At 39.3% G+C, this 279967-nt stretch overlaps 9 protein-coding genes, 1 long non-coding RNA gene and 1 pseudogene across 28 annotated transcripts; 7 read left to right on the top strand and 4 right to left on the bottom strand.

Annotated features, from left to right (window-relative positions):
• The first annotated feature begins 4570 nt into the window (after positions 1-4570).
• Positions 4571-12154, top strand: GCHFR (GTP cyclohydrolase I feedback regulator). The gene is made up of 3 exons (XM_031607210.2): positions 4571-4717; positions 7253-7347; positions 11248-12154. The coding sequence occupies exons 1-3, from the start codon at positions 4682-4684 to the stop codon at positions 11369-11371; spliced, it is 255 nt and encodes an 84-aa protein (XP_031463070.1). The 5' UTR covers positions 4571-4681; the 3' UTR covers positions 11372-12154.
• A 243-nt stretch (positions 12155-12397) lies between these two features.
• Positions 12398-28605, bottom strand: DNAJC17 (DnaJ heat shock protein family (Hsp40) member C17). 7 transcript variants are annotated; one of them, XM_090140251.1, is made up of 13 exons: positions 28450-28533; positions 27985-28037; positions 26778-26847; positions 25540-25598; positions 24183-24270; positions 23699-23781; positions 23232-23328; positions 21740-21789; positions 21148-21225; positions 20389-20469; positions 19470-19598; positions 17066-17273; positions 12485-12610 (listed from the first exon to the last, which is right to left on the bottom strand). In XM_090140251.1, exons 2-12 carry the CDS (start codon positions 27997-27999, stop codon positions 17088-17090), a joined length of 936 nt encoding a protein of 311 aa, XP_089996377.1. In that variant the 5' UTR covers positions 28000-28037; positions 28450-28533; the 3' UTR covers positions 12485-12610; positions 17066-17087. The 7 variants fall into 7 exon arrangements, with proteins under 7 accessions (XP_089996379.1, XP_031463072.1, XP_089996377.1 ...); XM_090140250.1 differs by having other exon boundaries at positions 26778-26848; positions 27904-28042; positions 28450-28531; XM_090140249.1 differs by having other exon boundaries at positions 26778-26848; positions 27904-28037; positions 28450-28519.
• Positions 12714-17057, top strand: C5H15orf62 (chromosome 5 C15orf62 homolog). Of its 2 annotated transcripts, none has more exons than XM_090140257.1 (2): positions 12714-14363; positions 14913-17057. In XM_090140257.1, the coding sequence occupies exon 2, from the start codon at positions 14914-14916 to the stop codon at positions 15442-15444; it is 531 nt and encodes a 176-aa protein (XP_089996383.1). In that variant the 5' UTR covers positions 12714-14363; position 14913; the 3' UTR covers positions 15445-17057. The 2 variants fall into 2 exon arrangements, with proteins under 2 accessions (XP_089996383.1, XP_089996382.1); XM_090140256.1 differs by having other exon boundaries at positions 14796-17057.
• Positions 28606-29538: 933 nt separating the features above from the next.
• LOC116237835 (olfactory receptor-like protein COR4) lies at positions 29539-32499 on the bottom strand. Of its 2 annotated transcripts, XM_090140255.1 has the most exons (3): positions 31370-32499; positions 30511-30522; positions 29539-29841 (listed from the first exon to the last, which is right to left on the bottom strand). In XM_090140255.1, the coding sequence occupies exons 1-3, from the start codon at positions 32024-32026 to the stop codon at positions 29539-29541; spliced, it is 972 nt and encodes a 323-aa protein (XP_089996381.1). In that variant the 5' UTR covers positions 32027-32499. The 2 variants fall into 2 exon arrangements, with proteins under 2 accessions (XP_089996381.1, XP_031463093.2); XM_031607233.2 differs by lacking the exons at positions 29539-29841; positions 30511-30522 and having other exon boundaries at positions 30753-32499.
• A 7245-nt stretch (positions 32500-39744) lies between these two features.
• Positions 39745-40723, bottom strand: LOC149917704 (olfactory receptor-like protein COR4). The gene has a single exon (XM_090142013.1). It carries the CDS (start codon positions 40681-40683, stop codon positions 39745-39747), a length of 939 nt encoding a protein of 312 aa, XP_089998139.1. The 5' UTR covers positions 40684-40723.
• Positions 40724-40985: 262 nt separating this feature from the next.
• Positions 40986-43466, top strand: LOC116237887 (olfactory receptor-like protein COR4; annotated as a pseudogene).
• Positions 43467-45335: 1869 nt separating this feature from the next.
• On the top strand, positions 45336-46438 carry LOC116237886 (olfactory receptor 5J3-like). The gene has a single exon (XM_031607312.2). It carries the CDS (start codon positions 45428-45430, stop codon positions 46436-46438), a length of 1011 nt encoding a protein of 336 aa, XP_031463172.2. The 5' UTR covers positions 45336-45427.
• A 3982-nt stretch (positions 46439-50420) lies between these two features.
• Positions 50421-51382, top strand: LOC116241016 (olfactory receptor-like protein COR4). The gene has a single exon (XM_031611622.2). The coding sequence runs from the start codon at positions 50444-50446 to the stop codon at positions 51380-51382; it is 939 nt and encodes a 312-aa protein (XP_031467482.2). The 5' UTR covers positions 50421-50443.
• A 6565-nt stretch (positions 51383-57947) lies between these two features.
• On the top strand, positions 57948-58901 carry LOC116237885 (olfactory receptor 5J3-like). Its single transcript, XM_031607311.2, has one exon. It carries the CDS (start codon positions 57948-57950, stop codon positions 58899-58901), a length of 954 nt encoding a protein of 317 aa, XP_031463171.2.
• A 50075-nt stretch (positions 58902-108976) lies between these two features.
• LOC116237891 (leucine zipper protein 2-like) lies at positions 108977-278940 on the bottom strand. Of its 11 annotated transcripts, none has more exons than XM_090140241.1 (16): positions 278783-278940; positions 270038-270136; positions 255214-255296; positions 254156-254223; positions 246257-246610; positions 182872-182989; positions 181355-181425; positions 178586-178667; positions 173108-173170; positions 152753-152815; positions 150940-151002; positions 139051-139125; positions 135957-136121; positions 118710-118796; positions 110096-110173; positions 108977-109603 (listed from the first exon to the last, which is right to left on the bottom strand). In XM_090140241.1, exons 5-16 carry the CDS (start codon positions 246316-246318, stop codon positions 109496-109498), a joined length of 1035 nt encoding a protein of 344 aa, XP_089996367.1. In that variant the 5' UTR covers positions 246319-246610; positions 254156-254223; positions 255214-255296; positions 270038-270136; positions 278783-278940; the 3' UTR covers positions 108977-109495. The 11 variants fall into 11 exon arrangements, with proteins under 11 accessions (XP_089996367.1, XP_089996366.1, XP_089996369.1 ...); XM_090140240.1 differs by lacking the exon at positions 278783-278940 and adding an exon at positions 278167-278421; XM_090140243.1 differs by lacking the exon at positions 278783-278940 and adding an exon at positions 278178-278192.
• LOC149917703 (uncharacterized) lies at positions 206350-211404 on the top strand. The gene is made up of 3 exons (XR_016467230.1): positions 206350-206414; positions 206972-207032; positions 211070-211404. It is a non-coding gene; the product is annotated as an uncharacterized LOC149917703 (long non-coding RNA).
• Positions 278941-279967: the final 1027 nt, after the last annotated feature.

Below are 279967 nucleotides of genomic sequence, written 5' to 3'. Positions count from 1 at the left end.
GGCACTGGGTGTAAGGGGGATATTTCCACCTATCTTGCCCAATGTAAGGAAGAAGCTTGGTACAGATATAGGCCGAACGAATACACAGTCAGTGGAATTGGCATACATATTATTACATTCCTGATTTATCAACGTATAATCCCGCCACGAGCAGTGGGGGTCTCCTTTGCATGGGAGAAGACCCATTGTCTCTGACAGAAGTAATCCGATCCTGACCCATTCCTTGTGTAATGTTGCAGCAGTTTCCAGATGTCCTTTTCTTATCTGACCACACATCCTGCTTACCTACATTCAAAACAAGAGTTAATCCTTATCTTGTCCTTTCCTTACTCACTATATGTGCACCTATACCCATATCTACACCTGCACTTCTACCTACATGTAAAGCTATACCCAATCTGTACCTACACGTGTGTCTGGACCTGCACCTGTAGCCGTACCTATACTTGTCGGGTACCTCGATCTGTGCCTGTACCTACAGCTGTACAACACAACTCCAGCTACGTCACCTCCAACACAATCCCTGCAGCCACAGCTCGCACCCAACAAATCCTGGTGCCACTGACCTGCCCGACCCTTTCCAACTGATGCAGAGGTTTCAGGTGACGAGCACAGGAACACTTCTCTGGCTCTGCAGCACATGACGTGGGCGTGGAGGCAGGAAGCTGAATTTCTTTGCCTGGTTATTGGGTACGACCCAAGGCAGCACGAATCTGTGGTCCTGCAGATATTAAAGATGGTATCAGAGAAACATCATGCTGCAGCTGTATTATTCCTGCCTGTCTTGCATTGAACTTTAATGAAAGTAATAAAAACAAGCTTTTTGAAGGAAATAATTCCCAGAAATAATAGTTTCTGCTTGAGCTGCTTTGCTCTTTCCCTTTAACCTCTGTAATGCAGCAGATAACAACCATGTGTTGGCGGAGCATTGTAAAGATGTGCAATCTCCATTGGATCTCATTTTCTTTTTGGTTTTCATAAGCTCCTCCGGGTTTATCACCACAATAGCTTCAGCTGCTCACACAGTAGTATCTCTTGGTCTGCCTTGCCAGCTCTTGCAAACAAGCCCCTAAACTGCACCACAGTTTTGTTATTGTCATTACAACCTTTAGAAACAAAGAGATTGCTGTAATAATGCCCTCTGCATCTTCAGCACAAATCTTTTTGCTGGGTTTGGAGGGAGGGGATGAATTATAGATCACTGGTGAAACCACACTGATAGTTATGGAACACGATGGGGCCCTGGATAAAATGAACATCATCTGGAGCAAGATCAAAACCAGCAGATTGCAAGGACCCAATGCTGTGGATGAATGACTTCTTTAGTAATTAGGGACACTGTTTAAAAGAAATGCAGTCACTTTTGTATGCATCAGTTTTGCATTAAGCGCAATGTTCTTGGAATATCAAACCTTTTAGTGCAGCACAGGCTCCTCATCCCCCCTGCAGAGGTGCTTGAAGATGACTTGGTCCACCACCAGAGAGCCCTGGGGTTCAGAACATGCCCTAAAGTATGGCACAGGGCTCTGGGAGAGCAACAGAGGCATGTATATGTCTCAACTCTTACTCTTTTCTGGTCGACTTTGAGGAGCAAAGGACAAAAATAGCAAAAAATAGCACTGAGGAAAGATACTGAGTACCACGGTGAGAGTAGATGATGGTTATTTCACAGAGCAGACCATTCATAGGTCTTGTGAGAATCATAGACTCATAGAATCACTCAGGTTGGAAAAGACCTTAAAGATCATCGAGTCCAAAAACTGCTCACTCTAGGATTGTGATTGCAGTAGTTAGGTGGAAATGGGCGTAAGACAAGGGAGATATTAATGATAACATGAATGGTGAAATCATCATCTCAAGGTTTTGGGATTTGAATTTTTCCATTCCACAGTCAGTGAGTGAACATGGGTGGAACAATTCCCAATCTGGTTACATACACCAGGATTACAACCACAAATGCCTTTTTGCAGAACAGCTGTAGGGAAAGTAGTGACAACTTCAACAACTTGCACAGTGCATTATTTTCCAGCTAGAAGATAGATTAAACACATTCTGTTACTCCAACCCAAGGGTGGGAATTCTCAGCAGCAGCCCTAGAGGGTGAGCAATGTCATTCAATCATTCAGTCAGCTTTACAGTACATTTTTGGGATTTCTCCTTGATCAGAAGTTTGTTCACCTTCCAGAAGCAGAACCATACCTTAAATTCAGGGGAACTGAGTTGTTAGGAAATGGTGCCTCCAATAATCAGTATTATTCGAGGCAAGAAATTTGATGGTATTGTAGAAAGAAGAGTGGTAATTAGAAAAAGCCACTGCTGTCAGAAGGAGAAAAACAGAGTTCTTCAATGTTCTTCAATGTCACTCTTGTGCATAATGGATTTATGACCATAGATAACCTTTTGCCAAAAAGCCTTTTGCTTTCTTTCATGCAAATTCTTGCTGTCCATGTCCTACTTTAAGCAGACATCTCAGAGCCATGCCAAGGGGCAATAACTGCTTTTTTATGATGAATGGCACCACTGAGATACATGGCACTGTGTTTTATAGTTTATTCTCACGCCATTGCTGCGCAAAGCACTTGGGCTGTCTCCCAGATTTTGATTTCTCAACGGGAAATCTGATACCAAAATATCGTGTGCAGGCTCTGTTTTCTTTTTCCTCTCTTTTATTCCCTCTCCTCCCTTTAAAAAGAGCCTTGTGGGAGCCAAACTGGGCAGTGAGAGTGAGCGCTGGGCTGCCTGCCACTCCACAAGAGCCCTGGATACATATATTTTTCTTTAATTTGCGGAAAGATCCAAGGGTCTGGATTTCAGCTCTGGGCTCCCTTGGGAGGGAATGCTCTCACAGCAGAGATCATCTGGTCCAGGTTGCAGGGTGATGGATTTGGGTATAGGAAGCAAAAACAACTGTGGTGAAACCAGCAGGTAAAGTACTTCTCTATCAGTTGCTGGATGATAGGGGCAAAAAAAAAAGTGAAAACAACACAGATTTATATTAGGAAATAATTCTTAGGAATAAACATTTGGGCAGGTGTAGGGAATTCAGGAAGACCTTCCTTTGCAGGGAGGTGATCTAAATGAATGGATGTGTAACCCAAGGGGTAAAATATCCCAAACACATTTTAGGAAGATGATAACATCAATTAGTTGTTTTGTTTTGTCAAATCAAAACTAATGAGCATGACAGGAACAACAGCAAAACCTGGCTTTCCTGGAGCATTTTCTTTAGACTAACGAGTAGAAATGTGGATTTTCTCTCTCAGTCCCCACTGGGGTTAATCAGTAACTGTGGCATTGCAGGGAAGTGGGTCCCAGGTCAGGCAGGAAGGACACAGCATGCCCCAGCTCCTTGGGAACAGCCTTCTGCTTTCCCCCTGAGCTGCTTGTTTCTGAAGATCAATAAGAAATTAGGGATTAATTATGGCATGCTAACAGTTGCTGATCAAGATGGGGAGGGACTTTTTTCCCCTCACATTTTGAAAGGATTTAAACCACCACATTTAAAAGCTGCAGGGCCCAGGGCTTACCTTGCCCATCATTTCCCTGTCCACCATCTATCATCTTTCAGTCCATTGTCTCCCTGTCCTTCATCTCTGAGTTTATTGTCACTCTGTCCAATGTCTACTGATCCACTGCCTCCTGGAATAGCATGTCATCTCCCATTCTTTATCTCCCTGTCCATCATCTCCTTGTCCTTCATCTCCCTGCCCTTTGTCTCCCTGTCCATCACCTTGTCCATCATCCCCCTGTTCATCATATCCCAGATCATTGTCTCACTATTCAGTCTCTCCTGGTCCATTGCCTCTTGGGATATCATCTCCTATCCTTCATCTCCCAACTGTCATCCTCCTGTCCTTCATCTCCCAACTGTCATCCTCCTGTCCTTCATCTCCCTGTCCTTCTCCCTGTTCATCATCTTCTTATCCATAATTTCCCAGGTCATTCTCTCACTATTCAGTGTCTCCTGCCCCACTGCCTCTTAGACTATCATCTCCCAGCCTTTATCTACCTGTCCTTCATCTCCTTGTCCATCATATCCTTGTCTGTCACATCTCTGTCCATCATCTCCTGCTCCATCACCCCTGAGCCATCATCTCCTGTCCTTCATCTCCCTATCCATCTTCTCTCTGCTCTTTGTCTGTCCATCATCTCCCTATCCTTCATCTATCTGTCCTTCACCTATCGGTCCACCACCCCCCTTTCTCTTATCTCTGTCCTTTGTCTCCCTGCCCATCATCTCCCTATCCCTCATCTCTCTGTTCCTTGTCTCCATTATCACCTTGTCCTTCATCTCTCTGCCCCTCATCCCCTGTCCTTTGTCCCTCTGTCTATCATTTTCTTATCCAACATCTTCCTATCCAACATCTTCTTGTCCTTCATCTCCTTGTCCATTATATCCCTATCTGTCACCTCCTTCGTTTGTCTCTCCATCCCTTTTCTTTTTCTCTCTGTCCCATGTCTCCCTGCACATCTCCCTATTCCCCATCCCTCTGTGGCCCAGCAGAGCCACGATCCTTGCACAAAGCCGGTTCCGCACCTCCCTCACCCCCCTCCCCCGCTCTGGTCCCCGGGGAGGGTGCAGCGCGGCCACCTCCTCCCTTGGGCGGAGCGGGGGCGGGACGGGAGGGGACGCAGCTTCCCCCCGGGCACTGCCCCGGGGCTGCGGTGTAGCGGTGGGATCATGCCGTACCTCCTCATCAGCACACAGATCCGCATGGTGAGTCCGCCCCGCCGCCGGACCCTTCCGGGCTGTGGGGAGGTATTTAAAGCTCGGGCTGTGGGTCGTATTTAAGGCTGGGGGATTGCATAGGGCAAAGGGCGACGCGAGCAGCGGGATGGGGAGGGGACTCCCCGTGGGGTGCGATGCCCCAGAGATATGCTGAGCAAATAGCGCTGTGCACAAGCCCTCCTCCCTTCGTCCCATCCTTTCTGTGCTGTGGGGTGCCTGTAGTGCTACCCTGTTCCCCCTACAAATACCCAACAGCATCACATGTGAAACTTGTTGCAGGAGCCTGTGAAAGTCAGGGAAAGTAATTTCCAGCCATGTGGCCTCACTGCAGGTTTTCCCTCTTCCCCGAAAAGCCCCCGTGGAAAACACAGCCCCAACCAAAGGGAAGGGTGTTATTGGTAGCAGGATCATTGTGTAGCACCCAAAGCCACAGTCATAGAAAGCCACAAAGGAAATGCTGCTTCCTGGTGATTACAGCATCTGCAGCCCTCAGAGCAGTTCTTGCAGCCAGCTGCACATCTGCAAAAGCAGAAGGATGTCTAGGTGTGTTTATTCTTTTCCCAAAGGGAGCTGTAGGTACAAATACCACAGTTTTGCAATAGGAAGGGTGCGATGAGGAAAATGGCAAACCAAGTTGGCAGGAGTTTAATGAGAGATGCAAAGATGCCTCATTACAGGTACATCTCAGACCCAGTGAACAGAGAACTGAGGAAGACACACTGGGATGCTGCAGCACCAAATCATAGAACTATACAATGGTTGGATGGAAGGGTCCTTAAAGATCGTGGAACCATAGAATGGTTGGGTTGGAGGAGACCTTACAGATCATAGAATCACAGTTGTTGGGTGGAAGGATCCTTAAAGATCATGGAACCATAGAAGGGTTGGGTTGGAAGGGACCTCAAAGCCCCCCAGCCCATGCCATGGGCTGGTGGCCACCCACCAGATCAGGCTGCCCCATCCAGCTTGGCCTTAGAGACACATCCCTGGAGATGCCTCCATTTGTGGTGGCATTTGGCATCATACAAGTTAACTGAATAATTATGGACTGAGCTACAATGCATTGCATAGTCATGTTTTAAGGTGCTTCAGGGAAACGCATGCAATGGAATGGACTGAAATACTTTTCCCTGCAGTCTTTGGGAACTCTGCTCTTTAGCAGGACAAAGCAAACATTTACAGCCTGAACCCTGGCATCAAGCCATAGCTGGAAACAGCTCATACTGGCACCTAGTAGGAGATGATGGGCTTTGCTGCTTTTGGTGGCTTACCGAAATGTTTGCTCAGTGGCACTGTGTAAGTGCTTCCCAGTTGGGGTCTGGTAGAGACTCACAGTTAACACACAGCTTGCTGGGTTGGGGATGGATGCTGCAAGAAGGCTCTCCCATCTCTTCTCTTCAGCCTTCCCCAAACCACATCTTTTCAGCTTTTCAAGCCAAACACAATTTTTCTGCTGTCAGACTGTCCAGCCCTTTGCATATTATAAATGAAATGATCATTAATGTGAGTTTGTTGATGGCAGTGAGAGTGGATAGGGGACATTTTTCACAACAGTTTTTGACTTGCAAATTTTTCATGTGTAGAATGGAGGAGAATGAAAATGGAAAAGTGGCTCCTCATACTGAAATCAATTAAAAGCTTTTTTTTTTTTTTTTTTTTTTTTTTTTTTTGAGAAAAAACAAGAGCTTGCAAGTATAAGAAATTGGAGTATGAAGGGTGTCGGCACCCTCAGTGTGGTCATTACAGAGGTCTCATGGGAACTATACATGTCTGCTGTGCCCTGCTCCTTAGTTCTGGAAGTTGTTCAGACTCAGAATATCTCAGAAAATAACACTTTTGGAGCACGCTGTGAAAACGTCCCTGTCCCTTCCATATGAAATGTGGGAAGTCTTTCTGATGGCTGTCTTGGGGAGATGACTCACATCTCTGAATGCCTCCTGTCGCTTCAACGTGACAGTCCTTTCTTGTCCCATAGGTGCCAATCTGTCCAAACCAACCCATGGCACCTCCTTGTCACATGAATGTGGCTCTGAGGAACATGGGCTACTGGGCACGGTGATGTGTTGATGGTTGAACTTTATGATCTCAGAGGTCTTCTCCAACCTTAATTCTTCTTTCATTCTTCTTCCTTGTCAATGGAGCCTTTCCCAAAGCTGTCCTCTGTCAGGACAAGACCTAAATGGCCATATCATTTCATGGCCAAGCATTGAGGTTTGCTGGTTTGGTGCAACAAGGCCATGAGTGCCACCTCATAGCTGTCCTATAGACTGCCCATAGACTGTCCTACAGACCACAGCCACGGTGTGCTCAGCCAGCAGGTGGCCCTCCAGAGCAAAGCCACCAGGGTCCTCACCTGAGACACACAGGTGGCTTTGTCCTGGGACATATCCAGACTCCTACAAGTTGAGGAACCCACGCCGATCCCATTAATGGTGGCAGTAGAAACCTTGTTCTTCATGGGACACCCTTCTCTTCCCAGGTAGTTGTACTGTCATGCATTGCTCACGTTCTGCTTTTCTGCAGGAGGTCGGCCCCACCATGGTGGGAGATGAGCACTCGGATCCCAACCTGATGCAGTTCTTGGGGGCCAGAAAGAGGAACATGCTCGGGAACCACTTGTAAGTGCAATGTTTCAATCTCTCCCTCCTCCCTGTTTTCCCAAAAGCTTCACTCCCTGGCACACCTACTTCTAAACCCAGGACTGGTTTGCTGCTGGAGGGGCATGTGCCTGTCCTTGCCCCCACCTGTCAGTGTTCAGCTAAGGATATTTTCCTAATATTTCAAGCAGTTTTCTGTTATTTTCTCACTATGACTCCTTTGTAGCACCTGATGCATCTTTTCATCCTCACACCTCGCATTCTTGGGTGCTACCTGCCCAGACTGAAATAAAACAGTGGGCATTTTAACCTTTTTGCATAACAATCTGCCTTTATCCCATCCTCAGTGACACACCTTCTCTGTTTTGGTATCACTTCCAGCCCCAAGGTCTCAGAAGTAAATGGTGCCCATCCTTCTCCTCACAGCCTGACTTTGGCTAGGTTTAGTGCCAATCCACATTAGGTACTCTCCCACAGCCTGTCCCAGCTTGAGCTTTCTCCCTTTCTCCCCTCAGCATCCCTCCCTGAAGCCTTTCCTTGAGGTGCTGAGCTCCCAGGCTTTGAGCTGCTTTGTGTCTCCAGCTCATTAGGCTGTGTATTTCCAACACATTTGATGCTTCTTTGCATCCCTGTGTCTCTCCCTGCCTACGCTGAGTTTGAAACCAAGGGTGCAGCTTAGAAACGCTGCCATCCTGTTCTTTACATCTTGGCACACATCCCACCCCCTTCCTCCCATTTGGTATCTTGACTTCTTGTTTTTCTCTAGGATTCAAATAATAATAACAAAAAAAACAAAAACAACAACAACAACAAAAAAACAAAAAAACCCCACCAAACAAGAAAACACCAAAGCAAAACAAAACTCCTAAATGCAAATCAAGTTAAAGCAGAGGGCAGCAGTTGGATTTCTGCTCATGCTTGCCCACTCATGCGGCAGTGCAGAGGAGTGGGAGGAAAACCAGGCGTTTCCTCGGTCCCAGCATGTTCAGACTTCCATCAGCAGAGCTGGAAAGACCCATGTCCTCAGCACTGGGCTGGCAGGTATTAAGCCCAGCTCCTCCATTGCATTACAAAATTTAGGAGTTTAAAGAGCAGAAAAAATAATGGAAGGATCCCTGATTTTCAAGAAACTCGAAAACGCAAACTTGGACCACCTGCTTTGGCAGGAACTTGGCCTCTTCCATTTCTCCTTTCCATCAGCAGGGGCTCAGGTGGGTTTGCAGAGCCATCTCTGCGCTGCTATTCCCAAGCCTGTGGGTGGCACAGAAATTGGCAGCAGTGCCAGCTTCGTGCTGCTGCCTTTGGAGCTGAGCCTGGGAGTTATGCAATGGGAGAAGAGACCTGAGGAGAAAACCAGGAGAGGCTTTGAGGAGAATGAAGTGCTGCTGGCTCTGAGATAGGGGTGAATCTCTAGGATTTGAGTGGAACAAAAATGGAAGGAAGGTGAAATGCCTCCATGCTGCCTGCCCAAGCAGCCAGGGAGGAGTTCATAGAATTATAGAATCATTAAGGTTGGAAAAGACCTCTGAGATGATGAAGTCCAACCCCAACCCATCCCCAGCATGCCCACTGACCATGTCCCTCAGTGCCACATCTTCATGGTTCTGGAACACTTCAAGAGATGGTGACTCCACCACCACCCTGGGCAGCCCATTTAATACATTGCCACTTCTTCTGAGAAATCTTTCCTTATGTCCAGCCTGAACGTCCTCTTAAGGCCATTACAGGGTAATAAGGAAGTAGAATGACAGATTTTGCTTCCTTGGGGGATCCTTCTATTTCTACTAGTGCCTGCTTGTGGCCTGATAGACATTTTCAAGCATGTTTTCCCTGTTTGCTCTTGAGCAACACAGGGTGGAGGAAACAATGTGGCTGGAATACCGACACCCTGAGAGGCACAGTGGTATGCCAGCAAGGCAAGTTCTATTCACCTTCTGCCAAAAAGCCCCGCTGGGGAGGAAAGCACCACAGTCAAGCAGGGTCCCACTGCCACATGACAAAACAAATCTCACCCTTTCCACATCATCTTGAGATCCAAAGCCTTAAACATGACTTAAGGAGCTCAGAGGGAGCCTGAAAGAGTCTAGGCAGTATGGATCTGTTGTAGCACTGTAATATACATAAAACACATAATTGCCTCTAATAAATGGGAGCATGGATCCTGTTAAGCAGCTACTGCAAATGGTACATCATTAAGCACCATCAGTTGCCAGCATGCATCCTCCATCCCTTATTTAATGTGGAGGGGCAGAACCTTTGGACACTTGGGTTGCAAAGCCAACCCTGGGCTACTGCAAAATGGGATTCTGAGTAGATGCTGGACAATGTCCCTTCCACCTCCTATCATAATAATGGCTATCAACCAATGCTGCTACTTTTAAATAGCAAACCATCTAAAATCAGACTAAAAGTCACTGCATTAGGATGCTCTTGCTGTAGCTCAGCCCCATTCCCACATAGCATGTGCTCACTCACCTACCTTTGGCATACCTGGGAACAATGGGCATGTGAAGAATTCCTCTCCTCCCTAGGCTGACTTCTGTCCCCTGCTGGCTTCAGGCTGAAAGACTTTACAAATGTCCCCATCCTGATTCAGACTGCTTGCTTGTGGAGAGGGTGGCACATTTGATAGGCATCGTGCAAGATGTTTTGTTTTGCTCAATGTGGAATTGTATCTAAGGCCCTAGGCCACTTAGCTTGCCTTCTGCTTTCAGCTCAGCCACTCCAATTTAGGTTCCTACAGATAACAACCCCTGCCTCAGCTACTTCCTCTGCATAGTGGCAATAATATTTACCAACTCCAACATGTGAATCTGAAGGGTATGTAGCAAGCCTCTTAGAGAAAACATTAAGTTCAAAGGCACTATAATAATAGATATTATCTTTATATAACATCTATAATTATTGCATAGTCTGCCTTGAGAAACTGGAAAAATACTTTCACATCTTAGTGATATTTCATGCTTTAAAAATGCTCACCACTATAAACATTTTGCAATGTTAGCAACTTTGGAAATGCTTTTGGGTCTTTTTTTATTATTAGTAGCACGAAAGTCAGGATAGTCTTTGTTAGGATGCCCAACCAAGATCATCCATGATCCCGCAGCCCATCATTATCAGCTTATCAGGCACAGTGAGTCATTTAAGAGCTACACAATTATGAAGCTTATCCCATCTGCTTGAATAAATACTGCAGCCCAAACAACTGTGTTAAAGGAACAGAAAGGCTGCCAAATCCAGCACTGAAGGGTAGATTTTTCATTTCAGTTCTGCCACTTCCTAACCTAATTCAGCATATTTTATGTCTGCATTGTGCTACTCCTTATGGTAAGAGCAATACAGAACATTGGTATTTCACACCTTTAAAACAGATGAGTCGTTTTGTAAAAAGCTTCCAGAATGGTCCAGCCATGTAAATTGAGGCCTGCTGAAAGCAACAGCAAACAGGGTCTGATAACAGGGAGTTATCAGGCCTGCAAGCTGTAGGTCTGCAACCTGCAGGAACATGGGAACGACAAAGAAAAAAAGATCTTGCTGTTACAACACTGTGAAGCTGCTGTCCTACATTTTTCCCCTGCTCTGCAGAGACCATTCTCTTTTTCCATGAATTCTGAGCTATGATTCCTGTAGCTGTGGTTTCAGCTTAGTAAAGCAAGCAGCACGTGGCTTTAGATAACCAGTTCCCAAACCACACTTCAATTTAAGATCAAATTCCATTCTGGGCAGCTTTCTCCTTGGTTTGGAAGCTGTGGGTTTTGGTCTTCCCCATCTGGTTAACCAAGGTGTTGCATCACACAGGCAGCATGCCAGATGTGGCCGCTGCAGTGTTTCATACCAGTTAATTAGCGAGGCAGACCCAGTTCCACAAGGAAATTCTCGTATCCTTTTTCACTCCAGCTTTCCTCTTTTTCCCACTTGCAGCTGGGAGTACTACGTGAACGATGCACCACGGATAGTCCTGAACAAGCTGGAGAGCTGTGGTTACCGGGTGGTGAGCATGACAGGTGTGGGCCAGACGCTGGTGTGGTGCCTCCACAAGGAATAACAAAGAAGACTTCTGCATTCCACCTCAGCAAGGCCCTGCTGGGGATCATCTCACACCGGACTGACAGCAAACTTTTCCCCTTGAGTAATTCTTTTCTGTCCCAGACTCCAGGCACTCAGGCGTCAGGGGAGGAGCAGTGCAGAAGCAAGGCTTCACTTAATGGAAACTCAGCATCCCTGCCATTTTCTAAGACCTGGGGGGAGGAAGGTATGCCCAGTCCAGATTATATCATGCACATAAAACAGATGGCTCTAACTCCACATTCATCTGAATGCAGTCTGGCAAATACCATCTTTCTGCATTTTAATAATCTATTTAGTGTGCACTGGAAGGAGCTCAAATCACAGCCTTGCCTGTCTGTTCCTCAGGGCTGTCTCAGGGGGTATGTGCTGAACTGTGAGTTCAGAACAAGCCTCCTTCCAGATCTTGGGGGGCAAATATGGGAGGTCAAGAGTGGTAGGTGCACTATCTCATCCCCAAAATGAAAGTAAAAACTGCTTAATCTACACAGTGCTCTTTGAGAATCTCTTCCTGCAGCAGCAAGGCCAGCTTCCCTCCCAAACAGAGCCATGGTTTGAAAGCCTGATGCTGCTGTCTCGAATTCCATTCAAACACAACACATTGGTTCCCAAAGTAGCCCTAGATCAGCGCAAACAGGTGTTGTAAACATTTCAATTATGGGCTACGTAAAGTTAACAGCAGCAGTTGCAATGCTGCATTGTTTGGGACCGTGTATCAATCCTGATATAGAGGTAACACCAATAAAACATTTCACTAAAGAGACTGATGTCTTTGTGTGAGTTATTCTGATCAGTTGGTGCCAAAGACTTCTCGATCCATAGCTCCTAACCAAGCTTTCAGGAATTACGACACTTTTAGAAGCTTGGTGTTTGTTCTCATAGTACCTCTCAAATCCTGAATTCTGATTGGACAGTTATGCTGAGCACACAGGCTAACAGGGTAACACTGAAGTTTATGCAGTCATCTTTCCCCGTTCTCTGAAAAGTGCTGCAGGCACCTACAACAGTTTTTTAAAAAAGGAGTTTTATTGCCTTAGTTTAAGAAACAGTTTTGGAAATGAAGAACGATGGGGTGGGGAGAATCCATACTTTCATGCTAGGTGTGACACTCTTCCTCATCTTCCTGCTTGAGTTGTGCAATCAGCTGCTGCCTCTCTGCTGCTTGGCGCATCCGCATCATCACCAGGCTCTCATAATCCCGCTCAGAGACCACAGATGCCTAACAGCAGAAAACAAATGCAACACGTCAAGGATAGTGCACTTTGCAAAGTCACTGACTCCTTACAGTCCCCCTCTCCCTAAGTCACACTCACAACACACACATTATGACACCAGGGAAATTGGGTAAGGTGGGAAAACTGCCTACAGAAAGTAGGTGGCTGACCTTTAACAGCGCTAGTCCTGAGAAAAAGAATGGAGCCATCAGGGTGGCTGAAATAACCTCTTGCTTCTCACAGTGAAGATGGATGGGGAAGCATGGCTTGCCTTGTCACGGTTGATTATTTTGGATGACAAGCTTGCTCTGCAAGTACAACATTGATGCACAAAGTCCAGCACACACTTTATTCATTATAAAGGCTAATGCCATAAAAACCAAACTTTTGTGACTTAGTTATGGAAGGAGCTGCACAGAAGAAAACCAGGTACGTTCCCAAACCTGGCACAAGAGTTTCAGTTCCCAAAAACTCCTGGAGTCTTTCTGCAGTGTGTAGTAGTAACTGTCACATCTGCTACATGGTGATTGCACGCTACTTAATAAATATAGGCAGCAAATGACAGCTGCTATCTCAGAGCAAAAAGGTAGTTTTGCCAGTCTCCTTTCCAAAGTCATTTAGTATTAGTAGGTGACCTTACTGATTCCAGATGTATTCAAAGTGCCACAGTGCTTGGAAACATCCATATCATTTGCTTGATAGTTTAGGCAGAAATAAGAACATCTTGACAAAAAGTGAACAAAAAAACCCAAAAACCAAAAAACCTCACATTCATTTTTCTAGGAACTAAATTTAGTGGTGATTTAAAGGATATCTTGAATAGAAACTAGAAGGGATGAAAAGACAGTAGACCAGCAAAAGTTCTGCAGGAAAACGGAGCAAGTAAAGTAGTTACTCCAGCTGCAGAGCAGCTAGCTGTGAGGACAAAATAGAAGCCCACAGTAGATGAGAAACTTGGTATGGGGAATTAAAGAGACTAATATGCTGTAATTGGTATCTTTGAAACTGCATGAATAAAAGAATCTTTTAGTACTGTGCAGCACAGATTTTCACAGTGTCTGAGAAAGCAACAGATTGTATCAGCCTTCAGTGGCAAGACAAGGTTTCTTCAAAGTTCCTGTCCACTAACCACAGATATTTACTGTCATCTGCCTGGCTGAATGAAATAGGCTGCATGAGACTCATGCAAATGAGTCACCCATACAAACCTGAATCACTACCTCACGCTCTGGATTTAAATTTAAAACAGACAAGAGATTATTTCCTGCCCTGTTTGGGAGTCTTGCTGATAAAACAAGCCATTAGAAGTGGCAGTAGGGAAGAAGCAGTCTGATTCAAGATGGGCTCCAAGTTGACGTTCATGTTGACAGTTCTCAAGCAATCTGGGTGCCTGTCTCCGAGGGAGCTTGCTTTCTCCTCAGGCAGAGTGTGGGCTGATGCTTTGCCACTTTACACACCTACTTCCTGCAATCCTGGCAATTACCAATAGTGTAAAACCCAGTTTCTGACGTGGCTGACTCAGCAAGGGCTTGGCTCAAAACAAATACATACGCACAAGGAACTGCAGCCTGGGAAGCAGTGACAAGAGATTCATGAAGAGAAGGCAGCATTGTGGATTTTTATTGCTCTAGGTCCCACCTGGCTGCATTGCCTCTGGACTTTCTTCCAGCATCTCAGAACGTGGTGGTCACCATTCTCTCAGTACTTCAGCAGTTTCTCCTCCCTGCCTGTTGGACTCAGGTGCAGCTCTGACATACTGTAAGTCTATTTTGCATTCCATTTTCCTAATGCTCATCTTCTACATTGTTGTTTTGTTTTCTTTTTTTCAAATTTCCCTTTGACTATTTCTTTGGTTTCCTTCAGTATTACTGAATCACCGGCTCCCTCCTAACCACCCACTGAGATTTTTATACTGTGCCCTTCACCATGAAGGTGGCTGGTTACCATGGTACCAAAGTGCCCTTCTGTTCTAGATGCTAGATTAAATCTGTTCTCATGGTGACTGTGTGCCTTTGCTATTCTTCATCAGCTTGTTTCTGCGGCACAGATTTAACAAGCTCAGACATCACCATTCCTTCTCCACTGAACAAGACTCCCTAATATATCAGACAGGTCAACTGCTCCTTAATACAGAGATGTAGCGTGAAGTTTGCATTTCCTGCAATACCAGCCTCTCTGTTTTCCTTCCAGCTACAGGAACAGGGAAGGAAGAGGTTGTTCCTGTTGTGCGACTTGCTGTTGAGCCTGTGACTGAAGTTCGACACCTGACTGTGAAAAGTCAGCAGTTTTCTCTTTGCTTTTTATCAGCATGGATACTTGGCGGAGAGGATCCATTAAGTCCACAACATTCTTCAGACGTTTCTCACTCAGGAGACACAAAAAGCTGGGCAACCAGGTCATTATCTTGAACAAGAACAGCCACACACTGGACAGTGATGGACAGTGCCAGAAGAGGGAATGCTTGAGGGATCTGAAGGACAAGTCTGATTACCTGTCGTGTCAGAGCGAGCAAAACCTGGCCAAGGCACAAGCACCTCCTAAGCCACCCCGGCTGTACCTGGACAGCTCTAGCTGCCCTAACATCATTGATCACACGGATTCTCACTCTGATGTCTCCTTTTCTGGTGCTTCTCATCAATACAACAAAGCCACTCAAACTCAGTTCCACAAGGACCAGGCTACAGACTGCGTGACCTCAGAGACTGGTTCCCAGAATAGCACCACTCTTTGTGACCTGTCTGATCCTTTCCTGTCCTTCAAAGTGGACTTGGGGCTATCGCTTCTCGAGGATGTTCTGCAGACCCTCAGGAAACAGAATCCAAGAGATTATGCCATTTGAAGGTATTTATGACTTAATGTATCACATTTACCTACTGCTGGTGCCAGTTTCTCTAGTCCTAACAGGAAGAAGGATACTGTAGCACCCCTGTTGTGCGTGGTCTGTTTTATTGTTGTTGCCTTACTGATCACAGGCTGTTCTTGTCCTCGCCAAGAAGTCCTTCAGAGCAGAGCTGACAGGCTCCATGCCTAGATGAGAGCACTGTCTGCTGGAACCTTGTGGGCAAGTTTTCATTCTCCACACTGGGAATTTCTCACCCTTGACTGTGCATCTCCTTCTCACAGAAGATTGGTATTGTTTGACTAAAGACTTATTTTGGATATGTGGCTGTGACACTGCAGAGGTTGGACAGAAAGGGGTATGGCATACATAATTTGTGGATAAGCAGGCAGCTTATAAGGAGACAGTGTTACTATCTCAAAACTGTAGCTATGGCAAGGGTCAAGAGACAGAAACTGATGTTTCTTCTCCCAACATGTTTGGACATGAAAAATCTGTTCCTCTCCCTTTATTTCTTCTCATGTGAGCTTTTTTTTTTCTTTTTTTTTTTTTTTTTCCCTAATTCAAATACAGTTGGTACTTGCAGCCTGGAAACAGGTAACCATCTATATAAACTTATAATACAGGAACAGCAGTTTATTTAGCCTACTAGCAGAAGAAATTTCTCTAGATACTGCTGCTTGAAGCATGCACTGACCTATCAGCTGTACAGAAATGGAAGAATAAATGTTTCTGTGACTGGAGTGCCTTGTTGCCTCATTTCATTGGTAGCAAGCCAAAACAACAAAGACCAGGTAGCAGGAGCATAGGTCTCTTATCTGTAGTGACCAAGATCAACCCTCTCTGCCACCTGAGGCATACACGAAGGTGGGAAAAGCACCTCTGCTTTTCTGGGTTGGGAAAAGGCTAGAGCTGCTGGTATCCTATCTTCCCTTGAGAAGAGAGTGCAGCAGACAGAGCAGGACCAAGATTTAGTGTAGAAAGGGACACAATTCTTCATTCTGTGAGGTGAACAGTGGGAAAGGCTGAGTACCACTTAGGCACTACCCTGCTAAAAAGACACTGCACAACCTACTGGGTCATCAATGTCTTACCTTTTTTTCACAGCTAGATAAGATACTAAGGCTGTTCTAAAAACAAAAAAAACCACAAAAATCCCATGGACCCAGACAAACGTGAGCTTTGGAAGCAGCAAAGTGCAATCCCAGAGAAGGCACAGAACTCAGCCAACAACCTGATGTGAATCTGGTGAAGTCAGATAATATGAATCACATCAAAAATGAATGGGGAGCACATGCAGGGTGACACCACTAGGTGCAATGATGACTTCCTCATGAGCGAGCACTTTATGCTGTTGTAGTGGCAAAACATCACAAAAATAGTGTACACAATAGTCCTCACAGCACTATACAGTCTTTGTGTGCTTTGAACCAATCAGAGCTGCTGTAAATGGTTGTTGCTCTCAAGTATCCTAAAGTAACAGTGGTCAAACCACAGCTTTTGTAGTTTTCTGATTTGTAAAGCTTAACACTCCTGTTCTCTAGGAAGGACAACACTCATCCTTTGCTGTGGGATGAAACAAGTCAGCAAAAACTGTGTAGATACATAATTTGCAACTTACTGCCTCCTCACAGCATGATGTTTCAGCAGTCAGCCTTGATTTCTCCTAGGAACTGATTCCAAAGCTGTCCTGGTCTAGCCTGTCTGTGGTTCTCCATTATTTGTGGTTTTTGGTGCACAGCTCCTGGCTGCCAACCCCACGCATGGAACACAGATGGGATGGGTAGTGATGTGTTGCCATGAGAACAGTGCAGCTCTTCAGCTGTCTCCTGAAGCACAGAAGGGAAGGAGCTGCATTTGCACAGAATGGGAACAAACAGAAGGTGGAATCAGACAAAAATAGGAGCTGCCCAGAGACAGCAAAGAGGAAGTGAGGGGAGCTTAAAATCAGAATAAGCCTGAAAGAAAGAATGTAGCCCCTGATGGATGGAAAGCTAGACTGTGTATGAAAGGGATAAGGTAGGCAGTAGACTGGGGCAATGTCAACTGATAACTGAAAAACCTAATTTGGAAGGCTGGAGCTGAGGAGCTGAGAACAAAGACTGATACGACAGCTAGAAACAGTGAGGCCAAGAGAAGGGATTACCAAGTTGTACATTTTGGGAACATCCACGCAGAAGCAACAGCAGGACTTTGGGAAGGCCTAATGAAGCAAACAGTAAAACAAACCAGAGTAGCTTGGGTATCTTAGCCTAGGCAGCAAGACAGCAATGTAATTAAAGAAATTGCTGCTGCTTACACATAAAAGCAGTAGAAGGAACACAAGCATTAGAAGTGCAGCTCTTGGAAAAGGTTGCAAATCACTGTCCAGAACTCATCATTTTGAGAGCTAACAATGGACTGATGAAGGTGTGTTGGACCGAACAGAGTAACCAGCTCCACACAGCATGAACTCCATTTGCTGTTTTATCCTGTCCTCCCTTGCTGCTGCTCCACCATATATAATTCTTCACAGCAGGCAGACACTGCAGTTTCAAACTGATCATGGAAACAAGCCAAGATCAATTCAATCAAACGATAAGTCTTCAATAGTTGAAAACACTACCAACCTTTGCACTATTGGCTCCCCTATCCCCCTCTTAGGTGTGAATGAGCTCTCCAGAGCCAGTTCTAGTTCTTCTGCTAGTGAGGGATACTCAAATACACTCAACTGAGTCCTGCTTTTTTCCAAAGCACTTTGGCCACCTTTCTGAATCCGCTCTGCCTGCAGGACTCTCTGATTCTACATTGTGCATGGAGACCTGCTTGACTATGGGCTATGATGCTCAAACTACCATTGCTTGAAATGTCTGGGAAGTGATGCTGCTCAGGCCATGCTGCTCAGAAAGAGAACATAGAACAAAAAACACAACTAGAATAGCAGCAAAGCATTCTGACATGTAAATAAAATACTTGAGAGGTCAGGAGAGAAAGTATTAAACAATTTTACAAACTGTTACAATATTTTGATTGTAAATGCATGGACTGGAGGTACCTGTACAGCATGAGGCAGTGAAGGAGAAGAGAGGAAATGTCACATGAAGCTTAACAGGGATTCAAATAGCCAGAGGATCTCAGGCCCCCTCACATTTTCTCTCAGAGAAGAAACAACTAACCAGATCAGAACACAGGCAGAACATGAGATACATTACACTTTGCTTTATAACATAGAATTGTTCTGCTCCAAAAGAAGTGGATATAGTTCCCACTCCAAAGGGGCAACAAGAGCACAAGGTAACTGATGGCCAACAATTTCATGCAGCATGGCACATTAGAGGAGACATTTTCTATGTTTTAGCCACTACATATTGTATTCACAAAAGAGATAAAAGGCAAAATTCGCTATTCAACAGCAGCAGCTTCAGATGGATTATCTGGTGGAATAACCAAGAAGTTGGCAAACACTCTGCACTTGAAGTGTCTACCAAGCTGTACCAACACTGGTAAAGAAGAACCAAAACAAATAAGGACTCTTTAAAAGGATATTCAATTTGATATTGTTTCAGTTTCCCTCCTGCAGACCCTAATAACATAGGTTTGGTTTTAGCACTGAAATTTCACCCTCTTGTGAATGCAGTAACTAAACCGCTCTAAAGGTTGCAGACCTCTTTCAGTGAACTATCTGCCAAAGGATTTCACAGTCGAGGTATATTAGATTAAATTCACTGAAGAATGGAATTAGAGGCTTTGTGTTGAGCAAGGATCATCCTTGGTTTTCATTTTTAAGAGGGGGATATTGTGCAAACATCCAGTCATTCAAGTAGCTTGTACCTCAGTGTGTTGCTACATTGACAGAAAGTCCTTTTAAAAAAAAAAAAGTCACTGCGTCAGCATATAAAGGTTCATCAGGAAGCCAGTCATCTCACTATCAGTTTATTTTCTTGCTTTGCAAGGAATCAATGCATCCTACCACATATACAAAGCACTCCTAAATTTAGGTTGCTATAGAAACAGATTTAAGTAACAGCAGCCTATATTCTCCTTACCTGTGAAGTTCTAGGCTGACCACTGCTGTCTGAAAGGACACTGCTGGGATTGCTCTGGGGCTGACCTTCCAGCCAGGAAATCTTTAGAGGATTATCTGTCAAGCCAACTTCATTCCTCACAGCCATCTCCTACCAATGAAAATATTCCATCATGACCATCTGAATTTTGGGCCACACTCCCTCACAGCTTGCTCACAATCCTAGGAATTTTTCTATCTCAGCCTGTTATCAAGGTCAATGAAGTTTCACAGTTGCCCTACATGAGAAGCACCCTTCAAGGTTCATTTCTGCATCAAGGATGGATAAAACATCACTGTCAGCACTTCTGATAAACAGAGCACAGATAGTTATGGATTTCTGGTTTTTTTTTTTTTTGTTTTGTTTTTTTCAATTATTTGGATAGATTAAGTGAAATAACTGGTTACAAAAAACAACAAAACTCTTGTAAATTTAGGTAGATGGAACTACTAACATTACAGGTTTATTTCATTACAGTAGCTACTGTACATATTATTTCTATTTCCACAGTAACATGAATTATTATAACTCATCATGAGTTAAGACATTTTAATTTCTTTTAAACTGCAAATGCTTGATATAATCTTTAAGATTCATTAAGCCCATCACCCCCAGAGAGCTGGTTAAATAGTTTGGTGCCTGCCCTTTAAAGCAGTCTCTCTTCCCTCAGAAGCTTACATGAACAGCCTACTTGTTTATGTGCATGATCTGCTCCAAGTTTATGCCTCAGGCTTTGCCACTCCCTTCATCCATCTGTACCTTTAGACTCTCATTACCCTTCTCCACTGCCTTAATAACAAGGCAGCATTTCTAGGCTGTCAGACAGCTAACCCTTCCCTTCTGAAACACCCCTTCTTGCCCACTCTCCACTATACACATCTGTGGTCTCCACCAGACTTACAGCAGCTTTAACAGTAGCAAATTCCACGACTGCACTTCCAGCCTTCCTACTGGAGATCAACAAATTTAGCACGTCGCCATACTATTAGGAGAGAGAAAGAAAAGTTAATTACAGACCCAGAAGAAAAGTCAAGTTCACCTATGGCGTGACTGCAAGGAAAACGTGTCTTCACAGACATGAGACTTGAGCTGTCACCCCTTCTGTCTTACACGATGCTTCTGTTGATCCCAATCTGTCCTAATTTGTCCCTCCAGGAAACTGTGCTGGGGCTGCACATAGCTACAAACTTCGCTTCCAGCAAATCCCAAGTTAAGAGGGCTGTTCAACTCAGTTACAGGAGATATTCATCTGAATGAAGACCACATGCTGGGATTAATCTGTTCAAAAGCTTGTCTGTTCCCGCCTCTGAACTCCTCACAGAAGGTAACGTACAGTGCTTTAAGTAAGGGTAAAAATGCACGTTATAACCACACAGCCAATCTAACCTTTATAAAGGACATGAATCACTCAGGGGAAGAGTTTGTGGTTGCTCTGTTTCACTGGGGATCTCTACTAGGAAGAAGGCAAACATGCAACTAGGAACAGTTCACAGCAAATGGATTGTGTTGATGATCTCTGAAAATGGCATGAATGAGAGGGCTCAACAAGAGAAGAAAATGAGCTACACTGGTTTATATGGGGCTTCCCAGAATTTACTGTCCTCTCTTTTAGCACTAAAAGCAGGGGAACATTAAGTCACAGAAAAGCATCAGACAGTACCTTCTGCAGGATCCGCAGTAAAACTTCTTTTGTATATCCCCCTCCTGTTTCATCTTCTTTCCTGCATTTCCATTTTAGCTGGGAAATAAATATGAGAAGTTAATTTTGTCTATTTGAACATGCTGCCATGCTGAACACAGCTCACACCACCTGCACAGTAATCAAGTCTGCTATTTACAGCTACAGTCCCAGAATGGCCAAGACAATAACTTCAACATCAGAGTGTGCACAGGGAACAAATTATTTGGGGAACAGTGAGGAAGGACTCATGGGAGTTAAAACTGTACCTGCAGGTATATTAATGGCTGTATCAGGGTAATAAGCAGATGTTTCTCAATGCCTAAAGCACAGATGACTCAATTTCAGGCTCAAATGTTTACATGAGAAAGTAAGAGAAGAAAAGAATAGGGGAGGAAGGGTATTTTAAAGTCTGGGATGGGGAGGTGCTGGCTTGCATGATATGCATTAAATAGAGGATCTTCACCACCACTGTACAAAAGGGCATGCCAGCTCAGCAAAGGAGTCCTTTCTGTTCTCCAAACCTGAAAATACTCTGTTTTTTGCCAAATCCATCTTCATAGAGATGACTTACTTTGAGTTTGGGAGTTATTTTGCCTTCTGCGCCATTTCCTACTCGGTTGCCTAAGGAGTGTAGAGAAAAAAAAATAAAAAGATGTAAGAATATGGGTGAATGGGTGAAAATTCATCAGCTAAATAGCATTACCACAAAATTTGCCCTGCAAATGTATTTATGGTAATAGCAAGCACATGTCTCAATTTTTATTGCACTTGATCATTTCAGCACCTGAAAAGCCTTATATAACAGTATCAGTAGAAGCTGTAGAATAAAGTAAATATTGGATGTCAGCATCTTTCCCTTCCACGATTCCAAAACATCCCCTGATCAAGGGTAGAAAACTGCTAAACAAGAAAACCACAAGAAGGAAATCTGTTAGATTCTGTAACATTTCTCCCTGTAAATAGACTGTACTGGTAGGAACAAGCATGGAAAATTAAGGGAAGACAAAAAAATCTCAACATTAAGATGTAGCCTAAGAATTTAATCTGGTCTTTCAACTAAATACTCAATAGTGAAATACCTAATAGTGATCTGCTCCTGTTCCACAGACCTAAGTTCTCAGCCAGAATAAATGCAGTAGGAAGCAAGAGACATTAAGTTTTTCTGTTGAACTGAAATTCTAAACAGAACTCTATCTTCTTTTCAAAAAGTAGAACAAAACTTTCTGAAATATAGAACTGTACATTTGAAACCCACAGAGATGCAGAATGTTAGAAAAGGCAAATTTCTAGAGAGACATGTGGATGGGAATGAGATTCAGGAATACCAGAGGCTAAGCTTCTGTGATTTTAGATACATTTCATCTGGTCCTGTATGAAGGGGTCTAAGTACAGCTAGTGAGCAGCCCCCAAGAGGGAGATAATCTCAAACATGGTAACTTGCTGTTGTACAGTAACACAAAATTCAGGTGTTTTCCTGTTCAACATGTTGCTCATTCTGACAGATTTGTCCTCAGTCTTTGTACAAACCTGGGATGAAGACTGCATATGCCTAAAGAAAACATGAGAACCAAATTCCAGTACATAAAACCTCTGGAACTGTACACCATACAAAATTTCACTGTCTTCACTGTAACTCTTCTGAGTGATACGTACTGAGAACTTTCAAAGAGATACACAGGTAGTAACTTTGATGGCAACTTTTTTTTTTGCAACCTTGAATCAGTCCCTGTTTTGTGCACAACACTGACTGATTCAATTATGATGGACAAGTAAGACTTTAGGTTTCTTTTCAACACAGCTGTGGGGCTCTACATCAGGCCATCTACATTCCAAACTTTATTCAAGAGAAGCAACAATATGTTAAAGAGCAATCTGCCACATACAAGAAAAAAGCCTCACAGAAATGTTAGTCTCATTCTCAACAAAGGTCTAAGTAGGATCCTGTATGCGGCAAAATGACCAAGTCAGAAGGCTTCATGTGTATGCAAACCCTGCTCCATCTATAAAGCTGGAGACTCAGGGGTACTTAGTTTGGCTAAGCACTCCAGTCTCACCTATCTCACCTTGGATGCGCTGCTGTCTTTCAAGTTGGATCTGTTCTCGAATGAGTCTCTGCTGCTCTTCAAGCTGACGAGAGCCTTCTTCACGCAACCGTATTATCTAGAGCAAAGGTAAGACAGCATGGGAACAGTTCCATGCTTGACTCATGCCAGCTGAAGACTGCCAAAGACAGTTTTTAACTTAGCCCCATCTTCTGATGTTAGCCCCACTGTGCCAGCTCCAGTGCTTATTTAATATTCAGACCCCTCCTGCTCCTAATGACATAGCCCCTATCAGCCAGCATATACCCAATTAGTTATTTTCTGCTATGCCAAAAAGCAGGACTGACATTTGCCAGACTGTCATGCATTGCCTCTCTTTCACAGAGCCCATTAATCCAAAAGGCAAACTCGTGTGGTTTGCATTATGGATATAGACTTTAAGCACTTATTCTCAAATGCAGCATACAAATCTAAGAATGGATCATTACTTCTTGTTCTAAGGTCCTTGTTATCCGAATCTCCTCCTCTTCACTGTCACGGGTCTGGGCTTCTCGTTCCCTGGCTTCAAGATCTGCAGAGAAAAAAACAAAATTAAAACAAACCAAAAAGAATTTTCACTGCTGTCCAGAGGTGGGTGTAATGATCCAAAACTTGGCTACATCTACAACAAACTCAAAGTAGAGACATAACAGAGCTCTTCTGTCTCTGCTCTGCTCCAACACAGCAATATATTAGCAATCCTAATGGGCATCAAAAGCCTCAATTCCTTGTCAGTGCAGAATCATCCCCAGCTGTGACTACTGGAGATTTCACATGGCTCCTGCACTGTACTGGATGGGCAATTAAAAATAAAGGCCATAGCAGATGAACAGCAATGTAACAATTCGTGGTGACCTCCAACATCAAAGAAATGCAAGTACCCAGCTAATGAAGACTCCAAGCCCAAAGAAAATGAAATTTTGATTTCGTTACCAAGCTTTACTTTCTTTCGCTTCTCATCAAGCTTTTGTGTCCTTTCTGCTGCTTGCTTTTTGGCTTTTCTCACTTTGTCATATGCCACCTATCAAAAAACCAACAGAACAGTGTAACTATGTAAAGCAAAAGGGATAAAATATGAAGCTGTGAGTAGAAGGGAGGTCAGCTACCGAAACAGTGTAAGAAGAGGTGAAACATTTCCTGCTTCTTGCTAGCACTTTTAAAATGTTGGAGTTAACACAATTATCCTGAAAACACGAAAAGGACCTCCAGATTGAGCCTGAAAGAGTGAAGAAATCTAGGAGTAACTGTGAAGTTTACTGTAGAAAAAATCTCACCCATCTTTAGAGGCGAGAAAAATATTCTGTTTTTTTTCTCTGAACAGGTCAAAAGTAAATTTAGGGGCACGAAAAACAAATCAAGTTTGATTTACAACAAACTTCTATGATGAAAAAGGTTTATTTTATAGAAAAGATCTACTGATAAGACAGATGGTTGACTCACATAAATGTATCAGAGCAAAGAACACCAGAATTCCTCAGCTGCGATGGCACATCAACATTCACTTTAGTGATTTAAGAACTGGGGTAAACTAGCAACTTTACTGACATCTGTTCAAACCATTACCATTATCCCTCATATCATTATCCTTTAAAATCTCTGCCAACGTTTGCTTTTAAATCTTATCTGAAATTTTAATATGCCTTCTATCCTGAGCTTATCTGGATGGTATTACTTGCTCATGCTGACTCTCTTTCATGCTGTTTTTATTTCTGCTTTTCACACGTAATACTTTCAGGCCTTGCAGAAGGCACTCAACCACTTCCTTACAGGAAGTCTGAGCTACATCTGGCAGCCTGCAAAGCTTGTGCAGCAAAAGGACAGAGATCACGACTACAACTCAGCTTTTCTGTTCACAAGCCTCTTGTGCCCCACTGAGAGAAGGGCTCTGAGCCTCAGTGATCCTGTGTCTAGATACTATTGTCACATCTTGATTTCAAGGGAACCACAAATGCACTGCTGTCACAGAAACTGAACCAATCACTGGTGGTTATTTAATTCTTTAAATGAGATAGGTCCCAACTGAGCACATTATTAAAGACAGTAGCTCACACTCAGTGCAAACAGAGCTACTCCCAGCACATCAGATCAGAAAAAACATTTATCAAAGCTCTAACTGGCACCTGCTATTTCATCTCATGGAGGATTAAGGCAATAACAGACAAGACTTGCATTCTTAGAGGCTCAATTGGAGAAGAGATGAGGCCAGACAGGATGAGAGTTTCTACTACTTCCCCAGCATACAGAGTAACACCATACAGTCCCGATATAAACAAGGGATAGGCATCCTTACCCTTGCTGCTGCATCTGTGAGAACAGCTAAGGCCTGAGACAGCTGGTGGAAGACTTCCGCTGGGAATTAGAAGAAAAAAGGGTAAGATGCAGAAAACCATGCTAGTGGCCTGGAGATCAGTCAGAAAACACAATCTCTTCTGAAAGAGACCTGCAGAACATCAGAAAGAAGAATAATCCTTCCAAAGCATTTCGAAGCCAACCTATAAACAAAATCTGCAAAATACAGTTACAGTTAAAAGAACATTTGTTATATAGACTTCAGTGTAGATCAAGAAACAAAAATAACCAACATTTTATTTTTAAAAGAAACCTTGCAAACATGATCTTAATAGAACCGATCTACAGGCTTGGAATTCCTCAACCTGCAGTTACTCTGAGTGTTACAAAACACTTCTCTATCACATTAACAGCTTTTTAGCCTGAGCTACAAAATTCCCCTTTTACATCAGTTTTGCTGACCAGTTGCTGGAGGAGCACACATATGAGCAGGAGGCCTCTCCGCATACTTCAGACCACCTCCCAGCCTTATGCATACATCAAAACCTCCAGCTCTATTCTCATTTCTGCTAAAGATCTTTTTTATTCATAGTGACAATTCCCATACCACAGCTACAAAACTTCAATCTTTAAGACTGCAGCCTATTGATCTGGAAAACGGAAGACACAGAGTAATATTTTGAGAAGTCATTGAGGAACAATGACCTTCCAGTTACCACCACTGTTCTTTGCTACCAAAAGCTACAAAACTTAAACGGAACAGGTGTAAAAAGAATAGATTGCTATATTTTGGATGTAATCACTTCTACAGTGTTTAGGCTAACAGACAATATTGGGTAATGGCGATATAAAATACTGATTTATAAGTTTGTTATTGAAGTTTTGACTGTGAAAGGTATTAATTAAGATACTAATCTACCAATAAACATTGAGAACAGCCACAGTTCTATGATTCAGGTATCAGTTGAGGAATTTTGAGAGGTGCAAACAAAATTTCAGTTCTGACATAACACTCATTTTTAAAACCAATATGCACACACTCAACTTTAAAAAACAGAGTTGGCTAATAGTGATGCAAGTAACTCCAAGTCTTGCATATGTGTACATCACATGACACAAACCTAGGCATTCTCTTAATTGAATAAAAAGACAGACCTGAAGTTAAACAGAGACACTTCCAGGAGTCTGTATGTGTGAAAACAAACAAGAGTAGCTTGCAGCCATACAGTTCTATCTCACCTGCTTGAGGATTATCTGGGTTCTTATCTGGGTGACAAGTCAGAGCCTTCTGGCGGTACGCTTTCTTAATCTACAAGAGTCAGAGATCCGTCAGTTGTTTTCATTTAGTCCATGCTGACAAATGCAATTTGGTTAAAAAAAAAAAAAAGTAACACTATAAGAACAAGAAAGTTACAACTCAGTGGATGTTTGTTTTTGTTGTTTGTTTTGTTTAGTCTAAACCACATCTCTCACAAGCAGAAGGCTTGGTTGAACCAACATTCACTTATGTTACTGCATAATCCCCATGCCTGATAGAAAAGTCCACTTCTAGAGTGCTGACAGCACCATTAGTACATCGTGTTAGAATACTTTCCACTAGTCTACTCAGTGAAGCAACCTGCCTTTTTTAATCACACTGTACTACAAGGATAAGCATCCGAGCCCAGGACACACAGTAGGCAGTCAGCCACATTTCGAATGAGTTTTCAGCTTTTTGAAGCTTGAAGTTTTACTTCAAGGTACACTATATTACAGCAATGTAATCTCATGATCATCAAAGTCTGGTTCACAGATGCAGTTTTCTAGCCAAAGAGATGCTCTACTCTTTACAGTTATTTGAGAAAGAGATAATATAGTTCACTGTGCAACAACTGAACTTGGCAAGGTAAAGATTTTTTGACCAAAGACTGTTTAATCACTTCTACACTTCAGAGAAAAAGATTACAACTTTATGGACCAAGTCACTAGTAAAGTTTTTATAATGTGAGTTTCCTTCCTCAGTGGAACATCTGCATGCAAGAAAATGCATGCCAAAAAGAATTTTCAGATGGGATGGAATAAGTGGTGGCTGAGCACCACCTGGTGGATAAAACAGATGAAAGGAAAATGCAGCTGAAGCCTAGCAGACATCATCCTGTCTCTTCCATAAGCAAGACCCCAGTAAAGAGAGTTACATCTCCTCAACATGCCATATAAACAGTTACTGGAGTAACCCTTGCTTTCCTTTGTTTGTCTCTTCTGGCAAAGTACCGCTGAATACAAGGGGGCTTTGCGTTGCTCCAAGTATTTTACCAAGGACCAGCACTCTACACAACACCTGTCAATTTAAGTCACCCTGTAACACCCACTTTATCACTTCCTCATCCTTTTTCCCATCCCAGGAATCATCTCAACAGTAAAGTCCTTCACCTCACTGAGCCCTGTGAACTGTATCTGACGTGCTTACATCAAGGCAACACATTTGCTGGTTGCACACTGTCTTTGGCTTCCACGATTTACCTGGACTTGAAAGAACAAAGAAAAAGCCTAAGTGAGGGAAACAATTTTGTTATTTTAACCATGTTCAGGTGCTAGAGCCTTCTTCCTCTTCACCGGGCCACTTTCCCAGCTCAGTACTGTCAGTCACTGGGGCAATTAGCATCGACCTAACTATTAAATTAAAGAGAAAATATAAAGACGCCATTCCAAACCCACAAAATTAACGCGGTGACTTATGATGCTAGGTACCTAAATCGCCCTCTGGTCACTGGATTTCTGCTAAACTGCGGAGCTCCGAGGGCTAATGAAGGAAATGGCTGAGAGCACTTTTGCGGTTCAGTTCAATTGATGTCACCCTTCCCAAACCAAGATCCATCCCCACAGGTTTGAGGTGAGAAAAGAGAAGGGCAAAGCGAGGCAATACAGTTCTGACCTCCTTCTCCGACGCCTTCTCGCCGACCCCCAGCAGGCCGTACAGATCCAACTCCAGCAGGTCCTTATCGACCGCCATTTCGTCGCCGAGCGGCTTTTGCCCGCGCCGCCTGCTGGGCCCGCGTTGCCTGCCGGGAAACGGAGTCCTTCCCCAACACCTTCCCCCGCTCAAGGCCAGTAGGAGTCGGGGATATTGACTACACGTACCAGAATGCTCCGCGGCAACGGATCGGGCCGTCCGCTCCCAATGGTCAGAGCGGGGCGCGAGGCATGCTGGGGGGTGTAGTTTCACGCTGGCTGCTGCCGGGGGAGCGGGGCGGCAGGGAAGCTACAGCTCCCGTCGGAACGGCGCTGAGAGGCTGCCCAGCTTGTTGGGGTCGGCTGGTTCTGTTCCATGACGTCCTAGCAGCTTACTGTACAGATTTGTGGGGTGGGAAATATGAAAAAAAAAAAAACAAAAACCCACATAAGAAAGCACCAGCCTTGAGAAACAGGCGAGTGTCCCCTCGGGTGGCAGCTCACAGTGTGTGCAACCCGGCAGTGCTCGTTCTCAAATTGTGACCGGTGTTCCAGGGACTGAGCTGGAACTCGGCGGAAACATCTGAAAAAAATATTTCTGTGCACGTTTGTTCAAACTGGGCGTTCTCTCTGGCCAGCACGCCTCATCGCACAGCAGTGCCCATAGTTTGCTAATAACGTTGGCAGATAACATTGGCTGGATTCTCACACAAAGGTAGAACACTTCACTGCATGGATGACACCTCCTTCAGCACAATGCACTTTCAGCTATTCCTATGAAAACCACTAAGCTTTCCACAAAAAGTACAAATGTACACATCCAACTTTTCAATAGCAATTATTTTACAGCAAGGAGTTTGTGACCTTTTTAACAAATTCATTTCAATTTACAGTACGAATGACAACACAGTATGAAACAACAGATTTAGTTGAATGACACTGGCATACCACAAAAGAAAAGTATGTGTGATAATACTATGCATACCGTTTACACTTTCCTGTTCAATTTTGAGATTTAGAACCATAACCCCAAAGTCTTTTCTCTCAGCTTTGTCTTTGCATTTTGCAGTGATTAGTGGAAAAGCTCACTCACCCTAAATGTCCTTCTAAAGCTGCTCCTCACCTCCCTGTTTCTCAGACTGTGAATCAAGGGGTTCAGCATAGGGATCAGGAGCGTGTAGAAGACTGCTGAGACTTTCTCCTGCTCTATTAAGTAGCTGGAGCTGCACTGGATGTATCTAAAAGTAAGGGACCCAAAGAAAATGGTGATGGATGTCAGGCGAGAGGCACAGGTGTGGAAGGTTTTCTTCCTGCCGTCATCTGACAGGATCTCCAGAATGACAGATAAGATGAGCAAATATATGAGCATATATCCCTTCCACCTTGGGATATTCTATAATTCTATGATTCTAGTGCTCATTGATCTTCAAGGCAGCCTTATATTGGGGTGTGATATTAATCCAATTTGAGGGACATAAGCAAACACAGGGGCATGGAAAAGCTCTGGTCAGAAAAATCTTCAGATTCCACATCTTCAGTAAAGCATATATAATTGAGTCCTTCTGGATAGAAATCTCTGGCTTATACATGGATACATGGCTCCTGCTTCTTGTGCATCCTCAAAACAGAAAGGCTTGCAATGCCTCTGGAACCCCAGGTGTGTGGAATTAGCTCAAATGAAACTGCTTGCAGAACTGTTAATGTGGGGCAGGAGATGTTTTTTTCCCTGAGTCTCATTTTTCACCTGCCTTCTCTTGTTTCTACCAGTTAAATCATTGGATTCACTAAGAGTTGGCCTCTGAAGTATCTTCCACCATCCCTCTTAGGCTATATCTTTGGAAATAGATATAGATGACTCAACATTTGTTGTTCCAACAGCTCTTTGACCTGCGGATGTGCTTTCAGACCTGCAAGTCATTGCAAATCTAAGACGTACCGAAGCAAGTTGGCAAACCTGACTTCCCATTTCTACCTGGACAACATAAATGAATTGAGCTTCTGCCATCCATATTGTTTTTATTATTGTTACTATTATCGCTGTCACAGTGAAAAGCAACTCTGCTAATGCTAAAAGTACAAACACAAAACTAAAGCTCCTTATCCTTCACTCTTTGCATTTACTTTTCAACCAGAGTGATTACCAACTAATCCACACGCAATATTTTCTCCTTACTCATAAATGATCTTATTGCAAATGAAGAAAACCAAACAAATATTTTATTCATTTTCTTAATAATAAGTTGTTTCTATACCTCATTCCCGATTGCACTGTGACTTCACTGCATTCTTCTCAGTAATTTGAACCATTAAGTAAAGCTTGGTAACATTTTAGAACATACACGGAAATTGCTTTCATGTTTCAACATAGGTTACAGAAAATGAATGCTGTTCCACATACAGTAAATTTCAGACCAGGAAATACTCTCTTCAAAATAGCACCTAAATACAGATAAAATGTTTTTGCCTTTGCATCTGAGCGGAAATATAAAACTGAATATGTGCTTAAGTGGTTTCTTATTTAGACTTTTTTTGTGAATCATCCCTTAAAAATCAGAATGGTATCACACTGGCCAAACCAAGGATCAGTGAAGCCAGACGTTGGTGGCTATGACTCTGCGTAGAGAATCCTTTACCTCCTTGTTCCTCCAGCTGTAGATGAGGGGGTTCAGCATAGGGATCACCACAGTGTAGAACAAAGATGCAAGTTTGTCCTTGTCCAGAGAGAAGCTCTTCACAGGTCGCAAGTACATGAAGATGAAGGTTCCGTGGAACAAAAAAACAGCCATCAGGTGAGAGGTGCAGGTGGAAAAAGCTTTGTATTTGCTCTTCTTGGAGCGGATCCTCAGCACAGTCAGAATAATGAAAATATATGAGATGAGTGTGGAAATTATGTTGATGATCACAAATAAGCTGCCAAAAATGAAAACCAGCAGCTCATTGAGAGTGGTACTGGGAGAAGAAATCAGGAAGAGAGGGCTGATATCACAGAAGAAATGGTTTACCACATTTGAAGAGCAAAAGGATAGTTTTAGCAAGCTACTGGTGTGCACCAGAGAGTTCAGGAAGGCCATGAAGTACAAGCCTTTAACCAACCTCCAGCAGACCACCTTGGTCATGATGGCAGTATAAAGCAGAGGTTTACAGATGGCCACATACCGGTCATATGCCATCACAGCTAGCAGCAGGAGCTCCATGGTTGTCAACAAAATAAAGCTAAAGTACTGCAGAATGCAACCTCCATATGAAATTGTTTTTGTTTCCTCTAAAAACGTGGCCAGCATTTTGGGAGTGATGACTGTAGAATAAACTGCATCTGTGAAAGACAGATTTTGGAGGAAAAAATACATTGGCGTTTGAAGCTGAAGATCTATGCTGATTAATGCAGTGAGACCCAGATTTGTCGTCAAAGTGGTGATGTAGATGGCTAAAAACAGCATGAAGAGAGGTATCTGCAGCCTTGGATTTTCTGTCAATCCAGTCAGACTGAACGCAGTTGGTGTTGTGCAGTTTCCTGAAGCCATCAGGCTTGGCTGTGTGCTGTCTGCAGGAGGAGGGGTCATAAAGCTTTTATTAGTGCTTAGAAATTAATGGGGTACAGAAACATGCAATGCTGGCATCCATTATCAGCAAGCACAGAGCAGAGACTAAAATTCCTAAAATGTTCCTAAAATGCATTTTGCTATGAGAAATAACTCTAGCTATCTAAAATCTTGTTGTCTAATATTAGTCAGTTGCATAGGCTCTCTTTCTCTGCAGTGAGTGGAGGCATCAGATTGATCATGTTCTTGGGTGAGGACAGAAGTGTTTTTGTTGACCAGAAAAGAATATAGAAGAGATATGATTTAAGTTGCTATCAAATATAAAGCCCACTTTGTGTGTGGCAGACGAATTGTACTGGTCTATAAATACTTGTAGGCTTCTTATATGTAGCAGAGAGAAGTAAGGCACCAATAGAGTGGAATGCATCACATCTACTCCGTGCAGTCCTATGATGCATATATGAGATTAGAATCTGAGGGCATAATGCCTACAGTGTTTGCCTACATACCCCAAAGGTGGTACAGGTGCTATCAGTCCTAAAGCCTAGTGCTTTTCCTTATCTGTTCTTATTCTCTGCTTGTTCCTTAGCCATACAGGAGAAGCATTCAAGCAATCCAATTTGGAAAGGAAAAAATCCCAGAAAGTCCCAGATAAAAAACAGTTGTAAAAGTATGATAATAAGATAAAACTCTTCATTTTCTTCTACACTGTCTTACTCCTCTTAATGCAGAGACATAGCTTTCTAACTGAAACTTAATTCAGGCACATGTATGATAGTTCTATAGAATGAAGCTGTCAACATGCAACTTTCACAAAACGCTTTTCAAGGACAACTTCAAGAATAACTATTTTTTACAAGAAACAGCAAGAGTTATCCTGCTCATTTAGGCCTTGCCATTTTCCTCTCATTTTTAATTTTTATTGGCAGGAGGCAGGCATTTAGATGCATCTTTTTGTTAATATACTCTGAAAACATCTAAAGCATTTATATATTTGACAGCCAGATCACAGAAGCATGGCTATTGTACTTCACAGCTCCTGAACGAAATGAGGTGATTACATTACAACATCATCTTAAGAAGCTTTACATTATTTCTGATAGTTGCTGGTGTTGCTTATTAGGACATTTAGTGGACCTAATTGATGCTGTTAGTGTTCTGTTACAGTGTACTTTAGTCTTAGTAATGTGACAAAGATTTGGAAGCTTATAGCAAAATGGTGGAGGTCCACTCACTCAAATCATAGAATCATAGAATCACAAGGTTGGAAACAACCTATAAGATCATCTAGTCCAACCGTCTTCACACTACCACTGCTACCACAAGCACTAAACCAGATCTCGCAGCTCCTCATCCAGGCGCCTCTTGAACACTGCCAGGGATGGCGACTCCACCACCTCCCTGGGCAGCCATTCCAGTGCCTGACCACTCTCTGAGAGAAGAAGTTTTCCCTCATGTCTAACCTAAACCTCCTCTGGTACAACTTGCAGCCATTTCCCCAGGTCCTGTTTGTTGCCTGGGAGAAGAGGCCAAACCCCTCTTCACCACAACGTCCCTTCAGGAAGCTGTAGAATGCAATGATCTCTTTGCATTCTATTCTGAGCTGATCTTTGCTACAGCTTTGTAGCTGGGATCAAAGTTTGTCTTTGGTGAAATCACAGAAGCATAGAACTAGAGAATTGATGGGTTAGAAGTGACAAAGATCCTCCAGCCCCAAACCACACTGTGTGCTGGTTAACTTCCACCAGAACAGGCTGCCTAGGGCCCCATTCATCATCAGCATTGGGCTGATGATACTGGGGCTACAAAAGGACAACATCAGCAAGCTGCAAGTGTTACAATGAGTAACAGTAAGTTGCAGAGTCCCCCAGTGTATGACCCAGCCACCGGACAAACACAGCCTCTCCCAGCCATAAGAGTGGTATAAAGCAGTGGGCTACATAAAGTGACGTAGCGGTCAAAAGCGATCGTAGCCAGCAAAAATCCTTTTGTGGTCAGAAACACAACGTATGAGAAATAATGGGCAAAACATGCTGAGTCAGAAATAGTCTTATTCTCCATTGAGAAGTTTACTAACATCCTCGGAATAAAAATAGAAGAATAGCAGAGATCCACGATGGACAAGCACATGCTGGAAGCCAGTCATGATCAAGCTGATCATGTCTGGGAGATGAGAACTTCTGATGACTGAACCTGTATTTTGTTCAGAAGCTACTCACACAGAATACATAAATAACCTACATTTTTAGATATCTGGGTCTGTTATTAGACCAGAGGAAATATTCTCAGGCAGTCAAACTCAGGCGGTCAATTATCATTTTTTTGTCTCCACATAATCCAGACTTCCAAGTCAGCAAAGGTTTCCCTGCAATCCGTGCATGATTAAGAGCAATGGAGGCAACTACTTACCCTATTTATTGCACCCCCAGTTGTGAAGGGAGTGAGCAGGCTGGAGGCCTACCAGTAGGCTGAATTACTCTCTGGGGAGTCCTGTCTTTTTCCGTTAACAAAAAAGCAGTTGAGATGTTTAGATTGAATGTGATTAGTGGAGAATTCTGAAGCTCGGAGAAATCTCTGGCACAGAGGCTATTCCTATTTTTGTGTACAACAATTGCTCTTAGTGGTTTAAGCAAAGCTGACCATCTTGCTCACATGGAAACTCACAATTCTTAGAAAAGCAAACAAGAAATGATGTTTTGAGGTCTCTGGGTGTGAAATTCAAAGAACAGTATTGTTTTCCCCAGTCTTTCTTGTGCATTCATACCTGGATGTTTTAGAGGAGGCTAAAACATGGGATGTGCATGTCAAACACTCAGAGCAGGGGACCTGTCAAGGTCTGTATGGCAGCTCTGTGCTAGAACACGGAGTCAAGGACATACCTGGATTTTAAGGCTCAGAAACACTTCTTTCGCCAATCCTGAATGAACTTCCAAACACTCCAGCACTGCAGATATCTGGATTCTCCCTCTGAAGGATGCCATCACAACCTATGTCTGCCCATAGAGAAGTACCTTCATGTCTAGCTTTCAGCTGGGTGCTCCAGGCTCCATCATGACTTTTTGTCTAAGTGACGTCTCTGCTCTGTAGTTTCTCCTTCGAGAAGACGTACAACCAAAGGAAACATCAGGACCTGCTACTGCAAACATTTGCTTCTTGGGCTCTTAGGAACTGAACAAACAACTGAGTCTTCTTTAGCTAATATTTTTCAGATGGAACACAAAGGACATAATTACAGTGTCCTTGTGGGAGCCCTCTAATAGGCAGACAGAGGTCTTGTCTCCCACAGCTGCTCACAGTCCTCTACAGCCCCATTTCGGGCAAATCCTGTTTGCTTTACTAAGACAAAGGAGTGAGGAAGGATGCCTTAGGAATATTGCATGTCTGTAGGACATGTAGGAAAATCAGTGGAACACACAGGAACACAGACATTTAGGTCTATTAACCTGGTGCTGGTCACTTCTCAGTCTGCACTCTCATCCCCTCACTCGTGCAGCTGCATATCTTGTAGAACATGGGCATTGCAGGCAGAGTGCTGTTCTTTCTGGCTGATGTGTCCTTTGGGTGGACTCAGTGTTCAACCTATACCAAGAACTCATGCTGGATGCCCTGTAATGTGAGGGCTCATTGCTCTGGTTACTTGTTTTTCATACAGATGTTGTGTTGTGTTTGGATGACTGAAAGAGAATGCATGACCTTGTCACAATACCTGGTCACGCAACTTGACACATCCTAAATTCAGATCTTCTGCTGATGGAGAATCCATCCAAAGTGGATTGTTATACTTGATTGATTACAGGTGCTGATGAAAGCCAAGCAAAACATGATGAAATTTCAGAAATGCTAGTTTCCGTGCCTGGCTACATAAGAGAAAAAAGATGATCTCTTTTGGAAAATAACAAATAGAATATTTTACTGATGGTCTTCATCCAGTTGAGAATCACCGGACTACTCACATTTACAAAGAAGATAGGTGGAAAAGTGGAACGGATGGTTTCTGTTACTTTCACATTACGTTTCCCTCCTTCAGGAAAGATCTGATCGCCTCTTTAAACGCCAGGAGCCTGAGGCAGAGAAAAGAAGATGTAAATAGATTTCTGAAGAGTTCTGCAGATGTGGTAACAAAATTCACAAAGCCCAAGAAGCAATCTCAATTGGAAAAAGAAAAAAAAAGCTTGTATGAAATATGAAAAAAAGCATTTGTAAAGCGTTTCGTAGAATCAGAAACCATAGGATTGTTTGGGTTGGAAGGGATCTTGAAGAACATCTGGTTCCAACCCCCTGTAATTTTGGTCATTATTTTTCATTTTTTTTTCTTAGTCCCTTTTCAATGACCTTCAGAAGCAATCTCTCTTTGATCTCTCTTTGTTCTGCTTGCTTTTGCTTGCAGTCACCAGATGAGGAGACAGAGAAGGAGGAAGGAATGCTTCTGAGAAATGTCAATCATGGAGAAGTCTTTAAATTTGCGGGGTTCCAGTGGTGGGGAAAAGGAGCTCTCACTGTCAGGAGCCTGCAAGACCTCCGGAATGTGTGCTGGCAAGCCAGACTTATTCTGTACATAGGAAGCACAGCAAGGGGGGGAACACAAGCCCTGTTCAAAGCTCTCGTCAGCAGAGCTGCAGCAACCTCTGCAACAGCTTTAGTCCAGCTTCTGTGGACCAAGCTGGTAAAGATTCAGTCTCCAAGACTTCAGCCAGTCAGAGCTTGTTCATTTTCCTGAATGTAGCTTTGCTGTGTGTATGAGAAAGAAATCACGCAGTGGTCCTCGAAGCGCACACACTGCGAGCAAAACAGCACTCCATTTTATAAGCCACTTTCTGGAGGGTTTCCGCTGGTATAATTGCCCATGTCTCATGCTTCCAAGGCATGTAGGATGGAGTTTCCTCTCTTTATTTCCCTCCTAGATAACTTGAGTCACCTTTCACATTGCCCAGTTGCTATGTTTTCAAAACACTCCCACATACTTTGAATGTTAGCAAGGTATGCCAGTAGTAACTCTTGTTTTGTACTAATCCTTGGGACAGCAGCAGGTGATGATGACAGCAGTCACAAGGAATAGTTAAAGCCTTGAGGTGGGATCGAGGTACCTAAATCTGCACAGACGACAATTCAAAATGTTGAGCTTGGCAGGCCAACACGTTAGCTCCTTGTACAGTCCACAGAGAAATCAGCCAGCTTCAGAGACAAGTGTATCTAGTCTGTTTTAAGACTCCCTTCTTGGGAAGGATTACACAAATCTGAGTGTGCCCATGTCTTTTCATTGGTTACAAAAATGGAGCAAGTTTGTAAGAGATATCCAAACATAAACATTTAATTAAGAATGGTTAATCACAGAATCACAGTATCACAGTATCACAGAACTGTAGGGATTGGAAGGGACCTCCAGAGATCATCGAGTCCAACCCCCCTGCCAAAGCAGGTTCCCTACATCAGGTCACACAAGTAGGTGTCCAGGTGGGTCTTGAACATTTACAGAGAAGGAGACTCCACAACCTCCCTGGGCAGCCTGTTCCAGTGCTCTGTGTGCCTCACCATAAAGAATTTCTTGTGCACATTGGTGCGGAACTTCCTATGCTCCAGTTTCTGGCCGTATCCCCTTGTCCCGTCTCCGCACACTGCTGAAAACAGTCTGGCCTTGCCACTCTGCCCCCCACACCTTAGATGTTTACGGACCTGGATCAGGTCCCCTCTCAGTTTTCTTTTCTCACGGCTAAGCAGACCCAGCTCACTCAGCCTTTCTTCATAGGGGAGACGCTCCAGGCCCTTCACCATCTCTGTGGCCCTCTGCTGGACTCCTTCCAAGAGATCTCTGTCTTTTTTGTACTGGGGAGCCCAGAACTGGACAAAGTACTCCAGATGAGGCCTTACCAGGGCAGAGTAGAGGGGGAGGATCACCTCCCTGGCCATGATCTTTTTAATGCGCCCCAAGAATGCCATTGGACTTTTTGGCCACAAGGCACACTGCTGGCTCAAGGCCAACCTGTCGTCAACCAGGACACCCAGGTCCCTCTCTGCAGAGCTCCTCTCTAGCAGGTCATCCCCCAACCTGTACCTACATTGGTGTCCAAAGACTTGAAAGAGGAGACAGCTGATGTCTACAATGAAGATCCTCAGTAAGGCCTGTATAAGAGAATTTGTTTGTGTGTCTTTTCCTATTACACACCCTTCAAATGGCAATCTTCACAACATGTCTATTATACGCTAATGTAAAAGATTCAGGAATCCAGCCATTTGTGGAACATTTTTTGCACCTGTAGGGCAGTGAGTTACAAATGGCCATCTAGCAGTCATATGCCATTGCAGCCAGGAGAAACATCTCAGTGTTGGGAAAATGTGCAAAGAAGCCAAACTGCATAAGGTATCTCCTGTATGACACTCCTTTGACACCATTAAAAAGCAGAACAGCATAATGGGAGCAGCAGCGGAAAAACAACAGGCACCTAAGAAGAATATACTTCTAAGGAGGAAGTACAAAGGCTGTGCAGTTGTCAAATTGGAGGCCTACCAGTGTCAAAGATAACAGGAAACTCTAAGGAAAAACAAAAGACTAGTGATAATGTGGGTCCAGTACACAATGAAGTAGGTGCCCTGATATCAGGAAATTCTCAGAAAGCAGAAATGATGGATAAAATAGAAATTTATACTTGTTTTCATTTCACAAAGACTTACTAGACCTCTTGCTTCTCTTCAATTGTGTTCAGGACAAGGAATGTCAGGATATAACAATCATCTCATTCGGTAGTCACCTACAATTTATATTTATTGCTCTAATAACATTCTACTGGGAGAAGGGAACCAGTCCCAACCTGCCCTTAAAAATCCCTTTCTCTTCGATCAAAATGATGATGAGGTGGAAATAATTTCAAACGCACATTTATATTTTTCTGTCCAGATACAGTCAATACAGTCAAAGTCACTTTGACACTGAGACAACTCATTCATGAGTCATGAGTGTCCAGTGACTACACTGAGATCATATGCATCTTGGTGACATATAGACATCTACATGTCCCATTCCACATGTTTGTTCGATGAGCTGATTCACACCATGAGGGAGGATTGTACCCTCAGCACACCTCTATTGCTGATTTTCTGGCATTGTGAGTGCAATGGCACTACAGCAGAAACACGTTAATGTAAATCTATTCTCTTCCTTTCCTTGCCTTGCTCTGTATCTCAAGGCAGAGATCTCCACATCTATGTGCAGGGAAGTTGTTTTTGTGGATGTGCTCACCTCTCCTCTGTGATGCTACACGGAGCTTCTTGTTTAAGATCTGAGTGCCTCCAGTTCTCTCCACACTGAAGATGTGCCAAGGGGAGAGACTGACTTCACTTGTGTTGCACTGAACATACAGTTGGACTCACCAGTGAGAGCATCTCCACTCAGATATCCCTTGGACAGAGAAGGGAACTGGGACCAGAAAAATACCTGCCACACTAGTACAGAAGGGTGGTTTGTGCTGCTCTTCTACTTGTTATAGCATACTGTCAACCTGAAGCTTTAAAATGAAAATAATACCTCAAAATGGATTCAGGAAAATGAATGCTGTTACACATGCAATAAACTTCAGATCAGGAAATACTCTTTTCATAATAGAACTTAAATTCACATTAAACATATTTAATATGCAAAGACAACAGACATTTAAAACTGCATATGTACTTACATGGTTTCTTCTAGAAACTTATTTGTAAATCATCCCTTTCAATTCAAAATGGGATCTCACTGGCCAAACCAAGGATCAGTGAAGCCAAACGTTGGTGGCTATGACTCTGCGTAGAGCATCCTTTACCTCCTTGTTCCTCCAGCTGTAGATGAGGGGGTTCAGCATAGGGATCACCACAGTGTAGAACAAAGATGCAAGTTTGTCCTTGTCCAGAGAGAAGCTCTTGACAGGTCGCAAGTACATGAAGATGACAGTTCCATGGAACAAAAAAACAGCCATCAGGTGAGAGGTGCAGGTGGAAAAAGCTTTGTATTTGCTCTCCTTGGAGCGGATCCTCAGCACAGTCAGAATGATGAAAATATATGAGATGAGTGTGGAAATTATGTTGATGATCAAAAATAAGCTGCTAAAAATGAAAACCAGCAGCTCATTGAGAGCAGTACTGGGAGAAGAAATCAGGAAGAGAGGGCTGATATCACAGAAGAAATGGTTTACCACATTTGAAGAGCAAAAGGATAGTTTTAGCAAGCTACTGGTGTGCACCAGAGAGTTCAGGAAGGCCACGAAGTACAAACCTTTCACCAGCCTCCAGCAGACTGCCTTGGTCATGATGGCAGTATAAAGCAGAGGTTTACAGATGGCCACATACCGGTCATATGCCATCACAGCTAGCAGCAGGCACTCTGAGATTGACAACAAAATAAAGCTAAAGTACTGCAGAATGCAACCTCTATATGAAATTGTTTTTGTTTCCTCTAAAAACGTGGCCAGCATTTTGGGAGTGATGACTGTAGAATAAACTGCATCTGTGAAAGACAGATTTTGGAGGAAAAAATACATTGGTGTTTGAAGCTGAAGATCTATGCTGATTAATGCAGTGAGACCCAGATTTGTCGTCAAAGTGGTGATGTAGATGGCTAAAAACAGCATGAAGAGAGGTATCTGCAGCCTTGGATTTTCTGTCAATCCAGACAGACTGAACGCAGTTGGTGTTGTGCAGTTTCCTGAAGCCATCAGGCTTGGCTGTGTGCTGTCTGCAGGAAGAGGGTCAATAAAGGTTTTATTAGTGCTTAGAAATTAATGGGGTAAGGAAACACGCAATGCTGACATCCATAATCAACAAGCAAAAAGCAGAGACTTGGGAAATCCCCAAGTTCCTAAAATGCACTTTGCTATGAGAAATTACCTAGATAATGAAATCTCGTTTACCCATTCACTTATTCCACCCAAACCAGCTATCTAAAATCTTGTTGTTTAATATTAGTCAGTTGCATAGGCTCTCTTTCTCTGCAGTGAGTGGAGACATCAGATTGATCATGTTCTTGGGTGAGGACAGAAGTGTTTTTGTTGACCAGAGAAGAATATAGACCAGATACAATTTTAGGGAGCATTCATATCAATATAAAGCCCACTCTATGTATGGCAGCTGAACTTTACTTGTCTTCAAAGACTTCCAGACTTCTTACATTTAGCAGAGAGAAGTAAGGCATCAGTAGGATGGCATGCATCGCATCTACTCCACGCACTTGGAAGATACATATCTGAGGATAAGAATCTAATGGCATGAAACCGAGAAGTGTTACTTATGGATGCCATGTCAAGATGTGATATCAGTCCTACATCCTAGGCAAACATGCTATTCAGTAGCTGTGCTTATCCTCTGCTCATTCCTTTTAGTTGCACGGGAGAAGCATTCAAGCAATGCAAGCTAGAAAGGAAAAAAACCCAGAAGGTCCCCAGTTACTGATTAGAGTCTTTGTAAAAAATGAGACAAACTGCTTTACTCTCCTCTACAATGTCTCAACCCATTTGATGCAGAGACATGCCTTTGTAGCTAAGACTTAATTCAGTTCTGTAGTTGTGCAGAATCAGCAGGCAACTTTCAGCAGATACTTACTTTGCAGTGCAAACTTCAGTAAGGACTAATTTTCACAGGAAGTAATAAGAGCTATCCAGCTTATTTATGTCCTTCTCATACCTCCGATTTTTAATCCTTGTGTCCAGAAGGCAGGCACATAGCTGCAGAGCTGTGTTAGTACACTCAGAAAATGTCTGAACCTATTATATATTGGACAGGCAGACCCACAGTAGCATGGCAATTATTCTGCACTTTACATCCCCTGAGAGAGAGGAGCTAATTACATCACGACGACATCTTAAGAAGCTTTATGTATTTCTGATGCTTTTAGGTGTTGCTTGTTGTCAGTGATGGCAGTCTGTGGAAATCAGAGTTGATTACGTGAAGAAAATCTCTTACAGTGTTCTTCAGACTTTGGTTACATCCCAGAATCCCAGAACCACAGAATGGTTGGGTTGGAAGTATCCACAAAGCCCCGCCAGCCCCAATCCCTGACATAGGCTTTTTGCGTCTGAATCCGAACAGACTGCTCTACCCAGGGCTCTACCCAGCCTGCCCTTGGGCACCCGCAGGGATGGGGCATTCACATTGTCTTTTCTGCACTGCTGTGTGACCCAGAGTCAGGAAGACAAGCCATATCCTGGTGTGCATCAAGCACAGTATTGCCAGCCAGTCAAGGGAACAGACTTTCCTGCGCTACGCTGCAGAGGTACAGCCTTACCTCGAGTACTGGGTACAGTTTTGGGTGCCAAAGAGCAATAGAAACAATACCAGTTACATACGCAGTTTGCATTACACAGTATTTTAGCTTTGTCTTGTTATCAGTTTCAGAGTGTCTGCTGCTAGCTATCATGGCATATGACTGGTATGTGGCCATCTATAAACCTCTGCTTTATATTGCCATCACAACTGAGATGCTCTGCTGAAGTTTGTTGAAAGGTTTGTACTTCTGGGTCTTCCTGGACTCTTTGGTACACACCATTGTCTTCCTAAAACTACCTTTTTTTCTCTTGAAATGTGGTGAAGCATATCTTTTGTGATAACAGCCCACTCTTCCCTCCAGGAGAGAAGATTTAGATTGGATGTCAGGGGAAGTTCTTTACAGAGAGTGGTGAGTTGCTGGAACAGCCTGCCCAGAGAGGTTGTGGATACTCTGTCCCTGGAGGTGTTCATAGCCGGGTTAGATGGGGCCCACGGCAGCCTGATCTAGTACCAGATCTGGAAGTGGGTGTCCTTGCCTGTGGAAGGGGTGATGGAACTTGGTGATCCTTGGGGTCCCTTCCGACCCAAGCCATTCTATAATTCTGTGATTCTATGATTTTACGACTCCTTCAGACTTCTTCCAGTACCGCTCTCAATGAGCTGCTGGTTTTCATTGTTTGTGATGAGCAGCATCATTTCCACCCTCATCTCATATATTTTCATTATTCTGACTGTGCTGAGAATCCGCTCCAAGAAGAGCAAATACAAAGCTTTTTCCACCTGCACCTCTCACCTGATGGCTGTTTTTTTGTTCCACGGAACCTTCATCTTCATGTACTTGCGACCTGTCAAGAGCTTCTCTCTGGACAAGGACAAACTTGCATCTTTGTTCTACACTGTGGTGATTCCTATGCTGAACCCCCTCATCTACAGCTGGAGGAACAAGGAGGTAAAAGATGTGGAAGTCAACCAGCCCACAGTGTGGATTGGAGCTGGAGGATCTGTAAGATCCCTTCTAACCCATTCAAAAAGGCAAGGAATTTTCTCTTTCAGAGCAGTTAAACTCTAAACTCTAATTTCTAATCTCTGTCTCTAGCCCATTTATCTGAAAAACTTAAAATTGCTCATTACATGGAACTGTATTTATCAAACAGGTTCAAAGAGAACCACTGATAGGAAAGCTGACTCCTTGCAGTTCCTGCTGCTCAGGTTTAGGCCATTAGGCTCAGTAAAGTAATCCGTAAACATCTACAGAACAGCATCAAGGGAAATAATCAGGCCCTTGGAGCATTAAACCATGGAGGGCACAAGCTCCAGCTCCCAGAAGCACATTGCAGATCTCTCCTTTAAAATCAAAATGTTCGTTGCACACTGACTTTAACTCATTCCTAAAATCAATGCAAGAAACTCATGCTCTGAAGAGGGCTTAAGGCAGAGTGAAATGATGGACCATTAAGACAGGTATATTTTTGAACCACAAGAACTGACATAGATTTCAGTGACCAATGACTTACGATATTATTTCTTAGTGTAATAAGCCTGGAAAATTGTATCAGATCCAAGGATAGCAGACTCCAGCCTGGCATTCAGAAGATAAGTGGGAAGATAAGGATTCAAGACAACAGGCATAAAGTTAAAAATTGTTTGAGGTCGAAAGAGATATACTTCAGGTCCATAGCTACCTAATTCTATCAGTCTGAATTTGGGCTCTACAGAAGTCAATCCAAGGTAAGAAACTGAAGTGTAGATGCTCACTAGAACTGCATGATGCTGGGTGTGTTGGCTGCCAGTTCTCAATGTGCTTCTAAGAATATGGTTCTTTCCCAGGTTGCTACATTGTGCAAAGCTCTCTCTACTTTCGCATTTCTTTCCCATCAGTTCTTAGCTTTGCTCTGACACCAGGAGACAGAAACTTCCTATTTCCATGTGCTACTAGGAAACCATGGTACAGTTGCCATCACAAAAGCAAGGTCTTGCACCTGGACCAAGGCAACCCCCACTACCAATACAAGCTAGGGGATGAAAGGATTGAGCCAGCTCTGCTGAAAAAGACCTGGGGACATTGGTGGATAGGAAGCTGGACATGAGCCAGCAATGCGTCCTCGCAGACCAGAAAGCCAACTGTATCCTGGGCTGCATCAAAAGAATCGTGGTCAGCAGTGTGAGGGAGGTGATCCTGCCCCTCTGCTCTATGCTGTGAGACCTCACCTGGAGCACTGCATCCAGACGTGGAGTCCTCAGTGAAGGAGAGACATGGACCTGCTGGACTGTGTCCAGAAGAGGGCCAAAGAAATGATCCAAGGGATAGAATACCTATCCTGTGAGGACAGGCTGAGAGAGCTGGGGATGTGCAGCCTGGAGAAGAGAAGGATGCAAGGTGAACTAAGAATGGCCACTCAGTATCTGAAGTGGGACTGTAAGACAGAAAGGTACAAACTCTTTAGCAGGGTCTGTTCTGCTAAGGCATGAGGAAATGTTTTCATGCTTAAAGAGGATAGATTTAGGTTGGATATAAGGAAAAAGTCATTTACAGTGTTTTCCAGGTCTTTCTCCTTGCTATGTCTGTGTGGGCTTTAATTTGGAATTCAGGTCAAGAATTCAAACGGACAGCATCTGATATCAAGCATTTGATCAATAGTATTGATAATGATGAGGAAGAAGTAATTAGCTGAAACTGGAAATCCCAGCTGCAGTAGAAACTGTAGCAGAGCTGGACAAATCCCAGAAAAATTCAAGGTTTATGTTGTTGTTGGTCTTCTGGTTTTGTTTTGTAAAAGACATCTAGGAGACTGATACATTGGCTACATAACATTTTGGCTAGTAAAGGAAAATGACAGAAATCCCAGATTAAAGTCACATTTATGAAAAAAAAAACAACCAACAAACAGCTATATGCAATAGCACTAACTTTTGGAGTCTAATCTGTTACACGTAAGATTATGGAGATTCAAGAGTACATTTCTTGCTGCAGTATTTGGATAGATTTTTACATGCTCCACCAGGTGTGTAACAAAATAAAATATCAACTGCAAATCTTTGTGGCACCCCTTCTCACATCAGGCTACATGATCAGGCTACAGTTCCAGAATAAACCTAAAATGCCCAGTTCAATTTTCTCTTTATAATGAAAACCGTTTCCTTCACACTGATCACTCTTTGTAATTCAGCAGATCTCCCAGGGCATCCTGCAAGTGTCAGATGGATGGGAAGAATGGGAAGAATGACAGCAGAATCACACAATTCATTCTCCTAGGACTGACAGATTGCATGGAGCTGCAGGTTCCTCTCTTCTTCACCTTCTTAGTGATCTACATCATCACCGTGCTGGGGAACCTTGGGATGATTGTTTTGATTTGGACTCACCTCCAGCTTCACACTCCCATGTATTTCTTACTCAGTAACTTGTCTGTCATCGACCTCTGCTCTGCTACTGTCTTTGCTCCAAGGATGCTGGGGAGCTTTTTTGCACAGAACAAAACCATTTCCTATTCTGCGTGCCTTTCCCAGACTTTCTTCTTTGCTGTTTTCATCTCCACGGAGGGCTTCTTGCTAACTGCAATGGCGTATGACCGTTATGTTGCCATCTGTCGCCCACTGCTCTATAGCACTGTTATGACCAAGAGAGTTTGTACGCAGTTGGTGGTGGGATCATACATGGGGGGACTCCTGAACTCACTGACACACACCTGTGGCTTGCTGGGGCTGCCGTTCTGTGGTCCTAATGTCATCAGTCATTACTTTTGTGACATCCCTCCCTTGTTGCAACTTGCCTGCTCAGATACCCATCATAATGAGACTTTGCTAATAGCTTTCTCTACAGTTATCATCAGCTTCACTCTCTTTGTCATCACTGTTTCCTATATACTCATCCTATCTGTCATTCTGAAGATCCAGTCAGATGATGGCAGGAAGAAAACCTTCCACACCTGTGCCTCTCACCTGACAGTCATCACCATTTTCTTTGGATCCCTTACTTTTAGCTACATCCAGCCCAGCTCCAGCTACTTAATAGAGCAGGAGAAAGTCTCAGCAGTCTTCTACACACTCCTGGTCCCCATGCTGAATCCCTTCATCTACAGCCTGAGAAACAGGGAGGTGAGGAGCAGCTTTAGAAGGACATTTAGGGTGAGAGAGTGCACTAATCACTGCAAGCACCTTGCAAAATGCAAAGACAAAGCTGAGAGAAAAGACTTTGTTCCAAATACCTAAATTCATAGTGTGTTGCAACAAGTGAATGACATGTATAGTACTATCAAGTACACTTTTCTTTTGAGGTACTCTTCTGTGACAGTATGAAGATTTAACTTCCTGCTTTTTCCAAAGCAGGAGGCCTTGAACTGCCTCTGAATGTGCCTGGCAGTCACAAGACCTGACCTGTTTGTTGACTTCTTCTCATGTATCTGCCTTCTCCCCATGACACCTGTTGTCCAAGGGTGGTTTCATGTTTTTGTGCCTGTATTATTAAACAGAACAGAACTTTTATTTCTTCATGGAGACAATATTTGCTAGAGAAGGTGTGATCTGCTTGACACATAGCAGATCATGTTGCATGGCTCATGCTTAGAGAGCTGCCTTCTGAAATAAAGAGAAACGAATTCCCAAATGTTTGCTGATTTTTGCATGAAAACCCTTGAACAAAGTTAATGAGCATAGGCTGTCATGCAGTGGACTGTCTGGGCTTTCAGATGGTGATAGTATCAAATCTCTAGGTGAAGAAGCATGTGCCAATTATGTGGATGGACACTGTTAGGTTAGATTTGACGTTATGTTTGCTTGGTAATCAGTTCTCACTGTGCTATCCTTTCCTGAAACAACAGAAGAGGGAAGATGCTGGTCACCAGCCATCCACTTTCTCTGGGGCCCAGGACGTTATTAATTAACTTCTATGGAAGCTGCAAGAAAAGGTATGTAATCCACTTTTGGATTACTTGAAATCATTTTCTTGCAGTCTCATTATAGTCTAATTAGACAAGATTCCCTTGTTTAACCTGAGATGTCCATAACACAGATGTCTACCTCTGAAGTGGTTTCTCTCATTTCCCTTCATAATGAAGACCAAACATTTACAGTCCAGGATCACAATCATCTAACTGATTTTAGACTCTCACTCCCATTAGCTGTGGATGACTGAGCCCCAGAAATACCTGTTTGTTCCTTTGCTTGTTTTTTTCCCATGACTGAACAGGAAGTCCAAGTGAAGAACTTATGTAGACATCTGTATTGGACAAAGAAGGTTAAGTTTGGGAAGAGACAAATGTTCATGTTTGCAATTACCACCTATAAAGATGTAGACATAAAGATGTGAACCCCTGCTATTGTTCTAAGCATACTGGAAAGCTTTGTTTTTGTTTAATACTTTTAGTACAGAAAAAAATGAGTGAAATTCCTAGAAAAACAAACGACACCAGAAAGCTTCACCAGCAGCTATCGGTTATAAATGTTGATAACACCTGGTCTCAAAAGACAAGCTGAGGGACAAATCTTTGGCATTATGGTTCCAAATAGCAAATTATATACTGTCTTTGAACATGTGTGGTATTATCGAGTACATTTGTCTTTTGTGGTATTATTCTGGGACAGTGTGAAGATTTAACTTCATTTTCCAAAGCAGAGTACTTTGAACATCCTCTTTCAAGCAGGAACAGGTATCTCAAAGCAACTCAACTAGAGTTCTTCACTCATTTCATACCGAGGTGTATTCAAATTGCAAATAAATTCAAATGATTATTTGCTGTCATTAATTACAGGAATCAGCTGAAATATTTGGGATTCCTGTGCTCACAGTATCATGTAGCTGTTCAAGCCAATGTGTCTTGCCCTGTTCTACAAGTGCAATACATGAAGCTCCATACCAAGGAGTTGTGCAATATGCAGAAGGCAGGTGAAAGAAACAGAGATTAAGCAACTTTAATTATCTGTTCAACATTCCACATACTGTAATGTAACAGTGTTTTCACTGACAAACATGAAATCTGAAAAGCACACAACTACATGCAAGCTGTTTTACTCAGGGTCCCTTTAGAGACACAGCAAGGGGGGAAAATGTCAGTATTTTTAAGGTTGTGGCTGAATTATACTCACATTACCCTTCAGACAGTCTATCTTTCTTCACTGCCTAGAAAGAAAGCACATACAGATGATAGCCAAATCATAGACTGATAATGAGACATTAAAGACTACACGTTCACTCTGGAAAAGCCTGCTAGTTTCCCTCTGCCAATGCAGATGTTCCGGTGTCTGAGAAACTTTAGCTGAATCATCTCTAAAGATGGTCTTTGTCAGTAAGGCAGCTGGAAAGACGAGGCTGGACTGTACACCTAGTGCTAGGCACGGGGGGACCTTAGATTTCTATACACCAATGAAGAACAGAAGTTAGACTTAGGCAGTAAGAAGACATAGGTATCCTCAAACACCTTCTGGAGTCATCTCCTACTCTGCATACACGTGGAACAGGATGACTCAGGAGATAATTAAGCATTAAACTATCTTAGGATAAGATAGATTAATGTGACTATATAAGAATATCCCACCTTGTGTCTCTTCTTCTCTAGATGAATACAGGCTGAGGAAGTGGGGCTTTTTAGAGAAGGCTCCAGGAGTCTTCATTGAGGTCTACCATTACTTAAAAGAGCATGTAAAAAAGAGGGAGACCAACATTCTATGCAGTCTGATAGTGATAAGACAAGGGGGAATGGTTTTAAACTTGAAGACGAGAAGTGCAGGACAGATATTTAGGAAAAATCTTTCATTCCGGGCGGAGCAAGGCAATAACACAGACGAAGCTGAGAATACCCCATCATTAGAGGTCCCCAAGGCAAGGTGTGGGAGAGCCCTGGGCAGCCTGATCTTGTTTGGGGGCAATCAGCCCACGGCAGGGATTGGGACTGGCGGGGCTTTGTGGATACTTCCAACCCAACCATTCTGTGGTTCTGTGATTCTAGGATGTAACCAAAGTCTGAAGAACACTGTAAGAGATTTTCTTCACGTAATCAACTCTGATTTCCACAGACTGCAATCACTGACAACAAGCAACACCTAAAAGCATCAGAAATACATAAAGCTTCTTAAGATGTCGTTGTGATGTAATTAGCTCCTCTCTCTCAGGGGATGTAAAGTGCAGAATAATTGCCATGCTACTGTGGGTCTGCCTGTCCAATATATAATAGGTTCAGACATTTTCTGAGTGTACTAACACAGCTCTGCAGCTATGTGCCTGCCTTCTGGACACAAGGATTAAAAATCGGAGGTATGAGCAAGACATAAATAAGCTGGATAGCTCTTATTACTTCCTGTGAAAATTAGTCCTTACTGAAGTTTGCATTGCAAAGTAAGTATCTGCTGAAAGTTGCCTGCTGATTCTGCACAACTACAGAACTGAATTAAGTCTTAGCTACAAAGGCATGTCTCTGCATCAAATGGGTTGAGACATTGTAGAGGAGAGTAAAGCAGTTTGTCTCATTTTTTACAAAGACTCTAATCAGTAACTGGGGACCTTCTGGGTTTTTTTCCTTTCTAGCTTGCATTGCTTGAATGCTTCTCCCGTGCAACTAAAAGGAATGAGCAGAGGATAAGCACAGCTACTGAATAGCATGTTTGCCTAGGACGTAGGACTGATATCACATCTTGACATGGCATCCATAAGTAACACTTCTCGGTTTCATGCCATTAGATTCTTATCCTCAGATATGTATCTTCCAAGTGCGTGGAGTAGATGCGATGCATGCCATCCTACTGGTGCCTTACTACTCTCTGCTAAATGTAAGAAGTCTGGAAGTCTTTGAAGACAAGTAAAGTTCAGCTGCCATACATAGAGTGGGCTTTATATTGATATGAATGCTCCCTAAAATTGTATCTGGTCTATATTCTTCTCTGGTCAACAAAAACACTTCTGTCCTCACCCAAGAACATGATCAATCTGATGTCTCCTCTCACTGCAGAGAAAGAGAGCCTATGCAACTGACTAATATTAGACAACAAGATTTTAGATAGCTGGTTTGGGTGGAATAAGTGAATGGGTAAATAACATTTCATTATCTAGGTAGAGTTATTTCTCATAGCAAAGTGCATTTTAGGAACTTGGGGATTTCCCAAGTCTCTGCTTTTTGCTTGTTGATTATGGATGTCAGCATTGCGTGTTTCCTTACCCCATTAATTTCTAAGCACTAATAAAACTTTATTGCCCCTCCTCCTGCAGACAGCACACAGCCAAGCCTGATGGCTTCAGGAAACTGCACAACACCAACCGCGTTCAGTCTGACTGGATTGACAGAAAATCCAAGGCTGCAGATACCTCTCTTCATGCTGTTTTTAGCCATCTACATCACCACTTTGACGACAAATCTGGGTCTCACTGCATTAATCAGCATAGATCTTCAGCTTCAAACACCGATGTATATTTTCCTCCAAAATCTGTCTTTCACGGATGCAGTTTATTCTACAGTCATCACTCCCAAAATGCTGGCCACGTTTTTAGAGGAAACAAAAACAATTTCATATGGAGGTTGCATTCTGCAGTACTTTAGCTTTATTTTGTTGACAACCATGGAGCTCCTGCTGCTAGCTGTGATGGCATATGACCGGTATGTGGCCATCTGTAAACCTCTGCTTTATAGTGCCATCATGACCAAGGCGGTCTGCTGGAGGCTGGTGAAAGGTTTGTACTTCGTGGCCTTCCTGAACTCTCTGGTGCACACCAGTAGCTTGCTAAAACTATCCTTTTGCTCTTCAAATGTGGTAAACCATTTCTTCTGTGATATCAGCCCTCTCTTCCTGATTTCTTCTCCCAGTACCGCTCTCAATGAGCTGCTGGTTTTCATTTTTGGAAGCTTGTTTGTGATCATCAACATAATTTCCACACTCATCTCATATATTTTCATTATTCTGACTGTGCTGAGGATCCGCTCCAAGGAGAGCAAATACAAAGCTTTTTCCACCTGCACCTCTCACCTGATGGCTGTTTTTTTGTTCCATGGAACCTTCATCTTCATGTATTTGCGACCTGTCAAGAGCTTCTCTCTGGACAAGGACAAACTTGCATCTTTGTTCTACACTGTGGTGATCCCTATGCTGAACCCCCTCATCTACAGCTGGAGGAACAAGGAGGTAAAGGATGCTCTACGCAGAGTCATAGCCACCAACGTTTGGCTTCACTGATCCTTGGTTTGGCCAGTGAGATCCCATTTTGAATTGAAAGGGATGATTTACAAATAAGTTTCTAGAAGAAACCATGTAAGTACATATGCAGTTTTAAATGTCTGTTGTCTTTGCATATTAAATATGTTTAATGTGAATTTAAGTTCTATTATGAAAAGAGTATTTCCTGATCTGAAGTTTATTGCATGTGTAACAGCATTCATTTTCCTGAATCCATTTTGAGGTATTATTTTCATTTTAAAGCTTCAGGATGACAGTATGCTATAACAAGTAGAAGAGCAGCACAAACCACCCTTCTCTACTAGTGTGGCAGGTATTTTTCTGGTCCCAGTTCCCTTCTCTGTCCAAGGGAAATCTGAGTGGAGATGCTCTCACTGGTGAGTCCAACTGTATGTTCAGTGCAACACAAGTGAAGTCAGTCTCTCCCCTTGGCACATCTTCAGTGTGGAGAGAACTGGAGGCACTCAGATCTTAAACAAGAAGCTCCGTGTAGCATCACAGAGGAGAGGTGAGCACATCCACAAAAACAACTTCCCTGTACATAGATGTGGAGATCTCTGCCTTGAGATACAGAGCAAGGCAAGGAAAGGAAGAGAATAGATTTACATTAACGTGTTTCTGCTGTAGTGCCATTGCACTCACAATGCCAGAAAATCAGCAATAGAGGTGTGCTGAGGGTACAATCCTCCCTCATGGTGTGAATCAGCTCATCGAACAAACATGTGGAATGGGACATGTAGATGTCTATATGTCACCAAGATGCATATGATCTCAGTGTAGTCACTGGAAACTCATGACTCATGAATGAGTTGTCTCAGTGTCAAAGTGGCTTTGACTGTATTGACTGTATCTGGACAGAAAAATATAAATGTGCGTTTGAAATTATTTCCACCTCATCATCATTTTGATCGAAGAGAAAGGGATTTTTAAGGGCAGGTTGGGACTGGTTCCCTTCTCCCAGTAGAATGTTATTAGAGCAATAAATATAAATTGTAGGTGAATGAGATGATTGTTATATCCTGACATTCCTTGTCCTGAACACAATTGAAGAGAAGCAAGAGGTCTAGTAAGTCTTTGTGAAATGAAAACAAGTATAAATTTCTATTTTATCCATCATTTCTGCTTTCTGAGAGTCTCCTGATACCAGGAGAAGCACCTACTTCATTCTGTACTGGACCCGCATTATCACTAGTCTTCTGTTTTTCCATAGATTTTCTTGTTATCCTTGACCTCCTTTGTCAGATTTATTTACAGATGGGTCTCAGCCTTCACAGAATTAACAGAATCACAGAACTGCTGAGGTTGGAAGGGACTTACTAAGATCATCAAATCCAAACCCCTGCAGGTACCCTACAATAGGTCACACAGGTAGGCATCTATATGAGTCTTGTATATCTCCATGGAAGGATACTCCACAACCTCTCTGGACAACCTGTTCCTGTGCTCCACCACCCTTACCATAAAGAAGTTCTTCTGTGTGTTTGTATGGAACTTCCTATGTTCAGTTTTAGGCCATTGCTCCTTGTCCTATCACTACACACCACTGAGAAGAGCCTGGCCTCATCCCTTTGCCTCCCACTTCCCTTTAGATATTTATGAATATTTTGTCTTCTTTTCTCCAGGCTGAACAGACCCTGATACTCTGCCTTTCCTCATTAAGGAGATGCTCCAGACCCTGTATCATCTTTGTGGCCTTCAAATGGTCTCCTTCTAGGAGATCTGTCACTTTTTTGAACTTGGGTGCCCATAACTGGATGCAGTAGTCTAAATGTGTCCTCCCCGGGGCAGAGTAGAGGAGGAGGATCAGGTTCCTTGACCTCCTGGCCACACTCATTTTAATGCACTCCAGGACACTGTTGGTCTTCTTGCCCACAAGGTTACACTGCTGGTTCATGGCCAACCTGATGCCTACCAGGACCCCCAGGGATCCTTTCTACAGGGAAGGACCTAGAAGTCTTCCAACAAGTCATCCCCTAACCTGTACTGATGCATATGGTTATCTCACCCCAAGCGCAGGACCCTATACTTGCTTTTGTTTTATAAACCTCCCAGTCGGTCAGTTTAGCTGAACGGTGGTGCAGCTTCCCAGTGTATCAGCCACTCCTCCCAGCTTTGTATCATCAGCAAGCTTGCTGAGGCTGGACTCTATCCCTTCATACAGGTCATTGATGAAGATATTGAGCAAGACCAGATCTGGCACTGACCCCTGGGGAACACTGGTAGGCCTCCAACTAGACAACTGCACACTCCTTTGCACTTCCTCCTTAGAAATACATTGTTAGGTGTTACATTTTTCCACTGCTACTCCCAATCTGCTGCTCTGCTTTTTAAAGGTGTCAAAGGGAGTGTCGTACAGTGGATGCCTTATACAGGTTGGCTTCTTTGCACATTTTCCCAACACTGAGATGTTTCTCCTGGCTGCAATGGCATATGACTACTAGATGGCCATTTATAACTCACTGCCCTACAGGTGCAAAAAATGTTCCACAAATGGCTGGATTCCTGAATCTTTTATATTAGCGTATAATAGACATGTTGTGAAGATTGCTAATTGAAGGATGTGCAATAGGGAAAGACACACAAATAAATTCTCTTATTCAGGCCTTACTGAGGCTCTTCATTGTAGACATCAGCTGTCTCCTCTTTCAAGTCTTTGGAAACCAATGCGGGATTAACTCTTCTTGATTGAATGTTTATGTTTGGATATCTCTTACAAACTTGCTCCATTTTTGTAACCAATGAAAAGACATGGGCACACTCAGATTTGTGTAAGCCTTCCCAAGAAAGGAGTCTTAAAACAGACTAGATACACTTGTCTCTGAAGCTGGCTGATTTCTCTGTGGACTGTACAAGGAGCTAACGTGTTGGCCTGCCAAGCTCAACATTTTGAATTGTCGTCTGTGCAGATTTAGGTACCTCGATCCCACCTCAAGGCTTTAACTATTCCTTGTGACTGCTGTCATCATCACCTGCTGCTGTCCCAAGGATTAGTACAAAACAAGAGTTACTACTGGCATACCTTGCTAACATTCAAAGTATGTGGGAGTGTTTTGAAAACATAGCAACTGGGCAATGTGAAAGGTGACTCAAGTTATCTAGGAGGGAAATAAAGAGAGGAAACTCCATCCTACATGCCTTGGAAGCATGAGACATGGGCAATTATACCAGCGGAAACCCTCCAGAAAGTGGCTTATAAAATGGAGTGCTGTTTTGCTCGCAGTGTGTGCGCTTCGAGGACCACTGCGTGATTTCTTTCTCATACACACAGCAAAGCTACATTCAGGAAAATGAACAAGCTCTGACTGGCTGAAGTCTTGGAGACTGAATCTTTACCAGCTTGGTCCACAGAAGCTGGACTAAAGCTGTTGCAGAGGTTGCTGCAGCTCTGCTGACGAGAGCTTTGAACAGGGCTTGTGTTCCCCCCCTTGCTGTGCTTCCTATGTACAGAATAAGTCTGGCTTGCCAGCACACATTCCGGAGGTCTTGCAGGCTCCTGACAGTGAGAGCTCCTTTTCCCCACCACTGGAACCCCGCAAATTTAAAGACTTCTCCATGATTGACATTTCTCAGAAGCATTCCTTCCTCCTTCTCTGTCTCCTCATCTGGTGACTGCAAGCAAAAGCAAGCAGAACAAAGAGAGATCAAAGAGAGATTGCTTCTGAAGGTCATTGAAAAGGGACTAAGAAAAAAAAATGAAAAATAATGACCAAAATTACAGGGGGTTGGAACCAGATGTTCTTCAAGATCCCTTCCAACCCAAACAATCCTATGGTTTCTGATTCTACGAAACGCTTTACAAATGCTTTTTTTCATATTTCATACAAGCTTTTTTTTTCTTTTTCCAATTGAGATTGCTTCTTGGGCTTTGTGAATTTTGTTATCACATCTGCAGAACTCTTCAGAAATCTATTTACATCTTCTTTTCTCTGCCTCAGGCTCCTGGCATTTAAAGGGGCGATCAGATCTTTCCTGAAGGAGGGAAACGTAATGTGAAAGTAACAGAAACCATCCGTTCCACTTTTCCACCTATCTTCTTTGTAAATGTGAGTAGTCCGGTGATTCTCAACCGGATGAAGACCATCAGTAAAATATTCTATTTGTTATTTTCCAAAAGAGATCATCTTTTTTCTCTTATGTAGCCAGGCACGGAAACTAGCATTTCTGAAATTTCATCATGTTTTGCTTGGCTTTCATCAGCACCTGTAATCAATCAAGTATAACAATCCACTTTGGATGGATTCTCCATCAGCAGAAGATCTGAATTTAGGATGTGTCAAGTTGCGTGACCAGGTATTGTGACAAGGTCATGCATTCTCTTTCAGTCATCCAAACACAACACAACATCTGTATGAAAAACAAGTAACCAGAGCAATGAGCCCTCACATTACAGGGCATCCAGCATGAGTTCTTGGTATAGGTTGAACACTGAGTCCACCCAAAGGACACATCAGCCAGAAAGAACAGCACTCTGCCTGCAATGCCCATGTTCTACAAGATATGCAGCTGCACGAGTGAAGGGATGAGAGTGGAGACTGAGTAGTGACTAGCACCAGGTTAATAGACCTAAATGTCTGTGTTCCTGTGTGTTCCACTGATTTTCCTACATGTCCTACAGACATGCAATATTCCTAAGGCATCCTTCCTCACTCCTTTGTCTTAGTAAAGCAAACAGGATTTGCCCGAAATGGGGCTGTAGAGGACTGTGAGCAGCTGTGGGAGACAAGACCTCTGTCTGCCTATTAGAGGGCTCCCACAAGGACACTGTAATTATGTCCTTTGTGTTCCATCTGAAAAATATTAGCTAAAGAAGACTCAGTTGTTTGTTCAGTTCCTAAGAGCCCAAGAAGCAAATGTTTGCAGTAGCAGGTCCTGATGTTTCCTTTGGTTGTACGTCTTCTCGAAGGAGAAACTACAGAGCAGAGACGTCACTTAGACAAAAAGTCATGATGGAGCCTGGAGCACCCAGCTGAAAGCTAGACATGAAGGTACTTCTCTATGGGCAGACATAGGTTGTGATGGCATCGTTCAGAGAGAGAATCCAGATATCTGCAGTGCTGGAGTGTTTGGAAGTTCATTCAGGATTGGCGAAAGAAGTGTTTCTGAGCCTTAAAATCCAGGTACGTCCTTGTCTCCGTGTTCTAGCACAGAGCTGCCATACAGACCTTGACAGGTCCCCTGCTCTGAGTGTTTGACAGCACATCCCAACAGCCTCCTCTAAAACATCCAGGTATGAATGCACAAGAAAGACTGGGGAAAACAATACTGTTCTTTGAATTTCACACCCAGAGACCTCAAAACATTTTTTATTTGCTTTTCTAAGAATTGTGAGTTTCCGTTTGAGTGAGATGGTCAGGTTAGGGAACCTGATGGTGTAGGGAACCTGTTTTGGCATGGGGGTTGGACTCGATGATCTCTGGAGGTCCCCTCCAACCCCTACGATTCTGTGATTCTGTGATTCTGTTAGCTTAAATCATTAAGAGCAATTGTCATACACAAAAATATGAGCGGCTATTCAAGCTAAACATTTTGGCTGCTTTTTTGGTTACTGGAAGTAGACTATACTCCCCAGAGAGTAATTCAGCCTACTGGTAGGCTTCCAGCCTGCTCACTCCCTTCCAAATAGGGGATGAAATAAATAAGATGAGTAGTTGCCACCATCACTGTTTAATAATGCATGGGTTGTAAGAGTACCCTAGTTAATTTGGAAGTCTGGATTATATTTAGACATAGAAATGATAATTGTCTGATTGCCTTGGAAAGTCTCCTCTGATCTAACAGCATACCCAGATATCAAAAAATGCATGTCATTTATTTATATTTTGTGTGAGTGTCTTCTGAATAAAATACAAGTTCAGTCATAAGAAGGAGGACCACCCCATCATGTGCCTTCCTCTAGAAAGCAGCTTTGGATTTGCATCAGTTTACTCATGAAAGAGAACCAAACCTGCCACTTCCCACGGTCTGTGTTAATATTTTAAATAGTTGGGTAGTCTGGCTGCCTCTCCTAGTGACTGACAAAGAATGGGTCCTTCATAGGCCAAAGTGAGAGCTACTGGTTTTGTTTAGATGCTTCCCTTCCAGACAAAATATATTCTGGTGAGTTTAATTATTTCCTGGTGAATAGGGAACAAGAAATGCTTAGCTGAAAAGACAAAGGCAATTACAGAACTCATTCAGCATTTAGCACATGTGTTCCTGAATCCACAGCTGATACTTGCTCGTCAAACTTAGCATCAACAAAAGATATTAATTAGGATCTTAGTTTAATTAATTAGATCATTAGTGTTGTTGCAGATGCACACTGCTGTCCCCCAAAGAAGAATCATTGGGCATCTCACTATTATTATCCCCTTGAGCATGGTCTAATTGGTGAAAATATTATCAGCAGTTTTGAGGATGTTCTAAAGAATCACAGCTGGACAAAAGGGAAGCAAGATCCAGGTACACAATCTCAAACTCTGTGCTTCTTGATGGTAGGACTACTCATGAAATACTTTTCTTCCTCTCTTAGCTTTATGGTCACCACAGACCTCATCTCAGCAGTTAAACTGCTACAGAGGTGAGGATGACAGTAATCAATCACACCACAGTCACCTACTTCATCCTCTTGGGACTGACGGATCGCCCAGAACTACAGCCTCCAATCTTCGTGATGATTCTGCTGATCTATGTCATCACCCTGATAGGCAACTTCAGCATGATCATCTTGATCACAATTGACTTCCAGCTGCAAACACCCATGTATTTCTTCCTCATTAACTTGTCCATCGTGGATCTCTGCTATTCTTCTGTTTTTATTCCGAGGATGCTAGTAAACTTCTCAGTGGAAAATAAGACTATTTCTTACTCAGGATGTCTTGCCCAGCATTTTTCATTTGTTGTGTTTGTGACCACAGAAGGATTTCTGCTGGCTGCAATGGCTTACGACCGCTACGTCGCTATATGTAGCCCACTGATTTATACCACTCTTATGGCCAGAAGAGTCTGTGTTTGCCTGGTATTTGGGTCATATTTAGGGGGACTCTGTAACTCATTGGTACATACTTGTGGCTTACTGAAATTGTCCTTCTGTGGCCCTAATACCATCAACCACTTTTTCTGTGACACAAACCCACTGTTACAGCTCAGTTGCTCTGACAACCACCTCAATGAGCTGGTGCTTGTAACCCTCTCAGGGATTGTAGCTATGTCAACGCTTCTCTTCATCATCATCTCCTACCTCTACATCCTCTCCTCCGTTTTGAGCATGGGCTCGGCAAGCAGGTACAAAGCGTTATCCACCTGTGCCTCCCATCTGACAGCTGTAACACTCTTCTATGGGCCCGTGAGTTTGAGTCACGTGCAGCCCAGTTCAAGATATTCACTGGAACAGGAAAAAATTTCTGCAGTATTTTACACCCTGGTCATTCCTATGCTGAATCCTCTGGTATACAGCTTCCGGAACAAGGAGGTGAAAAATGCACTTAGAAGGTTGATGGAGAGGAAAAAATGCTGTCCATCAGCTTGCTTGTCAGGATAATAACCAGTTCCCTAGGAGATTTGGAAAGACACAGAGATACCAGTTTGGTACTAATTACGAACACTTATGAATCAAATGCAAATCAAAAGATAGAGAATGGATGACAGGACTAACAGTAGGAAAAACAAACGATCTTCTCATCTTTGTCTATTTGCTTGGGTTGTTGTTGATGATGATTGTATTCTTTCATCTTTCTGACACATTTCTATCTTCCTAGAGAAGATGATGAAAACTGTCTCCTTCTACTGCTTGGTTCTGTAAAGTATCTCCATGTTTTTGGTGGGATCATCAAGGAAAATATTGTAATTCTTTACTTCAATGGCAGGGACTGATGCCTGCAGTGTTAGTTTCCAGTGTTGAATCCTGCTTGACATGTTTTTATTGCTCCTGAGTCTCTGGTTCTTTTTCAGTGGCACAGCAATATCAGATGATGTTCAGCTCCCCAAAAGAAGCCCAAGATGACTTTGGATTAGCATTATCTGCATAGAAAATCCTGTAAGGTCTCAGCTTAACCATGCACTGTTTCTTGGCAAATTGAGAAAAAAATTTAAGTGACAAAACCCGTGATCTAAGCAAGTATGTTGTCATGAATTCTCAGCTGAGAATTCGGTTTGTCCTTCTCCTTTCCCTAAAGCTTTGTAAATCAAGTGTATTCAAGTGTATAGAGGTGGTACCCAGAATTACTGTAAATGCCTACAAATTACAAGGAGATGCTCTTCAGTTGCAGCACCGTGGTCAGAAAGGTGCAAGAAAATTTCATCCAGTGCTGATGGTTTTATCTGAATTGAACTACAGGGCACACAACCTGATATTCAGCAATGTCAGGCTACATTCATACACACATTTGGTGGGTATAAAATTGTATTTTTTATGAGTGCGAACTTTCAGACATTACTTCAAACATGAAGGAGGAAAGAAACAAACAACTGGAAAATGCTACTTTTAAGTCCTTTCAGTCACTGCCCACTATAAAGAGATTAATGTATGAACAGATTAATGTGTTTGTTTGGCTGATTTTTGTGTGAAAACACTTGAACAAATGTCCCAAAGCAGCTCAGCTAGAGTTCTTCACTCATATCTTACAGAGTTGTCATTTGTCCTGAAGACAGAAACAAACCATGGTAAAAAGAGTTCACATTTTCTTTTCAGGAGGAACTAAAATGGTGTTTAAAATTTGGCTGTGTATGTGTGTACTTTTTGTGAAAAAATGGTGTTTTACACACTTAAAGAGGCTCACAGACATAACTAAAAATGCAGCAAGATGGAGGAGGTCTCAGTCTTGCACTGAAGTGATCCCTTCTCATCTAGAGGGAAGAATCTTGCCTGTGTTATCTGCCAAAGTCACTAGCAAACCATAGGAATTGCTGAGCATTGGTCTCATTCCTCCTATTCCGTGTGATATAGTGGCACATTGGCTGGTGCAGAGAACACTCAATATGCCCAGCTATGCACAGAAACATTTATTTCAGATAGTTTTCTTAATTCTTGCTCAGACTGTGAACCACGGGAGATCTAGCACTGGCTGTTTATTCCTGGTTCCTCAGTCTCTCCTCCTGCTTTCCTGTCTTCTACGTAAGGCTAGGAACATAGGGGCTCCCTCTGGTGATGATGTACTCTCATGATTAACACCTCAGATGAAGAGGACTTGCATGAAGTATCTAAAACAGCACCATAAACGTCCAAATCAGGGCACACAGTGCTTATGAGATGCTCATTGCCCAGATCAGCCTCACATGGAACATACATCTGTCAGTCACAGGGACTTTATTCAAGCCCAGCATTGGGCTTTTATTCTTCTTCTGACCCATGTCTCTTCATGGGTCCACAAAGCTGCTTGATCAAGACTCAACATGTGGGCTGAGTTTCTAACTTGACTTTAGTCATACCTTGTCCTTCTGAATATGTCTGGCAATCACCAGACCTGACTTGTGAGCTGGCTTCTGGCCCTGGACTTGCCTCATCAACAGATGTTTAAGAGTAGGTTGCATATTTGTGTCTATGTTGTTCAAGGCCTTTAACTTGTTCTTGGTACCAGAACCATGTTTCTGGTATGTCACCAGCTACCCATATTTGCTCAATATCATAGAATGGCTTGGGTTGGAAGGGACCTCAGGGATCATCAAATTCCAACTCCCCTGCCGCAGGCAGGGCCACCAACCTCCATATCTAAATACTAGACCAGGCAGCCTGTTCCAGCACCTCAGCAAATGGCATCCTGGGCTTCATCAGAAGAGCAGTGGCCAGCATGCACAGGGAGGTGATTGTCCCTCTCTACTCTGCCTTTGTGAGGTCCCATCTGCAGTACTGTGTCCAGGTCTGGGGCACCCAATACAAGAAAGCAGGAAGCTGATGGAGACGGTCCAGAAGAGGGCCACAAAGATGATCAGGGGGGACCTCCAATAAGGCTACAGGAGCTGTGCCTGTTCAGCCTGGAGAAGAGAAGGCTGTGGTCTGACCTCATTGCAGCCTTCCAGTACATAAAGGGAGCCTATAAAAAGGGGGGAGTCAGATCTTTGAAAGGGTAGATAATGGCAGGACAAGGGAAAATGGATTTAAGTTGAGGGAGGGAAGATTTAGGTTGAATATCAGGGGGAAGTTCTTTAGCGAGAGAGCAGTGAGGTGCTGGAACAGACTGCCCAGAGAGGTTGCGGGTGCCCCATCCCTGGAAGCCAGGATGAATGGGGCCTTGGGCAGCCTGATCTAGTATTAGATATGTAGGTTGGCAGCCCTGCCTGCCACAGGGAGGAGGTGGAGCTTGATGATCCTTGAGGTCCCTACCAACCCAGGCCATTCTATGATTTTATGATAGCCAGGGCTGTCCTTTCCCAGGTGCAGAATCTGGCACTTGCAGTTGGTGATTGCCCTCTAATTTGTCAAGATCTCTCTCCAAGGACTTTCCACCCTTGGTGGGGTCAACAGTTCCTCCTAATTTAGTGTCATCAGCAAACTTGCTTAAAACACTTTCTAGTCCTACATCCAAGTAGCTGATGAAAACATTGAAGTAAATTGGCCCTAAAACAGAGCCCTGGGGAAACCTGGTGACTGATTGCCAGCCTGATGGAACCCCATTTGCTATAATGGGCCCATTGACATATCAGAGCATTTCTCACCCATCATGTAATGTTTTTGTCTAGCTGGATGCTGGACATTTTGTCCAGATGGATACTGTATCGGTACAGTAAGGAAAACTTTGCTGAAATCCAAAAACATAACATCAACCTACTTCCCTTTGTACCATGATGTCCAAGGCACCTCCAGGCTGATCGAGGTGAAATGCCTTGCAGGGTTTGCCACGGACAGACGTTGCCTGTGCCACAAGGAGTCTATGCGATGCCAGGAGGTGGTGGGCAGCCCTTAGAGAAAGAAGGAATAGGGAGACCAATGGTGGCCTGGGGCTTCCTGAGCTCTTCAGGCAAGGAAAAAGTGACCCAGATGGGGCAGGAGGAAGCCAAGAATCATCTCCTTAGAACAGAGGCTTCACTTCACCTCCTTGGGACTCTATCTGCTTGAGGACCTCTGTAATCACACCCAGGGCCATGACCAGTTGATGAGGGAAAAGAGAAATGCTAGGTGGGAAACACTTGGAAATAGTGCCAAAACAAAGCTCTGTTCAACTGTAGAGGCTCTCTTGATGCTGCTGGGAGGGGAGGACAAACAAGAAGCCTTGTGCAAGGAGAAACAAATGGGGAATGGTTTATCTGCTCCCAAGTGTCTAGAAGTGGCTTCAGCCTTTCTTGTTCTCTTGCAGAGCCACAGTAGCTTCCTTGAGGAGAAAGTTCAGACCCTCATTTCCCAGGTCATGTTTCTGGCCATCAGTTGATATTGTGTTCCACCAGGTAAGAGGAGCCTGTGAGCATGGCCATAGCAGTTTCTCTTTTGGCTATGTCTCAGGAGTTCTGAGGAGCCCAAAGACTCTGAAGGCCATGCATTCTTCACTCCTGGGTGTCCATGGCTACTCCAGAGCTGTGTGTGTGCCCATGGAGATGCTGTGGGGTGGGTTGGGTAAAAACCCAATCAGGTGAAATACATTTGAAATCAAAATAAGCACAACAGAAATGACTTTCTACAACATTTTAGGGTTCCCAAGGATCTTGGTGATATTTGTTGTATCAGACAACAGTTTTCCAGTATCTTCGTTTAAGCATTTGAAATGTAAAAACACTGCAGTTTGAATCCACCATCTAAAAAGTCCCAGAAGGTAGGACATTGCAAAGTATTAAATGAGGTTACAAGACAGGGGAAATATAATTGAGTTATATTCATTATTCCAAAAAAGCTATTGTGGAACGATAAAAGTCAATCTGAATCCTTCATGCTGGAAAAATCAGATCTGGAATATTTAACAAGTTGTGGTACAATTATTCTTCTCTATAAAAGCATTGGCATCCTGCCATATGGAAGAATACTGAACTTCCATTAATTTTACATTTTTGCTAATATGGCTATTAAAAATGAATGATTAGACAATCAAAGGAGTAGAGTTATCCTTATCGTCTTAAGCTGTGATTTTACGAAGAATCCTGGGCTCTCTATTCAGTTAACCACTATTATCCAGTCATAGTTTTAAGAATCAATTTGACTAATGTTTCAGCCTGGAGAAGAGACCTGGGGAGACCTCAGAGTGGCCTTTCAGTATCCAAAGGGAGTACTGTAACAAAAAAAGGGAAACGTTTAATTTTGCCAACTGGAGACCCACTGCAGGTGCATATTAGCAAGTTCAGAATTGTGGTGCTTTCATCTTATTCAGGAATTTTACTAAAAGACTTGTGGGTGCAGTGGGTAGTGCAGATAAGTAGCTACCAGAACAGGCAGTGCAATATACATCTGCCCCATGCTCTTCCCTGAAAAACACTGTGGTGCAGCTGTATCTTAAACCACAAGAGTAGAGTTAACTCAATTTATTCAGGTGCTTAAAGATGAGCACAAGGGGAACAACCAAAACAAATAAATATTCAATTCCTGGGGCATGCAAATGCCAACTAGTGCATTTATATTTTTATACTTCAATTGATTCTGCTCTTAGGCTAAACAAGAATGTCAGTATTCAGTTTATGGAGCAGAAAACTGTAAAATGTCTTTAAACAAAGACTGGTATAGTAGACAGAAAGCAGTCAAATCCACTTCTATCCAAAAAGACTATATGAGCAATACTTTGAATTAAAACCCTCTGGCATCCAATTGTGAAGCAGGAATGCATTAGCACCAAAATTGGATTTGAAATTCTAGGAACAAGAAAGCTAACCTTACCCAAAAGCTATGGAATCATAGAGTGGCTTGGGTTGGAAGGGACATTTAAGATCATCTATTTTCAACCCCTTTGTTATAGGCAGGGACACCTCCCTCTAGACCAGGTTGCTGACAGCCCCGTTCAGCCTGGCCTTGATTGCTTCTAGGGAGAAGGCATTCACAACCTCACTGGGCAATCTGTTCCAGCATCTCACCGCCATCACAGTAAAGAATGTCTTCCTAATATCTAGCCTAAATCTACGCTGTTCTAGTTTATTAGGCATTTCCCCTTGTCCTGTCCTTACATGCCCTTATAACAACTCCCTCCCCAGCTTTCCTGTAGGCACCCTTCAGGTACATTGAAAGTCCAAGTAGCTGTGCAAAGCTGTGAAGTCCAAGTAGCTGTGAAAGTCCAAGTGCAAATCCAGTTGTTTTAAGTGCCTTCTTTAACCTCTCTAGACTTGGAATTGAACAATGAAGAGTAGTGCTTGTGTTGGTTGAATAACCTTCCCTTCTGTGGCTTCCACATGCTCACAATATTGGGCACCAGCATTTGATGGTTTTTGCTACTACACTTTTACCCACATGGGACATAACAAATAACTTAGAGCATTTTTGGCACGCTGAGTGGCCAACATGGTGATCCCAAGAAATTCACTTGCACAATTCAGAAGTTAACCGGAGTAAATTGCCATTAGCATACTCCCAGGTTGGTCCCTCAGGAATATTCCAGGAGATGTCTTTATACCTCACAAAAAACCCCATATTCTCAATTCGTGGCCAAGCAATATGCTTGGCATCATCCTAAATTCCACCTCCAAAAGATGTAGATAAGCTGAGCATGCAGCTCACTCTTCAAAGACTGCAAGGAAGAAAAACCTGAGTTCTTGTACTAACATTTTTTACATTAAAAAACTGAACCAATGATATTGCATACAAGAAAGAAAAACAGGCAATGTATATTTCACCCAGTACTTACTGATCTACATCACTATCTTTCAAGGCACAAGTCTTCCATAACAAGAAAAAACAGTAGTCAGAAAGTTTATTAATATAGGAATACACAGGATAAGAAGAAATTAGCCATGAAGCTGTGCCTTCATTGATCACTTCTATGTGTATGGAAGAATTGCATGATAAGAACAGAGGACAAACATCTCACAAGAACCATATTTACACAGTCATTTCTAGTGAAGCAAATCAAAGAGGAGTACCAGCATTAAAAAAAAAAAACAACAAAAAACACAACAAATAAACCAATATATTTCATTAACTAAGTCACACAATCCTAATTTCTTCCTAACGATTGATTTCAGAGTCTACAAGCCATTGACATACAACTAACATTTCTTATTTTTTTACCGGTACCGTAGATTCATGTACTGAAGATGTGCTTCCATCACCATCAGCAGTAGCTTTCTCACTACTTTCTGGCTTTTGTTCTAAGCAGTCTACAGTGAGCTACTGAGTTCATCTGGAGGAAAACTCTGCATTTTTACTCAGTAAATTAGACTAAATTTGATACAAAAAAAAAAAGAAAAGAAAAAAGTTAACTTCTGATCACAGTGATACGTTTAAAAGTGCAGTGATAACCTCTGTAACTTTGAACTATAGTGTAACCATAAGAACACATTGTCATGTTAAGAAAACTCTCAAAACCCTATAATCTCTACATTGTCACTTCTGCATTATTATAAATTACTGCCATGAGTAAAAGTTATGTTAATAATACTGTTTTGTATGCCATACCAAACATTGCAAATGTGTGTATGATTTCAGGAAGTAAAGTTATGCCAACTGATGTACAGTAAAAAACCCAACTTGTTATTCATCAGTATCTGCAGATACAAGATGTCTTAGAGACAAAAAGAATTTTGGCAGTTCAGATGGTGACTCAAGATTGCAAAGCAAGCGTTCTTGCTCTTACATATGTGAAAATAACAAATATGGAGTTTATCAATTGGCCTGAAACAACACCAAAGAGGTCAATTGGAAAATAATGAAAAGTTAAGAAGGAAGTGATAACTTAAGGTTCAGTTGTTTCTTTGTTTAAACCTGCATAGTGCCTCTCAGTTTACATGGAAGGTCTCCTATTGGGACGCTATGACAATTTTAATGAAAAAACATGGTTATAATTATTCCCTTGACAAAAGACAAACACAGATTTCAAATACAAGTAACAAGCATAGGTACCTTAACAATAACAGAAGAAAAATACTGTGATAATTACAATGGCAATTCCCATTTCATGAGCTCAGAATAAAGACAATTAAGAAAATTGCTGTTTACAGAGTCACATCTACTAATGACTTCCATGTAGACTGAGATTACAGGAATAGCAGCCTTGATTCAGTGCACTGTGTAAAAGGGAAACTGTGTCATGCAAAGCCCTAGCTATTTCAGAGCATGGTTGCAGAAGTAATAAGTCATCCAGCTTTGAACTATTTTCCATCTGAGTTCCCCTTCCTTACCAATCTGTCAGCTTCTGTATATTATACTGGTTCTGCAGTCTTTGCAGCCAAAGGCAAAGTTATAGAAGAATTTTCTACTTATGCTAATGTTGTTGTTTTTAATGTAAATAACTAACTTGACAAACTAGACATGCTGCAAAAGGCTGGTAAAATCATTAAAACATGGCACTGTCTTAAATGGTATTTTGCAAATCTTTGTTCCTTGTCTTGGCTAGAACTGCAAAATTTAAAATAATAAAAGTTGCCAAGAACCATAAGGATTTAATTAAGATACACTGTTGGCATTCTTGATAATGGCAATTTCTAACCAGGTGCCTTCCCTGTTGACTTATGTTGTTTTTACTAGAGCTTAAAAAAATATCTTTGTAGGAAATGCTTTAGTCAAAAATGTCAGCATTCTACCATTATAGAATTCAGTTTTCACTGTTTGTTCTCTCATGAGAAGTCAAACTTTTGATGACTAAGCTTACAACACTTTTTTTTTTCTTAGAATCAAAATCAAAGGAGGAATAACCATCCAAGGAACTTGGAACTTTTAGATCCCGTGTATCTTTACTACAGTGACACAGCAAAACTATTAGCTGCTGGAGACATTAACTGATATTTGAATTAATACAATCCCAATTTCAGTTTATACCACATCCATATTTTGTTTTTGGAACAACATAATCAGCTTGACTCTAAATACTCCAAACCTTGATTTGATATAAACTGCTCTTCCAGAATGCAGTTGCATATATAGCATTACTTCCCAACTGTTTGCCCATTTTTCATGTGGAAGAACTGAATTTTTAAGAAGTATTCCAAAAATTTGTTACAGATGTCAAGAAGTTTATTGAAGATGTCATTTATTTACATTGTCCCCTACTTCAGCTGAGTCACAGTTTCTTCTTTCAGTGGTCATAAGCATAAGAAAACACAATAAAAGCCAGATTACTCCTTGGGAGCTGTTTAAGTTTCAATGTGTGATGTGGCTCACAAGAAATTAGAATAGTCATTTTTAGAAGGTATTTCCTAAATTTATGACCATCTAGTACTTCAGGAGCCTTTAAGGACACAAGTGAGACTGCATTGGTCATCAGCAGTAAAAATGACCTACATGTGGCAGCAAAGATGTTTCTCATCATTCCTATACTTGACTCATAACATGAGTAAATAAAAAGAGTAAATAGTTCACATAAATGCAGCTTACCAGATGCAGAATAACAGCAGTGAATTTGAAACCCATGATAATCAGCACAGAACTCAATCAATTTGCCTTCCTGAAAATCTGACTTGGAATCCTTTTTGCTCTTGGTCTCATCTGAAGAAAGTTTATCCAGTTCTATTATCACAGCTGACTTTGTGAGTCTGTCTTGGTGCAACCCAAAATAAAAACAAAGTGCAATTGAAGAAATTGCTTTGAGCTCAGCTTTCCCAAGCTTGCAATCTGGGGAGAAAAAGCAACTTCATATAGTAAAGTAATAATATGCATTTCTTCAAGCTGTAATACTTTTAGCTTTCTTAACACAGGAGCCATATTTCCATGCAGCTGTTCTGCAGCATTTGTTAAGTTTTGCAGCTCTTCTCTAAGGTAGATAACTTCTTTAAAGAGATTTTCTGGTCTTGGAGTGACAACAATAATACAGTATTTCTGAGGGACTGGTACAAAAATAGAAAGAATAAATGAAGACATCTATATCTGCTAAATTCTGGATTAACTTTAAGAGCCTATGTTCCATTTTGTTGCCCACTGATCTAGCTGGGAGGGGCTAAGTCATAGTTCCTTTTATGTAAAAGCTACATATGCTGTTATTGATGGCTGAAGTTGTGCAGTTTTGTCATTAAAAGAAACTTCTCCCAAATGAAAAGGCTTTCTTCTTTTTCTTTTTTTTTAAATAACAAGGAGATTTACTAATATATCCCAACCAAATTTCATAACTTCAGTTGAACTTCTCTATTGCCAAATAGGCAGAAGTCGATATTGTACATCATCATTACTCATAAGTGAAGTATATCAAGACCTCTAAAGGAAGCAAAACTTTAATCCTCTGATGACAACTCATTGTGAACATAGAGGGAGATTTGCTTTTTGAAAGCTGCATATCTTTAAACTACATACTGTGCTTAGCTGGATGCTTGTGATTTTTCCTGGGTGTGTGAGCAATTTCACCTTCTGTACAAATCCTTATCTGATGGTTTTAGGTTTCATTAATCCCAATATGAAACACCTTGTTACTAACTGCTGTGTTGTTTTCCACAAAACTGCTCCATAAGTTTGAATATTTAAATCAATCTAAAGCCTATTAAGACTCGAGCAGTTTATTTTTGATGTGTACATGCTTTTTTCTCCTTGATTTTATGCATTTAGATATACAATAGTGGATACTGTTCTTTGGCAACTTAAAAACACCCAACCTGTATCTGTAAAAAACCTGGAATACCAGTTAACTCTGCTGGTAAGGATAATCCTTTAAGATGATAAAAGATGACAACAGATCACAGTCACCTATGTTTTTTAAATCCTCATATCTATTGAAAGTAATTTCCTAGTAAGGAAATATGATAAACCATATTCTCCCTTTTCTGTGGACAGCAGAAGATCTGAAAGGCAGCAAATGCCTATAACAAGTTTCTCTGATGCTAAATGAAAACAGAGGTGTAAGGCCCAATTCTGAACCTGTTTTGACTCTGCAGAGGCCCTGTTTGGTTTTACCTCTTCTGTATCCTTGCTCCTCTCAACACCATCACCAAAAACAGAAATCTCAGCTATTTAGTTTTAAGACCTTGCTCTTTGTCAAGAGGTTTTCCTACTTCTTCCTCCTTGCTCTTTTGAAGCATCGCTATTGGAAAGATAGTAGAATTACCTTTGCAAGCATCATAGGAGCAGAAGTCATTTTCAGAGCCTAAAAGAGCCTAAAGGCAATCATAAGCACCAAATTGAAGGATTAAATCCACCAGAACCTATCCCTCCCAACATCCCAAACAAGTTGACTTTCTGAAGTTGCTCTGTAAGTCAATTTTTTTTTCTTAACATATCTGGTCATTAGACATTCAAAATTTTCTAAAAATTTTAAATAGTCTCAGGCTTCTCACGCTTTGTGTGTCACCAAAGTGTCAGAATTTACATCATGAAATTATAGATTACATTTTACCAGCAATATTTCCAAGATCTTAGAAATCTAAACATCTTAAACCGTTCAGCTTCTATGACACCAAACTAAAGTAATACAGAGCCAAATGGTGAAGAATCTTTCCTCAGAAAATAAAAATAAAATAGAGAGTTTGATATCAAAATGTATTTTCTCATTTGTAAGAAAAAGATTCTCCAATCCTCATGCCCATTTGAGCTACAGATAAACAAGTTGTTCAAGGAAAGTACTTATCTTGTTTCTCATTTACAACAAGGCTAAACTAACAGAGTTCAGTGCGTTCTCCTCTGCTGTCATTCATTTAATGTGCCAATATTACAGAGTGGAAATGCTCCAACAATTAATAATATGGGGAAGTTTACAGACTGTTGTGTTGCATCTGCTTTGTTACACTCTGTCTTAATTCAAATCCAGATTCATCAAACAGAAGGAAGCAAATGCAAGCGGTGAGAGTCTTATCTCCTAATTTTTCAGCAAGCCTACCCTGCTTCAACAGCAACTTGCAAGGCTTTTGTAGTGCAGTTGGAAACTTGATTAAGGTCAATGGACACAAGGGTGAAGGCTTTGGTAGGCTGCAAGGAAAGTACTGAATCTGGCTCTGTGTTTTCAGGAAAGAAGAAACAGTGTAAGAAAAACAGTAAGACATGCATTTACCGATGAATTTCATGCAGTTGTCTCATTCATAGATGTATTTCTTGACACAGCATGGAAGTGTGAGAAGGGAAGAGAAAAAGAGTGAAGTATTTCTGAACTCTGAAAAAAAAAAAAAAAAAAAAAAAAAAAAAAAAAGAGTGGGTAAGTACACACAAAGCAAGACCCTGTTTCTACTGTAGATACCTATCACCTTCAGTGAGGGTATTAGATAATGACCCATCACACCAAGGGCCAAACTGTATTTTGGTATCCTTACCTTTGCACACTACATTAAAAGCAGCTGACTCAAAATCTCTGCCCTGTGACTCTCCTTCCTAGCCCACGTTGCAACACCTATGATTTCAAAAATATTCACATTATTCCGTGAGCAAGAATAAAAACTTGTGCCAAAGACAGCTTCAGCAAACAGAAAAGGTTACACCTGGAAGGAAAGGTGATTTTAACTAATAGAGACCAAAAAGAGACTATGCTGTAATGAATTGGAATAGCTTTTCAACTGCTAAAAAAAACGTTTCTACTATCGCTGCACATTTTTAATCATATATTTTACATTAATTGAAGTTAACCATTTAGATTTCCACAGATGTGGTTGACCACATTACACGAAGGGAAGAAAATGTCATCTGTCTTCTGTAAACAACCCAGGAATGCCTCAGATTGTCTACGCCAATTCAAGCACAACTCAGATCTGATTATTTTACTATATAAGCTTTGCCATATTTGAGCTGGTAGAGAAGTGAGGTACTTCTGGCTGCATTCTGTAGATGCATTACCACATTTGAATACTTTGCAAAAAGCTTTCATAGCAATACTGAATAACTCATAAAAGCATTGGATTTTAACCTTCATTTTCTTAGTTAGGGTTGTTGGGAAGAAATATTTAATTTTTAATTGACTATCCCCATAGCAACTCAGAATTCCCTTTAGAATTTACTGCATTTTTTTTAAACATTGCTTGCAAGATTCAATGAAGTCCTATCCTAAAATAGGACACAGCAACAATTGTTCTTACCAAGGAAGAGAAAACGAAGCAATTAGTAATCAGACAGCTCACACTGTCACTGCCTAACTTCACTAATTATAATAGAAAAATAAGTTAGGAAATTCCATTAACATCAGGCACACGCTTAATGAGCTGCAGTCCAAAAATCTCAGGGCTTTTTAAATCTTAACACTTCCTAGTTGCTGGAATACATTATCTAAAGATAATTAGAACCGCTCCAACTTCTTCATATATCTCGCCAACACACACACAGATATGCACACAAAATGCATGCAGAACAGGCTTTGTCACTCATGTACAACCTGCACCCAGATTATGTTAAGACATTTCAAGTTGTGATTCATTTTTGTTTACAGTATGTTGAAGGTATTCAGAGATGGATCATCTGCTGGTTAGTGACAGTGGGATTTAGCATCAGGTATCTGACATTGCAGTATTACCAGTGTGTTTCTTCCAAATGTTTTTCACATTTGAGTATTCCCAACAGGGCAAGAGAAGACCACTAATAAAGACCAGTGACATCAGAAAGCCAAATCTATGTGCAGGATGACCTGTTCTACAGGTGTATTATTTGTCCAGCAACTGTTTTCCAGGATTATCTAGGAAATATTTTTCAGAAACAGGAACATAATCTCCAACTCTTCCCTTACATATAGATAAACTTCCTGCAGTGTCAGATTTTTACTGTGATAAGAGTCTGTTTCTGTAATGCACTGCAAAGCTTTTGCTTTGCCAGTAGTTAAGTACTTCTGCAGTCCAACAAAAACTGTGTTCGTTGCAGCCTAAATTTAAGGCTTGAAGACCAATTAAAAAATGGTGAAGAGTCATACCCAGTTAAGGAAGACAGTTTATTTTCCAGTCATCTCCTAACCATCTAACAATGTGATTTTTTTTTTGACTTTATGGAACATTACAACATTGTTCTGCAGAGACATGTAAAGCAATCTGAGCAACCTGACCTGTGGATGCCCCTGTTCAGAGCTAATATAAAAAACCCAACACGTACACATCAAATGAAAAAGAAGAGAGTGACTTTTTAAATGAAACCCATCTCTTTCTTTAAGAAACATATAGTAGAACCCCATATAAAACTTTCACCTGAGTTTTATTAAAGATTGTCAATAGCAGCCTTCTCAGTATTCAGAAATCATTTCCTTACACTCAAAGTAGGGTATCAAGAATGTTGTTTCTCTATTGCCATCTCTAATAGAAATATACTTGGTCATTATAATTCTTATTTTTGTATTTCATTTGTTACTTTTGAAGGTCCATACAGACAAGCATATGTTGAACTGATCTCAAGAGTCGGTACCACACAGCAACCATGGGCATGTGAGCTGCAGATTTACTCCATGAACCAGACACTAGGTGTCTGACTTGCTTCAAGATAGGATACTCATATAGCTGAATGGAAAGAAAATGGTAATTATCTGAAAGCAATTCACCCTGCAAGAAAACGTTTGTGGTTGTTTTTCTCTCCATGTATATGTAAAATGTATACATTTATACATATAGAACACACCATCTAGCCTGATACTTCAGGCCTTGCTGTTACTGAATATGTGCATATGAATTTTTAGGGAAGCATTAAAGCCATGAGGTTGCGTGGATCAGCTCTTTGCTGTCATTTCTCCTCTAAGGAGTACATACCAATGTCTCAACTGTCAAAGTCCTTCTCTAAATGGAAGCGTACAAAAGAAATAACACAACAGCTTTGCCAGCAGTTCTTGTTTAGTGAGAGGACTGAACTGCTTATTTAACAGAATGTAGTTCTGTAATTCCACTAATATACCACACCTTGTCTGAAGAAAAGGGCAAGCATCTATTCCTATATTTCCACAAAATTAGCAGTTTGTTACTAGCAAAAAGGTCAATTCTTACAGCTTCTTTTGGCTAGAGTTCTCTGATTTGAGACTCAGTCACAATGAGCTGCAAAGTGCTTTTGTTAAGGAAAAGATTTCTGATGAGGCAAAATATGCATTCCCTAAAGATTACAGTAGATAGTCTTACAGCATTTTGAAGTATTTTGGAAACTTACTTTATTGCAACACTTACAGATCTGCTATTCCATGTGCATTGCCTGCCTGCAGTGCTCTCTTGCGAGCAATGTTTCCTCTGAGAAGCAGATACCAGCAGGACAGGACCATGCACAGACATAGGAAATCAGCTTGGGAACAGTAGAGCTGCAGGTCGAGCTCTGAATTTTATCCTGAAAAAGAAAAGCTGTCCAAAAGCTAAAGACTGAATTAATGAGGGTAATGTGTTCTCAATACCACCCCAATACCATACATTGATCTCGTAAATTTTGGGAGAAAGCCACCTCTCCTCATCCTTATGTTATGGCCTCTAGTTTTGATGAGATTGCCTTTGACTGCAGCCACAGATCCCACGCTGCAAAAAAGATAAAAATCAGAATCCTTCACTCTCATGTATTGAATAGAATTCTTGTGTACAAAAATTCTGTAGAAGGGGATATTAAAAATGAATTACTGAAGAAAATGGAGCCAATGATTGAAGATGGGTTCTATTCAAGAAGTAACCCTCAGTTGCTCCCTGTAGTATAGTGCTTTTTTTCCTCTCCAAGGGGAAAATAAACTCATAAGACACCCATGTCTATGGAAAACAAGAAGAAAAAAGGTAAACACTTCAGCAAATGGAAAGACACCTACAAATAGACTATGTGAACCATCTTCAAAGTTAGAGGAGGGAATGGAATGTTTTTCTTGACTGAGACAAATAAGGAATGGAGAAGAGAAGGCTATAAAGCTATGAGGAGGGGGAAGGTAATATGTATCATATACATTAATTAGCATGAAAAAGGAAAAAGTTTTCAGGAATATGGGACAGAAGAGCTTTTGGGAAAAAGAATGAAAACATGTTTAACTCTTTAAATCTTCTCATATTTACTGAAAACTGCCCAAGGCATTCTGTATAAGCTTAGCTGACCTAGCTGACTATCATTCAGGGACTATAGCCTCCAAAGCAATCACAGACTTGAAACAGAAAGACTTCTGAATCCTATCTGATGTCTAAGGAATGCCAGTTTGAGTTTCAGAAATGACTTGGATGTTTAAGTGTCTCCAAAGAGGATCATTAACTACTGTTGAAATGTCTATTTCAGAGCTATATCTTCACCTCCGCAGTCAAGGGAATGGAAACTGAAGTTTGACAGGTTTGAAGTTTGCCAACAAGGACAGTACAAAACATCCAAGTTATCAAGTCCAGTCTGCCCATGATCAGTGGTAGCCATTCAATTCCCAGTTCTCAGAGAAAACATAAAATCATAATCACATAGTCATAGAATGGCTTGGGTTGGAAGGGACCTTAAAGACCAAAGACATTGCGAAGTAATAACTGACAATCCGTGTTATATCTCATGTATCAAAAGTCAAGCCCTTCTTGAATACTGAAAAGCATAAGAATCAGAATTATAGAATGCAAGTTCTGCCAGATCCTTTCACTAATTTTTTGAAAACATTGCCTTTTCTTCAGAAGTTCACCTGTTCTGTTCTTTCCATTAAAGGTACCTACCTCCTCCTCTACATATCTTGTCCTCTGCCTCCATTTCAACTACTTCAAGATACAGGTGAGGCTACATGATATGATGACCAATTTTAGATTTCCTCTTGTGGCACTCGTCTTCCTTCACAAAAGGAGAGGGAAGAGTTAGCTATATTCTATGTGGCTTGGAAAATAATATATCTTTTATTAACTCAAGACAAGTTTGTCAGTTTCTTGGATTTTATATTTGTTCTATTCCCTTACTTCAGTAGCCTGTTTGCATGCATTTATCTTAGAAAAATTTTAGCCAGGCAGTAACACAGTATTTAAATCAGATGCTGAATAGCCTTAAGCTACACAGCACTAACTCTCCCCTGACTTCAACAGAAAAGCCTTGCCTAATATTCTCTAAAATCATGTTAGTGCTTTTCACAGTTCCATCACATTAGCAGCCGAAAATTATCCTTTGATTAGCTTCATTCCAATTCCCATTAGTCTGCTCGTAAACTCACAGAATGTGAGATTATTAGTTCCTCCTTGGCACTATAAATATTTCCAACATGTTTTGTCCAGGGATTTCAGGTCACTAGTGAACATTCTGAGCCCCAAAACTCAGTATCTGAGCACATCACTGATGGTTTCTCTCAAGTTTTTATTGTCACCTGTTGTAGCTTCCTGTTCAACCACATCTTTATTCCCTTTGCATTGTTTTTCTTCTTCTTTTTTTTTTTTTTTTTTTTAACTGTCTACATTGAAAAAATTTGTTTTCAGAAAAGTAGCATTCATTTCACAAATAACTATTTATTGGTCTTGGCTCAGTTTATTGCTATTTTTCTCTTATGATTCCCCACGGAGAATATTTCAGGAAGAAAACCCCATGGTTTTCAGAGCATTCATTATCTGGTGGTATGTTTTTCTCTCCCAGGATATTCATAACAGCATGTCTAAATTCCTAGTAGGCATGTACATATCAAAGGGAGATCTCTGAAAACAGTAATATTTATGCTCATCAGTAACACTTAGAAATGTAGATGTGCCATTTCCATATTATATGCAATGTATGTATGTAGTGCACTCATACAGTACTCAGTCTTGCCAGTGAGAGGTGGAGGAAATAGGGAAGAGGAAGACCAAGAGAGGTCAGAGTTCACAGCCATAGGAAGTACTCCATGCAAGTACTTTAAATGGGCTCTTAATAGCTTTATAAAATATTTGCTGGTTCGTTAACATGCTTCTGCAGTAGGAGTCTTCCATAGGAAGGATAGAAACTTTGAAAGACTTCAGACACTAATTTCTACAAAATTATGTAAGTCTAGATCTAATAGAAGATACAGATGCCTAAATTAAGAATTGAAAAACCATCTAGCTTTCAGGTGCCTTTACCTCCTCTGCTGCTTCAAAGCAGGTAGAATTTCTCCCCTTTGCCTTAACTTTGTAAAAGAATTAAGGCTGCAGAAAGACTACATCAGGGTTCCTGATTTCACATAATTGCCTACAGGTGCAAGATTCTTATTGTGTTCCAATACAGGCACAACAGACAGATTGGAATTTTTAGACAGAAAGAAACCACAACAGAAGAGAATGAAAAATCAAGTCACTGGAACAGATGAAATCGCTTCTACCATGACAGAGGCACTTAACTGCTTTTCCAAGTTTTGTGTGCAACCATTGCTAATGTGATCGTGAGGTTTAAGTCTAACCTCTTCATTTAGGTGCCAAGAGAGGAACAGTCTCTTGAATGTCTGGTGCAACTATTGGATATTGAATCTGATAGAGTATCTGTGCAATTAACACAGCTCTAGATGGCAGCATACAGACTTCAGCTGAATACAGTTACTTGCTGGCATCAGTGAAAGAGTCTTACAAACAGCAGCTACAAGATCAAGACAACATGCAAGGGCGTAAGGAAAAGGGAGGAAGGAAATGTTGTGGAAGTTGAAGGGAGAAAGAATGCAGAAAGCTCCAACAGGGAATAGTCATCTTTGTTTGAACGAAAATGCTAAGGCTGTGGGTGTCCAACCTTTTGGCTTGCCTGGGCTGCACTGAATGAAGAGGAATTGTCTTGGGATGCCTATACATGAGTTACAAGAGTAATTCTCCTATTTATTTCCATGGAAACTACAACAAAGAGCACAATAACACTAATTAATAGAGCAAATCCTCAGCTACAAAACACTATTTTTCAACATAGTTACCATTATTAGCCATTTTTGCCAGTGTTGAATAGGAGCCTGCATGCCATGCCCATATAAATCTGCACCAGTAGAGCTGACCCACTGTCAGCACTGTTGAAATACGCCACCCAAAGCCTCCCTATGATTACATCCACTGTTCGGTCTCCATAAATGCTCAGCAAGCATTGATTAGTGTCAATAGCTGCCATTTTTTTCCCACATAGAGGAACTGAAAGACACACCTTTGCTTCATACACACTTCCATGTCACACACCATTGTGTCAGACTGCCCCTCTGCTGCCATCTGTCACATGGCAACAAAACATAATGGAATATTGGTGGCAAGGTTCAACCACTTCTGCCATACCACCAACATCCACCTCTGACATTATGGGCCAACATCATAAAACAGGAGGTATTATTTTTCTACCAGCATCCATACATAAGGTGTATACATAAAGAGAGAAGTAAATAATGGAAGTAGTGCTCAGAGTTCCTCCCAAACACAAACTGAGGATTTAGTGAGAGTGAAACTTCCTCTCTTCACTTTCATGATACCCTGCAGGATGGTTTGTGCTGAAAACTACTTTACAAAATGCTTTCGCAGGATTATCTTCTTTGGATATTGGCACTGAGGGAAGACACAGAAGTCTGCCTGTAATCCCTCTTTGTCACTTGAACTTATATCTAAAATAGACTGACTCAAAATTTCACTCCTCTGTGCAAAACAAGTGTAGTGACCAACTGGCTATGCTTCAGGAAAGATAAGTGATTCAAGATGTGGATGCTATTATCCATTCCTAGTATTTTCAGTGCTTCAAGTCGAGGCACAAGTGAAGTGATCACAGTTGCAGTGAGTGTTCAAAATAAGGAGCACACAAATGAATGCTTGATCAACAATAAAACCCCTTAAAAATACCTTCCAATTTCGTATGTAAAAGTTGATGGATTATAACAGAAATCATCCTAAATATTTTGGAAGGAAGTAGTACAATGAATCTTATTAGTGCTAATGTTTGTTTTGTTTTTTTTTCCCTAATTGATAACAAAGAAATATAAAAGATATTTTCTTAAAATGCTAGTATAGTCAAGTACTGAATCTTAAAGGAGAAAGGTCTGAAGGGTGAATTTGGTGGCCACAATGTTAAATGACTATAAAAACAGTGCTTTTCCTCAGTATCTCTGTGATGGATAATATCTGGAGAATCCTGACTCCAAGCAAGCTATTAAAAAAGAAGTTGCTATTTGATATTTGGTTATTATCATTGCTAATATTCAGCTTTCAAAGAGGATTAAACTCACAAAGATACCAAGATACTAGAAATAATGAGATAATATCTTAATCTGGCTGCAAATGAGTGCTTGTACTCAAAATGTCAGCTATTACTGCTGACAGTACTGGTTTTACCCTTAGTCAGGTGCGTCCAACCTATGGCTCTATTCTCAAGCCACACTTGGTCAGCATTCACTCATACTTCACCTGAAACCTGTCTAAGGATGTACACTGATGTTATCTCCTTCCCAAATCCCACCTGTAGGTCTTTGGGTTCAAAGTAAATAAGTAGTTATTTCAGACAGCTCACTTCCACATCCCCTAAATGATGTTCTATGCACTGTGCCACTCCCTCCCATCCCCTTAACTAGTTTAGCTCACACTGAATAAACAAACACATTTTTTAGAGACACAAAGACAAAACCAAAGTCAGTACACTGGTGATTTGCACTGAGGCAGAAAAGAGTTTTCCTATTTATTGCAAAAAAAGTTTTGGAGTAAGAGCTGAGAGAAGCCTATTCCCATAGATGTTCAAATCCGAGAAGGCTGTCAGTTCCTAGCTTCAATGCTCCTGCTTATTTTGTCAGTAATAAACACTTAACAACTCTTCCCAAGTCGTGAATGCAGAATAGATACTCTGTTGGCATCCCAAACATGTCTGAAAAAACTGACAGCACAATTCAATTTCAATTTAAGCTACTAACCTTTAGAGAAATTTTAGAGTAAGTGTAACCCAAGCATATTATAGAGTAACTGTAACCCAGCATATGTAGTCTTACAGACTTATCAAAGTAATACAGTTTATTTTTATCCTTCATCATTTTTACGACGACAACACCATACATAACACTTGATCCTGGATGTGGCTCTGGGCAGCCTGGTCTACTGGTTGGTGACCGTGCACGTAGCAAGGGAGTTGAAACTAGATGATCATTGTGGCCCTTTTCAACCCAGACCATTCTATGATTCTATGATCCTCCATCTGTCCATGACACCCAAACATCATTTGTGTTTCTTAACAGGTCAAGATGCGTCCAAGTTATTCAAAGGGGAAAGGAACAGGGCATGTGGGAGTGTCTTCCAGTATGTAAATACAGGAACAGGGAGTGACTTCATTGCCTACGTACTTCTTGTGCATTTGGACATGCAGGCTTACAGCTCAGTAAGCAGCTAGGTGTTCTGTAATAAGATGACTTTGAGACACACATGTATTCTGTTGGTATAATAAAAAAAGTTATTTGAAAGAAAAATAACATGAAAATCTCCTATGGATGATTTCAAGGATGAAAGAAGGAGTAAGCATAATATTTTGGCTAGTACTGTTAAATTTGAGCATAGCTCTTGTGTCTCAAATGAAAATTGGAAAGCCTAAGCTTGTCTAGGACTTGGATAGGGGGCACCCTGCAGAAAAAAGTAATAACACAGCAAGTACTTGAGCATGATTTGTGCTCAGAACATTGTTTAAAAACAATGCCTTAGGGATTCTGCAAGCAGATCCTTCGCATTACCCCTAGTAAGTCCCTTTTGCTTTAGGGAGCTATACAGCAGTGGCCTCATGGCTCTGGGGAATGCTCCTCTAAACATGCTTAGAATCACAGAATGGCTTGTGTTGAAAGGGGACCTCAAGGGTCATCAAACTCCAACCCCCCTGCCACATACAGGGCCACCAACCTTCATATCTAATACTAGACCAGACTGCCCAAGGCCCCATCCAACCTAACCTTGAACATCTCCAGGGATGAGGCATCCACAGCCTCTCTGGGCAGCCTGTTCCATCACATGCTTTATGTGAAGTTCTTTGACAAAATGATATGATCATCAAGCTTCACGAGTTTGACAAAACTCAAACAAAAAAAGCCAAGAAAAAAAAAATTAGAGACAACTCACCCATGATAAACCATTTATTATACACATGGAAGCAACCTAATAACAGGTGACAGATTATATCAGGGCAAGCATATGCTTTTTCAGAGGATGAAATGAAGAGAATAGCACTACTGGAATACTGAAGTTTGAAATGGCAGGGTAGTTTCTACTTGTTCTGAAAAAAGAATACTCTTCTTCCACTATTTCCCACAGGCTGTTTGCACAAGCAGTATCTATTTCAGCAGTATCTATTTCAGCAGTACTATTTCAGCACCTCATGCATCACATTCCCAGGGGATTGCACATTATTAGCTGGTGAGACATTGATGAAGCAGGCAACTCCCGGGGACCTACTGGAGGACCACTGAGCCTCTAGATGTAATTTCTCTCAGCTCACCCAAAGCCCTGGCCTCGTCTATGAAGGAAAATGAGTGAAGATGAGGATCTGTTGGAGAAAAAAAACAGATGAGAATACTTCTGTACAATTGTAATTGCCTTTCTGAAGTAATTCATCTCAGATATCTATCTGAAGTCACTACTACATAAGTAAAAGGAACATGCAATAACTCTGAATAAACGAGGACTTCCAGATTTAACTTTTAAATGCTTCACCTCACTTCAAAAATGCTGAGCAATTGCATCACTGTACACAAACAGCATTTATATTATACCTTCTGGTTGAAACAAATCATCTTTTGAAAGCTGAAAAAAAAATCAAGCTAAGAATGTCAAAGTTCCCAAAGGTTTTTAGAACTCTGGCATTTAAATACTTGTTTTCCTGCTGTAATGCATAGCCAGAAGAATTATGTCCTGTTAATTTTCACATGAGTTATATTGATGTTATTATCAATATACATGGATTTTCACAAGAGCTTGTGTATTAAAGCAAACGTCTAATTAAGCAAATAGTTACTAATTACAGATTGATATTATACACCAGAAGTGCAACCAAAAAGCCAACGGAGGATAAAATATTAAAAAAAAAAAAAAAGAAAAAAACTATTACACAGTGGAAAAAGGAGCAAAGCTATCTTCCAGCAGAAGACATAGTATCTGTCTGGCTGAGGACTGGCCTCTCTAATTCTGCTTGTTTCATCCTGCCCATCATCATCATGCTGAACAAGGGATGCTGTTTGCCATGCATCAGCTTGTCCATCATCCTTTTCACATGGGTAGGATCACCAGCAGGCAGAGAGTGGAAGCTCCATGGGCCAAACCACCACAGTGAGCAGTCTGGAGAGCGGAGCTTTGCGTGATCAAAATCTGACATGGAAACAAATGAACAAAGCTGGGTAGGACCCAGCTTAGTAGCAAGTACCTGGACTATAAAATGAACTGTAAGAAATAATTCACAGGCACCAGAAATAAGGTGGCAGTAAGAATGTGATGAAAAGCACTTCTCAACCCGTTTTTTTCAACAGCCAACATTGTCGGCTGTTATCATCTTAATTCTTTTATCTGGTTTTACATTTTCTGCTTTTGTTTTTAATGAGAGATGAATCAGGAGGCTCAAATTTCATAACAGGCAATACCATTAGGTGCCTACCTGATATCAAGTATCATTTATCCAACAGTTGACCAATGACAATATATTTTATATATTTTATCAGTTTGCAACTCAAATACAGCACTGACCTGGTGAAAATCATGAAAAGTGGATAGATTGCCTTAATCTGTAGGAAGAGTAAAACACGGTACCAATTCTTCATTAGTAGAAAGAGGAACAGATAGAGCAACTTCATTTTTTTTGGACAAAGTTTGATATTTTTAGTATTGCATATATATCTACTCCCCTTATAAACTGGTTTTCCTAGGTTGAAGATTTGGTAGGGAGAGCCGACCACGACGCAAAGATCAATAAGGGGGAAGTAAGAACACAGTTGGAAAGCAAGAGGGAAAAAGAGCACACACAAGACGTGCAGCACATAAGCTGTCTTTATATAACCATCAATAAAGAATGTACTTCCTAGGCTGTCTCTCCGTATTAAGGAATGGAAGAAGGTAGAGAATACAATAGATTTTTAGAAATAAGACTTGCAATACAGAAAGTAAACATAGCCAAGATCTTGGCACTGAAGTTGAGCCTTTTCTGAACATAAAGTTGATTACAAGATCAACTACAGTAAGGAAGAGATGAGTTTTAAACTTCAGTTGGCTCTATCTTTCACAGCATATTTTATCATTTATCTCCATCACCAGAACATCAGTACTTTATGCAAGAGTTACTTCATTGTTCCTTAATCTTAACTGCTTCCCCAGGTTTCTCTGTAGCACTCTTATCAGTGTCAGTGCAATATATACAATATACGGAAATGCCATTTACTTGATATATTAATAAAATTTTTAAATTCATATCTAATCAGCACACATTCTACTGGATATAAATTAACTTTCTTTACAAAGTGACGCTTGAAAAATACTGTTCTAGTTATTCTCTTCTTTAAAGATATTTTGGAGAAAGCCAATGAATCATGCTTAGAAGCTGAAGACTGCAAGTAGACCATTCTCCCCTCAATCCGCAAGCACAAGTGGTTGTAGGAAAGATGGTTGTGTTTACAACTGTCGAGATCATCTATTACTTGTCCATTTCCACTGCTCTTAAATCATGACCAAACACAAGTGTAATGTATCCTGAAACATTCCATTGTGAATAATAACCAAGAGAAGCCTGTACATCAGTACAGAAGGAGAACACTTCTGAAACAAGAAGGAAATGATAACGTAACAAGAACAAGGCACTTTATGTTTGCAGGACACAAACTTAGCTGCAGACTGCTTGTTTAGCCTAGCATTCCCAATCTTGGACCTGCAATTAAATGTGAGAATCTTTTATTCAAGCCCTGGGGTCCTATCTTCTCAAATGTGATTTCATTTGTTAGGATCAGTAGCTAGAGTGCCTGCTGGGACAGCAGCTCCCTCCTCCACACCAGGCAAAAGCCAAATGGTAAGCACTAAAATGGAGCTGCACTGAGTTAGAGAAAAAAAACAAATGTGTGCATGATGCCAATGAGCTCATTTAGAGTGAGTTAAACCCTAGATCTCATTTGAACCCAGGGAAAAAAGATGTACATACTTCTTCAATCCCCAAACCTCCTTAAGATGAGTGAAAGTCATCACAGCCTGAGGCTAAACTGTCACACAGGCTGCTTCCTGCCTCTCTGAATTCTATCGGAAAGTGCACCAATAAAATGACTTTTCAGAAATAACTGAACAGTTGGGTAACCAGCTGTCAGTAAGAACTAGACCATGGGTGTCCAACTGTTTGGCTTGCCTAGGTTGCACTGAGTACAGGAATTATCTTGGAATTGATGAATTTTCTTGGGCTGCATATAAGTTGCTGTGAAAGTAATGCCTCCAATTTATTTCCATGGAAACCACAACAAAGAGCACAATAAATCTATATAATACAACAAATCCTCAGCTAGAAAACACTATTTTTCAACATAGTCACCACCATCAGCCATGCATTTTTACCAGTGTTGAATAGGAGCCTGCATGCTATACTCATATCATAAACATTATCTATACTTTCCTGTGTGCATTTACACTGGGTATCACAGTTAGCTGTTACCATATGTCACAGGTATACAATACCACTACATGATCTTCAGAAAATGAAGCACATATAAATTTCATTTTAAATTATTAGACAACACCATGATATGCAAGGCAACATCTCACTAGACAGAACCCCATGACAATGTTCTGTATATATCAATAAAGAGCACAAAAAAGATGAGATGACATTAACTTGTACTATTAAGAGAACAGCCACCAGATGAATCATAGAGAAAGCACATATATGTCACATCAAAATACTAATTTTGAATTGACTGATTTCACTTTTAAAGATGAAAAATGAGAAAACAAACAGTTCCGAGGGCACTTGAATAAGACTACCTTCATGAGTGGACTAGTACAGACTCTTGTATACATATTATATTGCATGCTTGCACTTGCAGCTGAATGTTCTTCAAGAGAATTGACTTCATGACATTAGTCATCTCAACACATCACATTTGCTCAGATTAGAAGAGTAAACATAGAACATACATTGTAGAAAATAACCCCCCCATCTCATTTATATCAGTGGATACTGTAGTTCCAAGCAATCAGTTAAACTCCTCTCCCTTATGGCATTCAAAAAAATTTCACTTCCTTTGTACCACTACATCTATAAAAATAGCAAGTGTTCCCAGAGTAACATCTCTCACAATTTATACTGGATTTGCCCCTTCCACGAAGTAGTATTTATTTACTGCACATTAGTTACTTCCCATGGAAATCTCTGCTTGTTTTCTCCAGCAGGATTTACCTTGCTCACTCACAGTACTATCCTCTGCAATCACCCTTGCCTCATGGTGAATTAACATTCAGCCTTCCAGCAATTGCTCATAATGGGAGAGAAAATTGCAGTTCATTAAGTAAGTTCATTTTATCCTCAGTGCACATTTGTCTAAACAACTTGCATCTTGATGAAGCTTATGTTTACAATGCACATATGTGCACAAGCCAACACATGTATATAGAAAATATTTCATTTTGTTTTTCCATAATGGATGTTCTACTGTATGGTATGTACTGCTTAGTACATTTATCCCTGAACTTATTCCAATATTTACCCTTATATATTAAAGGATGCAGCTATAGAACTTCATGTCTAATGAAGAAAAAAAGATAAATTGGTAAACTCCTTACGGTGGGAAGATTACAGAGAAACGGTGCTGGATGAAGTCTACTGAGGGAATGAGAAACAAGAGATACCTGCAATCTTGTAGTTGACTATTAAGTATAAATCAACAGGGAAGAGAAAGGTCTATAAAACCAAAAGCAAACCATTTCATGTTCAGCATAGGATGTTGCTTTATTGTGGTTCAGTATTTCTTGAAACCTTGCTAAAGGGAGTCTTCAGCATGAATTAAAACACTTAAAGACTGGCATAGCTGCAAAACCAAGTCACTCAACATTTTTGCTACAAGAAAAGGTATCCAATAACCTTTTGGTTGTTCCAGAATTAATTCCATTTTACCTTATTTTTGTCATTTAAATACCAGAAAATACAACTGACACAGTCCCTACTTGCAGACTGGCTGTGTATTCATTTAAATTATGGTGCCTTAAGTTGTATTAACAAGAAAAATCATTAGTCAGCATTATAGAAAAGTCAATCCACAAACTAGAAAGGAAGACACTTTTCTTTCTTAGCTGACACTTAGAAGACACTATATCTGCTTTCTTTGTACTTCCTACACATAAAAAATAGGTATTTTAAACTCACCTCATAAGGTTTGTCTAGAACATCTGACTCAGAATATATCAAACCAAAGAATCAGTAAAAAGTAAAGTGTTTGTGAAAGTGTTCATGCATTCCATTCCATCTCCTGCAACAGTAGGATTTTATTAGCATCTTTAGTTTGTTCAAAGTTATTTTCTAAATAACTTCAAACTACATATATGTTCATATATATAAACAAGCCAACTCTTGTAGAGAGGAAGCAACTTATCAAGTGACAGCAAGTTTTGTCATGAAGAATTTTGACTGTTCCCATGAGAAAGCTAGTTACATAGATTCCTATTCTTCATTATAGGTTCCAACAATCTCCTTTGCAATATATTAATCATTTGCAACCATATGCCAGAAATTCAGGAGTTATGACCCACATTCCTTTCCTGCAAGCTTGAATACAGGAATAAACTTTGGGCCTCAGAAGGAAGTAAACAAAAGTGACTGTAAACAAAGCTAAATATTGCTGCTTGGATAAGAAGCAGTTGCTCTGGACTGTGTTTGGAGTTTTCAGGGACTAGGAGATACTCCCAGGAATCTTGCACTCTGGACAACAGCCTATTCAGTTAGCTGACTTGGAGTATGCATTTCCCTAACCTCAGCTCAATGAACCAAAGACCACAGGCCTGAGGTAAGTATGCATTAGTATTGATCACTATTCTGTTTTGTGACTTGTCACTGAAAATGCTGCGGGATATTATCTTGCGGTTTATAGCACAAATGACTAATAATTAAATAAGTAAATACCAGATAACATTGAAACATGCATGTGTCTAGCAGCTGCAAGAAAGAAACTAAGAGTCCTGAGTGGTATTTTGACTTGTGTGTCTCTCAGAAAGGCTGTTGACAATTCAAGGCTGTTCTTGTTGGTAGAGTTCTTCACCATCAGTGATGGTGAAAAAGAAGCAATGTGAAGCATAAAACTGGTATCTGCAAGCACAGTTGAGAGATCATCTTCAGATGGGGAAATTTCCATTAAAGGAGGCTGATATCATTCAAACTCATAGAATCATAGATCACAGAATCATAGAATCACAAGGTTGGAAGCGACCTATAAGATCATCTAGTCCAACCATCTTCACACTACCACTGCTACCACAAGCACTAAACCATATCGTGCAGCTCCTCATCCAGACGCCTGTTGAACTCTGCCAGGGACAGCGACTCCACCACCTCCCTTGGCAGCCATTCCAGCGCCTGACCACTCTCTGAGAGAAAAAGTTCTTCCTTAAGTCTAACCTAAACTCCTCTGGTACAACTTGCAGCCATTTCCCCGGATCCTGTTTGGTGCCTGGGATAAGAGGCCAAACCCCTCTTCACCACAACCTCCCTTCAGGAAGTTGTAGAGTGCAATGAGGTCTCCTCTGAGCCTCCTCTTCTCCTGACTAAACAATCCCAGCTCCCTCAGCTGCTCCTCATAGGACTTGCGCTCCAGACCCCTCACCAGTTTCGTTGCCCTTCTCTGGACACGCTCCAGGACCTCAATGTCTTTCTTGTAGTGAGGGGCCCAAAACTGAACACAGCACTCGAGGTGCGGCCTCACCAGTGCTGAGTGCAGGGGGATGATCACCTCCATGCTCCTGCTGGCCACACTATTTCTAATGCAGGCCAGGATGCCGTTGGCCCTCTTGGCCACCTGGGCACGCTGTCGGCTCATGTTCAGACGAGCATCAACCAACATCCCCAGGTCCCTTTCCTCTTCACACTCATCCAGCCTATCAATAAAGATATTAAACGAGATGGGCCCCAGTACCGACCCCTGGGGGACACCACTTGAAACAGGTTGTCAGCTGGACTTAACTCCATTAACTGCCACCCGTTGGGCACGGCCCTGCAGCCAGTTTCTTACCCAAAGGAGTGTGTACCTGTCCAGGCCACGGGCAGACAGTTTCCTAAGAAAAAGCCTGTGAGAGACCATGTCAAAGGCTTTGCTGAAGTCTAGGTAGACTACATCAACAGCCTTTCCCTCATTTACCAGTCTGGTCACCCAGTCATAGAAGCAGATGAGGTTGGTCAAGCACAACCTGCCTTTCATGAACCCGTGCTGGCTGGGCCTGATCCCCTGGACACCACGCACATGCCATGCGATCTCACCCAAGGTGATTTGCTTCATTACTTTCACCGGTACCGAGGTCAGGCTGACAGGCCTATAGTTCCCCGGATCCTCCTTACGGCCCTTCTTGAAGATGGGAGTCACATCAGCAAGCCTCCAATCCTCTGGGACCTCTCCAGTTTACCAGGAGCGCTGATAGATGGCTGAGAGCGGCTCAGCAATCACCTCCGCCAGCTCCCTCAGCACCCGAGGGTGCAGCCATCCAGTCCCATGGACCTGTGACAGTCCAGATGGAGGAGGAGCTGTCTGACTGTCTCCACCTGAATCGCTGGGGGTGTTTTCTGAGTAGCGTCCCAGACTTCCAGATCAGGGCATAAAATGCCCAAAGGATAATTGGTCTGGCTATTAAAGGCAGATGTAAAGAAGGTATTGAGGACCTCAGCCTTCTCCTTGTCCTCAGTGGCCACATTCTCTGCTGCATCAAGTAAAGGATGAGAATTATCCTTGGTTCTTCTTTTGCCATTGATATATTTATAAAAGGATTTTTTATTGTCTTTTATTGCAGTGGCCAATCTGAGTTCAAGTTGGGCTTTTGCCCTCCTAACTTCCTCCCTGCATATCTTAGCTACTTCCTTGTAATCTCCCCAAGTAGCCTGTCCCTTCTTCCAGAGGGCGTAGATTCTCTTTTTCTCATTGAGTCTCAACAGTAGTTCCCAGCTCATCCACACCAGTCGTCTACCCCTGCAGCTCACCTTATGGCACTCAGGGACAGCCTGTTCTTGCGCCTTTAAGATTTCCGTCTTGAGGAGTGTCCAGGCTTCCTGGACTCTTTACACTTAAGAAGCAACTCCCAAGGGACCTGTGCTACAAGCGCCCTGAACAGATCAAAGTCCACCCTCTGGAAGTTCAAGAAAGTAGTTTTGCTGGTCACTCTTTTGACACCCCCCAAGAATAGAGAGTTGTACAGTTCCATGGTCGCTGTGCCCAAGATGGTCCCCAACCTTCACTTCTCCCACCAGTCCTTCTCTGTTAGTGAAGATCAGGTCTAGCAGGGCACCACCCCTGGTAAGCTCTACTACCAGTTGCATAAGGAAACTATCTTCCACTCAGTCTAGAAATCTCCTGGACTACTTCCTCTGTGCTGTATTATATTTCCAACATATATCAGAGAAGTTGAAGTCTCCTATGAAAACATGTGCTGGCGATCGCGTGACTTCTGCGAGCTGCTCATAGAAAGTTTCATCCTATTTTTCATCCTGGTTAGGTGGTCTATAGCAGACCCCCACCAAGATGTCACCACTACAGGCCTTCCCCCTGATCCTTACCCATAGACACTCAACTCTGTCATTACGAACTCTAAGCTCTTCAACACCAAAACAGTCTTTGATATAAAGGGCCACACCACCACCCTTCTTTCCTCGTCTATCCCTTCTGAAGAGCTTGTAACCATCTATCACAGCACTCCAGTCATGGAAGTGGTCCCACCATGTTTCAGTAATAGCAACAAGGTCATAATTAGCCTGAATCACAATCACTTCCAACTCTTCCTGCTTGTTGCTCATGCTGCGTGCATTGGTATAGATGCACTTCAGTCAAGTCTTCTGCCTCAGCCCCAGCTTAATCATCATTCCCCTAGGCTCATCTCTTGTGAGATCTGTTTTGTCTCCTTCCCCCTTCGTAGCTAGTTTAAAGCTCTTTCTATAAGCCCCACTAGCTCCTGCGCTAGTAGGAGATAGGTGGGTTCCACAGACAGACAACAGGCCAGGGGCAGAGTAAACTGTCCCATGATCAAAGAATCCAAAGTTTCTGGCTCGACACCAGCCTCCGAGCCAATTATTCATTGCTCATGCTTTCCAATCCCTCTCGGTATCCCTTACTGCCCCCAATGAAGGTATAGAGCAGAAGATTACTTGAGCTCCCGCTCCTTGAACACCTGACATCTTTTTTCACAGTTCGTAGATTTGTCTGAGCAATTTCATCACTGCCCACCTGAACTACAAGCAATGGGAAGTAGTCTGATGACCTAACCAGATTAGGGAGTTTCCCGGTTATGTCCCTGACCCGAGCCCCAGGAAGGCAGCACACTTCCCTATGGCCCGGGTCAGGTCTGAATATGGGGCCCTCTGTTCCGAGAAGGGAGTCACCCACCACGACCACCCTTCTTTCTTTCCTGTCAGAGGCAGTCTCAAGGCGTGGGGTGACCGCCTCGCCCTGGACTCTCTCCTAGGCAGATCCTCCATCGCCTCTCCACTCACCTCCCCTTCAATTTCCAGCAACTGGAACCTGTTGCTTAGAGGGAGCTGGGGAAGTGGGCTAGGCAGGCAGGGGTGTCTCCTGTGACACCGAGTAGGGACTTTCTTCCAACCTTCCTCATCAGTCAGGTCTGTCCGATTGTGACAGGGCAGGGGGCCCACTACCTTTCTGGGGGTATTTTTCCGGAACCCTTCCCTCTGGTAAGCCACTCCACCAGTCGATCTCCCGCTCACACTCCCTGATGGTCCTAAGTCTCTGCACCTCCTCCTTGAGTTCCACCCACGAGGCTGAGCAGCTCATCCACTTGCTCACACCTAACACAGGTGGAGTCCCTGCCACTCTCCCTGGGCAGCAGCAGGCTCAGGCACTCCCTGCAGCCAGAGACCTGAACAGCAACATTTCTTGGCAAGCTCTCCGTCTGGGTTGCCACAGTCTTCTTAGAATAAGCCCGCTGTCTAGTGGAGACCATGTTCTGGCTTGTGGTCTCAGAGACTGCCAAGGAAAGGAAAGCCGGGCTCCTGAGCAAGGAGGGACCAAAGTTTACAGTTCTTACCACTAGACCCACCTCCCACACACACACATGTAGCGCCCTATGGGAAGTGTGGGCTGTGCTCACTCACTCAACTCACTCAACTCACTCAACCTCCCCTTTCTCAGTGAGGAGAAACAATGGTTATTCACCTGGTGCGTTTCCACCCTCTTCAAAGCTATTTAAAGCTTTTTATCAGGTGTGAAAAACCCCATAACATATGCTTTTTTTTTTCTTCCCTGAAGTACCATAGGCACCACATTATATTCTTGTGCAGTTCAACCAGCTGCCAAGCAGGATGCAACCAATGATGTAAATGCATAAAGAAACTCTGTCCCATCAGATTGATGGGAGCATTTGCAAAGCGGTGTTCTGGTTCTGATTCCTCACAAATTTAAGACATAGTGAAATTAATGACCTCTTCCTCCCATTCTGAGACAGTGTATTTTTTGATGATGTATAATACAGTAGAGACATTGTATAGGTATCTCTGTGGATGAGAAGAACTCTTCCTCTGCAGGGTGATTCAGCATCTGCAACAGATTAAGGCATACCTGTGCATGAAGACATTTTTGTTGTCCATCAGTCATGTCCTCCTACCATTTAAAATTACTAAGGGACTTTATTTTCGCATGGAAATGGAAAAGGGAAAATTTAGGTTGGATATCAGGAGGAAGTTCTTTACCTATGGAGTGGTGAGGTGCTGGAACAGGCTGCTCAGAGAAGTTGTGGATGCCCCGTCCCTGGACATCAGATTGGATGGGCTCTGGGCAGCCTGGTCTACTATTAAATGTGAGGTAGCCCAGGTTTTGGAGCTTCGTGATCCTTGAGATCCCTTCCAACCCAAGCCATCCTGTGATTCTGTGATTCTAAGAAGAAAGTGCAGTATGATGTTTGCATTAAAGAACAAGTTCTTGTTAGAATTCCTGAAAAAAAATGATAGGTATAGTATGGAATGATTCGAACTTCTACACAGTAAGTAGAAATTATTCCTTTAGGTGAGCAAGTTTGCATTTCTCCTTGAGAGCTAATACCAAAACCTGAAGATTTTCCCAAAATACTCTTTTTTGAATTGCTATCTTGACAGTTTTATAAAACAGCAAACCTGTTTGAAATATAGTTTTAAATAGTTTTAAATGATGACCACAGTAGTATCTTCCCAAGAGCTTGTAAAAGAATCTTCAGTTTCCTCAACTGCATTAATTCTATTAAGCTAAGGCATTTTTAATTACTGCAGTTGCTCAGATAGAAACAAGAAATAATCAAGGCAGAAATTGAGTTGCATTTCAATCATACAATACTTTAGGTTTGAAAAACACACCAATTAGAATATACCTATCAATTTTGAATTATTGTGGCACTGCAATTTTCCTTCAGAAGACAGATGGTGAGAAAAATATGAATATTGGGTTTTTAGACATTGCTGTTATATATTGTGGGAGTGTGCTATGAGATCTTTCATATTTGTTTACTACATATCTAAATAGTCTCCCTTCTGTTACCTGCTACAAATAGAAAACAATGTTGTATAGGCATAAAGATGATAAAAGGACTTCTTGTAAGCTTATTACAATAGCTATTTTTGTAGAAGAAAGCACAGGAAATAGTAAAAGTTCAGGTTTTGAACTTTCCTGCTCAGTTAGCTTCATCTTGTGACCTAAAAGGAAAATTAATATGTTTAAAAAGTTAATTTGTAGTTGACTACACCCTTCCTTTCTCCCTAGAAGGAGTGTTAACTCTTGAGCCATCACACTGATTTTTCCTTATTTTCAAGAAATTGCTGTTTGGAGCTCCAAGGGAGAAACCCCCAGGGAATACACAATTTTATCCTCAATTTCCTAAAATGTCTGCAAACATGAGATGGCCCAAATCAGTTCAAGTCAGTTAGTTTGTGCTTATATTACCCTTATCTGATTTGGATTTCTAAATGAAGATGAAAATTCCAATATTGTTTATTTTGGGTAAGCTCTGGTCTTACTGGGGAAGAACACACTGCAAAGAAACCAGTACAATTTACAGAAAATATTAATGCTATAAATTAGCATGAAATTAACTAGGGTAAATTAGTTAATAAAGGAAAATACCTTAATGCTTTCCATAAGCCTTGACCTAAGCTTTCTATCTTAGCCATGACCTTAAAAAAAATCACACACAGCTTTTTGCTTCTATGATAGAGATCTAGAAAATCTTCAAATGTTTGCAGTTAGTACACAAATTATTTTTTCCCTCTGAAAACATACAGGACACGCTTTTATCTCACATCCTGATTAATTTTTCCTCACTGGGAACTTGTCTCACTTCATGTTATGTGCTGCCCTAGTGCCATTTAACAGAAGTTTGGATTACTGTATTTCAGGAGACCTCTCACACAGATGGAAAGTAAGTAAAAAAAAAAAAAAAAAAAAAAAGTAAAATATTTCCCTTACTTAAAAGAAATATAATTATGGTTCTAATATTAAAAAACACAATCACTAGATTTGTATATCTAACGTATTTATGGCGATAACAACATTCATAAGCAAACTAGGCTTTGTGGGTAGAAAACAATTCAATAGCAGAAGCACAATCTTATGAGCCACCGGCTTGAAAACCATCCAGATTTAATGGGCTAAGACTTGAAAACCAATCCTATCTTACTACTCATTTCCCATTAGACCAGCATTGAGATCCTGAACGCATTACTTTCATGTTTATTAGACAGTTTGTAACATTCCCATTTTCCTCCTAATAGCTCTAATGAAGCATTAATTTCCATTCACATGAATTGCAAATTAATTCTCAGAATGCCTTTTCAAGACTAACAATATATGTATTTTTTCTTTCTCAAAGCAAAGTATTCAGACAGTACTGTTATCAGCTCCAGAGCTGTTCCTCTGAAGAGTCTATAACCTTACTCCAATTTAAGAGGAATTTAAATATAAAACTTACTGTTATTTTCTGCCTATTCAAGCCAAAGGCATTGAAAACAAACTTCTTATAATGGCTGGTAATGCCTTATTTTTCTTTCTCATCCCCATGAACAGAATTGCTTTTCTTTTCATTTATTAACTATATTCTAAAAAGATATTGAATTTCTGCAAGATCTGAGTGAGGAAATAGAGGGCTGCAGTGACTATATTGCAGTGATATCTATAAGAAATGGACCTTCTTTCAGTTCTGTTGTTCAAAACTTCATAGTTTAAAGAAATCTTAAAAGAAAACATTCTCCACTTCCTATCTGCAATTGTTTTTCAGGTTGTTTTGCAACACCAATTCAATCTCACTATGAAATGAGTAATAGACTCTTCCAGTTCAAATAGCATTATACAATTTATTTAGTTACTTTCTTTAAGGCTGTACCTCCCATTTTTCAGGATAGTGATTTTGTGCATCTTCTCATTTTGTGCTGTCTGAAAGTTTAGCAAGTGAACTTCTGGCCTCTCACCCATCTCATTTATTAACAGTAACATTTGACAGAAGTAGACCTAGGACAGATCCCCGTAGAAAGAGATTAGAGCACCATTCCTGCCTGAAGGTGGCCCACTTCACAAATACACACGAGCCCAACTGTTCAGACATGCTGCATTAATACCATGCACTCCCCTCTTGTTGAAGCTTACCTTGGAAGAACCACCACAAAAATATAGTTTCTCCAAAGTAATACTTAAAATCTACTGTGTAACAGGGGAATATCTGATCTTTTTGTAAAGCTAGATCTCACTTTCCTGGTCAAGAAATGCATCTATTGTGGCATGTATGGTGGAAATGGTGATGATGGGTTAGTGGTTGGACTAGATGATCTTGTTTTTGTTTTTTTTTTTCAACTCTCGTGATTCTACTATTCTAAGAAAGAGAAGTTCAAAAAACATTCAACATCCACAAACACCTCCAATTACTTGTTCAAAACAAGGTCATTTTGCTTTTGCAAGCAATCATGCTTCTTCAATGACTTGAGAACATTTATTTCAGGTAGTCAAAGCCTATATCTTTAGCTTTTTACAAGCACTGTTGTCATCCCTTTCATGCTAATTTCAAATACGGTAACATGATGAAAGCACTTCTGTCAGATTACAATTTACTAGATGCTCTACAAATCACTGCTGAAACAGTCAAAGTCAGTCACATTTGACTGATTTGTCAAAACCATCGTTAGAAAAAAGGAAAGCTTGTGTGAGGCTCTGTCATCTAAAATTGCTGCTGCACTGAAGCATCTTACACAGCTTTTTGAAGATCTCCCATATTTAGCGAAAGCAAACCATTAGACAGGATCCTCTAGTTTCTGCAATACTTCACCTCCCTCTGAGGAGATGCAAAACCGCATTGTGACAAATATTCCTTCAACAGATATTTGCAGAAAACTTGAATAATACTGCCAACATACAGACACTTTGACATAATTCCTATGAATTTAGAGGAACAAAAACGATGGAGATTTTAAGTTGAAACTCAAAGAAGTAAAATAATTCACAATCTCAAATTCCTCAAGAGTCTTTTTAAAAAAATTATTTCTAAGGGAACCATTTCATTCGATTGAGTCGGTTATGCTTCAGGTAGAGTACTTAGGCTCAATACTCACAGTTCTTACTTCTCAAACAAATTTCACAAAGAAGAGTAAAAGCATATTGTATCTTAAGACCTGAGCATGCAGTCTTTACGATGCATTTAGGATAATGAAATGGATTTGATTGACATTGCAAATGCAAAATGACATTGAAAAGCAAGGTCTGTGATGAGGTGGGCAGAAGCTTTCACAAATCTGCTTGGTCAATGGAACATCAATAGCGTGTCTCTTGCTTTTCACATGAAATGAAAACACAAAGTGGTTCAGTGTGCTTTTAACCTCTAAGAGGGGACAGCCAAGTTCATTCTTTCTCCTCCGAGAAGCTTCTTTACTCCGAGATTTACCTTGTCTTGTGGCTCCAGGCAGCTTAGTCTAGTGGTTGGCAACCCTGCCCATAGCAGGGGGGTTGAAACAAGATGATCCTGAACATCTTTTTCAAACCAGGCCATTCTATGACTCTATGATTCTGCATCACAATTGGTAAGGAGTGTGTGGGAATCAAACTGTTACTGGGAATCCCTTTGCCCAGACATTTCTAAAAAGCCTAAAACTTGTATCTATAGCCAAAGAATGAATCCTGAAAGTATTGGTTCATTATAAACATCTTCTAGGAGCAGAACAACAGTAGAATTCTCTTTTTCTTAAACAGTTTCCATAAAAAATGGATCTGTCAGCATCCATTTCTGCCATTGCTCCAACTTTATTCTTGGACTATTACTGACCTGAAGGACTTCCCAAATCCATAATGAGAAGTACAACAGCTGCAAAGCTATTCAGTACAATAGGAAGTTTTCTAAACACTTAGAATAAAAAGAGTGCTCTTATACACTATTTTCAGAGATCTTTTATTGGAGAAATGACTATTTTAGTAGAGAGGTTACATGTGTATTGCACGTTTTGGTAAGCCACTTAATAGCCTAATCACAGTAACCCGCCAGTTTAGAGTCTGAACAATCATAGCAGGACTGATGGGAACAAATAATTTCCTGGGAACCAAAATAAAGTTTTATTATCACATAAGCAAATTAGAAAGATTGAGACAAAGTCATTTAAATAATAGGTCTTCCGTTCAGTTGACAATTCCAGTAACTATTCATTGTACCTTGCCATACTAGAAAGCATAACAAGTTTGAGATTAGAAATAGCTGTTTGACAAGAATTTACAAGAACAAGTAACGAAACATTTATCAATGGTTTCTTCTATAAAGGTAGAAATAAACAAAAGAGCAAATTGTGTAATTAACCACACTCTTTGGTTTTTCCAACTTTTTTGTCTTTAAATAATACCCCAGAAGTTTAATTCTCAGCATATCCACATTACAATACTAATTTTCTGCTTCAATGCACTGCACTTGTCAACACTAATTTTCCACTACAAATCAAAACTGAGTTCCCAAAAATGGCTGTTTTTTGACTGCTCATCAAGTGACAGCTATCAGTTAGAGCTCTGCAATTCATTTTGGCAAATACAAACAAGATTTCCCCAGAGCTGTTTAGAACATATTTACTTACTTACACCATAATTGCAAGGCAGATGTATTTAAGCCACTCGTTTGATAAGAAAGGAAGATATGTTCTACATCTCAGTCCCATGTCAGAAATATAAAGGAGTATCAAACTGCTCCCACTTGCAGAGCTAAATGCAAAAAGCAATTGGCATTTCAGAATTCCAGGCTACTTGTTCTACTACACAGTTTCAGTCACAAAGCAGAGCATCAGGTTTGAAATGCAATTCAATTTTTTTTTTCCCTGATGAGTACTGAATTGAGAAAGAAAGGCAACTGTGAAAAAACATTTTCCCTCCGTAAAAGTCTGCTGTTGGAATTTTAAAATTTGTCATGAAAGATACAATGCATGCAGTGAGGTAAGTAATAATCACATTTCTGTAGGCAAAGAGCAGTTTCCAATCAACTCCCCACTTAAAGAAGGAACAAAATCTGATTTCATAAGTGTTAGGGATGCAAATAAAATCAACCTTAGGGATGAAGCAATATATGATTCTATGACCGCAACATCATTGAGGAATGCCTTCCCTCAGCCAGACCCACAGCTCTGACCAAGGAGGATGGTCAGATCAACCCATTAGCTTCTACAGCTTCTTCTGGGTCCACTGTCATCATCATACCTATCCTCCACAGTAGCAAAACTACTCACATCCTTGCCTAGCTAACCATGAAAAGAACTATAACATCAGAAAACTTATTCTAGCTGCAGTTTGACCTACAGACTGTACCCAAATTTAATTTTATATACACACATGGCACAGCAGAATCTGAAGTGGAGGAGGCACTGCAAAAAGTCTTTCAGAAGGATCAGATTCAGCATAAATTGTCAAAGAAGATAACTGAAAACTATCCTTTTGAAATTAAGCTACATCCAAAGCTGTTTGCAATGTGGTTATTATAGATGAGCTTTATGGCTCATACCAAAGACAGCATTGCCTTGCTATGTCAACAAATAAGAAGAAAAAACAATATATTCTCATGTAGATGTGCTTTGGGGTTTCAAGGCAAAATTAATGAGAAATATATCAATTTCTTTTGTTAAGAATAACTTAATTGGCCTATCAAATCACTTTAAAAGACATTTATGTGTCAGAAGCAATAATGCTTCCAATCTTCTGTTGACTGCTATCTTAATTGAGACTGAAGATAGGGAAGAATTATTTTACTTAAGATCCCCTTACAGTTACAGTTAGCATTGTATTTGAAGTGTAGTGCCTGGGCTGATGTGCCTTGATTAAGCACTATTGAATTACAAGCACACTGAATACTGTAGCTGGTGTTAACTCTTCATTTAAAGAACCACTGATGTAAACATTTTCTTCCCAGGGGATGCAGAAAGCCATAGGAGGGAGGAAACCAAGTGCTTATGTCCTGTACAACATCAGGAACAGCAAATGTACATACAAATATATATAAACTATATGCATACAATTGAGATTTGGACAATACATTGCCTTAGATATTATTTTAGTCACTTCTGTCACCTCTGAGAGATTTTAAAAAAATAAAATGAAAATGTAAACTGATGGTGAGAGCACTGTGACATTTCTTTATCATTTTTATAGACTCTCTCTGATGGATTTACATATTTTCCCCTGTGATTAAAGTAATTGTTATTGGGTGTACACTGCAGAATAAACAACAAGGACTCATAAAAGTAACCTGGCTACTAAAAGCAACCTAGATGCTGATAGACTGCTTCATTTTCAGTGCTACATCCATTCAATCCCAGAACAGCAGCAGCAGCATCAGTCAAGCTTTTCAAAGTGATGACCAAGGAGGAAGAGAAAGCAAAATTGTATGCTCATATTGAACACAGTGAACATCAGGTTTGATGTCTACAGCAGTTCTCTTCAATGCAAAACCACTGAAAAATATCAGAAAGCCCTTTCTGCAAGTTGGTGGCCCTGCCTGTGGCAAGAGGGTTGGAACTTGATGATCCTTAGGTCCCTCCTCAAGAAAGGAGTTTACATGGCGCCTGAATGAAACTCTCGTTTCCAGGTTGCTTTGCTGGTGGGGCCAGTAGCTTGTCTCTAAATGGTAATGAAGCTCACCATCTAGGAGGCATTGCCAGAGATCCAGCTGTTGACAGAGGGATTAGTAGATGTTTGGATGGGGCTGCCACCCTCTGTTGAATGAGTGTTAGTAGGCAGGAATGAGTGTTAGAAGGCAGGAAGGAAAGGTATCCCTTCAACGACAGCTTGAAGCCTGTGATGAAAAAGTGGGATACGGTTGAAAAGGGTATCCAGTATTTGAGGAAAACAGCCGTAGTAGAAATGTTGTATGACCCTAATTTTGTTCCTAACCACCCACATCAAGACCATGACCCTGAGAGACTGAGAATGATGCCTGATATATAATGGAAACTCACGACAACAGCACCAGGAAGATACGCTGATACACTAGCAGCAACGTTTGACAGATACGAGGACCAACAGAGAAGACCCTTAGTTTTTGAATTGATTCTTATGCTCCAAAACTATGAACAACAGCTACCCCCAACTCATGCTTCCATTTCCGCCATCTCACAAGTAATGGACCAACTGAATGAAATGTGAGAGCAAGTGTCTCTATTGATTAGTCGTGACAAATCTCTAGTAATAACAGAAACACTTCTCAAGCCATTCTATGATTCTATGATTCTAAATTGTTTTTTTTTTATTTTCCCCAGTATTTGCAGGTACTTGCACCAGACATAAGCTCATTTTTGCCAAGGAAAAGACATCTGCTTTCATCTGCTGCCTTCAGAAACAGCTGCTCTACTATGAGTAAATGATGTGTTTTCCAGGAGCTGAAAGATTTGTAGCCTGTTTAGCACAAGTTCTCCATTGTGGACTTCATGCTGATCCGACCCTTGGCCATCTGACCCATTCTTGAATGAAAGCTTTCCTTCTGCACGTTATCAGCAGTTGGGTGCAAAAGCAAGACCCTTACACTAGACACTAAGATGATTAAGTCGTCTTCAGGAATAGTAATAAACAGAAGTGATGTACCAATGCTGAGCATCATTCAGAGAGAAAAATAACAGGTATGGAATAGGGAAAAGATCAGGAAGCTGTTAGGTTTAACGTTCAGTGAACACCTACTCACATTCCACAAAGGGTTGTAAGCTGTATTCCCTGGAACTCAGAAGTAATATCAGTCAGTGATCTTTGTGCAAATCAGGGGTTTAAAGCACTATATAAGCCAGCTGAGACCTCTTTCTAAATGTCATGCTGAAATCAGAATGTGAACAGCATGACAGAAGCAAAACAAAGAGTACAGCAGGTGAAATTAGATGCTGTGCCATCTGAACAGCTGTTTGAATAACATTCTGACGATTTAAAGGCATCTGTTCTTCTGCAGCCCATCCTCTATTGCTAACATCCACTGTATCAGAAATCAAGCCTCCATCTTACACAGTTTGTGTCCCTCATTTCTGTGACTTATTTCAGTGCTGCTCTCTGAATGGTTGGAGAAAACACCCTGAAATTCTGCTCACGCAGGCTGAAGCAACATGAAGCAACTCCCATTTTTTCACTTCCTAATCATTGGAGTCTAATGTGTCTTTGCATCTAAATAAACTATTTGCATGATAAGCAGACATCTGTATGACATTGTTAGCCCTCGATTAGCTAATATCCTTCTGTGGTATTTCAAATGCTGAATCTCCTATTGCATATTAGAAAGACCCAACTGGTGCAATAGATCTATTAGAATGGAAGGCCAGATTGGATGGGGCCCTGGGCAGTCTGGTCTAGCATTAGGTGGGAAGGTTGGTGGCCCTACATGTGGCAGGGGGAGTTGGAGATTCATGATCCTTGAGGTCCCTTCCAACCCTGGCAATTCTGTGATTCTGTGATTCTGTGTGATTTGGATAAATAAAGGGGGAAAAAAAGGGAAGGAAAGCTCTTCATTTGTTTTCAAAAGGTTATGCAAATATTTTCAGATCACAGTGCACATTTTTGTCCTCTCTTTTCTTTGCTGTATGTCTTGGAGTTGTTAAACAGCTTGGTTTTATGCTTTTGTTTGATTGTGTTGTGCTAGCTGGCAGCTCCTGCTTCATTTATGGGGCTTCAGTGTAGGAGTTGGGCCCTACAGATCCTATTCTGGTGGGTAAAACCACCTGGACAAAGACAGAAAAGTGAATAGAACTGCAGTGACTGACTTAAATGGACTCCTTAGAGGAAATGTGGCTCTCTTCAGCACGTCTGTGTTTCAAACCTTTGCCTTTGAAACTTTAACTAACTCTGATAGGAGCTTAATGGCTGGATTTGACCACTCAGGGATCTGCATAAATATGAAAAATACAGTGAGATCTTTTCACAAGTACTGACTCCTTAATAGATTGTAGCAATTCAATAGCAAGACTTTAAATGTGGGAGTAAGAACTTTTTCCTTTCCCCATTGATGAGTACAAGTTAGTTTAGACTAAAATAGTGAAAAATAGTGATATAGCGAATAAAAATCTGTAATAATAATTGACAAGTAAATGTACATTTTATGGTTTTAGAAGGCAGTCTCAAAAAGGAAAAACATTATATTGCTTGGACATATTAAATTGTCACTTGAACTGTACTATTAACATTTAACATGTAATTGCATTTGACAGTATAGCAACATGCCATTCTCTGAAATCTTTTCCTTAGAGCTGATGGGTATGAATTTTGATCAGCAGAACATACTACAACAAACTGCTTAATGCCTGTGCTTACAGTACCAAAGAGAAGACTGTGGAAATGATGAGAGGATGGCCCGAGTTCAAAATGGTAAGAATAGTGGCATCACAGATCCAGCCTGGCCTTGAGTGCTTTTAGGGAGGGGGCATCCACAACCTCAGTGGGCAACCTGTTCCAGTGTCTCACCACTCTCACAGTAAATAATTTCTTCCTGATATCTAGTCTCAATCTACCTTCTTCCAGTTTAAAGCCATTTCTCCTCATGCTGTTCCTACCTGCCCTCATAAAAAGTCCCTCCCTGGCTTTTCTGCAGACCCCCTTCGGGTATTGGAAGCTGGTTCACCTTTGTGTCTAAGGTGCAAACTCCAGTTTAATCTCTGTCACATTTGGAGTGTTTAGAGGTATTCTGCAGAGATTCTGTAGGAAAGAAGCGCATTACAGCCTCCTGGACAGCTTGGATGTTCTTTTCTGCATCAACTAATTATTTGTGTAATTTATCAAAGCTTTGAATATCTGAATCCTTGAGTCCTCTGACAAAATTGTCTGAAGGAGGCCCATGGAACCAGACATTCTTCAGCAGATATAAAGGGAGACCAAAACGTGTTTCACAAGAACCAGCTTAATGCCTGGCAGCTATGTACTTCTTGCTTCTCTTACACAGAAATTGTATTTATAAATTAAGAATTAGAAATACTCTCAAGTATTTAATTGAGAATGTTGGGAAAGACTCATTAATCTTTTTCACTTTACAGACAAAATCTTATCCTTAAGAAATTACCAAACAGCAAAGATAGCTCAAAAAACAGCTTCATGCTACCTATCTGATAAACCAGGAATACAAATGCATAATGAAATGGAAGTGTAGAAAATTTTAAAATTTAAACAGGTAAATAAAGGTGAAATAAAATGTTGAGTGAGATTCAGACAAGCTGTAAATGTATATTTGCATTTACAAATTAAATGTTGCAAAATGTCTGCTATGTGCATTTGGTAATTGTGTAGACTATCTCCACTGCTGTGCATGTTCTGTAGTCCTTTTGCTAATAATGGCGCTATAGAAACACAGCTGCTTTGATGCACAGAGCTCAGAGGAAGACAGTGATAAATAGCAGATGTAACTCTTGTTTCCCAATATATAATCAAGATAACTGTCAGAGATTCTCTTCCAAATATCTCACATTTGGTCCCAAGCACAATAGACTGTGAAGTGGTGACCGGTTAAAACTCCATTAGTAATGCCGCATAAATTTACAAGAGTAAACCAAGAGTAGCTCCATCCTTCCAACTTGCCATTTAGACAACCATAAATAACAAGTTCCAGGTCCTTTACCTGCCACAAAACACAGAAGTTGTTCTATTAGAAAGGGAAGACTGCATGAACTATCACTCAGCCTGTGCACTAACAGCACAATTTCCTCTTTATTGCCATGTCTGATGCCTGGCAATTTTCCATTCTTTCCCCATTCCTCTGCTTAATTACAATGCAAAAGATATTTCTTTTCATTGTTTGAGAATATTCTTTTTTCTTATAGATGAGTCTGTAATTAATGAGACTGCAAGAAAGGAGAAAGACAAGGAATAGGAATCCTAAATTAATGAGAAAGACATTATGGATTAAAGTTGTTCAATCTTGCCAACTAGAACAATAGCAGACAGACAACGTCTGCATTCTCCTGCCTTTGTTAAAAACATTTTAAATTAAAAGACACCAACTGAGTGGAGAGAAAGGCTTCTCTTTTATTCTCTCCCTAGTAACCCGTCATTTCTGTTTTTCCTCTCCCTGCTCAGAATGACACTAAGAATGTTTGCCTAGCAATGCAATTGGAGCTGATGGAAGAAAGCATGCCAAGTTCTCCGCTTTGACATTTCAATACATCTCAGTGTGACATCACCCCACAGCTCTGCTGTCCCAACACCTCAACATGCAGCTGATCTCACTAGCGTGCTCCCCTCACCTTGTGAACACAGCATTCTGTTAGCTGAGCCTTCCTTTCATTTGGACAGAGACATGCTGGGACAGCAACCAATTTAAAATGCCTCTTCCTGACTGCAGCAGATGATGAAAGATTAAGAGAGAAGCTGGGTGTGCCTAAAAACACCTTGAAAAATGACACCAGAGCCGCCACCAATGTACACATGTACTGTGAAATGACAGCTTGAATCACCCACCTTGCAGCTCTTCTGTGGATTAATAAACATGGAAAGAAAGAGTAAAACAAGTTTTTCAGCTATGCAGAATGAATATGAAGAGAGACAAAGTCCCATACCTTTTTATCTGGTTTTATCATAGAACTGTAGAGTCATTAAGGTTGAAACAGACTACTAATCCAACTAGTGTTGATCCCTCTCCATTGTGCCCACATGTTCCATATAGAATTCTAGAATTATTAAGGTCTGAACAGATCACTAAGATGACCAATCCCAACCTCAACCCATCCCCACTATGCCCACTAACCACATTCCCCCAGTGTCACATCTCCATGGTTACTGAACACCTCCAGGGATGGTGACTTCACCACCTCCCTGGGTGGCATATTCCAATGCGTGAGCACACTTTCTTAGAAGAAATTTTTCCAAGACTTTCCTTTTGGCCAGGTAACCATCAACAAGCAGTAATGGCTGTTCATTGACTGTGCAGCCTAATTTCTACTCTGCTATCTCAGGTTTCCCCTGAGAGCTCTAAGACTTTCCTAACTTCAATAAAAGTTGAAGCTCTCATGCTTTTTCTGCTATATCCCAATTGGATGAATTGATTTGTAAACTTGAAAGAAAATATTAAGAACAGTGTTTTTTCCTAAGGATGATCATTTCTTTTTTTAAGCACATTCTTTTTCCAGTTGAAATGGTGCCTGAAAGATGGAGAAAGAAATGAGGAAAGGAAGAAGACAGCTGTATTAACCACTGAGCAGTTTTAAAGAGCAATGGCTGCAGTATTTCCAACAAATGCATCCTGTCCTGATTCAGAAACAATGAGAAGTGAGAGTTCATGTACAACATATGAACCAGCATCATCATCCTTTCTGACAGCCCAAGTTCATCAGGAGAGGAGAAGGGCAGAAAGGTGTAAGGAAGCACCTATAGAGTGAGTACTAGAGGATGCTAATGCAGAGCAATATGCAAAATAAATAATCAGCCTCATTTCAAAAGACATAATCACATTGGGTTGTCATCCATGCTCCAAGAACTAGCAATAAAGAATTCATTTCTGATACAACACCTTTTACCCCTTCAAAGACACTTCTTTGATATTAAGGTTATTACGCACTGAGAACAAGACTCAGCTGGCACCTCTTAATTTAGTTGAATATTAGGACGTGTGGGAATTTCTTACAGATGGCAGCCATCTCATCTGTGCTGGGAAAGGTAAAAGCAATAGAATTTCACTACTCGCAGTGAGATTTTGCCTGCCACATCTGCAGAGAAATGACACCAGAAGATTTCTCTAAGCATTGGATTTCATTTGACTGCCAGTAATATATGTGATGGCTACGTTCTACTTGTGAATAACCTAAGAAATGGATTGGTTTATCAGCTGCTTGTGCATATATATATATATATTTTAGTCTGCTAACTTTGCAAAAGTAATAGATGTGTTATTATTAGCAGTCACAAATGCTATCAAAGCTATAAAGCCATTATTTAGCTTACCTCAGTTTATTGATTAAGCAGCATTTTAAATTAAAACTACTTAAACACTGGTCTTGTTCCTTAGTTATATAATGGAATTAAGATGTCCAAAAGCCAATTCAGGCTTTATTTTGGGAGATTACTTCTATTAATCATCATTCCTCAACAAATTCTCTTTTGAAAATTATAGTTAATAGAGAACTAAAACCAAACTGAGAATTTCATCTTTGTTTAGTTTCAAATTAACGAACCTAAATTAGATATTGCCAGAGAGAATGGAAACCCCACAGCTCTAATACAGCATGAATGAGCAGCATAGCTTGGCTACATGTCATCATGTTGCATACACGCTGCTTCTGAAGGCACGGAGGATATATGGTATATGAAAAATCAAGTGAGGATGTGTTGAATTATGACTCAAACTAAGAGAAAGACAATAGTACTCTTTTAAACAGCACATTTTCCCATGTCACAGGATAGATGTAAATAAATTTTCCATATGTAATAGGCACTAAAGATCATGTCAAACATGATTTTGTTAACTTTGCCTAGGTTTACAATTCTGAAACAGCCAGTTATGCTTGATGTCATTTTAAAGGCATCCACAGAAAAGAGCAACATATGAACTACTGCCTGCCATATCCAATTCTGTTGAACATCATCCTTACTTACACAGTTCCATCACGGTATCTGCCCTGAAGTATGCTTGCCCTGGTGCCTGAGCTGGCGCTGGGGCTCAACACTAATACTCTCAGACACAGTCCCTCAGCCAGGATGCCAGATGCTCATCCAACAAGCTCTGTGCTAAATCAGCTGTCCATGGTCAGTGACCAGAGGGATGTGACTCAATGCATGTGCAGAACATGTCTTTTGTCAACGGGACACGATGCTGGATCGTATCAGCACCTACTGCAGCAGCATTTAATATGAACATCATGCTTGAAGCTGACACCCCAGCTGACAGGTTGACAGCAGAAAAGATGAAGAGACAGAAGGAAGAAAGTGAGAGGCCATTATCTGATGCATATGAAATGAAATCCATCTGGACGTGACATTTGTAGGTCAATATTTGACAAAGACAGACGATTAACCAAATATTTCTTGATATGCCAAAATATTATTTGCTTGTTCATCAAAATGTTCCATTGCAGTTACAGTTACAAAGGCAGACATACACATGCTGAATATCCAGGTTTCCATGCATTTGCTACCATTATTGTTCCGTAGTTTTAGTTAAATGCTCATTGATTCAGCGTTGTGCACAGCAGGGCAAGAACAAGAGTTGCACACTGCCCTCATAAAAGGCTACACCAGTGGCAGTGATCCACTGCTGCCACTGCTGAAATATACCACTCACCACTTCACTGTGCTTACATCCACTGTTTGGTCTCCATAAATGCTCAGCAAACATCAATGAATATCAATGAGTGCCATTTTTTCTGCATAGAGGAACTGAATGACACCCCTTTGCTTCATATGCACTTCCACGTCAGATACCATTTGTCAGACTGCCCCTCTTCTGCCATCTGTCACATGGCAACAAAATGGAACAAAACACTGGTGGGAAGGTTCAACCTCTACTGCCATATCACCAACATCTACCTCTGTCATCTTAATAAAATAGGAGGCATTACTTTCAGAGCAGACCTCATGCATTTCTGACAGTTATTAGAAATGAAGAGTATACTTTAATTCATCCCAGACACCACATTTAACTACAGAATATGACCCTTTTTAAACACAAATAGGCTTAAACACTTTTAAAGTAGATTTTTTTTCTTTTTTTTTCACAAGAAAATTAGAAAAATTTACTGTTTCATTTTTTTATATAGACATTACCATGATCTTTGCCTTTTTGGTAAATTGAGCACTTCTTAGTTACAAATTTTATAATGGTAAGTAACACCTTATAGGGGTAAAATTGCTTTCCAGAAGTTTTTATTTATATATGCTCTCACTCATATATACATACATGATATATATGGTTTAGTGGGGAAACAGTGGTGGTAGGTTGATGATTGAAATGGATGATCTTGGAGGTCTTTTACAACCCTGATGATTCCATGACTCTACATATCATATATATCATATATATGTATAATATATATATATATAAATTCATGAATATAAATATCTAACACATTTTTATGTTTACAAATGCATACAGATTGATAGAAAGATAGACTAATTCAGAGATGAACCCTATTATGCAAAAGGAAAATTCAAACAGAAGTTTTAAATGGTGATTTCTTCAACTGGAATTTGCTTTTATCCATTATATTTTGGAATATCTAATGGCTAAGCCTAATAAATAATCGTTACTTTTAAAGAGAAGGATATGGTCCATGACCTAGTTGCCAGGCAACTGTATGGCATTGCAAAAAACACTTTCTTAAGACGTTCTGCTTTGTAGAGTGATGGATCCTCGTGTGGGGGAGGCCCACAGATCTCTGTAAAGCTGATCATAGAAAGAGTTTTTAAGTATTCTAAATACATCAAAGCACAACTGTGACTAAAATTTTATAAGCTGAAGCTCCTTTATGACCAAGTTCTTTGTAACGCCTAATAGCCAAAATCAGAAGAAATGCCAAGATCTGTTTATTTACATCCCAGCATTGGGATGTACATCTACCCACAATGATGGCTGGAATGAAGGAATGGTCACTGATACACTGAGGGGAAACATACACCTCAGAATAGTGGTGTTTTTTAAGCCATAACAACAAATTACATGAAATACATTCATGCCACATACAGGTAGAAGAAGAATTTATCCATCATTATTTTTCTTATTCTGAATCATTATGTGGATTGTTCTAAAAGCAATTGGTACAAAGACAAGTCAGGATCCCCCTTGGCATCATCTATAAGTCATCAAACTTAGTCACACTGCAAATGAGCAGCAACCAATGTCCTATACAAAGGTGGCCAAGTAATCCTTGAGGTGCACATAACTTATTTCCAAAGCTTTAAGCAAAACATGAGGGTTAATTCTCCCCACCAACACTGCTCCATTTGGCTGTCTCACTTGATCTTCACGATCACTTAGAAAAAGGAACATATAGAATGTGAATATAAAAAACTTGACTGTTGCTGACTTTTAAGGCACTTTATTTTTCATGTTGTTGGCACCAACCCCAAGACATCTCTTGACACAGCAGCAAGGTGCAGCTATAATAACTACAACTGCTGAATTCCTCAGAAATGTGAACTGAATGCCAAGTAAGACAGCTTACCTCATTTCTCTGGGATGTGCTCTTGAAAATATATATTCTTTCCAAATAGAAGCTTGAAACAGCTTTAATGGCCTCTTCACAGTCCATACCTTGGATATTTCAATTTCACATGCATAAAGAGTTCTGTTTTTGACATATTTGGAATTAGGTGCAGACTGTTGCTGTGACAGGATCACAAGACTTTTGCTTGCTGAATTTGATGAATACAATTTGATGATGCTGGTCAAGATCAGCTGTGAAAACCCATATCTCTGTTCTGAATATATTGTATCCAGGATTTCACTTCTTTTGATGTTTGACATGGATAATCTTTTTGTTGACATTAGTTTGACTTTGCTGAGAAGTACTCTGCCATCATTTAGTCAGCTTGTGAGTTTCTTTGCACAATTCTTGAGATTTCTCCTGGCAGGAAAACCTACCATTCTGCAACATCCACTTCAGAGTAGGGAAGCACATATAAAACATCAGAGTGAAATGTGTTTCTGATTCAGAAGAAGGAAAAGCAAACTAATGTAAGTATATTATTTTCAATCTAGGAACTGTTGCAATGTACTGCTCTGTGTAGACAGGGAGCTTAGGAGTTACAGTTGCTTAAAACACTTCATATGCAAAAGGAAAGCACTAAAGCTTTCTATTAGGCAGTGAATTGCTCCTAAGACACTAGTTCTCAAAATGTTTCCCTCTCAATCACGAGGTACATGTGTTCTACTGATGATGACATGCACAGCAAGATGACATTCTTGCTTTTCCTTTCTGCTTGCAATAGGGTACATGACCCATGAGAAACCAGAAGAACCCTAGGAATCACAGAACACACGCCAACTAAAATGCTCTTCTCTGCTGTAGTGTCCAACATGTCATCTGCTGTAGTCAGAATGTACTTTCAGAGTTTCCAATATATTTATATTGCTGAGGTGAGTGCAACTATGAAGGATGGAAGTGATTTCCATATAGGGTACTAAGAAATTTTACCTCAGTTTCATTTGCAAAACTTTTTTCTTGGATCCTAAAAACAACTCTCCCTACATCTGACCTTGAACTCTGCATTTCTAACAACAGTTCAGGGCTCAAAATACAACTAGTGACAGCAGTTAGAAAAAACAGCAACCAAAGATATTTTATTAAGTAAGCAGATGTGAAATGGTATTACTCAGAGTCAAGTATACATGGAGCCCTATTGTCCCATCTTTACATTTACATTGTACTCTGACTAGGTTTACATAGATTTTTAATATTTTTTTTTGCATTCACTGCCCTTTAATTCTTGATCTAAAACCTAATCTGACATAAAGGTACATTAAATAGAACAGACTGAGAAAATACTTGGGAATGGCTTTTTTAACAAAGAAACTAATTTATAGTACATAATTACTAAGTCAGCTATAATAATAGTTCAAAAACTGGACTGTATTACAAAGCATTTCTTCAAACATTCATTTTGGATTATTGCTGAAAGGTACTAATTGGTCTATTCTAGACTAGCTAACAAACATTCATAAAATAGTGAAAAATGCATGCTTTAGAAATCTGGTTTCTTCTTGCCTATGGACTAAAAAGAATGTGAAGTTGGAAGCAAGTGATGAACGTTTGTAAATGTGTATTAGTGGCATTTACAGTTTCTTTTCTTTTGTGCTAACAGAATCTTCAAACTTTTTCTCATTTTTTTCAGGTGATTTTTTGTCTTCAGGTTTAGTCCATGGAGGGTTGCGCAGCATCTGCTGAGGGTGAAAACCGCATCAGTGCATGCATCCTTGATAGTGGAAAAACCATGCAAGACTAAGTTTTTTTTATTTTTATTTTTAAACTTGCTTGTTCTGGTCTATCAAATGAAAAGCATAGGTGTACAATTCATTGAAGACCTTTTCATTCGTAGGATTACTGAGTACAGCTTGGCATAACTGCAGATGTATCAGTGATTTGATAACATCTTCCTCCTACTCTTCCCAGTGCTGTGGATATGACTGTATTAAATTGAGTCATTTGACTACAAGGCTACTCCAGGTCAAGTATGAAACAGTTCTGAAAACTGTTAATAGCTAAGAGCCATTGCGAATAGATGAACTGAAATCTGGTAGAGTGAAAGCCTGTGAACTGAGTAAGCAGTTCTGCATCAAAAGCATCAGAATAGAATGCGTAGAAATACTTCAAGTAACTTAATGCTTTACAAGAGCTTTTAATAAAAACCCAACAATTTGTTGGAAACTGAATACCTGCAAGCTTGTCTCTGTTTCTGCTGTCTTCAAACGAGATGTTGAATTATTGTAATTCCCCAAACACGTCTTGCCAACCTGTCAATACAGATATCACAGGTAATTACTGTTACTTTTTTTCTCTAAAATACCCATTAAAAAAAAAAAAAATCTAATCATTGGTGACACTTCCCTGGGTAGTCTGATCTTCCTGTAAATCTTTAGGAATTTTATATTTAGCTTGCTTTTTTTCCTTCTGTTTTTATCTCATAGAATCACTAAGGTTGGAAAAGACCTCTAAGATCACCAAGTCCAATCTCAACCCATTCCCACCACGGCAACCCAGTGCCACAAATTATACATGATGAATTATGAGTAGTGAAATTCATTCCTACAGTAGTCCCATGGAACAGGTGAATAATTACAATCTTCTGTTGTGTGTGGGGAAATAGTAACATTGAAAATTGACATTAGACTTGAGGATTCTGGTGTCCAGAAAAGGGCAATGAAACTGGTGAGGGGTCTGGAGTACACACCTTATGAGGAGCAGCTGAGGTAGCTGAGATTGTTCAGTCTAGAGAGGGGGATGCTCAGGGGAGACCTTTTCACTCTCTGTAACTACCTGAAAGGAGGTTGTAGTGAGCTGGGTGTTGGCCTCTTTTCTCATTTAACTGGTGATAGGACTGGAGGGAATGGCTTCAAGCTGTGCCTGGGGAGATTCAGGCTGGATGTCAGGAAATACTACTTTGAAAGAGTGGTCAGGCACTGGAATGGGCTGCCCAGGGAGGTGGTGGAGTCACCAACCCTGGAGGTGTTCAAGGAACATTTGGACGTTGTGCTGAGGGACGTGGTTTAGTGAGAACTATAGGTGATAGGTGGATGGTTGGACTGGATGATCCTGTAGGTCCTTTCCAACCTTGGTGACTCTATGATTCTATGACTCTTTTATTATTCTTCTCTCATCTGAACTACTAGATCTCTTCTGTATACTAATCATAGAGCTTATTGAGTAGTCAAAGAAATCTCAAGGTATCAGAAGGCTTGTTAGAGTCTATATCACTGTCATTTTGCTCCAACAAGAATGTCAATTTCTTTGCAAATATACTTTTTAAAATGATGGAAAACAGAGGTGAATAGTACAAACAAAATCCTGTAAGAATTAGACATCAGACTGCAAATCAAGAACACCTCTGCATTATAAGGTTTAAGTCTTTAACTGGCACTAAAATTTCTACTGTAATTAAATTAAATGTCCATTCAGGACTAGAATTAATGAAACTATAGGCAAAGAAATTAAAATGTGAAATATAATAAAGCATAGATAGTCTTTGGCCATTGCTTTAAAATTTGCTCACACTGAAAGTTGTATACTGGTTTTGTTATTAAAAACTAGTACATGCAAACAGAGTGAGAATTAAATGAAAGTATTAAAGGTGTAAAGGCTCTTTCCAACTGAATGATGACTTGACTTCTTTCAAATTTTCACATCTTCCCTGAGATGGTTTCCCTCAGCATAAATTCCAGGAAAATGTTTGAGGCTAAGCCACATCAGAATGTCTTTACACACCCCACAAAATCAGAAGTGATGGTGAAAACAAGTATAAAAATACTTAATATATAAATCTGTGCTTTGCTCATAGTAATATGAAGGCAAACACACATTCAACAAGAAACCAGTAATATCCACTAGAAAGTTTGCCAGCATTTGTGCCACTTTCTTTATATATAATTTTTTTCAATATGGTTGATGGTATTTTTCTAGGATATAATACTTTCTGTTTGCTCCAGAGAGGAAAGGAAACAGAAGAAAAAGAAGCTTAAATAGTATGCTTTGAGGCTTTTTTCTTGGACAATTTTGTACAGAAAAAAGAAACTAAGTCTGAATTAGTCCCACAGCACTTCAAATCACAGTCAGATAAACAATTCCTCACTCAGCAGAGAACACTGAAAATCAACACTATCATGCAAATTAAAAATGAAGAAATTACATAAATATCCTTCCAATGCAAATAGCATTAAATTGAAGTTAATTAAAAAGTTTAAGCTACTAAAGTGAGCCTCTGAGATAATGAAATTGAAGTGATTTGTGGTATGAACTTCTTTCCATAATTTTCCCACTACAGCTAATAATGGTGAGGTGAATATTACATAATAGGGAATAACCAGCGTATTGTTGATTAAAAAAATGTTTCTTACAACAACTTCTTCTTCTTTAATGACATAAAATAGAATAATCATAGGTAGATTAAGCTCTTGCTAAACACTAGAGAGTAAGAGGACAGATTTAACTTTAGTAAGCTTTTAACATTCCAAATGCTTAAAAGCATAGTCTGGCACAACTGTATTTGGTGTATTTACTACTAAGTTAAATAAAATGCTTCCAGCTTTGTCACATTTAGAAAATATGAAAGATTTGCAGGTGAACAGTCAGAGGGCAAAATACATTGTAGGTCAAAAAAGGAACAGCATTTCAACCTGTGTAATGAAGAGAGAAAAAACACAAAACCATTAGTGACATATCTCAGAATCTCACCCATGAATAAAGTACTTGTGCACAACAATCTCTGCATTTTATGTGTGGAAGCATGCTTTCCCTTGCCATTAATTGCTATCTCTGATTTTTCAAGGATATCTGCCAAATTAATTATAAATTATCTATAATTACAGGCTTATTTCTAAGAGAAGAATAAAGTTCTGGGCTCCCCAGTCCAAAAATGACAGGGATCTCCTAGAAGGAGTCCAACGGAGGGTCACAAAGATGATAGAGGCCCTGGAGCATCTCCTGTGTGATGAAAGCCTGAGTAACCTGTGTCTGTTCAGTCTGGGGCAAAGAAGAATGAGAAGGAATCTGATCAATGTTTCTAAACATCTGAAGGGAGGGGGGAGGCAAATGGATGAGGCCAGGCTCTTCTTGGTGCTGTGTAGTGATAGGACAAGGAGCAATGGCCTAAAACTTGAACACAGGAAGTTCCATACAAAAATATGGAAGAACTTTACAGTAAGGGTGATGGAGCACTGGAACAGGCTGCCCAGAGAGGTTGTAGATTCTCCTTCAATGAAGATACTCAAAATCCATCTGATTTTGAGTGTGCCTACCTGTGTAACCTGCTGTAGGGTACCTGCTTTAGCAGGGGTGTTGAACTCAATGATCTCTTGAGGTCCCTTCCAACCCCTGCCATTCCGTGATGCTGTGAAATATTCTCCTCCTTATATTACACAAGCTGCATTTTTATCATAAGATATCAGGAAGCATCTAATGTTTGAGCACTTAATTTTAAAAGCTCTAAAACACAGCACTGAAAATTCTGAATAGTGATAGCTACAAATACATTATTATTGTTGCTTTTTTGTATGCAACAGTAAAGAGAGAAATTTAAGAAGATGTGATAACTGAGGTTGGGCATGTTCTTGAAATATTGTTCCATCTTGATTAGTTTAGTATGCAATTTTATTAGCTAGGCATATTTATATGAAATTCAGGTCATAAAATGTGCAGCTTGATCAGTAAAGCATGCAAAATTTCAGAAGTTATGGTTTTCAGTTCAGCTAGTGAATTATACAGCAGAATAGGAGAAGTTTGCAGCTTGATGTATAAATTTTAATAGTGGATCAGCCAAGTGCGCATCTTCATTTAAAAAGAATTTTCAAAAAGCCAATCAAAATTCAGCATTTCCTTGGCTATTAAACTATTCAATTTCATCTGCAAACTGCCAAATGATGTAACTACAAGGGTATTCCATTCTATCTAAATAAAAGTTCTGTTTGTTTCTCAAGTAATCGTGTCATTTATCACAGGTAGACAGAAAATCAAGAAAATATTTCCATCTCTGCTAAAGTGATAAATTCTGGCAAATTCCTATTTCCAAATATTACTTTATATTTTGCAATACTGGTTCAAACAATCTGAAATCTTTAAAAGACAGACTTAGCTAAAATTAGCTAAGGCATTCGAATTACAGCAAAAAAAAAACCAACCCTGAATGTGAGAAACAAAATCATGCTTTCTAATACAACACAAGTTCTATCAGATGTTGCAATTAACTTGATATTTGAATTGTTATTACTCCATGCATAACAACCCAGGCCTGTTGCTTTACTGTATATGTGGCAGTCTCTTCATTTCTAAAAGAGCAATGGTCTACATGTCTGTATAACAGATTGCTACAATGCAGCTTTCAGACTGAAATTTGCTAGGTCACAACAGTTTAGCTCTCCACCAAAAGAAGTACGCGCTTACCATAGAATATCTTGAGTTTCAAGGGACCTATAAAGACCATCAAGTCCAAACCTTGGCTCCACAAAGGACCACCCAAAAATCAGACCATATATCTGAAAGTATTGTCCAGATGCTTCTTGAACTAACTGAATGGATATTTTGAATTCTTATATTTCTTTTTTCCCCCCCCATAATAATACAACTTTTCCAGCTTTTGAAGTTGAACATTAATCATTGACATATTTACAGAATAGCTGAACTATTACAATGTCATTCTGCTGTGGAAATAATGTTATTAGAAAACTGTTTATCAGGTCTGCTAAAGAATTTGTAACAGAGCGCTATTACTGAAATCACTTCAAGAATTTTATCATGATTTTCATCACTGGAATTTTGTTACAATACTGATTTCTTTGTTCTCTCCCATTAGTTCCTTGGGAAAGAGAAGGGAGAACACAATAATATCAAAGCTCTACAATTGAAGCTGACAGAGAAAAATGAAGGTAAATTCTGTGGTTGCTTAGAAACATGGATAAGTTTTGGTCCAATACTCAGTGTCCTTTGTCATGGAATGATTAATGAACATGCAGTGTTTGTTTACTGCAGGAAATTAAGGCAGTAAATAAAAGCACTATCACTTTTACCCATCAGTTACTCTATAAGGACACAGAGCAAGAAATGTAAGATGAGAAAAGAACAAATATTTCATAACTTGCTGGGTTTTAGCACTACCAAGAAGATAGCTTTAAATGACACACATAAGAAATATTTGAAATGAAAAAGAGACAAAGGACAAAGATGTCTTTATGAATCAGAAAAGGCTCCCAGGAAGTTTAGATTGGTCATGCATTGGCATAGGCTGCCCAGGGAGGTGGTGGAGTCACTGTCCCTGGAGATGTTCCAGATGTGACACTGAGGGACGTGGTCAGTAAGCATGGTGTGGGTGGGCTGGGGTTGGACTTGGGGATCTCTAGTAGTCTTTTTTGGCCTTAGTGATTCTATGATTCTATGATTCTGGGAAGAGAGAAAATAAATATATCTTTAACAGTGAAACTGAAGTTAAGATTTTACGGTCTTAGACAGACTATATGATTTGAAAGAAACAAGATGTGCTATGTAATATATTCTACCCACTTCTGGCTATGACAAGTCATACATCAAAGTTCATGACAGCAAAGATGTCAGCAGTGTCTAAATTAAATATGAGCTAATTTCATTTGGCCTGTCCCTATCCTGTCTGTAAACAGCATTTCATTTGTACTCACTCCAATGTATACTATATTAATTATAATGGACACACATAATGCCATGAAGAAAAACTGCAGTATGTTTACACATTTGAGACAACTGGAAGAATGTTTAGCCCTTCAGACCATAATCTGGTTGAAAAAAGCAACTAGCCATTTCCCATTAACATAAAAATTGAAACACTGCATGTTCTTCTCTAGTCAGTCTTTACCACAGTAATTCTTCTAAGACGTAAATCACATTTTATCAGAGAGATGAGTAAAACTCTAAGAAAGTGTTGTTGAAACATTGGGTTTTCAAGAAACACCTGAATTTTAATCATATTTATTTGAAGTCCCAGTCTTTATCTTGGCCTCCACAATTTCTAATGAATTTCTAACCAATGACACATGAGAATCTATCAGAAGTTCTTCACTACTTAGTCTACTCCCTTCACTGGGATTTTAGCAGCTGTAAAACTTCTGATAAAAACATACAAAACCAAATTAGGCTAAAAAATACAAGAAAAATTTGAATGGATTCTCAAGACTGGATTTTTATCCAAGTGATAGTGTACATAAGAACAAATAACAGCTTTGTATTATTGAAAGAACATGTTTGGGGGTTGGAGCTTGATGATCATTGAGGTCCCTTCCAACCCAAGCCAATGATTCTATCATTATTTCTATGATTCTATCATTATTTAGGCAAATAATTAGCTTCCAGTTATTTAAGGTCAGATGGTGATATCTCCAAAACAACAATACTAAGATTATTTGCAGAAAGTAGCATGTTTAGTTCATTTTTGAAACATAATTAATTTGATTTCTTTCTTATCTGTAAAAATACATATTTGCTGACATAAGATAGGAAAATAGTGACCAAAGATTTATATCCCAATGTCATCATCACATTTCTAGTATTGCCTATACAACTCTCATTCAGATTAAAAGTGAATGTAAGAGAAAGAAAGAAGTTTGAGCAATAAGTGGGAAAACTATTCATCATTGCAACAAAAAGTGGTCCAGTTACGTCATTAGACCTCTAAAACTGTTGGAAGTGTTTTGAAAAAATTTCAATAGGTTCTCTCTGAAACTCTTGCTTGCGTTTCTTTAATTAAAATTTAAGACTTGTGTTCATGAGAAAAAAAAAATGTGGTTTTCATGCTTAAAGTTTGTCTGGCATGAAATCAAAAGTTCAAGTATGGGATCCTAGGAAAGAAGATGGATTTCACCTAAGTCTTCAATGGGACTGTAGCACAGAAATAGAGAAAATCCTTTGGGGAAGGAATTATTTAATGCCCTCCTGGTAGGCAAATACAGTACTTTGTGTTCAGCCACATTTTGAAAATACATATTTCTACAAAACATTACAGATACTGCCATATTTGGAGATCTACTCTTTCATTTTAAGGACGAAACCCTTTCATTTGGTCCTGTATCCGAGGCCATGCTTCTTCACTGCCCAGTTTATTACACTGAAAAACAGAAGCAGCATCTTTTAATCATACTGCATTTTTTGTTTCTGTGAAGGATAAATATTGCACTGAAGGTATGGCAGTCCTAATAATCTATTTTTTAACTCAGCTTTTGAGGCCATTCCTTAACAGACACTACAAGCTCAGCACAGTGAAATTTCATCGACTTTTTTGCATACTGGAGTGAAACTTCCCTTTTTTATGTGAACAGACTGAAACTATGACTACTGCAAAGTTATGTAATATATATCCATTTTTCAGTTGGAAGATGGATTTATAGCAACACAAAAGCAACGCAAGACTGAATAAAACTTTTGCCTCCTTTATTTTCCAATAAGGACCATTATCCTGCAGGGCACAGGGAATTTATACTCCCCTATAGAATGTTTTTCCTAGTTTTAATATCATTTCTCCATAAATGAGGTTTTGTCAAATACAGATTTAACACACCTTAAAGATTTATGATTTAATGGAAATGTGAGTCCCATAGAAAACAGAATAGGTCTTAAAATACGGTAATAACTGAGAGATGAAACAAGGCTTAAATCCCATGAATCAAGCTTAGATGTACAATCTTATTTCTTTATCTGTGAATTACAATGCATTTAGAAGGAGGAAGGAAACAGAGTTAAGGCTTAATCTGTTTTCAATCACGACAAATGCTTCAACTTCTCAAAACTTCTGCCTACAGTTAGAGCCTTCCTCTGTTCTCTCCCAAAAAAATTTCATACCAGTTTCAGTCCTCTTGACTAGATAGACAAGCATACAATTGACAGCAGTGCAAAATAACACCTTTCTTGTCCAAGTAAACAAAAAGATGAAATCCCTGCATTTCTGGAAAAATACTTCTTTTTCCAGTGTCAGTCACTGCCTATTTTGATAAAGAATGAGCATTTACTCATTGCCTTGAGTTGAGCAATGTTTAATTTCTCTTCTTTTTTTCTCCCTGATTAATGTGTTTGTTTCAGTAAAAAGTTAGCATCTCTTTCCACAAATGTTCACAGCAAAGCTCTACCTAAATTAGCTGATATTTCATTTAATGTTTCATAACTTTCCCATGCTGTAACCAAACTTCAGTCATAATGGACTTAGCTCCAGCTTCAGAACGTTAGATTTTATTCTTTCTTCTCCTTTATTAGTAAGATCTCAAGATGTAATGTTTCCTTAGACATAAAGAAGATGTAATGTTTATTTAGACATAAAGAAAGTCATGACAGCAAATTACGCACAAGTCATGACAGCAAATTACGCACTTACAGATAACCTATTAATCTTTGCCCCTCTAGAGGATGTGGCAGAGGAAAAGTCGTTTATAACTGAATAAACAATAAATGCACCCAGTAAATTGTAATTTATCTAGCTTATTTGTTAGGTACTTTGTCACCTGGATCTGTTCCCCAGTCTTTTCTTTGTACTGTGACACATTGCTATGATTGCTACCAGCAAGCCACATGCTCATCTCCACAGGAGATAGTTGTGTGCGGATGAAAGTGCTCAGCAGTTCACTCAAGAACCACTGTGACTGTCTGATATTTTTGACGCTATCTTCTATATTTTCACAAGCTAGAACTGTGGATCCTATCCCACTGTGGATGGGATTGCCCACTTTCAATGTTACATCATCATTTAAGTAAATCACATGGATAATCACCCAAGGTTTTGATGTTTTCATAGCATCTAGATTAAAACCTGATTTCTAGGTGAACTCAACTTACATCCCGAGTATCGCACTCCTGCACACTCTGGTTTTCTTCCTTTCTTGAGGCCATGTGCAGACTCTCTTTCTCTGCTGAGGCATTTTGCTGCACATTGAAAACAAAGAAAGAAAAGGAAAATTAAACCAACAATTAACACAGACAAAACTTCATAAATGTCAATTTAGAAAATCAGGATAATTACAAAGATCTGATATTGCAAACAGCTAACTACTAGTTGCACTGCATTTTTCATAAGTTTTACAGAAAGGAGTGTTTAATGTTCATGTTTTTGAATATCTAAAGGGAGGTGGAAGGCAAATGAATGAGGCCAGGCTCTTCTTGGTGCTGCGTAGTGACAGAACAAGGAGCAATGGCCTAAAACTTGTTCCATACAAAAATACGGGAAAGCTTCTTTATAGTAAGGGTGATGGAGCACCAGAACAGGCTGCCCAGAGAGGCTATGGAGTCTCCTTCTGTGGAAATATTCCACCAGAAGATCCATCTCAATGCCTACGAGAGCAACCTGCTGTAGGGTACCTGCTTTAGCAGAAGTGTTGGACTCAATGATCTCTTGAAGTCCCTTCCAAAACTTGCAATTCTGTGATTCTTTTTTAATATGCATTTTCATTAAGTCATTCACTTAGAAAAGATCGCTTCTGTATAAATAATCACCATTTTCAATCTGAAACTGACCACACAAAAGTGACTTTGTGCTATATTGTTTGATATGTTACTAACAAAGATCAATGCTTAATAACATGGAACAACTTAAATAAAATTTTCTCTGGCATCAACATTTAGATGGGGGGGGGAGGAGAAAGAGGAGGTAAAGGAGAAAAAAGTATTTTCCAAACTCACATTTCTCTGCTTCTTGTGAAATAATGGATTATCATTTCATACCTGGTCTTTCATCTGTACTGAGTTCTTTGCCTGTTTGGGCTGCAATCATAGCACAGTTCTGCAAACTTAAATTTCCTCTTACTGAATAAGATGGGTGTATGTGCATTGATTGATTCACAGTACATGTACAGCACGCATTAACCTGATTTCTTGACTACCTACAGCAGTAAATCTACACAGGAGGCCAGGAAAAGCAGTCAGCTTGAACCTTTATAAACGTCTCTGCCTGGATATCAGATTTCTCAGCATGTCACACTACGAAACCAGGGGAGTCTGGGATATTCAGGGGAGACTGCCACCAAGGAAACATTTTCCCCATGTCTTACTTTCAAATACTACTGCTAATCAACAAAATAAAAACATTTCCCATTCTCATCCGATAACACTACTATCTGAGTGTAATGCTTTATCCTAGAAGCTTCATTTGTTGTATGATTTCTACTTGACAGGCAGCATATCATCCCAGCTACTGCACAACCATCATCGCCAAATACTTTTCATATTGCTACCCTATGCCAACATTGATCTGTATGTTTTGAGATCTAGGTTGAAATGCCATGACACTTCTTGCATGGGTCCAAGGTTAACAGAACCATAAAGACAAAAAAGGACAGAAGATGAGGAGGAGTTTTGCCAGGCCCAGGCTAGTAGATTTGAGTTCTGTTCTTACAGCCAGAATGGCATAGAACATTCTTACATTTTATGCAGGCACGTTTAATCAATAACATTTTAAAGCTGAGATTGACTTCTTACACCAATCAAGGGAAAAAAAAATCAATATTAAAATAAAACACCAATACTTATGAAGGCTTATAAGTTTGCTGATTATGTAGGAAGTTTTCAAGAAGACTTTGCAAACAAGATTCTTTGTTATTAAAAGAAGTCTCTCATAATAAGAGTATCCTATTCTCTGCAGGAATGAAGCCCATTTACTAGATTGACAGCTAACCTAATGAAAATGCCACCAAGTACTCTGGAGCAAATTGATTTGGAAACAGTTTCTGAATTCCTTCCCAATTTGCCTAGAGCTTTTTGAACTTCCCTCAAAGCTTTTCTATCCAGGATTTCACATGTGAATATTTTTTCAAGGACCAGCAGTTTTTTAACCTTTTTTTCTTGGAAATATTTTTGAAGTTACAAAATCTTCCTGGTGAGACTTTACAAGCCTGACTAGAAAATGAGCTTTGCATTTCAGATACTTGAAATAAGCTACATTTTTACAATGCATTATGCACACATGCTTGCTCATGGAACCCACTGGTGTTCTCTTGGTTTGTGGTCAAAATTTCAGAATACTTATACCTGAAAAGCAAGCCAAACTGATTATTTCTTTCACTTCTCTTCCAAAGTCTGTACTGGAAGAAATGACAGAGCCCATCCCCGATACAAGTCTTTGGCGTTCATTCACTTATACTTTCTACATTCTTTTACTTCCAACATCTTACAAATGTTCTTCTCAAAGCCTGTATTCTTACTGTACTAACCTCACTTTATGGCTAAAGAAAACCAGAAAGTTAAGTCAACAGAATCCCACCTTCTATAATCTTTAGACTTTGATACACAGTTGAATTCTTTCCTACTGCAGAGATGATCACAGAATGGCTCTGGTTTGAAGATAGTTTCAACCCTCTGCATGATCATGTTATCCAATCCTGCATCTTTCCTCATGGTTTTTCAGCATCACTGCACCTCTCCTTCTTTAGTCAACATTTGGTGATAGGAGATGTCACAGTTCCATTGACAGGTCTACTCGCCAGATACTTTGCCCACATAAATCAACACATTTATGCCCTGTCACTTAGATCATCAGGTCATTCTTTTCCACACTAGGGGTTTCTATTAATATTCAGTTTTCATGTTAAAGAAGTACTTCAATTAAGGATATTCATGTGGATCTAATAAAAGAATTGTATGGCATTTTGAATGTAAGAAAAACAAAATAAGCAATTTCTTGCTGAGCAGAGAGAGGTTTATGATAACTTAATAAAATAAATAAATCAGTTGCATAAGAACCAAGATATTCTTTCTACAATGACATACACTGTTATGACAAGCATATCCACAATCTGGACTTCCAGTCCAGGAATCATTGGAGTTTTTCCAGAAACTGTTTTGCACTGGCCCAAACATACAAAATAATACACAGAAAGCCTGCAAGCTAGCAGGTGTGCCTGCTCTACCTGGCTATACTTCATTACATTAGACTGGTGCCTGAAGCAAGATCAGCAGCAGAGCCTTCCAGCCTGGGGGTGCTGGCATTCACCTTCTTCCAGAGGGGCTGCTAATCACGGGGACTAGAAACATGAAACAACCAACGCCTGAGCTCTGATAGAATCATAGAACCATGAAGGTTGGATGAAACCTCTAAGATCCCCAAGTTCAACCCCATCTCCACCATGTCCACTAACCATATCCCTAAGTACCATATCTCCATGTTACATGAACAGTCCAGGAATGGTGACTTCATCATCTCCCTGGGCAGCCTGTGCCAATGCAGTACCACTCTTCAATTTTTCTCCAACATCCAACCTGAACCCTGGAAACCAAGGAATTCGTCTGCAAACCACAGGCACACACAGGCCAGTTATTCAAGAAAAGGTGTTGATCCTATCATCTTTCCCTTCCTCCTCTTTTTAGTCCCAACCTTTGCAGTTGCAAAAGTAGAGTCACTTTTTGCATCGTGCAGTAGACTTTTTACTTGCTCACCTAGTTCTATGAACTTCAGAAATTTTAAAGAGGTAATCTGTTAAATCTCTCCACAACAGAAATCACAGATAGATATGTATGACTGCCTGCAAAGAAAAACAAAGCAAATCACTGTATCACATTTTTTAATATCCTGACTATAAATTCTTTCACAGTTTAACTCACACACAGAAATATATGAAAAGTCCAATTCTAATAACAAAACATTGCACTATGTATTACTATGATGTGATGGTCACTGCATATACATACATATATTTGTGTACATCTGTATACATATTTAAAAGAGGTAACTAACTTTTCTCTACTAAACAGTCAATATTATTCACCAGTAAGACAAGAGACAGTTCACTTTTCATTTCTACTCATTTCCACATCACATCTACAGAGTTATGTTTACACAGGGCAATTCATCTCAAAGGACTGCAAATCCAATGGAATACGAGATAATTTAAATTTCTACATATTTCTTAAACAAACAGAATTCCCTTGATTATTTTTTTTTTTTGGTTTACACTATACTTTTAAACATCTTTGAGGTGGAGAATATCTGCACATTATTATATAATATCTACATTATGCCAACACTGAACATAACAATTACAAGTTTTTACAAAGAATCCAGGAAAAACTCAGTTCCAATGAAATTGAAAATTGTAAGCACAACTTTAACATGGATACTGAAATAACATTTTCCTTTCTTCATTTTTCATGAGTATTTGTGTTGGTTATAATGGAATTTCTCAGAGATGAATGTTTATGATAAGCTCACATGGCTGAACATCCATTAGAAGGAGAGGATTTATTCTTTCAAATAGATCTTTGAGATGATATGAGTTATATTTAGATGGGCTAATTTCCTGAAGCAGCCTTTTCAGAAAATTAGTATGAGTGCATTACTTTCCCTCATGTATGCACCTGCCTCTCATAGTATTATATTATCTTGAGCACAATATTGGCATTAAAGTTTTTACATTTTTCTTTATGGGATTTTGGTATGGGATTCCTCTTCTCTTGAAAAACTACTCTAGAAGAAGAAAAAAAAAACTTCATAAAATCTCACTGCAAAGAGCCAGGGAAGGTATCCTGAACATTTCTAGCATCATTTGGAGCATTTCCTAATACATCACAATTTTCCCAGTTAAAGTGAGTCTCCTCAGGAAAATAATACCTGACACATAAAAATGAAAGAGAAGTAGCTGAAAATAATGACAGTTTATCTTCCTCTGGTAATTTACAAAATATACTTGCATTTTCAGAATGGAGTGAAAGTCCTTTACCAATGCACAGCAATCTAGAGTTTAAGCTGATGCTGAAATACCTCCAATGGTAGAGCAAAGCCCTTCTACAGAAAGTGATGGGTAGCTATTCTAGGGCATCTAAATAAGCGATGGAGGACTGTTTAAACAGCTACCAAAATACAATGCTATGTGCATATGAAAAGAAGTCACATCTGTCCATTGTGTTATTGTGCTCTGAATTCAATTGTTCTTTTTCTAGCACAGCTCATTGAGAGCATTACGTATTTCATAATTTAACCAAATGCTTTCCAGTAGAACATTAAACTGACATTTTTCTGTTGCCCAACCTGTATCAACTGCATTTTCATATTTTTCCACACTCAGTTTAAAGAAAGAAAATAAAAAATTCCCATGAAAATGTATGCAATCAAGTTTTTCAGGATCAGTAAGAAGCGTTCTGTACTGATTCACTGTACATTGATTTTCAAGGCTCTCAAAATGATGCATTTACTTCAACTGCAAACCAGGGCTCATGTTAGAGGATACCTCAATTATGTGATTTGAAGAGATTAAGAAAAAAAATAAACACTTTCCAGTGAGACTTAATAAGAAGAACTAAAAGTTACCTATCTTAAATGAAAACAACTGTTAGAAATATTATTCATAGAATAATAAAATGGCCTGGGTTGAAAGGGACCCCTGGTTGAAACCCCCCTGCTATAGGGAGGGACATCTCCCTCTAGACCAGGTTGCTCAAAGCCCCTTCCAGCCTGGCCTTGAACATCTCCAGGGAGGGAGCAACCACAGTTTCTCTGGGCAATCTGTTGCCCTCATATGACCTTGTGAAATCCACAAAAAGTAATGGCCATAAGATGAAGACAATACAACACCACCTCCTTCCCTTATAGCAATTATACATATGCTTGTATGAAACATCTGAGAATGGAAAATACTGAAAATTACTGTACACAGCTGTCAGGTAATCTGCTTAGGAAAATTAAACACTAGGAAGATAGCACACATCACAAAGTTTTGGGTTCTAATGGAGATAAGCATCGACAGTCCAAGTTGAAGTTTAAATCAATAATGACCATCATGCAAGAATCTAAATAGCATACTTCACAAGTGTTTGTATGTTTATATATTATAGTTTATTATAATTTATATCAAGATTGTATTTCATGCTGTGTAACACATTGATTGAGATATAATTGTGTGCCTGTGTATGTGTGCACACTCAAGTGTGAAAGAGAACACAAGACTGAGATTAAATGCAATCAGTCAAACTACTAATTATTATATTTCCTTTAAACAGGACATGATAATGACCTGATTCTTATTCTCCCTAACTGGCAAGATATAAAGAGAACATAGTAAAAACTGATATAGTAGTGTGTCAGAAGGGGAGCACACTCAGGGACACAGCCTGGAATGCTTAGAAATTTGCATATTGTTTATATATTGGCTACAAAAACGTGCTGACATCTTGTGTTGAATGCTGTGTGTACCATGTTTATAGCCACAGCCACTGAAGGAGATGCTGAAAAAATGGCTTTCTTATGGCAAAAAACATCTGATCATTTCACAGCATGACAGTTTTGGTAGAGACAGAAATAGGTTTGTTCTTTTTTGTATGCATTTCTCCTACATTTTCTTCTAGCATTCACAGTTGTTGTTGAACAAACTTATTATGCTTGCTGCTATCTTCAGATCAGAAGGTCACTGCAAGTTTTCTGAAGCATAGATTTTGTTTTTTGACAAAACCAATCAGGCAGCATTTTCTTAAGGCTCTTATTACCATAGAATATAAAATATAAGTATATATGTATACAAAATCCAGTAATAATACAGTAACATTTAATTCTGAGTACATTCTGACAAGCTAAGTTTGCTCCACAAGATCATTTGGGCTTCCACATACTTTTAGGCGCTGACAACCTGTACAGTTAGAAGAAAGATTCTAAATAAAGAAGACTTTTATAATTTTCTTTAGATAACAGAATTGAAGACTGCAGCTAAATGCATGAGGGAATACACAATTAAAAAAAAAACTAGGAGATTTGAGAACAAATGGTATTTCAGCATTATTCAAAATGGCACTGCATCCCAGGAACACAAAAACCCCAGCTGTTCAACTTTGAGGGTCAGTGACCACTGTAAAACTGTCCAAATGAGTCCCAACTACAAAAAACACCTGCATCCAGTTATATTTATGAAAATTCAATAAAATAGACTACTTTTAGCATTGGGAGTCTAATAATTCTTCATCTGAGGTTAGCCCATTGGTTGTTTGCTCTTCAGTAGAGGGTAAGATCTCCCTGAAAATAATGCTTACTATTTATTTCCATGGAAACTGCAACAGATATAAAGAGCACAGTAACACTATTTGAACAAATTGTCTGCTACAAAACACTATTTTTCCAGTCTCTGCTGTTAGTTCTGCATTTTTTTGCCAGCGATGAACAAGAGCCTGAATGCCACGCTTGTAAAAATCCACACCAGTGAAGGAGACTCTCAGTTTCACAGCTGCTATGATAGTGTCATTGCTATGAAAATGTTGCCCATGTAGCCCATCTTTCATCAGTTCGAACACATTGAAGTCAGAAGATGCCAAATCTGGACTATATAGTAGATGTGGTAGGACAGTCCAGCCAAGGCTGGCAACGGGCTCTATGGTCTTCAAATGAGCATGGGATGGAAATGCCAAAATAACAGCTTCGTGTGATTATCTGTTGGGTTTTGTATGTAAGCAGGGAGGTGTTCTGACAGCTGCCTACAGCTTCTGTCTCATTTTAATCAATCGACTGATACGTACAGGGGAGAAAAATATCTTTTGAAAAACGTATCTTTCAGGAGTGTGTACTAACAGCTAAAAGTTTGTGCCTAAATTTAAAAAAAAAGTTATGCTTTGTATAATCCAGTCAGAAAATTAAGACAGTTCCACTAGATCTCCTCTTCTCCATTAGCAGGCTTAGCTTTAGTTAATCCTGTTTTTTATAGGTGAGAAAAGTGCTCTCTTGCTATGCAATTTGCTTTCTTTCAAATCAGCATGGGCAATACTACCAACATTCCCTGACGGCTACTTCTGCCTCTAAAGATATAGTGAGCGTTCTGAGGGCAGGTGCCTGCTGTTGGAAGATGTTGGCAACACATTATGAGTTTGCTCCTACAAAATCCTGGGCACCACTGGAACTATCTCAGGGTAAGCTGAGCCTGCTCATCATCTCCCTAAAAAAAGGTACCATTCCTATTAGAGATCCTTTCCTCTGTTGCTTTTGTTTTTGTTTTTTAAATCCTATGATCCTTCTGTGTGGACATTTCCCTTAAATTAACCTCCTGTCCTGTCACAGATTTTAGAGAATACGCTTCTGTAGCACTATAGAATTTCAGTCCCAAGTTTAGATCTCATGTCACTACAATTCAGTCATGTTTACAGTTCTATCATTTCACCTCTACAGAATGCCTTTCCATAAATTTCTCAAAAAGTTGATCCTAAAACCTTTATTTACATCACACAGATGTGTGTATCTCACTGTATACACTTAAAAGTATAAAAATACCATTGCTGAACTGCTTCCAAGGCACTATATTGCACCCAGCACACCAACATGATCAAGCTAAAAGGTAAAGTAGAACAATCTTTAAAATGGCCAAGAAAAGAATTATATTATCTGAAGGCTCTAAACATTTCACCTAAAAATATGAATGGATTTGTCATACAGCACATCAAGATTATCCTGAATTAATTGTACTGTTGAGGGACTTTCTAATAGACTTCTAGCATTCATATCATTAATCATTTCTGTTTCAATTATAAAATTTTATTGTTTTGTTTCTGTAAGTCCAGCGAAAGAACTAGGAACAACTTGAGAAATGATGACTGTTTACATAGCAAAGACATGTTTTCTTTAACCCATAGCTACCTAAAGGATTAGTTCTATGGCACACTGTCACTTTTACAGGTCTGGCATGAAATATTTTGATTCTTTTTTGAATAGTTTATAGTCAGGATTATCTCTACTACATTTTGATGCCTTGTATATCTAACAAAAAATTTTCCTCTCATTTGACTTCTCTCCAAAATAACCTACGACCAAAAATCCATAACAAGTTTGCTGTTCACAATGGGATAGAGTTTTTCCTTGATACACACATTGATCAAGGATGTTTTCTGTATAGGTACATAAGAATCTACTGTAAATAAGCACTGTTAACTGTCAGTGCTTAATGGAAGGTAAACAGTTTCTTCAGCAAAGAGAAAAGCTAGAAAATGTTATAGATAAATATGCATATTAGTAAACTCATCTCTGAATAAATGTATGAATAAATGTAAGCAGATACAGTTGCCGTAAATCAGTTTTGAATCACCCAAGTAAGGTAGAGGTCACAATCCAGTAATAAAGAATACTCCTTTCCAAGGATCTGGGTTCACCAAAGAAGGTAATCTCCAAGAACAGATTCCTCAGTTCTACGTTAGTAGGCTATTTCTTAAATTGCTCAAAACTAAACTGAATTTGAATGCCTTAGGCCTATTCTGTATTTCTTATGCTTGGTGATTCAATGCAATGGCTCTAATTAAATTACTGGAAAATTCTATTTTTATTAATAGCCAAAATACTCAGTTCTCGAGAATCAATTGATGATACATCTTTCTGATATTTTCCAAATCACATCTTTCCTCAAATAAAAGAAAAAGAACACTTAACTATCTCTAATGTTTCCCATCTGATTTCATATATACATTTAAAGTAAAGCTTTGTAACAATAGATTAATAATAGATGTTGTACAGAGGATACCCACATTAATAATTATCATCTACACTATGAACACATCCTCAGGTAGAGAAATTCCCTTGGGAGTCATCTCACAATTACATTCAAACTGGTAAGCCTCTTAAAGTGATTAATTAGACCCTCCACACATTTCAAATCTTTTTACATGTAATACTGTTAGAAAATGTATTAATACTAATAATTCTTCAAGTAGATATCCTTAAGTGGAATTGCAAAGGCAAGTAAATTGAGTTTCTTTCTAATTGCTCTCATCTAACAAAATGAAGTCTTACAATGGCCAACCTTCTTACATATCCATATATTTTTAATGGAACTTGTCACAAACACCAGTAGAGAGTCACAAGATAAGGCAATGTGTTATTATCTTTCTGCTAAATGCAGCTTGAACTAAAATTATAAGCGCTATATTTTCTCCCATCTCCACTGTAACTAGGAGAGAACAATAATTAAAAATATATTTTAAAAAATTCATGGCTTGATATGAGAGATGAGTAGCACAGGACAGTAACACCTGGAATGCAATCAAGGGATCTCCTCTTTCTCCCTTCTGATAGGGAAAAGGAAAAACAGGTTTGTCCAGAAACCTGTTAAAGCTTACAGCCGGCCTAAGGCACCAGGGTCTGGTTCAGCTACTTGTACCCTGTAACAAGTTGGGGAGAGGTCAGAAAGCTAATCTATGAAATATGGGTTATGAGAAAGATCATGCCCACTAGAACTTGAATGATATTGTTTATAATGACATTATTAAATGAGAATGATGTTGTTTTGGGACATGGAGTAAGTAAGAGTGTCAGGTGCTATTATTTTTTCCCCTCCACTTTCCCTTGACTGTACTTAGTTAAAAAAAACCTCTAAAACTAATTTAGTGTCAAGATAATGTGCTAATAATGAAGACTTATTTAAAGTAGCAGTAAAATCAAAGAGCTTCAGCTTTCAATTTAATGATCTCCAGTGTTAAATGTTTTCCAGCATGTAATAAAATTTTATTAAAAATCAGTCACTGAAGAGCTCTAGAAAAAGGTCTGAGCAAATAACAAAATCATATTCAATGCGAGGCAAATTCAGGAAATAAAAGATATGAGGAAGGGTTGCCATGCTCTTAGGAACCATCATTAATGAAAAAGTAATACAAGACTACAGTTGGCATCCAGTTGATCCTAAAGATAATGAAAGTCTATAAGCCGAAAGAGAGCCATAAAAAGCAGAACAGGAAAGACTTTCATGGAGGAATTGGTCATGCTAGTGATGCTTTTTTAATTACACTCCCTTTCATTTTTTTCAACACAAATTTCTTCCTACATTAGGCTTGCAGATACTCAGTACTTGGGATTTCTATGGCAGGTACCTGCGGAGGACACGTGTGTTACTCACTGCTTTGAAATTAAAATCTGTAACAGTGGAAGGTGTCATTATTCGACACTATTTTATTCTCATAGTGCTCACGTGTTAGGAAAGGGTTATATTATGTAATTACTGCATATTATAAACATGGCTTCCTCTGCATTTAGTAATTGCTCATTTTAATTACTGTTTCCCAATCTCAGTGCCAAATTCAACCAACTGCAGGCCATTGAAACTGCATATGCCAATGGTACCACATTAACTATCAGAAGCAAAGGTTGAGAAAACATGTATGTGGGAAAACCTAAGGCCTCAATGGAGCACAGTCCTGTTCACTGTCCTTGATGTTCTTTCCACATACTCATGAACAGCCACTCTTTTTTTTAATTACCTTTTCAGGTCTATATCATATGTAGGTCATACGTTGCATGATATTTTCAAAACAAAAGCCTTTGATCAACCTATTTCATACAACACTGGCCTCAGAGATCAGAATGTTCATTTTCTCTGAATAAAAATATCATGGGATTTATAATATTTTTAAGTTTGAGGAAGGAATAGAGGATTCAGAAGGGATTATTTAGCTATAAAGAATGAGAGAATAATGCTTAGAAGTGTTACATCAGGGAAAAAGGTGTTTGTTTAGCAATGAAGAGGGTGAAAATGAAAGCAAAGAGGGAAAAACCCAACTGTGAATTACTGCAGTCCAAACATTAAGATAGGTGCAGAGAGAGATTTCAGTAACAGCGAGGAAGTATTCAGCAAAATCCATACAATGTTGGAAAAGAATAGTCACAAAAATTTTGCTTTACAGAACTTTGGTTTTCCAAGTCCATGAAACACAGATTCTGTTACTGAAAAGCATATATAGCTTGTGAATTTTGAAAATTCAATCTAAAATTTATTTAACTAAAATCTTTTAAAATTCAGCCTTGTACTTTTTAGTTTTCAAACTAAGTTCTTCTACCTGTTATCTGGTTCACAGAGACAGGGGTAATACTGACTAAATTGGGAGTGCTTCCAGACACAATGTCATAATGATCCTTGGGATCCCTTCCAACCCATGCCATTCCATGATTCTATGAATGTCAGTTTGAAATTTACTGCCTGGAGAAAAATAACTGCCAAGTTATGTTTTCAGTGTGTTGTAACAACCGAGGCCACACTGAATAAAAATAATCAGATGCATTAGAGAATCTTTTAGTGTCTTAATCTTTCTTATAATGATGAAAATAAATTCATAGCTGTAGTTTTGTTGTTTCATAGGTTCTTGAACAATGAATATGCAATTTTTTTTTTCAAGGGTCTGAATCTTCATTTAAACTGGAATATCATGATAAATGGACCAGATTGGTAATAGCTCTAATTTTAGAAAACAGATGACTTTCTTGCGTAATTTGTTCTGATTTAACTTCATAGAATCATAGAATCTCAAGGTTGGAAAACCGTCCATCCATTACCATTGCTACCATGAGCTACTAAACCATATCTCGTAGCTCCTCATCCAGGAGAATACAGTTTCTTTCTCGATCTACAGCGAAAGATAATATATTGCCATGTTCAGCTGGCTAATTTTTCGTGAATCTGAAGGTATAGCAGTTTTTTAGGCTATAAAATATAGTAATTTAAAATATGACTAAAAAATTTTCTTTACTGTCTTCAAAAACATGGGCTGGACCCAACTTACACATTCCAAATCCATCTTTATTCTTTCAAAATATTTCTGCATTTGAAGAAATGTAAGCATGTAATCACAAATTCTTTCTACAATTATCATTATACAGTATTATCAGTGATATGACATGAGATTTTCTATAACTAGTATTCAGTACAAATATTTAACTACTTATTATTTCATAGAGAATCATTCTATCAATTGTTTCTACTTTTGTAGAATAAAATGAATGTCTAGAGCCTAATAAATATTCTGATTTCACAAATAGATCATTTCTAGATTAAAAAATGACAACAGCAAATACAAAAACTCAACAACTACAAAAAAAAAAAAAACACACAAAAAGCCCAAACACCAATACAACCAGCAACAGAACAAACAGACAACTACCAAAAAAGTCCCCCACAAAGGAAAATCTAAAACCCAGATAAAATCTGTAAAGAAACATAGGCAGTAACATCATCTTCTGCTTTCAGTAACCTTGCTCAGTATTTGCAGTAGATGCTCAGTATCTATGCTCTCAAACTAACGGTAAGCTTATGTTTAACCTGAATACTAAGACATACCAACATAATACCATACAATAAATCAGGTTCTTGAGTTACTACATGGCCATTCCAAAATGCTTTTCAGAGTGACCACATTTCCAGACCTGTACCTTCTCTGAAGAGTTTCACAAGCTCTCATTCCTTTGCACCCTACAGAATCACAGAATCACAGAATTGCCAGGGTTGGAAGGGACCTCAAGGATCATGAATCTCCAACCCCCCCAAGAACACTTCTGTGGGCTTAATGCTGATATAACATTTCCTGATCTCATTTTGATGGGGAATGATTATTTCTAGATGAAAGGAAGATGGGGCAGCACACTTCCAACTCTTCTGGATTTTTTTACATTGATCAGTGTATGTTGGTACCTCTAATAGTCAACAGCAGTAGAAGCAGAGGCAACAGCTCTTGCAGCAGTTATTACCAGGAAAATGTAACTTCTTGTAGATTTTTAAATCTTTTCAAAATACATTCACAATTGCAACATCAGAATGGTAGTTCTACATTTCTACAGAAGGGTAGTTCTCATTCTTCAGCCTATTTCCTCTATCAGGACTTGGACACATGTGGTGTTTGTTGGTGGTCTTTCCTTCCAGCCATGTGCAGTAGGGACTGGGGGGGATTGGAGGGGTGTTATTTTCTTCTTCACAGTTTGAAATTCTTGGCTATTTCTACTCTTAGAACATTGCAGTTCACAAAACACACAAAACCACAGGGCATTTATGAATGAATTCATGTGGGAAATATGTGAAACAATGTTAAACAAAAACACCCTAGAGCAAACTAGTTGCCATTATTCCGCTATTCTTTTAATTGCACTCCCCATTATTTGTGTATTCAACCTTGCTACTGCAAATAGAAGCTATTTTTCTGCTTCATTTCCATTAATATTCCAAACGACTCAAGCTCATTTTTTCTTTGCATTTAGGGCACAGTATCTTTACACTGCACAGCCAAAGAGCCAAAGATATTTGAATGATAGTTGTCATTATAAAACATTTATTAATTTAAGTGTAATGCTAGCCTTCTCCAAAAAGGAAAATTAGAACAAATTGAGTAAGAAAGCATTCCACTTAGTGAATCCATATACTTGAAAACACGTCTATAACATCAGAGTTCCATATGCCAAGCTACAGTTAGTACAGAAGAGGCCTCAATAGGATGTCAATACCAGTACTCTGATTCACAGATGATCCCAACCCATGTTCCCCATGGCAGGTTGCCTAGTTGATTTTCATCCATTAACATCCATTAATGATAATCTACCTAGAATGTACCTAAACGACTGTAAAGCTTTGAGTCCCTAGGCAGTCATCTAGAGAATTTTCCTTTCAAAGATTACTAGCCCTCTTCCTTCTCCCCAGTGTGTCACAGGGATGACACAAGACAGTTACTGCAGCTGTTGCATTTGGCAACTCCAAACTCACTTGGGAGTATTCTCCACTTCCAGGAGACAGAATGTTACTTGCTGGGACATTATGGTATAAAAAGAAACTATGAAATACAAAGAATTGTCAACAATCTAGAAAGATCAAGACCTCATAGTTCAGGATTAATGACCATTTTTCTTAGTTGTGTGGGGTTTCCTTTGAGATATTAGTGTCAATGAACTCGCATGCAGATAGCCTTTGGGAAGTGCTTTCACCAGTGAAATCTGTGTTATGATGGCTACGGGATGGGTAAAATGAGTTTTGTCAGAAATATCAGTGCCTACGCCCTATATTTTTGTAAATTGTACATGTTAAGGTGTAGCAAAATGTACTGCTATTAAGCAGTTCAAGGGAACTAGACCTTTGATTTTAGTGACTTATGTGCATTTATGCACTAATTTTTGAATCTCTATGCAAGTTTCTTTATCCCACAGTCTCTTGAAAGAACAAAATGACTCTTTAGCAAATCAAATCTTTATAATGAACCTTCAAAAGAAATCTGGAAATTTACTTTCCTAATTATCCTTTCTGCATCATGTTCTTGTCTTAAACATCTTCTCTAGCAAGCACTCATATTGTGGTTTCCAGCTCTCAATACAAAAATACAACCTTCTTATTGCCACTGTTTTTAGTGAGGAGTGCCCCAACCTCACAGATGACTGCATATCTAAGTGATGCAGATGTCATACACTTCCATGGATTTAAAATAAATATGACTATTTTAGAATAAACTTCTTATGTAGGATGAGAATATCTTAGAAGGCATTTACCAGACAACCGATAATTTCTTTCCTCAAGGTTCAACTGCCTCTCAGCAGACATTACAAGATGTTCATATGAAGTTCTCATTTTCGCATAGGAAAAGTAATCAAACAATTACACTCACCAGAATATGAGCCTGGTATCTTAAAATATTTATGCAAATGTAATAGAGAAAGAACACTGTAGTTAGAACAATGTCTGTAGTTAGATTGACTTAGTCTGCAAGATTAAAAAAAAAAAAAACCACCAAGGAAAAGATATATGAGAATGGATATTATTCTTTAACAAAAAATAAGAAAAATGCCTTCCATAGTAGGGCTTAAATGTAGACATTCTGGACTGGCTATACTGACTTGACAACCTATTTTACAGTAGCAGATTTCAGTGATTTTATAATCACAGACAATGCACAGATTTATAATAATGAGGTGTCAATGTGAGGAAGAGCAGGACTCAAAACCATCATTTTTTCAGACGTTTTCATGGCATATGCCATGTGCAGAGAAATGTGAGCAATGTCTATTAAAGCGGGAGCATAAGTTATTCAAGCACTCTTGGGATATAGAGGACTCAGACTGCAGAATAGAAATATTGCTATATTTCATAAACTGGAACATTAAACACAAAATCAATTTGATTATGGAAAAAGAATGAAGATAATTTTGTGTTTCAATCAAATGTCATAAATTCAGTTCCAAACTCTACGCTGCATTCCTTTGCTGTGCCAGGGATTACATGCTACTGAAATCTCAGTCTGCATATTCTTGAGTCCATCCTTCTTCAGAATGGAGAACAAATTGTCTTAATCTAAGTGAGGTCTAATATCCTCATGGGTTGTTACTAAATAATAAGCTGGTTTCTTTCTGGAGGTAATGGTTTAGGAAGTGAAGACTTCTCACTATGAAACAGTTAAGGAACCTACAATCATTATGGTAAGAGGAGCAATACGAGATCCAGCTATATAATCATATTCAACTTTCTGACATTACATTTCAGTTTTAATTACATAGAGAAAGATTTCTGATTTTGGCTTCAATCTCTGTACTAATGGTGCATATCAACAGCTGCTATGAAAAATTACAAACTGACTGTGAGTTGGCAATCTCTTTTTATATTTCATGAAAGAGTTGTGGAATTTAAGGGGAACATGAAACTCTCGCTCCACCATCATGCTGTAAAATTTTCTTCCTTAGGCTCGGTCTAAATGTATTGAATCACATGAATAGATGAGCAAAATGCAACCTGGAGATGGAAATTACTGGATATCCATCAATCACTGTATATCTCAGATATGATAAAATGCTTTCATTTATAGAATCAAAATGCTTTAGAAACCAGTTCTTTAATCATATTTACTCCTAAACTGTTGTTCCTATTTCCTGGATGTATTCTGCAAATCAAATATTCCCTGGCCTATTATTGCAGCCCTTTTGGCAAATTCTGTTTGAGTGTACCAACATGCTTTATTCTTCTATATTGCCCTTTATCATGGCTTTTTTGTGAAAAACAAAAAGTCCCTCACTGTTCAGTGCTGTAGTACCACAAACACATTATCAGTGCCTGGCAGGTAAATAATCCCATGAATTTTTATTCTTGCTTGCTTTAGATGTAAATCCATCTTTCTCATAGATTTGTTATGTGGACACAGCTCATTTAGCAAGCAATAGATAGAATTCTGCTTCTCAGCAAATAAAAGTACTCATTTCCCAACTCTGTGAAAGTGATACCAGAAATTGGCTTAGAATTATCCTTAAAATTCATCCTAATCTTGCAATGAATTTTAAATCCTCCTTAGTTCCAGTTTGATGCTCTTACAGGACAAACTCTCAGAGATGCTTGAAAAAAAAGAGTGAGGGAGAAACAATACCTTGGTGCTTATCACTGGAAATGGAACTTTTGAGCCCTTTGTAGCTGAGGATGTCAGCTTCTCTGCTGGTTTTGAAGGGATTCGATGTATAGCGGGAGGCTGATTGTGCAGAACGGAGGACAGGCAAAGCTGCACAGTGTCCTTGAGAGCTTTCAGCTGTGAATCCTGGGGAAAACAAGAAAATATCACTTCTCTGAGATGTGTTATTATTAATGGAACCACTTGCTTTATCTTTTTGTATTAAGGCTAACATTTACAAACAACAGCTGCTATTTCTTTCCATTACTACTAGCAGAATTATGTGTTTTTTATATTAAGTTACTGTACACTAGACACCAAAATACCTAGAAAGTCCTTGCATTCCCTTTCATTTCTGCATTTTATCTATATTGGTTATTGCAAATACTTACTGAATTCTATTTTATCATTAAAGGAACAAATATATCACCTACCAAATCTCATCATGTCCAGATTTTTACATATAATATTTAGTAGAGAGAAGTAGATACTAGCAAGTACTGCAAAGACATAGACTTTGCATAGAATTTTGCCTATAATGTTCAGGCTAATTAGTATTTTTCTACATTATAAGGACTGATTTTACTCCCACAGAAGGATAACTGCTCTCATGTATATACATATGCTTTTACGCTGTATAGTAAGCCATAGACCTTTCCACCTGTTAAGACTGTGATTTGTCCACATCCATCACTGTACTTTATGCTGATCTACACCTTTTAATTGGTGAACTGTTCTCATAATTACACGATAGTGTCTGTAGCTTGATCCATAATACTGCTGTTTTACTCATAAATACAGTTGTACTCATGAAAGCAGCAGTCTGACACTGAACAAAGTTGAGGCAGTAAGAGCAGTGAGATAACTACTCACTGAGGAGGTCCCATTTTAAAATCTTTGTTCAATCACTACAAGCCATTTAAAGAATCAAATATTATTTATTGCATTTATCACACTTGTCTCAGGGGGAATTAAACAGCATTTGGCCTTAAAAAAATCTTGCTTTTGTTCTTTCTATTAAAAATCTGCCTAGAAACACATAATACAACCACATATGTTGGCCTTTAAAGATTTTTTTGAAGGACTCTGAGGTATATCGTGACTAAAGCTGATGAGAAATAAATGTATATGTAAAATACGGTATACTACATTTGTCAAATATTATGTATACAATGTAAAAATATTTCACAAATATGAATCATGAGCAATGAGATATGGTACACAAAATCTTGTTTTAATTTACTTGCTAAATGAGTATTTTTAGATCCTATGTTTTATGTCAGATAAACCTGCACTAAATTCAAATAGGGAATGCATCTTATAATTGAGAGGCTCTGAGAAAATCAGCAAACATTTAGTAGGGAATATTTCCCTACTTTTATAGAGAAACTTTTATAAAAAGGGCTCTTCCAGAATCTGAGGGATAGTAGCCTCTTGACCCCAGGAAGAAGTTAAGGTAGCGGTGTTGGTCCTCAGAAATTTATCTCCAGATAATTTCCTCCAGATAATTACTTATCCTTTCACCCCCCTCTCCTGTCCTTCAATGCTTGCTTTGCCATGGCTATGGCCAGTCATAAATACTGTCAAGATGATATGCATGTCTTTATATTTTCCTCTTTATACTCTTGAGACGAGACAGAATTGGACCTGTCAGGCTTCCCAGGATCCCATCACGGGAGTTAAAGAAATGCTGCAATGCGAATACACTAATGTGAGACATTAAATCTATCTGCACAAACAATACTTAAAGCAAATATTAAAAACAGAAGTGATACCCTTCCAAAAGTATAATACAATTTTTATGCCAATTTATAGCCACATTTTGAGACTCAGTTACTCAATTAGTCTTTTCCAGTACAGCTCATGTTCTAAAAACACTGCTCTCTCTGCATCAATTCCATTCCTACTGCATGTGCTAACTTCATCAACATCTTCACTGCACTCATCTCCAACTATTTTTAGTTCATAGAGAAAAACTCTTGACCAGGGCAGACAAGGTATTTGAAAATTTAAATGATCTTACTACTCTGCAGTGAGAATAAGCATGGGCACCGTGTCTCAAAGAGTTTTTTCACAATTCCACATGTATGAGCTTTGCACTTTTCGTTCTCTATTTCCATGGCTCTTTCTCATCACAGAATCATAAAGCTTGGAAAAGACCAGTAAGATTACCAAGTTCAATCTTCAACCCATTCCATCACCACCATGCCCCTAAAACAAATGAACTATTGATGCCATCCAAGGACTTTCTCAATGGTAATTTACCAGATGATTCCAGTCCTCTGGAAAAAAACTGAAGAATTATAATCTAGTCATAAATTAAAATTCCATAATGTTTACTAGGAAAGAAACATAGGGTCAGAGAAGTCAATTGAGTGTGTTGCAAGTCCCCATTTAATTTGCAGACTGGTTTCCTTAATAGCATTCTCATTAGAAGTTTCTGATGTCAAATGTTCTTTGCTTTCTCCTTCGCAGCTGTCCGCATTACAACGAAAGGGTATATTTAGAAGATTTTTTTGCCAAATATTCTGCCCTTGTTATTGCCATAGACAGCAACTGGCACTAGTGAAAGAGCATGCCTGTGAGTGTGTATGCATATGTAGAGTGAACACACTTAATTACCCAATTAATATGAGGAGGAGGTCAATTGAGTGTACTTGCAAGAAACAACTACTACATCACCAGCAATGCACACAGGTTTGGATAATGCTCCTGTGATTACTGTTTATGTTGAAGAAATTTTGGAGGTAAGTCCTCAGTCAAAAGGAGGATTTCAGTTACTGCAATACTGATAATATACTTTAGTATACTTTAAGTATACTAAATACTTTAGTGAAAAGGTAATAGTTCTTTAGAAGCCTCTGAGATCTTTTCAACCTGATTTTTCTCTTCTTAAAAAATCTGCAGCTTTATTTAACATCACACAACGTGATTATTTCCAATGATTTAAATGACTCCCAAGCGCGTGCTGTTAAATACATACCTAAACTTCTGCAACATTTTCACTTGTTTTTATCAAGTTATGTATAAATATTCACAGCTAATAAACATGCTTACATCATGTTACACTTCCTACCTTGTCAAGGGCTGCCTTTTCCAATTCATCTTTTGCAGCTGCTAGTTTCTGTTCCAGATCTGTTAGCCGTTGTGCCTGTGGGAATAAAGAAGAAAAAGCAAACGTAATCTTGGTCTTTTAAAATAGTAAAATTTAATAATATTTAATAAGATAAAAAAATTACACTGTAGTTTTTCATCCCATAATTTTTCATGCAGCACCTGAGAGGAAGAAATGTAAACTTTATGGGTAATATATATGATTTAATTCAGGAATGCTTGCCAAAAGACAAAAGAATACTATTTTCCCCAAAGAAAATGCATATTTTTATGTGTGAACTTGGGTCTGCAGCATCTGTATGAATGCAAGTTTACTTTTTAATTTCTGTGCCAGAAGCAAAAGTAATTCCGTGCTATAAAGTACTTACAACTGTGCCACAGTATTATTCTGAAAAAATAATATTCAAAGATTTAATTAATTGGTTCATTTATCTCACTTCTTTTTCTAATTAAGCACAGGATTTTGTTATTTTAAACAAGATATTAAAATCAATGTAGGCATAGAACAGAGAAATCACCCTCAAACATTCACAGACATTGAGCCCCTTATGAGATGCCACTGACTGCTGGTACATAAAAGGTTAGCTCCAAATTTGTTTCTCCACCTTCTTCCTTTGAGATACAAAAGGAACATTCACAGGAACAGTGAGTTATGTAGCTATATAGTGAAAAAGTATTTGGGGAGCTCTGGATTCAAAGTCAGCATTGGGCACCCAAGTCTGCACCCAGTGTGGGAAGACTGTTGCCTTTTACATGGCGCAATACTGTTTGCCTGCAGGGTCCTTTGGGAGGAGACATCTCAAGAGATGTTGCTTGCCAGCATTAGGCATAGGTTGCACTGTCTGATAAAATGACAAAAGCCTGCCATTCATATTTCCCTGACCACATAAAGAACAACTCAGTCACATCTTAGAAACGGATCAGACCTCAATCTGGGAATTAATCAGAGCCATGTTTTTGTTACTAAGAAACCTGTATGGTTACGCCATATTGCCTTCAAGCAGAAGTCAATCTCTTGCTCAGATGCAGGGAAGCCCCTTGTGAATGCGTTCTGTAATTTCTATTGCACCACATTTCTTTGAGCTGACACTAGTCAATGCCACACATGCGGAAAAGAATGGACTGCTGGTTTAGCTCATCAGCACACAATACAGCAGCCAATATAGAAGAATTCACTGATTTCACTTGATTTTGCATAGTTTGCCTGGATTTATCACATAAGAGGAAAACACTTCTAAATTTTTCATATCATTAACATTTTGATTCTTGGTACTTATGAAAATATTTTTTCCCTAGTTATACAAATTTCAGTTTCACAGAATGAGAAACAATATTTGAAAAACAGTACGTATAATTAAATAATTAAATCATTTCAATTTCCATTAAAAAGGAAATTATGCAAAATAAAATTTTCATGGTAGATGAGAGGCCAGCATGGCATCTCTGATAGCATACATCACAAAAGGTTTAGGATTACAGAGGATGATGGATTGTGATGTCCATTCAGCACCATCTCTGGAATATCAGAGGATACAAATTTTGGGTTGTTTGGTTTTCTTAGACATGACTTATTAGGTAGCTGGAAATCTAGGTAGCCGATACGAAGAAGGTACCAAGAGCTACAGGGAAAACGCTACTGCTTCTTTCTTATCACAGCAATGTATGGCGACATTATTCTTGGTGAAAATGCAATCATATCAAAATGAAATTTGAGGGAAAGTATTTCATTTATTTAATGGGTGCCTGCCACTAGAAAATATGAAGTATCTTACATGGACTGAAAACACTACTCACATTAAGCAAAACATTTTCTGTTTATGGTGTAAAGGACAAAGGTATGTATTAACACTCTTCCCATGGGCATCATTTATCAAATCTTATTATTTTTTGTGATATCACAGGATCTGAATGAATGGTCTTTATCTGCATTTTTCACATATGTTTGTTTTATTTCACAGATTTCTGAATCAAAAGGCCACTGATTCAATGGAAATGAAGTGACAATAAAATTCTGGCATTAAAAATGTTTCTTTTCTGGAATGCTCACTTAAAAGTAGTGATGTTTATTTACATCTTGATCCCTGAACTGCAGAATGATCAATTTTTTTTCTGATTTTTTTTTTTTTGCCTGTGAAGCCTGAATTCTTATTGCAATTATTTGACTCTTATTTTAAGTAAAAATATTTTGAAGGAGCCTGTTCAATTAATGCGGCCTAGGCCCTCCATAAAGAACAAGTGCAAAATACAAGGCCAGTTTTCATAAAGAGGTAAAAACTTTTGCAAAGCTTGGTCTGGGAAAACTTAAAAATATCTTTTCTCTTGGGCATTCTTGTAGAATATTCAATGGCTCCATCAGGTCCTACTGATAAAACTGAGATAAATTGATTCTTCATCCCCTGAAAGAATGCGATGAGCAATTACTGTCTGTCAAGTGTACTTTTCCAGATCAAAGGAATGTATTTACCCACCATGAATTACATTACACACAGTGCCCATACTTAAATTCTTCCAGGCATAATAAATATTAAAAAATAAAGAAGAAAAAGGAGGGAACGAATGTGATTTCAAGGAGAGAGAAATCCAAAGTGATGTCAAATGTATTTCTAGCAAATAATTGAGACCAGAGTGAGTTTCTACAAATACCAAAACAATGTAAAGACAACGCCTGTATGTGTTTGGTATTATGATTTTGGATGTCCAAGACTTTATAATTATAATACCTATATAACAAGTTTCAGATGAGGTGAGGGACAAGACAACATGGTTACAAATAATGCACATACATTAGAAATAGATGTAATATTTTCAACTCACTTTTATTTTACAATAAGCCTTAAGGAAGTGTTTGAAAAATAAAATACTTAGTGTACAAATTTTTATTTTATAATTTATTATATTGTATAAATAAGACTAAATAGGACAACTTTTTAATTGGAAATCACTTAACTGGAAGATGGAACAACTGCTTAATTGAATAAATTATCCAGTAAACAGAAGCTTCTGCGCTTATTCTGTAAGCATTATTAGTATCCTAGAAATGCATAGATTTGCCTTTCTGAATTGTACTGTTTATTGCACAACTGTACTGTTCTCGGAAGATAAATGTAACTGAGAATAGCACTTTTTGGTAGCTACACTATTTAATTACACGTGAACCTTACGTATGACATTCAGGAACACTGAGTTGTATTTCAAGCACTTTTAAACAAGAATAAAAATCAGTTACAAATAGAATTTCTATAAAATCCCACAGATTGTACGTTTTCTTGATGCTCACTGCTGCCTCAAGACTTTAATCTCTCATTCTAAAAAGGAAATAAGGTCTTTGTCAGTTTAGTGGAAATTTCACTTTACCTTCCCCAATCCTCATGCTTTTCCTTGACATTAATCCAATTGCAATAAAAGCAAAATGGAAGTTTGCTGGGGGTGTTACTGAACTACTTCAGATTTAACTAAAGGAAAATAATTATTTCCCTGCAGAAACAAACTCAGAAAACATACAGGCATAGAAGTGACATCACTAAGGATGTTTATGCATGGTCTTCTTTTTAATTTTTTTTTTTTTTAATTTTAAACCTCTCTTTTTCCTGATATATACTTACATGAGGAGTATCAATCCTACTATTTTCTCTGACCCTTGGGCAGTTTGGACTTATTCAATGCTTTACGTGACAATATGTTTAAGTTTTTAAACTCTACTGGGCACAAACAAAAGCTTCATTATACTATTCAGAAAGTGTCAATGTCCCCATCTACTTCAATTTGATGCTGATAGAAAAACTGCTCATTTTGGTGAAAGCTGGACTAGTACTGTAAAGTAATTGAGTAGCTGAATGCTATTCAATGCCTGTTAAATCTAAAGCTGCAATTGCTAGATTTAGTTAAATTCAACTCTCTTTCATGCTGGCTATTGAATAGCCTTTTCACTCACAGGAACTCAGATTAGCTGCTTAAGATTGCATTAATACCTAATGCAAATCCACATTCTTAAGGCTAGATCCTAAGGGCCAAACATAAACTTTCCTAATAGAAATTATCAATTCATTAGAAAATTCATAGCGGTTTTTTAAGCTTATAACCACATCGTAAAAAATCCTACCAACAATGAGCTAATGCAACTGACTGACTAATTACTGAGATAATATTCACATTTCATGAACCTGTGAAACTGCATGAAACTATTAAAAAACAGAACAGTAGAAGATTTGGTTGAATAAAAGACACCAGTAAATGATGATACAAATACATCATCTGAAGGTGTTCAAGCCCAGGATGGATGGGGCCTTGAGCAGCCTGGTCTAGTATTAGATATGGAGATTGGCAGCCCTGCCTGCAGTAGAGGGGTTGGAGCTTGATGATCCTTCAGGTCCCTTCCAACCCAAGCCATTCGGTGATTCTATGATCATCTAACATCCTTACCAGGAAATATATAAAGGGATAGCACTCAATTTTCTTACATGTCATATATCATTATATCAAAAAATTTCCTGTGTCCGCAAATGGCATTGGAAATATTTTTTCAACATTTTCTAGACCCTTAGTCTGCTATCACATTGCTAATATTAACACATTTTTAATAATTCTAACATTACTGAAAAAAATATATACAGATAACTAAAATACAGCATTTGAAATAGAAAATATGTAATAGCAAAATATATGTTTAACAGTGAAAACTTCAAAAGGAAAAGCCACAATCTAGATAAGACTTCTAAATACACTTTTCTGAGGCTTGCAAGTAACACTATACTGCTACTCAGGAGAATAATAATTAAAAAAAATAAAACAATAAAACCTATCACCACCAAAACTCAACTAGTCAGTGCTTTTTGCCCTACTTCAAAAGGAATCAAACTAAAAAAAACTAAAAAAAAATAATAAAAATCTTGCGCTTCATGAAAGCAAGTACTTAATCTACAATGATAGAAGACACCAAAATATCCCTAAGCTAGCTCTCCTATCTCAACAAGATAGTTCTCTCAAAAATAATCAATCTTTTCATAATCAATCTATCAGTTACCAAGAAAACAAATCAGCCAGGTATTTATGCAACGGAGGTAATATGCTTCATAAAAATCAAGTTAGCAAGTGTAATTTTATTGTCTCGGTAAATTAAAATACTAAAAAACCCAACTCAATAATGACTTGCCTTAAAGTCTTTTCCTACATCCAATAAGAAGACAGATTCAATTCCAAACGGTTGATATACTGAAAAATAAAATTTTATGTCCACGAGTGTAACATCCACTAGAAGCACTCACTTCACTATAAAAAAAATCCTTCAGTGAATAATCAACAGAAGCATTATAATTAAAGTATAAGCCTCATCACTTGGAAAAAAAAAAAAATCTAGCAACTCCAAAGACTTCAGTAAGACATACAGTATGCAGCAAGAGCAACAGAGATCCTGAACCACATAGTTTCAATTCAGCACTTAGTCTAGCTCTGTAGTAGTCCAACTACTATAGAGCAGAAGTATCTCAAGGAAGACCCCACAGTCTCACACCTTCCATCTCTCCCTCTACATGCTATCCTATAGAACCCTTCACGGCCCAACCCATCAGCCATCTAACTGGCAAAACAGAAAAACAACCTGGTCACAAAGTTCATGCTCAATCCTAATATCTAGACAATAAAAGCTGAATTCTGTAATTTCCATAAATCAGTATATAAATAGAACAGCCTTCATGCGATAACAGCTTCAGACATAAAATCTACAATATACCTTCACAGACATCAATGCAATTGCTTTTAGGAATATACTTACAATTTTCTTCCTGCCATCATGATAACTTTTGGCAAATAGCGATAGTCCTTGAAAAAAATCCACCTATTTTCTAGCAAATCATGCAAACAGTAACTACAAGTTATCACATTTCAACAAGAAAATTTAGCTCTCCTCAGCAACACCACCCCTGTTGTCATACATCACCAGACACAACAACTTCTGTGGGATAGCATTAATTACTCATTAAGCTATTAAACATTTAACTTCACTGACTGTGTAATTACCTTGTATTGCAAATGCTTTGAAAGTAGAATGTCATCAATCTTACTGACTGCCTTTCCATAAACTGATGTACACAAACGGAACCAGAGCATGAAATGCAAACCATTCTGTATTTCCATGCTTACAGAGAACCTGATCTGCATGTACAACCACCAAATGGCTTATCACAAATCTTTAGCAATAAAAATACAAAGGCAATCATTCCTGAGCTAAAGATGAAGAAGAGCATCATGCAAAACTCGTAGTCATGACTCCTTCTCCTGCTCTCAAAGATCTTCACTACAAGAGCACTAAACATAGTTCAAAATAATGACTCAAAATACTATCACTCAGGTCATGTCTCAAGCTCAGAGGTAGATTTCACAGGATCCCATTGACACCCTATTACTTAAGCCTTTCTCTCCAAATTTTGGTCTCCCCTAAAATTTTTTAGGCATTGTTTTAGGCAAAAGATTATTTTTCCACCTAATACCACTGTGTAATTACAGACTGATAAAAACTTATCACTTTGTGATTTCTCCTTAGTTCAGTTTATGTATCATTGCTTTTACTGCTTTATGTAGTGGTACCAGGCTTTAGGGCTCTAATCCTTCACAGGCTCAGCAAATAGATGAAAAATCTAAGACTGAAAAAGAACAAATGTGATGGTAAAGTTCAGAAAGAGAAAAAGAAAAAAAGAGATCATGACTTACAGATCTATTATCATAACATTCATTTCTGGAAAAATACTGAGAAGAGTAATCAAGCCATCTCTCTAGAGGACAGTTTTATTTGCTGTATATCATTCACAAACAGAACAATGAACTAAACATTTACTCATCAAATGCTCTGGTGACATCAAACTTCTTCGTGTCACAAATGATAATTTTTTCCATATATTTATCTTGACAAACTGGAGAAAATAGGATGACGTTCCCTAAAGACAAGTGCAAGATATTAAATACAGACAGGAATAATCACTGAAACAAACACAGAATATAAAACAGCAGGGATGGATGACTCAAGATGACATCACCACAGAATGTGTCATGTTCTTGTAAAGCACAGAACACTGTGAGTACAGAGTACAAAAATGTTTTTACGCTTCTCAGTGTGGGTGAAATGACCCACACTGAGTTAGACTTCTGTGGCCACTTCAGGGCATTGCAAATGGGCACAGACCGAAGGAAACATGTTCAGATGAGAATAATGCGCAGCCTTAATGGTATGAGAACTAATATTGAGAAGCAGAACTAGAGAAAAAACCATAAACAAGTGCAATCCCTACATATATTATTTTAATATCTAGGATAATAACTACCAAATATAGTTATGAAGGAAAAAGAAAATAAAATTACTTTCTAAGTCTATGTGAAATGGTATGGTAACATGCTGATTTCCATTTCAGTAAGGCAGATATATGAAGACATTTCTTATTTTTAAGGCTAATAGACCAAAGCAGGATAAAGCTTGCATGGCCTTCCAACTTCTGCTCCTGGCCAAGGGAAATGATGAAACAGAGCAGATTAAGAGAAACAGATGGGTCTCACACACTCTGCCTCTGCTCAGCCACTTCTCCCCTCCCCTTTAAAACCTGCCTGTCCTCCCAGCTGAGCAGCACCCAGTACTCAGATGTGTCCACAGAGCTCAGCTGGAGCCAGTACTCAGTGATTCCTATCAACATCTCCCTGGCTTCTTCTTCAGAATTAAAGCTGTGGCATTTTTAATGAAGTGCCCAAGATTGGTTAGGAAGATAATCTTCTGAATTTGGGCCAGTGCTGCGCAGTCAAACTAAGTGTCTGTCAGATGGCAGAAATATGGTCTGAATCCATCCTTAAAAGTCTACTGGATTGATCCTGGGAACATCAGTATCTGAGACACATGCCCAGTCTCTTTGCTTTCAGCATTAAAGCTGAAACCAGATGATGTCTGTGTCAGTAATAATCTTACCGAACACTATCTTAGTCACTTCAAAGAGGGGTCTGCAGAGCTGGGAAGTGGGGAGCTGAAGCTGAGCCTCATGCTTTGAACACCATTGCAACAACTGAGCAGTGAGATGGCCATCTTTCTCTCAGAGGAATAATCCATTGCAGAATCACCACTGTACTACAGCTACCCATGTGCTATTGAGTAGATGGCAATAACACAGGCGTAGTAATAGTGAACTTTTGTGCATAAAAGGAATAGAAAGTGATGGATGTAGCAGCAGCCACAGACTGGCAAGTGTTTTACATGATAAATAGTGCTGCAGACTACAGAAGAAGAGTTAACATTCAAAGGCCTGCCTAGCCTCCCACCCACGGAGATGGTTGAGTCACCATCCCTGGATGTGTTTAAAAACCATTTGGATGTGGTGCTCATGGACATGATTTAGTGGAGGGTTATTAAAGTTAGGGTAGTATGGTTAGGTTGTGGTTGGACTTGATGATCTTTAAAGTCTTTTCCAACCTGAGCAATTCTATGATTCTATGATTAAATACATAAACTGCTTGGTTGAACTGCTGTAGGCTTCCTAAAACCAACTACACAAGCATTGTGAAATAACAACATGCACTTAATCAAACATTACGCAAAAGGTTCTCAAAGGTTTGAAAGTAGAGAAGTAATATTTTTTTCAAGCCATGTAATAATGTCATTTATATTTAAATGTTTAACATAAGAGTTCTCTGCTAAATTTGGACTTCGCTGTCTGTCTCCCCACCCCACTTTCTTTAATCATTTCACCACCTCCTTTGTTGGAAATGCAATTTATTTCTCTACGTGTCTATGCAATTCTGGGAAATAGGTTTACTGTGGCATGTAATGACATACGAAAACATGTTGTGGAATCATTTTTTCTTTACAGAGGGGAATGATTTAGCACATTCAGTCAGTATGAGGCAAAAGCAGTTTCACGATTTCATTTCATTTTTCTTTAAGTCTATGACCATTCCAAGAACACAGTTTTGAATGATTTCCATACACCCAAATAATGAAATGACTGGTGTAGCATGATGTGTTTCAAAGAATTTGGAAAACCATTTTGACCTTAAATAGCAGACTTCAGTTAAGTTTTAAACATTTTCCTTGCCCCTTCCATATAAAGTCACTTCAGGTGTTTCCTAAATACTTTCTTGAAACAAATGCTTGATATAAAGGAACATTATTTTTAACCTGCCTTCTCTTTTTCATGCAGCTTTTTCTGCAACTATTTTTTAGACAAGCCCAAGTTTGAGAAGATCATAGGATCATAGAATCTTTATAGTTGGAAGGGATCTCTGAAGGCCATCTACTCCAAATGACATAGTACTTTCTAGTCTGTCAGAGTTACTGAGTTCTTAGGTATCTGAAAACACTATTTAAAAGCACAGAAAACAGAAGCAAAGTTTACATCTTGCTTTTTGCTTGTGATGTCACAGTTTATAGAACTGCTTGGGCCCAAGAGTACTGCCACAGTAACAAACAGACCTTTGTGAGCAGCAGATGTCAACTGCAACTAGGGTTAGGACAACTACACATCAGTAATGAACCATGTTTGTGTAACCAATGAAGTAGGTGTGGTTTGCACTTCAGAAGAAGGTCCATAATAATAGCCTATCTTGCTCATGTAAGACATGTACAGGTGTTTACCTGACAAAGTAGTTGATGATGCACTGGTCAGGGCATTATATTTAGGCTGTCTTCATAAATGAGTGGTTAACTATATATTTTGCTCCAGGACTTAAAATTACAGAAGGAAAAGATGAAATACATATTTCTGAAACTTCTAAGCAGAATCCTTAGGAATTCATCACAAAGCAAAAAACAATAGTAAAGTCGTAATAGTGAACCACTTGCATCATATACATTGAGAAGAACAAAAATTTCAGGAGTACAAGAGACTTATACACGCTGATATCGAAAGTCAATGCTGGATTTATTTTTCTTCATCTGACATTCACATCAAGCATTCATATGATTGTGTTTCAGGACCACCAACAAAAAAAATCTGTAAATCCTTTCTAATTTAGTAAAAATGTGACTTCAAGGAAAATATAGTCAAATGATGGGAAAACGGATTGGAGAAGAACTAAATTTGGAAACAAGTGGTCATGAGTGACTAAAACAAATGTTGATTTCAATTTAGCAAAGCATTTAAACTTAAAGAGTACTTTAACTGAATCAAGGATTTAGGATAACTATTGTAATTGAGAATGGACTCATTTAAAACTATTAGGTGCTCACTTGCACAGGCAACTATAAAATTTAAAAAGGTGACTGAAAATTTAACATTAATTCTTCCTTATTTTCCTTGTTATAACACAAAGTAGATTTCCAGTTCTGTCAGTTTCTCAATGTTACTGCTCCACATGTTTTAAGGGACCAAATGCTGAGAAAGAGTTAGGAACTCAGATTGTAATGTCAACAGATATACTGACAACAAATATAGTCTTGAGCACATCACCTAACTGTTGTCTCCTTCCGACACGTGGCATTATATCACATGTATGGATACATAGGAAAAGACACAGATACATACATATAGACATGTTACATAATTAATCCAATACACTACAATGCACTTTGAAAACATAGGAAGAGTAAATACGTGCCAAAAATGAAGAATTCGTGTTGTATTTACTACCACTTTTTAAGTTACTGTCTCACAGTGTTAAAACTAGATATAATCTACCAATTCATTGGAGTATTTAGGAAAGAGCTGTCTTTCCCCCAGCTCTTCTTCCTTTCTCACTTATTCCCCAAAGCTCTAACTAGAAGTCTCACTGACAACAGTTAACAGAACATAAGAAAGTTCTTAAAGAACATTCTCATTAAAGTTGATTATTAAAAACACAGTTCTCAGTATTGATTATTAAAAATAAAATTTAAAAAACCTTCTTCTTCTCACAAATATCTTCAAAATAAATTCCATTGGAGTTCCATTTTTATTTTTTTTTTCTCCATAAATGAAATGTCCTTTAGTCAGGAAGAAGTCTAACAAAGGTATTTCTGACTACATGTAGAAGATATAACAAATGAGCAAATCAGAATCACAGAACAAAACTGAAGAGTAAAGAGATATTTTAGATATTTGCATATGAACTTCTCAGGAGATGGAACTTCTCAATCCTTTTCTCAGTTTACTAACTGTATTTATCTAAAGTTCTCGAAGAGTTTTTAACTCAATTAGCTCATTGTCTCCCCAAAAGGCAATGTAAACATTTTCACTATTTTGTCAGAAAGAGCATTCAGAGCAGAATTCACCCTGACTAACCCGGGGGACATGTTGCAGCTGGTGGCTCTAATATTCTATTTTATGCTTTTCAGAAGAAATATGGACCTCACACTGAGTTCAGTTACCTTTTAAGTAAGTCTAGCTCTAGGCACTTGGGGGATGACTACTTATCCCCATCATTTATGCAGGAAATGAAAGCACTACTCAATTAGCAGCCAAGATCCACCTGTAAAGTATAAAATGCATCACAGAATCTATGGAATAGGTAATATATTTTGGTTTCCAGCAAGGAACTGGAATGTTGTTTTATCTCAGCATGCAGATATTCATAAACTATTTTACACTATTTCTATATATTCTGAAATATACTGCATACAAATTTAGGCTTTGAAGCTTCTCTTCTTTGACCCAGAGAGCAATTTAATAAAAAACACTTTTCCAATTAGAGTGGTTTGCAAATGAAAAACAAAATCCAACACAACAGAAAATAGCATTTCTGAAATTATGGTACTATTCTCGTCTTTGGTGGTGTTAGCTCTTTTCAGTATCAAGAGAAGTAAACGATTCCTTAAAAATATAGCAATAAATGCAGTTGTTATACACACAGATGACTTCAACATTACAGCAACTCTAATAACTTAGCTAAACTATGTTGAAAGAAAACTCACCTTGAAAATCAAATCTTTTTTGCCATAGCGAAGTTCTTTCAGCTGGGCTTGGATCTTTTTTGACTGAAAGTGAGGATAATACAATCAGTGGGTTTAGTTGTTTTTTTTTTTTTTTTCAAATATTTATTTTTAAGACAGCAAGTTCTGAGAACATGAAAGCGTAACTGGAGGCATCACCTTCAAAACAATCTTCAGAGCAGAATGAAACTGTTTGCACACAGTTTGGGAGAGAGGAAAGAAGCATGAGCTTCCTGGTAGGCAATTCTACACATGAAATATGTTTGATCTCATTATTAAAAGAATATTGATTTTACATAGTTATTATGCTTGAAGTATTGAACCTAGTTAAAGAGCAGCAAATAGACTGCATTTCTCTGGCCTATATAACCTAACTCTGGCAAAATGACAAAAAAATAAATAGATGGTCCTGTAGTAGCATTTTTGCTTATTCTAATGGCACTAACCCTCTTTAAATCCATAAATTTGTCAGGATTATTCATCAAGTCTAAAACTTTTAAGGTTTAAAATACACTCGCTATCTGCTGCCTTGAATACTGGTGAGCTAAGGGTTTGGTTTCCTAAAATCCTCTGACAGCAATGGTTCTCATGCAACAATAAATTTCATTTAATTTTAGACTTCACCTTTAGACTTAAAGACATGCTGTAAATAGTAAATCATCAGAGAAAATATCGAAAAATTAATTACCTAATATTCGAGATGTTAATGCAACTAGGAAAACCAAATTCAAATAGGAAGGGTAAATAGCAAGCTGTGTTGAACATTGCCAATTGTTTTAGCGGTAAACAAGGGGAGTATTTATACTTGTACTCAAATACTCTGGCATGTTTGAAAACAACAGTGATGACAGAGGAAGGTAACAGATTCTGAAAAGCTAGCAAAAAAATACCCAGTGTTACCGACTGTTAAGCTTATGTCTGAAGAAGTGGTTGCAGAACTTCATCTAGGCTAAATAGCCAGTACAACTGGAAATCACTGCTTGCACCTCATAAGTTTGTCTGTCTAGGTACAAAAGTAGAGTCTTTGAAGAAAACGTGGCCCACCTTAACTATGATAATTTTAGTAAAGAACTGTTATGCTTCTGTTCAATTCTGGCAACATGAAATGGACTTCACAGAAGTTATTTCTGCAGATGAAATCCACGACTGAAGTCATGTAAAAGACTAAGTAAGATTCATATGTAGAAATAGCCACTCTCACAAAAAGGTAAATAGCTAAAAGGACTGCTCCTATGAATACAGTTACTTGGGCACTTAGGGAAAACAGGTTTTTTTATATCATCGGCTATTTTTGCCTGCAGAGGAGATATTTTCTAATATGACACTTCCCTTGAAATAATGAAATGTTATAAGGATCAATAATAATAAATCTTTCGTGTTTCTATGAGTTATTTCAAAAAGGCATTTAACAATTCCTGTCTTATTCTAGGCATGAAGACTAGGGAAATAAAATTAGCTTAACATACATTATAGAGCAAAACGTATACTTCAAGAGCTTTATATATGTGAAATAACCATTCCCAAACTGTATTAGTACAAAACTTGAGTTTGCAGCTTGCTAACATATTTGAGTTGCCCATAGTGTAGTCACAGAAATGAGTTTGAATTGTTTATAAACATCGTGGTGGTGATGGGTTGATGGTTGGACTTGATGACTTTAGAGGTCTTTCCAAATCTTTATGATTCAATGATCATGCATGCATAATATATAATCTACGCAGAATCTCAGTGCAAAAGACTGACATGACATTCTTCTGGGTATGCTAACTTTGAAATAGAGAAAAACCTTCCTTACCTCTTCTGCATGAATACCACAAAGCTTGTTTCCTGACAGCAGCTTGTTTTTGAGGCTTTTGTTCTGAGGAAAGAAGTTTTATTACAGACTTAGTGACACTTTAAAGGATCATTTGAATACTTTATCTATGTTATCACACCAGTTTCATATTACACATGGATAACACCTCCAAGTCACTGGAAAAGACACAAAATGATATGATAGTTGCATCATGCTGCAATATCCTCTCTGACAAAATTCTGAAAACCTACAACTTTGCATTAAAACATGCTTTTGCAGGAAGTGGAGAGCACATAGAAAACCTCTAAACCACACCAGCAATCGCAACAATTTAGACTGGATGTACTAAGCAAAAAAGATAAGAAAAAAACACCCTAATCCTCAACTGTTGTCAAGGGCATAGCTCAATATCATTCTCAGTAAATCACTGTAACAATTGAGTGTGAAGGTGAAGGATGTCAACACTTAGCCAACGTGATGAAATGCAGGGGAATTGGCCATTAAAATTCACAACTTAATGTACTGCATGTCATCAAAATTTTTTTGATAAAGGCCAGCTAGCTGCATTTTGACCTCTTGGTGTTCTTATTCATGTAAAAGTTTCCAATATATTTCTTCTCATATTCAGGAGAAAAAAATACATAATCCTTGATAGCATGAATTTTTTATAGTCTGGTTGTTATTTCTGCCATCTACACTCATCCCAAAATTAACAGACAAGAGTAAGATTTCCCTGTGGTGTAACCGTCTTCACAAACTGTTCAGAAATTAAATATTTGGCAAGAAGACCAATTCCAGTGCTGGTAGATTAATGTATTTAAAAAAGTTGAAAAGCTTACAGCCCAAACTGTTCACTGCAGTTTTAATCATGTCATTAAGCCAAGTTACGGTGGTATTTAATTCTTTACTAAATTTGCACCAGCAGTTTCAGTGCATGTCTAAATCCAGGTGCAGAAACCTGCTGCCTGTTGTTTTTTCCCATACAGTTGGACGTACATATGCTCAAAAACAGGTAGAACCTGCAAGACAGTTTTCTGTCTTATTCTTGGGTAGATTTGTCAGTCTCTGTGCATACCTTTTCTTCTCCACTCATGCTGATGTAACTCTCAGATATTTTATTTATGCACTGATGTTATTTTCAAAACGTGAGACCAGGCTTAAAGAAAGCCAACATCTTTTTATGAACACTGCAAGTAAACCTATTATAAGGTTGCCTAAAAATCCCCATCAGGAGACTAATGTGAAAGCAGATAGAAGAAGCTGTAGGGACACCTGCTTTGACACTGTGCCTTTGGAACTGCTAGGAAAAATATAACCTTGCACTCTGAGTAGAGCAGCATATAGGATCCTGTCAACTGGGTTAGAAAAGTCCTTCAAGATCATCAAGTCCAACCATCAGCATACCCAGTCCCATCACTACACCATATCTCTCTATTCCCAACTTCTGAAAATAACTCCTTCATTTCTCTCCTTTGTTCTCCTAAATAAAATGTTAGCAGTAAAGCAAAACAATGATTGAACATCTAAAGAGAAACGTGCATGTTTTCACAGAATCACAGAATCATAGGGGTTGGAAGGGACCTCCAGAGATCATCGAGTCCAACCCCCCTACCAAAGCAGGTTCCCTACACTACGTATTTGCTTTTCACTAAAGTAGCAAACCCTACCAACACACACTGAGCAAATCACCCCTCTCAAGGAGAGAGGGAAGAGAAATAGAAATAGAAAAATATTCACATCTAAGAATCCTTAGGAAATTATTTGAAGTGTGATGCCAACAGTCCTTGATTTTCATGTCTGATGATATTACTACCTTGCACCTCAGAAATATTCAGGTCTCTTTACCTCTCTTCATCAGCTTCCCCCTACAATATCAATGCATAATGACTGCAAAGTGTGATAAGGTTTTTTTTGGTAACGTTTCTTTTTTAGTTTCCATCTTCCTGTTAGAAGACTTAAAAATCAAAGCACAAACTAAGCACTCAATAGAAACACTTCAGCAGTTGCAGTATTCATTCCTTCCTTTTCTGCCAACTCATATTTTTATAATCATCATACAGCTTTATATTGTGTTTTTAAAAATATATTCTCCTTATCCAACATAAATAATAAGCACCTCATGATGCAAGCACTGCCTTTATAGACATCATTATACCTGACAAATTACATCTGCATCTATTTTAAAGGGATTTATCATCATATGAAATCTGTACATGTAAAACTGTTATCTGGTATAAGCTGTAGTTGATCTACAGAAGGATAAAGTTATAACACCTATGGAAAGTACACAAATTTTCAGATGTCTTTTTTTGAAAGACAAGCTATCTTGACCTCTAGCCACACAGAGGAGTTGTTTAATATTCTGATACTGATCTTTTGTAATCTATAATACCTGTATTACCTCTTTGAAATAGCATCAGGATCTCTACCACAGATAAACAAAGTATACAGTAGAGACATCATCAATTTAAGACAGTTTACTTTGACTGATGGTCTTCGAAAGTGTGGGGACAGAACAAGTTAAAGCACAGAAAAAGCACTTTCAGAAAATTATCAACTTCACTTCAAACATTTTATCTGAGGTCTGACAGCAATAGTTGGATGTATACAGCATATATTTGGCTCTGTCTTCCATTGATAACATGAATGCTATGGTCTTATGATTTTTGTTATTGGTATTCCACATCATAACATCATGTAAAGTACAAGGAATTAAAGAGTTAATACTCCAGTTCCATGGACTGACGATTTTCTGGGTACCTGGTTCTCAGAAGAGAAGAGAACTACATATACCCCAAAACACTTTGTGTTCAGAGGGAAAGATAAAACTTGCCAGTCACAGGACTCTCTGTGTTTCTCTCTTCCTGACAGTGTGTGGGTGTGCTCCCCAGCATCTGGCTTTCAATTCAGAGTCAGACCTTCGGTTTCAGACACTCTCATTTTATTTATTAACCTCAGTTCCAATTATACATTGCACTACATTGTGTTATCCTGCATTCCAATATCATATTCAGTAAATTAACTTTTCTCCTCAGATTGTTGCCACTGTTCTGCGTTTAGGCCCATCTCCCGTATTCCTATCCTTCCCTTTTTCCCAGGCGTGGGTCCCCTGCCCTATCAGTCACAAAACAGGGCCGAACCAGCCCGTAAACCATTGACACATCATCCCCCTTTTCAGGCCAGTGGGCCTGCTGCCTGCCTGTCATGGACACAGATAGATGTAGAGGTAACTCTGTGACAGCAGCACAAATCAAACCATGACAAGCTCCTGCTCATCCTTGCAACATCTTTCTATTATGGAGATCCTATAAAAACCATTGACAAAAGCAACAACGGGAAAACCACTCCAGCAAAAAAACCCTGGACTGTATTCACTGAGAGTGCTGGGGCCGGTTGCCAAGATGAAAACTGCTTTCCATTTCCTGTTAAACAAAAGCTGTTCACTGAGCCCTTTAGAGGGAAAATCAGAAGGCAGCAACCGACCAAAATCAAATACCTCGACTTAACTGATATCACAATGTACTGGTACCCATTTTTGCTTCGGATATTAGCTTTATATTTCAAGGTGATGAAAAAATGTTTTATATAGCATGAAACAATGTGAGAACTTTAATCCCAGCAGGGTTGACTCAGCTCTTCATCTTTCTAAGACAGATAAATTGAGTTTCCCGCACTCTACTGTCTGAGAATTTTCAGATATGACCTTATACACCACAGTTCTACATTTACTTTCTTCCTCTAGAATTTCTGCTCAACTCAAGGACGTGAAAAGCAGCCTATGAAAATAGTCTATCTGAGTTTTTAGCAAGGGTTTTGTGTTGGGTGGTATGGAACCAAGTACGACTGCTTAGAAGAACTCTGTTCCAATAATTCCCCAAGCACATGGGAGAATTAGTCACCAATCATCTTTCTAGTGACAGGAGCAAAGGCTTCTCTTGAGTAGTCAAGAAGTGTTGTGTCCAGCCTTATGAAAAAATGTCCTCTATACCACATAAGCATTTCCTCACATCTGGGGCACAACATTTCCTGCACTTGTACCTCATATAATACCACTGCATGTGTATACCACTGCAAAACTGAAATGCAAATTCACTGTCTCCTATCTGTACTTTACCAGCTAGCATTCACCAAATGACAACACCAATAATTTTAGGCAACTGCTTCTATGTGCATTGCTGCTACTCCAGTTTTGACTTTGGTGAACTCTGAAGCTGTGCTTCACCTCTGAGTTTCTCTGTTAATGTATTTGTTTTGCACTAATGAAGTAGTATGAATGTTTTCTGCAGAATTCTTAGCCATGACTACAATCATAGCCACGACTACAATGGTGACTACAACCATAGCTCTGCAGCATCACTGTGGCACCTGGGAGCACTTGGGAACATGGTTAGTGGGCATGGGGACAATGAGCTGTTGGACTGTGTGGTCTTTTCCAACAATAATGATTCTATGACAAAAGAGTTTCTGTAACAATAATAGTACGGTATTGAACAAATCAGCATAAGAAGTATACAATCACAGAATCAATAAAGCTAGAGAAGACCTCTAAGATCCTCAAGTCCAACCACAAACCATTCCATCATGCCTACTGACTATGTCCCTCTGTGCCACATCTCCACAGTTCTGGAACACCTCCAGGGACCACCCCTGGGCAGCCTGTGCCAATGCATCACCACTCTTTCTGAGAAGAAATACTTCCAAATATCCAAACTGAACCTCCCCTGATACAACTTGAGGCCATCATGAGTAGGCACTGAAGGAGTTACAGAAAAAAAAAAAAAAAGATTAAAGAATTACATATTTTGAACACTGTTAAGTAATTCCAAAGCTACTAATGTTTGATCTAGCCTCCCTGTGTTTGCGCTTTTCTTTCAGAATCTTTTCACATATTTGAATGTTGTCATGTTTCCACACAAACTCCAAGCTCTGGCTACTAGAAAAAAGCTCATTCCTACAAGAAGTAATGGTTTAAGTGGCATTTGTGTTTTTAAAGAGCATATCATTGATCAACAAATTAAAATAATGGCCTCATGGGAAAGTTCTGTTATCATTTTCAATATTACTAGTACTTGCTTCACTGCACTGCCTGAATAACTAACAGCAAACCATACCCTACTCATCACTCATTGATAAGAACTAGAGAACTACTAGTGAGTAATATATTAAAACTACTATTTGTACTACATTTGAAGATTAAAGGTTTGGTTTTTTTTTTCACTCCTTGTAGCCTATATTTTCAATTGCATGACTCTAAATGCTTGCTACAGTTATCATCTAAGGTAAGCCTTATTTCCTGTTCACCCTTAAAATTAAAATCACTTGGACAGTGATGCTAGTCTGGATTTCCATGAACACAGACATCTGAGACTAATACCCATTCCTGCTTTTGTCAGGTGGTCCCCAATGTGACCAGTAAGCATCTCATCCCCCTCTGCAATCACCTCCATGCACACATACACACAGAGGTAACACATCTGCGAATAGATTCCTTCCTGCAAAAGGAAGTTTATGGTTATTATAACACTGTTATTTCTCTAATTCTTAGGAGTTTGCTTCACCCTTCCTTAATCCTTTTTTTTTTTTTCTTTTATCTGAAATAAATGAAATTTGATGACATTTTAGACTTACTAAATTGCATATCTAAATCTTCATATTCTGACAGTTTGCAAATATGCACTTCCACAAACCACCACAACCAACAACAATAAAAAAGCCCAACTTTTTAGAAAAAAAGATCCTGAATGAATACTATTTATAAAGCTGTGGTATAGCAACAAATACTGGCACATGGGTGCATACAGTCTTTTCTGTGTATGTCTTAAGTAGTGAAATGGAAAAAAAGCTCCCTCAATCTCTCATCACTCAGAGCATATTCTGCTGTTACAGCAATGAATCAATGTACTGGGCCAAGTAATTTTTTTTTTAATTCAGTGTGTTTTCTGGTTTTAAGCTCCAAGAGACCAGGGTCATTTATTTTCCTAATCTCAGAGTAAAGACAAGTTCATGATGAGAAAATGATACAGAGAAATATATACTGGACTGACATAATTTTCAATTACACCTTTCCAGTCATTTCAAGTGGACTTTCCTTATGGGAAAGAAAAGGTCATTTCATGGAACAGCTTGGGTTGGATGGGACCTCAAAGATCATCCAACCGCCCCTGCAATGGGCAAGGATTGCCAATGACTACATCAGGCTGCCCAGGAAACCATCAGATGTTCCAATTAAAAACACAGTAGCACACTGAACATGGAATCCCACTTTACAGAATGTCTATCTGAAATGAGGGGTAACTGCCTACGTCAGGCAGTATTATCTACAGCAGAACCTTGACAACTCTTTGATCTTTTTTGATAAAGTTGGCTGAGTGCCCCAGAGATGCTCTGTGGGATATCAGGTTGATATTTGTGAACAGAAGGGTGAAAAGAAGCTAAAACCATTGTCAGCTCTATAAAGATGACAAAAATGAAAATTCTGACCACAAAAATAAACTAAATACATTTCTGACTTCGAATGAACCAGGCTCTCTCTCACTGCAAGAGTGAAGAGAGTCACAAGAGTCACAGTGGTCACATTCAGCCATACAGCCTCCCTTTCCCTGCTGTACCAGCAGCAGGAGGTGAAATGCTGCATTAAGCACATCTTAGATCCTTGCACATTTGCATCTCAGAATTGTCAACACCTGTCTTAAAACATAAGTGACATAGATATGAAGGGAGTAGGGCAGGAGATGAATAAGGAATACATGTATTGTGTTCTCAGTGGAGTCATATCACTCATGTTTGCTTTAATATTAATAGGTTCTGTCTTGTAAATTCTCAGAAGCAGTGCCCTGAGTCTTGTTGTTACAGAACTTTTAGCCAATATATTAAATTTTTAAAGGTAGCAGTCTGCAAGTGGAATCTAAAAATATGAAAGGCATGCATCTGTTGTTTTAGAGTTACCACAGTATCTTTCAGTTGGGAAACAGATAACCGTGATGCAGTCCTACTGAATTGATTCACAAATTAAACACCATTTCCATTGTTCTGTGCCCACTCAATACAAAAGCCTAGATAATATACACTAATTAAATAACTTCTTGCCTCTGTTCTGAAAGGGTCTATCCTCACTTAAAGGATACAAAGTGGTTTTCACAAGATCAAGTCCAACTCCAACCCAACCTCACCATGTCCACTAACCATGCCCCTCAGTGCCACATCTCTGGGGTTCTTCAACACTTCCAGGGACACTGACTATCATTCCCGTGGGGAAACCTTGTCCAACTCCATATTCTTCTACGTTCAAATTCTCACATTTAGTTCCAAATTGGTTCTGTAACAAAGTTTCAGACTGCTTCCACTAAATCTAATAACAGAGCTCAGAACATGCATTTCACCTCTTGACCATGGCCAGTACCTGCAATGCAAGACTAAGGAGTTAATGCTTCATCAGACAGAACCCCAAAAGACCTTGCTTTCAAAGGCTTGACCTTGAAACTTTCAACATCTTCTTTTCTTTACTGAAATCTTTGCAAGAAAATCAGTTTCAAATGTCAATAAACTATGGCAAAAATGGAGTTAACCACACTGTTTGATAAAATGATATTCTCAAGAAGTATTTGGCTGTGTTTTCTGCAGCTTAAGGAAGTGCACTCTCTATATACTGGCACTCTCTATATACCGGCAAGGTATTTCTAGGACTGGAAAAATGCCTTAAGAGAAACAGATTTCCTATTTCCTAGATATATGATGATTGTTATTTTGTCAGACAGAACATAGGCATAAAGGGCTTAATAGCAATTATATTGATGTATACTTCATTAACACATTCATGCAAAAGTAGAATAACATCTACACAGTAAGGAGATAGCTCTCTCCTTCTCCCACTCCAGTGTGGGACTGGACTAAGATATTCAGAGCACTGTACATTAGGAATGTTTATATTCTATTCCTACTTGAGATTATCATTACATAAAATGTTCTGCTGGGTGTGATAACTGATATGTAGAATTGCATCAGAGTTGTACTTACTTTAGATTCCTTGCTGATTCAGAGCTAAGAGGGAAAACACTACATACTGATGGAGTAGAACAAATTAAGAATTATACATTTGAAACAGTATCACAAATGCTTTAAAAACATCATCTTTTTTTTAGGACTAAAATCCTGTAACAAAATGAAGACAAACCTATCCAGATCTATTAACAACTAGAAAATCAGAAGAGATTCTGCCAGATATTCTGTCCTTTTAGAAAGGCATCAGTATATGACCATTCTTCAGGGACAGCTCTTCTCTTTGTATTCCTTTTCTGATGTAGATAGAAACATCCCCTCCCCTACTTTCTAATTTGTCCCTTCTGAACAGCTTGTAGTCATTGATAGCCACATTCCAGTTGTGGCAATCATCCCACCAGGTTTCAATGATGGCAACTATATCACTGTTTTCTAGTAGCAGTGTAGCGTCCAGCACCCCCTGTTTATTTCCCAAGCTGTATGCATTGGTGTAGAGCCACTTCAGCTGGGGAGCTGGTCTTGTCATTTCCTTAAAGAATAACTCCTTAATTACTTTTAAATATCTCTCTTGAATTTCCCCAGCAGTCACTGTCTCATCATCATAATTTTGTATGTGCTGCAGTGCTGTCAACACCTTTCTAGGCAATGGGTCTTTCAAGGCCCAATAGCACGCTGTCCCTCTAATCTAGCTATGCCTTCACAGAATTACAGAATCACAGAAACACCAAGGTTGGAAAAGACCTACAAGATCATCCAGTCCAACCATCCACCTATCACCAATAGCTCTCACTAAACCATATTCCTCAACACAAAATCCAAACATTCCTTGAACACCTCCATGGTCGGTGACTCCACCACCTCCCTGGGCAGTCCATTCCAGTGCCTGACCACTCTTTCAGAAAAGCAGTATTTCCTAACATCCAGCCTAAATCTCCCCTGGTACAGCTTGAAGCCATTCCCTCCAGTCCTATCACCAGTTACACAAGAGAAGAGGCCAACCCCCAGCTCACTACAACCTCCCTTCAGGCAGTTATAGAGAGCAATAAGGTCTCCCCTGAGCCTCCTCTTCTCCAGACTGAAAAATCCCAGCTCCTTCAGCTGCTCCTCATAAGGCCTGTGCTCCAGACCCCTCACCAGCTTTGTTGTCCTTCTTCTAAGAAGACCTACTCCAGGGCCTCAATGTCTTTCTTGCAGTGAGGGGCCCAAAACTGGACACAGTACTCAAGGTGCGGCCTCACCAGAGCTGAGTACAGGGGGACAATCACTTCTCTATTCCTGCTGGCAGCACTGTTTCTGATGCAAGCCAGGATGCCATTGGCCTTCATGGCCACCTGGGCACACTGCTGGCGCACGTTTAGTTGAGCATCAGTCAGTACCCCCAGGTCCATTTCCTCTATACAGTCTTCCAGCCACTCTGCCCCAAGCCTGTAGCACTGCCTGGGGTTGTTGTGGCCAGAGTGCAGGACCCGGCATTTGGCCTTGTTGAACCTCAACACTTTATCATGGGAAGGCTCACTATCCCCAATACCCCACTTCAGAACTAGTTTAAAACCCTCCCAATGAGCCCCGCTAGCACTTCTCCAAGGACCCTCCTCCCCCTTTGAGAAAGGCATACCCCATCTGGTGTCCACACACCCAGTACCATGTAGGCCATTTGGTAGTCAAAAAAAAGTTCTGGGAATGGTATGTCATGAAGCCACGTATTTAAAGATATGATCTTTTGATTTGTTTCCATGTCCTTACCCAATACAAGAGACAGAGAAGAAAAGATGATTTGTGCATTTATTTCCTTTAGTCATCTTCCCAAGGCCCTAAAGTCCCTTTTGATAGCCCCTGACCCACACGTAGCTGCTTCATCTCTCCCTAGATGGAAAAACAGTAAGGGACTGTGATTTGACAGCCGTAACAGGCTAGATAGTTTCCTGGTGACATCTCTCACCTGAGCCCCAAGAAGACGGCATCTCTACGATGGTCTGTTCAGCATATTGGGTGTTCAGTTCCCTGTAGGGAGGAATTGCCTACAACAAATACCCATCTCTTCTTCTTCAATGGTGTAGTCTTAATGCTGGGGGAAGGCTTTTTGTGATTTGGTTTCATTAATTTGTCTAGAATGAGTGCTGGCTATCCACACCAAGTACACAACAACAGGGTGTTTGGTGAAAAAGCCATGCATAATACAAAACAAAGCTAAGATCAAAAGGTGTGGAGCAATAATTAGTGTGCCAGGTGATTTAAGAATACTGCATACCAGGTTCATCATGCCATTCATGTTATTGGGAATGCCAACAACTCATGAAAACAAAGGGGATACTTACTCTTAAAGTTGTCCATAATTATAAATCCTAATTATCAACCATATTCCTTAGACCAAGTTGGTTTGGCCACAAGCACTGTTTTACTTAAGTGAACTGGCTGTCACATTTTGGAGTTTTAAAACTGGCAGCAGAATCATGATGTAGATTTCAGTAAGGAAAGGGTAAAGTAAGGCACAAAGCAATCAGCAGTGTGAATGAGGCCAGTGAAGAGGAACTGCCAACTGAGCCATTTCCACCTAAGTTGCAGCACACACATCCATCTCAGAGCTAATTCTGGTATTACGGCTTTATCAGGTTAGAAAATCAGGAAACACTTGTGTGTTTTAGGGAGCCTGATGCAAAGCTCAGCTGATCAAATTAAATCTAATTGACCACATACTTCACTAAGTTCTGCTGGGACTTGAGCTGGCTGAATCATCCCTTCTGAGGTCTGAAAGCAGAAGAGCTGTAAAGCTGCAGATGGATTAGTGGTTTGTTAATAGTATTTGTTCGAAGCTAGTGTTTGTAGCTGGTATTTGTAACAAAACAAAGCCCACTTCCTAAGATTCAAAATAAATTAAGGAAAAAAAGAACAACAGAATCTAAGCATTTACACTTATCCACTCATCAGTCATGAAATCAATACATTTATGTGCTTTAAAACCTTTGTTAGATTTATACAAAACAAAAGGCTTAAGCTTTATGAGACATGCTTCTCAATCTCAACTACCTACCAAACAGTAAGTCATTTTCCTTTAAGCAAATCATCTTGAATTCTCTCCAGAAATATGGTCCTGCAAAGTTGCAAAGACCAACAGTACTTCCCATTACAGCATGGAGCATGCTGTCACATCTGCAAGTAAGAGTTACAGTGTGAAAAACACTATTTCAAAGCCAACTGAACAAAACAAAATGTATGTAATCAAGCTTGTACAAAAATACGAACTAGTCTAAGAAATCATGCTGTAAACCATCACTAACAATAACAGAATGCAGCTCCAAAGGTCAAGGTAAAATTAAGTTTTCATTTTGTTCCTTTTAATAATAGCAGAACCATTTTTTAATTCTATTTAAAAGGCCAGAAGACTAAAAGGAAATAAAGTACTTTCCAGAGGAAACAAATGTGAGACACTTAATGATTATAAATGATTAATTCAAGTCACAGAGTAGTTTTTACATCACTTATTGAGCTTAAAGCACCATAAAAATTAGGTATTATTTTATGATGCATGAAATCCTTAGCACACCAAGCACTACTGAACTGATGTTTTTTCACACAACAAACATTGCGCAGAGAATGAGGAGGAGGCAATGCCACTCAAATACTACAAACTGCACATACACATTTAGCTCTTTCAAATGTAAATAACTTGGAGATTTTCCCAAATTATGAAAACAGGAGTTGGCAACAGTCATTGGAATCTACATCAAGAGAGAATGATGTACAATGTTTTTTTTCACCTGAGCAAATGTCTGCATGTTTAAGGTATCAAACTAGATCTGCTTTTTGCTGGTTGTAATGGCAGAAAGCTCAAGAAACTCTATTTTTCCTTTTGCAACTACAGAAAAAACAGTCACCCTCCAAGCCCACAAAAGATGTAACTAGCTACAGTCAGAAGAGCCAATTCAATGAGCTAATTCTAATGTGTTGTCAAAATTATGCTTAAAGGAGCAGCATGAAGCCTAAAAATAAATAAAAGGAGGAAAGGCTGTAGAGGTGTACTTGACAGATAGGGGGACTTTGCAGAAGCAGCTTATGAAAAGCTTTAAATTGCTGCTTATATTCAGCAGTTCTGGGTTTGACTAGTCCTTTCTCAAATCACTTCATTTGCTTTTTTTTTTTTTTTTTTGCTAAAAATGACATGCTTGTCACATTGAAGTTACATGCCAAATTTTATCAACTTGTGAAATTAAACTGACAGCACACAAAAAAATGGATTTCAGAAAGTTACCTCCCCATTGGTACTTTAGTGAATGCCCAGCCTGCTTCAACATGACAGATTGAATCACAGAATCATTAGGGTTGGAGAAGACCACTAAGAACATCAAGTCCAACCCAACCCACCTCCACTATGCTCACTAACAACAACCCTCAGTGCCACATCTCCATGGTTCTGGGACACCCCCAGGGATGGTGACTCCGCTACCTCATTATAGGACAGTTGTCTCCTATACTGACACCACTATAGGATGGAAGAGTGTGTTACAGTTTTTACCCCAGAATGATCAGCATTCAGTGAACTGGTGAAGGATATGGATTTCATTCCTAAATGCTAATATTTCCTGTATCTCCTTAGGCCCAGTTTTTGCAAATAATGGAGAATGTGAGGCTCCAAATCCACACATCTTTCCTCCTAAGACTCAAAGTTCAGTACCATAAAACTCGAAGTTTAAATGCAAAGGGCTGAGCACTGGCCAAAACAAACACACTGAAGCTCACAACTGTAATGCACAAATGAGAATATTTTTAAAAGCACCAATTATACTATTGGGAAATCAGGAAAAAAGCCTACTCAAATATATTCTCTTTTCTGACTCTATAATGCAGAGAAACTGAGATATCTCCAGTATAGCAAGCACTGGATTTAATGCAGACAATACAGGGGAATTACATTGGCAAGGTAATCAGGTTCATCTTCTCTGTGTCTACCAAACAACAACATTAAATGACTATACAGGTTGGCTGATGAACCATAATAATCAGACAGAGTTTTCTGTTGTTGTTTTGTTGTTCATCTGTTCTTGTTTTTTCTTTTTTCTTTTTTTTTTTTTTTTAAGAAAAAAAGTCTACACAAGCCTTACATGAGCTAAAGTATTTATTTGATAGAACAAAACACTACTTAGACATCCTAGCTCATAAAGGAATACTGAGATGAGAGAAGACATGATCTTACAGAATAATATTAGCATTATCTACTTGATTTAAATACTTTTGATTTTGCTTAATGGGCATTTCCACATCTGTTACTTTTTGCATGGTATAAATAAAAATCTAGATGATTTTAAAACACTAATCCAATAATTACTGGCTGTTGCTTAAAACATTTTCACTTACGAAAACTGTGGAATTGAGTTCTGAAGACACAGTGCATAGGAAATCCTATAGATAGATGATAAATGGGGACAATTATTATAACGGATAAAGTAAAGCCATTTTGTAGCAGTTTAATGAAAACTATTTTAAGATTATAGTTATAAATAAGCTTAAGATCAACACGTAAATGACATCTATGTAAAATCAATGCAATGCATTTATTATGCTTAAAATTACTGCCAAATCATATAGTGGCTTGGGTTGGAAGAGATCTCAAGGATCATCAGGTTCCAACCCCTCTGCTGCAGGCAGGGTTGCCCATCACTAGATCAAGTACTAGATCATTTTGCCTAGGGTCCCACTGCACCTGACCTTAAACACCCCCAGAGCACTCACAACCTCTCTAGGCAGCCTGTTCCAGTACCTCATCACCCTCTCAGTGAAAAACTTCCCACTGACATCAAATTTAAATCTTTCCTCCTTTAGTTTAAAACCACTCCCCTTTATCCTGTCACTATCTATCCATGTAAAGAGATTATTTCCCTACTGTTTATCATTTCCCTTCAAAAATCGGAAGGCTGCAATGAGGTTTCCCTGAAGCATTCTCTTTTCCAGACTGAACAAGCCAACCTCCTTCAGCCTATCTGCATAGGAAAGGTGATCTAGCCCTTAGATGATAATCTTTGTGGTGATAAGTGAGGAATTTTATTTGAAGCTTTTTTTCTGGAATAGTCCTACCTTGAATTACAATCAAGTACTTTGTTATTTTTATCATTTCATATTCCTTGAATATCTCTATATAATTGGAATTATCAGCCCAAATATTGCATTTCATTTGATCAAATTAAGACCAGAGTGTAACGAGTCTCAGGAGAGGACTGTAATCTTGATCATGTCACAAGCTATCAAACCTCAGTTTAAAAATACCTCACAGTAAAAAGTTGAAATTTTCCAACCAAACTTGATATTGATTAAGATTAAAAGCTGCAAAATAAGAGCAGTCCAGTTTAATTTAAACCTCTGAATAGCAGAAATTGTTTTTCAAAGTCACTTTCTGCTCCCTCAAACTCAGCAAATAAGCTCATCTGTATTCAACAGCATGATTATAGAGAAAATGCAAACACTAAACCCTAGACCTGGGGATCTGATAAATATTTATAAAGGTTTATCTAAAGGGAGGTGGGAGGCAAATGGATGAGGCCAGGCTCTTTTTGGTGGTGCGCAGTGATAAGGAGTAATGGCCTAAAACTTGAGTATGGGGAGTTCCATACAAACATGCAGAACTTCTTTACAGTAAGGGTGACACAGCAGTGGAACAGGTTGCCCAGAGATGTTGTGGAGTCTCCTTCTATGAGATATTCAAGATCTGTCTGAATGCTTACCTGTGCAACCTATTGCAGGGTACCTGCTTCAGCAGGGGGTTTGGACTCCACGATCTCTTGAGGTCCCTTCCAATCCCTGCAACTCTTTGGTTTTGTGATTCTCCCTCCAAATCAAAAGGAATTTCTGTATATTACACCACAGCTTGATTAATTTAGGTTTCTTCTGCTGTTTTGTCTTTCCTCTGACTTCCTACTGACTTTCATGGAAATCTATTTATAACTGTGAGGGAGGCATTCCTGCTAACTCATCTTACAGTCAAAGCTTTTTAGCCTCTGAACACCCTCATCCTGGGACAGGATTATTGTATTCCAGGTGCTTCATAACTTTATCAAGCAATGTTCTAAATAAATAACCCAAGCGTATGTTAATGCCACACACACACTTAAAAATTCTTATGCTCTTCAGCATTCTGTGGTGTTTTCACAGACAAACAATTGTCTGGTATTGAATTTATCAAGTAACATTTTATGTCTTTTTTAATGACATATAGTATTGTTGCCCCCTTTTCAGTGATCTTCCCACAAAGTGATTTTAACATCACTGCACTAAAAGCCAACTTTTCCACTTGTCTGCATAACATGAATAAATTAGATCAGAACATTTCTTTTCCTGCTCTGCAAAATTTGCACTAGCCTCAGGGAGAGTTTTACATTGATCATAAAATTTCATCCACACTTAAAGTCCTCCAGAGTTTGGCTGTGAGCTGTCTTGCCTTTGAGACTTCCAATGCAAGAAAGCAGTGATCTAGATAACACCAAGATTCACAAAATTCTCTTCACAAGTTCAAGATCCAAAGATTTTAACTAGGATTCAGTGCTGCCCACATTGCCTGGTGAAGCTGCAATGGATATCATTGAGAGCTGTCTGTGCAAAGGACAGAATACAGCTGTTTTAAATTCTATTAATCAAGATAGTCTCTAATACTTCATGCGTTGCTGCCTTCCTGAAATAAGTGAAATAATTTCGCTAATTCGTTCATGTCAAATATACCAGTCATACATGCTGAACAATGAGATGAAATGGATTATCCCACATCTCAAGGGCCTAAACAATGTGATCTTTAGAAAAGCTTATTTTAACCGCTATCATGTTATGCAGTATCAATAAGCAGGAGCTCTAATTACTGTTAACCATGTCCTACAAAAAGAAATGAAGGCGCAGATGGGAAATGACTCTTCTCTGAAGATAGTATATTGCCAGAAATGACAAATGAAAAAGATTAAGCTTCAGGGATAAAAAATGCTATTATGCAGTCTTGATGCTAAAAAGTACAACAAAAATAAAGAATGCAAACATTTTGGAAGTTCGGAGTTAATGAAGGAGGATAACAGAAATGAGAGCACTTGGAAAACTGAGTAAAGACATCAGAAGGACTCCAGAAGGTTATGAAAAGAACACTGGTATGACTTTCAGTGCCACAGCTAATTTAAAAGACAACATAAAAACAATACGGGACAAATTCCAAACAGGCAGCCAAGACATCATGACTAAACAGAGGATGAAAAGAGAGCCGTAATATGTGCATATCTCATTTTTTCATCTTCATATTGATGAAAGATATTTTACCTAAATATTTACGCTTGAATGTCTTGAAGTTCATGGCTGTGAATCAGATTCATAGAATCAAAGAATGGCTCAGGTTGGAAGGGACCTCAAGGATCATCAAGCTCCAATCCTTCTGCCACAGGCAAGGCCACCAACCTCCATATCTAATACTAGACCAGGCTGCCCAGGATCCTATCCAACCTGGCCTTCAACAGGAAGGATTTCTTAAATCTTGAACACAGATTTAAAGAATGAAATATAAAATATGACTGTCTCTGGGAAAGAGAGGTCCAGACTTAGCAGATCCATTATAACTCCTTAACTGACGTTAAAATTCTGATTATTATTCACCAGCTACTGAAAAAATGCATCCTACATGTTTGGGTCTAAAGACCAGAAAACAGAACTTTCAGAAATCAAAGCTTGGCCTAATATATATGTTACATACATACAATATTGTTACAGCTACTACATTATATCACTACAGATATATCTCACTCAGATACTGAACTAAGAGCCACCTCTACTTTATTTACATTTTCCTTGACAGTGCTGCTCTGATTCTTGTAACTGAACAACCGAGTTGTAGAACCAATACAGTGTGCAAAGAGGAAACAAGGCTTAACCCACCTTTCATCTGCAGGGGAACAGACTTTTATACTTAGAAAATTCACAAGGTAAGAGTTAAATTTATCTACAGAGTATGTAGAGAGCAGAATTACAATTCCTCCTTTACAGAATGGTGTCAAGACTCAAAGCCTTAAAATTTTATTTCTACTTTACTACAGGAGTTCATTTTTTCCCTCCACCGTAATTCAATGCAATTCAATTGAATTCACCCTGCAGGGCATGAAATTCCCAATAGCTCAGGTGGGACTTCAAACTGCCTTGACTTTACCTTTTATTAGTGCAGCTAAGCACAGAAAGATTAAAGAAAATTCTGCTTTAGGATGATTTACTCGACACTAAACCTATAACTACAATTTATACATGAATAGAACAAAAGTATTGTTTACAAGGTAGTTATTTGAAACTATGCTTCTTAGCAGAAAGAACACATATTACTGGAAGCCACAGTCAAATTCATTTTCAACTTCTAGTTTACTTTGTATTGACTGTACTACTTTGTCTTGTATGTAATTCATGTTCTATCACAGCTTAAACAGCCAAGAAATATACTGCCTGATATAAACCACTGTACCAACTTAATAAATACATGGAATTGTTGTAAATAGTATACGTAAAGAGATTAGTATACTTTAATATAGGCACACACAGAGATATAATAAAAGAACTTGCCCACAGATAATACAAGAAACTGTAGTTGCATCTTCTCCAATCACATTAATAAAATTGTTTAAGAACTTCATTTTTAAATACACATATATTCTAACTAAGTGAGACAACTATAGCATCCATGTGATACAGACAAAGAGCATTTTGCTACCTCATCCATATAGCTAATTATACCGTTTATTAATTTTGGGGAAAAAAAATCCTAACTCATTTGTCTCAAGGAAATTATATGCACGTGCATATCTGCTGGAAGCCTTACAGGTTGCTTGTGGTATTGGAGGAAGAGACCTCTAACAAAGAGGAATTTATAGACACAGTCACTATACACTGCATACAGCACTTTTTTTTCTTCCACACCAGGGATGATTTTTGTTGTTTTAGTTGGCAAATTTTGCTGTTAAAGCCTTGAATAGACTGAAAATTGCCTTTTCTGTCCTCTCCTCATATGCTATACCACAGCTGCAACATTCAGCTGGAAAGCTGTTGTCTATTCCTATCTCTGAATTGCCAAGCTGAATGGCAGTCAGACACATACTGAAAGGACAGAGCTAAATGGGGAATTATTTTTATAGTCACAAGAGAGTCTGAGATTGCTGCATTCAATATTTGTCAATACAAATAGAGGGCAAATGCATATTTGAAAGAAAGGACAACAGTAGCTGTGGAAGGAATTCCATTTACATTACGTGTCTATCCATTTGTATGAATACAGAACTTTTAAAATTATATAGAAACACTATCTATTAAATATACACCATATCCACTTACAAACAGATTAACTAAAAACATATTCAGTGATTGGAAGCAGGGCATAGATAAACAATGTATCATCAAAATCACTCCATTCTTTTTGTTAATTTTATGATCAAAATATGAGGTCCTTATTGAAAACTCCAATAACAATTACCGAAATTCTGGGAAAGCTTAACAGACTTTTAAGGATTAGTTATTCGGAAGGTGAAACTCCTTTCCCACACTCTTCTGATGCACAGAAGGATGATGCAGTGCTCTCAAATCAAATTTCTCCAAAGCCACGTTTAGTTGCCTAAATAATAAGAATGCTGGAGCTTTTGATTTCCAGGCCACCCTAGGGCCATACTTCTTCTTTAATCACAAGTACTGCTCTGTACTTCCTCCTAAAATATATGCAAAATAAACAGTGCCTAAAATCTGTTCTTACCTCTCTTGGAGCATCTTGTAGGATGACAATATAAAAATGAAAATATTTCAGGTAATTTGATCAAATTTAAAAAAAGCAAAAAGCAGATAAATTGCATTGGACTCAATGATCTCTTTCTGACCTTTCTGACCTCCACAATTCTGTGATTCTATCTTTGCTACCAAACTCTTAATCCTTTTACTTCCATATCTAATTTGAAACACTCATACAAAGTATTGGAAGGTTTTGTAGTTCCATTTAGAGCATCTAGACATAAATTGTTTCCGTAGAAAAGAAAGTTCCTTTTCTCTTTTCTCGAGTGAAACTTTTTGATTTATTTATTTATTGAGGTCCTTTTTAATGCTATAACCTAAAAGCAGATGAGTAATACAAATTGGACTCTGTTCTTTCTGAATAATCCTAGGAACATCTGTAGACTGGTCAAATCATACACAAGAAGAACATAAAGAGGGGAGAGAAGACGCAGGTGAGCTAGAATGGAAAAGACATCACTGAAGGCTTTAGAAAACTGGAAATTTGTTTGTTTTGCCTGGTGTATTTTCCTTACCACCTAAATCAAGACTTTCAGTTTAATCATAATAATACCTCCAAGTTCAATTTTCAATGTTATTTCTTTTTGCTTTTTGAGAAGCACTAACCACACAGATGCCCCAAATAACACTAATGCAGAAACCCAGAAACTGCTCGCTCAGTGACTCGCAAAACACTTATTCATCCTCTCTATTTTCTAGTCGAAGTACTTTCCTGAAAACAGAGAATCACAATGGGGCAGGATATCAGAGAGGTATAGACAAAAAATACTCCTCACGCATTTATGATCTTATGAATATCAATTACCTACATACCTTCCCTGAGCATTTATCCATTCTCCAAGCATTTTACAAGCTATTTAAGAAAAATCATTACATTCTTGTAGCATAGTACCTAGAGAACCCAGTCAGGCTGAAGCTGCATTCAGTACCCAGCAATGAATAAAAGAAGCTACACAGTTGCTTTTTGTTTTTCCTTCTCATGGGTTTTCTTGGACTGAGTTTGGAAGTGATTCATGGCAGATTATGTGCAACTGCTAGTGAAGTACAATAAAGGGTACTAGTGAGTCGAAAGAGGAAAAGCCACACAGATCCTGTATACAGAATTCAATTTCATGAAAGACTACTATGTTAATAAAAAGGCAAATAGTAAACAATTCTGAAAGGAATGGTCAAACAACCAATAAAAAACCCAAACATACCTGGAATCTGTTCAAAAACAGTGTATCAAAATTCCCAAAGCCCTGACTGAATCTATAAACCTAAGACTATCAAAGGAAACAATTCAGAAAAACATGCTGAGAGGAAAAGATCATGAGAAGCTATTAAAAAAATCAGGTTAAACAAAAAGTGATGTAAGAAGGAATTTGACAGTATACTCAACAGTATCAGCTGCAGAGGTGTTTGTTATCAGGTAACAATCTAGAAAAATTAACCAGTATATAAGCATACACTACAGGGCATAGGCCTTGAACTCCACAATTCCAGTGACTGCAGATGATGTGAAAAGTGAGGCAGGCTCATGTGCTCTGTAGGAATAGCATTTGTTATCACCATTGTCACAGGTAATACTGATTCACTTCAGTACTCCCCTCTTACCTCGTTTTGGAGGTCCCGGATCATTCTGCTCTTCCTTTCCATTTCTGTCTTCAAAAAATTAATCTACAAGTTGAACAAAAATACTGAGCACGTTTCTGAAACTTAGCTAAACATCACCTTAAACTCTTTTTTTTTTCTTTTAACCTTATTCATAGCTTAAAAAAAAACAACAACAACAACAACAAAAACAGTCCTAATAACAACCTATCTTGGGAAACTATTGTTAAACCAGATTGGTGTAGGCCATCACTTTGTGTTTCCTGATTGACCTACAAGTGGATACCATGACATTTATTGGGAAACTTAGAATTGAAGGAAGAAAATCACTATGCATAAAACCCCTCATTTGACTTTCATGCTAGCAGATATAGCTTTCTTTGTAACCAAGTCCATGGAGATCTTCAGAGAACCAAGGATTTTTTTTTTAACAGTAGGTTTCTAACAGTTATTAGTCCTAATGAGAACAGATCCATGCTCCCCATCAGTGTAGTTTATTAGAGTATTATTTTTCCTTAGTCCTAATTCTCTCAGGAGAATGTCAATGCTCCTTCAAACATATCAACTCTAAATCTGGATACATACGAAATACTGATAAAGATATGGCACTGAATTTATTGACTGTGCTGTCTGTACATTGCTTGTAAATATCAGCTTGGGGCAGAGATAGTTAATATGGCCAGCAACTTGCATGATGATTTTAACCAGTCCCAACATAATAATGGACTACAATATTGTTTCAGAATTTCAAGTTGAGAAGTACAATCAAAAAGCAAATAACAACAGTGCACAAACCCCCTTTCAAGTGTACAAATTCTGCTTTCAGCCTCCAAATCCTCATAGTGTAATATATATGAATGGGCTTTTGAATTCTCTTCTACCAAAGGCACACAAGCTGAAAAATTTAACTATGAAACTCTCTACATCTTTCCCACTTTCTACTCACTTTTTGTTCTTGTTTGACATTCAACTCTTTCCTAGTGTTGGCTTTCTTTAATTACTGTCTAGCTGTAATTATGAAAACACATAATGAAAGTGTATTAGTGTTCTAAGGCTGAACTCTGCAATATTAAGCAAGGACACTGCTTCTGTCTCCTGGAGACAGACACTCAAGGTACGCAGAGCTTTGTGTGCTTCAGAGCTCATTACATTTATTAAAGGCAACAGCTTCCATCCAGTAGCCTTTACTCAACAGCAGAATGTGACCTTGAAATGCTGAAATTAAATTTTCCCCCACTGAAATACAGAATGCTTTAGCAGATGGCTGCGATCTAATTCTAAGAGACAGACAATAGTTAGTTATTCACCACGGAGGAAGGATGGAGTAATACCAACATAAAGTTATTACTGCACAGTCAATGCTCAGCTGTACACTTATTTGCTTACCTCCAGACACCTTTTACATTGCTTAGGACTAAGGCAGGAATGATTAAGATGGGACTGAAATACCTTTACTGGCATATCTGTAATACCACTGTTAATATCCATTAGCTCTAGCATACTCAGTATTAGTTTTCTTAATCTAATTTTCAAGTTACACCATAGGAATTGACTCTGAAAGCCAAGAGAATAGTAAGGTATAAAAACAGGAAATATTCTATCTTTTGAGCAAATGAGAGAATAATCCACAACCTGTTCAATATTTCTGAAAGCAAAGCTAAACACATTTTATGCCTGTTAGGATTCCTTAGATGAACTTAAATTTAAATTGTAACTTGTAAATTAATAAAAAAATAATATATTTCAGAATGAAATGGACATCCCATCTTTTTATGAGTTATTGGTGCTAAGAGATCTGGCAATAGATTTCTCACAATTCAATCCTGCATGTTCTATTTGTGTTTTATTACTAAGAAGGTCCTAGTGATATCCAATTAACCATATCATTTTTGCTTAGTTTTTAACAAGTCATGCACAATGAGCTACTTAATTCTAAGTTTTCATAGCAAGCACTAAGCAACTAGGAAAAAAGATTTTACACAGATGTATTTTCTCCTCTATTGTGACAAATCATACAATAATTACACTGTCAATTCCACCACTGCCTCTTTCTAAAAACTGTGCTTTATAAAACAGCAGCAGGAACAAAATGAAAAAGGCACTCTAAACTTAGCCTACCTACCCTACTTTCCCTATTTATTTTCCTACCCCTCCCTGTTTCTGTGGTAATTTCTTATTTTCATTAGAAAAAAAAAAAACAGTCCAGCTGGTTCTACACACTGTGATTGAAATTAATGGGAAAGAGCTTTAAGTAGTGGCTCCTTTTCACATACAAATAAAGCTATGATTTGACTTTTTTTAAGAAACGTATTCACTGCAAAGCAACCTATTATAAACTACTACTTTGGTATTTAGTTCTAAAAAGTTCTACCAACTTTTACTGATTGCTAAAGAAGACAGCAGGTTATTCCTGATTGTCTTATACTCCCATGAATGTTTTATATACATGTTGTACACCTAAATCCACTATAATACTCCTAACAAACTTTATTTTAGAAACACTTTTGGACAGACAAATAATCCACAGTTCTGCTGAGAGCTGGCTAGTAGACCAGAAAAGATCCTCAAATTCCAAGCCTTCTGGAAGACTACTTGATCGTGAACTTTGCAACACAGGGCCATTGAAAAATTCAAGCCATCCTCATCAAAATAGTTTTCCTCTGCACTTTTAATCATCTTGCACAGAGCAGTTAGAACAAGAGGTATGAATTTATCATTCTGCCATATAACTCATCCCAAGATAGACTGACGCTCTTTGTACGTTGGTGCTACAAATACAGATGACAAAGGACCTAGAAAGGGAAAGAGTCACTCTCACTGAGGACCGCCAGTCTGTCCTCAGCATGACTGAAACTGTCAAGGACAGGAATGTCTTTGTGGTTCCTCAAGACTGAACCTCTCCTTTCAGCCTCAAAACAGCTTCAGGAGTTGTCCACTGAGCCCTATCACTACCTCGGAAAATCCACAGAACAGCAACTTTTTAGCTGTCCTAATGTCCTTGGCTTCTTTAATATCGAAGAGTTTATATTTTATATATATATATATATATTATTAAAAAAAAAAAAAAAAGAGATTCTTCCTGAGTAGCAGTCAGCACTTAAATCACTTAAATGGGATCAAGGAGAGGTGGAGCCAGGCTCCACCCCTTCTGGTAGCACAGATGAATTACTTTTACCTGTGCTCCTGTGGCTGACTTATTGCTTGCCTCAGGTCAATCAGAGGTCCAGGCCATGATTCAGCAGTTCCCATACGCTATCTAACCAGATGACAACCCTCTACTTTAAGTTCTATTATAAACTCAGGGGGGTTTGTTGTTATTTGTTTCTTGTTTAATTTTCTGTAATGGATTTGTGCTCTCCCAGAAGTATTATAGTAGGGGCTGAATTTATGCAAAGCACCATTTCTCAAGTTAAAAAAAAACAGTGCTGCATGGCAAAGAATAAAGCCAATAATCTCTTCACCTCAGCTGATATTTATTTTACCACAGCCAAGATAATCTTGAGTAACAAACAGTAATATAAAAATTAAATAACATGTTTTCCATATTTAATTTGGTGTGGGCTAGAATTTGGTGTGTCACCACAGCTAATGAGAATGTATCAGTGCATCTGGAGAAAGACGAAGACAACTTTGGAACAGCATGTTTTGAATTTGTAACGGAGAGGATCAGGCCCTAATCTTTCATTTCAGAGTGATATATCTGTTTACAGTCCAAAACATCTTCAAAGAAGTGTAGATTTTTTTTTTTTCTATATATACTCTGCTCAAACTATTGAAGAAGATTCAAAATATACCTCATTCTTTTCAGGTTTGGTCAGAATACTGCTTGCTTATTTCTTTCCCCTCAAGACTAGATGAGGGCTTTTATTCTCTAGAGAAGCCTACAAGTACTAATAATCCAGTAATTATATGCTGTGGAGGAACATTACTGTAGCGTAATGTGGTATTCTACTTTAAGCACCTAGCACGTAGTTTAGATGTCACGACTATCTACTCTGGGTCAACCTGGTCCACAAATTGGAACAAAGATCTCTTACTATGCACACTGTAGATATATCCATTGATTTCAGAGGGAATGTCTTTAATTCCTTAACATTAAATAATTGAAATAATAACTAAAATAATGAACTCATCTCTTTTTCACGAAGGACTGAAAGCCACACAGAAATCACATCAAGGCATTTCTGAATATTTGCTAAATTACTTATTATTACATACATACAAGTACCCTTGTACTGTGAGCCTGAGAACTGGTAAAACATTACTAAATAAGCCATCAATTACAAAATATGAAACTAAAAAATATATCCACAAACCCTGTTAAGAATCACAGAACACTTGAGGTTTAAATAAATTCCCCAAAATTATCTAGTTGATTAATGCTCAGCAATATTTGTGTTATAAAATTACCACTGAACAACAATGGACCACTGTCATGGTTTTGTGATTTTTGGTTTTCGGTATTCCACATCATAACATCACGTGGGGCACTGGGAGTTGAACTGTTAATGCTCAAGTTCTGGATACCTGCCCAGAAGAGAAGGAGAACTACGTTCCCCAGGGGACTTTGTAGTCACAGAGAGGAGATAGAACTCCTGGCAAGGTCACCTGATGCTCTTCTTCGTCCGCTCTTCTTTGTCCGCTCTCCTCCCATCTCCCTGCTGCTCATCTCACCTCAGCGATGTGGTGAGGCCTACCCACCTTTCGGACATTCTCTCTCTCATTATATTTGATTTATTAGCTTCGATTTTAATTATATTGTATTACAGTGTGTTATCTTGCATTCTGATAATATATTTAGTAAATTAGTTTGTTTCACCTCAGATCGTTGCTGCTGTTTTCAATTATTTTGGAGTCCCCTGTTCCCTTTTCCGGAGGTGTGGATTTTGCAAAATCCCTCCGCCCCGCTAGTCACGGAACTGGGCCGAACCAGCCCGTAAACCACTGACAACCACTTTCATATTTATATCCTAGAACTAAACAAAGAATGATTTTTTCTTTCCCTGCAATAACAAAATTTGGCTGTTTGTGCCTTGAATTTATACCTTCCTATAGTGATAATGAGATCTAGTGTTGCCAAGACTCAGCTTTTTCTTACTTTTTTCATGCTGAAAATTAGTAGCGATTAAGAAAAAAAGTCAGTCGCAGTATGACAATGTGCTTTGGTATAGATGAGACAAGAGGTCCACAAACGTAACCTCATAAGGCATAAGGACTTGGGTCCAAATCTCCAAGATGCTGGATACACACACCTACATCTCATAGAAACTAGTGGAAAAACATCCGCATTTTCTGCAACATACCAATTTTATGCACCTCCTTTATCTGAACCTTACGGAGTACTAATACATATCTGAAATCTTAGGTTTTGTTTTAACATGTAAAGACATCTGAGATAATGCAAAAAACTCAGGCAAAGAGGATTTTTAAAAAAGACAGAAAAAAAAAAAAAAAAAAAGGAAGAGGGACAGACTCACTCACAGTAGCTTGCTGCTTTTCTGCCTTCTCAGCTGCCTCATTAAGCTGCTTTTGAAAGGCCTCCTGAAGAGATTTCATTTCTTCCCTAGGCATTGAAAAAACAAAACATAAACTTCATCCCAAGAGTCCATTACAAAACCATTCTTCAGTTTCCAGAGAAGAGTGACAGATAACGTATTTACTAAGTGTCTTGCTAATAAAATTAAAATGACCTCATGAACTATAGTGCCAGTACAAGACAAAAATTTGTTCGTGATGTAAATTAGATATATTTTACATTTATCAAATGTCCTGTTGTGCAAAACATCTGCCAGCGTGTAGTCTCTAGAAAAAGGAATTGGTACAATAAAAGCAAGGGAAGTGGACTTGGAGATACACTACTATCAAGAACAACTCGTTTTAGAAAGAAACAACAGGAAAGCCAATAGAAGATGCTGGAGTACAACTGGACAAGAAGAAGTAATAGTTTGGATCGGGCAGTAGTGGATTCAAGATATTTTTGCACTACTAATGCAATCAGAGTTTCTCCAAGGTGATTAAAGCAGGCTGAGATCTTCTGGTCATCTCTTTTACCCACTGGTGACACATTTTGGAACTGCTGCAGAGTACAAGACTGACAAATTTCGTAACATTTGCAGAGCATTTTCAGGGCTGTTGCTTGCATCAATAAACTTTCATGAATAAGGAGCAGCGCAGAATTGACTTTACATTCAGATGATAATTTAACCCAATGAAAATCAGTCTGGAGTGGAAGGCACCTGGCTTGTACAAGAACAGAAACTGTGAGCTGCTGAATCATCTTTTTTTTTTTTTTTCCTTATTTCATAGCTCTTTTATGTTCACCGTTTGGAGAATGCTGTACAAGCAGACTGATCTAAAATAGAGACCGAGCAGCATGAAACCAATGCATCATCAGCACAGACCAGCTCTATTATTGCATACACAAGTGCAACCATTCTGAAACGCCAACAGTGCATAAAATAACTAACCTTGAGATATCACACTAAGTGACCAAATTATACTTGCCAAAGTAAACTCACACTAAAGCAACAACAACAACAAAAATCTAACATGAAATCAGAAGGGCTACATTAATTTACACAAGCTGAGATTCTAGCACTCCAAACTTTATTGCCCATCACTGCAGAGCATAATCAAAGTGGTGCTCACAGACCAAGTGCAGCTCACATTTGTACAACCAAGTCATGATATATTTTGGATTGTAGATCAAGTACAATAGATTTAAGCAGAACAGTATCAAGTTCATCACTCTTCACTTGCTGAACAAGCATAACCTGAATCTGCTGGCAAAGAACATTCTATGAGGGGGATTTATATTGTTAACAGTGGCTTCTCATACTGCACTTCCATAGCTCTCAAAGTAAAAGTGAGAGCCTGTAAATGGCCATCAAGAGCCCACAGTAGATCCAAGGCATTTTTTTGGAGCCTATCGTAAAAACCTTTTATTTTGTGCAGGAGGGTGAAGGCTGCTTGGTCTTACGCTGCATACTGTATCTCTCCAGGGTCAGCCTCTGAGAATTACTGTTGTGCAGAATACTTAGTGTTTGATACACTTAAAAGTCCACATTTGCTTTTAGGTAGACCTTAAGAGACTTCAAGGAGAGATTTAAGAAAGATATCAGGAAAATACATTTTATTATACAACTAAGAAATACAATTTTCCTTTAGCAGACTTTGTTTTCCTATCTGCAACTGGGAAAACCTATTTACTGAATATACTTTTAATTATTAAATAATGGTTTTAAACAATTAACATTACTATTCTATATAAGTTACACAACAATCTACCATTGCAAAACCAGGATCATATATGAAGGACACATCGCATGGCAAGAATAGCTATGATGCTTTCATTATAGCCATGTAACATGTAATTGTTTAAATACTGTATTAGCTGAACAAATTCTTTAATCATTTAATAGATTTATATGGAATATCTGAAAGACTCTTATCTATTCAATGCTTCTCCATGGAAGCAAAATTGAGAAGATCTGTAGTGTTTTCTTACGGCTCCAACTTGCTTTGTTTTAAGAACTGAAGGATCTTGCCACAAGCCATCTCACATTTTCATGTGTGCTTCTACTAAACACAGTATCAGCAGTAGGAAGACTGAGAGATTTAAGTTGTGTATTTCTAGTAATAGCGTAGATTACTATTTCTTTGTTTCCAGAGAAAAATATGAGATATAGATGCATTCATTACATAACGCTGTTTCAGACAAAGTGATTCCTATAGTAGTAATGTCTACTTGTGATTCAAGTTGTATTAATGTCATGATTTACCAGTCTGAACTAGAATAACAAAAAATAATAGGTCAGAGAGTGTTGAATAATGACATTACTAAGGAATAGTAAGTTTCATATTTAAATGTTTGGGAGAAATATGTGTACAGAAAAATGTGTGTACAGAATTCCAGAGAACTCCTTTTGTATCTTTGGATCTCTGCAGCGTTGAATGTGAAATACCTCACAATATGATTTTCCTGAGTACTGCCTTCAAATTGCTGCATAAAAAAATCCTTTTTCTTAATAGATTTTTCCCCAACTGATGTCCAGTATCAGCTCATATGTCTCATATGTTTCAAAAACGTCTCACAACATACCATTCCTTGCCTTTATTTCACTGTTACTATTAGGATCAGTAGACTCCAGGCTATGTAAGTGTTTATAATTCAAGGCAAAAGGAAGGATGATGTTTTCCAATATTGTTGCTTTCAGTCTGAAAAGTGAAAGGGAGAAAGTATATTCTTACCTTTGCTTTTGGCCCAGTTCAAGAAGTTTCTGCACATCACTTCTGGCTGATGCTTCATCATTTTTCAAAGACTGATAACAAAGGAAAAAAATCAATTACCAAAGAGATCTTGAATTCTGCTCATTTGTAAAATCACTGATTGGGATCCGTCTTGTAAAAATGCTCCCAGTGAATTGCCAATGGTGAGAAAAAGAGGAACACCCTGACTATGCTTTTACCGTAATTCAGCAAGCTAACTATACACATCATTTTGCAGCAAGCACTACATTGCATCTGACTGTGTAAAATAGATTAAGAAACAAACAAATGACTGAAAGCATTAAGGAGGCATGACAGAGATCAGTGTGTGTACAGAATTCCAGAGAACTCCTTTTGTATCTTTGGATCTCTGCAGCGTTGAATGTGAAATACCTCACAATATGCTTTTCCTGAGTACTACCTTCAAATTGCTGCATAAAAAAAATCACCTTCTGAATTACCTTAGCAAAAAGAAGATATGTTAAAAAAAAAAAATGCAGTGGGAAACTACTGGTGGTGCTGAAGGTGGAGTTGGGTGGATGGAGACAATGTTCTGTAGGGCACCATACGCATTAATTTCAAGGAGAGAAGTCTGGAATATAGGAAAATATAGCACAACAATATACTACAATACAGTATTAGCACACAGTGTCTTTATTCTCCTGTGCAAAGATATAAGGGTGCCACTCATATTTTTCCTACCTAGCTTACATCAACATAAGGGTACATATGCAATGGCAGGTGAATACCATCCTTTAAAATGGTGTGCAATACCAAAAACCTCAACCAAAAATGAGCCATCGCTAGACTGACAAACAGTCTCAGGCAGACAGGCATGCTCATCTGGTGATTTCAGTACAGGATCCAGAGCAAGATCTCTACTTTTCACTCTACGGAACTGATACGACCGCAGAGTTAATCTGACTATCAATCTTTCAGCCTGCCCACGATACCCAGAAAACCTCCTTAGTTAATGCAGAAGCGTTCATCAGCCCTGGATGCCTAGCTGCCAGCTCTTCTAACACAGTCTGTCAGTTAAACTTGTAATCCACTGCAGTAAATCCAGTCAGTTGGTGTAGACTGCACGTCTGCAAAGTAAAGTTAGCAGCTGCACTAGGCTTCGTAGGTGCAACTCATCAGCAAAGATGTGGCCTGCAACAGCAAATGAAATCCTATCATAGTAGCTGCCAGGTTAAATGTGCGGGGACTCAATTAAGATTATTTATTCTTTTCTGTTTCTTCTTTTGTTCTGCTACATTTTGTTTGCACACTTGCTTTCTTTTTTGTTTTGGTTTGTTTTGTTTTTTTTTTTAATCATCCAATTCATTTAGATTATGTTTTCCTTGAGACCATCCCTTTTACTCTCTATGCAAGGTAAACAATGCACGCTCTAAAATCAACAATAACAATGACATTTTTATTTATTAGCAGTAGATAAACATTAGTATGAAAAACACAAAGTAAGTAATTCTAGTCCCAGAAATCTCACATAACCTAACCTGGAGATTTACTTTAATTCCCTCGAGTTCTTTAGAAGTCTTCGACAGTTGACGAAGAATATTGCTCCTTTCCTTAAAGACTTCCTTCAGCTGTCTCTCCAGTTCTTCATAGCCCTGTCTAACAGAGAAAACAAAAGCATGAGATCCTCTCAAAACATTCTTCAGTGCACTTCAAAACAGTATTAGATTGCCCAGATTGAATTAATTAGAACTATACAGTATCTGTAGGTTCCAGACTGGAATGTGGAAAGATCTCTCTGTCCACATACACAACTCCTTGTTTTCTCGTAATACAGGTCAAGAGATGCTTTGAATGCCTAAGTGATGTGCTGCATCTGAGTATACAAATCGGACTGAAACACTGGTGTATCGTCTGTGGCAAGCAGGAGATTGAGCAGATGTCTTTAACATGTGTGATGGAATATAGTGAGATCTCTCCTGTTCTGAAAGGCGGGACTGCCATCGAAGCCAAGTAAAACTTGGTATGAAGTTTTTTGACACCTGGTAATTTTGGGCAAGGACAATTCAGAGCTGTTTGAACTTTGCAAGATTTATTTCATTTAAATATTTCCCCCCAGTTAATCCTCACTGCAGTACAGAATAGAGCTGAGAATATGCTTAGAGGAATCAAATGCAAATTAATTTATAAGGGAGAAAGTTTTTTTCCTATCATTTCTAAAAACAGTAATTCCTACTTAGATTGCAAGTGTATTTTATAATGTTTCTGTAGAAATCCCAAATGACATCAATCCTACACTCTATTTTTGGTTCAGTGAAATACAGACCCAACTCTCATATACTATTTCAAGCAAAAAAACCCAAGCATCTCAGTTAATTCTAAAATAGCATATATTTTCAGGTAAAATCACTGCCTTGAGGAAGACTTATCAGCAAGCTGGAGCATCCATTCCCCCTACAAGTGCAGTATAAACCTTTTTTTTTGTTTTGTTTTTACTGTCCTCACAGTAACTCTTTTTATCAAGGGAATAACAAAATTCAAGCCTGCAACACATGGGTGCTATTTTATGATCAGATAGAATTACTGAATCCTTAGAGTTGGATGTGACCTTTAAAGGTCATCCAGTCCAATTCCCTGCAATGAAGAGGGACATCCACAACTAGGTTGCCCAGAGCCTGATCCACCTTGCCTTGGTAGTCTCCAGGGATGGGGCATCCACCACATCTCTGGGTGATGGATTTCTTACCAGTTATATTACCCTCATCTAAAAAAGGAAAAACCACAGGTCTTGCTGGGGAACCTCTGAGAATGACTTTATGAACACACAGGGAATCTATATAAGGAGGTAATAATCAGGACTTGGTTATAAGTCACCTAAGTAATAACACATCAGAAGTAAACGATCCAGTACAGGTCACGGTCCAATTATGGATTTACAAGAAAATCCATACACCAAGAATGTGAACCCTTCAATCCACAATGCAGCATTTATACCCCACGATTTAGTTCATATGTTTTCTCAAGCTAATGACAGAATATACTGCTATATGAATTAAACCTAGCTACTGCAAGAACACTTGATAAATACTAGCATTCTAGTTGCATGCAATAAAAGTAAAATCTCCAGCATTAAGTTTTATGTAGAAACACTGACAGTTTTTGTGACTGCCCCAGCTATCTGATTTTTTAACAAGTAGGCAAAATAATGATCAGAAAGCTATCTCATCTCAGTGCCTCAGACAACATTATACAGAAGTCGCTTAATGAGTTTCAGAGAATACCCTCGTTTTAATTTGATAACGAACAGAGGTCAAGCAGGAATTTCCTCCTGCTAAGGGGTAATAAGGTAGTTTCAGTAAGGTCACCACTTCCATTCCGCCTTAAGCAGCACAATGCATGCATTGACCTTTTGCCATTGAACTGTCATGCTTTTGCTTAAAGTAAAACCTTGCATTAAAAAATCTGTGCAAGTGGTAATACTGTCTTAAATAATCATAATTAAAGACCTGCAAAGAACTGCCCCCTAACCCTCTCCCCCCGAAATAATTCCTTTATAGTTGGAGTTTACAGGCTCCTGAAGGGCCCATTTTACTATCCCCTAAGTATGTAAGTACTATTTTTTTAAATATATGAAAACAATTATATTGTAAACTGTATAAAAACAAATAGAACTATTTTTCTGGTGACTATCAACAAAATCCTATAAATCTGACTAACAAGATGATTATTAAAGGAATAAATGGTAAAAGATGTAAAGAAATCAGACTAGATACATCAACAAGAGATAATCAGCATGATCTCTCTAAAATCAGATGTGAATGGAAGGGACATCTTATCTATATTTAGGTAACTGAATGAAACACAAGGCTCTTTAAGAAGCATGGTATCATCCCTCACCATAGGAGAGAAAGTAAGCGAAACAATTTTAGGAGGAAAATAAGGACATGTTTAGATGTTGACAAGTTATCAGAGTGTGAACAGAGAATAGATTCTTGCAACTAAAATATAAGCTCTGAACTGAAAGATTTACTTATAAGAAATTTTAATGGCAATTTGGTAGTATGGGATAATGCGGACAGAAGTTGACTCTGGGATAATGTGCAACACTATTTTATGCCATAAGCAGCGCAAAGCCCCAGTGACTGTCTGAAATCTTCCAATCCCCCCAAACCATCAATGTTACCTACTTGTTTTGCAATATAATTACAAGTAGGCAAAATAAACATAAATTCATTCCTAGGTAGCCCACTCTGTAATTATACATGTTTTAAATCTATTATCTGAATATTAGGTTACATCAGTTAGTCCATTCAGCAAAATGAAGTGTCATTTTCAGCAAATCCATCTGGAACTAGAATGCAAACACTAGAGAAAACAGATTACAGGAAACATTTCAACATTTCAGATTATAAATTTCGGTGTAAGAAGGAGAAATGTCTATCAACACCATCTCTCCATCACTACACCTCTGACTACTGTTTCTTCAAATATCAGAAGTTCAGCTTTTAGTCTTCAAAATAAAGATTAAGACTTTCCCCTGAATAACACGTGCAATGGTAGGACAAAGGAAAACTGGTTTTGTTTCCTGAGAAACAAAAGTGAGAAAAAGATTCATCCCAATTCTGTATCAGTGTAACTGAAAGTTGAAGAAAAGAATCTCTAAAATGAGTGAACTTGAGATAGAAATCACTCACGACAGCAGAGCATCACATCATTGCCTTTTCTCTTTATAAATATGAGCATTTTTGATCGTGAAGTTCAGGGGGAGGGAAGTTACTAACAACCAAGAAACAATGATCTGGTTATCTAAATAAAACACATAATAGGGAATACACATAATACAGTATGAATATAATATAATATCATCTAACCTCAGCTTCAACTACATTTATCTGATTTCAGTCAATTCTGAATTAGTTGTCATGTGGGAAAAAGTCAGATAGGCTTTACGCTGAACAGCAAATAAGCCCTTGCTGAAATACAGTTTGCCAGATATAACTACTTTGCACGCTCAAATGGCATTTTCATACTATGTTTTGTATTCAGGCATTATCTAACCACTGTGTTTCAGGCTGGAGAAAATACATTATAGTAAAAGGAACATGAAAAAATTGGGATTTAGGGGGAGCCAAGGAACATTTTTATTTACCTGACCTTCCATAGTTTGTGTACAAAATATTTGATTGGAATGTTCCTCTTCTACCTACTGAGAATCACACACAAGTATGTGGTTTATTAACCATGCAAAGAAAAAATCCCTTAGTCAATACTTACATGAATTCTTAAGCATCCTATGTATTTTAAGTGCAATAGCCCACAAAATGGTTGCCCTGATGCTTTTTATTGGGTTTCTCCACAACTATCAGCAAGAGTATCAGGCCCTTTTCATCCACTTCCTCTGACTTGTTAGTGCACGCACTCTAAGTAAAACAAAACCAATCTGGCTTCTCTTTGGCAGACACTTGGCTCTGTAGAATCAATGACCCACCAGAGAAAGCACACAACTGCCAGTTCCCACAAAAGGAGCAAAAAGAGACTTCTGAAAACTTGTAGTTGGCTTAGAAACAAGGCCCTGAGGAACGGAACAGCAAGTTGATGTGTTTAACTTGATATTGAGAATGACGACCCAGGGGAAAAAAAACCCAACAACTTTCATTTATCTACTTTAAACTGCACAGGTCACGAAAAGAGAGTTAACATCATGAGGAAGGACAGCACAAAATGTTGTGATTCCACACTAAAATAACTTTACCTAGAGTAATAAATCCTCACTGAGTTCATACAAATGTAATAAGGAGCAGGCACATAAACCTTCTGAAAGCTATTAAATTCTTCACAACTATTCAAATACAGACTGCATAAATATAGACTTGTCCTCTGCATGAAAAGTTTGCCTTTCACATCAGTTCAATAGGATTTGGTCTTCAGTAGGAAATACATTCACACTAAAATCTCTCTCTTTCTGATAGGTAACACTGCTATTTTTCAGTTCTGACATTCCTCATCATTTATATCCACAACATTGCATCTGCCTTTGTTTTCTACTGCAGATCTAAAACTTTTGACTGTGACCTCAGTGTTACTATCCTCAAATACACAGTACATGCAGTAGGCTTAGCAGATAACCATAAACACTTTTTTCCAACAACTCTGACAAAGTCAGGTTAACGTTTCTGTCTGTGCACTATGTTAAGTTCTCTACTTACTGGCTACGAGTGCTAGCATAGCACACACACATCTGTCCAAAAGAGACGATACATCACATAAAAGCAACTTCTGTACATAGATTGTTAGGAAAGCTACATCAGAATGGAAGTATATCAAACTTCTTATCTTGGTTCCCAGATATTGGTAGAAAATTTCTTATTTCAGTTGGCTCTTACAGTACTGCATCTCTAGTCTCCCAAGACTTCCAGTCTTACCCTTATCCAGGGCAACCCAGAATCTCTTTTGGATTCACAGCAAACTTTTCAAAACTACCTGCGGACCCAGGGGTAGTCTGGCTGTAGTAAGCCTTGTTGTTTTGTTGTTTATCTCCTTATAATGAGTAGGTCACCTGCTCAGCAATTCCATCAGCAGATCTGTCTCTGCACATGCTCTTCAACCTGTTACAGTGGCAACAGAACTTTAAACAGAATAGACAGAAGCAATTGCATAGTTCATTTTCTGCCAGAAAGGCAACTTTGAACAATTTCACATTAAATTTGTCTTTAAAGTACCAAGCCATCTCTAACTTTGTTCAGTCCACTGTGAAAACAGATCATCTGAAAACACTACTATCCTGTCTGCTTGTACAAAACACAGGATCACGCACTTTCTTCAAAATCCAGAAAGTCCTGTTTTGTGTAGAAACCATTTTCTCATAAAGCTGTGTTTAACAGGAGGTTTTTATTCTGCTGAGAACTGCTGACCTTGGTGTTGCTGCTATAACGTGCATTTTTCTGCAACAGAATCACTCAAACATGCTACATTTCTCAGAAACCACTTGGATGTCTATGACAAAACATGCAGGCATTTTTCTCCCTTCCTTCCATTAGTATTTTTACCATTTTTACTTGTTTGGTGCATAAAGCATTTCATAGACTCTATTTTTGTTTTCACCATGGATTTTCCACAGCACATCACCTTCTGAACGATCCAAAATCTGGAGTGAATTAGATTTTCATTATCATAAAAATCCTTAGTGAACAGAGTGTCACAATATGAAAAGGAACGCTAGGAAACAAGACACTAAAGAGGACTGAGCATGGGAGAGGCTGCAACAGGAGAAGTATCACAATCCAAGCGTACACACCCAGCAGCCTATACCGAGGCTCACTGCACTAAATTCCAATTGCTTGCTACATGCACTCAATTCTTGTCCAAAGCAAGTTCGTGATGCTCCTATGACAAGGAATGAGTACCTGAAGAACTAGCATGGATACACCATACTGACAGCTGGATGGTGAGTCCATGGCAGCTTCATCGTTAAGTGACTTTGGAAACACTAGAAGTGCTATCACCACCTTTACAACTTTTCCCTTCCTCGACTTTTTAGTGAGACTAAGGGAACTACAGCTATCTGAGAGGTTTTCAAAGGTCACAAGATAAATTATAATGTAAAGCATTATTAAGTGCAAATATAAATGTTCCTGACAGTTCTGACTCTAATCTTTTGAATCATGAGAAGTACACCAGAAAAGGAAAGAGAGGGTGAACAGCTAAACTCACCAGTTATGGAATACAAATCAAGTGCCAAAGAACCGTATATTTCACAAATTTTCTTCATGAGTTCTTTGCAAGTTCCATACAAATCTGTGTTTCCTGCTGAGAAAATTCTTTTGGATTTCTAAACTACAGCTTAAATAATATCTATATGTAGATATAGTACATATGTGTACATATATGTATTGTATGCATATATATATGTATACATATATGTATATATGTGTATTTACATATATATAATATATAAAATATATATATTATATGTGCTTTGAATATATATATATTATATTCTATATATATTCTCTCTCTATATATTATATATATTCTAATATATATATATAGATATATATCTATACATATATATATGTATATACATAAATACATGTATACATACACACACATGTATAAAGCACACACTGAAAGCAAATGCCCATCTCACTTCGTAAAGACCTTCCTGTTCTCATATTTTCAAATACTAACTCTTCCCTCAACATATGGCTCCATCAGTAGCCAGCAGCTAGGACATTTTGTAGATGGTACAAAATGTACCTCTTGCCCTCATCTTAAAGTTCTTATTTTTATCAGGCTCCCAGTGATGTAAGCATTTCTTCAGCTACATCAAGAGCTATATGAAATGAACCTGCTCAGAGTTTCTAATTGTCACAGAACAGCTGTGAACATGCACATTTCTCCTCTCATTACCTATGTGCTTTGAATGACATTTCCATTGCAAAGATTTTCAGGATCAGTGGAAGCAAATACCACGAAGCAAACTTCTTTGTCAGTGCACTTTGTGAGGTCAAATTTTGTTTCAGAGAATGGCACATGAACGTGCCTGAAATTTACCATACGTGCAAACTAAGGACGTTGGATCTGTATAGTGGGCATCATTTCTCCCCTCCCAAAAAGACGAGATTCTTTCAATCTATCAGCCTATTTTTGCTCAGTCAGAACTCAGCCAGATATGAATTCATGGAGTTCTCCTTAATCATAATTTTAATGTGACTTCCACAAAAAAAAAAAAAAAAAAAGGGAGGAAGGTGGGAGGTGTTGTATTGTCTTTGTGACTTCATTCATATGAACTCAAAAACAACCATGGAAAAAAAATATGGAATGAATAGGCTCTGGTACTACTACAACAGAGGTGAAATGATGCAAATTTATACTTCTACCAGAGAGATTTCCCAGGTTTTCAGCATACTGCCACAAACACACTGTCCAACTTCCAGTCTACAGATACTACTGGAACTGAATTTTCTGAAACAACTGACGTGTCCAATTTCATCCAGATGGTTTTCCCCCCACATAAAAATAATATAATAAAAAAAAGTAAAGAGTTCAAGTCAAAAGCTATTAAGGAATTACAATTTCAACAACTCCAGGCACAAGTTCAAAATCCTCCTAATTTCCCATTTAAGAAAAATAAAGGTCATGGAAATATATTGTCCAGTTAGCCTGCGCATATTTTCCTCTCTCCTAAATCTGTGCTCCTGTCCAGCACAGGCTTATCTACATTAGGAAAAAGCTGGGGGTGAAAATGCACTCCGGTTCAATAATATCCTCAAATAACTCTGAGAGAGGCCTGAGGAAAATCGTATCTCCCCAGTGCAAGCACTTGGATTGACACATCTTTCCCACTGCACCTGGATGGAGTACTGAAGAGTGCTCTGACAGCGAGAAACAATCCAAGCTTTAGCAGAGATTAAGTACAAATTCCCACAATCAGCGTGAACAGTAGTCAGTCTTTCAGGAAGCTGTAAAGGAGGCACTTCTATTTGTTGCTACACTTGCCAAGAAGGTTAGAAAATCAGTGCAGCCTATCTATCCCAGCAGCAATTTTAGCAGCTTATTGATTTCTCCTCTACCTGAACTGGAGAATGGTTTTCTCAAGGGGAACTACAATACAAGATCACTTACCAAGGACAAGCCCATTCTTTTTCAAAGCGATGTATTTTGCCTTGCTGTATTTACACCAGATGTGTAACTAAAGCAAATATGAAAGGATTTTAATCATACTGAATTATTTATTGGTATTACTAGATAGGAGAAAGGGTTTATTACTTCCAGGGTGAAAGTTGCAGTTAACTTATCTCTCCCCATGATTTGTGCTAACAGCAAGAACTGCTGCATTGACTTCCTCATCATCCATCCTTCACTCTCTTCCCAGTGAACAGTTCAAACAAAATCAGAAAACAACATCTGCATTTTCACACCAATTGTTCCTTTCAACTGGCATGCCTCTTCACATGAAGCCAAGAAAGTGACAGTACGTGGCAGAAAGTGAAATCCTTTGTATGTACGTGTCTATATATTTATATCTAAAAACACACCCAGCCAAAATACAGCCCGCATCAGATCAGGCTGCCCAGGCCCACGTCCAGTCTGACCCTGGGCATCTCCTCTACAACTTTTTGGGCAGCCCGTATCAGGGCCTCACCACTCTCTGAGTAATGAATTTTATCCTAAATTTCACCCCCCACTCCTTTTTTAAATTTTATTTTAATTTAAAGCCATTCCCCCTTGTTCTAATACTAGATGAACCAGATGACTTTCTAAGGTCCCTTCCAACTCAAACAATTCTATGATCCTATCATTATTGATCTTCCCCTATACAAAAGAAGTTTCTATAATGCAAGAGAAAAAAACACATGCAAAATATGAAAGAATTGCATGTACTGAATGGAAAAAACTTGAACTGCTTACACATTTTGCCCACATTTTTGAGCATCATTTCTTACATTTTAGTTTCATCGTGGAAATTAAGAAGAGTTTCCAAAAAGGCACCTTGACTGAAAAGTCTATTGATTTCAAGAATATTCACCATTTAAACATTTAACTGAACAAGGACCTTATATTTGAACTCAACATTTTCCTTTTAAACATGATTTCATTATATAGCATAACAGCTTTTTGACACTTGCCCTTTATATTGAATGTTTTTGTACAAGTCTGAATGTATCACCTCTTTCAAGAATCATGTTAGAAGTTAAACGTCTTACATCTCATGAGCTCTCTTCAGGTGAAGTAAATAAATTGAATCAGAAATAGAACTGAAAGCTTGACCTTGAAGTTGCCTTTTCATTTCTACAGCTCTCAAAGGTACCACAGCACCAGGGCTTTTTGGGTTGTGAGTTGTTGTCGGGGTTTTTTTGGGGTTTTTTTTTTTTTTTTTTTTTTTGGTTTTTTGCTTGAATAGAAGTCTGAATCAGGAAAACCTGGATATTCAGCAGAGACTCTGGAATCTCCACTTATCATAGAATAGCTTCGGTTGGAGGAGACCTTAAAGATCACCTAGTTCCAATTCCCTGCCAACAAAAGGGCTGCCAACCAGTAGATCAGACTCACTAGGATCCCATCCAGCCTGGCTTGAGAACCTCCAAGGATGGGGCACCCATCCTGGCTTTTGTCAGGGTGTCAGGGCCTCACCACCCTCTGAGTAAACAGTTTATTCCTAACATCTAACCTAAATCTCGTCTCTTTTAGTTTAAAGTCATTCCCCCCTTGTCCAGTCGCTATCAAACCATGTAAAAAGTCTGTCCCCCTCCTGCTTGTAAGCTTCCTTCATAGAATCACAGAATGGCCAGGGTTGGAAGGGACCTCAAGGACCATGAATCTCCAACCCCCCTGCCACATGTAGGGCCAGCAAACTCCCCATTTAATGCTAGACCAGGCTGCCCAGGGCCCCATCCAATCTGGCCTTGAACACTTACAGGGATGGGGCATCCACAACCTCTCTGGGCAGCCTGTTCCAGTACCTCACCACTCTCTCTGTACAGAATTTCCCCCTGACGTCCAACCTAAATTTCCCCTCCCTTAACTTAAAACCATTTCCCCTCGTCCTGCAGTTATCTACCCTTTCAAAGAGTTGGTTCCCCTCCCCTCTGTAGGCTCCCTTTAGGTACTGAAATGCTGCAATGAGGTCACCCCGCAGCCTTCTTTTCTCCAGGCTGAACAAGCCCAGGTCCCTCAGCCTGTCCTCATAGGGGAGGTGCTCCAGTCCCCTGGTCATCTTCCTTCAAGTACTGGAAGGCAGCAATGAGGTCTTGCCATGACCTTCTCCAAGCTAAATAAGCTCTCCACTGGAACTGCTCTGACAGCTCCACATCCTTCCTGTAGTGGGGGACACGGTACTCCAGTTAAGGCTCACCAGGACATAGTAGAGGGAGACAAACCCCTCCCTCTCCCTGCTGCCACCACTCTGCTGATGCAGCCCAAGATGAAGTTGTTTTCCTTGGCTGCAATTGCATGCTGCTGGCTCAGGTCCAGCTTCTTGTCCACTAGGACCCCCAAGTCATTCTCTGCAGGGCTGCTCTCAGTGCTCTCTGTACTCACCTGGGATGATTGTCACAACCCCAGGGCAACACCTTGCATTCGGCCTTGTATATCCTCATTAGATTCTCGTGTGTCCAAGTCGCTCTGAATGGCATTCCTTCCTCCTATTGTGTCAATTTCACCACACAGCTGCATGTCATCAGCAAACTTGTTGAAGGTGCAACCAATTCCACTGTTAATATGGATGATAAAGACGTTGAAGAGCACTGGTCAACATGGACACCTAGGGGACACTGCTCTTAACTGGCCTCCACCTGGACACAGAGCCACTGACAACAGCTCTTCGGCTGTCTTGGATCATCTCCTCATCTCACATGCATGGTAACAAGATGGCAATCTCTTGTGTTAATAAGGGTGCAGAAATATCTGGGCCTTTCAGATGGAGATTTAGAGAAGAATATAAGGTGTCACTTGTGCTTCATTAATTGCTTTACTATTTATCAGCTTTTATTTATTCAGGGTACAGTTACATGCTGAGTATATATACTGGGTAGATTTAGACTAGATATGGGTAGATTTAGATGAGATATTAGGAAGAAATTCTTCGTTGTGAGGGTGGTGAGACACTGGAACAAAATGCCCATAGAGGCTGTGGATGCCCCCTTCCTGGAAGCATTCAAAGCCAGGCTGGACGGGGCTGTGAGCAGCCTGGTCTAGAGGGAGGTGTCCCTGCCTACAGCAGGGGGTTGGAACCTGGTGATCTTAAAGCTCCCTTCTAACCCATACAGTTCTATGATTCTATGATTATTCTACTAATTGGAAATTAAAACAATGAACAATTAACATTTCCTGAACATTCATTTAAAACAATGAAGGTTATGCATACATAACTTTCATTATCAGCATCAATACAGTGGTAACTTAGTGACAGTCACAGCAAACACAGAAGAGATCAGCAGCTTTTAACACAGTGAGCTATTTTTTGAAGAGTAGCTGACTTGCTGTTGTCTGATTTCATTTCCTGCTTGTCTAATAATTGAAGCGTGCTACTTAATTCTTCCACTCTCCAAATCAAGATATCCAATGCGACTGTGATACCTGCATAAAAATCTTAATTATTTTTTAGAAAGATAACCCAAAATGTAAATGATGCACAGTGAAATAACATTAATATTCAGAGAAAGACTTACTTAGAAATGGCAGACAACTTTGGATAAGAATATCCTAGATTTCTGAGGAAAAAGAGCCTGAAATAGAAAACACTACCACAAGACACAGCAGCGCACGCGAGCTGGGGGCAGGAAATGCAAACACTCAAGATTCATAGCTCCTATTCAAGTGTTCAGGACCCTCCGAGGAAGCAATCACAATTTGGCAGTTGTCAGATGTGGTACTAAAAGATGCACATAGCCCAACTTTTGAACACTGACTAAAATGAGATGGTGCCCTATTTCAGCCCTTTAAGCTGACTATGCAGGAATGATTTTTTGCTCACTAAGAGGAAGACAGGTCAGCAACTATAAGGTGCTTATAACGAGACATTGGTTAATTATATCCAAGTAAATTTCAGAAAATATTGCCAATATTTTATAAGTGCATTTCCTGTACTACAAGAAGCAACCATATTTATTCAAAGTAAAAAATATTTAGTTCAGCCAGCTTGGAAATAATGTAATAAACATTAACTTCCTTCGGTAATTCCTCACTAATAAGACTGGAATTCATTGCATTTCTATGCATTTTTGTACCACATATAAACTTTCACAGAAAAGACGAGAGGCTTAGAGCACTTTAGAGCTTTATTACTAATGCAGCAGAAAATCAGTTTCTTGCACAATGCAGATGGATCTTATTGACATGAGGAGATTTACACCTGATTTTCACTTGTATTAAAAAGAAGGCAAGCAGAGGAACCAGGATATAACCACAGTATAACAAATAAAAATACTGACATAGAAAGCAATTGAATACTTGAGGAAGTAAGTAAATACATAAATAACAGAAAAGTTTAGATTGTTAGATTATTTCTTGAAATCTGGACAGAAACAGGCTATTTTCTGACCTAGAGGAGGAAAGCAATTTTGCAGAGAAAGCTGAAAAATCTTTGGCTCTTTTCCCTTTGAAGATGACTCTAGTTAATAAAGGACATGTTAATCTTCCTGAAACACTTGACAGAAGCAAAGCTATAAAGAAATGTCAGGTTTGGGTCATTTAGAAGTGATTTTCCATCAGTGGTTTATGTTACTGCAGATATAAGCCAACTATATTCATATAACTGCCTGCAGTTATCAGCTGTAATACACACACTGTTTTAAACCAATATTTTTGAAGAATTCCATATCATTTGAACAATAATCCTCCTTCATGATATGGCTACAATAACTATTACATTATTCTTCAGATAACTTACACTATTGCACCACACTTTCGCCTACTTAAAGCGGATCACCGACTTCATAGCAGTCAGAAGATTTTAGCATATTTTAACTGACTTTGCTTGCTTCCTAGACAAAAGCATTACTAAATACTTCAAGATTACCTTGACAGAGGTCTGATTTGACTCTTTTTCTTAGACCCTCTTTGGCAAACAGCCTAAGGAAAGCACGCTGCTCTTTGCAAATGTCACCCTTGCTATTCAAACCCATCAAGCAGCAGAAAAAAAACCAAAACCAAAATAAAACAAAAACCCTAAACCCTGTAATTATTTCCAAATCAGACATCTAGTGCTGCACCCAGTCCATTAAATCATTGGGGTTGGAAAAGACCACTCAGGTCATCTAGTCCAACCTTCCACCCATGTAGATGCATGCTCCTCAGTCTCTTAAATAGCATTTTTAAAATGTAATGGCATCAGGGAGGAGAAAATCTTCTGTATGTGGAGTGTTTGCAGCTGATTATAATGGCTTCGTATGTCCTCAAGGAATTTTAATACATAAGTGGAAAAGCACCACAAAATACACTTCCTGAGAGGTACTGGCCTTAGAACACTACATGAATAGTTATACTAATGCAGCATAAAGACCTACAGCAAGCTGCCCATTGATTTTATCATAAAAATACCCAAATTCATGTCTACAGCTCTGAATTTCTGTAATGCAAGGTCTGGCTCTGCATCTAGCAATGTCAGATTTATGTCAAGTTGTACATGCTATGATTTCAGAGGTACTAATGCAATCAATTACTGATGTGACACGCTAATACACTATGCACACGTGCAAGATTTCAGCCACTCTTTTAATCAGCCTGCAGCTATATGTACTTTCAGCTTACAAATCCCAAGAGCTTCAGCCAATACTGTCATATACAAAGACCATTAGCCACAGATGCAAGGAAGTCCATTCCATATCCATTTGGTTTTGAGTTCTTTCATTTTAATGAGCAGAAAAGAATGAAAATAAATCACACACAAAACCACTCAGCATAAAACCAAAGATCCAAGTTTTCCAAGTAATTCATTGCACAGAGATTTTTCTCCCCATTGCAACATACAAGACAAAAACCTCTTTTCCTGAAGTACTGGTTCTTTTTCTATAGTTACCGTTACTCTTTTCAACATTTAACACCGCATAGTATAAAAGAATATTATTACAACCATCTATCCTGTAGATGAGATTTGTACCGTCATTTCTTATCTGAGGATTTCATAATTACTGCTTTATCTCAGAACAGAGAAAAATACTGCTTGACCAAACATGGCAGAATTATCTTTCTTCCAACACATGCCTTATCTACCTTATGTATGACCTCTGGAGTAGTTTTTGCTACATTTCAATATCACCTACCATAGACCCAAGTTGTTTTAAAGGATTTAGAAGAAAAAAGCTAAAAATATAGAACAAGAAAAAGATCGTTTTTGAGATAAGGCAGTCACTGAGTCTGAGTCACTGACCATTTTCCAACCCAATCAGACCGTTCCCTCGTACACCTTTTTTTTCCTTTTCATATAAAACGAATTCATGCAGGGCACAAAGCATACAGCTGACGATGGACAGTTTCCTCTGATTTATTTAAAATTGAAACAAGAGCTGCTGTCTCCTCCAGAAAACAGCAGGTGAAGCATAATAGCAAAATCAACAGAGTGAAAAACAGGACACCCATACTACTGCTCTGAACCATTCCAGATGTGATAGTTCTGGGTCAGCAGCTAAATATTGTAACGGGAGAATTGTGCCTACAAGAAAAAAAAAAAAAAGAAAAAAACCTCAGATGCCAAAGGTATCCAAGCAAGGCAGCCACACATGTTAAGTGTTGATCTCACCTGAAAAAAAGCCTTTCATTTTCAGCAAAAACACTCAAGTGGAATTTTTATACAGATTCAAGCATTTTGTGACACTTTAGTTCAATCAGTTCAGTTAGATTATTATGGCAATGTTAAAATGAGAATATTCTGCTGAGTATGCAGATTCTTTAAACCTACTGGATGAACAACATGGATATTGATGTTTTAGAGCTAAATGAAAAAAAATGAAGAAAGGTTTGACCTGTTTTCATCCCCTTACACTAAATAATTACTCTTTCATGCAGTTTTTGGCAAAGTCTCAAGTTTGAATGGTTTGTGTTAAATGTAAATAAAAATACAGAAAATGGAGCACCTTTCAAACTCAGAACTTCCCCCTGCTTTAATATTTATATAATAGTTTCTGTAAAGAGCCCCAAATGTAAATATACATCATAATTATCAATGACTTTATGAAAGAAACAGCAGTCGGACTGTATTGCTCTGGAATGGGATTGTCCAAGCCTTTTTACCAGTATCAATTCTGACCCCTATGCAAAAGCCCATCACGATGCTCCCATCACAGATGGCATGGTACCCAGCTATGCAGAGAGGGATACAGCCCTGGGTGCTGAGAATACAGAGCATGGTACTGGAGAGCAACGTGACCTATGTGTCCCTGTAGACGTAAAGCAACTTTATTCATAGAGAAGATTCAGAGCTAATGAAACAGACCAGAGAGAATGAAAAGCTACTGTATCATTTCTGGGTGTCATTTGGAGAAGACAAATGGAGAAGCCAAAGCTTAGAGTTTACTCAGTATTTAGCAGAAATTGCACTTCATCCTACCCTTGCTCCCACCAACGTTTGGACAACTAAGACAAAAATAATATTACTAAGGTAAAGCTATTATCATTAAGTGCCCTAATGGGGGACTTCAACCATCCGGATATCTCTTCGAAAGACCACACGGCAAGCTGCAAGAGGTCCAGGAGTGTTGATGATAACTTTCTGGACCAGGTATTGGACAGACCGACCAGAAGTGAAGTGTTGCTGGACCTGCTGCCCACTAATGCGGCCAGGATTCCAGTACTTCTCACATCCCTGAGCCCTGCATCCCTAAACCTCTGGGTGGGGACCGGGGTGGTAAATCCCCCCCCACTGTGAGGACAGAGCAGGTCTGAGACCGCCTCATGAGACTGAATGTGTACAAGCCTATGGGGCCGGATGGCGTGCATCCCAGGGTTCTGAAGGAGCTGGCTGAGGTGGTTGCCGAGCCGCTCTCCATCATATTTGAGAATTCGTGGCTGTCTGGTGTGGTCCCGGATGACTGGAGGAAGGGTCACATCACTGCCATTCACAAGAAAGGGAGCAAGGAGGACCTGGGGAACTACAGGCCGGTGAGTCTCACCTCTGTGCCTGGGAAGATCATGGAACAGATCCTCCTGGATGACATGCTTGATCACATGAGGAAAGGGCGTGTGATCCGAGACAGCCAGCACGGCTTCACCAGAGGAAGGTCATGCTTGACCAATCTGGTGGCCTTTTATGATGGAGTGACGGCATCGGTGGACAAGGGAAAGGCGACCGATGTCATTTACCTGGACTTGAGCAAGGCCTTCGACGTGGTCCCCGACCACATCCTTATCTTCAAATTGGAGGGATGTGGATTTGATGGGTGGACCACTCGATGGATAAGAAACTGGTTGAAAGGCTGCAGACAGAGGGTGGTCATCAATGGCTCCATGTCCAGGTGAAGGCTGGTAACGAGCAGCGTCCCCCAGGGGTTTGTCTTGGGATCAGTGCTTTTAACATCTTTATCTACGACATCGATGATGGAATCCAGTGCACCCTCAGCAAGTTTGCTGACGACACCAAGCTGAGTGGTGCGGTCAACACGGCTGAAGGAAGGGATGCCATTCAGAGGGACCTCGAGAGGCTAGAAAGGTGGGCCCGGGTGAACCTGATGAGGTTCAACATGGCAAAGTGCAGAGTTTTGCACTTGGGCCGGAGGAATCCCAGGCATCCCTACAGACTGGAAGGAGCGGTCCTTGAGAGCAGCCCTGTGGAGAAGGACCTGGGGGTCTTAATAGATGAAAAACTTAATATGAGCCAGCAGTGTGCCCTTGCGGCTCGGAAGGCAAATGGGATCCTGGGCACCATCAAAAGAGGGATGGCCAGCAGGGACAGGGAGGTGATTGTTCCCCTCTATTCTGCTCTTGTGGGGCCCCATCTGGAGTACTGCATCCAAGTGTGGAGCCCCCCAGTACGAAAAGGACAGGGAGCTGTTGGAGAGGGTCCAGTGAAGGGCCACGAAGATGATCAGGGGACTGGAGCACCTCCCCTATGAAGGCGGGCTGAGGGAGCTGGGCTTGTTCAGCCTGGAGAAAAGAAGGCTGTGGGGTGACCTCATTGCAGCCTTTCAGTACCTAAAGGGAGCCTTTAGGGGAGGGGAATCAACTCTTTGAAAGGGTAGATAACTGCAGGATGAGGGGAAATGGTTTTAAGTTGAGGGAGGGGAAATTTAGGTTGGACGTCAGGGGGAAATTCTTTACAGAGTGGTGAGGTACTGGAACAGGCTGCCCAGAGAGGTTGTGGTGCCCCGTCCCTGGAGGTGTTCAAGGCCAGATTGGATGGGCAGCCTGGGCTGGTATTAAATGGGGAGGTTGGTGGCCCTGCATGTGGCAGGGGGTTTGGAGCTTCATGATCCTTGAGGTCCCTTCCAACCCTGGCCATTCTGTGATTCTTTGAAGTGTAGAAGCATACCCTATCAAACTACTCTAACTGATATATCTCTGCGCAGAGCGCTCTGAGTCACAGCACAGGCTGTTGTAAAATGAAAGGTGAAAAATAGATGGTACCAAACCTTCTACTTTCTCTGCTTTCCCCTCTTGTGCATGCTATGTGCACAGCAGATACAGTCAAAAAGTCACGTAGTTTTTCCAGCCATTATCCTCTGTTTATAGCATTGACTTGGTAATAAAAGGACATGTTCTCATCAGTGCATGATATATACTATAAGATGTTTTTGCAGTTGCTTGGGGTGTTTTTGAGATCAGAAAAACAACTGTTTACAGTCAAACTTCAGCTCAGGATTTACAAGCAAGTCATTTTAGAACATGGCTCTTATACAGAGCAGCTGAGGACAATGGGATGGTTCAGTCTAGAGACAAGGAGGTTCAGGGGAGACCTCACTACTCTCTACAACTCCCTGAAAAGAGGTCATGGCGAGGTGGGGGTCAGCCTCTTCTCCCAGGTAACAGAGATAGGATGAGAGGGAATGGCTTGAAGATGCATCACAGGAGGTTCAAATTGGATATTGATCTCCCACATTGGATATTGATCACTCGGAAAGAGTGGTCAGATATTGAAACAGGCTGCCCAGAGAGGTGACAGAGTTACTGTCCCTGGAGATGTTCAAGGAAAGGGTAGATGTAGTACTTAGAGACAAGTCTTAGTGGTCTATACTGGTGGTAGGTGGTTTGTTAGACTTGATGATCTTAGAGGTCTTTTCCAATCTTAATGATTCTACGATTTTGAAAAAAATTAAACACATCATTTTCAGGAGCAGAATAAGAAAAGTAATATAATCAATGCTTTTGCCTTAGTAATTCAGCCTGTGAGCCAACCACAGGAGGAAGCACTCCTTCCTACCAACCACAACATGACTCTCAGCATCGGTTATTTAGGGTTTCTTTCAGTTTTCAGTACTCACCAGCTTTCTTCCTCTGTGACTGTAGCTGCTGGATACTGAGCACTACTGAACAGACAGATAGCTCTGAGCTCTTCTAGAAACCTGACTCTTTGAGAAAACCCAGTGGTGTGGAAAAAAACAAACAGCTGGTATGGGTGACTAATTGTACCACTTTTTCATTCAGTATATAACTCAGGCAAAAAAACATTTTAACCACCAAACTCTGATGACCCACGGGCTTCAGCTACACAGTTAGTATCTAAAGAGCATTAGGAATAAGGGATACCAAGCATGTATTCTAAATTCTGAAGAGAACAAAGGAGAGATTGCAAGCTCCCAGCGTCCTCTCCACACTTCATGCAAATTCTAGTCATGCAACTGGTGGGCTCAGAATTGAACTGGATTCCTATTTATCATTTAGAATTATTTTGCATTCTGGTTCCCAAGCATTCATTTTTCACGTCATTGTTTCCCATGGCTGTCAACGCAAAAGAGCAAGTTTACTCAGAAGTTAAGAGTTTTCAATCTTGGAAAAATACAATTTTTTCTGTGCATCCTGGCTTCAGAATTTTAGTTTTTTGTCTCATGGCTTGCAAGCAAGCTGAATAGGCCAGAGTAAATTCAAGAATAAAGAGGAAGTAATAGTGCCCTCTGAATGGGACAACAGATCTGCATGTAAGAGAAATGGCTCCGTGTCTGCACTGTTTTGATCTTGCTGAACATTTTCATCCTGTGAATTTATTTCATATTGCCTGAGACCATCCTTGGCTTTTTGCAGAAACCCTGTAGCACTTCCAGTTTTGCTGAAACATGCACTGCTTCATATTCACCTTGCATTTCATTCTGGAGGCTACACATACAAATATTTCTGAAGAGCAAAGTTTCCTGAAATAAAATGTCATTTTGAAATGGATTTTCACTTATATCAAAGTTTATACAGAAATACACACTGTTTTTTTAGCCTAGCCACCATTAATTACTCCCTTTTGCCCTGAAGATGCCATGCTGTCTGAGAGCACAGCCCATATAGACAAAATAAGCAATCACACAAATAGCAAAACGCAATGAGAAAAATATAAAGTTTAATGTTTCCAGACAAGGAAACAAGGTAATGAGAAGGACTTGAGGCACAGGGCATTGTGTGGAGACACTCCCTGAAACCCCTCTATGGTTCTGGAGGTTACAGTTGAGGTACTAAATAGGGACTCTCTGCTTTTCAGACAATTGTTGGCCTCATGTTCACACCCCCTAAACTCAGACAGCTAAGCTATTTTTAAGGCATTTCTTAATATTACTGCTATACTTACTATGTCCAAGAGCTCCATTTGCTTCAGAACTGGTAAGACTGCACTGGGCAAGGGATCTGGAGTCAAAAAGCCCAACAAAAAAGCTCTTTTTAAGATTGTTTTGAAGCCAGCAACAGCACTGCACTCGTGCTAGGGAGCTGGCAGCTTGTGGGCAGGCTCCTGAATCAGCTGGCACATTAGCAGCAGGATTTTAACACCCTACAAACGTGTCATCACCCTCCCTTGACATTTGCACCTGATTATAAGCTTTAAATAGCTTCCAGGAGGGTGGAAGCTAGCTCCTAGGGCATTCCAAGTGAGTAACTGTTGTTGCTGCCCACTGAGAACAGGGAGGTTCAGTGAGTGAGCACAGCTTGTACAGTGCTACAGCTGTGGGTGTGGGAGGTGGGTTAAGTGGTGAGGACTGCAAGTATTGTCCCTCCTTGCCCAGGAGACTGGCTTTCCTCTCAGCGGTCTTTGAGACTGCAAGCCTAAAAATGGTCTCCACCAGACAGTGGGCTTATTCCAAGAAGACCATGGTGACCCAGATGGAGGGCCTTCCCAGAAATCTGGCTGTTCAGGTCTCTGGCTGCAGGGAGTGCCTGAGCCTGCAGGAGGGTGGCAGGGATTCCACCTGTGTGTGTGTGAAGCAAAATACTAGACCTGCTGTTTGTTAACAAAGAAGGTCTTGTGGAGGATGTAAGGGTTGGAGGCCGTCTGGGGCATAGTGATCACGAGATGCTAGATTTCTTGATCCTTGTTGAACCACAGAGGGGAATCAGCAGAACCACCACTTTGGACTTCTGCAGGGCAGGCTTTAACCTCTTTAGGACCATGGTTGAGAGGGTCCCTTGAAAGGTAGTTTTGGAGAGCATGGGAACCCAGGAAGGCTGGGAATAATTTAAGGAAGTTATTTTAAAGGTGCGGGAGCTGACCATCCCCAAGTCATGGAAGATGAGCCAACGGGCAAGGAGGTCAGACTGGCTGAACAGAGGCCTCTGACTGGATCTCAAGAACAAAAGGAAAGTTTATGGTCTCTGGAAGAATGAGCAAGCTACTTATGATGCTTACAGGTATGTAGTGAAGCTGTGCAGGGAGAAAATTAGAGAAGCCAAAGCCCAGCTACAACTGAACTTGGCCACTAAGGTAAAGAAAAACAATAAATATTTTTATAAATACATCAACAGCAAGAGGAGGGCTAGGGAGAATCTCCATCCATTGTTGGATGCCGAGGGCAACTTGGTGACCAAGGATCAGGATAAGGTACTTAATGCCTTCTTTGTCTCAGTCTTAAATAGTAAGACTTCTTACTCCCTGGGAACACAGCCCCCTATGCTGGTAGATAGGGATGGGGAACAGAATAAGCCCTGCATGATCCATGATGAGATAGTTTTGGACCTGCTCCTAAAGCTGGATGCTCACAAGTCCATGGGGCCAGATAGATTGCACCCTAGAGTGATGAGGGAGTTGACGGATGTGGTTGCCAAGCCACTCTCCATCATTCTTCACCAGTCCTGGCTAACAGGGGATGTCCCGGCAGACTGGAGATTGGCAAATGTGACACCCATCTTCAAAAAGGGCCGGAAAGATGATTCTGGTAGCTACTGACCTATCAGTTTCACCTCAGTGCCCAGGAAAGTCATGGAACGAATAATCTTGGGAGCCATCATGGACCAATTAAAGGTCAACCAGGGGATCAGGCCCAGTCAGCATGGGTTTACAAGCAGTAGATTGGGTCTGACAAACCTGATTTCATTCTATGACAAGGTGACCCGCTTAGTAGATGAGGGTAAGACTGTTGATGTGGTCTACCTGGACATCATTAAGGCCTTTGATGCTGCCCCCACAACATTCTCATGGAGAAGCTGACTGCCCACAGTTTGGATGGGCAAACTGGGTGAAACACTGGGTGGATGGCCGGGCCCAAAGAGCTGTGGTCAAAGGAGTTAAGTGCAGTTGGCTGCCAGTCACAAGAAGTCACAAGCCCCAGGGCTTGGTACTGGGGCTGCTTCTATTTAACATCTTTATTAATGATCTTGACAAGGGGATTGAGTGCTCCCTCAGTAAGTTTGCAGATGACACCAGATTGGGAGGGAGTGTTGATCTGCCTGAGCAGAGAAGGACACTACAGAGGGACCTGGACAGACTGGATCGATGGGCCAAGGTAAACTGCACGAGTTTCAGTAGGGCCAAGTGTCGGGTCCTGCATTTTCATCACAACAACCCCAGGCAACCCTATAGGCTTGGGAAGGAGTGGATGGAAAGCTGCCTGATGGAAAGGGTCCTTGATGTGCTGATGGACATTCAGCTGAATATGAGCCAGCAGTGTGCCCAGGTGACCAAGAAGGCCAATGGCATCCTGGCTTGTATCAAGAATGGAGTGGTGAGCAGGACTATGGAAGTAATCCTGTACTTGGCATTGGCAAGGCCTAACCTCTATTACTGTGTTCGGTTTTGGGCACCTCAGTACAGAAAGGACATTGAGGTGCTGGAGCAGGTCCAAAGAAGGGCAACACGGCTTGTGAAGGACTTGGAGAATATGCTCTGTGAGGAGAAACTGAAGGAACTGGGGCTATTTAGTCTGGAGAAAAGGAGGTGGAGGGGAGACCTTATTGCTCTCTTCCAGTATCTGAAAGGTGCTTACAGCATGCTTACAAGTTGGTCTCTTCTCACTGGTGACAAGTGACAGCATGAGGGGAAGTGGCCTCAACTTGTGCCAGGGTAAGTTTAGGTTGGAGATCAGGAAACACTTCTTTACAGAAAGGGTTGTTAAGCACTGGAATAGGCTCCCCTGGGAAGTGGTTGAGTCACCATTCCTGGATGTGTTTAAAAACTGTTTGGATGTGGTGCTCAGGGACATGATTTAGCAGAGGGTTGTTAAGGGTAGTATGGTTAGATCGTGGTTGGACTCGATGATCTTGAAGGTCTTTTCCAACCTGAGTAATTCTGTGATCATATGACACCAAGCTGGGAGGTGGTGTTGATCTGACTGAGGGTAGGGAGGCCCTTCAGAGGGATCTAGATAAGCTGGATTGCTGGGCTGAGGTGAATGGGATGAGGTTTAACAAGGCCAAGTGCTGGGATCTGCACTTTGGCCACAATAATCCCATGCAGCGCTATAGGCTTGAGGATGAGTGGCTGGATGACTGTGAAGAGGAAAAAGACCTGGGAGTGTTGGTTGATGCTCGGCTGAACATGAGCTAACAGTGTGCCCAGGTGGCCATGAGGGCCAACAACATCCTAGCCTGCATTAGAAATAGCGTGGCCAGCAGGAGCAGGGAGGTGATCATCCCCCTGTACTCAGCACTGGTGAGGCCGCACCTTGAGTACTGTGTTCAGTTTTGGGCCCCTCACTACAGAAAAGACATTGAGGTCCTGGAAGGGCAGAGAAGGGCAATGAAACTGGGGAGGGGTCTGGAGCACAACTGTTATGAAGAGTGGCTGAAAGAGATGGGATTGTTTAGAGAAAAGGAGGCTCAGAGGAGACATTTTAGTACTGTACAACTTTCTGAAGGGAGGTTGTCATGAGGAGGGGTTTGGCCTCTTGTCCCAGACAACAAATAGAACCTAAGGAAATGACCACAAGTTGTACCAGAAGAGGTTTAGATTAGACACAAGAAAAACTTTTTCTCTCAGAGAGTGGTCAGGCACTGGAATGGCTGCCCAGGAAGGTGGTGGAGTCGCTGTTCCTGGCAGTGTTCAAGAGGCATCTGTATGAAGAGCTACGAGATATGGTTTAGTGGCTTGTGGTAGCAATGGTAATGGGTGGACAGTTGGACTAGATGATCCAACCTTAAGATTCTATGTTTCTCCCTTTCTGCTCTGTGACCAAAAGGAAAAATAAAGAAAAGACTATGGAAATGGACAAAAGCTGTGGGAACCAACAAGGAAACGTGGCTCTCCAAGCAGGTAACACTAAATTAAGAACAACCACACACCAGATAAATAAATCTATAAACCCTGAACGAGGAAGCCTGTTTACCCAAGCGATGCAGTGATATGTGAGATGACAGGAAATCTTAGCAGTACTATTTCCTTTGATTTGATCTTCAGAACTGCTTTACAAGCAAGCTCCTCATTTGATTTCTGTACACCTAGGAAATCAAAGGAATCTGAGCAGATGCAGATGTATGAGCTACAGAAATTATCCCATTTTGACGCCGTTGTATGCACTTAGCCTACTTCTTCACATTTCAGACAAATATAAGCAGAGAGTTAGTCCTTTATAGAAATCAAAAGCCTGCTCTGGTGCATGTGTACATGTAGTTTCCTAACTGGAGTGGATTTATCTTGACTATAAACTATGCCATGCTCAAATTCTCAATTAAACAATTCACACTGAAACTCAAATCAGTAACATTAGAAGCATATGGTTAATCTGCTGGAATATCCCACTTTAGCACACTGTTAGTTGTGTTCTTTCAAATAGTAGGCAGAAAACTTATCTTAATCTATATCTCTTTCAGCAATGTCCTTGTACTTGTCCTGATTTCAAGAGGAACATATGCTACTGCAGGTGGAGCACAGGTAATAATCGCAGTCAGAGGAAACAGGGTTCTGTTCTCATCTCTTTCAGAAATTTTCTCTGAGTTCTTTTCATTCACTTATCCTTTTCTCATCATTTGTGAACACATGGAATGCTAACAGAACAGTGCTGACTTCCTGAGTCAAAATTATGTTGTAACATATTGGCTGGATGAATTCAGATGTTGACTTCTTAAACTGGTATATCAAAGTGGGATGTGGAGAAAGCTACACTGTATTGCCAAAATTAGCTTGATATTTCATCTTTTCACAAACAAATGAAATCACATGCTACCTTAGGACTATGGTATTAATCTTCTGTTAGACAGACCAGTGGGAGCAAGGTTCTGGAATTTGCTCTATTAGAAATGATAGAAGCTTAGGTATAGATTTGTTTCACATAATAAAGAACTCAAGCTATAATTTAATTTAATCTTTAAAATTAACAATGAGCATCTTTTCAACATTAGAAGTAATTTACACTAAAGAGGATGTTTCCTTGTTTGTGAACATATATGACTGTTATACAACAAAAGCTTTAAGAGAGGAAAGAAAATCAGATATAATCTCCAAAAATGCAATGTAGTGAATATTTTTTTCATGCTTCAGCCAAGACAGATTCAAATCACTTACTGTATAGAAAAACATGCAAAACTGGAACATAAAACCAACCAATGATTTCACACTCTGTAGTCTCTTTGTGTTACAAAGTAGAAGAGCCCACTCAATCTCACTGAAAAAGGAAAGGCAGATTTGGAGAAGGCTGGACTTCTATGTCAGGGAAGCAGCCTTCCAAAACTTCTTTCTCTTCCATCGAACACAGCAATGTTACATATCCTTCATGCTGGAAGGATAGTAACTTAGAAAAAGTACCCACAAATACTTCCTATAGGAAGATGAACACAAAACACATCCAGATGTGAACTTCAAAAATAGGAGTCAAAAAGAAGAAGTCCATTTTCATTCCTCACAAAGGAACTAGCACACCAGATAACAAGTTTAACAAGAGTAAGAGTATAGTCCTGCACCTGGGAAGGGATAATCACATGCAGGTAAGAGGATGACTAGCTGGAGATGAGCTCTGTGGAGAAGAACCTGGAGGTCCTGGTGGACAACAGGTTGGTGATGAGCCAGCAGCGTACCCTCATGGCCAAGAAGGCCAATAGTATCCTGGGATGCATTAAAATGAGTGCAACCAGCAGCTCAAGGGAGGTGATCCTTCCCTTCTACTCTGTCCTGGTGAGGCCACAGTTAGACTACTGTGTCCAGTTCTGGGCTCCCTAGTTCAAAAAAGACAGGGATCTCCTAGAAGTTGTCCAGTTGAAGGCCACGAAGATGATAAAGGGCCTGGAGCATCTCCTTCATGAGGAAAGGCAGAGTAATATGGGTCTGTTCAGCCTGGAGAAAACAAGACTGAGAGGGGAACTGATCAATGTTTATAAATATCTACAGGGATGTAGAGGCAAAGAGATGAGGCCAGGCTCTTTTCAGTGTGTGTAGTGACAGAACAAAGAGTAACGGCCTAAAACTTGAACATAGGAAGTTCCATTCAAAAATATGGAAGAACTTCTTTACGGTAAGGCTGATGGAGCACCGGAACAGGCTGCCCAGAGAGGCCATGGAGTCTCCTCCTATGGAGAAACTCAAGACCCACCTGGACATCCAAGATAACATTCATGGATGTGGAGAGGGGGGGGAAGAAGAGGGAGGGGAAGGGGGGTTACGATCTGATGTAGGGAACCTGCTTTAGCAGGAGGGTTGGACTTAATGATCTCTTGAGATCTCTTCCAACCCCCCACCAAAATAAAAGTTAAATATAATCTGCAGGAAAAAATTGTTTTGCATCACTGAGAGATTAAATCATTGCTTATGAAAAGAACAAGGCCATAATTAGTATGAGATAATATATCAATGAATATATTTTGCCAATGAAACCTTCTCAACTAATAAACATGCAAAAAATAGTATAATTTAGTATGGGAAGTGAAATTAGAAAAGCTCATTAAAATCTGTAAATCTACTGCAGACACCTACCGTTAAATAATTCATCAACCATTTAACACATTTACAATAAAAACATGCAAATTACATTTTATCACCAGGCTAATACTAATTTTTGTTCAATGAAAGCATTCTTTGTTACTAACAGAAGTCTGAAAAAGTTTAATTGCAAACTGATTAACATGGAGCTTTTTTAATTAAATCAGCTAAAGGAAATTTCAGCTGACACCCTGCTAGGTGCCCAAATTAAGAGACTGTCCCATTGCATTAAATACGGTGCATTTATCATAGATAAACTAACAGGCTGTTAATTTGAGCTGACAGATAACGGAGAATGAAAATGAACATTTGCAGCATTGTATGTAATAGACACAGAGCTCTTCCACAAATAATTTTAGCTTTACAGGTTTCTGAACAATTAGAAATGCTGCTTTCAGTCTGAAATAAAAGAATAAATTACCCCAGTAGTACTTTGCTAAGGTGATGGTATCAATTACAGAGAAAGATTTGGTGAAGTTCAGAAACCAATGAACAATGAGTGTTAATAAAACTAAGATGACTGACCATATAGTATGTAAATGAAGATTCATTTGTAGGTGAAGTTTCATCTTAGGTGGTGGTTTTCAGTTAGTGTAACACGTGTAAGCTTCAGGAGCTAAGCTGTGAGTTCCTTTTCTTTTTACAGCTTCTTGAGACTGCCCAAAAATCCAACTCATTTAGTTTTTGAAGTTACCAAGGTAAAATAAATAAATAAATAAATAAAAGAATTAAGTCAATTATAAATAGAGATCTGGAAATTCTACTTATACTTCCTCCCCAGAGCTCCAAATCCAAACAGGAGCTACCCAGGATAGTAAAGCAGATTGCCAACACCTGTTGTAATACTTGAGCACAGCCAAAGTTAATGATAAGCACATTCGCAACAGATGTCAAGAAAACCATCTCAGCAGCATAGCTCAACTATGGCCATGCACAAGAAGAGAAGTAGCCAGCAATATGGACTGGGCTTCATGTACCAAATGATGAGATCTAACAACACCTGTCAGTTCAGAGAATATCAAAGAAGCTACGAAGATATGTATAATAAAATTTCTACTCTTTCTTGTTCCAAATGACAGGAACAAAAATAATAGCAGAAACCCAACAGTGCTCTTTGACAGTAATTGTCCTAAAGAATGTTAATAGATTGAAACACAAGAGGAGATTCACCATGTGCTGAAAACTTATGCTGAGTTTTAATCTCTTAATGAATTATTCCTTTTTCATAGTGGGAGCCATTTCAATTACAGCTTAGCTTGTCTTGCTTTTCTTTTAAGATAAACAATGTTTATATTGTCTCAAAAGATAAGCAAAACCTAATTGGACAAATTTAGCACAAGCACCCATGGAATGAGGTGCCCCATTGACAAATATATTGTTAATTCCCAGCTTTAGAGATTAAAGCCATTAATTTATTTTGTTTTCACTACAGTCAAGCTGTGCAGACAAACAGGTGGCAAAGAATAGTTTCTAACACACAAAAACAAGATAAAGGTTCCACTGCTAAAAGCTAATAGTTCAGATAATTCTTTCTGCATTACTATCTAAAATTCAATCATTTTCTATTATTTATATGTATAATAGTGGTACCAGAGGATCAAAACATTGACTTTCATATTAAGGTCTTTAAATGAAAGGCACTATCTAAATACTATTAAAAGAAGCTCTCTCTACATTATTTGTATCTAACAGACAAATAAGAAAATACAGGTGGGGCAAGAAAGGCATGCACAAGTGCAATAACTTACTCAAGGTCAGACTAGCAGGTCTATGGCAGAGCTAACAATAGTCTTGATATTGACTGGACTATTTACCAAAATGAGATGTTCAAATGGAACTAAAAAGATATGCCCTTTTAATAATGAAATTATTTTGTGAGTTAGTAGATAAACATTTCAATGGGTTTGCTTATGATGATAAATAATTATTTCTGCAGCCTAAGCAAGCTGATCGAGTAACAACAGCTCCACTAGATAAGAAATCTTCTCTTTCATTTGCAGGTACAGAAATGATGTATGATTTAGACCTCAGTGTTATGAAAGGAAGGTAAATTGCCTTTTCTATTTAAGTATTTACTGTTCCTTATAAGTGACATTCACTCCAATAGGATGATTTCCTTGTACAACTGTTCTGTCCTCTCACCCTCATGTACTTCTGCTGTTTATTTAAACCTTGCATGCTATTATGCCATGCATCAGGGTTTCACAAATGCTTGCTTTGTCTACTTTCCTAAATATCACATCACTTAGGAACTTAGTCCACTAAACAGCAGTATTAGTCATTCCTTCCTGTAGAGCGCTGCTGAACAGGCAGACTGCCTGTGTGGATTTTTCTATCATTTGTTTGCTTGCTACAGTGACACATGATTTTCTGTATGCTATGGAGTCATCTGAATGCAAAGTACTTGTCCTTCTCTGTGAGCATCGCTATGATGAAGATACAATTTTATTTACTCAAAATATAGAGTAGTATTCCTGTAACCACTAGCAGCCTCTATGTCATTACTTGAGAGATACTAGTAGACAAGCAGCAGCGGGATTTTTGTCTTTGCAATACCCTTTTGCTTCTAGCTGCCAAGTCTAAGTGTGATCTAAATTTCTAAAGCACTTTTATGCCTCCACACCTCTCTAGAAAGAGAACATCAAGCATTTCTTGTGTACTCATGTGGCAGGCAGATGCAGTTCTTTCCTGACCAGCTGTGCTGGACTTAGTTTAAAAAGGGCTACTTACATTGGTAGACAATGTTAAAACCCAAGCAACTACTGATAACATGTGAAAGATTTGTTGAAAGATCCAATATACGTTAAATATATTCTTTATAGCAGTACAAAGCCATACTATTTGCAGATACTGTGGCTCACCACACAAGCACTTGCCCTTGGTTAGCTTCAGCATCTTAATCATTAACTTCTCTCTTCAGCTCTCACACAGGAAACAGAAGCACAGAAAATTGGACATGTAAATAGATCCTTGTATCATTCTGCTAATGAATTTTGCCGTCAGTACACCCTAATGGAATCTTGCATAACCTGATCTGGTGGGTGGCAACCAGCCCATTTCAGAGGGATTGGAACAAGATGGGCATAAGGCCCCTTCCAGCCCAACCCATTCTGTGATTCTCATATGATAATGCTCAAGTCACGAGGGATAGGTAGCTCATTTTCTTGCTGCATGATATTTCTGCCTTTCAGGAAAGTTTTTTGAACATAATCCATTCGCACATTAAAACTTATATATTGCTTTAGAAGTACCTCATTAGAATACATAGCATGCTCTTAATTAATGGTTTGGGAGTTTCTTTTTACAGCCAAATAGCCCACTTCAAAAAGCTATGGATCTATTGACTGTAGGCACACAGATCAGAGCACATCATCAATTCTAAGTTTAGAATTAAGTTTTTACAAAATCCCTCTATTTCAAACCTCTTTTTTTTTTTTTTTTTTTTTTGGTCGTTTCTTGTAAGTATACAATGGTTAATCTGTCAAAATGACCCTCCACACTGATTTTCAGTGATTCACATCTATTTACAGTAAGTCAAAATTGTATCTCAGCACTCACCTATGCTAAGAGTTTACAAAAGTATCCACTGAAGCATGGTATATCCAAAGTTTCACGTGTGGAAAACTTTCGCTTGAAAAGTAGTGATCAAAGTAAAGAAGTAGCTACTCACAAATCAGTTTTTCAGACTCCTTTTCTGCATTACCCAGGATTTTATGTGACTATTTCAGAATTCAACTTCACACTAAGACAGTAGAAATTCAACAATTAAACCAATGGATTTAATTATTTTTTTCCTCTCACATTATTTACAGCGCTAAAGATAAACATTCAGTAAATAACACTACATTCCACAGTTCATTGCTTGCTTTTAGGTTTGTTTGCTGTTTTCTTTTGTCAAAAAATCTCAAGAGCACACAGAATTTTAGATAATGCAGTTGTTCAACTTTTTAAAATCATAAGCAAACAAAATATTCAAGGTGAATATCTTGAATTTAGCACACTTCTTACCAATAACAGTTGCTTTATATCTGTAGTCATTACTCATGCCATCTGGCTTGATGAACTCATTAATAAATAAAGAAAAACCCTATTGCATTATTGATTTGATAGCTGCTGACCTTCTCCCTGAAATATCTGTCACAGATTCACACTTCAAATTCTTTTGTACTTCACAGAGCGACACTGCCAAGTATTGCTACATAAACGTGTCATATTTTCTGACATACTCATCTGAGTCTGCAGCTCACACTACTCAGTAAGAGTTTACAAAGTACTCTGCTTTATTGACTTCCTACTGTCAGTAGCAAAAACCATGCAGTTACCTCTACTCTGATTGCTTAACTGTCACCTGGTATTTATTTTTTACCATGCATAGTGAGGATATATTATTAATTTAACATACAAACTATTTAAATACCCTTCAGCTGGTAGAGCTGTGGAGGCAAGCATGTCATGTGCATACTTCATGGGATGGCTTAGTGATACTCTGTGGATTCAAAAACAGTACCATCCCATAATCAAAATGTTTCTAATGTCTTCACAATGTTATTTCAACAAATCAGCATAAGGAAACTGAAACAGCTTGTCCAGAACTGGAAATGCTTAGGAAAATCTTATTACTGTTTGAAAGATATATGCTTAACCTTAAAATCGAGGACACAATTCATACTCTTGTGTGGACTGTACTGACAATTGTCATGTCTCCTCATTTTGTTTCAATCCCTCAACCATGTGCACTGATTGAGGATAGTGCCAAGAGAAATCCCTGCAAGCTAACACCTACTGTGACAGCTTTGGTGACACCTTCAGTGACAGAAAACTTCATCTTTGGATACATCTTTTTAGGACCTTCTTTATGCTCTAAGATAATGGAAAAGGATTTATTAGTATTATTGCTTTTGCTTCCACAGTTAAATTTGCACTCAATATGTCAATTTTCAATCAAAAACGTTTCAAGTTTTAAATTTGGATTTGTCATTTGTTTTCATTAATGCAAAAATGACATCACACTAGTTATAGACACAGAGGAATAAAATTCAGGAAGTCTGATATTTTCATTTGTCACATGTGCACCCAATATATTAGACAGAGCAAACATACTGCTGTGTGGCTTTGAGCACTTCCTAAAGAATGAGTAATTTAATTCAGTACTAAGACTCATTGTAACAGAAGACTTCATTTTTCACATTTAACCAAAATTATTTCAGTTTCCAAAACTGAAAATTTGAACAGATTGTCAGGTTTAAAATAAGGTCTAAATCCTAAGCCTGAATATAGTTTGAATTGAGTATGTCTGAATATAAAATAATATCACCTACTCAGTAAACAGAGTTTTTATAACACATTTTTATGAAATGCTTTGGCCTGTTTTTAACAAAAGCTACTTGAATAAATGAGCTTGCGTGCAAGGTGGCAACTGTTCATGGTAATCACCACAAAGCCTCCTGGCATTTGCTTTCTTAGTTTATCATGTATGAAGAGAATGGCTGACCCATTCTGTTTATGCACTACGTTCTCACTATTTCAGCCCAAACAGTATTCTAGAAGTATTGGAATGGAATCATGATGAGAAACATCAGCTTTCCTGCAATAGTAATGTAGAGAATTAAGACTAAACACTGAATCAAAGAGCACCTTGACTCTAGGGGACCAACCTATTATGCAGGTAGACAGATAGCAGGTGATAGGACATGGGGAAATGGACTTAAGCTGAAAGAGGGGAGGTTTAGGTTAGATGTTAGGAACAAATTCTTCACTCATAGGGTACACAGTTTGGAACAGGTTGATCAGAGAAGTTGTGGATGCCTCATCACCGGAAGTGTTCAAAGCCAGGCTGGATGGGATCCTGGGCAGTCTCATCTACTGGTTGGCAACCCTGCCCACAGCAGGGAAGTTGGAACTAGATTATCTCTGAGGTCCCTTCCAACCCAAGCCATTGTATATACAGATTCTAGTTCTCCAATTAACCTTCTAGCTTTCAGGTAGTTTCATAGTTCAGTTTTCAAATGGCCTACTAAGCTCAATGTTACTGCTAAAAAAGTTTATATTCTATTCACTGTAGGGCACTTTGACTGGTTTGCTAATACTACTGAATGCTCAGATATTGCTCAGCAACATAGCAGAAAGGACTAAAGAAAAGAAAGCAGAAAGATGACAAAAATAGAAGTGACGTTACCAAATCTACAGAAAAAAATTATATAGAAATAGGAATAATTCTCACCGTTTTTTTACTGTCTTTTGTGAAATGTCTGATTATTATTATTTTTCTGCACTGTATTATTCTCTCAAGAGGTTAAAATGCTTACAATCTTTCATGGAATAAATTTCATTCAGTGTTGTTTTCTGAAAGTAAGTGTAGAACAAGGTCATAAAGAATAATACATGTAAAAGCAAAACTCGCTGTCTGGCCTCCCTCTGTTTCTTATATATGAATTTAAAAACCTAAGTGCATTTTATATTAATAGACCATTCATATGGTAATAGTAGATGAAACAGTATGGAAATAGTAGATGAAAACAAGGCCAAGTCACACAAGGGAGCCCAAAGTGAGCTTGGAAGGTGACACCAGAGATCCACAAAAGGTGTACTGCTGAATATTTCTGGTGTTTCCAATGGACAGGAATAACAGCAGTACTTGAGCAGTTCAGTTCAATCCTCCCACCTAAATTCACTGATTCATAGGAGTCAAAGTGCTTAAACTTTCAGTGGTGGCCTGAAATATCCTGTCTTTATACTAACTCATAAACATGCTTTCAGGGAGTTAAATGACCTCGACATGCCACTTGTGTTATTTCCTTTGAAGAAAAGTATATGACTGAGCTTTCAGGAACTGAAATCTTTCTTCTGTAAAGATTCCATAACTGACAACAATAAAAGCCATCCAGAAAGTAAAACACTCTGCCTCCCACCAGACAGCAAAGCCTCCCTCAGCATGGCTGAAAACCTTCCACAAAGCAAACAAAACCAAAACAGAACAACAGACCCCACAGCCCTACAAATCCACCAAAAATCAAATGATCATTTCAACCACCAAAGGAAAAACATCTGCCTTTTTTTGTTTGGTTGGGTTTTTTTATTCTCAAGTAACTACATTTTCATCTCAGGATGGTACATCAATCCAATAATGTTCTGTTATGTTTAGGAAAAAATAACAAGTATGAAACATCTTCATGAAATTAAATGAGACATGTGGCAAGATGATGAAGCCTGAAGTAGAAAAAAGGAAAGCATGTTGGAAAAAGCTGTTTATCTATATTCAGGTTGGATATTAGGAAAAATTTCTTCTCTGAAAGAGTGTTCAGGCTCTGGAATGGGCTGCTCAGGGAGGTGGTGGAGTCACAGTCCCTGGAGGTGTTCAAGGACTGTGAAGACAAGGTGCTAAGGGACACGATTTAGAAGGGAAATATTGGTAGTACATGGACAGTTGAACTGGATGTTGGAGGTCTTTTCCAACCTTGGTGATTCTATGATTCTATGACTCTATACCATGTCTCTTTGCCAAGTCAGATTTAATCCTTTCCTACTGAGGTATAAATACATTTCTAGGAACCTGTTTTACAAAATCACAGAAATCATGTGCTGTCCTCTGCTGCCTCTGCCACAAGCTTGAAGACAGGAGCCTGCCATGAAGACAGTACAGCAGAGGAAGAACTCTTACTAAGTTGTCTGACTTCATAAATAGGGATCTATCAGTCTAACTCAAAGTTCAAATTAAACCTTACTCCCATGTTATTCTTCAAAGACTACAAACTTGATTACAGTTTAATAATCACAATTCTTTAAACAGAAATTGTCTGAGATTTACACAATTAATTTCAGAAAGTTGCTTCTTATTGATGCTGAGAAGACAGGCAAAGAAACCCCATAGTACCAAATGTAGCTTAACAACCATGCAACTTCAGGAGAAAATTTATGGCTGTGCACCTAAGCTGAAATAATTATGTTCTGTACTAAATGATACACTGATAAGTACACACTAAGGTGTACAAGAAGCTTGGTTCTACCTGGCTCTTCGCTGGTTAAAATTTTTCATAGCAAACTGAAATGAAATTTTGTGATGCTTTCAGGCAAATTCATTTGCTTCCTTTCTGAAACATTTATATGACATTTATATCACAGTAAATAACACCAGCAGGTGAGAGGCAGGAAGCTGAAGTAAGATGCCACAACTACTGAGGCAGGCACGTGCTTACAATAAAGCAGTAGTATGAATAAATTCCAATACATACTCATATGAGAATGGATCTACAAACTCCCTCAAGGTGTTTTAGACAGAATTTTTAAATAAAATATACAGTACTAACTTTTCAAGTAATTTTCTGATTCCCAGATAATGTTTAAATTACTCCTGAAGTATCCCTAGTGCCAAGAAATCTGTTTTTGCACTTGACGCACCCCTCCCCCCCAGTCTGTTCAAGTTGTATTTATTTTTAGCAATCTAGACGAATTACAGATGCACATTACATGATTCCTACACAATAGCATGAATCAAAATGGTGTCTAATGAAATCCAGAACGTACACAGCGAAAATTCTAGGAGAAAGAAAAAAAAAAAAGATTTAGAATCATAGAATGGTTTGGGTTGGAAGGGACCTTTAAGATCATCTAGTTCCAGCCCCCCTGCTATAAGCAGGGACCTCCCCCTAGACCAGGTTGCTCACAGCATTTAGCCTAGCCTCCAGGGAGGGGGCATCAACAACCTCTCTAAGCAAAGATTTGATCTCAGATACAAAATATCAGATTACCTACGTCTGGATAAATAGTTTTTAATACTTGTTGTGATTCTGCAAGTTTAGTTCCCAAGACATCTTTGATATTAAAACCAGAAAAAGACACCTTGCGACACCTAGCATTCCCAATCCAGAGATTGGGAACCAATCCAAGCAACAGTTTCATGTTTTCCATTGATATTTGATAATTTTGGCCAATTTTTACATAATTCCTCACTTTGAGTAACTTACTATACTGCTTCTTAATTTTGATTTTAACCATTATTGTGAAAATTTGAGATTCAAGTCATGTTATTGATGTAAGGTCAATCAGTGAGAAAGAATGATGGCTTTCTACTCTGCAGAGTTCAGGCAGCTGATTTATTCCTGAAGTCTCTGCTCGTCATAGAATCATAATATACAGCTGAAAAGGATCACAGGTGTCAAATTTATCTTTGTGCAGTGCAAAAGCACAAGTAGAACATGTAAACAGTGTTACTGAGAAAGCTGCAGCTACAGTATCATGCATTTAAGTACAATATAGTTTTAAATTATTTTGAACTTTATATTTAAATTATATCATCTTTCATGCTTAAAATACTTCAGTTCTCTTCTAGAATTACTTGATGATGAAACCAATCAAATAACGTGCCCATTTCCCAAATACAGAAATCACAGGCTGTTCGGATATCTGCGTGGTAACTTACCAAGTCAATGTGTTAGAGGCTTGTATCCAGTTGGATTACTGCTGTATCACAGTATTCCAATATAGTGTGATGGCAAAAGAAGTGCTTCCAGATGATAAGCATGCCTAACGCAAATGAAATTTTGGAAATTCAAGAAAACTTATTTTCCCTTTAGAATAAATTTAAGGTATAACTTAAGATGCATTTGGGATCTTGCATCAGAAAAATCCTATCTTTAAAAATAAACAAATTCACTTGAGTTAAATATGATACAAGTAGGATAAAAGCTTATGTATGGTCTTCCTTTATTTTTAGGTTGTTGTGGACACTACACTGTTCTTAAATCCTTCAACTCTGTAACATTCATGTGCTGCACAAGATAAATCAGGAGTTATGCAAACAGGAAGATAATGGAAAACAAAGCTCTTTCAACAGAATCCATGTGATACTACCATCTGCCATCCTATGATATGAAGAGCTTGCAAATACTGAAGTTAGAACCTAACCATTTCAACCTGAAAACAGTTTTCCAAACAAGAATTTCATTCCCAACGAGTATTTCCAATTTGTATTTGAATGCTATAAATACATACACACACAGAAACATACACACACACAGACTTTTGAGTAAACTTAAAATGGGAATAGTTGGCCTTTTCCCATTATTGATTCCCAGTTCACAGAAGGCTACAAAAAGCATTGGGTCGGCCCTAAGAGATCACAAGAGCATGCTACTCCTACAGAAGCCACTGAACAACTGCAGATACACAAAATTTACAATAATTTAATAATTTGCACAACTTAAAAGGAGTGCCTACGATACTTAACCATGAATTCCTCAGAATACAATTGACAGGGATTTTGCTTAGTCTTAAACATAAAAAGCCTTTACTCAACAAAAAAATACCGCATACTCCCACTCCCACCCCATCCAAACGAAGTGGCTTGGAGGAAAGTATCTGCTTCAGAAGAAATCAATAGAGTTCAGACAGTAAGTGAAAGGTGTTAAAATGTCTCTTAGTTATTGACTGAAAACAGGAGCTACCTTGCTGAATACTGCATAGAACAGTAACAACAAACGTTATTACAGAGTTGAGTGTTACAGCAAATGAATAATGAGAGATACAATCTCCTGAATGATTAGGAAACCAACTCTCTTCTTTTTTCCTCGTGTTTACCTTTTAGTGCATAGGTGACCATATATCCTCTCAAAACAGTATTTTCACGCATCATAAAGAGCACAGACATATTACCAAGCTCTGAGGGAAAATCATAAACATAAATCAAGGTTGTATTTCAGGCCTGGACAATAAGATGCACTTTATAAGATACTTTAAATGTCCATCTCTAAATGCAGTCTTAAGGCATTCAGTCTGCAAGCATTTTCACCACAGTGTGGATTGACCTCAACTAGCAGCCATGTACGTAGTCCTCATGGTGAATAAGAAAAGCTAAAGTGGCAAACCGGTGGCTCAAGATAAAGGCAGTTTAATAGGTCAAGCAAGGAAGGAAGGGAAAAACACCAACAAATAAATAGATTGATGAAAAGTGATGCAAAGGCAAGCAATGCAGACTGCCTTCCACAAGCAGACCCATACCCAGTCCCCAGGCAACAGCCGCATTGGAAGACAGCCATCCTACTTATTGTCAAGCATGATGCACACCTTGATGATGATGGAGTGAACTGACACCAACACACACTATATGGCACCAAACACTTCTGCCCACTCAGGTCAGCACCCCATGCTGTGTGTTCTGCCCACCCCCAACGCACAGAGCACTAAAGAGCGCCTTGGACTCTGCAGGTACTATTCCACAAGAATGATAACATCAGTGAGCCACTAACACTGTTGTAGCAGCAAATCTGAAACACAGCACCATATAAGCTGCTGCGTAGTTAGTTAAGTCCATTCCTACTCATACCCAGCAGAGCCAAGCCATAAATGCATACATTAGCAACTTCTCACTAGAGCAGTTCTCAAACTCAAAAAAAGAAAGAGCCAAGTACTAAACATTAGAAGATGAGAAATTCTCAAAACGATTCTTTAAACTACCTAATTCTCGTCTCACTAGCATTTATTCATATAGAAATTTTAAAATATAAAATATTTCTTCTTTAAGGAGAACACTACAGACTAGAGAAACTCCAAGATGTTCTCCCAGTGACGTGAAAGTCAACAGAAGAAAATGTTCACAAGTGAGAAAATCGCTTGAGGTAACTGGATCTTCATAAATACAGGAAGAGCCAACTTTAAGTTACACCTACTGATAGTCACCTCTTCCATTAACATTTATTCATTCGCAGCAGTGACTATAAGATGTTCCTAAATACATATCTTATATCATCTCCAGACAAGCATGTATCTGATGTGGAAAAACAATGACATTGCTAGAAATCACTATGAAACAAGTACCAGTCCCTTGCTGGGGTATTATCCATTGACACTCACATCATGATTATATCTATCGTGGTTTGAAACAGCTTGAAACACAGCAAATACTTATATCTATTCATGAGATAGCTCAGCTGTTATTCTGTTCCTACCTGTAAAAAGGTATTCTATGATTATTCTTTATTAATACAGTTAGTTGGCTTTGTTGCACGCTCATACATGCTCTAAATTTTGCAATGTAAAATCTGTACCTTCTTCCTTACTGTGGTTGATCTACATAAAAATGAACAAATCTGTGCTGCAATTTTAAGAACCATGGACTGCAAGATCGAAAGCAAGAACAAAAGTAAAATGCAACAAAGCTATTTTCCCATCTTTCTTCATTAGCCCTCTCCAAGACTCCAGCCCATTCCAAGTCTCTTGGGATGCTTAGCAAGGCACACTCTCACAATAATAACTCACTATTTCATCCAAAACCTCACAGTCCTGTACATTCCAATCCCCTCTCACATTCGTATACTCACACTTACATTCACTTGTACAGAAATGTACAACGTCTAATCAGTCTCACTGACATGACTTGGACACTTTTGATCACAATATATGTGGCTTTGCAATTGCTGTTACGAAAAAATTCTCCCAAATGCTTCAGCTGTCAGTTCAAGGGGCTGCAGAGAATAATGGACAAAAAGAAAAAATGCAGTTGTCATTTCCTTGACTGCACTAAAGCTGTTGCATGTGACTAAATTCATCAATAACAGACACAGAAGTCCTTGCTAATGATGCAAACAGAAAGTCTATTTTAGAGTCATTTATCATTCACTAATCTTCCCTGAAGTTGGTGTTTTCCAGTAGATAAAAGCCAAGCAAATTGGTATCAGATCATTTAAGTCCACACTTGAATAGAAAACAACAAAGTGATTCCTGCAGTTCTTTCAACAGTGACTATGTATTTTTACTGAACAAATATGACTTGTTGGTCTAATGACATTTTAGTCAAGAACATACAAATACATTTCCCCCCCCCTTTTTTTTATTTTCCTGGCAAAATTTAACTACAGCTCTGACATATCTGGAAAGGAAGAGGTGAAAAATAGCTTTGATGTGACACTAGAAAATAACAAAGAAGTGACTCATACACATAGCCCTTCTTCTATTTCCATTAGATGGACATTAATGTCATGTTTTTATATTTGCAGGAAAAAGAATTATTATGATAATGTGGACAAAATCTTCCAATTACTTGCACTGCACACTGTAATTGAAAAGATAATTAGCTGCCATCAAAGATCATTAACCATACACCATGTCCACAGCTGAAGTTCCTGATCAGTACTGAAAACGAGAGAAAGCAGGTCTGACACACTCTTCTATAAATTTCACAGTATCCTCAGTATTTTGCTTTTGTCACTAGATTACTCCATTTACATGTAGTAGTACAAGCTGTTTAATTGGGCACTGCTATATATGCAACATTAACAGTAACTAAACTTGAAAGCATCCTTCTGACTGCTGACTAGTTTCCTGAGATATGTTTGTATCAAAATCAACGAGGTGAGTGGGTGAGTTAAAAGCCATTGGATTCCTGATATTAAAAGGCAAAATCTTCCATGGTGAATTCACTTAAGAGGCCTACCCTGTCCTCATCACTGCATGAATTCTGGGCAGGTTAAATGCACAGCACAAATACTAGCTTGACAGGTTTGTGGGTGTATTTTTCCCTCAATCTATACCATTATTGAAAAAAGTGTGCATATAGATTGTATATATTTGATTACCATATCTGTAGACTTTGTTAGCATGTTGTCATTTGGTTGATTTGTTCATCTTAAAACTAGCTTCTTTCATCTAATAGTTATTTCCAAATTAGATGTACTATTTTTTTTTTCTTTTTAATAGCTTTATAAAATGTTTGTAGCCAAACTATGATATCATAGATGTTATCCATATATAAGACTAAAATGAATTTTCTATTTCCACCAGAGGCAGATATGTATTAAGTCATACAGGCTAACCCTTTGGCTTACTTGGAATGCTTACTTGGAATACTTTCCAATTACGTAATTAAAGACAAAATCATTCTAAAGGAACACTTCACAAATGTATCTCACGTCAGTGTACAGCATACAGAACTACATGAGATATGGGAGCTCCTGACCTCACCTCACACACTTAGAATGAACACCAGTTTCCAAAGAGGTTTAAAGATAGGCTTAATGAATTAAAAGGCACAGAGAAAGAAAGTATTTCCCACCATCCTTCCCCTGTCAGAAAACTGACAAAGCAGCCACATTTGCCTGCAGTCATAGACAAAATCTCTTAAAAAGAAGATGTTAAATCCAGTAAACATTTTCAGTAGAAGATGGCTCTGATAAGTCTGGAAACAAGCTATGGATTACTATATAGTACAAACAGAATGGAAAAAAAAAAAAAAAAAAAAAAAAGAGCAGAAAAAAATCTCCTTAACTGTAAAAAGATATTTCTCTATAAAAGAGAAAAAATAGATCTCTATTCACATTTTTGCATATTTGATCTCTGCCTGCTTGGAGACTAGATACAATCAGTAGCCAAATTACAACAACTGGACTTAAAAGAATGAGTATTTCTCTTGGTGCCATCACCTTCAGAAATCATCGCTTAAGCTAGATATCACAGAAGACATTAAGGATCTCTATAAACCTTTGAGCTAAGTCTAACTTCTGCTTGTTGCAGCTCACAGTACAAGTATTGCAAGCAAGCTGAATTTAAAAACCCGCTATACCCTTCTTTTTGAGGCAGAGAATGGTACTCTGAATTAGATATGCTCACAACTGGAAACTAACCCCATACCTCACATCAGGGTTTAACAAGGCTAATGGAACTTTTTAACATCATTTGCACCCAAGGGTACCAAGGCTGTTGAACTTCAGATAGCAATAATCCCCACTAGGAATGGATGCAAGCATACCTCAGCTTTAACTGCTATTGTAATTTCCTGTGTTAATGCTCTTAGTGCAATAAAACCTGCATTTTAAATTTCCTTATGGCTTGCAACAGAGTGCAGCTAAACATTCATTTGCATAGCTGTACTTAACATCTTAACTAGTTGCGTGCTTTATAATATTAAACATAACCATACCTTACTGTTTCTGGAAGCACATTAAAGGATATATTTATTCAAGTACTTCCATAGAGATTACTTAAATCTAAGATACCAACTTTGTGGAACATGTAGAAGTTAATTCACAACAGCGAAATCAATTGAATGGTCTAATTTTACTGTCTGAAATATAACTTAACTACATAAGAAAGCTGAAATTTAGTGTTGTCTTCAGTAAAATAGGAAACAAGGTTTTGTGTTGCTATTACTCAACTGTTGTCAGGAGGAATTCATCCAATAACTGTTTACAGATAGCACTTGATACTATGAACAATTAGTGATTTTGGTAAATGGCGTAGTTTCATTCTGATTTCAAGTCATAACAACGTTCAGTGCATAAAACACAGAAACAAAGTATTACTTTGTTTGCATAGTTCCATTATTTTTATTATTTCTATTTACACATCAATGAGGGCTTATAGACGCCTACAGATCTCTCTAAAAATTAACCTGCCAAATTCAAAACATTATCATTTATTGCTGCTTTCAAGCTTTCCTTCCCTGTTTATTTATTTTTTCAGAAAAAAATACTGTGTCCGTCATTATTGAGTAAATATAAAGCAAAAAGGAAACAATTCATGAAGATCTGAAAGTTGTACCAATGCTAAAACATAACCTTTATGATAACAGCATAAGCTTCAACAGAGGGCCTATAAAGAGAATGAAAAGATGCATAAAATCTAAAGCACCTTACTTTAGAAGTACAAACAAGTTATCTTTAACAAAAAGCAGTTTGAGGTTCCTAAGGTAAATAGTTCCAGATCATTTTTGGTTTGCAATATTTCAATATTTCTGCATAGCAGACAACACAGTCCCCATCCTAACTTTACTCATCCTTGTGGTCGACCTGAAGGAGGAGGTAGAGAGGCTGAGGACCATAAAGGAGTGTGAGAAAGAGAGAGACTGGTGGTGCCAGTCCCTATCGGCCCGGAGATCTTGGCGCATAGCTGAGGAGCATGTCACCCCCCGCTGCCTCATAAACAGGTGGGAGAAGGGAAATGGCACGTGGGTGAGGGGAACCAGCAGGCTGATGGTGCTGCAGTGAGCCTCCTGTCCTCTCCTCCTCCTCTGAACAATTCGAGAAAGGGGGAGGACTGGAAACATGTACCGGCTCAACAAAGTGGGCATCCCCCATCCCGACCATCCTCGGCTCCCCAGGTGCCTCTGTGTAATAGGTTTGAGGCCCTGGAACTCAAGGGAGAGGTGACTGGGGGTGTGGAGGGACTGTGAGGTTGCCTTGGGAAAAGCAGTCGATCCCGCGCCTCAAGACTGCCTCCACTCGGAAGGACAGAAGGGTGGTTGTTGTGGGAGACTCCCTGCTGAGAGGAACAGAAGGCCCTATATGTTGGCCTGACCCTACCCACAGGGAGGTGTGCTGCCTCCCTGGGGCACAGGTCAGAGACATTTCTAGGAGACTTCCTGCTCTGATTTGCCCTTCTGATAGTCCAGGCTGGCAGTGATGAAGTTGCTGAGAAAAGTCTCAGAGCTATCAAGAAAGACTTCAGGGCACTGGGGCGGGTAGTCGAGGGAGTGGCCGTGCAGGTGGTGTTTTCTATACCTTCAGTGGCAGGGGAGGATACTGAGAGGTACCAAAAAACCCACCTCATAAATAAATGGCTTAAAAGTTGGTGCAAATCCAGGAATTTTGGGTTTTGTGACCACAGGGAAACTTACTCGGCGCATGGCATGATGGCAGCAAATGGAAGTAGCCTGTCTCTGAGGGGGAGGAGAATCTTAGCTGATGAATTAGCAGCACTCATTGACAGGTCATTAAACTAGGTATGAAGGGGGAAGGGAGCAAAATCAGGGCCGCTGGGGTTGAGTGGGTCATTCAAGGGCTCATACAGAACTTGATGGGCGATGACAGTGAAGTACAAAGGGATGGACTGAGGCATGGGGGTGTTGGGGATGCTGCTGTTCTAGGGGAACCTACATCCTCTATAAAGGTGGTGAGATGAAAAGCCCAGCTGAAGTGCCTTTATACCAATGCACACAGCCTGGGAAATAAGCAAGACGAATTGGAAACTGTGATGTGCTTAGAAAGTTATGGCCTTGTTGCTATCACGGAAACATGGTGGGCTGATTCCCATAACTGGAATACCACCATTGAGGGCTATCGGCTCTTTAGAAGAGATAGACTATGTAGGAAGGGTGGGTGGGGGAGTTGCCCTGTATATCAAAGAGTAGATAGACTGTGAGGAGCTTCCTCTGAGAAACAGTCAGGAACAGGTTGAGAGCCCGTGGGTTAGAATTAGGGATGGGTCTAACAAAGGCCAGGCTGGTGACAGAAGTATACTACAGGCCACCTGATCAAGGGGAGACTGTTGACAAGGCTTTCTTGCTTCAGATGCAGGAGGCTTCGTGCTCACGGCTCTTGTCCTGATGGGGGACTTCAACCATCCGGATATCTCTTGGAAAGACCACATGGCAAGCTGCAAGAGGTCCAGGAGGCTCCTGGAATGTGTTGATGATAACTTTCTGGTCCAGGTGTTGGACAGACCGACCAGAGGTGAAGCGTTGCTGGACCTGCTGCTCACCAGTGCGGAGGAAATCATTAAAGGTGTTAAGGCTGGAGGCAGCCTGGGCTGCAGTGAGCACGCCCTGCAGTGCTCGAGTTCATGATCTCGAGGGATGTGGGCCTGGTGAAGACTGGCGTCAGGACCCTGAGCTTTGGGAGAGCGAACTTTAAGCTGTTCAATGGACTGTTGGCCGAGATCCCCTGGGATGCTGTCTTTAAAAACAAAAATGCTGAGGGAAGCTGGTTACTCTTCAAGGATGCCTTCCTGAGAGCACAAGAACTCTCCATCCCTCCGAATAAGAAAGCGGGCAGAGGAGGTAGGAGGCTGGCGTGGCTCGGTAAGGACCTGCTGGGCGTGCTGAGGGGGAAGAAAGGTGCGTACAAGCTCTGGAAACAAGGGCGTGTCACCTGCAAAGAATGTCTGGGAAGAAAGACTTGCAGACATGGGATCAGGAAAGCCAAGGCGCAGGCAGAACTGAACTTGGCGAGGGACATGAAAAACAATAGGAAGACTTTCTACAGGTACACTGGCCAGAAGAGACAGGTCAAAGCGAGTGTACCTCCTTTGGTAAATGTAAAAGGAGAACTGGCTTCAACAGATAAAGAGAAGGCTGAGGTACTGAATGAGTTCTTTGCCTCGGTCTTCACTGGCGGCCAGGATTCCAGTACTTCTCACATCCCTGAGCCCTCCATCCCTAAACCTCTGGGTGGGGACCGGGGTGGTAAATCCCCCCCCACTGTGAGGACAGAGCAGGTCCGAGACCGCCTCATGAGACTGAATGTGTACAAGTCTATGGGGCCGGATGGCATGCATCCCAGGGTTCTGAAGGAGCTGGCTGAGGTGGTTGCCGAGCCGCTCTCCATCATATTTGAAAAGTCGTGGCTGTCAGGTGTGGTCCCGGATGACTGGAGGAAGGGTCACATCACTGCCATTCACAAGAAAGGGAGCAAGGAGGAACTACAGGCCGGTGAGTCTCACCTCTGTGCCTGGGAAGATCATGGAACAGATCATCCTGGATGACATGCTTGATCACATGAGGAGTGGGCGTGTGATCTGTGACAGCCAGCACGGCTTCACCAGAGGAAGGTCATGCTTGACCAATCTGGTGGCCTTCTATGATGGAGTGACGGCATTCGTGGACAAGGGAAAGGCAACCAATGTCATTTACCTGGACTTGAGCAAGGCCTTCGACGTGGTCCCCCACCAAATCCTTATCTCCAAATTGCAGGGATGTGGATTTGATGGGTGGACCACTCGATGGATAAGAAACTGGTTGAAAGGCCGCAGACAGAAGGTGGTCATCAATGGCTCTATGTCCAGGTGGAGGCTGGTAACGAGCAGCGTCCCCCAGGGGTTTGTCTTGGGATCAGTGCTTTTAACATCTTTATCTACGACATCGATGATGGAATCCAGTGCACCCTCAGCAACTTTGCGGACGACACCAAGCTGAGTGGTGTGGTCAACACGGCTGAAGGAAGGGATGCCATTCAGAGGGACCTCGAGAGGCTAGAAAGGTGGACCCAGGTGAACCTGATGAGGTTCAACATGGCAAAGTGCAGAGTTTTGCACTTGGGCCAGAGGAATCCCAGGCATCCCTACAGACTGGAAGGAGCGGGCTTTTAGAGCAGCCCTGTGGAGAAGGACCTGGGGGTCTTAATAGATGAAAAAGTTAATATGAGCCAGCAGTGTGCCCTTGCGGCTTGGAAGGCAAATGGTATCCTGGGCTCCATCAAAAGAGGGATGGCCAGCAGGGACAGGGAGGTGATTGTTCCCCTCTACTCTGCTCTTGTGAGGCCCCATCTGGAGTACTGCATCCAAGTGCGGAGTCCCCAGTATAAAAAAGACAGGGAGCTGTTGGAGAGGGTCCAGAGGAGGGCCACAAAGATGATCAGGGGACTGGAGCACCTCCCCTATGAAGACAGGCTGAGGGAGCTGGGCTCGTTCAGCCTGGAGAAAAGAAGGCTGCGGGGTGACCTCATTGCAGCATTTCAGTACCTAAAGGGAGCCTACAAACCGAGGGGAGAGGAATCAACTCTTTGAAAAGGTAGATAACTTCAGGACGAGGGGAAATGGTTTTAAGTTAAGGGAGGGGAGATTTAGGTTGTACGTCAGGAAAAAATTCTGTACAGAGAGTGGTGAGGTACTGGAACAGGCTGCTCAGAGAGGTTGTGGATGCCCCGTCCCTGGAAGTGTTCAAGGCCAGATTGGATGGGGCCCTGGGCAGCCTGGGCTGGTATTAACTGGGGAGGCTGGTGGCCCTGCATGTAGCAGGGGGGTTGGAGCTTCATGATCCTTGAGGTCCCTTCCAACCCTGCCCATTCTGTGATTCTGTGATTCTGTGTAACAAGGAAGTGTTCAAGGAATGTTTAGATGATATGTTGATGGACATGGTTTAGTGAGAACTATTGGTAATAGGTAGATGGTTGGACAGGATGATCTTGTAGGTCTTCTCCAACCTCAGTGATTCTATGACTCTATACCAGCTAAATAAAAAGAATTGTGCAATTACTGTTCAGAACAGAATTGTTTCTAGCATAATAGTTTTGATCATGAAAATTACATGCGTAAACTAAAATTTCTCCAAGTTCCAACTGATGAGGTGCAGAAAACTTGAAAAACATCACCATAAATTAAACAATGACAAATTGTTTCCTCTGGAAGCAATTTACCACTTTTAATTAAAGAATTTAACAGTGGCATACTAATACCAAATTTAATCAGAAACTGAGTTTTCAATAAAAGATCTTCCACATTAGCATTTTATGAAGGAACAAAATTATTTCAATTCAATAATTTCAACAGGAAGTTACAGGAATTAACTAGTGAACAGTCAAACATTTATGACTGGTTAGAAGAGACTGGATTTGGTCCCCTTCTTGTTTATTCTACCAGTAACTCTGGTAAGTTCTGTAAGTCACTGTATATTATTATGCTTCACCTTCCTACTGAACCTCTAAAAAGAAATGCTTCAGAGATAAAAATCCTTAAAACAATCCATTCCTTGTAACATCTCACTCACACAGGCATTACTTGACAGCACTGCTGACTGTTGGAAGTATCATCAAGTAGAAACTTCCCCAAAGATATCTACTGTGGGTTTGGCTCAAAGTCCACTTAAAACTGCTCCCCAGTTAATTTCTGTGGATCATACCTGCCTAATGTTTTTTCTTCCAGAAGGCCTTTTTTTTTATTTGTTTGCTTGGCTTTTTTTTCTCCTCTCCACCCAGACAATGTTCTATAGGAATGACAAGCACATTTCAGGTCTGGTATTTCAATCCCACTGTAAAAAAGGGGGGAGATGGCTCTTCAGTCATTTTACTCAAAAACAGCAAGGCTTTCATAGTCATTCATTATTTCAATTAAGAGAAATGTATGCATGGTTCAGTTCTTCCTCCATTTCTGTAAATCTTCCTACAGTTTTATGGTCAATCTTAAATGAAACTCAAATATTATAGCTCAGTCTGTTATAAGCCTATTGTTTCCATTTCTGTTTCTGTTTCTGTTTCTGTCAAGCAGTGCTCATCTTCATCCTTAACTACTTATCAGCTCCTCTACGAGTGCTACTGTTCTTTCTCTTTTACCTGTTCGAAAGAGCAATTCCACTGCAGGATGACAGCTGTATTTCAGCAGCAATTCCTTTCTCAAGCAGCAGCTGAGCAAACCTTTCACATTCACCTGTCAGAACCTCCAAACACAAAGGCCCCAGACACACTGCTTCCCTTCAAAGCTGCACAAATCATCAAGTTAAAGACACAGGAGAGCAACGAACAGGACACATCCATTTGCAGCACCATTGTCTCACTTGTGCTTCATTTATCAAGCACAACTTGGTAAATGAACCATTCATTTGTTCTTCAACCTTTATTTATTATTCAACAAGTGCTTGTTCTTCAACTTGTGCTTCAGCCCATAAAGGAATTAAAATCCATAGTTATAATCTCACTTTCAGAGAACAAAACATTTATTGGCACTTTCTCTCTCACTGTGGTGTCCAGTATATGTCAGTCATCTCAAGAAACCATTTGAATCTTTTCTGACACTAATATTTTAGACATCACTGAATATCACAGCACTGAGATAGATAAATGGGATTTCAAGCTCAATCCTTGTCACTCCATTACCAGCCCTCTATGTCCTCAATTTGACCTCATTTTCTGTCTCTGCTCCTTTCATCCTATAATGAAAGCTGGAACAGGTATTTTCAACTCAGTTCCCCAGATATATCGCAGTCTTGTAATACAGTTCTTTTCCATAGCTTTCCAAGACCTGCGATTTGAAACATATGACAGTAGTGCCTGGCATTTATCAAGAATAATTCTGACAAGTTAACTATTTTTTTCTGGATTTATTGAGAATTTAAGGCCCTTAATTAACATAAGAATGTAAAAGGAAAATGAGAGCATGAGTTCACAAAAGTAGGCTCAGTTACTATAGTCTGCCTAAAGTAAAAATCCTCTCTTAATTAGCACTAATTTCCTCTGTTAGTGAAAGACAGCGGATGATAGGAAAGAGATGTATTAAATGGCATTATACTCCACATAAACACGATTTTCTATTCTCCACCTCCACGTCTTCTTGGCTCTGGGGAGACCTCATTGTGGCCTTCCAATACTTGAAGGGAGCATATAAACAGGAAGGGGAACAGCTGTTTATGAGGGTGAATACTGATAGGACAAGGGGAATGGTCTTAAACTGAGACAGGGGAGGTTTAAGTTAGATATCAGGAGGATTTTTTTCACTCAGAGAGTGGTGACAGACTGGAGCAGGCTGCCCAAGGAGGTTGAGGATGCCCCATCCCTGCAGGCATTCAAGGTCAAGCTGGATGTGGCTCTGGGCAGCCTGGTCTGGTGGCTGGCGACCCTGCACGTAGCAGGGGGGTTGAAACTGGATGATCACTGTGATCCTTTTCAGCCCAGGCCATTCTATTATTCTGATTGCTACAGAACAAATGAGGAGAATTTCAAAAGGAGCTCTGCAGGTGAGTAAGAAGCATTGGATTGCTCAGCATCACACAAAGGCAGTACAGTCAGAAACAGCTGAAAGCTGCACAAAGGCTGCAACGTGTTCCCATAGGAAGAGTCTGGAGAGAGCCCTGTTCCATATAATTCAGTTTTTCCAAAGGGGCTAGCTTATGTTTGGAAACGAGCCATCACATAACATTGTTTTTCACTGTGTTAAACAGGGTCTGCTCTTAAATAGCTTAAGTAAGAATCCAGTCTTAAATACTGATTTGGAACAAAATATAGCAAGTGCTCATTAAACTGGCAAAGATACAATATTCACAATTAAAAGATGTTTCCAATTGGTGAATGGCCAGATTCATAGCAGGCATAAAGCTGCAGATGCCAGCTGAGGATCTGAGCTGGTTCCATCCAAAACACAGCACTGCATTTCTTCTTTGAATACTGGAAGGGACTACAGTAATTCTCACATTGCAGTGTAGTCACTGACCTCAGAGAGAGGCTCTTAAATGGAGAGCACTGTTTTCTTCTTTTCTTGGTGGCACAGATCCAGCCACAAATTTCAACACTAAATTAGTCAGACTCTGTTTTGAACAGAGCCATCCTTCAGCTATGATGGACAGCTCTTCCTGTCAGTGTGCAATGTCCAATTACTTACAGATACTCAGTTTATTCTTTTGAGCTCTCTACTGAATTATCAGATAAAGTGAAGTACAGCTTATGTGATGCCATATTCTTCACTTTTGCAGATCAGGAGGCACACTGTCCCGCACTCATCAAATTACCAATCAAGTACACATTCTGTCAATCACCATTTGCACTACCAATGCTGTGTAGAGAACAACATCCCACGAACCACTTACAGTAGAAAACCTTAAGAAAAGCAAAGGAAGACAATTTTTATGTCAAATAATGGCTTAAAATATCCAAATGACAAATAAACTGGAACGGTTCTCAGTGTATCTGGGACACTGTGGATTTGATAAATATTTCACAATTACTACAGTACATCGTCCATTCTCCACCTATACAGAACGAACATTTAAAACTGTCAGAGAAGTCATTAAAAAAAATAAAATCCCCACAAATTCAAAAGCAGAATGCCTTGTATGTCATGGAATTAGCTGGCTCCCTGAAGGGTAAAAGAAGTTTAGATCGCTCAGAATATCCAAGAGTTATTGTGTTTGGTAATAGGATACAATGAAGTTGGAACAGTGAGATCACGGGGTTAATCTCTGTACTTTTTGTTTATATGTGAAGAGAATAAAGCCGAAAAGTTGGCTCCTGTAACACAAGCAACAGTCACTCTGATTTGCATCTAGAGTCTGCCTCATCTCCTTATATTCCCAAATTTAGGTAAAGAGAGATGAACTTTCTCTATAGGTCCTGAACATAGAGAATTCTCCATCTAATATCTCTAATATCTTTGAGTGCTGCTGATTCTGTCCTTGCTGAACTAGTTACTGTATGGGAACTGCTGACTCACAGCCTAAACCTCTGATTGATCACCTGAGGCGAGCAATGAGTCAGCCCTAGGAGCACAGGTGAAAGCAATTCACCTGTGCTGCAGGAAGGGGTGGAGCCTGGCTCCACCTCTCCTAGACCCATTTAAGAGCTGACTCCAGGGGGGAAGGGTCTCTCTCTCTTTGGAAGTTCTACTCTGCTGGAGTTTCCTGAGTGAGCCTACGACATGGGTGAGCATCCTATTTTTTCTCTTTGTCTCGCTGTGCCTAACTCTCTTGCTTCTAGCTCTCTTGCTTATTTCATTATTATAACATCTTAATATTATTAAATTATATAATATTCCTTTATATAACTTCCATTGATTATATGGTTACCAATTTCTTATCCCCTTTCCTCACATAGATTCTGTGAGGATGCCACTGAGTCATGGTGATCCAGTGGATGGTACACAGTGACTGCAAAGGTGTTAAATGGGCTCTTCTTCCTAGCCATTACCAAAAAAAAAAGATTAAATAATTGATTTAAAACTACAGTGTGTTTTACTCTGGTGGAATCCTGCAAGGCCATTTAATATTCCCAAGGACTATATGTCACCTGAACAGGCAAACTTTCATGAAGACTGCAAAACCATCAGGGTCTTTGTAAAGCTAAGATATTTTAGCAGCCCATGGTCTTCCCTTGTTGGGACAGAGCCACTTAAAATTTGTTGCTCTTTCTTATGATGGAGGAACTTCAAGGTTGTTTGAAATCAGGTACTTATACTTTCAGCCTCATATATACTGCAAGAGAGGTACTGTATATGCCTGGAGTGGTTTCTGCATGAAGAAGACTTCTACTCAGAACTGCAGAAATAGTCATTCAAGTCCTAAGTGGGTAAAGAACTACTACTATTAGTACTACTACAGAATTGTACCAAAATAACCAATTTTTTTTGTTTTATCCCAAATGAGATGGTAGTGATAGAAACAATGCCAAGAAAAAATCCACACCCTTTTTTTTTTAAGCGATGTCAGAATTTTTTCTGCCTTTTTTAGTTAAACTAAGATTTATATTGTCATTTCCATTATGGTTTTGGAGAAAAAAGATAAAGAAAATAAAAGAAAGCAGATGTCTTCCCACTTCTCTCCTCACAAAGAAAAAAATGAACGGTAACATGGAGCACTTCATTCCAAATTACCTCAGCTGAAAGCGACACTGGAAAGCATGAAAGTAATGACTGTTAAAGAAGAACACTGTTCTTGGCTCAAGACACTTGTCTTGCAAACATTAGCATTATTATTGCTTGATATAAGTCTATAGATCAGTAGCTTCTAATCCTAGTGCTTTCTCTAAGAATATACCCTAATCACTGACTGTAAGCTTCCACCACTTTATTTTCCTTCTGTTTTCCTTCCAAGAAAAACATACTGCAACACTGGCCAAAAGGCTAAAGCACTAGAAGCAGAAAACAATCATTTCAGCACCATAGGGTGTTGCTAAATCCTCAGTCATTGTGTCAGTATAAATACTAAATATAATATATATTATATATAATATACTGCTGAATAAGCACTGAAAACTGCAGTTTCCAGAGTTACCTTTTCAGGAGTGCTAGACTTGTGCCATTATGGCAGTAGCTAATGGCATTACCAACATAATAGCTTTCTGTAGATACTCTGCATTTCAACAGAACATTTATTTTTTTTACATAGAAGTGTAAATTTCTTCAGCTGAAAGACTGCGAAAGTATACATCAGCATAAAATTGGAGATTAGCCTGTTTTCCAGAAACCATGCTTGTCTCCAGTATAACTTCTTGCTTTTGAAGGAAGTAGAATATACAAGAACGAAAACATAATGTTGTCTGGAGAAATCATTTGATGTTTCTGTTTGCAAAAATCATATCCAAATGTGATGCCTGAGCTGCAAAAAAAAAAAACCAAACCAACAAACAACAACAAAACAAATGATGCAGCTGTTCTGAAGCACTTAAATGCTTACAAGGAGAAGTATGCGTATCTAATTCAAGTCACTGAGAAGAAATAGCCAGTAATCAGCACTTCTACAAGCTATGGACACACAACGAACTGTGAAACCCTTTACATGCAGACACATATGTTATATATATCTATGCATTTCTCTTGAGCAAGAGATCTCACAAAAATACACACTAATGACATTGTATCCAAGTTTGCAGTTTCAGGTTTATCTTCATCAAAACACGCCATGATGTTTCACCATTCCCTTCAGATTAAAGGATTTTCCTACCACTGTTCTTTCTCATTAAATGAAGAAGAAACAGGTATGAATTCTCTCCACCCTCATTAGCATGGGGTAAGTAATGATAGCTAAGACTCTTACACACGATGTGTAATCTGCAGAGCAGTGAAAGATTTGCACATCATTTATTAAAGTGTACAGAGCATTTCTCTAAAATTTCTCTAAAACTTGTTAAGATTTAAAGAATTAAGCCTATACTGGTACCAGTCCTACTATTTAGGTCCTAAATAGTAACAGGGAGAGCAGAATGAGTCTCCTTCCCTCCACACTCTAAAGTCTTCTCAGACACCTGTATCTCACACACATCTTACGTATACAACTATATATTCACCTTTGTATAAAAAAAGCAGCACCTGGACATAGTTGGCCTTTGTTAAGAGAGAAGTTAAGAGAGGCTCTCAAGGACTGCATCAATACTTCAGTATTGTCATTCATCACTTAACACCCCTTTTAATCTACTTCTTATAAACAGATTAAAAACAAACTTTTTCCACCATCACCCCCTTGACCTCATCCAAAGAGGTGCCAGAAGGGCTATGGTGATTTCTCATTTATGATGTCATACAGTGAAACTTCCTGGCAGTTTTCTTGCAAGTTGTGTGCTTGGGAGGGGTAGAGTTAGCTATGTGTATTTGTTTACACTTCAGTCACCAACTGAACTGCTGAAAACATATATGCCTACTGCTCCAGATTCATCTCTGAATCACAGAATCACCAAGGTTGGAAAAGACCTTCAAAATCATCCAGTCCCACCCTCCACCAATCACCAATAGCTCTCACTAAACCACATCCCTCAACACAAAATCCAAACATTCCTTGAACATCTCCAGGGTCGGTGATTCCACCACCTCTCTGGGCAGCCCATTGCAGTGCTTGACTACTCTTTCAGAAAAGTAGTATTTCCTAACATCCAGCCTAAATCTCCCCTGGCTTGAAGCCATCTCTGCAAATATTCAGAACAACAACAAATTCAGTACCTCTCCGAACGTTCTTCTATAGGAGTGGTTCAAGATCCGTAAGGATCATTTCCTCTGTTGTAACTTGGAAAGTTTTAAGATAGATGAAATTATTTCGTACAAAATATTTTCACCTTCCTCTGCTATCTACCATTCTTGTCAACTTCCCATTGTTCCAAAAGATTTATGTAGTCAGACAAAAATTTCATGTTCCTGTAATAATTAAACATTCCCAAGGAAGGTTTTCTACTACATAAAAATAAAAATCCTTCTAATGTGATATAATCAAGTTTAAGCAGTAATCACAGTAAAAGGACAATGTATAACACTATAACCCCAACTTCAGTATCAACTTCTGTCCATCATCTATTTGATGCAGGTAGTTTAAGCCTTATCAGATTATATGCTATAAATCAGTGCTGTGGGGATTTGTCTCAGATGAAAGTATCCTATAATTTTAAAGCACTTATTTCAGGTATATGCACTGCCTTGCATTTCTTCCTAGCTATTTCAGAAGCTATTTATGTCTTGAGTACGTATGAAAGAGGCAGTACCATATATCACATCAAACAGATAACATTAAATTGCTGTAAAAACTGGATAGGAAATTCTGCTTTAAACAATTATTAATCAGTTCTTCAAATGGACTCGGAAAAACCTGCTTTTCTTTCCCCTTCAGGGGAAAGGGCTCTTCCCTTGAGCCAAAAGGGCTCCAGCTAAGGAAAGAACACATTTGAAACAGGAAGAGGAAGGTCTGATTTAAAGATACAAAATTAAAAGACTGCTTTTGTAAGCTTTTCTAAGCCAGAGCACCTCTGTGTGCACTGAATGGCAGACAGTCATTTTCCAAGTAAATAGAAAAGCAACCACAGAGAAATCTCTATTCACTGTCTATGCAGTTGAGTGTATTTTTTTCTATCATAGCGTACAAATATAGAGATCTCACAGAAAGCGTTTTCCAAGACTGAATTGTCCACCAAGTTAAATAGTACAGGCTGCACTTATTGCCCAGTTAGAGACACTTAATGAAGACAACACAAGGAAAGCACAAGGACGCTGAGAATTCTGAGAGCCCTCTCACCCCACTGTCATGGGGCACCATGGTTACGAGAGCATTTTCCAAGCCTTAATCTCAACATTTAGCCAAATAACCTTATTTTTCAACTCCCAAAGAAAGCTGCAAAGCTAGACTTTCCGAATGGGGTCAGAATGAATTTCTAACAATCATGACTATTTGGTATCCCAGATATAACTCAGCAGCTGTAAAAGTCCCATTTTCAAGTGTATAGCTTGCATTTATGTTCAGATTTTTACAGTGTCAGTGCAGCCATCATGCTGTCCCCCATTTGAAATTCAAAAGGCACCAAGATTAGACTCATTCAGCACATTTCATTAAGAAAGAAAATCCAGTGCAGATTATAGGTATTAAGTCTTTCTGAAATTTCTGGTCCTTTGGCAAAAATTGGCTCCTTTCACATGAAATGAAGAAAATGAAAAAGCCACAGTGAATATTTTCAGGAGAGAACATGCCAGGAACACATAAACTGATGGACTCAACCATTCACTACTTGGCAGTTAGAAGACAATGATTATTTTGGGTACTTGGGCATAGAAGATGAAAATTAATTCTGAACTGATCAGTTTCAGCAAAGCTGCTCAAAGGTTCAGCTATTTACAGAACACAGGTGTTTGCTGTGCACCCTGACTGATCTTCGTCCTATCCTGAAAATTATTACTTCTTAAAATAAGGTATAAGTGAGCTATGAGTAAAACTGATTTTATCTCTCCATTAAAAAACATTTGTGATGACAGACATTCTCTCTTTGCATAGTGAGCACACATTTCACTATGCTGCGTCAGCAGGAATTAACTTCCACAACAGCCAATCTGAAGCCACCCAGAGCACATCTGCTTTCCAGAGTCTTGCCAATTCCATTTTCACACATTTTTCTTTTGTCATCTACATTTCAATAAAATCTCACTTTCTTCTTCTTGCTTACTGCCACAGGCTAGTCTGAAAAAATAGAACGCAACTGCAAAATCATTCAAATGTGATGGGAACGGGAAAAAATAAAAGCCTTACCATAAGGCATAAATCAAGTGGGCACAGTGTATTACTGTGATTACTGTCACTCCCAGTCCTCCAATTCACTGGTTCCAAGAAAAAGTCACATTGCTTACTTCTGTTGTCATTCACACCAACAAAGTCACAGAAGCACTTGAAAAGAAAAAAAATCAGGTACTGTGAATTCACATATATGGTACCAGTAACCAACAACCTTTCTCTTATGACCTATAAGACCTGGTGATCTGTCTCCTTCCTGCCTCCTTTCACTATTCAACCAAGTTTTACAAAGATCCATAACAGCTCCTGCAAAGATATTAAAGGTTTACACTATAGTGAGACTACAGGACTGTTGAGGGAGTGCTCAATTCCACAGTTTATGTCACTTATGAAGATGTTAAAGAACACTGGCCTGAGTACTGACCCCTGTGGGACACCATTTGTCACTGGTCTCCATCTGGACATGGAGCCACTGATCACCACTATCTGGGTATGACCTCACAACCAGTTTCTCATCCACTGAACGATCCACCAATCAAATCCATATCTTTCCAATTTGTAGAGAAGGTATTGTGGGGTACCATGTCAAAGGCCTAACTGAAGTCCTGACAGATGACATTAGTGGCTCTTCCCCTGTCCACTGGTACAGTCCCACCATCATAAAAAGCAACAAGGCTCCAAAGGTGCAGCAATGGTGCTTAACAGAAGTGTGATAACCTCAAAAAGTCCATACAGAGATGTTAGAGGAATGTTCTGCAGTTCCACCTCCAACTAAAAGGGGAAAGTGCCAGTTCTGCAGTCATATGGAATTCAGTAAATGCATTCTTTTCTTTTTAACACTGCAACTTGTCTGCCAGCAAGTCTGGTTTTTAATGAGCTTCCACTTTCCTACTCTGCAAATGAGGAACAAGCCCACCTATACCCCACAAGGATGCTGTGAATGTAAACTGACAAAACATTAGCATTCATAAGAATAAAAGCATGCAAATGGCTGGAATAATTAACAATTTGGGTAAAATACAGCATCTGGCAGCATGCTGGCCTTATCTTCTCAGCACGTGGAGACAGAACACATGAGGAATTTGACGTTTCCCTGTGCAGCTTTCCATAGATGCTGTCAATCAACACTAACAAATAAAATATCGAGCAATTCCACAGACTTATTTCTTCAGCTCAAAAATCCTAGACATTAATTTCTCTTGTATTCAAGAACAGTATGTTTCAGCAAACAGAGCAGAGATGTCAGCAATGTTTCTTTTAGTGCTCCCTCTAATATGCAGTAAGGATTAATAAACGTGGGAGTGAATGACGTAAAGCAAGAAGGTGGGTGAGTAACAGCATAAGAAGATGAGAACAGTTCAGACACTATTTGAAGCAACGTCATATTTTCCAAATTATTCCTCAGCATTCCTAAAAGACGCTTGCCACTCCTGTAAGTTCGAAATAGCAAATATAACAAATATAACATCTTAAGCCTTGGCACAATACTGAGATTGAAGGATAGTCTGAAATATCTTTATTCTTTTTGGCAAAAACATTGCTTGTCTTCCATTCAGAAAATACTTACAGACCTTACAAGATAGCCAGTGTGCAAAACCAGACAACGAGGAGAAACACTTTCTGACAAGTTGTATAAATGAGATTTATTTGTCTGCAAATTGGTATATCATAAGGATCACTGTCTGGGAACAGGTTTCTGTTAAACATAGAAGCAATATGAAATGCATTTTTGTAGAAGGAGGGATTTCAACTTTACTTTGATATCTGGATATAAATCCAGACCTAGCTGAACTAATAAATAAGAAAAACAGTGAAGTGTCAATTACAATTTCCCTGAAAACAAAGAAGACATTGGAAATTTCAAAAGCATCTCTACTGCTAGTGTCCTGAGCAGAAATGCATTATACATAGCATAACAACCAGAAGTCCAATCATTATATTACATTTTTAAGACTGAATTCTAGAAAACCTTGAGATTTAACTGATATTGCATGGAACTTAAAAATTCTATCCATAGTTAGATCAAATGTAAAATAAGTTACTCCTGAAGGGTATGGGTTTTTTTGTTGTTTTATTTTGTTTTCTTGTTTGTCTGTTTTTTTTAGCATCATCCTTTCTTCTACTCCCCTTATTTTTTCCTTTTTTTTTTTTTTTAATATAACATAAATACCTCAAAATAATTTATTTTATAGTATTTCTGACCAAATAGAGACAGGCTATCTGGAGTTCTAACTTAGGTTGATGGCTTACATTTGTAGAGTACTTTGCTGGGCTATCTTACTGTCTGAAATAAAACATTTAAAGCATAGCAATTCCGAGGTTATTACTCTTCTTCAGAAACTAGCCCCACCATCAGAGCATATAATCTCATAAAAACTTTAAGTTTTGTCCGGATATACTACTTTTCTACCCTTTCACTTTGAGTGGGAGACAAACATATTAAATTTGTGGTTGTGCCAATGTAAACAAATTGCAACCACAGAGAAATAAACGTTCTGCATAAGGCTGACATTAAGAATATATCTATCTACATAGTAAACTGTAGTGCAAGCACAGGAACTCTCTGATCAGCCTTAAGCAAATTCATTCTGATGCCAAGCAGTCTGCCCCTAGCAGGTCCTGCTTTACTTTTCTCTGAAAGATGGATGTGCCCCACCTACCTTGTTTGAAAACTATCTTGAACACCTCTGCACTAAATCACAAGCCCAGTGGCTTCTTTTTGGTTTGGTTGCTTGTTATTTTGCTGTTGTTGTACAATTTTGGTGTGATTTTATTTATTTATTTGGCATTTATTTATTTTTCAAGTTTGGTGTTTTCTGCTGTTTTTTTTTTTTTCTTTTTCTTTTAATAAAACCAAAGCTCAAAACTTCTCCTAGAAGAAAGAAGGGGCTTTATTTCACCAAACAGTGAAACCACTTGGTTTGCTGCTTTGGGCCCTCACTTACGCATTAATAATAAAATTGAGCCAAATACATTCTTAGAAATAATGGAGCTATACCACAAGTAAACTCCTCTCCTTGTTTTTAAACACAGCCCACAGCAAAGGTATAATGAGATTGCATGTCATATGCTGAATGACACTTCTACAAACCAAGTACTTGCAAAATGTCAACCTTCTATGCATAATCATACATGCTTGATAGAAACAAGAATAATTCTGCAGACTAGAAAACTCAGATGGCTAAAGTAAGTGTGAAAGGAATTCTGAGCAGGTGACACAGGGGTGAGTCAACGCCCTTGCATTTCTGAAAGTATTCAAAAAGCGCAATATTAAAACAATCTTTGTTATCCACCCAGCTTACGTGAAAATGCTAAAGTAGTCTACATCAAACTCTTTTTTTCCCTTCAGTTCACTAAGAGTCATGGGGAAAAGGAAGGATGCTGCTAGACCTCAGCCTAAGATCCCAGAAGGGGGGGCTGCTTTCAGCCACCTGTGCAAGGGCATATCAGTATTGTGGTTACAGACAAGGACATCACCACAAGCAAGTCTTACTCTTCCACCTCAAAATCTAGGAAGGGGCAGGGTTCTTTCTACTCTCCTATCTGTCTAAGCAAAAAAGTCACTTTGAACATCTGTTCATAGCCCACAGAGTGTTTAATAGAATAGAATCATAGGATCCTTAGAATTGGAAGGGATCTCCAAAGGCCATCTAATCCAAATCCCCTGCAATGAACAGGAACTCCAAAGCTAGATCAGATTGCCCAGGGCCTTATCCAGCCTTGCCTTGAAAGTCTCCAGGGATAGGGCATCAACCATATCCCTAGGCAACCTGTTCCTATTTCCAAGATCAACAGTTTAAGAACTAGAAAAAAAGAAAAAACCAACACGATTTCTTTCAACATTTCTTTCCTTTTCCATGACCCTCGGTATAGTAATGTCAAAGACGTTCACGTTTACCCATCATCAAGGCTCAGACGAAGTCCTTCAAACAATGTTATCTGAAAGAAAGATACCAGTATTCTTATGTACTTTAGAAGAAGTTACCAAAACCAACAAATGCTTTAAAGAAAATAGCTGACATCGAACATACAGTATGGGGAAAAAGCAAGCATTTGAGTCAGGTTCTCATATTTCATAGAGGAAGTGAGTTCAAGTTATTTACATCTCTTCCAACAATAGGAGTACAACAAACCAAAACACATACCAGCATTAAGAAACACCCACCTACCAGAAATGGGCACACTACTTTTATTCTAATGAAAAACAAAGGTAGTATTTCTTCAGAAGACACTGAACTCTAGATTGCCTTCTCACATTGGTTTCATAAGGCTGTCACTCTGTTACACCATTAAGAAAAAAAGCGTCAGCCATTTCACTGACATGAAAAGAATACAAATTCTGCCTTTCACAACCCTGGTATTTGCACAGCCATTTAGTAAGTTGCTGCTTAGTTTTATTAATATTATTATGGAAATGCATCCTATGCTTATTCTCAACTATAAAATTCTATTTCAATCCAATTTTGCATCTGGCAAATTTTATGCGTGGACAGAAAATTCCTGTCTCTTAGGCACTTGTCTTAGACAAAAATACCAATATTGCTTCACACCAAGATGCTTCTAGTGAATCAGATATTTGTCATTTGGGCAACAAAAACATTGCTGATTTAAATACCTGATCTTCTAATTGTAATGTTTAATTAATACATCGAAAACACTCCTTCTAGCTTAAAACAAGCAAGACTCTTTCGACAAGATAATCAGTGCTGCAGATCTCAGTTACTAAACCAAATGAATAACTTCATGTAATTATTCTCTTCCACAAATAGTATTTTTCCTTGTCAGAAGGCTTAAGCATCTGCATCCATTAAAGCACACAGACAAAATAAGATCCTTTGCCTATTATACGCTATGTGCACTTATTGAATGCTTGGTTCTGTAGGACTCATTTCCGTAGGTGTCTTCAGTGTAGTCTGAAAAAATAACACGTATACAACCATTGCATTACATCTGCCCAAACCAAACGGTCCAAGGAAATCTGAAAACAGACAGGGAAACACAAGCTTTAGAATAGTAATTTCAGCTTCAAAAATGTATTCTCTTTAACTTTTTGTAGGACTCCAAGCATTAATTTTTACTATTTCCATCCAAACAAATCATTAACTGGACAGGCAAGTATACCTCAATCTTATTACCACTTCAGCAGTACAAAGAAAATTAAAATATTATTCAGAGTAATAACTGACTCTCAAAGCCACATCAAAAGTTGTTCAAGAAACATTTAGATGTTGTCCTAAGGGACATGGCTTAGTGGGGAAATACTGGTGGCAGGTGGATAGTTGAACTGGATGAACTTGGAAGTCGTTTCCTACCTTGGTGATTCTATGATTCTATGAAAACCAAGTCTACGCAATACCGAAAAGTGTTCATTTTAAGAACATGAACTTTCTCTAATGTAATAGACATGTGGTTCATTTATATGGTCTAAGACCATGACAAGATGTTAGTACCATTTTGAAAATCAGAAATTAATACTGAACACAAGCTTAAAAACCACATTTGTCTTCTTAACAGTACCATAAAGTACATCAAAATGTGTGTTAATGCAGTTCTACTTGTCAATTTATTTGTTTACAATTAGCCTTGAGGACGTGCTGATGTCTTCTGAAGGTATGAAACCATGACATGAGGCAAAGACAATAACATCACATAAGATAAGGAAGAAAAAACCTCAGTTGTCCGCATCTGCATTAAATACTGTGTTCACTGATTTCAGCATCAACATATTAACTAGCGGTGCTTCGCTTCTCTATAAACTTAGGGGAAGGAAAAAAATCACAGTGGAAAACTTTCTGCACCACAAGGCCTGTGCTTTTCCTTAGCTAAGCAATTTCACACAGCACGATATTAGATTCTGCTTTTTGCTCACACAACTGCTCCTAAGATCCTGTTATGTTCAGGTCTAGCTAATGCATTAACCATATGTTCCCAAGAAATACTGACTGCTACAAATTACAGGCAGTGTCTTCTGCTGAAGGAGAATAATCTATTGTTAGCACTGTATCATTTTTTTAAGCTTCTATCACGTGCTGTTGAAAAATGACTCAAAGTTCTATGCAGACAGTTAAGAATCAAGTGACTGAAGGCAGCTGCTGACCAGGATGGTGCAATACCTCCAGTCTTATAAATCACCAGAACTACAGCAGAGCATCAGTGTCCTGTGCTACAGGATGGTATCACAAAAGCAAAACTTCACAACACAAAACAGTGCTTGAGCAGAATTTTAAGCGGACAGTCTCACATTCCCTCCCTCAATTAGGGATGTTCTTTGGGTTTGGTACTAGAGGCCTTTTTCCCAGATTCATCTCCTGAGCACTCAATGAGTCATTTATCTCAGTTTTCATAAAACCTGTAACGTATGAAAAATTGAAGCAACTTCCCATACTTCTTTTCACTACATTTTTGTGCAAACCTGTGCAAGATGCAAACTTGTTTCTGTACTGCCCTGGTACTTCCTTCCCTCTTCAACTTTGGCATAATTTAGGAAAGAATATATTACTTCTAAATGAGTTAGAACTATTAATCTAAATTCACAAGTTTCACGCTTGGCTGCTAGTGAATGTTTCCTTAGACTGCTTATTAAATCAGAAAGGAAACCTATTGAATCAGTCTGTTGCAATTCTCCTCTGAGTTTTATATTTCAAAGAGCATTGGAGTTGTTTATATTGACTGGCTCTATAGTTTCTAAACCACAAGCATTACAGAAAAATAAAAGTGACATACACAACCCCATCACCTCCCTCAAAAAAAAAAAAAAAAAAAAAAAAAAAAAGTGCAGTAGTAAAATAATTGAAGCATTATGATACTCCTCACTTCTCCCTGCATTCAGATTTTACAGTTTCACAGCCCTGTGTTTGCATATGCACTGAGAGGTGCTCCTGCCCCACCTTACTTTCTTTTTGAAACTCTATGAATAATTAAGGCTTGAAACATGCAGGAAAAAACAAACAAACAAAAAAACTATAGGAACAAATGCCTTATCAGGCATTTTCCTACCAATGCACGCATCCTCTGATAATGTGCTTTATGGACTTAGAAGCTGATTGGGTACTAATAGCACAGCAGAAAAATGTCACGCTTAAAATTTAGGTTAATTTTTTGTCAAGCAATGGGAATTTAAGAAGCCTGAACTGCGAGCAGTGTTATTAGGACACATCTACTCTGCACCCAGCATTTACTCTTCTTCTCTAAACAAGACAATGGGATAGAGTGTATAAGCTGTATTTTCCCCTGGCTAAACATGTTATGCCCACAGAACAGACAACATACTATCTCTAAGCAACTGTGCAACGCATGTTATCTTATCAGAGCACTGCATTTCAGAACAGTTTTTATTTTGAGTTTGCAGTAGGTTTTGTTTGTATTTTCTTGTGACATGCTGTACTTGCACAGAAAGGAGTGCTGCTGGATTGCAGGAACTTTTCAACATTTCCTGGCATTGAGATAACACTGCAACACCTCACCTGTATTTCACTGGAAAGAAGATAAGCTATAAGTCTCTGTTTGGATGCAAAAGCCTGAGCTGGGATAAGACTGTTGAAGGGTTTGTTTTTCTGCACTCAGTAGGGGAAAATATTAGCACATTATCCACTTCAGCATTTGGTTTCCTTATTTCCCATGCTATTTGAAATGTTTAGATGTGGTACTAAGAGACATGGTTTAATGGGGAAATGATCTTGGAGGTTTTTTCCAGCAATGTTGAGTCTATGATTCTATTGCTGCATATGGAGCAATATGGACACAGATGGAGTTTATATTTGTTCCCTGTCCTGTTTCATCTCATAAGCAGAGGGTCAACTTATACAGGAGCAGCTCTTTAACTAAGAACATACAAAACCCAGAAACAACACATAAAAGATTCAGCATGCCTCAGAGGATCAAGAGAGGGAGGGGGCAGACAAGAATCAAAAAAGATACCCGTGCTTTAAACTTCCCAGCAGAAGCTGAAACCAGTGTTATTCCTCCTGCAAATCCCCAGTCTAAACGAATAAACAGCAAACAGAACAGAACTGTAAGCAAAATAGCTCTCTGTACTCACCTAGCACTGAAGACCAGCGCAGGAAAAAGAGGCAGCAAGTAATAAGCAGGGAAGAATTTCATGATGTAGCCCCTCTGTTTCGTTCTGTTCCTCACCGATCCTCTTCGCAGCGTCTCCTGCCTCCTCTACCGACCGATGGACCGACTAACGAACGGAGCTCGGAGTGGGATGTGAGCTCCGTGAGTGATGTCAGAGGCAGCGAGCTGCTGCTGCGAGCCCACAGCCTGCTCGAGGCGATCAGTCAGCGCGCTGCCTCCAGCCGCGTCCTGGAGGGTTTCGTAGTGGTGGATGGGGAGGGACGGCAGGCAGCAGCTGGCTTTGAGGTTATGGCAGAGCAGGGCTCAGGGATTCCGCCTGGAAGAAGATAGAAAAGGGAATGAAAATAACATCAGCATTTCCTAATTGGAGTCTAAATTTGTTTAAAGTGAATCTATACAAGATTTGTGGTACAGAGGCAATGACTGCTTGAAGGAGGCACCATGTAACAAATCAGCCTGACAGACTGGATCTGGAGAGATATCACCTCTGCACAGCAAGAATTCACAAATCATTACGTCAGTTAGATATGCATTCACCCCACTGCCACACCAAGTTGAAAAGTGGCAACAGTTTCCAAAATGCTATTTCAAAACATTGATATAACCTCTAAAAACCATACAGCAGCAGAAGAATCTCACAAGACTTTCAGAGCATCCTGTTTTATTATTTCATCTGATCTTACTGTTGATTTTAAAAAATACAAAATAAAGCTGACTGTTAATTGCAAATGTTTTCATTTTAAGTATTCCTTACTCTGTCACAAGTGAAGTTTGTTGGATGGCAAATCATGCAACAGTCAAAATCACCAAGGCTGGAAAAGGCCTCCAATATCATACAGTCCAACCATCCCTGTACCACCAGTATTCTCCACTAAACCATGTCCCATAGTACGACATCGGAACGTTTCTTGAACACCTCCAAGGACAGTGACAATAACAGAATATCAAAACAAAAATTAACTTTCTGTGTAGCACAAAAAAAGAAAAAGCAAGTCTGTCTATAAGCGAGCAAGATCTGATAATTAGAAGAGGGAGTTTTATCTATTTGTTTGTCCGGTCATATGAAAGTCATCCAGAAACGACATTATGCATCACATCCATAAAATAAAAATTTATACAATGTACATTGGTGTATCATTGCATTCAGTTGTTTGAGGAATCGTTTTGGGCTGTATCAAAGCCAATAGAGATTCCAGATTGAAATGAATGGAAACCTTTCTGAAATTAGTTTTGACCCTTATTAAGGCTTCACGTGGCATAGAGATGGAACTGACAAATTAAGTTACACACACTAGACAATGAACTGAGAGGGAGTGGAGAGAAAAAGAATATAAGTAGCCAAAAAAAAAAAAAAAAAAAAAAGAGAGAGTAAAGTAATGTCTGAAAACTTCTGTATTCCAACAACAGTGTTCCTTTCCTGACGAGTAGAACTGCATTAACACACACTTTGCTGCAAGTTCTATTCGACCGTGTTAATTTAAATCCATGTTTATTGTTATTTTGATGATACAATACCAGCATGAAAGAAACAGTCATGTTGCCATGGATATTTATGACAGAACAGTAAAAGGGTCATAAAAAGTGCAGTCAGCTTCTCATTTTTTCTTCCAGAAAAAAAAAAAAAAAATCTTCCCAGGCTACCACACACCTCATGCACACATATCAACTTCCTGCATCCTTTCTTTACATGCCCACACATACAGCATGGAAGAAGGCAGGTGTACATATATGCTATTTGCATATATAAACTTGCATATATGTAAGTTTAACAAATCTCATGGAATTTTGTAAAAGAAGGAATTATTTTTTAATTTAGCTGTTACTCTTTTTTATTTTTTGAGGAAGGGGATGAGAAATAGGGAGTCTTGCTTTCAGCTCCAGGTTCTCACTCCGCTTGCAAGGGAAAAGAAATGCTCAAGAAGATGAGCAGCTTCAACTACCATCATGGTGTCATTAAGATTGGAAAACAACTCTAAGATCACCAAACCCAAGTTCAATCCACTCCCATCATGCCCACTAAGAATAGCTGCATTTTTAAGAGACAAACTTGTGTAAGTAAGGACTTAGGCACTTAACCTCAGACACTACTGTTAGATTTGATTGTACTCAATCCATTTGTCTGAAGACATGAGAAAACATTTTTTATGAGAAATCCTTTTATTCCTCAAACACAAGTAACTGAATTAAATCTTGAGCTTTGGAGAATTTGGGTTCAGGTCTTTTCCATTTTATTTTTCTTTTTAAGAGAAGATACATTTTAAAAAGTACTAAGTGCATCTTAAGAAAAGAATCATATTTATATTTTTAAAATGGTTGGTAGCTTTTCTTAGCTTTATATAATCTGTTGGTGCTGTTTAAAGGGAGATCACATATTGATGTATAACAGCTTCAAACATGTTAGATACAAATATTCTATATAAAGGCATTAGAAATGCAGAACTCAATAAATATTGTATTTTCACTCACAGTGAAACATTCTGCCTTTTTTGCTTATGTTTATTGGCAGTCTTATTAAATACATGATTACTCCTAGCTTAGCAAAAAAGAATTAAGATGATTATATGTGCTCTTTTACAAAGAAAAGTACAGATAAGAACAAAACATTGCAACTACTATTGCAAAATTCAAAAACAGCATCTTCCTTAGAAGTGCCAAGTCACACTATTTGTCACACAAACTTTTGCAAGTTTGCCTAAATACACTGTGTATGGGAGTATCATTGCCTACTTTAGGGAAGAATATAAATCAACTGTCACCATTTGCAAATACAGTACAAAGCTTGCCAGAGCAGTAAGACGTTCACTTCTGCCTTTATTCATGTAGCAACTATTTTAGCTGGGGTTCCTATTTTATTTTTAGTCATTGGAATTAAAAATAGTATGAAAAAAGAAGGAATTACAGCATAATGATGTGACACTCAGTTTCTCGAATGTATATGTGCTAGTAGAAGCTTCCATAAACATAATATGAAAGACCATTAACATTTCCTGCTGTAGAACAATAAAGTTGTCAAGATGGAAGTCTTAGAAGGATGAAGGCACAACGCTTGGACAAACGTAAGGAATTCTATTTCAGGGAGCTTTACAACTGAGATGGCTTATGTTTTTATCATAGTAATTACTGAAAGACTACAACTGAGGCAAAGTACAAGCAGAACTCAACGATCCCAATTACATGGCCTGTGCTCTATAAAGCACACTGTATTATGATGTAAATACCATATCACCACTGCAATTCAGTGAGCGTCGGCTTTTATCTCATGCATGTATGAATGCACGCATGCACATACAAATGCATCTACCCATGGGTTTTTGTTGAACTGTAGAACCATTATGGGTAACTAGAAAAGTAACTTCATACATTTCAAGATTGAAATGTAATATCCTATATAAAGACTAGGCACCAAGTTTCCGTGTAAGAATTTTATCTTGGAAGTCAACTCTGATAAACAGCACATTGAATAACAGAGGAAATACACAAAAGAGCATTTCTTAAGGATAATTGCTATGAGCTAGCTAATGCACATCTCTGAGCTCAACAATGCAAGATATCCGTGAGTGTAGTTCTGGAATAGCAGTGCTGGCTGAACAGAAGCAAAACAGACAAGAGACTTAAGAAAAGCCACCTTCTCTTCTTTGCAGGGGACTGAGACATCACTGTGTTTCCTTGTCCTTAAGCACCCATCACCCTCATATTACCTTATCAAAGGACAATTAATGTTATCAACAGGAGTCTGTCTCCCTCTGCCACTTGTAGTTTCTAAGTCAGATATGTTTTTTTATGTTTATAAAACAGATCAGGAGCATTGACCTTTACAGGTAAGTGACCCAGGAGTTTGCTTGCGAGAATTGTTTCTTCTGGAAGGATGGAAGACCAAGAGTCGGTAAATTTATGTCAATCTAAAGTAGTTGAATCATAATAAATAGTCAGAAGACAAAATCTAATTTTACAAAACCCTAGGTAGAAAAAAGAATGGCAAAGATTTCTAAAACTCAGGCTATGAAAACAAAGCTCTTTTTAATCTTTTTTTTTACCTAAAACAGAATCCAGAAGCTCTCTCTTTCATGGATTCTCAGCTACCAAGGTCTGAATACCTACTCAACATTCAACCTCACTTCAAATTCCATTCACATATCTCTTCCCTCAAAAAAGTGATATCACTTTAGCTTCAAAAACAGATTCAGCATGGCTTTTCCCACTTTTTCTCCTGCTTTTCCCACTCCATTTGCTTGTTCTTCTATCACCCAATAGGCCATTCTTCTGCCTTAGGGAACACTGGTTGATTTAATTAAAATCTTAGCACATCTGTTAAGCTGCCAAAAGGCAAAATATTCTTATCAAAATAGGAAGGCAAAGCATAAGTTTCAGGGTGAAGTATTGCCGTGTACTTGAGCCCAATATTTCATTGCCACATGTACAAACCCAGTCAGCATAAACTCATGCATAAACTGCATGCATTAGTTGTATTAACACTCCTGACTGAGACCTGACACATCAGCAATGATCACTTTGTGAGATAATAGTCTGGAGTGACTGATTCACTGTTCAAGCTTCAAGACATGCTTTTATAAATATTTTGGGAATCCGTTTGCTCTGAATGGTGGAGCCTCAGTGACTTGTCTGCATGGGAAAAGACTTGTCCTAAGTTCATAAAACATGGAAGTTTCTACCAGTTTCTTTTTTAAAGGCATGTGTTTCAGGTAAAAGTGCATAATTTTAAGAGATTTCCAAGAGAGCTCTTTCTATACCTAAGAACAACCCAATTCAGAAGTTTCTTAGAATAATAAATTTACAGAAATTTAACCTCCTAGCTCTCTCTGCTTTGAGTAGGTTACTTCCAGAACAAATTATCCTGTGAACCTTTAGTAAATACATGCAGCCCACAGAGGTCTGCTGTTGAAGTGCAGAGAAATGAGCAATTTCACAGATGTGTAATTATTGAAAAGAAAGAACAGCTTGATATCATTCTTGGAAACCTCTTTTTCCACTATTCAAAACAGCAATGATTATGAATGCTTACCATACCTGGTCTACCTAGCTTTGCTACCCATTGGAGGCCTACGTTTTATGCAGTGTTAGAGCTACAGTAATTCCAGAAACAACAACAGCAAGTCTTGATCCAACCACTGCACATAACAATGAGAAGCTCTAGGAATTTCAGAAAATAGAAAACAAGAGCAATGCCAACTCACCCCAAAATATCTGGACTTACCTATTATAATCACAGAACCAGCAGTGTCATTTGTAAATTTACAATCTGTGCACTAAATGGAGAGTAGTATAAGGAAAAAGCACTAGGAAAAATCCGATTCGCTTCTTGCTTCATAAGTTGTGTAAACAGAGGAAGTAGATCAGCCCCTTAACATCTACAAACAACCTGCAACGTATTATTTAGCACTAAGAAAACACCATTTTTTTTTTAAATTTTTATTTTATTATGAAAGTTGCTGCCCTTATGCATCTAATACTTAGAACTTGTAGATGCTGTCATGTACAATGTATATTTAGACTGCGTGGTATTCAGTACACCAAGTTCAAGGTTACAGAAAGCCCTCTCATTTCATTGCTAGATAAGCTGAAATCTAAGTCACAAAAAGCAATCAGACCCACCAAGGTCATTATAAAAAAGGAGTTAGAACACTTCAGAAAACTGTTCCAGGCAGCAGTTGTTCACTTCTGAACTTTCTTCCTTTTTTAGATCTCAGAGCTGAGGTTTGCTTAACATCCAATGGACACCTCAGGGCAAATCTGCCATCTCAGTCCGAAATTCAAGACTGCTGAAGTTAGCATGTATTAGAAACTGAAGACAGAAAGAATATGGGCATGCAAAGGCGATACGACAATCCACAAACAAGTACTTAAATAACTACTGTTTGACTTGGAAATATTTCCTTCCTTAATACATAAAGCCAGACTGCATAAGTGACTTTTATAACAAAAGCTACTGATAAACTTCCTGGACAAAATAATAAATTAAGTCTCAAAAATGACTTTTTCGATGACATCGGAATAGCTGTGGAGAAGCTGGGAACCATTCTCATTTCTTCCACGTTAGATGTGTTTTTCTAGGTATCAGCCTCAACCCACCTCTGAAGTACACTAAGAGATGCTTTAAGAAGTTGCTTGCATTTTAAATTGATTGCTTTTTAATTTTAAAGTCTCTCTGGAGTTCAAGAGAATTCTTCTAATGCTTTTATATATATATATATATATTAAATATGTCTGATTGTTGAAAAACAGAATGTTTTTTATTATATCAGAGAAATTTTCAAGAAATCTTTTCTTAATGAGAACATAACATATTTAGGAGAGCATGAATCCAGCTAGCACTGTTCCATTAAAACATCACAAAGTTTTCTCTCAGAAATGCAGTCACTGATTGAAGATCCCTTCTTCAAAATATTTGTAGTCATTTAAAACTTTCCTCGCTGCTTCTCCCCCTTAATTTAAAACAGGATGGCAGGTACCCATACTTACATGTAGAAAAGATCTTCTCTCCCTGTACTATATTTGGACCCTAACCCACGATCAATTATTAAACAAAACAACAACAACAAGAAATGGATCTAATTAGATCACTTATTAAGCGTGCAGTCTTTTAATGAGATTGAATGTCATCCAAGACAGACTTTAATCATTACTATATTTCTGTCTTTAACTTTAAAAATATCCCCACCCTGATGATGCGAATATCAGAGTTGATGGCCATGCTACTGAAACTTGTATAAACCGAAGTACTTAAGCATTTTTGGTAAGTTAACACACAAGTTAATACCCTTTGGGAACTTACAATGTAAAGAGTCATTTGGTGTGGGGTAAATCACACAGCAGCTACTATTGATAAGACTCTCACAAGGAATTCCACATTACAGTAAGTATTCACAGTTTCATGTGACATACCATGAGTAGTTTCAGACAAAAGTATAAATGGATATTTCAATAAAATGAAACTTGATTACCAACAGCATACAAAACACATGCATAAACTACACTTTTATTTTGTCATCCTGAAATTGTTATAGCTATTCATGATGGTCATAAATATGTTTTCCACTTAGTTCTATACTTGTTCTACTGTGTTGTTTCATGACACACAAGTAATTAGAGTGTTCTTATGGTCAAATAGAGGATATTTTAATAGACTATGAACAGTGGAGAATGTTCCACGGCATCCTTCCACAGAGCTACAACAGAAGACTTTACACGATCTCATTTGCACCAGTGATGTATACCAAATGCCTCTGCATCCCCTTCCCCAGAAGGAGTCTGCATAACTTCTCTCAAGAAAGGAGGAATGAAGTAAGGCTCTAACTGATAACTAGATTTCCCTGATGAAAGAATAAGAATTTCCTAATATTTCAAACTGTTTTCTGTTATACTATTTTAAATATCTAGCTTTTGAGAAGCTAAGGGAAATGCAGATATAACTCAAATTTTGTTAGATATGACATGCATTACAATTATACTATCAAGATTGGATCAAAATGTCATTAATACAGAATTAATGGGAACTCAGGGAAAACAACTACATTACTTCAACAGTGAGACCGTCATGCTATTATTATGTTATAATTGCACAGTTAAAAATTCTTGTAGATTCTACACTATAATGGAACAATTGCATCTTCTTAAACACAAAGTCTGAAGCTGTTTTGTCAGACTACCACAACATCAAATTAATTTCATGTATTAGTTGCATATATATAGATTTAAGGCACATACCATTAATAATTTAAAACTTAAACCACTCCATACAAATACACTGTAATGAACAGCATAAAGCATCAGTCAAGTATGACAGGGAAATTTCTGTTCTGTTTATCTGAAAAAATTCAGATATTAAGTCACTACATATGCCTACCTCACTGTGCAGGGAACCACAGTAGGAAAACAGCATCTGTACTTCTCTGTAGCCATCTGTGATCCTATCTACAGTGAAAAGTAAAACATACAGTGAAAATTTCAGCTCCAAACTGAGATACTGAGCTTGTGAAAACCCTTATGGCCTAAAAGGCTTCATAACACTCCAACTTCTAGTTTTCTTTACTGATCTAAAAGTTTCAAATTAAAGCCAGTCCATGTATTGGTTGATATCTACTTCACAAATATTAGCAATATTGAAATGTGCTATTATAATTAAGTTGGACACTTTGTTAATTACAAAGTCACTATATTTTAGTTTCAATCAGCGTTGTTGAAATAGCTAAAGAATCTTTCATTGAATTCTCCAACACCACCAAAAAAGGAAAGGGAGGAAGAAGGTACTTTTCAAAGAGGAGGGGAGGGGAGGGGAACAGGAGGGGAGGGGAGGGGAACGGAGGGGAGGGGAAGGGAAGGGAAGGGAACGGAGGGGAAGGGAAGGGAAGGGAAGGGAAGGGAAGGGAAGGGAAGGGAAGGGAAGGGAAGGGAAGGGAAGGGAAGGGAAGGGAAGGGAAGGGAAGGGAAGGGAAGGGAAGGGAAGGGAAGGGAAGGGAAGGGAAGGGAAGGGAAGGGAAGGGAAGGGAAGGGAAGGGAAGGGAAGGGAAGGGAAGGGAAGGGAAGGGAAGGGAAGGGAAGGGAAGGGAAGGGAAGGGAAGGGAAGGGAAGGGAAGGGAAGGGAAGGGAAGGGGTTTCAACAGGTTTCCAATACTGCCCCCACTTCTTTAGAATGAGTAGAATGTAAAATTATGTTCATGTAAATCAAAAAGCTGTTAAAAATGCTATGTAACTTAGAAGGCTGAATCCCTGCAGAGTAATCCAGGACCACAGCACTATCATCTCTACACATGCTTTTTTCTTTCCCATCGCTACTCTCTAACCTAATTTTGTAGCAAAAGGAAAATAGGCCCATATTAATCTGTGAAGCTATAGCAGAGTAAAAGAATGACACAAAGGACTGTGTAAGGGTACATAGCTAAAAGAAAAGCTCTAAGCATTCACCTTATATCTGGATGATTGCAGCATTTCTTTCAAGCAAGATGAGTTCTTGCAATAGCCCATACGTCTAGCATGTATTCCAGAAACTGGAAGGTAAGAGAATGGATATGATTTTTTCCATTACAACCAGGCTGTGCTACAGGGATCTCATTAAAGCACAGCATGCAAGATGGCATACACATGCGAGCCTTCAAATCCTATTCTTTAATCCCAGTATTTAAAAAAAAAGTCATTTATTTGAACTCTGCATAAGGTAGGCTGATGGCCTAAGCACGCTTGCATTTCATTAATAACCTATAGCAAAAGCATTTTGCAGTGTAACTCACTAGAAAAACTTTGTCTACATTCTTGCCTAAGCCGAGAAAAATAACACATCAAACAACAGTACCTACCATGATATAAAACATTATCATAGAATGCCTTCGGTTGGAAGGGACTCCAGCAATCATCAAGTTCCAACTCCCTGCCACAGGCAGGGCCACCAACCTCCAGATCTGGTACTAGACCAGGCTGCCCAGCGCCCCATTCAACCTATACTTTAATGGCACTTGAGTTGCATACCTAAGCCACTACCAGACAAGAAGACTGAGTACATTCAGACAGTACTTCAAAAGTGACAACATATTGCTCACTCCACTGATGGTGAGTTTTTCCTGAAGCTCTACTTAAAGACATGTTTCAGCTTCTGCACAGGTTAAGCATACAATACCACTATGAATTCAGAACCATCTGCTCCTATATTTTCACCTGAGTTTGTGTTAATACTCACTTTTCAGCATCGACTTCAGTAAAAAGATCAACACCAACAAAAACCAAGCACTTTTCTGGCAGTTACAGCTCTATCTTTATAAGGTTGTATTCTGAGACTCTCGGGGCAAATCCCTCTGAATTCAATGCAGAATGCTGTTTCATCTTTTGAAATAAGTAGCTGAGAGACTATCTATCTTAGCTATTTATTTATTTACTTATTTGTTTTTGTAGCCAAGGTACCCAGCAGAAGTAATCTGCCCTATTGCAGATTACTTAAATGGGAAAATTAAATTAAGGAAAGTAAGAAAAACATTCATGGGTAAATTGCTTTTCTGTTGCTGTTCTCAAAAAAAACCAAAACAAACAAAAAAACAAATTCTAATGGTTGACAAGCACATTGCCTACAAATAAAATCTGACATATTTCCTCTTACCTTTCAGCCTTTTATTTCGTCTGTGATGAAAGTATAATGGAAGTCTTTTTTTTCTTTTTTTTTTTTTCATTTTTGTTTTTAAAAGTAGCAAAAAAAAAATGAGCAGAGACTTCTGGAGCGTAGGGATCAGCTATCATGCTACCGGAGCCTTACAATGAAACACCACAGTCCTTGTGTCCCTTTTCAAACTATCAGGCTTACGTCTAACTAGCCATCACTACTGACTTTTTTGTGTGTGTATGACTCCCTGAAACATGAGCCTGTTGTCAAGATAAGGAAACTGAAGTATGCAGCAATATATTAGTATGTAACTTTGTTCAATGTATAGCTAGGAAGTAATAGAAGGGTTTATTTACCTTTTCTAAAGCATAAAAGAAATATCAGCGTAAAATTTGTACTGCAGAGACCATCCTGGATGGTGACCTTTACCCACAACAGAACACATTCAACAATGACTAACTCATTCAACACATTATTAGAGCTTTTTTACTGAGATTTATTATTAATCTAGGACAAACCATGACATTTTATATGGCTACCCTCTACAGTATATTAAATCACGTCTTATATAAAAAATATATATAAAATGATCCTTGAGCTAATTCTTTTCATTAGATTGATGTGTCTAAATGTTAAGTTTTTAATCAATATTTTATAATGGAAAGTTTTTTAAAGTGAATAACTTCAGAAAGTGGCACATATCTAAGAAATGCAAATTAATACCTCGTGGTATTCTTTAATTTACTCATTCCCATAAGGAAGACGACAATGTGTAATGTTCCATATTAAGTAGTTAAATCCTCCGACAGCTTTCCTGTCTTTTCCTTGATCTTTATACTTTCATACTAATGAACTTTAGTATTTCATGGTGCAAGACTTTCTGATTGTAGTTTCTTAATTTGAGGTTGATTCTGACAGATTTTAACAGCAAGAACAGGTTTCGCAGGTCACAAACTCAGCATATAATTACCTTTAATTACAATCTGGCAGAGCACTGTAGGCAGCAACAGGAAGCCCATCAAAATTGTATTTGATAGCAGACTACATGGTAGAGAACCACAATATGCAGAATTTGAGTAAGCTTTCCATTTTGTGTTTGCCATCCTGTAGAGAAAATCCCTTCCTTTACCAAAACCTTCCTAGTAGAACTATAATGACCTTTATCCTCTTCAATACTTCTTTAAAATCTCCCCATTGGCATCAACTTTCAACTACAACCTGCTACAGAATCTTCAACAGCATTGAGCACAAGTGTGTTAAAACCATATCACAGAATCACAGAATGGCCAGGGTTGAAGGGACCTCAAGGATCATGAATCTTCAACCCCCCTGCCACATGCAGGGCCACCAACCTCCCCATTTAATGCTAGACCAGGCTGCCCAGGGCCCCATCCAAGCTGGCCTTGAACACTTACAGGGACGGGGCATCCACAACCTCTCTGGGCAGCCAGTTCCAGCACCTCACCACTCTCTCTGTAAAGAATTTCCCTCTGACATCCAACCTAAATCTCCCCTCCCTCAATTTAAAACCATTTCCCCTCATCCTGCTGTTATCAACCCTTTCAAAGAGTTGGTTCCCCTCCCCTCTGTAGACTCCCTTTAGGTACTGAAAGGCTGCAATGAGGTCACCCCACAGCTTTCTTTTCTCCAGGCTGAACAAGCTCAGCTCCCTCAGCCTGTCCTCATAGGGGAGGTGCTCCAGTGCCCTGATCATCTTTGTGGCCCTCCTCTGGACCCTCTCCAACAGCTCCCTGTCTTTTTTGTACTGGGGGCTCCACACTTGGACGCAGTACTCCAGATGGGGCCTCACAAGAGCAGAGTAGAGGGAAACAATCACCTCCCTTCCTTGCTGTCCACCCTATTCCTTCAGCCCAGGATACCATTTGCCTTCCGAGCCGCAAGGGCACACTGCTGGCTCATATTAAGTTTTTCATCTATCAAGACCCCCAGGTCCTTCTCCACAGGGCTGCTCTCAAGGCCCGCTCCTTCCAGTCTGTAGGGATGCCTGGGATTCCTCCGGCCCAAGTGCAAAGCTCTGCACTTTGCCATGTTGAACCTCATCAGGTTCACCCGGGCCCACCTTTCTAGCCTCTTGAGGTCCCTCTGAATGGCCTTCCTTCCTTCAACTGTGTCAACCGCACCACTCAGCTTGGTGTTGTCCGCAAAGTTGCTGAGGGTGCAATCGATTCCATCATCGATGTCGTAGATGAAGATGTTAAAAGCACCGATCCCAAGACAGACCCCTCGTTACCAGCCTCCACCTGGACATAGAGCCATTGATGACCACCCTCTGTCTGCGGCCTTTCAACCAGTTTCTTATCCATCGAGTGGTCCACCCATCAAATCCACATCCCTCCAGTTTGAAGATAAGGATGTGTGGTGGGGGACCATGTCAAAGGCCTTGCTCAAGTCCAGGTAAATGACATCAGTCGCCTTTCCCTTGTCCACCAATGCCGTCGCTCCACCATAAAAGGCCACCAGATTGGTCAAGCATGACCTTCCTCTGGTGAAGCCGTGCTGGCTGTCTCGGATCACACGCCCACTCCTCATGTGATCAAGCATGTCATCCAGGAGGATCTGTTCCATGATCTTCCCAGGCACAGAGGTGAGACTCACCAGCCTGTAGTTCCCTGGGTCCTCCTTGCTCCCTTTCTTGTGAATGGCAGTGATGTGACCCTTCATCCAGTCATCCGGGACCACACCTGACAGCCACGACTTTTCAAATATGATGGAGAGCGGCTCAGCAACCACCTCAGCCAGCTCCTTCAGAACCCTGGGATGCACGCCATCCGGCCCCATAGACTTGTACACATTCAGTCTCATGAGGCGGTCTCGGACCTGCTCTGTCCTCACAGTGGGGGGGGATTTACCACCCCGGTCCCCACCTGGGGGTTTAGGGATGCAGGGCTCAGGGACGGGAGAAGTACTGGAATCCTGGCCGCCAGTGAAGACCGAGGCAAAGAACTCATTCAGTACCTCAGCCTTCTCTTTATCTGTTGAAGCCAGTTCTCCTTTTACATTTCCCAAAGGAGGTACACTCGCTTTGACCTGTCTCTTCTGGCCAATGTACCTGTAGAAAGTCTTCCTGTTGTTTTTCATGTCCCTCGCCAAGTTCAGTTCTGCCTGCGCCTTGGCTTTCCTGATCCCATATCTGCAAATCCGGATGGCATCCCTGTATTCATCGCAGGTGACATGCCCTTGTTTCCAGAACTTGTACGCACTTTTCTTCACCCTCAGCACGCCCAGCAGGTCCTTACCGAGCCATACCGGCTTCTTACCTCCTCTGCCTGCTTTCTTATTCACAGGGATGGAGAGTTCTTGTGCTCTCGGGAAGGCATCCTTGAAGAGTAACCAGCTCCCCTCAGCATTTTTGTTTTTAAAGACAGCATCCCAGGGGATCTCGGCCAACAGTCCATTGAACAGCTTAAAGTTCGCTCTCCCAAAGTTCAGGGTCCTGACGCCAGTCTTCGCCAGACCCACATCCCTCGAGATCACAAACTGAACCAGGGTGTGCTCATTGCAGCCCAGGCTGCCTCCAGCCTTAACACCATTAATTATTTCCTCCGCACTGGTGAGCAGCAGGTCCAGCAACACTTCACCTCTGGTCGGTCTGTCCAAAACCTGGACCAGAAAGTTATCATCAACACATTCCAGGAGCCTCCTGGACCTCTTGCAGCTTGCCGTGTGGTCTTTCCAAGAGATGTCCGGATGGTTGAAGTCCCCCATCAGGACAAGAGCCCGTGAGCACAAATATTTCTGCTATTACAGATTTTCCTCACATTGAACACTATGTTATTGTTTCTCCCCAACCTTTCAGTGCAAACTTTCAGAGCTCTTGCTTCAGTAGACTTAACCAAGCCTGACTGCAGAAACTTTGAAGCAAGTAAAGATTGGATTACTTAGGTAACCATGGTGGCTTCAACATGTCAACTGATGCATTTATTCTGTCTATATTTGTACTAAAGGGAATTATATTACATCGCCTTAAAAACACAACAACTCAACTCCAATATTAATGCTGTTCTTCCTTACCGAAGAACTTAATTCTACTCCATAAAGTTTGACATTTTATACTTTTTGAAGAAGAAAATAATCGAGAAATATATGCTCATTTAAAAATGCAATAAACTACTGAGCTCCATTAGGTAGCACTTTGATCTCCTGAGCTATTAGGCTTCCTGCAACTATGGAATCCACCTATGCTGATGAGTGATCTATCCCTTAGCAAAGAAGCTAGTAACACAGAGTGCACACATAAACATGGCTTAGAGCACAAGTTTAGGTCTTATATCCTTGGATACCTTTATCCAGTATGTAAGTGCTTTCTGAAACCACTTGCCCATTTTGCTCAAGTTTCTAAAAATTCAGGTTTGACAACTATTTTCCACCGCAAGCAGAGCAGTGCTTTGCTGGATTTCAGGTGCTCAAGCTGCATTTCAGTACAGCTCTTGATAGAAGCAGATGGGGCTGAGGAAGAGCTTCAGATGCTGCGTACCTGCATGTTCTTTACTTAGAAAACCAGTGCTATTCTGCCCCCATTAAAGCAGCTGCCCTAATTCCAAACAAGGCAACAGACAGGATTATGCTAGATAGCAGACTAATGAACAACCACGAAACCACGAACATCTGTCTTGTAATGAGAGCATATCTTTTTTTTTTTTTCAAAGGAAAAATAATTATAAATATTTGGAGAAGCCCAGTGATCTGCAAATGTAAATATTCTGAAATTATATATTCAAAACCCTGCCATTTTTTGCCTTAACTGAGTGAGCTCTATATAGAAATATGGATTGAATAAGTTAAAATAAAAGTAAGTAATACCGCTTATATTTTTCATCCAGCTTTGCAGTGTATTTTCCCAATGCAACCTGCAGGTTACTAATGACATATACAGTACGTGATTCACATAATTTTTGCTTTCCTTCCTTAGCCATTGTCCTTTCGGAGCATTCATGCTCCTCAACCATGTACCAGCTCTCTGTCTTGCTGCTCATAAAGCAGCAGGTGGTGAGGAACAAACACTGCTGTGTAAGTTCCTTGGCAGAGCCATAGCAACTTGGTCATCTGCACAAAAATACCATCATAAACACAGTGTACTTGAAAATCATCTGAGTAAGCAACAGATGCTTTCAGTGTAACTGTACCATCAGGTACAGAAAGGTGGTCTCCCCCACTCCCTAAATTTAGCTGGATTAGTCTGTACAAATACAAATTTCAGTATAATTGCCTGTCAGTTCTTCTTTCCCTCTCCTCTTCTGCTTATTCTGTCCCCCAGCCCTAAAAAGCAGACAAGTAATTCCCAGGGAGATTTTTACATGCAAGTGTAAATTTCTGTGATAATCTTAAAACAAGTACAGAAGGCATTTGTTAATTGGTAAAAACACAGAAAGTAACCATTAGTGAGGTGTGCATGCATATACATATTCATACAAATCTAAGATTTGAGTAAAGATTTTGTAACTATAATTTTAGCTAAAGTTACTTTAATTAGCCTTATTAATGTCAGGATCTCTAAGGTTTATGCTTTGATCATAACTGTAACAAATGACTGCTGTACTTCTTAACCCAATAACTACTGAAGAAAAACAGGAAGCATCCCTAGGTGCCTAGGCCTACTGATGTTAATAGACAACTTGTGCTCAAATCCCAGTGAGAATTCAGGAGAAGGAAAAAGTTATCAATGGAAAATTCATTTTTCATCTTTGCTTTTCAAATGTTTCACCTTGCTCTCAGAACACCCTCTGCTACCTAGTCATAAAGTTAAGCATAGAGAACATCAGGCTGTGTTTGCTCATACTACACCAACAGCTTACTGTGTTCATCATTAGGATTTTTTCTCAGGATCAAAAGGTCCTACAAGTGCAAATCTCACACTCATTTCTCTGAAACCCAATGGAGAAAAGCAATTGTGAGCCAGAATCACCTCAATATTGTCATTGATCATTTTACGTTGCAAAAAATAAGGCAGTGATCCAATATCCACTCTGTAGAGAAAATGAGTAAAATGTCAAAGAACTTTTGAAACAGGTTTTTCAGACTAATGAACATGAGTTTTCTCCCTAGATTCCTGTATGGAAGAGTCAGGTAGACTCCACAAAGTTAGAAAGCAATTGCAGACTTCCTTGCTAGTTATTGATCTTTTTCATACTACTTTTTTTTCCCAAAGGACCTTGGATTCTGACAGTCAGTATATTTCTTTCATGGCTACATGAACCACTGTGGGTTTTCTGTCATGCTTCACTTTCAGTATATTATCCTTTCTGTATTTTTTATTTCATCTTCATTAGTTTTCAAGTCCTCTGATACTGAGGGACGTATTTTTCTTTTTGTACTTCATCAGTCTCAAACACCTTGGGTAAAAAAACCTCATCATTTCTTAATTATTTGGTTAAAGGAGTCTACAAACAGTCTGGTATTGTGGAGTTAACACATCAAATCATTAGCCAACATTTTAGGAAATTATAGCTATAACAGAGATAAAAAACTGCGGTCACTGATGATTGGAGTATTTCCTGCTGCAACTATCCTTTAATTCCAAAATGTACTGATCTATTATAAGTCTATAAAACTATTTTTATAGCTTGTATTTGGCTTTCAAGTGTTGCAGACATGCCTATTAACTCTAGGAAAGTGAAATTATTTTTTGGATTTTTTTAGTGATATCTCCAAAATTCTTTTTAATATGCCTATGTATCTATCTGTGAATTTCTGATGGAAATTCACATATACACAAGTATGTCATGCATGACTGCATGAAAAAGTGGCAGAACAGCTATTCCTCTTTGTTTGTGGTTTGTTAAGAAAAAGACAGAAGTTAACACATATCAGTTATCACGGTAATCAAGTCCACCATCTTATCATAGAATCATAGAATGGCCTGGGTTAAAAAGGATCACAGTGATCATCCAGTTTCAACCCCCCTGCTATGTGCAGGGTCACCAACCACCAGACCAGGCAACCCTGCCCATACAGTGGCGGGAACTAGATGATGTTTGAGGTTCCCTCCAACCCAAGCAATTCTGTAATTCAATTAAAGCTTCTCTATATTATATTGTTGAGAAGATAGACAAGAACATTTAGCATTATATCACAGTAGAGGCACTCCACTTAAAACTATGAGATTTTCTAGCATTTGTGGCAAGTTTGAATTTTCAGTCATAACATAAGCATACCAAATCACACGTTCCACCATCTGAAGACATCACCTTCACCCAGATTCAATACCAAATCCATTCACATTCGCACAAAGAGCAGCCCATGCATGTGAGCCAAGGTTCCCAAACCTGTCTTGGTGTAGCACATACCGCTCTTAGCAAGACATCCCTCTATGCCAGATTCCTCATTTTGAATCTAACTGCAAATGTAGCAGAAAAGTTGAATGGGTCAGTAGGTAGAACTATACATCTCATCCATCCCAACATAAGCAAATGCTGTGTGCACAGGCTGAAGGCTTTAAAATAGCGTCCAAAAAATTGTATTCCTTCTAATAATGCTTCACTTCAGAAAGAAACCAATCATCACTTACATGCCAATAGGATTATCCTTGTGAAGTGATATTTTAATGGGTTCTAATTGGTTTTATTTAACAGTGTATTTCACTACTGATTAGTCTTACCAATGTGCTGTTGCACAGACACGATAAGCAGCTTCTCCTCCAAAAGCAGTTTGTTCAAAAGTAGTGATGAATTTTTCTAATGCAGTTGGAGCAATTAAGTAGCAACTCTCAGCTTCTCCAGCAGTTGCATCCACCTACTGCAAACAGCCAACCCAAAAACTCAGTAAGTCCCCAGAAACAACTGCAAACTTTAAGCTGCTGCCCAGTATTCAAGATGGAAGATTAATTATGCTCCCTGAAAGTGAATACACTGTGCTGGCTCAGTTATGTATCCTTACACATCACAGAAACATTTATTTGCCACAAGCAATCAACTCCTCTTTCTACATCTGCACATTCTTCGTCAGTGGCAGCAATCATAGTCACAAAGCAAACATTGTTGGGCTGTGAGAGCACTCAGTTCAAACTTATACTTCCTTAAGAGGATTTTATTTCAGTATTTTATTTTCAATTTATCAGTCAGGATCACATTGAAGCGGTGCCTACAAGAATGCTTTGAAGCTCTGCTCAAGCACTGGCAACCATGGGAGATGTGCCTTTGGTTTCAGCAGTGCTGGATCAAATCACTCATGACCACAAACACTAACTCTATTTGATTTCTCAGAATCACACTATTATAGAATCATTAAAGTTGGAAAAGTCCACCAATATCATCCAGTCCAAGCATCCACCAATGCTGCTCAGTAACCACAGCCCTCAGTGTCACATCTATGCAGTTCTGAAACACCTCCAAGGGCAGTGACTCCACCACCTCCCTGGGCAGCCTGTGCCAATGTCTCACCATTCTTTCAGAGAAGAAATTTTTCCTAATATCCAACCTGACCCTCCCCTGGTGCAACTTGAGGCCATTCCTCTTTACAACAGTGTGAACCATATGTGACAATTTAACATATGTTAACTTCCTATTCAAATCTCATAAACCGTATATAAATTCAGATCTGCAAACTGCAATCTAAAGATGCAATGATCACTTTTTTTTTTTTTTTAACTATAGTTAAACAGGAAAAATAAAAATAAGTTAGTTTCAATGTGCTGTCTCAGAGTCCATCTGAATTTCTTCCTTTCCCTAAAGAAGTAGATCACGTTTTTCTTCACTCACAGTACTTTGAATACTCTATTTCCTTTAAATAAATGGCAAATATTGAATGAAAGTCACTGCTGACTCAATAATTCACACATAAAACAAGGGTGAGCTTGCCTTGAGAGAACAAGCAGCGATGGCAGAAGTCACTTCATGTTTTCTATTTTTTTTTAAACAAGTTTGATGCAAAAGAAAGTGTTGCTTTTTGTTGTGGCTGAGTGGTGTGTGGTTTTTTTTTCTTTTTTGAGATGGGGGCTTTTTTTTTTTTTTTTTTTTTTTGGCTTCTAGTGACATACAGTATCCAAATACATTCTAGAAATGAAGTTATATAAAAATGAAGTTATATAAAAAGAATGCACACATACTATCATGAGTCATCACTGGGACGCCTAGGGAATTCACAACTCAAGAATTGAGCTGCTGGATGAAGGCATATAAAGAACACTAGTGCAGAATGGAAATGCTCAGGCAATGTGACAGTCAGGTGCATCATCACATGGAGCGCAGATGACTCACAAGGTATGACAACATCAGTGGCAAACTTGCTCAGAGCAGGCATCAGGCTGCATTCAGATGACTGCAGTATCTCGCTGTGGTTGCTATCTGTGTGCAGAATCAAGACCTTTACAGAGTTTCACCACACTCCAGAGACTCAGGGCATGAGATTCCTTGAGACAGAGCAGTTGGCAGTTTCCTTGCTGTGCATCTTTGAGCAAACGCTCCTCTTTACCTCTATTTCTTTCAGTTCATCTGTCTGCAGACCACTGAGATCTACGTATTTAGAAGGCTGTAATTTTGCCACTTCAGTCAATCTCTATTTTTATCATCCTTACAATAAATATTCTTTGAGTGTACTTCAGCACAGCTGGCTTGGAAATGCATTTCCCACCTTGGATAAGAGACCATCAATTTTCAAGTCTTCCTTTAACTATTTCAATCCATAACAAAATAAGATATAAATTTTCATTACATTTTTTTTTCAAATTATTAATTCTGACATTTTAATATGCAGTTTTAACAAAGAAGCTCAGCAAAAGCAAATCAGCTCCCACAGTGTTTTTCAGCTCATCTGTCAGTCTACGATTGACTGATATTATGTATATCTGACCAAATTTGTTTTCGTAGCTCATTCTAGTCATAGGGCTAGAGGAAATGGCCTCAAGCTGCATCAGGGGAGATTCAGGTTGGACACTGGGAAATCGAACTTTTCTGGAAGATTGGTTGGGCACTGGAATGGGCTCCCAAGGAAGGTAGGTGGTGAAGTCACTGACCCTGGACGTTAGGAGAGTGTAACAAATATGAGTTTTTCGTACAGAGCCAATAACATATACTTAGTACTACACATGACACATAGTCTATCATGTACTACAGCATAAAAATAACAGCAATGAAAGCTCCTACGCAATGCCAGACTCCCAGCAGAGCCAAAAAATCCACAAAGGCTGGAAAAGATCTCTTAGATCATTGAGTTTGACCCCAGCCCACCCCTCACCATGCCCACTGACCATGTCCCTCAGTGCCACATCTCCAAGGTTCTGGAACAGCCCTGGGGACAGTGTCTCCTCCACCTCCCCGGGCAGCCTGTGCCACTGCATCACCACTCTTTCTGAGAAGACGTAGTTCCTAATATCGAGCACGAACCTCCTGCGGCGCAACTCAAGGCCATTACCTCTCATGCTGATAGCTACATGGAAGAATACACTGACAGCAATAATGGAAAGCTAATATAAACAATAATGGAAAGCTAATACATACAGTAAGTCTGCTTTGGTTCTTTCATCATGTCAGTATATGGTTATTTAGTGTTGGAGAAACAATAAAAGCTTTTTTTTTTTTTTTTTTTTTAAGAAATGTAAGGATACTTAAACTGCTCAGAGCATCCCTTGACCTTCTGCTCTAAGCAGCTTTTGGGCATTTGTTGCTAATGACAACATCAGTAACACAAAGCATTAATGAAATAAAGATGCATCATGAAATTGTGTGTCTGTTCAGAACCTCAAAAGGTACTTTATTTTGCTGATGTTAGCATTTATATTCAATTGATCTCCATTTCTAAATAAAATAAGATTTTTCAGCTTCTGTAACCTTAATGATGTAGAAAAATGAAGTCCAAATACAGCTGTGACAGTCCATGATGCATTTTATAAAGTGGTGGTGGTAATAATCCTAGCCTCATCCTATTTGCAATAGTATGTATTTTAAATCAATATAGCGTTTAAGAGAATTCATGGTCTGCTTACCAAATCAAGTCTGTAGTATCTAGTGCAGGTTCTGATCAAGCAGATGTCAGTATGACTATCATTGCCATACCATCCAAATGCCTTTATCTTGTAGTTACTTTAACTGGTAACTAGAACTGAGATAAAAACCCCAGTCACTCTTTTTCCTTACAGCTGTTCTCAGAACCACGTATCAGAAGATTAGTAGGACCATCTATGGGTGACATTATTTTTTAAAAACTCATTGCAATGCTGACTTTTTTTTTCCTACAGCAACTAAGCTTTTGTTTTGGCACATATTCCTCTTGTCTTTCAAGAAATGTAAAACTAAATCTTAACATTGAATCTAATTAAGAAAATCCGGTTTTGCTTCACTGCTAACTGCATATGAATTGGGATATTTGTAGACCAGTATACATAGTGAAACTCTCTGCACCCAGTAGCCTTTGCAATCTCTATGTGGCTAGATCAGAGCCTAATTTATGCAGCTATTGATGCAGACTTGGAGGTAGCTTATGGTGTTGACAACTTCTGAACCAAGCAACCAAGCAGCTTTTCAGCAGCACCACAAGAGAATAACCTAGCACATGTCAAACTCCTTATGGACTCCACTCTCAGCTTTCCCTATGACACGTGCACGAAGCAAGCAATGTGACTTTTTTTTTCCATTACACTAAGAGGCCTGCTATGCATTTCATGCAACCTTAAGAACCCACAAGTCTGGGCATTGCTGTCAAAGGTGGCACAGAATGTGGCAGTCCATTGCCAATGCGGATTCGGGGATTTATTACAGAGCCATTGAGATCAGTTTTATTCCACTTTACTGTTTAACACTCACTCATATTCTCCATACTTCTCCTCCTGAAGCATTACATTCTTCATTTCACTACTGTAGAACCAGCAAGGTCAGGTAGAAAAACACATTGGCTCACACCACGTATCTCTTCACTGTTACTGGGATTTCACCCACAGAAGTCCCTGAGCATCCCCCATCATTAAGCTCCACCACGTGTTCTTATTGCTTTTCCTCCAGTCACTGTCTTCATCTTTCTGGGTCCCCAGACATCCAACAGCTGAGGTTCAGAAGTACAGCACACAGCCAGCCTCTGACTACTGTCTCACTTCTCCATCATGAGTACCACATCAAAAATTTGTTTTAGTTCAGGTGTTATCAAAGTTGACCATCAGTCCATAACTAGTTGCAGCTGACTAGAGCTTGGTCTGTCAAAAGCTCAATTTTGGACATTCACCCACAAAGATACAATTATCCATAGGCTGCTGAAGCTCACAGACTATGCCACTTTTTGCCACTGCAAACACATGTATGATGAAAGATGCTGCAAGGTGCAGCTAATTCATATTACTGAATGTGAAGGCTAGGATTGCTGGAAAATGCAATCCACACACAATCCACAAAGAGATTTCTTAAACAGGCTTTCAAAGAAACCATTCAAGTGCAGTTTCAGAGAAAATCTCATTTAAGTTTTAAGACTTGTTAAGACTTTTCACAGTACTTAATTCATCTCTAAGACTTCTAAACTTTGTTTTTTGTTTATGGAGTACCATGAGTATCTCTGAGACAACGCTTTAGCTTTGAAGACTACAGCAGTTAGCAGAGGCATTTAGCAGACAGCCTAAGAGGGATTCATGTTCAACATTAAGCCCTTCAAAACAGTCTTGCATCTTTGCTTATTTAGTGAGATAAATTTGATCTGATACACATGTATTGAGGACTGAGTACAGACAGGGAAAATAAACTTCCTGTTCTTAAGCTTCTATGCTTTGGGCAATAATTAGAACTCAAAGAAATATAGATGTTCGAGCCATTAATTTAATTATCATGCATTAACATTCGTAGAAAGCTGCTGCCATTAATTTTTACTTGTATACCTGCCATATTAACAATGGAATACTGGAATAATTTCTTAGCATACCAGTCTTTTTTTAACTACTTCACTAACAACCCCCAGAATCAAAATAGAAACCGGATGATCAATCATCTCCATTGCCAGCATTCATTGAATACATTCAAACAGTTCAAAGCCAAATTGCAGAAGATCAAGTGAAAAAGATTTATTTCTGGCCTTAGGAGAGAGGCTGCTGGTCCATAAACCCAACTAATGATATGAATTTCATTGGCAAGGTACTGCATCAGAGGAAAATTAAAGTAAAATGTAGTCAGGTTTCTGAATAAGACCTAGTACTTGAGGATAACGGATCTGTTACAGTGTAAGTGTATGAGGGCTGGTGAGCATCCATCATGATTACTTAGCATAGTGGTAGGATCACTGAGGAGAATCTTCAGTTCTTAAGTTCCTGCAGTCTTTGCCATCTCATTTAGTCCTTTCTCAAGTAGTCAGAATGATCTACAGTATCAGGGACCATGAGGATAAAAGGAAATTAATTCAATGACCCATCCAAACATTTATTTATCTATTATTTTATAAGAACACCGTTTAAAAAAAATATATATATAAAGTTTTTGAGTATGTCTTTTTAAAGCACACTTTAAAAAGAAACTCCATAGAGATGTACCATTCTTCATCTATGGTATTTCTGCCTTTCCAAATTAACATGACAGTTTCCTTTCACTCTTAGTTGTAATGATCAAAAGCCAAGCTACACAGAGAGGAAAGGAGCAATTCAGATCATTATCATGTTGTTTTCAAGCATGTCTTGGAGAGACCCAGAAAACTGAAGCCAGAATGTACAGACTTCCTGATACTTACCCCGGTCACCAAGGGAAGCCATCAGCTTCCAGTTATTATTATGATAATGATTCAACATCTAGGGAGGCTGCAAAAGGGCTCCTGCTCAGTCCAGAAGAACTGATGGAAAAACAAGGTAAGAAAACATCAATTAAATATTTCTCATTTTGATAATCCCCAAAAAACATTATAGGCAAGACATCAAATTCTGATAAACATAACTGGACTATCTGCATGGGGCTTTGAGCAACCAGGTCTAAGGAGAGGTATCCCTGCCTATAGCACTAGATGACCTTAAAGGTCCTTCCCAACCCAAACCATTCTAAGATTCTATCATTCTGTTTCTCTTATGATTCTTTTGATGCACGTAAGCACACTGTACCTGCTGTCCTGTATTTTCCATAGTCTAGAAAGAGGTAGACATACCTAACAAAAAAAAAGAAATAGAGTGGGAAAAAAAAAGCCTTTTTTTAAATATTGGGATATGTTTCTCAAAGCAGGGAAACCAACAAACTAAATAAGAAGTACAGACTGTACAAGCAGTTTGAACACCGGTAAGGTATGAAGCACTTCTTAATTTTTCAGACCACAAAGACTCATCACTGACCACTCAGTGAAGCCTGAAAAATGGCTATGGAAATGGAAGTGGGCTTTTTTATCTGGAGCTGATCAGGGTTACATCTCTCTGGTGGGATGCAAACAGCATGCTGATGTTGATGCTGCCCATCCTCCCCAACCCCCCCAAACCCCACATCTCAGCACTAACCATCTCTCCAGATTATCAGAAGCTTATTAAAGCATATTTGGAACCAGTGATGCATTTCTCCATTTATTGGATATTGCTACTCCAGATTGAAGCCAGTTTCACAGGGCTTTTTTTAAATATTATTTTTAATGGAGAAATTTAGGTTAATTGCTACTGCCTCCCGGCTCACTCCTCTGTCTCCTCATTGTTCTTGAGACTGTTAAAGTTTTTCCACAGTATACATTCTGTACCTCAATGCAACTGATTGAAGAAAAGCTGAAATGAGAGCAGTTCCCTGCTCTTCTTCTAACCATGTTTGGTACAGCAAATACTGTACTGTTTTTGCAGCATTAATGGTAGAAAGGTGGTGGGTAACATCTCAAAAATATCTTGTCTATCTTCCAGCCCCAAATAGAGATAAAACCAAGGATATAAGTCATTAAAAGATGATTACCTTCCTCAGTCTAATGAAGAGCAAGGCAATGAATTCTTTGCTCTCAGTTTCAACTGATGATTGCAAAAGCCTTTCTAGGACATGACTCACATACATCAAATTCCACACCATGTTAAACAGATCTTATGTATAAGCCATGCAAAATAGAAGAGCTATGTGGAACAAAGTGTCCCAAAAGTAAAACATCCTGAACAGTCTGCCATTCTTTCACTAGTTATTTGAACATGATTAGCATCCTTTTCATCCTATTTTTGTTTTTAAAATATCACAATCTGTCTGTGTACTGATAGGAGAGCCTGTTCATTTAGATAATTAGGACAGTCTCAAAGGGAAGAAGTCTAATGAATAACTCAAAATCAGTGTTCATTAATCAAATGGTGCCTCCTAAGCATACTGGTATTGGTAACCACATGGGATAGTCTGCCAAGAAAATCCTGCAAGTGCAAGATGGTGGAAAGCAACACACAACAACCCTTAGGTATCACTATTATGTTATGAGGGATGCACACCACATTATTTCTCTCTTGTACAATTCTAACTTCCTTTAAATAACAGTGCTTCCTTTAAAATAACAGTGGAAGAGATTGAAGCATGCTATGTACAACTAGAAAGTGACCCAGCCAGCTGTGTATTCACATACTTTCAGTATAAGTACCATGATTAGTACAAATTGTAGTTGAAGAAAGCTCCCCACTTCAACTGATGTTCTCAGAGTTGCTTAGGGTAGCAGAAAACCTATTAAAAAAAAATATCACATGCCTAATTCCAATGTAGATGCATCTCTCTAAGCAGATCTAGTTTGAAAAGAAATATCAACTGTAAAATTTTAGTGAAAATTAGGCCATCCAAATCCAGCACTACTGCTGAGGATTTCAGTTATTCTGACACATTATTCAGTGCCCATCAGAATTGTTACATCCATATTTAGACTTATTATATAAGTACTGATGATGCATTTTTGCTGCAGTTGTGTTGAGAAGATGAGCACACACTAATCTCAGTTCAACTCCCAGCAGGCATGCTTCTTTTACATCCTTATACACAACTGAAAACCACTGTCAGAAAGACACTGCATTGCTCAAATTTTGCTCAGTAATATTCTTCTTCAATTCTGCTCACAGCAAATTCACATCAACCTAGTAATACTCTTGGAAAATTCTGCTTCTGAACAAGTTTTCTGCTGTCCTCACTCAATGCTATCGGCACACAACATCCACCCAGGGAACTAAGACCAGCAAAGCTGAAGAAAAAGGGGACAGAGGTGAAAGACCCACTTATTATATTAATAAAATAACCCTGTTCATTAATCAAAGCTTGTTCATTAAGCAGATTCGAAAGGAGCTGGCACACAGAAAATTCCAGCACCATGCAATACTTAGTAGAACCCTGCCAAATTGTTAATCAGTATCTCAATTTTCTTTTCTGGCACCATTAAACAAAAGTAGTTATCACTAGCTTTAAAAGACTTATTGGATATGCCATCCCAAGCTGGGATTTCTCCTAAATATTCCCTCTCTGCTCTTCTGCTTACTGTCATTAAAATGACAATTCCAGAGATAAATGGACTTGCTTTGAAGCTCCTTACTACATAAGTAGTATCATTACTGAGGCGTTCAAATATAGGATTAACCTTAAAGAATGCTTCCATCATTACACAGTAATATGTTTAACACTTCTGTGATGCCTTCACTGAAAAAAAAAAAAAAAATTGAGATTCTACACAAAAGTGAAGGAAATTATCAACTGATATGCTCAACACCTGAATCTGCAAAAAAAAAAAAAAAAAAAAAAATTATTGCAATGCATCAGGGCTTAAATAATTAAGTCTCACAAAACGCTCTAAGAATTAAACAGGTAGAGGGATTATTCTATTCATTACTGCATGTGGCAACCTCGAAAAAATCAGGCAACACATTAGCAATATCATATGCTGACACTGCCCAACACCATTACAGCTTAACATGAAAAGTTAAGAGCCTGCAAGTGGATAAGCACTTTTTCTAAGGAAGAGAAGTTGGTATTATGGTAGGATGTACTTAGTCTGGTGTTGAAGACACGTCTTCCTTCTTACAGGTCAACTCCCTCAAGTCTCTTATATTGAAATTGCAAGTGAGATGTGAGCCATCCTCTCAGGTTTTTATTTCAGTTGACCCATATACTAAACTTTTTTTGAGTTAATTAGTACCCAGTAACTTCCTTAGGGACGTGAGTGAGGCAACAACTTTTGCACTGGAACAAAACAGAATATTCCTTCTCCAAGCATGGTTTGCTCTTCAGTCCAGCACCTTGGAATGAAAACCAGCAGTGCTCTGGTAACACAGGCACACAGCAGAGCTCCAACCTTGTCAGGTCAGAGAATGAACTGAGTGGGTGACTGACATTAGTACATGGTGTGGCAGCAGCTTCCCAATCAGTGCTGTCGAAACTAAATTGAAGCTCTGAGCTCAGAAACTGGAGATGGACTAAATCTTTCCTTGCTGAAAATAATATATTTGATTGATGCTATTTTGGATAAGAGCTACTAAGCAGCTGTGATGAGAAAGTTGAAATATTAAATACTATGGTCTTTCAGCTGCTCCTGGGGGAAGAAACAGTGAAACACTCCCCCCTCTCCCCCCTTCCCAGTGGCCAGAAGGAAATTCAAATCATTTTTTAGCTGTACACAAAGCTGCATTTATTTAAGCGACTGAAATAGCACTCACAGACTTCCCAGCAACTCTCCTTCATAGCACATGCAAATATGCATCTCTCTGATTTTTGCAGAGAGCAGCCTGCATTTTACTTATCAATTCCTCACTGATTAAAAGTAGCTCTCCAGATGTTCCAGTCAGCAGAACAGATAAGGGGCAGGGGAAGTGAACAGGCCAAAAAGGACAGAGAGGAAAGAAAACAAAGAGAGATGAGAAAATCCAAGAAAGAAAAGAAAAATAGGGTGGGAAGAAGATTCGCCAAACACAAAAGTGCCACCAAAGGAAAAACTGCTTCCTAATCTTCCTCTGCTGCAACTATTTAGTAATCATTAAATACAACCTGTGTGAAACAAGAAAGCCATTAGAAAAAATCAGTTTTAAAAGCAAGGACAAACTCTGTTCCTCTTATTCCAAGGAGGAGATCTATTACTGTGAGAGTCATCCTATATCAATGGACACAGAGGATAGACTGTAAACTCCTAAAGCCTTGCTTCAGTTAATATAGTCATTGAAAACAGCCATACCCAGAGGGTAATACAATTTCTCACTGTATGATTCATTTCCTATGGCATCCCTAGCCTTGCACCAGCTCTGTCAACTCCAGATGACTGGCAGGAACACAGTTCTTTACATTGCAAGGGTCAAAAGTTTAAGCTTCAACTTAAAAAATAAGCTGTTCAGCATCAGCAAGACAAAGTACCAAGTTCCCATCACACTGCCATCAAGTTCAGTTCCCAACATAATGTCACATTTCATTCACAGAAGAGTAAAGTTTGCATTACCTAAGAAAGTAATAGGTGATGAGAACCAACATTCCCAGGGTGTTTGAGATAAGATTCCTCATACCACTGCTATTAAAATCCTGGGTTTAGCCCACATGCATACAATTTTTTCACTTTTATATATGTACATTATATATATACACACAATATATATAGACATACCTATGTATAAAAGTATAAATATACATATAAAGATGTCACACCTCCTGATCTAACGAGGATAATATGTAGCATACCATTTGTTCAGTTTTCTGATATTGCTGATGTACATGATACAAGATTATTTAATGAGAAAATAAATCATCTTTTGAATGAAAACAGGAGACGGTAAATGGAAGACAGAAGTTTCCTTGGCAGTGTTAGGCACAGCTCTGATGTAGACAGACTTGCAACCTTCAGCCATGCAATCTAGCTAGCTCTCTGGATAAGACACTAATTTTTAGAGCACCTATTTTGGCACAACCCCTATTTTATCCACTACTGCTCTGCACTCCCAGAAAATTTATGACTGGTTCTGGCATCTCACCCTGGTTCTCCTCTGCAAGCACTGCAACAGAATTCATTTAATTTCTTAGCACTCTGCCTTCTTTGGTCAATAAATTACTGCTGCTATCAAAGAGGCCTAGCCTTCTTCTCCATTGACCTTTTCTTGCTTATAATTTCTTATTATTTACCATAACCTTTTCTGCAACTTTCCTTTTGTCTTTCACCTCTGCTTTCTGTGTTTTTCTTCTCCTCTTGAGCCTGCAATGTTTTCGGTTTCCTCTAGTTGCCCACTTAAACTAGCCATTTGGCTCAGTGCTTTTATTTTGTTTTTTAATATGCATGTTTGCATTCATAAGTGCACATCTCTATATGCTATATATAGTACTTCCAAGCACTAGCTGAGCAAAGTGCTTAAATCACGTTCATTTCTGATTTCTACTTAAGTAATGTATTTTATAGGTTGCTCAATCTTATTTATAATTCCCTGAATGGATTCCTCAATTCTCAGGGGGAATAACATACAAAATAAATGGCTTTCTTTCAGGGGAGAAAAAAAAAAAAAAAGTATATTGCTTCCAATCATTCTCTGTTCTACAGAACTTTCTAATTCAAATCTCCTTCTCCCTGCTGGTACCCACTCTCAGCATTTCATTAAGGCCCACCCTAGCAAAAACCTGCCAGCTTGATATGCAGGATGTACATGAGGGAGCCCAAGAACCCTTCACAAAAGCTCACAGTAAAGCCGCTGAGTAAAAGTCTAAGCAACTATCCCGGTCCACAAAGAGTTTCTACAAAAGGAAACTCAACTGTACTAGGCTCCTCTTGGTTCATATGCCTCCCCCTAAATAAGAGCTTCTGAGAGAAGCCAGCTTTGTGCTCCCCAACCATTCTTCCATTCCTACCAGTGAGCTGAGGACAGCATTGCCAGTCTAAAAACTCTCACACAGGGAAGGTGAAGTTGAGAGTCAAAACTAAAATGCAACTCACTATGTCTAGATCGGTGTGGATCTGACAGTACATGTACTGAGGAATACAAGAGTTGAGAAAAGAATGGGTACTGAGGAAAGCCATAAAATAGAGACACTTTCCCAGTACAAATAAGGTGATCTGTAAAATATAAGCACGATCAGAACAGACCCTTTATTGATATAGAAGCATAGTTGCTATAATAAAAACTTCCACCAATTTCATTGCTTCCTGAGTAGATCCCACATCATTATTCTTTCTACACACTAAGTTTGAATGGAGAGTCAGTATGAAGGTAGCCAACTTAATTAGCTCACTGCACATCAAGGAAACCTTCCTTACTGATCAGTCATCTGTCATTTCCTACTCAACTGGCAACATATAGAATATCAAGCAGTCAAGAGCTAGCCTTTTTTTTTTTTTTTTTTTTTTTTTAGCAGATGATCATGAGCATTTTGCAAATTAAACAAAGATGTTGGAAGAGTATTGTAGCCTACATTCCCACATTCTTCTGAGTCTGCAAAACTCTAAAGGTGGAAGAAATACACAAAGCTCATCTATTCATCCCTAAGAACAGTAGAGTGAAGATCATGTCAAGTTCTCAGTATTATTTAGTGCTTTTTGCATGCTTATGTCATTAAAAGGCAAAAGTGTTAGAACAGAAAGCTCTATCACAGAACCAAAACCAGCTCAGAATTGTCCTCATCACAAACTCCATTTTCCAGTATGAGAACAGAAGCATCATCCATCAGTTTCTGTGACAACTCTCTTTTTGTTCATCAGACATACTGCAAGCCCTGCTTAACAAGGCTTACAAAAAGAAAAAAAAAGACCAAATATTTGTCAATAAAAATTTAGGATTTAAAAAACTGTATCTGCCATAACCTCCCAGACAAGGACGCTCTGCTCTTTGCACTTTCCTGATGCGCAGCCCTCCTTGGTTTGCTTTTGCAAGATATCAAAAAGACTCAGTTGCCATGATTACTCCATCTTCTCAAAAGTTGTTTTAAATATTTGCCAAAAAGAGTCTTAAAGAGGAATGTAGCTGGAAACAGACCTCAAAAGGTCATTTCTTCCAACTCACTGACTCCATGTCTGTCAGTTCACAAAAAATGGAGCTGTATCTGCCATGCATATTTAAAAACAACCTGTTCAAATTGACAATGGGTCATTACCAGATTTAACTGAACAGTAATTAAACTTTTATTTCAACACTCATTTTCTCAAAATCTTTTCAAGCTACAGAGAATGATAGCTTTCAAGGAAAGCTAAGAAATAATCCATGAAGTGGGAGATGATAACTATCTGGAATTGAGAGAGCAGGTGCCCTGATAGTAAGTAATAAGTTTAGGTGAAGGTTTGATTCCTGCCCTGACCTCAAGAAATCAATTGCAATCTTCTGGGCTCAGATACCTGTCCTTTTCCTCTCATTACCCTTTAAGGGAACAAAGACAGGTTTAGCACACAAAATCTTCAGGAGAGAAAATATTGAGATATTTTGTACAATGAACTCTGCTCTAAAAGCAGCTAAATATTAGTATGCTGTGTATTTGCAGTGAGTACACATAGTTGGTGCATTCACTTTTTTTTTTCTGAACAGGTGTCTTAACATCTGTTAGCAAAAAATCTCATTCAATATGTCTTTAAAAATTTTATCCAGATAAACAGGATTCCAATCCACAGGCATTCAGGACTAAGAAATACAAGTATTCACTCCCCTCCTAAAACAAATAATGCTTATGAATAAAACTCTAATTAACTGCACAAACCCTCTTGCTGCATGAATAGCCTTAGCAGGTAATTAACTTTGGCACTTTATTATGCCTTGGTCCTACTGTTACCTCCGGCAACCACCATGTCTGAGGCCGCACCACCAGGGGGCTAGCGATCTGCATTCGCTAGGGCCATAGCAACACTGACACCAATATGATGGAGAAGCAAATGGCAATTTATTAAGGCACGACAACCCCTTAAATACACATCCCGTTTCGCTTATGCCCCTTAAGCATGTGTCACACATTACTCACACGTTACTCACAAAGCGGGGGAGGGCCTATCGCGTCACAACCGATACCCCATTATCGCCTATTACAACACAGCAGGGGTCCTCTCACGTCACAACCTGATACCTCGTTAATGCCTACTGCAACATCCTACTTCTTGCAAAGACTCAACAGTTATTATAGGTGGGTTATGTTTGTTCAGCTAGAGGCACAGCATTGCTGTGCGCTTCTTTCGGGAAGACTAATGGTGATGTTCACCATGGGGGAGTCAGAAATAAAGAAAGCTGGAAACTTTATTGCTGCAGCTGAAGATCTTCTTGGCTTGGGTTTAACCAAAGAGTCTGAACCAAGGAAAGAGCAGGGCAGCAATCAGTTCTGTCGTACAAGAAAGTCCAAGAGCCACTGCTCAAGTAGACACCCTATAATTATTCTAGCTTCATTCATAAAAACAAGATTAACATAAACTACAACATTTGAGTAAAGATAAGGTGACTTCAGCAGGTATGTAAGACTTTCTTACCTCTGTAATCATCTTTCTAGAAATTAGATGACTATATTTGACATTCTGCAAAAATATCTTTGGGTACAATGCCACAACTAAATGCATGAAAGTTAAACAATTATTTACAGAATAACTTACCTACGTAATTTGTATATATTAGGTACAAGATGGTGCAGCATTTCCATATTTACTTACAAATTCCTTTTAGTAACACAGTGCATACAATGCACAGCTTTCCTTGCTGTGCTGAAATTTTGAATGATGTATTTCAGTACTGTATAGCCCTACAAGACATCTTAGCATTCAACAGACAAGTCATAATACAAGTAGATTCCAGAAGCTAATTTATTAGCTTGCTACCCTGTTATCAGTGCCTTGGAACTTGCAGCTTTACTTCCACAATCTCAGCCATGCATCAGCAGTACAAGATTTTGCTCTTTCTCCACGCATCTGAGATTTGAAGCAGAAAACATCACCATGATGATGTCTCAGAGTGTTTGGCAGTTGAAATAGGATGTCACAGAATCACAGAGTCACAGAATCGTAGGGGTTGGAAGGGACCTCCAGAGATCATCGAGTCCAACCCCCCTGCCAAAGCAGGTTCCCTACACCAGGTCGCACAAGTAGGTGTTCAGGCAGGTCTTGACTATCTCCAGAGAAGGAGACTCCACAACCTCCCTGGGCAGCCTGTTCCAGTGCTCCGTCACCCTCACCGTAAAGAAGTTCTTGCGCACATTGGTGCGGAACTTCCTATGCTTCAGCTTCTGGCCATTTCCCCTTGTCCTGTCTCCACACACTGCTGAAAAGAGTCTGGCCTCACCACTCTGCCCCCCACACCTTAGATATTTATAGACCTGGATCAGGTCTCCTCTCAGTCTTCTTTTCTCAAGGCTAAACAGACCCAGTTCACTTAGCCTTTCTTCATAGGGGAGATGCTCCAGGCCCTTCACCATCTTTGTGGCCCTCTGCTGGACTCTTTCCAAGAGATCTGTCTTTTTTGTACTGGGGAGCCCAGAACTGGACACAGTACTCCAGATGAGGCCTTACCAGGGCAGAGTAGAGGGGGAGGATCACCTCCCTCGACATGCTGGCCACGCTCTTTTTAATGCACTCCAGCATGCCAGTGGCAAGGGCACACTGCTGGCTCATGGCCAACTTGTCATCAACAAGGACACCCAGATCCCTCTCTGCAGAGCTCCTCTCTAGCAGGTCATCCCCCAACCAGTACTGGTGCATGCACTTATTCCTCCCTTGATGCAAGACTCTACACTTGCTTTTGTTAAACCTCACCTGGTTTCTCACTGCTCAGCTCTCCAGTCTGTC

The sequence above is a fragment of the Phasianus colchicus genome, chromosome 5 (genome assembly GCF_987193195.1).
Source record: "Phasianus colchicus chromosome 5, bPhaCol1.hap1.1, whole genome shotgun sequence".
NCBI classification, from domain to species: Eukaryota; Metazoa; Chordata; class Aves; order Galliformes; family Phasianidae; genus Phasianus; species Phasianus colchicus.
The sequence above is the reverse complement of the archived record's forward strand: the minus strand, read 5'-3'. Positions and strand labels throughout refer to the sequence as shown.

Bases quoted from the DNA above. Each gene is read 5' to 3' on its own strand.
- LOC116237835 (XM_031607233.2), bottom strand. From the start codon at position 32,026: ATGACCCCTCCTCCTGCAGACAGCACACAGCCAAGCCTGATGGCTTCA.
- DNAJC17 (XM_090140248.1), bottom strand. From the start codon at position 28,527: ATGGCGGTCGATAAGGACCTGCTGGAGTTGGATCTGTACGGCCTGCTG. The intron at 25,599-26,777 runs GTGAGATAGAAC...TCTAATTCCCAG, and splicing joins CCCAGATAATCCTCAAGCAG to CGGAAGTCTTCCACCAGCTG. The intron at 20,470-21,147 runs GTACTGTCTGAT...CTCTCCTAATAG, and splicing joins TACTGCGGATCCTGCAGAAG to TATGGCGACGTGCTAAATTT.
- LOC116241016 (XM_031611622.2), top strand. From the start codon at position 50,444: ATGGCTTCAGGAAACTGCACAACACCAACCGCGTTCAGTCTGACTGGA.
- GCHFR (XM_031607210.2), top strand. From the start codon at position 4,682: ATGCCGTACCTCCTCATCAGCACACAGATCCGCATG. The intron at 4,718-7,252 runs GTGAGTCCGCCC...GCTTTTCTGCAG, and splicing joins TCAGCACACAGATCCGCATG to GAGGTCGGCCCCACCATGGT. The intron at 7,348-11,247 runs GTAAGTGCAATG...TCCCACTTGCAG, and splicing joins AACATGCTCGGGAACCACTT to CTGGGAGTACTACGTGAACG.
- LOC116237886 (XM_031607312.2), top strand. From the start codon at position 45,428: ATGGATGGGAAGAATGGGAAGAATGACAGCAGAATCACACAATTCATT.
- LOC116237891 (XM_090140241.1), bottom strand. From the start codon at position 246,318: ATGAAATTCTTCCCTGCTTATTACTTGCTGCCTCTTTTTCCTGCGCTG. The intron at 178,668-181,354 runs GTAAGAATATAC...TTCAATGCCTAG, and splicing joins GAACTGGGCCAAAAGCAAAG to GGAAGAAATGAAATCTCTTC. The intron at 118,797-135,956 runs GTATTGTTTCTC...TTCAATGTGCAG, and splicing joins TTCCAGTGATAAGCACCAAG to CAAAATGCCTCAGCAGAGAA.
- LOC149917704 (XM_090142013.1), bottom strand. From the start codon at position 40,683: ATGGCTTCAGGAAACTGCACAACACCAACTGCGTTCAGTCTGTCTGGA.
- C5H15orf62 (XM_090140257.1), top strand. From the start codon at position 14,914: ATGGATACTTGGCGGAGAGGATCCATTAAGTCCACAACATTCTTCAGA.
- LOC116237885 (XM_031607311.2), top strand. From the start codon at position 57,948: ATGACAGTAATCAATCACACCACAGTCACCTACTTCATCCTCTTGGGA.